At 45.8% G+C, this 288,358-nt stretch overlaps 4 protein-coding genes and 1 pseudogene across 4 annotated transcripts; 2 read left to right on the forward strand and 3 right to left on the reverse strand.

The window, feature by feature from the left end:
* Positions 1-12,608: 12,608 nt before the first annotated feature.
* Positions 12,609-149,394, forward strand: LOC141042804 (uncharacterized; annotated as a pseudogene).
* Positions 149,395-198,838: 49,444 nt separating this feature from the next.
* LOC109776821 (late embryogenesis abundant protein Lea5) lies at positions 198,839-199,591 on the reverse strand. The gene has a single exon (XM_020335491.4). The coding sequence runs from the start codon at positions 199,486-199,488 to the stop codon at positions 199,204-199,206; it is 285 nt and encodes a 94-aa protein (XP_020191080.1). The 5' UTR covers positions 199,489-199,591; the 3' UTR covers positions 198,839-199,203.
* Positions 199,592-201,552: 1,961 nt separating this feature from the next.
* Positions 201,553-206,706, reverse strand: LOC109776822 (uncharacterized). The gene is made up of 2 exons (XM_020335492.4): positions 206,533-206,706; positions 201,553-202,249 (listed from the first exon to the last, which is right to left on the reverse strand). The coding sequence occupies exon 2, from the start codon at positions 202,233-202,235 to the stop codon at positions 201,891-201,893; it is 345 nt and encodes a 114-aa protein (XP_020191081.1). The 5' UTR covers positions 202,236-202,249; positions 206,533-206,706; the 3' UTR covers positions 201,553-201,890.
* A 64-nt stretch (positions 206,707-206,770) lies between these two features.
* Positions 206,771-212,168, forward strand: LOC109776823 (protein pleiotropic regulatory locus 1). The gene is made up of 17 exons (XM_020335493.3): positions 206,771-207,009; positions 207,106-207,130; positions 207,231-207,330; positions 207,543-207,624; positions 207,714-207,773; positions 207,935-208,016; positions 208,332-208,424; positions 208,929-208,992; positions 209,116-209,201; positions 209,285-209,386; positions 209,469-209,552; positions 209,830-209,890; positions 209,971-210,037; positions 210,141-210,218; positions 211,090-211,154; positions 211,406-211,483; positions 211,687-212,168. The coding sequence occupies exons 1-17, from the start codon at positions 206,870-206,872 to the stop codon at positions 211,857-211,859; spliced, it is 1,440 nt and encodes a 479-aa protein (XP_020191082.1). The 5' UTR covers positions 206,771-206,869; the 3' UTR covers positions 211,860-212,168.
* A 1,341-nt stretch (positions 212,169-213,509) lies between these two features.
* On the reverse strand, positions 213,510-222,335 carry LOC109776824 (zinc finger CCCH domain-containing protein 4). The gene is made up of 14 exons (XM_020335494.4): positions 222,046-222,335; positions 220,886-221,072; positions 220,387-220,560; positions 220,136-220,283; positions 219,213-219,524; positions 218,528-218,674; positions 218,265-218,445; positions 217,647-217,930; positions 217,447-217,563; positions 216,727-216,871; positions 215,372-215,637; positions 215,074-215,265; positions 214,118-214,645; positions 213,510-213,976 (listed from the first exon to the last, which is right to left on the reverse strand). The coding sequence occupies exons 1-14, from the start codon at positions 222,176-222,178 to the stop codon at positions 213,764-213,766; spliced, it is 3,027 nt and encodes a 1,008-aa protein (XP_020191083.1). The 5' UTR covers positions 222,179-222,335; the 3' UTR covers positions 213,510-213,763.
* Between the last annotated feature and the right edge of the window lie 66,023 nt (positions 222,336-288,358).

Raw genomic sequence — 288,358 nt, forward strand, 5'->3', positions numbered from 1 at the left:
AATTTCATTGCATAATTATTGCCGTTCGTGCTTGCATATGGAATCACAAACCTTAACACCAATATTCTTACTAAAGCATAATTACTCATCAACATAACTCACATATCACATCATCATATCTCAAAACTATTACTAAGAATCAAGTTTATTTTGTCCAATGATCTTCATGAAAGTTTTTATTATATCCTTCTTGGATATCTATCACTTTGGATCTAATTTTAATATGTTGCTTTTGATAAGCTCAAACAAATATAAGTGAGGATCATGAGCATAATTTTTCTTTCTTTCTCTCAAATTAATTTAAGTGAAGCAAGAGAGTATTTCTTGAAAATTTTACTAACTCTCAAATAAATCTAAGTGAAGCAAGAGATCATTTCTTCAAAAATACTAAAGCACACCGTGCTCAAAAAGATATAAGTGAAGCACTAGAGCAAGTCCATAGCTCATAAAAATTTAAGTGAAGCAAAGAGAGCAATTCTAACAAGTCATGACATAATTTTGGCTGTCTCAAATAGGTGTGTCCAGCAAGGAATTAAGACTTAAAACACAAAATAAAACAAGCAAAGACTCATATCATACAAGACGCTCCAACCAAAACACATAGTATGTGACGAATAAAAATATAGCTTCGAGTAAAATACCGATGGTCGTTAGAAGAAAGAGGGGATGCCACTCGGGGGCATCCCCAAGCTTAGTTGCTTGCTCATTTTTGGATAATAGCTGGGGATGTCGGGGCATCCCCAAGCTTAGGCTCTTCTTACTCCTTATTCCTTCATCCATCGTAAGATGACCCAAAACTTGAAAACTTCAATCACACAAAACTCAACAAAACCTTCGTGAGATCCGTTAGTGTAAGAAAGCAAATCACTACTATAAGTACTATACCAAACCAATTCATATTTTGTTTTTGCATTATATCTAATGTATTCCAACTTTTCTATGGCAAAAAATCATCAAAGAAAACCATAGAGCCATCAAAACAAGCACACAACGCAAAGAAAACAGAATCTGTCAAAACAGAACAGTCTGTAGCAATCTGACTATTTGGAAAACTTCTGGAATTCCAAAAATTCTGAAAAATAAGGCGACCTAAGAAAATTGTATATTAATATACTTAAAAAAGAATTGGCATTTTAGCATGCTCTGGTAAAAAATGGGAATTGTTTTCGTGAGCACAAAAGTTTCTGTTTTTCAGCAGGATAAACAACTATTACCCAAGAAGATCCTAATGGCTTTACTTGGCACAAACACTAATTAGAACACAAAAAACACAATCATAATAGTAGAATAATTTTGTAAACACTCAAGAACATAAAGCAAAAATAAATTTTATTCATTGGGTTTCCTCCCAACAAGCGCTATAGTTTTACGCCCTTAGCTAGGCATAAAGCAAGGATCTAAGTTTTGTCATCTTTGGTTCGAGATCCATAAGATTCTCCCATGATTGATTCTTAAGGTGGACTAATTCTTGTTCTAGGAAAGTGTTCCATACCCTACCTCAAGGGAAATTGGAATTTAATATTGCCTTCTTTCATATCAATCACGACACCGATAGTGCGTAAAAACGGTCTACCAAGAATAATTGGACAAGACGGATTGCAATCAATATCAAGAGCAATAAAATCTATGGGCACATAATTCCTATTTGCAAGAATAATAACATCATTAATTCTTCCCATAGGATTTTTAATAGTAGAATCCGACAAGTGCAAATTCAAAGAACATTCTTCAAGATTGGTAAGACCAAGCACATTACATAAAGATTTCGGAATTGTAGAAACACTAGCACCCAAGTCACACAAAGCAAAACACTCATAATTTTTAATCTTGATTTTGATAGTAGGTTCCCATTCATCATGCAATTTTCTAGGAATTGAAACTTCTAATTCCAATTTTTTTTTCAAAAGCTTTCATCATAGCATCAACAATATGTTTAGTAAAAGCTTTATTTTGTTCATAAGCATGGGGTGAATTTATCATGGATTGCAAAAAAGAAATACAATCAATCAAAGAGCAACTATCATAATTAAAGTCTCTGTAATCCAAAAGAGTGGGCACATCACTAGCTAAAGTTTTGACCTCTTCAAACCCACTTTCATCAATTTTCTCAACAAGATTTTCACCCTCCGAAATATTGGGACGCCTTCTAGCTAAAGTTGACTCTTCTCGAGTCCCTTTTTCATCAATCTTAATTTTACTAAACAAGGAATCAATAGAAGAAACACTAATCATTTTAAGATCTACATCACTTTTATCCTCTAGTGAGATTGGTTTAGCGTCCATTTGATTTACTAGAGTAGCTTGTGCATCGGATATTTTTCCTAACAAACTTTCAGCAAAAGCATACTTGGATTGGAGATTGCAAACTTCTCTACTAATATCATCAAGTTGTTTTGTTATAGCATCAAGCACAACAGAGTGTTCCTTAAGTTCTTCGGTAAAATAATTATTATGCTCAAGTTGTGTAGTCATATATTCCTTAGTACTTTTCTCAATTTCAAGCAAAATATTGGGGTAAGGAACATCATAATATTTTCTTTGAGGCATCATGACTATGCAAATAAGAACACACACAAAAATAGATCCGGCAAGAAAACGACGAACGAAAAAGAGGGGCGAATAAAATGGCAAATTTCTGTGAAGTGGGGGAGAGGAAAACGAGAGGCAAATGGCAAATAATGTAAATTGCGAGGAGATGAGATTTGTGATTAGGAACCTGGTATATGTTGAAGATCCTCCCCGGCAACTGCGCCAGAAATTCCTTTTGATGCGGCTTGAAGCTACGTCGGTATTTCCCCAAAGAGGAAGGGATGATGCAGCACAGCGGCAGTAGGTATTTCCCTCTGATGTGAAACCAAGGTTATCGAACCAGTAGGAGAACCAAGCACCATAACGTAAACAACACCTGCACACAAATAACAAATACTCGCAACCCGACGTGTAAAAGGGTTTGTCAATCCCTTTCGGGTAGCGGCGCCCCAGACGGGCAAACGGACGTGAGATAAAATTGTAGTAAATTGATAGATCGAACGCCAAATAAAATAAATAAGAATAAATTGCAGCAAGGTATTTTTGTATTTTTGGTTTAATAGATCTGAAAATAAAAGCAAAGGAAAAGTAGATCGCAAAGGCAAATAATATGAGAAAGAGACCCGGGGGCCGTAGGTTTCACCAGTGGCTTCTCTCGAGAAAAATAACAAACGGTGGGTGAACAAATTACTGTTGGGCAATTGAAAAAACTTCAAATAATCATGACGATATCCAGGCAATGATAATTACATAGGCATCACATCCAAGATTAGTAGACCGACTCCTGCCTGCATATACTACTATTACTCCACACATCGACCGCTATCCAGCATGCATCTAGTGTATTAAGTTCATGGAGAAACGGAGTAATGCAATAAGAACAATGACATGATGTAGACAAGATCTATCTATGTAGAGATAGACCCCATCGTTTTATCCTTAGTAGCAACGATACATATGTGTCGGTTGATACATCTCCTTCGTATCTATTAATTTTTGATTGTTTCATGCCAATATTATACCACTTTCACATACTTTTGGCAACTTTTTATATGATTTATTGGACTAACCTATTGATCAAGTGCCCAGTGCCAGTTCCTGTTTTCTGCATGTTTTTTGTATCGCAGAGTATCCATATCAAACAAAGTCCAAACGTGATGACAATTTACGGAGAATTATTTTGGAATATATGTGGTTTTTGGGAGTTGGAATCACCGCAAACGGAGGCCCACACAGGGCACGATACACCAGCGCAAGGGCCAGGAGCCTGGCGCGCGGTGGTGGGTTGTACCCACCTCGTACGTCAGATGGAGCTGTACTTCAGGCGCAAGGAAGCTTATATCTGGAAAAAAATCATGTTAAAATCTCAGCGCAATCGGAGTTACGGATCTCCGGGAATGTAAGAAACGGTTTTCGGTCAGATCTGAGGAACGCGAAACAGAAGAGAACAGAGAGGGAGATCCAATCTCGGAGGGGCTCCTGCCCGTCCGCCGCCAAGGAGCCATGGACTAGAGGTGGATCCCTCCTCCCATCTAGGGGGGAGGCCAAGGAAGAAGAAGAAGGAGGGGGGCTCTCTACCCCTCTCTCCCGGTGGCGCCGGAGTGCCGCCGGGGCAACGATCGGGACGGCGATCTACATCAACAATCTTGCTACCGTGAACACCAACTTTCTCCCCCTCTATGCAGCGGTGTAACACCTCTTCCCCCGCTGTAATCTCTACTTAAACATGGTGCTCAACTCCATTTATTATTTCCCAATGATCTATGGTTATCCTATGATGTTTGAGTAGATCCGTTTTGTCCTATGGGTTAATCATGATCTTGGTTGGTATGATTGTATATTATATTTATGGTGTTGTCCTACGGTGCCCTCCATCTCGCGCAAACATGAGGGCCCCCCGCTGTAGGGTGTTGCAATATGTTCATGATTTGCTTATTGTCAGTGTTGCGAGAGTGACATAAACTTAAATGTGGATTGGTGGGTTATGGCGTACGGGAGTAAAGATTACTTGATACTTAATGCTATGGTTGGGTTTCACGACCTTAATGATCTTTAGTAGTTGCGGATGCTTGCTAGAGTTCCAATCATAAGTGCATATGATCCAAGTAGAGAAAGTATGTTAGCTCATGCCTCTCCCTCATATAAAATTACAAGAATGATTACCAGTACTTGTTATCGATTACCTAGGGACAAACGACTTTCTTATTGGCAAAAGCTATCCTCTTTTATTATCTTTCAATTTATCGTAGTTTTATTCTCGCAAAGTACTCGTAGTTTTATTATTGCCAAATAGTTTCATACTTGTTTCCGGTAAAGCAAACGTCAAGCGTGCGTAGAGTTGTATCGGTGGTCGGTAGAACTTGAGGGAATATTTGTTCTACCTTTATCTCCTCGTTGGGTTTGACACTCCTATTTATCGAAAAAGGCTACAAACGACCCCCTATACTTGTGGGTTATCAAGACCTTTTTCTGGCGCCGTTGCCGGGGAGCAATAGCGTGGGGTGAATATTCTCGTGTGTGCTTGTTTGCTTTATCACTAAGTAGTTTTTATTTCTCGTTCTAAGTTGTTCTCTATCTTTAGTTATGGATATGGAACACGAAACACCAAAAAAATTAGTGGTACTTGCTACTCATGGAGATGGGGAACCTCCTAAAACCCTCGATGCTCGTTTTGTGAAAAATATTATGCACTACTTTGATAATCCTGAGAAAACCCCATTCAACTTGATAATGGGAGTAACGTTGGATCAACGTGAATACTTTAGGGATTATCGCTTGACTCAAAAGGGAAAACTTTTATGGGATCAAATTGAAATGTTGCAATGGTATGCTTGGGATTTATGCCAGAGATATGATTATACTTGTTGCTCTAGGATGAATGCTCCACATCTTCCTTTTTCATGTGAATTTAATGATAATGAAACCTTGGCTTCTTATTCTAATGGTATGTATGATTTCTATGATGTGGAACGAATAGAAGAATTTGTTGCTTTTAAGGGTGCTTATGAAATAGAATCTTTGTTTGAAAAGTTTGAAGATTTTGATGATACAGTTTATGGACCTGAAAATTTTGCTATCCTTAAATATTGCTATGTTAATTATAAATACAATTCCGATATTGATGCATTTATTGAGAAAGTCTCCGCTGTGCAAGAAGAGACTAATATTTTGTAGGAGTCTATGGAAGAAGGAATTGATGAAACTGTGAGCTCATTGGATGAAAAGGATGATGAGGAGAGCGAAGAACAAGCGAAGGAAGATTGGATTGATCACCCGTGCCCGCCTTCTAATGATAGTAACCCTCCAACTCATACATTGTTTAATGTTCCTTCGTTCTTACCGGAGGATGAATCCTATGATAATTGCTATGATCCCGTTGGTTCTTTTGAAATATCCCTTTTTGATGAACTTGATGCTTACTATGCTTGTGGCCCAGATGCCAATATAAATTATGCTTATGGAGATGAACTTGCTATAGTTCCTTATGTTAAGAATGAAATTTTTGCTATTGCACCCACACATGATAGTCCTATTACCCTTTTGAATTCTCCAAACTACACTATATCGGAGAAGTTTGCACTTGTTAAGGATTACATTGATGGGTTGCGTTCTACCGTTGCACATGATGATTTTGATGAATATAATATGCATGTGCTTGCTTCTCCTACTTGCAATTATTATGAGAGAGGAACTATATCTCCACCTCTCTATGTTTCCAACACGATAAAATTGCAAGAAACTTCTTATACTATGTATTGGCCTTTACTTGATGTGCATGAATTGTTCTTGTATGACATGCCGATGTATAGGAAGAGAGTTAGACTTCGTCATTGCTTGACATATGTTGCTTTGTGCTCACTACTAAATGCCAAATCATTGTTAATTCAAACTGGCTTTGATATACCTTGGGATCCGGGTGGATTCATTACTTGAGCACTTTATGCCTAGCTTAATGGCTTTAAAGAAAGCGCTGCCAGGGAGACAACCTGGAAGTTTTAGAGAGTCATTTATTTCTGTTGAGTGCTTTTATATAGTTAAAAAAATATAGAGGGGAACTTAAAACTTCACAAAAATAAAAGTGAAAGTGAGATAGACGAGCATTGTGAAAGTGGGGGACGTCCTTGAACTTTGTTCATGCCCATGGAAAATTTGTGAATCTTAATTACAGAAACTTTTCAACAAAAATAATTATCCCCTTGTACAATTCCATTGTATTATAAAAATAATGTGCCAAGATTTGCCTTTAGGATGTTTACACCGCTTGTTGGTTTGTGCGGTGCAAAACAGAAACTTTGGTTGTAGTGCGCGATTTTACATTTTTTTGCTGGAACGTCAAAAGGTTCTGAAACTTTTTGCACTGGCTTTATATACAAATTGTTTATTTTTCTGTGACGCCCCCGATTCAATCGTACACTAATCATGCACGCAAAAATGTATGATTAAGACCAGGGACTCACGGGAAGATATCACAACACAACTCTAAAAACATAAATAAGTCATACAAGCATCATAATACAAGCCAAGGGCCTCGAGGGCTCGAATACAAGTGCTCGATCATAGACGATTCAGCGGAAGCAATAATATCTGAGTACCGACATAAGTTAAACAAGTTGCCATAAGATGGCTAGCACAAACTGGGATACAGATCGAAAGAGGCGCATGCCTCCTGCCTGGGATCCTCCTAAACTACTCCTGGTCGTCGTCAGCAGCCTGCACGTAGTAGTAGGCACCTCCAGTGTAGTAGCAGTCGTCGTCGACGGTGGCGTCTGGCTCCTGGGCTCCGGCATCTGGTTGCGACAACCAGGTAGAAGGGAAAGGGGGAAAAGAGGGAGAAAAGCAACCGTGAGTACTCATCCAAAGTACTCGCAAGCAAGGAGCTACACTACATATGCATGGGTATATGTGTAAAGGGCCATATCGGTGGACTGAACTGTAGAATGCCAGAATAAGAGGGGGATAGCTAATCCTGTCGAAGACTATGCTTCTGGCCACCTCCATCTTGCAGCATGTAGAAGAGAGTAGATGGTAAGTTCACCAAGTAGCATCGCATAGCATAATCCTACCCGGCGATCCTCTCCTCATTGCCCTGTTAGAGAACGATCACCGGGTTGTATCTGGCACTTGGAAGGGTGTGTTTTTATTAAGTATCAGGTTCTACTTGTCATAAGGTCAAGGTACAACTCCGGGTCGTCCTTTTACCGAGGGACACGGCTATTCGAATAGATAAACTTCCCTGCAGGAGTGCACCACATTACCCAACACGCTCGATCCCCTTTGGCCGGACACACTTTCCTGGGTCATGAACGGCCTCGAAAGATCAACATGTCGCAGCCCTACCTAGGCACAACAGAGAGGTCAGCATGCCGGTCTAAATCCTATGGCGCAGGGGTCTGGGCCCATCGCCCATTGCACACCTGCACGTTGCGAGGGCGGCCGGAAGCAGACCTAGCCCCCTTAATACAAGCGCAGGCTTACGGTCCAATCCGCCGCGCGCCGCTCAGTCGCTGACGTCAAGAAGGCTTCGGCTGATACCACGACGTCGAGTGCCCATAACTGTTCCCGCGTAGTTGGTTAGTGCGTATAGGCCAGTGGCCAGACTCAGATCAAATACCAAGATCTCGTTAAGCGTGTTATTATGAAGTAACCGCGAACGCCGACCAGGGCCAGGCCCACCTCACTCCTAGGTGGTCTCAACCTGCCCTGTCGCTCCGCCACAAAGTAACAGTCGGGGGCCGTCGGGAACCCAGGCCCACCTCTACCGGGATGGAGCCACCTGCCCCTTCAGCCCCCATCTCCGAACAGTATCATAAGTAATGTAATAGTATAAAGTATATAGCATATGCCTGTGATCACCTCCTGAAGTGATCGCGGCCCAGTAGTATAGCATGGCAGACGAACAAGAGTGTAGGGCCACTGATGGAATACTAGCATCCTATACTAAGCATTTAGGATTGTAGGTAAGGGTAACAACTGTAGCAACAATGACAGGCTATGCAACAGAATAGGATTAACCGAAAGCAGTAACATGCTACACTATTCTAATGCAAGCAGTATAGAGAAGAATAGGCGATATCTGGTGATCAAGGGGGGGGGGCTTGCCTGGTTGCTCTGGTAAGAAGGGTTCGTCGTCGATGTAGGCGATCACAGGGGTACCGGCAGCGGTCTCGGGATCTACCGGAAAGAAGTAACGGAGGGGAACACAATAAATAATAGAGCAATCAAAGCATCACAAAGCGTAACATGGCAATGCGCGGTGCTAGAGGTGATCTAACGCAGGGATAGGTAATATCGGCGAAGGGGGGAAACATCCGGGAAAGTATCCCCGGAGTTTCGTGTTTTCGGACAGATGAACCGGAGGGGGAAGGTTGCAGGTTTGCTATGCTAGGGACGCGTGGCGGACGAACGGGCTGCGTATCCGGATTCGTCTCGTCGTTCTGGGAAACTTTCATATATAAATTATTTCCATCCGAGTTACGGATTATTTTATATGATTTTTTAAAGATTAAAAGATTTTATGGAAAACTTTTATTTCGAAAATAAATGACTAAAAGCTAGGTGTACCCAGGGTGTGTACACTACCAGTGCGGCTGTTTGACTGCCAGGTGGGGCCAGAGTCAAAATCAACAGCCCCGTCAGAGTTGACCAGTCAAAGTCAACAGTGCCGACGGGACCCAATTGTCATAGACAGTAGGTAATTTGATTTTTGTTTAATCTCTAGGGTACCCGCATGTCAGTTCACATGTGCTAATAAAAGTAACTAGACTAAATTAATCTAGAAAGGGCCACATGTCATCTACACATCTCACTAACTAAACAAATAAACTAACCTAATCTATTCCTAAACTAATCTAACTGGGGCGGCCTTGCTGGGTAGTAGAACATACAGTCACGTATGCACGGGAGTGCATAGCGACCATGGCCTGCGTTGGCAGCAGCACGCAGTAGCAAAGAGCAGCGGCAAGGATTAGGAGCAGCAGCGGCAATGAGCCGGAGCAGAGAGCACCAACGGTGGCATGAGCAGCAGCAAAGTAGCAGGCGCGAGCAGCAAGCAAAGGCATCGGCAACGGAGCAGTAGCAGAAGATAGCAGCAGCGACAACAGCAGGAGGCGGGCGTGGGCGCGTGGGCTGGGCGCGGGACGCAGCGGCCGGGCGCGCGCAGGGGCGGCAGGCAGCAGCGGTTCCAGAGCAGCAGCAGCGCGGGCACGCACGGGAGCTCGAGCTCCGGCCATGGCGGCCGAAGTGCGGGGCGGCTAAACGGCGACGGATCGAGGGGGTGAGCAGGGGGATTGGGCAGAGGAGCTCACAGTGGACTCGGGGACGTGGTCGGGGCGGCCGGGGATGGACTGGAGTAGCGGCAAACGACGGCGGACGGCAATGATGTACGCGGAGATGAGCTCGATGGCGACTGTACAGTACGTCCCTGCTCGAGAGTGTTGTTGTGGAGGTAGAGGGCGTCGAGGCGCAGCTCCTGGGTGCCTTCGAGCGGGACGGGGTGGTGCCGGAGCGTGCCAACAACGAGGCGGCGTCGACGGCTGCGTACGGGTGCCTCTCCAGATCAGGGAGGAGAGCAAGGGGGAAGAAGTGGATAAGGTAGGGTTCGACAGCGGCGTCGGGGACGGTCTCCTTATCCACCAAAGGGCCGCGGGATGCTTGACAGCGAGGCAATCGGCGGGTGGACGGCGTACGCGCCATGGCCTCTCTGCCTCTGGTGAGAGGTTGGGGAAAAGGCCAACGCGGGCTGGGCCTTATGCACTGTAGCAATAGGCTTTATGAGCACAGTCTGTGCCGGGCCTCGTAAGAGCATAGTGCCCTTTTCCTCTCTTTCATTTTCTTTATATCTTTTTTTATTAGCTACTGTTTTGTGTTAAGTTGAGCCACCAAATGAATTTTATTTAAAGTCCCACTTGTCAGAACAAATACTAGGAATTATCTAGTACTTCAACAAAAAGTTTGGAGGCAATAAGATTTCATTTAAATTTTATATAAATGAAAACAGATTAATGGGGATGTTTTGGGCACTATTTTATTTGCCCGGGGCATTCTAAATATCTCCAAAAATGTTGGTCTATTCATGAAAATTAATTAGTGAATATTTGCAACCTAACAAACATTTTTATTTTAATGTTTGAAGAATTAATAACTTGACATTATTAATTTGAATTTGAATCCAGTTTGGAACAAAGTGAGGTTTAGAAAATAATTGTGATGACATGGCACCATTAGGGTGTGATTACTGTAGCCTAATTATCCGGGCGTTACAAATGTATCAATGGTTGAGCATGATGGGCTAGGGATAACTTATTTTAGCGTTGATATTTTGAAAAACATGGTTGCTTGTTGATATGCTTGAGTATTTAAATTATCATGTCAAAACTAGACTATTGCTTTGAACAATATAAAAGTTCAAATGTCCATGCTATAAAGAAAAGAAGATATGATATGACATGATAGGCAGCATTCCACATCAAAAATTCTGTTTCTATCACTTCCCTACTCAAGGACGAGTAGGAGTTAAGCTTGGGGATGCTGATACGTCTCCAACGTATCTATAATTTTTGCTTGTTCCATGTTGTTATATTATCAATGTTGGATGCTTTATAATCATTTTATGTCATTTTTTGGTACTAACCTATTGACATAGTGCCAAGTGCAGTTGCTGTTTTTCCATGTTTTTTACATCACAGAAAATCAATATCAGACGGAGTCCAAATGCCACGAAACTTTACGAAGAATTTTTATGGGCCAGAAGGAACACAACGGGCCGTGGCTGCGCCTGGGGGTGCCCCGACGGAGGCACAACCCACCAGGGCGCGCCAGGAGGCCCAGGCACGCCCTCGTGGGCTGTGCCCCCCGGACCGCCTCTTTGCTCTATAAATACCCCAATATTTCAAGAATCCTAAAGGAGTCAACGAAATATTCATCCAGCCACCGCAGAGTCCAGAACCACCAGATCCAATCTAGACACCATCTCGGATGGGGTTCACCACCTCCATTGGTGCCTCTCCGATGATGCGTGAGTAGTTCTTTGTAGACCTTCCGGTCCGTAGTTAGTAGCTAGATGGCTATCTCTCTCTCTCTGAATTCTCAATACAATGGTCTCTTGGAGATCCATATGATCTAACTCTTTTGTGGTGTGTTTGTTGGGATCGATGAACTTTGAGCTTATGATCAGGTCTATCTTTTTATATCCATGAAAGTATTTGAGTTTCTTTGATCTCTTTTATGCATGATCTCTTATAGCCTCGTATTTTTCTCCGATATTTGGGTTTTGTTTGGCCAACTTGATCTATTTATCTTGCAATGGGAAGAGGTGCTTTGTAGAGGGTTCGATCTTACGGTGCTTGATCCCAGTGACAGAAAGGGAACCGACACGTATGTGTCATTGCTACTAAGGATAAAGGGACAATTACATCCATGCCACTAGTTGTGTCATAGCCGTTTGTTTTGCCCCTAAATTCAAAAAACCCTCAGTCTTGCCCAACCCCGTTTGCTGCACTTATGTTTTTGCCCTTCCGTCACGGCTCCGCCTGGTCAGCGCCGTTTGACCATAACCAGCGGCCGTTTATGGACACAGCTTGCCCTTAGCTTGCTCTTACAGGTGGGTCCTGCCTCACTCTCATTCCCCATCTCACTCTATCTCGCTCGACGAACCCTAATTCTGAGCGGCGGCGACCTTGGCGAGAGGCGGCGCCATCGATTCTCCTCCCACCTGATGGACATCGGGGAATGCACCGATGGTGGCGGCGACCTTGGCGAGCGGCCGGGCCATCGATTCTCCTCCCACCCAATGGACAGCGGGGAATGCACCGGTGGCGGCGGCGACAAGGGATCCACGCGGGCATGCCATATTCCATCGGGGTACTCCCTGCCTCTCTCCCTAGCTGTCTCTCTCCCCCTGGATTTGGTCGAGTAGGCTCTCTCCCTCCTTCCCTTTCTCTCTCATTTGGATCTGGTGGAGTAAGCTCTTTTACACTAGATCTACATGATGTAGGTAGTTTTTTCTTGTTCTTGTGTGTTGATTTATGCCCTGTTTGCATAATAGGATGGATCCCACAAGAGCATTTTCTCTGTCTATAAGAATGGAGACAACTGTATTAGGTTCTGTCGGCACAAAGCAACAAGGATGTGGCTTTAGTATCCCATTAGTGGTGGACAACAATAGCAGTTTTAATGAGTTTAGAAATGCAATCTCTTCCAAGTATCCCTGGGGTGTGCTTGATGCAGTAGAGTTCAGGTACTGGGATAGTGAGAAAGTTAATTGGGTCCCTGTGCAGTCTGATGATGAGTTAGCAGTGATGTTTGGAAGAAATGCACGAACCATGTCATGTAACTTTGAAGTTACAGTTATTCAGAGAACTAGAGCAGAAAGCATGCCTTCTAGGCCATCTGGTTCAAGGGGTTCAGGTGTCAAGTTCTCTGGTACACAAGCACAACGCAGGTCAAGCACAAGAGCAGGCAGTACTGCTTGTCAGCCACCTAGAACTCCAATTGCTAGAGTCAATTCTGATCCTTCTTGCAGTCAGAGCGAAGCACAACCAGAGAAAGTGGTTGATCATGTTGTGGAGGAAGCTATGCCTGATGAGGCAATATTGTCTGATGAAGAGGATGTGAAAATGTATCCTAGCTATGTCCAACACAATAACCAGGAAGATGCAGCAGATGAGGATTATATACCAGCAGAATTTTCTGACACAGAGGATGATGAGAAGCAGGAGGAACAGGACATGGGACATTTTGAAGATGATGATGAGGATAGGCCTATAGTTATGTATGACAGAGAGAATCCCTCAGTTGAGGAAGGTGTAGTCTTTCCCTCTGTAGTTGACTGTAGAAATGCAGTTGCAACATTCTCAATAAGTACAGAAACAGAATTTCAAATTGACAAAAGTGATCCAACAAGGTTTACTGTGCACTATGCATATGATAGGTGTAAATGGAGATTGCATGCATCTTTGATGAGGAGAAGCACACTGTTTCAGGTACTACACATGTTTTCATAGTTGCAACCTCTAATAAACTAGTTGTGATTAATAGTTATTTATTACTTATTGTGTTTTCTTATTCATTTCAGATCAAAGTAAATCCTTACCAACACAACTGTCCAAGTGTTAACAGAAGCCAAAGGCTGAGAGCTACAAAGAGAAGGTGGATAGCAGATGCTGCAATGTCATGGATCAGACATAATCCAGGCATTGGTCAAAAAGAAATTCAACAAAAGTTACTTGAGAAATATGGAGTAGAACCTCCATATATGAGATGTTACTATGGGAAAGAGATGGCCCTGGACAGGATATATGGCAAGTATAATGACAGTTTTCAGCTACTTTACACATTCAAGGCTGAAGTTGAGAGGGCTTCACCTCGCAGTGTTGTTGAGATTGACAAACACACTGTACACACTACAAAAAAATACACTTCCGTGATGATACGTGTTTGTCACAGTAGGTCGCGTTTTTTGTCATGCATGTACATCCATGACAAATTTATGACAGAATCAAGATAGTCATACCTGTGCTGTCGTAGAAGTGTTCCATGACATTACCAAAATTATCATCACGGAAGTGTCCACTTCCATGACGATAAATCGCGCGTCACAAAAGTGCTTTCGTCAAGGGTGACCGACACATGGCATCCACCGTAACGGAACGCCGTTAAGCTATCGGGTCGGGTTTTGGATCCGATAACCCGTTAACAGCCCCGACCAATGGGGATTTTCCACGTGTAAATCATCATTGGCTGGAGGAAACACGTGTCGGCTCATCGTTGGGACAGGCCGGCCCATTTGACTTGGTCAAAAGGTGGCGGGCCGGCCCATGTAAAGCCTGTTAACGGCCTGTTCGCATATAGCCCATTTACAACCCGCTAACCCAAGGCCCGTTACGCCCTATCCGAATTAGGCCCAGTAGCGTCATCTGGGCCACCCAATATGATTCCAGCCCGTTTTCACTTCTGGCCCATGTATGGCCCATGACGTCTTTCGGCCCATATGAGGCCCTATGTAACTCTTGGCCTATTAACGGCCCGTGGTGAAACTGGCCCGTAATGAACAGTGTATCACTTTACACCCATTAACGACCCGTAGTGAAACTGGTCCGTAATGAACAGTGTATCACTTTATACCCATTAACGGCCCATTATTCCGTTGGGCCGTTTCCAGCCCATGTTATCTTTCGGCCTTCTCAGAGCCCATTTATTCTTGGGCTCATTTCCAGCATTCGTTTACTTACGGCCCGTTACTGTCATTTTCTGCTTGTGGGCCAAATTCAGCCTGTGGTTACAGTCGGCCCGTTTGTGGTCCGTTAATACGTTGGGCCATTTTCATAGCGTCATCAAATACGGCCTATTAACGATGGCCCGTTATGGTCGGCCCATGAACGGACGATTCCAACTCTAGCCCGTTTACGGCAAAATGCGGCCTGTTATTGGCCCATGTTTTGCCAATCGATCATACTGCCCGTATAAGGCCCATTGATGATTCGGCCCGTAGAAGGCCCATTGTTTCTACGGCCCGTAGAAGGCCCATTGTTTCTACGGCCCGTAGAAGGCCCACTGTTTCTATGGCCCGTAGAAGGTCCACTGTTTCTACGGCCCGTAGGAGGCCCAATGTCACTACAGTAAATATTAGCCCATGGTTATTGTGGCCTAGTTTTAAAAAATAGGTTATTGCAGCCACTAGCAAACCGCGGAAAAAGAACTGCAATGACTACAAGCAAACAAATAAACAAGACAACAAGGAAATAAATAAGCAAGAAACTTACGCTAGGCTATCACGGCTATCACACATATTACATCCACTGGGCATCAAAGTTCGCCACCAGTGCAAATAAACGCGCTGACAAAAGAATATACAAAACTGAGAGCACTTCAGAAGGCACTAGGCCTGGCCACGTCGGTCCCCCCAAACAGCTGAAGAAGCTGAGTAGACCTCAGTTGTGTCAACGATAGATGCATCAACACTATATTTAAGGCATGATGGTGCGCACGGCAGTCCTCTGACATCTTCATTGCATCTTTGACTTCAAGTCGGAGCTGAGCTAAAGCAAGCCTTTCCGCTTTAAGTTGAGACTGAAGAAGTCGAACTGATTGAGGCAGCGACTGCACAGAGGTTGTCTCACACCTGCTGGTGAGTAGCTTCAACTCACTGTCTTCATCAAGACAGGACCTTGGGGTCATCTCGCTATCCTCAAGATGGTTTGGCTCACTATCTTCCCTAAAGTTCTGCCTGGCGTAAGAGATACGAGTCTGAAAGAGAAACAAGGAGACACGTAACAGGTTTCACAATTATATAAGCAAATAAATGGATCTGTTCTGCATAAGGAACATGTTTTTACAACTACAATTTGAAACTGGTAGTTGTTGCAAACATCCAATCAGATGTAAACAGCAAAGCAAACAGCAGTGGAGGAAATGATGCCTATCCAAATCTATACTAGAACAAAGTTTGAAGGCTTGAGAAGGATGAACTTACATTACATGTTAACACGGGCTGGACAAAGCCATTCTCCATGTTGATGGAAGGATAATTCAATAAATTCCCCAAAGAAAATTTTTATAAGCGTTGCCATTATTATACATTTTGCAAAGAGTAAATATAGATCAAATAATATTAGAAGAAACAGAGGATAATGAAGCTCAGGTGGAGACTGATGATACATAATCAAATAGCAATTAATTAAGTACAGCGTTACAAGGCAAAAGGGAGAGAGGTACTGACAAGAGCAATGCAGAGCCCATTATTGTTTTGAGATCGTATGATCCTTTGAGCAAGGAGATTCATCTGAAATTAGTTTTCATACAAGAGAGAAGGTAAGGCACAAGCAGAAATTTAGGAGTTCAAATTTTCAATTGATATCATAGACAGTACCTGACGCTGGGCTCCCAGCAGTTCTAATAGGGGTTTGGCCACTAGAGTAGGGGTAAAGTGTGGTACAGTTGGGCCTGTGTTTTCTGTGGCTGCTGATCTATCTGATTTAATAGGTATCACTACCTTTTCCAAATACCTAGTTTGTACTCCTTGAGGATGTGCACTCACCCTCTTCCTTTTGGACATCTATTATGAAAGAACAACATTTGACTGAAAAAACATAGTGTGACGACACATGGAATAGGTACAGAAAATGGATAGGTATGGCATATACTCATATATGATGCTTAAACTAAGCAGATGGTGTAAGAAAGTAGAAGTAATGCAAGAGGTCAGATGCAAAATATGTGCGACCAATACAACTTTGCAAAGTTAGAGCAAGCACCTTGATGGGTGAATAAGATAGGCCATCCTCCACCATGCCAAGTTTGTTAGCCAGTGGATCTTTCCGCAATATTCCTCTCGTGCACCCATTCTCATATTCATTTTGATAATGTTCAATATCTGACATGCATGAAAACATAAAAACAAGTGAGATTTTCTTTGTAATGCAGAAGTGATTCTAATCCAATACTGCCTCCCTGTAAACCCCTTTGTGCTATCTCTGCAATTCTTTTAAAAGATGCCATGCATGCTGTAATTTGTTGTGTGCATTAATATAATGTGGCCTACTACTCAAAATATGAGAGCTCCAGAAGTGATGACACTTCGCAGATGATAGCTTCAACATATAGTAAAGAAGAACAAGTCGACCTGACCTGACAGATTCAAAATATACTAAGGGAGAACAACTCGACCTGACCAGTCGACCGCAAGAGAAGAGTATCATCTTAAAGAAGAGCAGAAGAGCAAGCAGATTGAAGATATTACAAGTCTTTCAATACAATGTCGGTTGGCCACCCATGATGAACCAGAGCGCACAGAGAAATACTATTCTTTCTGGTCTCTCCATATGTGGCTCACATGCATTTCGAAACTAAAGTAGGAACATTTAGCTAACCAATTAAACATCTCTCAGTTTTACTAATATCAGCAATAATATCAGATATGAATTTGTACAACTAAGCTTGTTTAGCTCGATGGGTGGAGCAGTGCTATTACGACACGAACCACGTAGGATGATTGTGGTCATCATAAAATGGGGAAAACATAAGCATGATGAGTACAATGTTGACTGTGGCAGTGGGATGGCAGATCTGAAGCTGCAAACCGCGCAAAGGGTAGTTAGCAACCGATGTTTGCTTTGAAATAACAACTAAGATTTGGTATGGACAAGAAAGTACGGTCAACAAGTGACAAAGAAATGCAATTATGCCGTCAAGTGGGACCTTTAGCTAACCAATTAAATGTGTCGGTTAACTAATATCAGTATCATATCACAATCATATTTGAACAACTAAGCTTTCGAATTCTGAGTGTTGCGTTGTTTAGCTTGAAGGGTGGAGTAATGCTAGTACGACAGAAAGCACCTACGCAGATCATAGTAGAGTAGATAAAAGGGGAAAACCCTAAGCATCAAGAGAAAAATCAGGAAAGTGGAACTAGCCGGACCAGTGGGTGGCGCACATGCTTTTCGAAACGAATATAGGAACATTAGGTGACCAATTAAACGTTCTCTGTTTTAGTCATATGAGCATCATATCAGATTCGTATTTCAACACGTAAGCTTTGGGTTGAGGTCTTGAGGAGCAGTGCTAGCACGACATGAAGCACCTACGATGATGGTAGTGAATATAAAGGGGGGAAACCATAAGCTTTACGAGTATAGTGCCCGTGCCATGGCGGATCTGAAGGTGCAAACCGGACAAAGCTACTTCGCAACCAATGTTTGCTTTCAACTAGCCACTACGATTTGGTACGGAGAAGAAAAGTACAGTAAACAAATTACGATCTATTTTCCGTGTGAGATCAATAACTTAAGCACATATGGAAGAGTACCACCTCTCTTGCGACACCGTGTAGGCCTATGCTGATACGTTGAGGGTGCTGCGGGTGCGATGGCTGTCGGTGGCGGGGAAGAAGACTTTCGACGGCAGACGGCCGGGTCGGGGGATATATCCTGTTGCCGTGGACGAGGCGGTTATAGGAGCGGCAACGGCAAGGTGGACGACGGCGCCGATGAAGCGAGAGGAGGCGATGAAAGGATCCTAGTCCAGCGCCGTGGATGAGAGACGTCCATCTCTTGCAGTGGACGACGGGGTAGGGGTAGCGGCTCCGGCAAGGTGGAGGATGGGGTGGCGGACGAAGGAGGCTGGCCACAGTGCGGAGGTTGTCGTGCCGCCGACGGTGTATGAATGGGGAAATGGAGGGGAGGGGGGATGTCAAACTTTGGGACGCGCTTCTCTTAAATGGGGGAAAGTTACGAACTTATCCCCCGTTTAAAATTTCGGACATCGCGTCGGTTGGGGATAGGACTGTAATCTCGCATCTCCCAAATATTTGCCGGTAACTATTTCGGGCGAGGAGAGGGTGTTTTGCCGCCCACGGTTGGCGCCCACGGTGTATGAACGGGCCTGACAGGTAGGGCGGTTGTGTCACGTCTGATGGAAGTTACACATCTGCCCCTATTTAAAATATTAGCCTACAGCGATTTCGGACGAGGAGAGTTTGTTTTGCCGCCCACCGTGTATGAATGGGGAAATGGAGGAAGAGACACATGTCTTTCGGACGAGCTTGAATCAAATGTGTTTTGCCGCCCACGTTTGGCGCCCACCGTGTCTGAATGGGCTCAGAGGCCGTCGTGTCACGTCTGATTGAAGTTACTAGTCTACCCCTATCAACAGCAGTGTAAATCCGGTCGATAAGGATGTCAAGTGTCAGGGGTAAACAGTAATTTCCATCTCGCAAACACTTGCTTCGGGAAGCCCACAAATTATAGTGGGTGTTTAGCCGCTTCATTCAAAACTTGGGAGAATTAGCACTCACGTTTGCCCTAGGACCTGGCAAACTAAATTCAAATCCAATTTGTATTCGATTACGAATATCCACAGATAATTATACGTTTTGTTATTTATTTCTTCAAAACCACAACAAAGATTTATTCCACCTTTATATATGATTATGATTTAGAAATGCCATGATCTTCGAATTCAGTAGGTTGGATACACTCTGAGTCAAACAGTTATTTCATCCAATACAATATGCTCACACGAAAAACAGTTCACCTTATGTCAATCATACAAGTACTGAGGATTACCTCGCCTAAAAAATTCGGATCATTACAACACATGGACAACATAGGGGGTCTTGCAACATAATCCATTCAAAGACATGACACAACATGCAAGTACAATAATCTAATGACAATTTCAACTGGTATCTAAAGAAGAACCGGGATTACCTTGGGCTTCAGATAGCAGAAACAGCAGGACCTCCTCCGTCTTCAAATGCAACATTCTTACTTCCTCCAATTCTTGGGTTGCTTGCATAATGCGTGCCGCTAATTCCGTAATTTCCAGCCTCAAGATAAAGATTACCTCATTCATGGCAGCCACACCATCTCTTTCTGCCTCTAGTAGAGCCTCAAGCACTATAATATCTGTGCTCAGACTGCTCTCCGGCGGTGTTGCCTCTGAACTGCTACCATCTGGTAACATGGATGGCGCACTGCTTCCACAAATAGATTATGTGGTTGGACATTGTGTCCTAGTGTGAACGGCATCCTGAAAGGTTTCTGCTGGACATCAGTAAGAGATAGTTATCGTATGATCCAGGCAGTAAGCTTACATGGTAAACGACGGACGAATTATTGCCGAGCATGGCAAACTATATTTAAATGGTTCGAAGCAGCATCAGCCGAAAAGAAATTAAAATGGTAAGATGAAACTAGGGATGTAAGTGGAAAATAAACGACATCCGCCAGTCCCATCTAGTTAGTTTTTGCTACCTCCCTAGTTCATTTTCCTCAAAAAACAAAAACTCTTTTGAACTATCATACCACTAGTGGACTTTAATCCGGATTAAACGGGACCCAGTTGACATCCCTAGTTGAAAGGGAGTGTACAACCACTATATTTAAGTTGCCAAGGCATCTAAGCAGTTGAAATAATCTGAGAAAGCACTTAACAGTGTGGCCACATATAAACTACGAAGACAGTCTTGTGATGAAGTTGAGAGGAAAAGTTAAGGACTCCAATGAAATAGGCATGCATTTCTTTACGATAGTACAGCAGGCACTGCTGACATATTGGCCAACTCAGGTATAGCGTAACAACAAATAAGCATTCGAATCAAGCAATACAGCAAAGCAGACAACTGAACTATTTGTAATTCGGTAGGATTACACGTTGAGGGCACAAGCCAAGAAAGCAGCCCACTCGCATTACATTTCACATGTACTAAAACACACTGGCTTACCATATGTTGCTGTGAAGCCTAGCTGCTGTTGCAATGTTCTTTGAAGATATCGTCAGCATCCCGTGGTTGCAAATCTAGTTGTTGTAGTTTATTCTGCACCATCTATTTAGGTACAATTAATTTTAATCGCATGCACTGGTCTGAATTGATCATCAATGGTTCATCTAAACTAATGAAAGAAGGGTGTGTGCATACACGACAATATATCTGCTTCCCTCTATTTTTATGCTTGTTTGAGGTGCCAGCCCCAAAAGAACAAATATTTTGCTTGATGGGGTTGGCAGCTCCATAATTAATAGAAGCCTCAAATTAGTCATGCAACTTGGGAAGATCAAGAACACACAAACAAGTAATGAACAGAGGCTCGGAGCAGTGATGTAATAGCTAGCATCAGAAAATGTAGGGTAAAACGAACAAAAAGCAGCGGAACCACATGCTAGTTTGCTGATGTGTAATTAAGCATACAGAACATTAAGCATTCTGATGGAACCAACAGGTGGCATCAGAACAAAACTAAAGCATATTAACTATATGTGCGCTGGTATGTAATTTAGCACATGTAACATGTTCACTGCCAGAAGTATGGCCCTACAGGTGCAAGCAGAATAACGCGTCTCATGAAAAACTGAATGATGCCCTGAAGAAATTCAAAGGTGCGGTGCTTATGCTAGGAAATTGAACGTAGGCGCCGGCCGTTGGATGATAGTACCTGATTCTCGGTGGCGTATGGGTATCGTTGTCATACTTGATAGCTAAGGATCGTCGATGGTGCTCGTGTTGCGGTTGAGTTTGGGCCGGCTGTCGCCGTTGCTGAAGTAAGTGCTAGAAAGCTCATCTGTGGTAAGTGAACAGTTGCGGCGCCTGTCGACATACAAGAAAGCTCATCTGTGGTAAGTGAACAGTTGCACGATAAAGAGAAAAACCGAAGGAGTACAAATCGAAATAACCTGATGAGGCTGCGGCGTCGGTAAAGCAGGGCCCGTGGAGTTGAATATGGCGTCTGTGGAGCGGGTCTGGTGCAGTGGACGAAGGCTTCGCCGGGCGCGTTGTACAGTGCTTTCGGTGAGGCGGATCTGTTGCGGCGGACGAGGGCTTGTATGAAGGGCCAGCGAAGGGGCAGACGAGGGAGTCAGTGAAGGGCCTACGCTGTGGTGGACGAGGGCGCCGGTTAAGCAGATCCGGTGCGATGGACCATGATGGCGGTCAAGGAGATCTGGAGCGGTGGACAAGCCAGTCGCTGAAGCGGCTTTGGTGAAGTGGTGAGTTGGCAGTTGGGGGTTCCAAGGTGCGGAAGGTAGATCCGGCGGGGTGTGAGGTCCACCGCTGCGGCGGAGGACTAGATTCGGCGGCTTGCCGTGGTTGGGGGGTCGGGGAGGGGAAGGGGAGGGGCTCTGGGGAAGAATGTTGGGGGCAAAGAGGGGAAAACAATGGAGTTACCAAAGCAGCCTTTTCCGTTCATGTGGCAGGGGTAAAACAGGAATATCGCAGGGCTAAACTTTCGGGCGCGTGATATTTCGATGTGAGCGGGAAGTTTGAAAGCTTTTGGCGCCCAAAATTATAAGTATTCTGCTCTCGTACGGCCGACTATGATATCATGGCCGACAATTTGTTTGTTTTGCATGCAAAAAAATGTGCAAGTTTTGAAAATCAATGTCTCCAACTCGAAACTTAGATTGTCCATTCAATTCAAATATGGATCATTGAGCTACTACAAGCAAATACCATCATACGGTCCAATTCAAATGAAATTCCAAATGTGTTTATCCTAAATATGATGACAAAAGCAAAAATGTGTATGTGTATGAATAAAGTGGATGATTATAAAGTTTGAACATGCCCGTATGTGTATATCTCTAGGTTTGATATATGAATTTGAAATCACGAAATCCCGGCTTAAAAAATGTACCTCCGTTTAAATGAATTACAAAAGCTAATGATGGAGTCGAATTCCAAAATTCCAATCTTAGGTTTGTAATTCTGGTACATCAAGGTATATCACGCATGTTCAAAAGTATCGTTATCTCATAGTACAAACTGTGAAACAAATTGATCAACCATGAGTGCACAATATTTCAATTACGCTAAAGTCCCTCAAATATAGACACCTCACTCTTTATCTAAAGTCAACCCCCCCCCCCACCACCACACACACACACATAAAGAAGTCGTTCTCTCCCCCAAACACCAACACACGAGCACATTAACACCCCTCTCTCTCTTGTAATGTCCGGACCCCAACATAGGTCTCTATCACTTTGTCTCTCGGGCATGCACACATCTCTTCCCTCACTCTCTAGGTCTCCCGCTATCTCTCTTACCCAAGCACACACACTATGTAGAGTGTATATTTCCCATACACACAAAACGTCGCCCCCAAACGTCTATCTCCCTAGTCATGTGGTTCTCGCGCACTCACCTCACACACCACCCCCACTGCAAACAAGCACACTTTGTCTCCTTGTGCACCACTCTCCTCTTTCTATCTCTCCCACATGCGGACCCGCCCCAGCTCCTTCCCTGTATACATATATGTCGTGACTCTTTGCATAGCTCCCTAATGTATAATCGTTCTTGATTTCGCACATTGTTCTCTACACCATCTATTCTAGATCTCTCATGAAGTCCCTATCACACACACGATGACTCGCTTCCCTTGCGTCTCCGTTCATAGGCCAATTTCGGACAACATCAACATTGTCTCCCTATCTATACGCCATTTATGGACACAAACGACCCCTCTCGCCCCCTCTGTTCCTCTTTCTCTCTCTCTCTCTCTCTCTCTCTCTCTCTCTCTCTCTCTCTCTCTCTCCGTCGCTAGCTCTCTCTTTCTCTCGCTCTCACACCCCTCTCCCACACACACACTCGATGTCTCTTCCAAATAGTCTGCTCCCCCCGCCCGCACCCGTGCTATCTCGCTACTACACATGTCACACCATTCCCCCTTCCCTTATACTAGGTTTACATCATCAGTGGTCTCTCTACTCCACATACACTCTCTCCCTCTCACACACAAACACGTGCACAAACACACAGAGACACGCACAAACACCCATTTATTTGGATCCTCATCTCTCCTCATGTCCGCATGTGTATCTCACACACTCACTCTCTAATTATGTATATGTGTCTCCATGTTACACAACACAAAGCCCCATGTACATGTCTCTCTCTATCCTCCACACACATAGACACAAAGAATCTGTTATCATTGCCTCAGTCTCTAACATATCACACACGCACACTGTCTCTCTCTCTCTCTCTCTCTCTCTCTCGCAAACACGCTCAACAAGGGTTTCCCCGTGAATAACTTACCGTCTATTCATCAACAGTCGTGGCAGTACGACGAACACGAGACGTGAAAAAGAATAAATCTACACGTGCTTAGACCACCTAGTATGACTACTAGGACTAGAGCAAGCCAAAAAGCGTGCCGCCGTCACCCCCTCGTCGGCGACGGGAAAATCTTTGTTTTACACAGTCGAGAAGTCATTGTGCTAAGGCCCCACATGCCGAGGCATTGAATAGAATGTAGATGCTAGTTTACGGAAGCAAGTATCGATAATACGTTTGTATCTCCATACTTATATTTCTTCTCTTATAAAAAACCGAGTTGGTGATGATGGTATGTGTGCCATCTTGCAATATAGACCGTCCGATCTATATCTGACGGATGGAAATTAAACTAAAAGATACCCGCACGCCTCTCCACATTTGCAGACAAGGCCCTCCCTCGTTCATCCTTATCTCCAACAAACCTCATTGTTGAGCAATTAAGAAAGGAAGCCTCTGGAACAAACTGGCCTGGTGGCCGCTGCTGGCGTCGTCAATCCCCATGCCTCCGCTCAGTCCGACCACCAACCACCACCACACCCCACTCCTCTTCACCTTATCTCATATTTCTCGAGATATCATTAGTTTTTACACATGGGATTACTCCCGCAAGGGTCAATCACAACAAGTGTTTTATAAAAAAATGCATCTTGATGTTCCATGCAATGCACGGATCTTGCTAGTACTCCTACACAAGACTAAGTTGGTGATGCTGGTGTGTCTGCCATCTGTCGTTTCTGACCATTAGATCTACATCTAACGATTGTGAGGTAAGTTGTTGCCTTTTCTCACCAACAACCCACTTGTCTACCAATTTGCAGAAAAACCCATAATTAGTATCTTAAAACCAACCACATCCCTCCCTGACCTCACCAAAACAGCCCAAGGAATATATTCTAATTGAAACATAATATATCTCTAGTGACATATGTATATCAAAATTAGAGTGTTTTGTACCAAGTTTGTGAATAAGTATTATTCTAATTATGATTCGTTGCAACGGACATGAACATTGCTAGTATTTCCAACCATGCATTTTTTCCTAGTATTCCATAGTTTCGAGTTTTCCATCAAGATATTAGTCACTCATGGTTAATATTTACTTTCAATCATGTACACATATGCACTATGTAACTAGCCTTGCTTATTGGCTTCCAAAGCTTAACTTTCACTCCTACTTAAAATATGTAGAGTATTTAACATAAAACTACCACTTTCAACCATCCCTAGGAAGAATCTATTGTACAAAAAATAGCAAAAACATACCCAAATTTTTTTAATCCATGCCAAAAACTACCTAGTACTCCTACCGATTAGGTTTGTTTAAACCCATTTATGACAGGGTTGGCCCACACGTCCGTGCTGAGAGGCAGCTTAAACCAACACATTTTGTTTGACCATTGACACGAGGGACCCACATCTGACCTTCTATCCTGTTATTCCCCCTCAAATCATTATTTTTCCTGAACATTACTTCAAACAGTACTGATGCGTGTTCGTCGGTGGCGCCGGTGATGAGCGAGTTGGCCGCCGCTCCGCCGGACGGGCCGGACGCCGCGCTGGCCTCCGCACGGGTTGGCAGGCTGGCCCGAGCGTGACTCACGAGCGAGCAAACCGCCGCGCTGGCCTTCGCTCGAGCCAGATGGCTGGCCTTAGCGCGACGCGCGCGAGCAAGCCGCCGCGCTGCCGTGCCAATCCAGCTAGCAAACCTTGTAGACAAGCAGCTGGACGGAGCTATCTTGGCTAGCTAGCGGCCGCGAGCGCCGGACGGAGCTGGCATCCGGGCTGCCGCAACATGGTCTCCGCACCGCCGGCGGTTTTGACCTCGCCTTCTGCCGGTAGCGGTAGCTGTGTCCCATGGCCGAGGATGAGTAGGTGGACGGGCCGGAGGTAGGAGGTCACTCGAGGATTTTTGTTGGTAAGAGCATGTACAATGGTTGATAAGGTAGTCTTATCTTAAGTCTGCCACGTATGCAAGTGGTAGTAGTTTCTTGGCATTTTAGTGGTTTCTTGCATTATTAGAGCAAGTACAATAGAGCTGAGTCAGCGGGCTATAAGAAATAAACTAGTATATTTTTGCTTAGTTGGAGGAAAGAGAAGAGGGGAGAGAAGGTAAGCGGGCTCTTCGTGAAGAGCCAGCTCTAGCACGTGCTCCTAGGCACTTTGTGAGAATGAGAAGTGGGCCACATAATAAAAAAGTAGTACACTCTTTTGATCTATTATTGTACATGTTGGCTATAAGATGGGCTGTAGATGACATGGCACTGGCTTATAGCCAGCAGCTGGCTATACTATTAACCATTAGGGGTTTCTTGTAAGGAACAATGTACGTACTACTAGCGACAAAAGGCGATTCTAGGTTACGTTGTACTCCAACGAGTACTACTAGTGGTCGTGGGAGTGTATACCTCGTTTTGTGGGTTCGATCCCGGCCGAACACACAGCGACCTTTTTTTTAAAATAGTACTACTACACTTCGCTGCGAGCCAATATTTTACATGGGTAGTTTGAGTTTTGAAGTCAAACGGACGTGCGGCCCCACAATCTGGGTGCACAGGACAGCCTAGCCACATGAACGGGTTTTCCTTCCCAGCATCCCGTGGCTCGCGTGCTCGCCCTAGCCGCACCTCGCTTGCAGCTTCCAGCTAGTAGCATATTTAAACTAGTGTCTCCCAATTAAGTCCGAGGAGCCGGAAATGCCTGGCGGGGCATTGGGAACTGTTCAATATGGCTCTGTACTTAAAGTTCTCTACTACTACTCTGTAGCTTGTGGCGTTGCACGCATGGACTTCACTCCATTATCGGCTCTACTATAAAAGAAATTTCCTCTTGACGTGTTTTTTTTGAAACGGAGGCAAAAGCTTTGCTTCATCTCATTCATAAAGAAGGAACTACTAACAAAGTTCGACGAGATCCATTACACCTCCACAAATGGAAGCGAAAAGCCTAGTCTCGTTGTATCAAATAACTCAAATGTTCTGCCCCCGCAGTAACCGTCACTGATAAACAGGTTGCTAGTGTGTGCGTGAGAGGACTGGCTGAGTAGGCCAGCTACGTGAGAGGAGCGGCTGAATAGAGCACCGAGAGTACCCACTAGGCCACTACACAGGTGTACTTCCCCTACATTGATAGTACAGCGATGGTTCTAGAGAACAGTAGTACCCTCCACTTCCAACTGTAGCTCCTTGGCCCTGAGATTCAAGAGTTCAAAACTGGTGCACTATACTAGACTAGACTAGAAGTACAGTACATCGCACTACTAGTTGAGAAAACTAGTACTAGTACTGCTATAGTACGAGTACGTACTCCTCCGTCACATAATGTAAGACCTTTTTTGACTCTAGTTGGCGTGTACAAAAAATGGCAAAACATACCCAAAATTTCATAATCCATGCCAAAAACTACTACCTAGTGCCAAAAATTTCTTACTAGTGCTATTATTTACAGTATAATGCAATCCCATAACGTTCCATAATGCTAGTACTAGTAGTAAATAATAGCCTCACGCCTTCGCTGAGGAACGATCTACAGTTGGAAGGGACGAGGCCCTGCGGTTACTACGCTCTTATCTCCTCCTCGCCAGTTCCCCTCCCCCCGAAGAGAAGGCAGTTCATCGCTGCACCCATGGATTCGCCAGGCGGTTCTCCTCCTCGTTGGGGCTGGGAGACCTTGGACGACGATCCTCTGGGAGAAATTGCACGCCGCTCCGACGTCCTCGCCGCCGCAAGACTCGGTGCTTCCTGCACCAACTTTTTCAAGACGCTGCTTAAACAGGCTTGGGAAAAGGCCATGCTTGTTGGTCTTCCATGCGTCCTTGAGGAGAAGGTTCTTCTATGGGACAATCCTTCGAATAGTCCACCGCTCCCTGGCCATGGTTGCACGTTGACTCCGCTAGAGTTGCCGACGTTGAGAGGTAGTCGGATTTTGTCCGATCAGCAGGTCAGTAATGGAGTTTGAATATGTAGTACGTAGTTATTCCATTTGCACCCCGTAATTTCTCCGTTGCCCATCGTCTTATATATAGGTCTGGGTCGGTGCCAACGAAGATTGGCTTGCATACCTCCGGCCGGATACCACCATCATTTTGCACAACATCCACAGCAGTGCGGCCGTTCCGGTAGACCCCTTCTCCACCATTGGGATCGGCCTTCTGGACTGGCTGGGCTTGAATACGTATGATGATGCCTACATGAGATTGAAGAAGATAGCAATTGCGGACCCGCCGACAAAGCAACGCGGCTACGACGATTACTATCTCATCGCGGTGTTCGACATAAGGATTGCCATCAATGCAAGAGGCAGTAACGGCAGAGGCTGGCGCATGTTGGCGGCGGCAGATTTGTACCCCTACACGTTCGAAGACGCCGTGCACCATCTAGGCCGCATCTTCGCGGTGACAAGCCAGGGGACTTGTTTCATCTGGTTGCCATCCTACGGTATGGGAGATTACAAACGGAATGCACAAACCATCATTTGCATCCCTAACGGTACTCCATTATTTTGCAGGGACCAGTCATCCCCCGATCAAAATAAGATCGCCGATCCTGGATGTGCATTTGCATCCGCGATTCGGTCTAACCTGGAACCTTGTAGCTGACTTTGGCATATTGGGATCAACTATCTTAGCAGTCGTTACCCATGGTACCACTGATGTGCAACATGGTCACACAATCTACCACGATCGAACCGTCACCATCTACCCAGGTATTCCATTTTTTAACCCTCTCGCTTCTCTTTCATTGTTGTACTAGTAGTATACTTTGTAGTACTAGTAGGAGTACTTTTTACCTTGGAGGACGCGTATAGCTAGCTAGGCCCTTGAAGACTTGAACCCACTAGCTGCCACCATTTTTGTTTTTCCATGTCTTACTATCTCATCCATGTAGCCAAGAGTGGCTATATATAATAAGCCGGTTATTTTACTTCCTCTATACCGGAGTAGTACTATTTGCTGCACAGTATTACTGACCGCCATATTTGAGCACAACATTATTATGCATGGACCTTGACTATGTACGTCACCATGTGTCCAGATCTGGGATGCCGCGTGTACCAGATGAACGGCACCGAGTTCGACCCCCGTGATGCTACGTGGGTGCCGAGGAACACTCTTGGAGAGTACTCGCTTTTCATCGGGGACAGCTACCCCATTGTGAAGCGGATGCCACCTTCCGTGCACGACATGGAAGAACTGCCGTTCATGAAGCATGGTTGTGTCTTCAGTGCGCACCGCCGGATGAACGTCATGCTGGGACACGCTATCCCTGATTTATGCCGCTTCAGCTTGGATGAGTCTCCATCGTGTGGAACCGGACTAGAAAGCTGCGAAAATGATTCATGTTGCCCACCGCTATGGATCGTGCCATCCATGAAGAACACCTGGGACTGGAACCTGGAGGAGGAAATGTAGCCCAGCTATAACGTGTAAGTGGAGTACGGTAATTGTGAACGGTAGCGCTGTGAATATATGTAGACTAGTCGTGCACAAATTTATCACATGAATTGGAGATGAACTTGTGTGGCATACTGGCATTTGTCCTTTAGAATTTATTACTAGTAAATGTGTTATGTGTACGTGCAACTTGTGTGGTTGTTGCACGGGCTCCAACACGCTCTTTGAGAAAAAAAGGTGGCACTGCTTTGGATATACGTGACGTGGCGGCATCATACAGTAGCATCGTTCGCTATAGTTGTAGTACACTCCTACTAGGACGACAACTCCTATAAAACCTTGCGCTTGGCTCTTTGCCTCTTCGGGAGGTTCAATAGTTCGTACTCGTGTGAACCTTGCACTTGGCTCTTCGCCTCTTCGGAAGGTCCAACAATGATGATACTACAGTACAATATGCTTCTGGCAATCTGACACCGATTGAACTGCTGCACGTCCACCGCGAGGGCGAGGGCGAGGGAGAGGGAGAGGGAGAGGGAGAGGGCGTTGTAGTCAAAACCCTCTCCTCGTCCTGCGAACCACCACGCGCGTGGGTGAGGGAGAGGCGTAGTAAGCAAGCTTCTCCTCGTTCGGCGAGTTGACGGGACACATCAAAGAAGTACTAGTACTAGTAGTAGTAGTCCATACTGCGTCCTTTCCGATTAATATGGCTTAATTTGAAACGAGAAGAATACACTGGCGGTCAACGTATGTAACAATACGCTCTTTACGGTCACTACATATAGTTTTGCGGCGATTATACGATCACTAGCTCATCGTAGAGCACCGTATTGCACCCTACTGACCGGCCACATAGTCGACGTGGCACTTTGTTGACTGGTTAAATTGTCACCTGGTTTCTGGGTCCCACCTGTCAGTTGGCAGAGCAAAGAAACCAGTTAAACAAAACTTTACGCAGGCGCGACACGAGTCCAACCCTTGCGCGCGAACCGCCCTGGCTGTGTATGTGAGTGCATGCACGTGTCCTCCCTCGGTCTTCCAACAAAGAGTGTACATCGGCTATAAAACAAAGAGTACATTTAGCCTTTAATCTAAATCGATATTGATTCACTAATGCACCAACTTGTGCTGTAGGTATAGGCTACATGTCTATCCTTAATTACAGCATGCAACGGCCTTCATTTAATCTTCTTATCTCAATGGTCGCATGCACACATAAGTCTGTTACTTTTGGGCGTTAATTATGCCCTGGTCAATGTGTAAATCTCTAAATGTACAGTCTTTCACGGACGTAGGGAGTAGGTTGAGCACTTGAGCGTGAGCGTGTGTGTTGCGTCGTGTGCTGTGTGCCGCATGGGTGCGTGAGTGTTGCGTGCGTCCATGTGTACGTGTGAGTGTTGCATGTTGCATGCATGCATGCATGCATGGGGCTTACTCCCTCCCATTGACATGTTCATATTTCAAGCTTCCTCTGTTCCCTCCATATGGTGATACTCCCTCTGTTCCCAAATAGTACGGAGTAAAAGCCTCCCTCTGTTCCCAAATACGGAGTATTTGTCTTTCTACAGATTTCAACAAGTGACTAGGTACGGAGCAAAATGAGTGAAGTGAGCGTAGAGGCATAGGGATACTATAGAAAGGAAGTCCTCGCGATCCATTATTCCCCATCTCGGTCAGAGAGAACTATTCAACTAGTCTTCGCAGTGAAGTGACAATACACGCTGCAGCAGATGGGACACGTAATTAATAAGCTGAACCAGCGTGTTGGTGTTACTAAATCAGCCTTACCCAGTACTGCCATCATGTTTGCCAGTAGAGCACGCTTCCGCAAATACACCTACGCACCTCTGTCCTCCATTAACTAACATACGGGCCCTGTTGTGGTAGACCCACATGTCATCGGTGTAACTATTTACACTCCGAAGGACGGTATATCCTGGTAGTAGTACTAGTAGAATTGAGATTGAATGCACTTTCTTCCCCGTCTTCCACTCTTCTTCCTCCTCTCTTCCCCATCGTCGGCCGGCGCACCATTTACCCCCGCTCACTGCTCGCCCGCCCGCGCCATCTTCCTTGGTAGCTCGCGCGTACCATATCCCCCCGCTCACTGCTCGGCCACACAAGGAGAAGCTTCTTCACTCGCCCGCCCGAATCCACTTCCCCGCTGGCTCGCAGGCACCGAAAACCCCAATGGCCGAATCGACTGACACGCAGAGCCAATTCCCTCCCCGATGTTCTCTTGGAGCAGATCTATAGTCGTATGGACCTACTCAGCACCGTCCGTCTGGCCGCATGCTCAGTGTCTTTGTACCGTCTACTCGTCTGCAACCGGCCGGCTCTTTTCAAGACACCCTGCTTGCTAATGCCCGATCCTCGCAGGTGGCCCAGACACCGACTTGACGATCCTACGGAGGTTGCCGTGGTTCCCCTCGACATGCTACCACTACCCGTCCACCTGTCCTTCATGCACGACCACTATTGGGCGGGCATGAAGGCCAATTGGATCGTCCTCATCCACCACACCGGTAGTCCGTGGTGTCTCGTGGATATCTACACCCAGCGAGAGATCACCCTTCCATCGTTGGATACCGCGGCCATCGAGCCTCACGGCCCGCCGGACACTCCTGCCTACTACGCACGATGCGTCAAGCTTTTGGCTTGACCTCTGTTTGCAGAAAGTTGTAATCTGCGAAGTGCCCACACCATCAGATGACTACATGGATTACAAGCTCATTGCCTTGTTCAACATGGGATTAGTCTATCTGGAATCCGGTCGCCATACATGGTTATGGCTCATCATCAATCCTGTTGAGGCAACATTTCTGTCTGATGCTATAGTGCACGATGGCATCGTTTACACGGTCGACGCACAGATTGGCTGCCTATACTGGTGGAATCTATCGTCGTGTAATTATTCTATCTCATCTCATCTTTACTTTATGAATACGACTCCCTGTTCATTTGTTACAAATTTAGAATGCATAGCATGTCTATAACCACATCATTGCTATATGTTCCTCTCATTTCCTAGATTTTATGACCACACATGTTATTTTTAGAGTTGATATGAGAACAATTGGCATCTAATGATTGTTAGAATACATATTATGAGCATAACATCATGATTGCTATATGTTACTCTCGTTTACAAGATTTTTATAACAACACATGTTATTGCTTAGAGTTGATATGAGAACAGTAGCAGTAAGTGCTATTAGAATATGAGTAGGCGCTGTCATAGCTGTTTTCCTCTCATTGTTACATGATGTTTGAACCATGACATATTGCTAGAATATGAAAGCCATTGGCTTATTTTTTTAACTTGGGGTATGATTATGACCACGACATTGCAATTCTCTGTCTATGATATGTGTCACTGTTATAATAATCTTAATTCCACACATACTCTGAACATGATTATTTATTTTTGTCCTTTTGGTCTCCAATTTGAATTGTTGCAGCAGATGCAAATGCGCTGGCCTTCATGATTCTAGGACTTGGAATCATACCAGCCGATGGGTGGTGGTTTATCGCTCATTCAGCTGACGGCGGTCATTTGATGCTCATTCGCACGTACCAAATTGACCAAACCATTACATCAAACCACATGCAGTACAATGCGTGGGGCGTTCGTGACATTGATGGCTATGGCTGCTTCGTGTTTGAGAAAGATCCCAGCTCCGTTGGGCCAGGCGTATTCAACTGGAGGCGGGTTTACAGCCTCGGCAACCACTCCTTGTTCCTCGAGCTCAATTATCCGATCATCCAACCAATCATCGATCATATCACCGGCGATGATTACTGTGCTATGCAACTTCCATTCGCGAGGGGGGGCTGTGTTTACACATCATACCATGGGTTTCATGAATCACCATATCCAGAGATTCGTCGACACAGCTTGTTGCTAGATAATCTTCAGTGTGTGAAAGGCATCAAGCTTCCATGCGATGGATGACTTTTGCAAACCCGACATGCGGTGATGTGGTTCATGCCAACAACAAATATGCACAACTTGATTCGTGCTGATATCTAGACTGAGCCATGTATTCTGCTGCTGTAGCACGACCCTCTTTTGTTGGATATTATGTATTGTTGTTAGTTTGAAGCACTCCTCTGGTTTGAAGGATAGATACCTTCCTGGGATCAAGTGCATCCTAACTCACCTGCGTAGGATGTACTAATAATGATGATGGAGATGCTGTGCAGAAGCCATATATATATATATATATATATATATCAGTTAGGCTTCAAGTGCGTACTTGTTAGTTAAACCTATGTATAAATTGTGACACTAAATACGACTAGTAAGTAGTACAGTAGCAATACTAGTATACGTCGGTCAAATTATTCATCATGTCCACACATTAAATTGACGTGACAACACGCTGCGCGTGAGGTGACACAAGAATCCCGGTGGCGTGTTCGGGTATTCTGGACTTCAGATTTGGAGTACCACTTATCTGTCGAAATCTTTCATCATTCACTTAAAACAGTCGATTGATCATACATTGAGTACCATATAACTGGAATTACCGATGCAAGTCGAAGAAGGATTGGCCGGTGCTGCCGGCTGGCGTCAAGTTCGATCCCACGGATCAGGAGCTGATCGAGCACCTTGAGGCCAAAGTGAGTGCTGACAGCGCGAGATTTCAGTCTCTCATCGATTTGTTCATACCAACCATCGACAGCGAGCACGGCATATGCTACACCCAACCTGAGAAACTTCCAGGTAAGACACCGATCGACCGTCTACTTGCACAAACATATTCCTTTGTTTATAGCTCTATTTTTCTTTTTAGATGCAGACCTGGTGAAGCAATTACAATTTGACAGTTAATAAAAAGTGAAACAAGTGACTGCAACATGCCAAAGATGTTATGAAAATGCCAACTAGGTACACTAAAACCTGTATTCCACAATACTGCAGGTATCACACTGAGTGGCCTAAGGAAGCATTTCTTCCAGCGCAATTCCAGGGCATTCAAAAGGGGCACGTGGACGCGTCGCAAGATACAGTCGGAGTGCGGCATGCACGCGGTGTGGCACAAGACCGGCAATACCTTGCCGGTGATGGTCAACGGCCGGCAAGACGGGCAGCAAAAAAGGTTCTGGTGCTGCACACCAACAAGAACTTTGACCAACAGAGGACCAACTGGGTGATGCACCAGTACCACCTCGGGGACCTGGAGCAAGAGAAGGAGAGGGAGCTGGTCCTCTGCAAGATTTTCTACCAGACGAACACTAGGGCCAGGAGTAAAAAGATTATAAGTTAGTTTGGTATTGGTAGTTGTACTACCTTGTCGTCCGCAAGTTGGTATTGTTGTTAACGATCTTTTGGTATGAACTTGCATTTGCTTCCAACCATCATGCCGAGGGTCGACGTGGATATAAAGCTGAATCATTTGTTTCGAAACGAATTTTCAGGCACCTGATTTTTATTTGATGGGTAGCATAAGCACCCGTCGTTCGAATTCCCATTTCTCCAATTTTTTCGAAACAAGTGCATGCACTTATTATCACGATAAAAAAACAATATCCGTGCTGCATCCCAGTTATCAGTCTGTACTTGCAGAATTCTCTCGTTTATTGAGCACGTATATTGTTTTTTTAGGTTGAGCAGGTTTCAACTGGGCTGTAGAGTGCCCAGGGTTGGTTTTGTTTTTAACAGGCCCAGCCCATGACGACAACGGGGCACAAAGATCCAGCAGGTATATACTGGCCTCTGGCCCACCAGCGTTAGTTATATTTTGTGTTACAACATCCGCAAGCAGTTTTTTTACTAAATCAAACACACAGCCCAGTTCTATTTTCCTCTTGAAACGCATGTCCTACATCCGTTTTCTAATCTCTACCTATAGTTTTACTAGTTCATATACACGTATCATTATATTGAAAACACATAAAATTCCCTTTTCATATTTACATCCTTATTTTTGTTGTTTTTTCCCACCCAGCGCTGATTTTCTTACCACTGGTTTTCCCTTAAACCAACTCAATTGTCCCACGTCTTATTTTCTTACAAAAACAAAACGATTTTTTTGGCAAATCAATAAGTTCTTAAAAAATGTTTATCATTTCGGGATTACAACAGTTCGGACTCCACCGAGATATGCAAAATAAAGTTGAACTTTTTGACCGTGGTCCTGGGCAGAAAATGGGCTGTAATAAATTACTTAAGAATTAGCAAATGGGCTGCAAATTATAAAAAATAGCAAATGGGCTTTATGTTGTCTGCCACAGATTTGGAGGCTGACTTGTGGGCCTACTAAGTGCATGCGTACACAAGGTTTATGAAAAAAGAAACTTAGTCAACAATCGACTCTACCAGCGTCAGACCGTTAGATGTCAATCTAACGGCAATCGTGCTTCTTCAGTCTCTGATCTTCCTGCCCCAGCCGCCGAAACCAGCGCCGTCGGAACCGCCTGCTCCCGCCTCCCGTGGCCGGCAGTGCTGCCGGGCAGGCCTCACGGCCCCATCATACTCGCATCCCTGGCCTGTCTATCCCTCTACTTACCCACACCTCCTGTTATTTTCCGCTGACGGCAGGCGAACCAGTCAACCCTCGTACTCTCCACCGCGTGGGCAGCCACTGCCGTGTCTTCCCCGGCTCCGTGTCGTTCCCTTCGTAGGCCTCGCCATCGTCCACCGCCCTGGTGCTCTCGGCGCGGCGTAGTCAACGATGTCCATCCAACGGCCGTAGTGCTTCTTAAACCTCTGGTCTTCTTGCCCCAGCCGCCCAAAGCAGCGCCGGTCGTGCCGCATGCTCCTGCCTCCCGTAGCCGGCTGTGCTGCCGCGGAGGCCTCACCGTCCCCATACTACTCCCACCGCTGGCCAGGCCATCCCTCCACTCACCCACTCCCCCTGTTATACTACGGCGACGGCAGCCTCACACCGCAGCCGAACCAGTGAACCCTCGTACTCCTCTCCGCGTGGGCATCCACTGCCGCGTCTTCCCCGGCTCCGCGTCGTCCCCTTCCTAGGCCTCGCCGTCGTCCACCGCCGTGGTGCTCTCGGCGCGGCGTGGTCAATGTGGTCAATGACCGACTTCCATCGGAAGAGTACTGTACGTGGAGAGGCTAACAGCTAGGTCCACGGCAGCCGCAAGGAAGTGCCTCCTCATTACGCGCAACATAATTATTCCTCCACCTGACAGCAGGGACCCACCGAACGGGCCACCAGTATTTCGCGGAAAAAACGTTTCCCCCCTGACTGCCGGGACCCACCGGACGGGCCACCGTATTTCGCGAAAAAACGTTTGCCCCTGACTGCTGGGACCCACCGGACGGACCACCGTATTTCGCGAAAAAAACGTTCCCCCCGCTGTCAGCTCGGACCCACCGGAAGTGCCTCCTTATTACGCACAGAAAAATGAATACTCCCCCTGCTAGCTGGGACCCACCATGGTGGGAGGCTGACTTGTGGGCCTACTAAGTTGATGGGGACGGAGGGCTTTGTCAACTTAGTCAATATGAATGATTCTAGCTTCAGTGACTGTACGATGTCCATCCAACGGCCGTAGTGCTTCTTCAACCTCTGGTCTTCTTGCTCCAGCCGCCCAAAGCAGCGCCGGTCGTGCCGCATGCTCCTGCCTCCCGTGGCCGGCTGTGCTGTCGCGGAGGCCTCACCGCCCCCTACTATTCCCACCGCTGGCCAGGCCGTTCGGCGACAGCAGCCTCACACCGCAGCCGAACCAGTGAACCCTCGTACTCCTCTCCACGCGGGCTTCCACTGCCGCGTCTTCCCCGGCTCCGCGTCGTCCCCTTCCTAGGCCTCGCCGTCGTCCACCGCCGTGGTGCTCTCCGCGCGGCGTGGTCAACATGGTCAAGGAACGACTTCCATCGAAAGAGTATTGTATGTGGAGAGGCTGACAGCTGGGTCCACGGCCACAGCCCAGTTTTTTTGTGATTTGCCAAGTAAGTCTCTTTGTCAGGCCTTTTGGGCTGCAAATCTTTCAAGACGAGGAGAGCTTTCATTCGGCTGGCCGAGAAAATGGCCCATCAGTAATGAGAAATGGGCTGTACATTTTTAAAACACATCAAACCGGCAATTAGTTTCAAATATCTTTTTTTCCATTTAGAGATTTTAAATTACATTAATTTTTATGCGTGGAGAATTTGTTGGATTTTATATTGATATACATTTATTTTTAAAATCAGTTTGAATGTGAGTCGAAATTTCGGGATTAAAAACAGTTCAGACCGCACCGAAATATGCAAAATTTCGTATAATTTTTTAACCGTGGCCACAATATGGGCTGTAATGCTAACAAAAAGAATATGGGCTCCAAAAAAAACTTAATAATTAGCAAATGGGCTGTAAATTATTAGAAATAATGGCAGATGGGCTGTATGCTGTTTTCCACAGATTTGAGGCTTTCCGAAAAAAAAGGTTGACGCACAAGCAGTGACTATTGGATGGCCATCCAACGCCCGTCGTGCTTCTTCAATCTCGACTCTTCCTGCTCCAGCCGCTCAAACAAGCACCGGCGGGACTGCCTGCTCCCTCCTCCCCGCAGCCGGCTCTGCTGCCGCGCAGGCCTCACCGCCCCATCGTACTCCCATCGCTGGCCTAGCCATCCCTCTACTCACTCACACCTGCTGTTATTAATCCGGCGACGGCAGACGAACTAGTAAATCCTCGTACAGTCGTACTCCCCTCCGCGTGGGAAACAACTGCCGAGTCTTCCCTGCCTCCATGTCGATCCCTTCCTAGGCCTCACCGTCGTCCACCGCCCTGGTGCTCTCGGCGCGGCCTGGTCAACATGGTCAACGACCGACATGCATCTGAAGTGGACTGTACGTGGAGAGGCCGACAGCTGGGTCCACGGCCGCACGCAAGGAAATGCCTCCTTATTATGCGCAAAATAATGATTCCTCCACCTGACATCAGGGACCCACCGAAACGGCCTCTGTATTTCGCGAAAAAGCGTTACCGCCGCTGACAGCTCGGACCCACCAGCTATATCTTCGCACGCAAGGAAGTGCCTCCTTATTACGCACAAAAAAATGAATACTCCCCCTGCTAGCTGGGACCCACCATGGTGGGAGGCTGACTTGTGGGCCTACTAAGTTGACTGGGACGGGGGCCTTTGTCAACTTTAGTCAATATGAATGATTCTAGCTCCAGTGACCGTACGATGTCCATCCAACGGCCGTAGTGCTTCTTCAACCTCTGGTCTTCTTGCTCCAGCCGCCCAAAGCAGCGCCGGTCGTGCCGCATGCTCCTGCCTCCCGTGGCCGGCTGTGCTGCCGCGGAGGCCTCACCGCCCCCTACTATTCCCACCGCTGGCCAGGCCCTGCGGCGACGGCAGCCTCACACCGCAGCCCAACCAGTGAAACCTCGTACTCCTCTCCGCGCGGGCTTCCACTGCCGCGTCTTCCCCGGCTCCCCCTCGTCCCCTTCCTAGGCCTCGCCGTCGTCCACCGCCCTGGTGCTCTCGGCGCGGCGTGGTCAACGTGGTCAAGGAACGACTTCCATCGGACGTGGACTGTACGTGGAGAGGCTGACAGCTGGGTCCACGGCCGCAGCAAGGAAGTGCCTCCTTATTACGCGGAAAATAATGATTCCTCCACCTGACAGCTGGGACCCACCGGACGGGCCATTGTATTTCGCGAAAAAAACGTTTCCCCCTGACTGCTGGGACCCACCAGCTACATCTTCGCACGCAAGGAAGTGCGTCCGGGCAAAAAAAAAAACGATTCGCCCTTCTGACTGCTGGGACCCACCAGCTACATCTTCGTAGGCAAGGAAGTGCGTGACGGTCGGGACCCACCTGGTCGAAGCGTACGTAGCGTTGTCATTCTGGTCGCGAACGTGTACGTACATATATACTGGTGGATGTAGAGGCGCGCATGTGTCGTAGTAGAGGCGCGTACGTGTCGTAGTAGATGCGCGCACGTAGCATGTACACGTACGTACAGCGGCCAGGGTGCAAGAAAGAAAATACGGCCATGTATGTGTACATACTGGCGGGGTCTCGAACGCCTACTCGCGCATATGTATGGCCAGGGCTCGTGTACATGGCTGGGAGAGAAACAACGTCGCCGTCGTGTTCATGGGGAGGCAACGGAATGCGTCGTGTTCATGGGGAGGCAACGGAATGCGTCGTGTTCATCGGGAGGCAACGGAACGCGTGGGAGCCAACCGGCTGGGTCGGAACGGAATGCGTGGTCGTGTTCATCGGGAGGGCTTGGACGGAACAGGCGATGGAAACGAGGCCTGGCGTACCGCAGAACGGAGGAAACGGACCTCCTACGGTCGAAACGGGGGTCCTGTTGATCGGGAGGGGTGTGGCGTATCGCAAAACGAAGGAAACGTACCTCCTACGATCGAAACGGGGGTCCTGTTGATCGGGAGGGGTGTGGCGTACCGCAAAACGGACGAAACGGACCTCCTACGGTCGAAACGGGGGTCCTGTTCATCGGGAGGGGTGTGGCGTACCGCAAAATGGGTCTCCACGGGATACTGTTCATCTCCACCGTCGACCTCCTCCAGCCACCACGGGCTCCTGTTCATCCAGCCTCCACCGCGCGCTACTCCACCGGCTACTGTTCAACCACCCCTCCACCGTCTACTGTTCATCCAGCCCTCCACACCACGGGGTCCTGTTCAACCACCCCTCCACGAGCACCCCTCCACCGTCTACTGTTCATCCAGCCCTCCACACCACGGGGTCCTGTTCAACCATCCCTCCACGGGCACCCCTCCACCGTCTACTGTTCATCCAGCCCTCCACCACACCACGGGGTCCTGTTCATCCAGAGGCAACGCCACCGCTCACTGTTCATCCAAACCCCCTCGCAACACTCACTGTTCATCCCAGAGGCAGCATCGATCTGCTTCAGTTAGCAGCAGTAGCGAAGGAATCGCTCGATCGGGTTCAGTTAACAGCCATCGATCGATCGCTCGGGTTCAGTAACGCGTAGCCTGCAGTGCAATCGCTCGGGTTCAGTTAGAGCCCAATGCCTCGCTCGGGTTCAGTTAGAGCCAACGTCTCACACACGCGCGCGTACGTGTACGAGAGAAACGCGCATCGCTCGGCCCCGACCTCCCACCGTAACCGGGAACTCCCCGAAATTTTCCTCGCCCTCGCTTCTACCACGGTTTTTTCCGTCATCGACGGCCCAAAGAATGTCATGCAGCAGCGTCTCCGGCCCGCCCAGGATGAAAAGCCCATTTTCTGTCATGATTTTTTGTCATAGAAGTAGGAGCTCACCACATCTATGATGATATCGGGTTTTGTCACAATTATCGTCATAGAAGTGTCATATGTATGACAGAAAAAAATTTCGTTCGGCCCAAAATGTCACGGATGTGTCTTTTTTTTGTAGTGACAGTACAAGCTCAGAGGTAAATCTTTCTAGAAAGAGTGCTTTAGAGGAGTATTTTTCTGTTTCAAGGCTTGTCAGAAGGGTTTCTTGGAGGGGTGTAGGCCATACCTTGCTGTGGATGCTACAACATTGAATGGAAGGTTTAGAGGCCAACTAGTTGCTGCATGTTCCGTAGATGCTCATAACTGGCTATTTCATGTAGCATATGGTGTCATAGAAGCAAAGTCTGAAGAGAGTTGGGGTTGCTTTTTCAAAAACCTAAAAAATGTCATACATACTACTGAATTCACATAAATAACTCATAAACAAGTTCCAAACTGCATCTTCCATTACCATTTAGTTCATCATCCATCATAAACAACACTACATCATCCATTAACTTGCTCAAATCCGTGAAGACACAGAGATGGCCACAACAACAACACACAATAGGCTAATACCAAACAACAGTGTCCACACACGCAACATTTCATCTCGCTCTTTTAGTTTCTTCTTCAAAGTGCGCTTCTTCTTCGCCAGCTCCAGGTTTCTCTTCTGCAACTGATGACATTTGATCCACATCCGTTCAATCTCAGCATGCATGTCTTCAGATGCAAGTGCAACACGAGTTGGGGGAGGCAGATCAACCCAAACCAACCAGTGGCACTCTTCTGGCAACTGCAATTTAGGCAAAGATCAGATCACAGCAAGGACATGTCCATATCCAAGATTAATGATCTAAATGTTACTCTTACATCAAGTGGGCACCCTAAAAACCGCCGGCCGGTGCTTCCCTCTCCCCAGGCGACTCGACGGGCCGGAACTAGGCCATGTCCAGCGAAACGGTGCTTCGAGCGGTACTCCAAGCCGGTGTAGGTGTCGTCCGACAGATAAAACTCGGATGCATGCTCCACAATGCCCACCCCGTCGACCTTCTCGAAAAATGTGAGATTTTCCCCCAAAATACACAAACCCTAACCCTAGAACAGAGGAGCCGCGGGAAATCCAAGGGGAATCACCAAGCGTTGCTTACCTCTCCAGCCATGGCGGATGCCGACGAAATCTTAGATGAGATGCCCGGGCTCGACATCTCCAGATCCACCTCCTCCCGCTTCTCCTCCTCTGGTTTTGCCGCGCCGTCGCTCTTTTTTTCACTTCAGCTGAACGAGGAGGAAGTAATAAGGGCAACCAGCCCAGGGGCAAAAATGTCCATAAACGGCCGCTGGTTATGGTCAAACGACGCTGACCAGGCGGAGCCGTGACGGAAGGGCAAAAACATAAGTGCAGCAAACGCGGTTGGGCAAGACTGAGGGTTTTTTGAATTTAGGGGCAAAACAAACGGGTGTGACACAACTAAGGGCTGAAATGTAATTGTCCCAAGGATAAAACGATGGGGTCTATCTCTACATAGATAGATCTTGTCTACATCATGTCATTGTTCTTATTGCATTACTCTGTTTTTCCATGAACTTAATACACTAGATGCATGCTGGATAACGGTCGATGTGTGGAGTAATAGTAATAGATGCAGGCAGGAGTCGGTCTACTAATCTTAGAGGTGATGCCTATATATGATCATTGCCTGGATATCGTTATGAGTATTTAAAGTTCTATCAACTACCCAACAGTAATTTGTTCACCCACCCTTTGCTATTTTTCTCGAGAGAAGCCACTAGTGAAACCTACGGCCCCCGGGTCTCTTTCTCATATATTTGCCTTTGCGGTCTACTTTTTCCTTGCATTTATTTTCAGATCTATTAAACTAAAATACAAAAATACCTTGCTGCAATTTTCCCTATTTATTTTATTTGGCGTTCGATCTATCAATTTACTACAAATTTATCTCACGTCCGTTTGCCTATCTTGAGGCGTTGTACCCCGGAAGGGATTGACAACCCCTTTAACACGTCGTGTTGCGAGGATTTGTTATCTGTGTGCAGGGGATGTTTATGTTGTGTTGCTTAGTTCTCCTACTGGTTCAATAACTTGGTTTCATATCTGAGGGAAATACCTACCGCCGTTGTGCTGCATCATCCCTTCCTCTTTTTGGAAATACCAATGTAGCTTCAAGCGACATCAGGAACACATCAATAACATGTATATCAAATATACCTTCCACTTTGCCATCCTTCTTAACCGCCAAATACTTGGGGCAGTTCCGCTTCCAGTGACCAGTCCCTTTGCAGTAGAAGCACTCAGTCTCAGGCTTAGGTCCAGACTTGGGTTTCTTCATTTGAGCAGCAACTTGCTTGCCGTTCTTCTTGAAGTTCCCCTTCTTCCCTTTGCCTTTTTTCTTGAAACTAGTGGTCTTGTTAACCATCGACACTTGATGCTCCTTCTTGATTTCTACCGCCGCAGCCTTTAGCATTGCGAAGAGCTCGGGAATTGTCTTTTCCATCCCTTGCATATTATAGTTCATCACAAAGCCTTTATAGCTTGGTGGCAGTGATTGAAGAACTCTGTCAATGACACTATCATCAGGAAGATTAGCTCCCAGCTGAGTCAAGTGGTTGTGGTACCCAGACATTCTGAGTATGTGTTCACCGACAGAACTATTCTTCTCCATTTTGCAGCTATAGAACTTGTCGGAGACTTCATATCTCTCAACTCGGGCATTTGCTTGAAATATTAACTTCAACTCCTGGAACATCTCATATGCTCCATGACGTTCAAAACGTCTTTGAAGTACCGATTCTAAGCCGTAAAGCATGGCACACTGAACTATCGAGTAGTCATCAGCTTTGGTCTACCAGACGTTCATAACATCCGGAGTTGCTTCTGCAGCGGGTCTTGCACCTAGCAGTACTTCCAGGACGTAATTCTTCTGTGCAGCAATAAGGATAATCCTCAAGTTACGGACCCAATCCGTGTAGTTGCTACCATCATCTTGTTGGGGAACGCAGTATTTCAAAAAGAATTACCTACGATCACGCAAGATCTATCTAGGAGATGCATAGCAACGAGACGGGAGAGTGTGTCCACGTACCCTCGTAGACCAAAAGCGGAAGCATTTAGTAACGCGGTTGATGTAGTCGAACGTCTTCACGATCCAACCGATCCAAGTACCGAACGTATGGCACCTCCGTGTTCAGCACACGTTCAGCACGATGACATCCCTCGAGCTCTTGATCTAGTTGAGGACGAGAGAGATTTCCATCAGCACGACGGCGTGGTGACGGTGATGATGAAGTTACCGGCGCAGGGCCTCGCCTAAGCACTACGACGATATGACCGAGGTGTGTAACTGTGGAGGGGGGCACCGCACACGGCTAAGACCAATATTGAAGTGCCTTTGGGGTGCCCTCTGCACACATATATAATGGAGGGAGGGAGAGAGGCCGGCCCTTCTAGGGGCGCGCCAAGTGTAGGCAGTCCTACTAGGACTCCCAAGTCCTAGTAGGATTCCCTTTTCTTTTCGGAGTGGGAAAGAAGGAAAGGAGGGAGAGGGAGAAGGAAAGGGGGCCGCGCCCCAACCCCTTGTCCAATTCGGTTTGGGCAGGGGGGAGGCGCGCGCCACCTCGTGGCCCTTCTTCCCTCTCTCCACTAAAGCCCAATAAGGCCCATTAACTTCCCCAGCAAATTCCCGTAACCCTCCGGTACTCTGAAAAATACCCGAATCACTCGGAACCATTCCGATGTCCGAATATAGCCTTCCAATATATGAATCTGTACCTCTCGACCATTTCGAGACTCCTCGTCATATCCGTGATCTCATCCGGGACTCCGAACAAACTTCGGTCATCAAATCACATAACTCATAATACAAATCGTCATCGAACGTTAAGCGTGCGGACCCTACGGGTTCGAGAACTATGTAGACATGACCGAGACACATCTCCGGTCAATAACCAATAGCGGAACCTGGATGCTCATATTGGCTCTTACATATTCGACGAAGATCTTTATCGGTCAAACCGCATAACAACATACGTCATTCCCTTTGTCATCGGTATGTTACTTGCCCGAGATTCGATCGTGGTATCATCATACCTAGTTCAATCTCGTTACCGGAAAGTCTCTTTACTCGTTCCGTAATGCGTCATCCCGAAACTAACTCATTAGTCACATTGCTTGCATGGCTTATAGTGATGAGCATTACCGAGAGGGCCTAGACATACCTCTCCGATACTCGGAGTGACAAATCCTAATCTCGATCTATGCCAAACCAGGAAACACATTTGGAGACACCTGTAGAGCATCTTTATAATCACCCAGTTACGTTGTGACATTTGATAGCACACAAGGTGTTCCTCCGGTATTCGGGAGTTGCATAATCTCATAGTCAAAGGAATATGTATAAGTCATGAAGAAAGCAATAGCAATAAAATTGAACGATCAACATGCTAAGCTAACGGATGGTTCTTGTCCATTACATCATTCTCCTAATGATGTGATCCCGTTCATCAAATGACAACACATGTCTATGGTCAGGAAACTTAACCATCTTTTATTAACGAGCTAGTCAAGTAGAGGCATACTAGGGACACTTTGTTTTGTCTATGTATTCACACATGTATCAAGTTTCCGGTTAATACAATTCTAGCATGAATAATAAAAATTTATCATGATATAAGGAAATATAAATAACATCTTTATTATTGCCTCTAGGGCATATTTCCTTCACATCTTTCAACTTAGATTTCTCTAGGAACACATTAAAATTCAAGGGAACGATAGCACGGGCCATTGATCTACAATAGCATAGACATGCAAAAACTATCAGGTACTAAGTCCATGATCAATTAAAGTTCAATTAATCATATTACTTAAGAACTCCCACTTAGATAGACATCCCTCTAGTCATCTAAATAATCACGTGATCCATATCAACTAAACCATGTCCGATCATCACGTGAGATGGAGTAGTTTCCAATGGTGAACATCTCTATGTTGATCGTATCTACTATATGATTCACGTTCGACCTTTCGGTCTCAGTGTTTCGAGGCCATATCTGCATATGCCAGGCTCGTCAAGTTTAACCCGAGTATTCTGCATGTGCAAAACTGGCTTGCACCCGTTGTATGTGAACGTACAGCTTATCACACCCGATCATCACGTGGTGTCTCGGCACGAAGAACTGTAGCAACACTGCATACTCAGGGAGAACACTTATACCTTGAAATTTAGTGACAAATCATCTTATAATGCTACCGCCGTACTAAGCAAAATAAGATGCATAAAGGATAAACATCACATGCAATCAAAATATGTGACATGATATGGCCATCATCATCTTGTGCCTTTGATTTCCATCTCCAAAGCACCGTCATGATTTCCATCGTCACCGGCTTGACACCTTAGTCTCCATCGTAGCATCATTGTCATCTCGCCAACTATTGCTTCTACGACTATCGCTACCGCTTAGTGATAAAGTAAAGCAATTATATGGCGATTGCATTTCATACAATAAAGCGACAACCATAAGGCTGCTGCCAGTTGCCGATAACTTGGACAAAACATGATCATCTCATACAACAATTTATATCTCATGACTTCTTGACCATATCACATCACAACATGCCCTGCAAAAACAAGTTAGACGTCCTCTACTTTGTTGTTGCATGTTTTACGTGGCTGCTACGGGCTTCTAGCAAGAACCGTTCTTACCTACGCATCAAAACCACAATGATTGTTCGTCAAGTGTGCTGTTTTAACCTTCAACAAGGATCGGCCGTAGTCAAACTCGATTCAACTAAAGTTGGAGAAACAGACACCCACTAGCCACCTGTGTGCAAAGCACGTCGGTAGAACCAGTCTCATGAACGCGGTCATGTAATGTCGGTCCGGGCCGCTTCATCCAACAATACCGCCGAATCAAAGTAAGACGGTGGTGGTAAGCATTATGACTATTATCGCCCACAACTCATTGTGTTCTACTCGTGCATATAAAATCTAAGCATAGACCTGGCTCGGAAGCCATTGTTGGGGAACCTAGTAATTCAAAAAAAAAGTCCTACAATCATGCAAGATCTATCTAGGAGAAGCATAGAAACGAGACGGGAGAGTGTGTCCACATACCCTCGTAGACCAAAAGTGGAAGCGTTTAGTAACGCGGTTGATGTAGTCGAACGTCTTCACGATCCAACCGATCCAAGTACCAAACGTACGGCACCTCCGTGTTTAGCACAAGTTCAGCACGATGACATCCCCCGAGCTCTTGATCCAGTAGAGGGATGAGGAAGAGTTCCGTCAGCACGACGGCGAGGCGGCGGTGATGATGAAGTTACCGGCGCAGGGCTTCGCCTAAGCACTACGACGATATGACCGAGGTGTTTAACTTTGGAGGGGGCACCGCACACGGCTAAGAGATTGTCTCTTGTGCTTTGGGGTGCCCCCTGCCCACGTATATAAAGGAGGGGGGACGAGGAGGCCGGCCAAGTGTAGCGATCCGACCTCAGACGGTCAAATCTCTGTGCATAAGTGTCTTCCCTGGATCGGTAATGCTGACACACACATCACTTGAAGGGTTTATAACAGAGTGCAATCACACACTTATTACAACGAATGTCTCGAAAGAGAACTTATTACAATAGTATGGCTTAAGGCCATCTAAATAAGACAACTGCGGAAGCATTGAAGGTAAATGAGTCCATCAACTCCAACGGCATAGCTGAGTGCACGACAACGACCTAGCGCACCTTACTCTTCATCTGAAAAGTCTACAACATAATACGTTGCAGCCCGAAACGGGTCAGCACATGGAATGTGCTGGCAAAATAACACTGTAGAGCAATGAACAATGTAACAGCTAACACTACATGCATATATGGCTGGTGGAGGCTCTATGGTTATCACTTTTGCGTAAAGCCAATTTTTTCCTACTGCAAAGGAATATATTTTATTAAACTAACAAGTTGGTTGATAAACATTGAGAATGGAAATCCCATCTCAATCCCAATTAAACAGTAGTTAACAACCCAACAAATTAAATTAAGAGGGATGAGATCAAATCTATAATTCAAGAACCAGATACTCAAGATGTCCATAACCGGGGACACGGCTAACCATGATTAGTTTGTACACTCTGCAGAGGTTTGCGCACTTTTCCCCTCAAGACTCGATCTCCTCCGTTGTAGATCTCGCACTGCATGGTGTTTGAGAAACGGATGACCGAGACACAGTCTTTCCGAAGAGGTCCCCTTAACCGATAGATAGGCCGGTACACCTACAATCCCCTACATCTGCTAGCCCATCATGGAAAGGATTCCCACAACTTACTCAACTATGCCAGGGCCCGTAGTGGCTTGTGGCTGCACACAGAAGTTTCTAGCATGTATAATCTTATGATCCCTTTGAGCCTGGGTGGCGAACCATAGGATGATCACACGGATTCCCCGGGATCTCCTTGGACAACACTGGATTCCCCAGGTGCCCACAAACAATCCACCCAGATGTGTATTAAAGTAGCCACCTTAAGTTAACCATTAATTAACAACTCTCACATCTGTCATGGATACACTCAACCAATCCACGTCTACGAGCATAGCATAGCAAAGTAAGCATAACGTAGTAACTCCCAAGGTTTGAATAAAGCACAATAGGTTCTACCTCATCAACTACTTCCCAATACCCACATGTTAACAAATCCTAACCATGCAATGTTTGAGGGTTGGATCTAATGCATAAAAACTGGGTAATAGAAAGGTATGATCAAAGTGTTACTTGCCTTGCTGACGATCAGAAAACCCTAGTGACTCGTAGTAGCACGCTTCGCACTCCGAAAACTCTATCACAAACAAACAATAGCATAGATAAGTACTCAAGCATAGATGCAAGGGTAAAACTCAATAGAAAAGATTCAAACTGAAAGCTCAACTGAAGAACTTCGATTTGCAAAAAGAATCAATCGAATCGGAGCTACGAAACTCAAACTATGATCAAAACAAATTCGAATTCAAATCTGCTTGAAACCAAATTTTAATTTTTCAAAACAATGTTCAAGTTGATTAACTGGAAAGAGGGGTTCGAGATGAAGATTATGGCGTCGGTTCCACTGGATTTGGATGAACGAGCAAAAAGTTGCGAGGGTTTGAAGATCAGGGGCTAATCTGCGATAAAAATAATTGTGGATAGGTCCCTGGACGAAAAATAAAATAAAAAGCAAAACACTAACGAACAAACGTTCGTTACCAGAGGCTAACGAACGAAAACGTTCGTCGAAATGATCTAACCGGCGAGCGTTCGCAAAAATAACAAACCTAAAAAAACCAATCTGAACCGATCTAACCGAAAACCGAAAAAACGTAAACCTAAAAAAACGAACGGTTTTATACCGTTTAACCGGGGTTGACCGACGACGAGACTCCGGCGTGGTGGGGTGGCGGTGTCGACGAGCGGCGGCGGGCGCCGTCGGCAGCGGAGCAACGGCGGCAGCAGGCGGCGGCGGCGCGGGCTGGCGGCACGAGCGGCGGTGGGCGGCGGCGGTGGGCGGCGGCTACGGGCGGCGGCTTGGGGTGGAGAGAGGGGACGGGGGCGCCGTATATAAAGGGGGGGGGGGCGGTGGCTTCCTTAGGCGAGGGAGTCCGGTGGCGGCGCGGCTCCCGCGCGGGGAAGGCGGCGGCGGCCCGGCTCGGCTGGGCCTTCGGCCCAGTCGGGCGGATTTTTTTAAAATAAATAAATTCCGCCTAAGAAAAATCCTAATAAAATATAAAAAATTCTAAAAATGCCAAAAACAAATTTCACCGTCTAACTAAAATATTTAGAACAAAGTGAACATTTTTGTGGCCTAATATTGCAATTTTCAAGAATGCATATTCTTCTAATTCAAATAAAATCTCAAATAAAGTCCAAATAAAACATATATATTTGATTTTAAATTTTTTTCCTCCAATATTCCTCTCTTTTTGAAGATGTCATATTATCTTCTCTGTTTTATTTTAATATTAGAAATATTTGGAGAGAAAAATATTAAAACTAAATTGATCCTCTTTTTAAATTTGAGAAAATTCAAATATGAAAATAAATGAAATCCCAAACTCTCTCCTTGGGTCCTTGAGTTGCTTAAGATTTCTAGGATCACAACCAAAATGTAAATAAAATATGATATGCATATGATGACCTATGTATAACATCCTAATTGAAAATTGGGATGTTACAAACCTACCCCCTTAAGATGAATCTCGCCCTCGAGATTGGGGTTGGCTAGAAAATAGGTGTATGTGGTCTTTCCGTAGGTCTTCTTCTCGTTCCCAGGTGGCTTCATCCTCGGTATGGTGGCTCCACTGAACTTTGCAAAATTTGAGAACCTTGCTGCGCGTAACTCGGCTGGCAAACTCGAGAATCTTTTTGGGTTTCTCCTCGTAGGTTAGGTCATTATCCAACTGAATTGCTTCCCGGGGCACGATATCTCTCAGAGGAATATAGGTCATCTCTGCATGGCACTTCTTCAACTGGGAAACGTGAAACACATCATGAACTCCTGATAGTCCTTCGAGTAACTCCAACTTGTAGGCCACTTCCCCCATACGTTCAAAAACTCGGTATGGTCCTACAAATCTCGGGGCTAACTTTCCCTTAACTCCAAAACGTTTAAATCCTCGGAGCGGTGACACACGAAGGTATGCTCTGTCTCCTTGCCTTTGGTGTCTGCATAACTCTTCTGCCTGGACCGAGCTATCTTTAGTGTATCTCGAATCAACTTGACCTTCTCTTCAGACTCCTGAATTAGATCCGGTCCAAACAACTGATGGTCTCCAACTTCATCCCACATTAATGGTGTCCTGCACCTTCTTCCATACACAACTTCGAAAGGTGCCATCTTCAAACTAGCCTGATAACTGTTGTTGTATGAGAACTCCGCGTAAGGCAAATTATCATCCCAACTAGATCCATAATGTAGCGCACAAGCTCTCAACATGTCCTCCAGAATCTGATTGACTCTCTCGGTCTGTCCATCTATCTGCGGATGAAAGGCTGTACTAAGCTCTAGCCTGGTACCCAAAGTCTGGTGCAACTGATTCCAAAACTTTGAAGTGAACTGTGTTCCTCTATCTGATATGATGGTCCTTGGAACTCCGTGCAGACATACGATCCTGGTCATATATATCTTGGCCAACTTCGCACTCGTGTAAGTGGTTTTCACTGGGATTAAGTGAGCCACTTTGGTCAAGCGATCAACTACTACCCAGATGGAATCATATCCCGACCGTGTCCTGGGTAATCCGGTGATGAAATCCATGCCAAGCTTGTCCCACTTCCATTCGGGTATCAGCATAGGCTGCAGTAATCCCGCTGGCTTCTGATGTTCTCCCTTCACTCTCTGACGTACATCACATACGGCTACATACTCGGCAATATCCTTCTTCGTACCTGTCCACCAGAAACGCTCCTTCAAATCCAAATACATCTTAGTGTTTTCGGGGTGAATCGAGTATGGTGAGTCATGAGCCTGCTGAAGTATTAACTTCCTGATCTCTGTAATATTGGGTACATATACACGATCCTCAAACCATAAGGTTTCGTGCTCATCCTCACAAAAACCCTTGGATTTTCCTTTGCTCATCTTCTCCTTTATCTCAGCAATTTCCTTGTCATCCTTTTGAGCTTCTCGAATCTTTCCCAATAATGTAGACTGAACCTCCATTGCTGCAACAAAACCTCTTGGAACTATCTCCAAACTAAGTTCATTGAGACCGTCAACTAACTCCTGCGGTAGTCCTCCGCTTACGAGGGTATTGACATAACTCTTCCGGCTCAAAGCGTCTGCTACGACATTGGCCTTTCCTGGATGATAATGCAGCTTCATATCATAGTCCTTTATAAGCTCCAACCATCTCCTCTGCCTGAGATTCATCTCCTTCTGAGTGAAAATGTACTTCAAACTCTTGTGATCCGTGTACACATCACAACGATTTCCAATAAGATAATGTCTCCAGGTCTTGAGCGCATGCACTATGGCTGCTAGCTCCAAATCATGTGTGGCATAATTCAACTCGTGAGGTCGAAGCTGTCGTGAGGCATAAGAAACAACTCTTCCGTCTTGCATAAGTACACCTCCAAGTCCTTGGCGAGAAGCGTCGCAATACACTTGGAAATCCTTGCGAATATCCGGATGAATTAGCACTGGGGCTGTAACCAAACGTTTCTTCAACTCCTGAAAACTAGCCTCACATTCTTCCGTCCATTTGAACTTGGTGTCCTTCTTCAACAACTCCGTCATTGGCTTCGCAATCTTGGAAAAATTCTCAATGAATCTCTGGTAATATCCCGCGAGCCCAAGAAAACTGCGGATCTCCCCAACTGAGGTGGGTGCCAACTACTCAGTGACTGACTGAACCTTGGTAGGGTCTACTGCTATACCTTCTCCGAATATAACATGCCCAAGGAACCCAACTTCCTTCAACCAAAACTCACATTTGCTGAACTTGGCATATAGCTAGTGTTCCCTGAGCTTCTCGAGAACTAAACGCAAATGCTCCTTGTGCTCCTCTTCATTCTTCGAGTATACCAAAATATCATCAATGAACACCACAACAAACTTATCCAAGAACTCCATACACCTTGTTCATCATACTCATGAAATAGGCAGGGGCATTAGTCAATCCAAATGACATAACCGTGTACTCATATAGCTCGTACCTTGTGGTGAAAGGTGTCTTTGGTATATCCTGTTCTCGGATCTTCAGCTGGTGGTATCCTGATCTCAGATCGATCTTGGAAAATACTTTAGCTCCTTGCAACTGGTCAAACAAATCATTGATCATCGGTAGTGGGTACTTGTTCTTGATCGTCACCTCATTCAATGCACGATAATCAACAACAATCCTCAAGGATCCATCCTTCTTCTCAACCAAGAGCACTGGGGCTCCCCACAGTGATGAACTTGGTCGGATATAACCTTTCTCCAATAACTCCTTAATCTGCTTCTTAATTTCCTCCAGATCATTTGCGGGCATCCGATACGGTCTCTTGGATGTTGGTCCGGTGCCTGGCAACAACTCTATCAAAAACTCTATGTCTCAATCCGGTGGCATGCCTGGTAATTCCTCTAGAAACACATCCGGGTAATCCTTCACAACAGGCACTTCCTCCTGAACAACTCCTGAGAGAGAATTTACTTGGGTCCTCCTCGGCGCATGCCTAGACACATACTTGATCCGTTTACCCTCTGGGGTGGTGAGCAGAATTGACTTACTGGCGCAATCGATGTTTCCTCCATACATCGATATCCAATCCATGCCTAGTATCACATCCAATCCTTGTGACTCCAGAATTATTAGGTTTGAGGGGAAAACATGCCTACCTATGGTCATGGCATCTGAAAACATCCTCTGCTTGCCATATACTCAGCTCCTAGCGAGCTTACTAACGTAGGTGTCTTAAGAACTTTGGTGGGAAACTTATACTTATCCAGAAATCCCCTCGAAATGTATGAATGCGATGCACCAGTATTGAAAAGAATTATTGCAGTAAATGACTTAATCAAAAACTTACCTATAAATGCATCTGGCTGCTCTTCAACCTCCTCCACGTTAACGTGGTTCACCTGTCCCCTGTTGAAAGGGTTGGGCTTCTTACCAGAGCTTCCATTTCCATTGCCATTCTTCAACTCAGAACAATCATTGGCGTAGTGCCCGGTCTTCCCGCACTTGTAACAGGTGACATGACTCAGATCCTTCTTAGCGGGTGTTGTTGGGTTGGAACGGTTCTGGTTGCTGCTTGCTCCATTCCCATTTCCATTCTTGGAGCCACCGTGGTTATGTGAACTTCCTCCATTGTGAGTGTGGCCTCCATGGTTATGGGCATATCCTCCCGAGTTCGGGGTAAAACGAGGCTTCTGCTGAGCTCCAGAATTATACTTCCCTTGTCCATACTTCCTTTTGCGGCTCTCTATCTGCTGCTGCTTCCCTTCAATCATAAGAGACCTGTCTACCAACTCCTGGTAGTTTGCAAATGTTGCTACCATCAACTGCAGGCTCAGCTCATAATTCAACCCTTCCATAAACTTCTCCTGCTTCGCGGCATATGTGGCCACATCATCCTGGGCATAGCGTGCTAACTTGCTAAACTCAACCACGTACTGCCCCACAGTACGATTTGCCTGGCGTAAGTTGTGAAACTCACGCTTCTTCATGCTCATAGCTCCAGTTGAGACATGTGCAGTGCGGAATGCTTGCTGAAACTGATCCCAAGTGACATTGGCTATCGGGAAAGTGGCTGTGTAATTCTCCCACCATGAGGCTGCGGGTCCATCCAGTTGGTGTGCGGCAAAGCGCACCTTCTCAGCATCTGTACAACCTGCGGTGGTCAACTCCCTTCCAATCATGCGTAGCCAGTCATCAGCAACAATCGGCTCGGTGCTACTGGAAAACACAGGCAGATTCAACCTCAGAAAACGGGCTAAGTTGTCAACTGGAGGTGGTGGCGGTGGGTTGTTGTTGTTGTTGTTGTTGCCTTGGTTCTGGACTAGCAACTGCATCAAGGCATTCTGTTGTTGGATCAACTGAGTGAGCTTCGGTGGAAAGACAAATCCGGGGTCATGTCTTGGAGGCATCTGATGGGTTTAGAGGGAAGCGATTAGAATAGAATGAGGTCTAAAGAGAAATCACTACCCATATGCACTTGAGACAAACACATTCATATCACACCACTCAATTCAAACAAGGGCATACAATCAATCTAACTACCGTTACAAAATACTCGGACTACTACTATATACATGGGGGGAAACTACAGATAATATGGTGGTCGACTAAAATTTTTGATCGGTGGAAGACTCCATGATATCCGCTCCAGCTTCGTCTTCGTAATCATCATCACTACTGTCGGGATCGGAGTCGGTGTCGTCGATGATGATGTAGTCTTCAGGTTGGTTGTCCTCTCTAGGTGCGGGATCTCCCATGAATATTCCTAGCTTCTTCTCCAGGTCTTCATTCTTCTCCAGTAACACTACAATTTCCTCCTCATATCCATCGCGTGTCGACTTAAGTTCTTCTTCAAGCTCCATGTTCCTGGTCATCACCTTCTTCAGGTCTATCATGCTGGTGCACATCTGGTTCTCCTGTTGGCGAATGTGCTGGTTTAACTCCTGGATGTAGGCTGAAATAGACTTGTCCCTCCTGGTGCTGATCATCTCCCATTGCTCATCTCGGCGCCCACATATTTGGTATATGGTGTCCTTAAGATCCTTGTTGTAAACTTGTCTGATGCGTCCCATGGTGACGTGGGCTGCCATGCTCTTTCCTAGACTCCAGGTTGGTGCATCAAAGGAAAACTCTATGGGCTCAGTAACTGGCGTGAATGTCCTTCCTGGAACATGAACACGAATCATCCAATGCTCCTCTTCTGGTAAAGTGGCGGTGTAGGTCCCGGTGAAGCTTGGTATTCCAATGTTCAGGTACCTAGTGACTTCCTTCAAGTGTCGTCCAAAAGGTGTGTCTTCATTCGGTTGAGCAAACTGTTCCTTGGGTCCGCCATCTATAGGGTGAAAATGGAGAGGAGTCAGAAATGAGTAGAAAAGAGTGACCTATGGCTTATCTTAGTGGTCGCGTCCTACATTCAACATGTGCTCTGATACCATCTTGTAGCGATCCGACCTTAGACGGTCAAATCTCTGTGCATAAGTGTCATCCCTGGATCGGTAATGCTGACACACACAGTACTTGAAGGGTTTATAACAGAGTGCAATCACACATTTATTACATCGAATGTCTCAAAAGAGAACTTATTACAATAGTATGGCTTAAGGCCATCTAAATAAGATAACTGCGGAAGCATCGAAGGTAAATGAGTCCATCAACTCCAACGGCATAGCTGAGTGCACGACAACGATCTAGTGCACCTTACTCTTCGTCTGAAAAGTCTGCAACATAATACGTTGCAGCCCGAAACGGGTCAGCACATGGAATATGCTGGCAAAATAACACTGTAGAGCAATGAACAATGTAACAGCTAACACTACATGCATATACGGCTGGTGGAGGCTCTATGTGTAACACCCCGGATGTAAGTTTCCATATTTGTAACTCCAACTCTTGCCATTTTCGGCTATGTGTTATGATACTCCCTTCGTGGTCGGGTTTTGTCTTTCGTTTTGCATTTTGTTCTTGTCATGCATCTCATACCATGTCATCATGTGCATTGCATTTGCATACGTGTTCGTCTCATGCATCCGAGCATTTTCCCCGTTGTCCGTTTTGCAATCCGGCGCTCCCACCTCCTCGGGCGCACCCCTCTTGTTTTCTTTCGTGAGCGGGTGTCAAACATTCTCAGAATGGACCGAGGCTTGTCAAGTGGCCTTGGTATACCACCGGTAGACCACCGGTCAAGTTTCGTTCCATTTGGAGGTCGTTTGGTACTCCAACGGTTAACCGGGCATCCGCAAAGTCCATTTGTGTGTGCAGCAAACCCCCCCTCAAAACCAGCCCAAAACCCACCAAACTCTGTTCCATGCTCTAGGTCGTTCGATCACAATCGTGTGGGCAAAAACCGCACCTCATTTGGACTCTCCTAGCTCCCTCTTTCTATATAAATGTGAGACCCCCCGAAATTCCCGCAGTCCAAAACCCTAACCCGATCATCCGCGCCGCCGGACGTGTCCGTCTGGGGCCGGACACATCCCCGCCGCCGCCGCGTCCAACGGGAGGCCGCCACGTGGCCCCCGCGCCGCCGGCCCGGAGTGCCCGCGTCGGGCCCTCCCGGCCCGTCTTCCCCGCGCCCTGCCGCCCGTCGTCCTCCACGCCGGTCGCCGCCGCCGTCCGTCGTGCCCGCCGGCGCCCGCGTCGCCTCCGCCGCCGCCGTTCCCGCGCGCCGCCGCAGATCTCCGTCGCCGCGCCTTTCTTCCTCCTCCCCACCGGCGCCTCCCCGCGCCTCCTCCGGCCCCGAGCGCCTCGAGCTCCGACGAGCCATCGGGCCGATCCGATCTGGAAGACCGAAGGTTGACCCGAAATCCCTTCGAAATTTCTTCCAAGTCCTATGCATTTTGACATTACACGTACCTGTTCATCATGGCATAACTCTCTATATATAGCTCCATTTCGCGCGTGTAATATATTGATTTGTTCGTCTCATGATGCTCTTCATTTTGTTCAATTGCAGCATGTTCATTTGAGTCCATCTTGATGCCCAAATCTCCGGTGCAAGAGTGCTAGTTGCTGTTGTCTGCTGTTACTTAGCAGAACTTGAGGATTTGTTATTTTTGTATCATTTAATCTGTGCATCTTGTGGGCATGAGCTCTACATGTGTTTTGTTTTATGCCATGCCATCTTTCCAGTGGTGTATGCCATGTATTTTTGTGATCTCTGTGGTGACTAGAACAAGCATGCAAACTAGGCTCCGTAATGTTTCTGATTTCAGGGACGGTGATTTCTGAGTCTTTGTCTGCTGTTATTTTGTTGCCATGTAAACTTGATGATACGGAGAGATCCATGCATATTTTGGAGATGTTCAGTAAGGATGTTTTGTAGATATTGTTGTAATTGTTCCATTCCTGCACTTGTTTGCAATTATGGAGTGCCATAGCAGGACTCAATCTTGCTCTACTTTTGCTATTAAATATTTCTGGCAGATTGTTTACGTGTTATTCAATTTTGCCAAGCTTGTTGTAGTTGTTCCATACATGCTATGTATTTGCTCTTGCCATGGATAGATTCATAAGCATGTCATCTTGCTGTAGGTATGCTTGTTTTGTCATGTATTGCCTTGTGGTGAGTGCATCAAGCTCACCAAGATGCCTTCATATTATTGTTTCTGCCAAGCTCACCAAGTCTGAAACCTGTTAACGAAACTTGCTATGTTTACATGGTTGCCATCATATCGTCTGGTCCTTTTTGGCTTATGGTCAGTAAGGGACTTTTGTCATATGCATTTAGTAGAATACTGCCATGCCTTGTTTTGCCATGTTAAGTTCCTGTAGCATGTTGATTTCGTGCTCTGTGAACATTGCTACCTGATGCTGTTTCAGGCATGTACGGTAATTTCACAAAGTCTGTGAACCTGTTATCTTTTGCACTTTTGCCATGCTTGTTTGAGCTTGTTATATTGTGATCTAGCCATAGCTCAGTGTTCATCTTTTGTCAAGCATCTCCCGTAGATCACTGCCATATGCTTTGTTGCTACGTTGGAGTGCTGTAGCATTGTTACTTGTTGCATTTTAAGTGCTATCATGCTGTTAATCGCAGATTCGTGTCATTCTTGTTTTGCTTGCCATTTGCAAACCGTGCATCCGTTTCCGGTGATCTTTATATCGATTTCAACCGAAATCATCTCATCTTTCCAGTGGCATGCTTGGTTTGCCAAGTTACTTCCTTTTTCATCTTTTCCTTCCGGAGCACGCATATGCATCGCATATCATATCTTGCATATCATTCATGTATTGCATCATGTTGCTTGTGCATTCCCCGTGATTGATTGTGGTTCCGTTGCTTGTGTTCTTGTTGTGGGTAGAGCCGGGAGACGAGTTCATGAATGAGGAACCTGTTGAGTACGCTCACGAGGATCAAGCTTTCGACAACTCTGAGAACCTTGCAGGCAAGATGACCACCCCTCGAAATCACTTCTATCTTTGCTTTGCTAGTTGTTCGCTCTATTTTCCATGCTGCGCTACCTACCATTTGCTATATCATGCCTCCCATATTGCCATGTCAGCCTCTAACCATCCTTTCCTAGCAAACCGTTGTTTGGCTAAGTTACCGCTTTTGCTCAGCCCTTCTTATAGCGTTGCTAGCTGCAGGTGAAGTTGAAGTTTGTTCCATGTTGGAACATGGATATGTTGGGATATCACAATACCTCTTATTATATTAATGCATCTATATATTTGGTAAAGGGTGGAAGGCTCGACCTTATGCCTGGTGTTTTGTTCCACTCTTGCCGCCCTAGTTTCTGTCATACCGGTATTATGTTCCTTGAGTTTGCGTTCCTTACGCGGTTGGGTGATTTATGGGACCCCCTTGACAGTTTGCCTTGAATAAAACTCCTCCAGCAAGGCCCAACCTTGGTTTTACCATTTGCCACCTAAGCCTTTCCCCCGGGTTTTCGCGAGCCCGAGGGTCATCTTATTTTAACCCCCCCGGGCCAGTGCTCCTTCGAGTGTTGGTCCGAACTGAGTAGACTGCGGGGCCCCCTCCTGGAAACTCGAGGTCTGGTTTTACTCGTTGGATGTCTCATCCGGTGTGCCCTGAGAACGAGATATGTGCAGCTCCTATTGGGATTTGTCGGCGCATCGGGCGGCTTTGCTGGTCTTGTTTTACCATTGTCGAAATGTCTTGTAAACCGGGATTCCGAGACTGATCGGGTCTTTCCGGGAGAAGGTTTATCCTTTGTTGACCGTGAGAGCTTATGATGGGCTAAGTTGGGACACCCCTGCAGGGTATTATCTTTCGAAAGCCGTGCCCGCGGTTATGAGGCAGATGGGAATTTGTTAATGTCCGGTTGTAGAGAACTTGTCACTTGACTTAACCAAAATACATCAACCGTGTGTGTAGCCGTGATGGTCTCTTCTCGGCGGAGTCCGAGAAGTGAACACGGTTTGAGTTATGCATGACGTAAGTAGGAGTTCAGGATCACTTCTTGGTCATTGCTAGATGACGACCGTTCCGTTGCTTCTCTTCTCGCTCTCATTTGCGTATGTTAGCCACCATATCTGCTTAGTGCCTGATGTAGTTTCACCTCATTACACTATCCTTTCCTATAAGCTTAAATAGTCTTGATCTCGCGGGTGTGAGATTGCTGAGTCCTCGTGACTCACAGATTCTACCAACACAGTTGCAGGTGCCGACGATGCCAGTGCAGATGATGGGATCGATCTCAAGTGGGAGTTCGATGAGGAACGTGGTCGTTACTATGTGTCTTTTCCTGATGATCAGTAGTGGAGCCCAATTGGGACGATCGGGGATCTAGCATTTGGGGTTATCTTATTTTCATTTGGATTTTGACCGTAGCCGGTCTATGTGTGTATTTTGGATGATGTATGAATTATATTTATGTATTGTGTGAAGTGGCGATTGTAAGCCAACTCTTTATCCCATTCTTGTTCATTACATGGGATTGTGTGAAGATGACCCTTCTTGCGACAAAACCACAATGCGGTTATGCCTCTAAGTCGTGCCTCGACACGTGGGAGATATAGCCGCATCGTGGGCGTTACACTATGGTTATCACTTTTGCGTAAAGCCAATTTTTCCCTACTGCAAAGGAATATATTTTATTTAACTAACAAGTTGGTTGATAAACATTGAGAATGGAAACCCCATCTCAATCCCAATTAAACAGTAGTTAACAACCCAACAAATTACATTAACAGTGATGAGGTCAAATCAATAATTCAAGAACCAGATACTCAAGATGTCCATAAACGGGGACACGGCTAACCATGATTAGTTTGTTCACTCTGCAGAGGTTTGCGCACTTTTCTCCACGAGACTCGATCTCGTCCGTTGTATTTCTCGCACTGCATGGTGTTTGAGAAACGGATGATCGAGACACAGTCTTTCCGAAGAGGTCCCCTTAACCGATAGATAGGCCGGTACACCTACAATCCCCTACATCTGCTAGCCCATCATGGAAAGGATTCCCACAACTTAATCAACTATGCCAGAGCCCATAATGGCTTGTGGCTGCACACGGAAGTTTCTAGCATGAATAATCTTATGATCCCTTCGAGCCTGGGTGGCGAACCATAGAATGATCACACGGATTCCCCGGGATCTCCTTGGACAACACTGGATTCCCCAGGTGCCCACAAACAATCCACCCAGATGTGTATTAAAGTAGCCACCTTAAGTTAACCATTAATTAACAACTCTCACATATGTCATGGATACACTCAACCAATCCACGTCTACGAGCATAGCATAGCAAAGTAAGCATAACATAGTAACTCCCAAGGTTTGAATAAAGGACAATAGGTTCTACCTCATCAACTACTTCCCAATACCCACATGTTAACAAATCCTAATCATACAATGTTTGAGGGTTGGATCTAATGCATAAAACTGGGTAATAAAAAGGTATGATCATAGTGTTACTTGCCTTGCTGACGATCGGAAAACCCCAGTGACTCGTAGTAGCACGCTTCGCACCCTGGAAACTCTATCGCAAACAAACAATATCATACATCAGCACTCAAGCATAGATGCAAGGGTAAAACTCAAGAGAAGATTAAAACTGAAAGTTCAACTGAAGAACTTCGATTTGCAAAAAGAATCAATCGAATCAGAGCTACGAAACTCAAACTACGATAAAATGAAATTCGAATTCAAATCTGCTTGAAACCAAATTTTAATTTGTCAAAACCATGTTCAAGTTGATTAACTGGAAAGAGGGGTTCGAGACGAAGACTTTGGCATTGGTTTCACTTGATTTGGACGAATCTATGATAAAAATAATCGCAGATAGGTCCCTGGACGAAAAATAAAATAAAAAGAAAAACACTAACGAACGAACGTTCGTTACCAGAGGCTAACGAACGAAAACGTTCTTCGAAACGATCCATCCGGCGAGCATTCGCAAAAATAACAAACCTAAAAAAACCAATCTAAACCGATCTAACCGAAAACCGAAAAAAACGTAAACCTAAAAAAACGAACGGTTTTATACCGTTTAACCGGGGTTGACCGACAACGAGATCCGGCGGCGGCGGCGAGACTCCGGCGAGGCGGGGCGGCGTGCGGCGTCGGCGGCGGAGCAGCGGCGGCAGTAGGCGGGGCAGCGCGGGCTGGCGGCGCAGGCGGCAGTGGGCGGCGGCTGCGGAGAGAGGGGCCTGGGGCGCCGTATATAAAGGAGGGGGGCGGTGGCTTCCTTGGGCGAGGGGGCGGCGGTGGTGGAGTCTGGCTCGGACTCGGGGAGTCCGGCGGCGGCGCGACACCCGCTCGGGGAAGGCGGCGGCGGTCCGTCTCGGCTGGGCCTTTGGCCCACTCGGGCGAAAACTTTTTTTAAAATAAATTCCGCCGAAGAAAAATCCTAATAAAATAAAAAAATCTAAAAATGCCAAAAATAATTTTCACCATCTAAATAAAAATTTAGAACAAAGTCAACATTTTTCTTGCCTAATAATGCAATTTTAAAAAATGCATATTTTTCTAATTCAAATAAAATCTCAAATAAAGTCCAAATAAAATGTATATTTGATTTTTAAAAAAATTCCTCCAATATTCCTCTCTTTTTGAAGAAGTCATATTATCTTCTCTCTTTTATTTTAATATTAGAAATATTTGGATAGAAAAATATTGAAACCAAATTGATCCTCTTTTCAAATTTGAGAAAATTCAAATATGAAAATAAATGAAATCCCCAACTCTCTCCTTGGGTCCTTGAGTTGCTTAAGATTTCTAGGATCACAACCAAAATGCAAATAAAATATGATATGCATATGATGACCTATGTATAACATCCAAATTGAAAATTGGGATGTTACACCAAGGGGGAGGCACGCCAAGGGGGTGAGTCCTACTAGGACTCCAAACCTAGTAGGATTCGGCCCCCCTTTCCTTCCAACGGAGAGGGGGAAATGGGAAAGGAGGGAGAGGGAGAAGGAAAGAGGGGGTCCGCGCCCCCTCCCCTTGTCCAATTCGGATTGGGGCAAGGGGGGCACGCCCCACCTCCTGTGGCCTGCCCCATCTCCTCCACTATGGCCCATTAGGGCCAATAACTTTCCCGGGGGGTTCCGATAGCCTCCCGGTACTCCGATAAGTCCCCGAACCTTATTGGAACCATTCTGATGTCCATATATAATCTTCCAATATATCAATCTTTACCTCTCGACCATTTCGAGACTCCTCATCGTGTCCGTGATCTCATTCAGGACTCCGAACAAACTTCGGTCATCAAATCACATAACTCATAATACAAATCATCATCGAACGTTATGCGTGCGGATCCTACGGGTTCGAGAACTATGTAGATATGACCGAGATACATCTCCGGTCAATAACCAATAGCGGAACCTGGATGCTCATATTGGCTCCTACATATTCTATGAAGATCTTTATCGGTCAAACCGCATAACAACGTACGTCATTCCCTTTGACATCGGTATGTTACTTGCCCGAGATTCGATCGTCCGTATCTTCATACCTAGTTCAATATCGTTACCGGCAAGTCTCTTTACTCGTTCCGTAATGCATCATTACGCAACTAACTCATTAGTCACATTGGTTGCAAGGCTTATAGTAATGAGCATTACCGAGAGGGCCCAGAGATACCACTCCAATACACGGAGTGACAAATCCTAATGTTGATCTATGCCAACTCAACAAACACCTTCGGCGACACCTGTAGAGCATCTTTATAATCACCCAGTTACGTTGTGACGTATGATAGCACACAAAGTGTTCCTCCGATATTCGGGAGTTGCATAATCTCATAGTCAGAGGAATCTGTATAAGTCATGAAGAAAGCAATAGCAATAAAACTAAACAATCATAATGCTAAGCTAACTAAGAGTCCAAGTGGGACTCCTTCCACTTGGTGCGTCCCCTAGGCCGGCCCCCTCCCTCTCCCTCCATTATATACGGGGGCAGGGGGCACCCCAAAGGAGATCAACTGTTTCTTAGCCGTGTGCGGTGCCCCCCTCCCCAGTTTACTCCTCCGGTCATATTGTTGTAGTGCTTAGGCGAAGCCCTGCGCGGAGCACATCACCATCACCACGCCGTCGTGCTGACGAAACTCTCCCTCGACACTTTGCTGGATCAAGAGTTCGAGGGACGTCATCGAGCTGAACGTGTGCAGAACTCGGAGGTGTCGTACGTTGGGTGCTGGATCGGTTGGATCGCGAAGACGTTCGACTACGTCAACACTGTTAAGCTAACGCTTCCGCTTTCGGTCTACGAGGGTACATGGACACACTCTCCCCCTCTTGTTGCTATGCATATCCTAGATATATCTTGCGTGATCATAGGAATTTTTTGAAATTGCATGCTACATTCCCCAACAGTGGCATCCGAGCTAGGTCTATGCGTAGATGATATGCACAAGTAGAACACAGAGAGTTGTGGGCGATCATAGTCATACTGCTTACCACCAACGTCTTATTTTGATTCGGCGGTATTGTTGGATGAAGCGGCCCAGTACAACCTTACATGACCACGTTCATGAGACCGGTTCCACCGATAGACATGCAACTTGTTTTGCATAAAGGTGACTGGCGAGTGTCTGTTTCTCCAACTTTAGTTGAATCAAATTTGACTACGGCCGGTCCTTGTTGAAGATTAAAACAGCAAACTTGATAAAAGATCGTTGTGATTTTGATGCGCAGGTAAGAACAGTTCTTACTAGAAGCCCGTAGCAGCCACGTAAAACTTGCAACAACAAAGTAGAGGATATATAACTTGTTTTTGCAGGGCATGTTGTGATGTGATATGGTCAAGACATGATGTAATATACGTTATTGTATGAGATGATCATGTTATGTAAAAGTTATCGGCAACTGGCAGGAGCCATATGGTTGTCGCTTTATTGTATGAAATGCAATCGCCATGTAATTGCTTTACTTAATCACTATGCGTTAGCGATAGTTGTAGTAGCAATAGTTGGCGAGACGACAACGACGCTATGATGGAGATCATGAAGTAAATATGCCCTAGAGGCAATAATAAAGTTGTTATTTATATTTCCTTATATCATGATAAATGCTTATTATTCATGCTAGAATTGTATTAACCGGAAACTTAGTACATGTGTGAATACATAGGCAAAACAGAGTGTCCCTAGTATGCCTCTACTTGACTAGCTCGTTAATCAAAGATGGTTAAGTTTCCTGGCCATAGACATGTGTTGTCATTTGATGACCGGGATCACATCATTAGAGAATGATGTGATGGACAAGACCCAGCCGTTAGCTTAGCATAATGATCGTTAAGTTTTATTGCTATTGCTTTCTTCATGACTTATACATATTCCTCTAACTATGAGATTATGCAACTCCCGAATACCGGAGGAACACCTTGCGGGCTATCAAACGTCACAACGTAACTGGGTGATTATAAAGATGCTCTACAGGTGTCTCCGATGGTGTTTGTTGGGTTGGCATAGATCGAGATTAGGATTTGTCACTCCGAGTATCGGAGAGGTATTTCTGGGCCCTCTCGGTAATGCACATCACTATAAGCCTTGCAAGCAATGCGACTAATGAGTTAGTTATGGGATGATGCATCACGGAACGAGTAAAGTGACTTGCCGGTAACGAGATTGAAGTAGGTATGATGATACCGACGATCGAATCTCGGGCAAGTAACATACTGATGACAAAGGTAATAACGCATGTTGGTATTACGGTTTGACCGATAAAGATCTTCGTAGAATATGTAGGAACCAATATGAGCATCCAGGTTCCGCTGTTGGTTATTGATCGAAGATGTATCTCGGTCATGTCTACATAGTTCTCGAACCCGTAGGTTCGGCACGCTTAACGTTCAATGACAATTTTTATTATGAGTTATGTGTTTTGGTGCCCGAAGTTTGTTCGGAGTCCCGGATGAGATCACGGACATGACGAGGAGTCTAGAAATAGTCGAGAGGTAAATATTCATATATTGGAAGGTAGTATTCGAACATCGGAATGGTTTCGAGTGGTTCGGGTATTTTACCGGAGTATCGAGGGGTTACCGGAACCCTCCGGCGGAATTAATGGGCCTACATGGGCCTTAGTGGAGAGAGAGGAGGGCCGCAAGGGGTGGCCGTACCCCCCATGGCAGTCCGAATTGGACTAGGGGAGGGGGCGGCGCCCCCCTTTCCCTCTCCCTGTCCCTCTCCTTCCTTTTCCCTCCGGTGAAGAAAGGAAAAGAGGGGGCCGAATCCTACTAGGACTAGGAGTCCTAGTAGGACTCCCCCCTTGGCGCGCTCCCTCCTGGCCGGACGCTTCCTCCTCCCCTCCCTTATATATAGGGGCAGGGGCACCCCAAAGGCACATCCATTGTTCTCTTAGCCGTGTGCGGTGCCCCCCTCCACAGTTTACTCCTCCGGTCATAGCGTCGTTGTGCTTAGGCGAAGCCCTGCGTGGATCACATCACCATCACCGTAACCACGCCATCATGCTGACGGAACTCTCCCTCGACTCTCTGCTGGATCAAGAGTTCGATGGACGTCATCGAGCTGAACGTGGGTTGAACTCGGAGGTGCCGTACGTTCGGCACTAAGATCGGTTGGATCATGAAGACGTTCGACTACATCCACCGCGTTAAACTAATGCTTCCGCTTTCGGTCTATGAGGGTACATGGACACACTCTCCCCCTCTCATTGCTATGCATCTCCTAGATATATCTTGCGTGATCGTAGGAATTTTTTTGAAATTGCATGGTACGTTCCCCAACAGTGGCATCCGAGCCAGGTCTATGCATAGATGATATGCACGAGTAGAACACAAAGAGTTGTGGGCAATAATAGTCATACTGCTTACCACCAACGTCTTATTTTGATTCAGTGGTATTGTTGGATGAAGCGGCCCAGACCAACATTACATGACCACGTTCATGAGACCGGTTGTACCGACGTGCTTATGCACACAGGTGGCTGGCAGGTGTCTGTTTCTCCAACTTTAGTTGAATCGAATTTGACTACGGCCGGTCCTTGTTGAAGGATAAAACAACACACTTGATGAAAAATCGTTGTGGTTTTGATGCGTAGGTAAGAACGGTTCTTGCTAGAAGCCCGTAGCAGCCACGTAAAACTTGCAACAACTAAGTAGAGGACGTCTAACTTGTTTTTCTGGGCATGTTGTGATGTGATATGGTCAAGACGTGATAAGATATCAATTATTGTATGAGATGATCATGTTTTGTAAAAGTTATCGTCAACTGGCAGGAGCCTTATGGTTGTCGCTTTATTGTATGAAATGCAATCGCCATGTAATTGCTTTGCTTTATCACTAAGCGTTAGCGATAGTCGTGGAAGCAATAGTTGGCGAGACGACAACGACGCTACGATGGAGATCAAGGTGTCAAGCCGGTGACGATGGATATCATGACGGTGCTTTGGAGATGGAGATCAAAGGCAAAACATGATGATGGCCATATCATGTCACATATTTTGATTGCATGCGATGTTTATCCTTTATGCATCTTATTTTGCTTAGTACGGCAGTAGCATTATAAGATGGCCCCTCACTAAATTTCAAGGTACAAGTGTTCTCCCTGAGTATGCACCGTTGCTACAGTTCATCGTGCCGACACACCACATGATGATCGGTTGTGATAAGCTCTACGTTCACATACAACGGGTGCAAGCCAGTTTTGCACGTGCAGAATACTCGGGTTAAACTTGACGAGCCTAGCATATGCAGATATGGCCTCGAAACATTGAGACCGAAAGGTCGAATGTGAATCATATAGTAGATATGATCAACATAGTGATGTTCACCATTGAAAACTATTCCATCTCACATGATGATCGGACATGGTTTAGTTGATATGGATCACGTGATCATTTAGATGACTAGAGGGATGTCTATCTAAGTAGGAGTTCTTAAGTACTATGATTAATTGAACTTTAATTTATCATGAACTTAGTCCTGATAGTTTTTGCATATCTATGGTGTTGTAGATCAATGGCCCGTGCTACCGTTCCCTTGAATTTTAATGCGTTCCTAGAGAAAGCTAAGTTGAAAGATGATGGTAGCTACTGCACGGACTGGGTCCATAACTTGAGGATTATCCTCATTGCTGCATAGAAGAATTACGTCATGGAAGCACTGCTAGGTGCAAGGCCCGCTGCAGGAGCAACTCTGGACGTTATGAATGCGTGGCAAACTAAAGCTGATGACTACTCGATAGTTCGGTGTGCCATGCTTTACGGCTTAGAATCGGGACTTCAAAGACGTTTTGAACATCATGGAGCATATGAGATGTTCCAGGAGTTGAAGTTAATATTTCAAGCAAATGCCCGAGTTGAGAGATATGAAGTCTCCAACAAGTTCTATAGCTGCAAGATGGAGGAGATTAGTTCTGTCAGTGAACACATACTCAGAATGTCTGGGTACCATACCACTTGACTCAGCTGGGAGTTAATCTTCCTGATGATAGTTGTTGGGGAATGCAGTATTTCAAAAAATTTACCTATGATCACACAAGATATATCTAGGAGATGCATAGCAACGAGCGGGGAGATTGTGTCCACGTACCCTCGTAGACCGAAAGCTGAAGCGTTTAGTAACGCGGTTGATGTAGTCGAACGTCTTTGCGATCCAACCGATCCAAGCACCGAATGTACGGCACCTTCGCGTTCAGCACACCTTCATCTCGATGCCGTCCCTCGAGCTCTTGATCCAGTTGAGGCTGGGGGAGAGTTCCGTCAGCACGACGGCATGGCGATGGTGATGATGATGTTACCGGTGCAGGGCATCGCCTAAGCACTACGACGATATGACCGAGGTGTGTAACTATGGAGGGGGGGCACCACACACGGCTAAGAGAAGACTTGGTGTGCCTTTGGGGTGCCCCCTGTCGGTGTCAAAACTGGCAGATCTCGGGAGGGGGTCCCGAACTGTGCGTCTAAGGTCGATGGTAACAGGAGACAGGGGACACGATGTTTACCCAGGTTCGGGCCCTCTCTATGGAGGTAATACCCTACTTCCTGCTTGATTGATCTTGATGAATACGAGTATTACAAGAGTTGATCTACCTTGAGATCGTAATGGCTAAACCCTAGAGGTCTAGCTTGTATGACTATGGTAATGAGTATATCCCCCTCCGGACTAAGTCCTCCGGTTTATATAGACACCGGGAGGATCTAGGGTTACACAAGGTCGGTTACAAAGGAAAATAATCTACATATTCGGTCGCCAAGCTTACCTTCCACGCCAAGGAGAGTCCCATCCGGACACGGGTGCAGTCTTCGGTCTTCGTATCTTCACAGCCCATCAGTCCGGCCCATGGCTAACAGGCCGGACGCCCAAGGACCCCTTAGTCCAGGACTCCCTCAGTAGCCCCTGAACCTGGCTTCAATGACGAGGAGTCCGGCGCGCAGATTTGTCTTCGGCATTGCAAGGCGGGTTCCCCTTTCCGAACTCCAAGATAGTCTCCAGATGTGATGATTGTATCCGCACCTGTAACTCACACCACACACAACTGCAGAGAGAACATAATACTCCACGAGTCCAATCCGCTGACAACTTTTTGTAACATGACATCACATCCGTCCGGTCATAATTTCGAACCGTTTTTCGTCCATCGCTCCATGTTTCGAGACGCGGTTGCCATTGGCACGTCTTGTCAAAGTAGAGATCGTGTCCCCTTATTGCGGGATTCTCATCAATACGGGCATGGGTAACCCAACCGTGCCATTTACATAGTCCTTGGGAATAGGCGAGTTTCGAGGCGAATGGGGAGGCGTTCAATATTCTGCCTTTATAAGGGGATAAGGATTCCCCCTTCTTCTCCCACGCCTTCTCTCTTCCTCCGCCCTTCCAATCATGAGCTCCAGCGCCCAAGTCCTCATCTTCTACCCACTCAAGCTAGCACTCGACCATGTCCGGATCCGAAGGTCAAGGCAAGTGGATGGTTTCCTCTGTCGGGGAGAAGGACATTACCGAGCTTCGGGCGGCCGGGTACTTGGCGAAGGAAATCGCCCACCGTCTTCCAGCCCAGGGGCAAATCGTCCCCACGCCGAAGCCCAATGAGAGGGTGGTATTCATCCCTCATTTCCTTCGCGGGCTAGGGTTTCCACTCCACCCTTTCGTCCGCGGGCTGATGTATTATTACGGGATAGATTTCCATGATCTATCCCCGAACTCTTTCCTCAACATCTCGGCGTTCATCGTCGTGTGTGAGGCCTTCCTCCGCATCCAACCCCACTTCGGGCTATGGCTCAAGGTCTTCAACGTGAAGCCGAAGGTGGTGGATAGCCAGCACGCAGAGTGCAGAGGAGCCATGGTGAGTAAGCTGTCCAATGTCTCCTGGCCGAAAGGCACTTTCGTGGAGACTGTCAAGGAATGGCAGAAACAATGGTTCTACATTACAGAACCCCGCGGCACCAACTGGGCCGCAGCTGCCGAATTCAACCCTGGTGCCCCAATGCGGCTCACCTCCTGGGTCGAGAAAAGCCCGAACTAGTGTTCGCCAGACGAGCTGATAGCGCTGCAGACGCGCATTCAAAGCATGGTGGACAGGAATGTCAAACTTGTCGATATAATCCAGGTGATGCTAGTTCGCCGGATTCTCCCGTGCCAAAGCCGAAGCCTCCCGCTATGGAAGTTTAATCCGAAGAAGCACCATACCCTGGAGAGGCTCTTCGAGACCACTCACGAAGATACCTGGAAGTTGCTCTTCAAGGGCAACGAAACACCGCCAGCCATGGATTCGGATAGTGGGCACGACATTAACCACCCTGCCAGCGAGGTGAGTTTCCAACACGTCATCTACTTGTCTGCTTTCAAGGCGGATATCTGAAATTTTACTGTCATTGTTTCTTCGGGAATGGATGAAGAGGGCGAAGCAGATCCAGTGTCCGGCTCCGCTACCCGAAGAACCAGTCATTCCTCGCTTAGCGAAGATGCTGGTGCCGGCGCCCTATACAGGGCCAGCGAAGAAGGCCAAGGGGGTCCGGAGTGGCCCCCGTCGCAAGAGCGCTTCGGACGCGACGTCCGAAGACAAGACCCGCTCCTCCGCCACCGAAGATGACGATGATGAGGAGGAGGAGGAGAACAACCCTCCCCCTGATGAGGGAAGGAAGAAGAGGGCGGCCTCCACGAACCTGGAGGCGGGGACGTCCAAGAAGGGGAAGGGCTCCTTCGCGGATAACTCCGCGTGGGACATCAACAGCAGTCCAGAGCGGCACCCTCGCACCAAGCCTCAAGCTGCATCGTAAGTGCTATGACTCCCGCACACCCATATGTCCAGCCTCTCCTCTTGAATGTATTGACATGGTTAATTATGTTATTACAGTCCGGCCCACGACAGCTCCCAGCGATCCTCATCTAGAGGTTCGTTGGACTCAAAGGAGATGGCCAGCGAGACACCACCGGCCGCTTACTCTCCCAAGGCCAAAGGAGACGACGAGGTGTTGTCCTGAAGGACCGCTCCAGGCCAAGGAGAGGCTCCGGACGCTGTCAAGGGAGGGCCAAAGGGCAAAACCTCTACCGCCGGACACACGGGGGAGCAAATCCCCACAGAGACTGGCGAGGAGGACCGTATTCAGTTCGGCCCTCAGTCGAATATGATTACTGAGACCAATACGGCTCCGGAATCCGGTGAGCGACCTCCTTTGAAATAGGGGGGTGTGCCCATTCCACCGGTGGCCCCTGTCCAACCAGGGGCACCGGATAATCTGATGGAGGCACTTCGAGGTGCCTCCGTTGTGGACGAGCACCGTATCCTTATGGGTACGGTGATTGAGAGGGTCCAGTCCGCCAAGAGCGGACTGACCGAAGCCTGCAGCAGCTTGCTGACAGGTTTTGAGGTAAGCGACGTAAAAATCCCAATATAGTCAGTAGCCCCTGAGACACTGTCCGGTGTTCGGAAAGAAAAGTCGGACAGAGGATCAATCCTTTATTGTAGGAAACTAACTAAACTTGTCAGGAATGAATATGCAGGCGTCGCTGCTGTCCGCGGCCTCACATGCTGCTGAAGTCTCCGAACTTAAGCGGAGACTGGAGAAGGCCGAGGAGGACCTCGGCCAGGTGAAGAGGCAGCTCCAGGAGTATCAAGGTATGTAATAACCCAAGAAGTATTCGGAAAGAGTAGGATGATATATATTGACCGAAGTGTCCTGATATGTATAGGAGCAACGACCGAGGTCAAGGCCCTAGGCGAAGCTGAGGGGAAGGCCGTCAAGGAGCAGGCTGCCCATAAGAAGCTCAAGGCCCGGGTCAACGAGGTCCAACAAGAGCTCCATGACACGGTGAAGAAGTGCGAGACCTTGGAGCGTGTCGCGTCGGCTAAAGAGGCCGAACTTTCCAAGGCTCGTCAGAGCACGGAGACAGCCCGGAATGAAGCCCAGGGCACCCTCCAAGAGATCCAAGAGGCGAGGAAGATTGCGGCGGGTAAGGCATTCAGTATGCAAAGCAAATATGCAAAGAGGAAGTATCTTTTACTAACCCAGATTCGGAGTTCTCCAGGGGCTTTTGTTGATCTGCCGCAAAGTGTGTCCGACGCCGCAGAGTTCTTCCGAGCTGAAGAAGGGAGCTCCACGGAGAAGCTGTTCTGGTCACAATATCTTGCGCCAGAGCATCCCGTGCCCTTCACCGATTAGCTGAAACAGCTGGTGGAGCTGCATAGGGTGGCCGAACTAGCCATGAAGGATTTGATAATCCGGCTATGGCCAGCCGAAGCTATGCCCGACAGCTACTTCGGACTCGTGAGGCGGCTTGCGAACGCCTGTCCTTGGTTGGACGTCGTCAAGCGATCGGCCTGTATTGAAGGTGCGCGTATGGCCTTCGCCCGTTGCAAGATGTGGTGGGCGAAGATGAACGCCGTCGAGCTGGCCAGGGGGCCGCCAGAGGGCAAGGAGCACCACACACCCGAGCGCTATTTTGCGGATGTCCTAGAGGGGTCTCGCATTGTGGCAACGCAGTGTGGGCAGGACATTATTTTCGAATGAATACATTCGTGTTGTCTTTGCCTTCTATGATGAAACAAAGTGGGTTTGTAATATAATGATTGTTATGTTTTTAATTTCACCTCCTGTGCGGCCGTGTTGTATGAGATCTGAGGGTTGGCCAGTCGTCGGCTTCTTCCCCCACGTAGGTAGTACGGAGGTGTTCGGGATGGAATCTAAACAATCTTGATCCAATTATATGGTCCTTGAAGGAGTTGTTTAGCGCAACGAACCAGGCAACCAGACTATTCAGCTTTAACACCCTCACTTAGCCATAGGAGTTCGACAATAAAAACATGGACGCAGCCCATAGTTTCTGAACTAGAGTGCTATAAGCGTCTAATCGGGAAGTACCAATCCTTCGCGTAACGCGGAAGAAATCTCCAACGATTTGCAACCGCCGAACAGCTGACCGGCGCTCGCCACATCATGACAGTCAGTTTTCGGCTTTCTCTACTAAGGTGCTCCTTTGGATAAACCAGGGCACAATCATAGTAGTTCTCCCTTTACTACCTTAGCCGATATAGCGGAACGTAAGGTAGCAAGCACAGGAGTTGTGCAACCCAACTATTGACCAAAGACATGATTCGGAGCCAATGCACATAATGCTAAATTCGGGGTGCCGAACTATACTATAAAAAAGTGTTTGGACTTTGTTGCCATCTTGTGGGGCACTGGGGAGCCCCTGGCAAATATGAAACGTACCAAAGTGTACGGGTGCTAGAAGATAAGTTATCAAATGGGAAAAGGAAAACAGAAAGAGAGCAGAGGTAACATCTGGGGCCCTTAAACTTATGCCACAAACTGCTTCCATTATAATTGGGTTAATGCGTCAAAGCGCATTAATACAAATAGTGCGATAAGCAAGCGGCTATTTAACATGCCATGACCAAAGGCGAGCTGCGTGTGGGTCCTGACAACAGGTAGAGTGGTCGTTGAGTTGACCTCTAGAGGTTCCCCTATACGTCTGTGCTTCTTGCCATCCTGGTATTTTTATCCTTTGACAGGACCGGTAGTCGGGCCGTCAAAGAAGGCCTATGTGAAAGAAACCTGGAAAAAAAGGAAATAGTGAAAGTATATGTGTGTCCCGGATCGGTCGAGCCGAACTGTGGATCACAAGCTAGTTGTGCCTCCGTCGATGCCCGTGGGATTTCTAGTGCGTAATTGTGCACGCGTGGTACGAATGCCACTACCTGATCGGGGCTGGGATGGAGGCCGAATTGCTAATCGAGCTCTTGATGAGCCGAGCTGTCCTGTTGCAGCGTAGTCTGGACCCTCTTTACGATGTCCAGGGGCTCGGCAACCGGATTACGGTTCTGCTTGAGACGACCGCTCTGTACTTCTGCTGTTAGGGAGTCGGTGTGCTCCTCTGTACGGAGGGAGCGTTCCGTGTTTCCGTTGACCGTTATGACGCCGCATGGACCGGGCATCTTGAGCTTAAGATAAGCGTAATGCGGCACCGCGTTGAACCGAGCAAATGCAGTCCGTCCGAGCAGTGCGTGATAACCACTGCGGAATGGGACGATGTCGAAGATTAACTCTTTGCTTCGGAAGTTGTCAGGGGATCCGAAGACAACCTCTAGTGTGATTGAGCCCGTAGAGTGGGCCTCTACACCTGGTATGACTCCTTTGAAGGTAGTCTTTGTTGGCTTGATCCTTGATGGATTAATGCCCATTTTGCGCACTGTGTCTTGATAGAGCAGATTGAGGTTGCTACCACCGTCCATGAGGACTCGCGTTAGGTGGAATCCACCAATGATTGGGTCCAGGACTAGTGCGGTTGATCCTCCATGCCGGATACTGGTCGGATGATCCCGATGATCAAAAGTGATCGGGCATGATGACCATGGGTTGAATTTTGGGGCGACTGGCTCTATCGCATAAACGTCCCTTAGTGCGCGCTTGCGCTCCCTTTTGGGGATGTGTGTAGCATATATCATGTTCACCGTTTTGACTTGAGGGGGGAACTTCTTCTGCCCCCTTAGTTCGGTTGCCGGGGCTCTTCGTCATCGTCCTCACTTTGTGATCCCCTTTCCTTATTCTCGGCGTTTAACTTGCCGGCTTGTTTGAAGACCCAACAATCCCTATTGGTATGATTGGCTGGTTTGTCTGGGGTGCCATGTATCTGGCACGGACGATCGACTATACGGTCCAAGCTGGATGGTCCCTGACTGTTCCTTTTATACAACTTTTTCCGCTGACCGGGCTTGGAGCCGCTGAATCCGTCATTAACTGTAGTGTCACCGGTATTATCACCATTGCTTCGGCGCTTGTGTCTGTTACGTCAGAGCTTGCCATTGCTGTTTGTGACCTCGGAGGGGCCCACCTCACTGGCTATGTTTTTGCTACGAGCCAGTCAACTATCCTCACCCACGCAAAAACGGGGCATGAGTGCCGTGAGGGCTGCCATAGATTTGGGCTTTTCTTGGCCGAGATGGCGGGCGAGCCATTCGTCATGGATGCTATGTTTAAAGGCCGCTAGGGCTTCGGCATCCGGACAATAAATGATCTGGTTCTTTTTAGTTAGGAATCTAGTCCAGAATTTCCTAGCTGACTCTCCAGGCTGTTGGACTATGTGACTTAAGTCATCGGCGTCTGGTGGCCAGATGTATGTACCTTGGAAGTTGTCAAGAAAAGCTTTTTCCAAGTCCTCCCAGCTACCGATGGAATTTTCAGGCAGGCTGTTAAACCAGTGCCGGGCTGGCCCTTTGAGCTTTAGTGGGAGGTATTTGAAATCATGGAGGTCATCTCGGCGGGCCATGTGAATGTGGAGAATAAAATCCTCGATCCATACCGCGGGGTCGGTTGTTTCGTCGTATGATTCAATATTGATGGATTTGAACCCTTCGGGGAATTCATGGTCCATTACTTCATCAGTGAAGCAAAGAGGGTGTGCAGCGCCTCTATATCTGGCCGCATTGCGCCGTAGCTCCGATGGAGTTCGTCTGCGGTTATCGGCTCGGGTGTGACTAGGTTTGTCACGCCCGAATAGGTATCCATCATCATGTGTCGAGGGACGTCCCTGTGATCCATAAATCGATCGGGTATGTCCTGCTCTACTATCCAGGGTCTGCCGGAGGTCGTATCTATGACCCCGAGCTGTTTCGTCTCTATTTTTATGAGGCGGTGGGACAGGCTGCTGTTCGGCCTGAGTTGCCGCTCTATCCCGACCATGTGGTGGTCGGTCCGCCACACTGTCCCGATCGCGTAGTGGTCGATCGGCCGTATTACGCGAGGGAGGTATGGGCTCCGGCGCCTCTTCATCAAACTGGGGTAGCAGCCTTCGCTTTGGGTAACTCTTGGCTGGGCGTCTGTGGCCCTATTCTTCGGTTGCCAGGACATCAGTCCATCTGTCGATGAGCAGATCTTGGTCAGCTTGAAGCTGTTGTTGTTTATTTTTTAGGCTTCGTGCCGTTGCTATTAGCTGGCGCTTGAAGCGCTCCTGCTCGAGAGGTTCCTCAGGCATGATGAAATCTTCGTTGCCGAGGCTTTCCTCATCCTCAGAGAGCGGACGATAACTACCGTCCTCTGATTCGTTGGGCCTGGCCTGTTCGTCGGGGCTAGCTTGCCCGTTTGCTTGCTCCTCCTATTCGGATATTACTTCGGCAAGGTCTGCATTGTTTTCGGCATCGTCCGGAGTATTATTTTCACTGGTGCCAGCATTGCTGTCTTTTGAATGACGTGACTTTGAGCGGCGCCGAGGACGCCGGCGTTTCTGCTGTGTCCTAGGAGGTTTATTCTCGACTGGATTTTCTTTGTCATCGTCGTTGGTTGTTTTGGGTGTGTCCACCATATACACATCGTACGAAGAGGTGGCCGTCCAGCGTCCAGTGAATGGCGGACTTTGATTTTGCTCCTCATCGGCATCGTCGTCCATACCGTCGGTGTCTTCGGAGTCGTAATCAAGCGTGTCGGTTAAATCCTCGATTGTGGCTATGAAGTGGGTGGCGGGTGGGAAGCGAGATTCTCCGTCATCAGCCCCTAGTTCGAACCGAACATAGTTCGGCTGTGAGTCCCCCACCAAGGACATGCTCTTTAAAGAGTTTAGCACATCGCCCAAGGGCGAGTGCTGGAAGATGTCTGCGGTGCTGAACTCGAAGATCGATAAATGATCAAGTTTGACATCCGCGGGCTCACATGGTTCGGAACTTATGCCCGGAGACGAGTCTGGAGTTCCGGAAACACAAAGATTGTGTGAGGTTAAGTCCATGTGCGGCTCCAACATCGGGGAATCTGTGGCCTCCGTGGTGGGATTGAGCCTCCAATCCTTGGACGGCGCTGTATGCTCCGAATCTAAGGCCAGAGCTGTTACAGGAGCTATCTCCTGGATACGGATTGATGACAGATTTAAGTCATGTTCATCAAGGTGACCGGGAGTGGTTGCCGCGGTCTCGAATCCGGCGAAGATCAAATCTCCACGGATGTCCGCGACGTAGTTCAAGCTCCCAAATCTGACCTGATGGCCAGGGGCGTAGCTATCGACCTGCTCCAGATGGCCAAACGAGTTGGCCCGCAATACGAAACCGCCGAATACGAAGATCTGTTCGGGGAGAAAGGTTTCTCCTTCGACAGCGTTGTTGCCGATGATTGAAGGGGCCATAGAAACCTTTTGGGGACGGCACAGTGGATCTCTCAATGAAAGCACCAATGTCGGTGTCAAAACCGGCGGATCTCGGGTAGGGGGTCCCGAACTGTGCGTCTAAGGTCGATGGTAACAGGAGACAGGGGACACGATGTTTACCCAGGTTCGGGCTCTATGGAGGTAATACCCTACTTCCTGCTTGATTGATCTTGATGAATATGAGTATTACAAGAGTTGTCTACCACGAGATCGTAATGGCTAAACCCTAGAGGTCTAGCTTGTATGACTATGGTAATGAGTATATCCCCCTCCGGACTAAGTCCTCCGGTTTATATAGACATCGGGAGGATCTAGGGTTACACAAGGTCGGTTACAAAGGAAAAGAATCTGCATATTCGGTCGCCAAGCTTGCCTTCCACGCCAAGGAGAGTCCCATCCGGACACGGGTGCAGTCTTCGGTCTTCATATCTTCACAGACCATCAGTCCGACCAATGGCTAACAGGCCGGACGCCCGAGGATCCCTTAGTCCAGGACTCCCTCACCCCCCTCCCATGTATATAAAGGGGGGGAGTGGAAATGGCCAGCCCAAGGGGGGGCGCCAGGTGTGGGGAGTCCTACTAGGACTCCCTAGTCCAAGTAGGATTCCCCTCTCCTTTTTCCTTTTTCGGAATATCAAAGAGGGATAGAGAGGAGGAGTAGGAGAGGGAAAGGGGGGCGCCGCCCCCACCCCTTATCCAATTCGGATTGGCAAGGGGGGGGGCGTGCCACCTCCCTGGCCAGCCCTCTCTCCTCCACTAAGGCACATGTGTGGCCCATTAACTTCCCGGGGGGGTTCCGGTAAAACCCGGTACTCCGAAACTTATCCGATACGACCCGAACCATTCCAGTGTGCGAACGTAACCTTCTAATATATGAATCTTTACCTCTCGACCATTCGAGACTCCTCGTCATGTCCGTGATCTCATCCGGGACTCCGAACAAACTTCGGTCATCTAATCACTTAACTCATAATACAAATTGTCATCGAACGTTAAGCGTGCGGACCCTACGGGTTCGAGAACTATGTAGACATGACCGAGACACATCTCTGGTCAATAACCAATAGCGGAACCTGGATGCTCATATTGGCTCCTACATATTCTACGAAGATCTTATCGGTCAAACCGCATAACAACATACGTTGTTCCCTTTGTCATCGGTATGTTACTTGCCCGAGATTTGATTGTCGGTATCATCATACCTAGTTCAATCTCGTCACCGGCAAGTCTCTTTACTCGTTCCGTAATGCATCATCCTGTAACTAACTCATTAGTCACATTCCTTGCAAACCTCATAGTGATGTGCATTACCGAGAGGGCCTAGAGATACCTCTCCGATACACGGAGTGACAAATCCTAATCTCGATCTATGCCAACTCAACAAACACCATCGGAGACACATGTAGAGCATCTTTATAATCACCCAGTTACGTTGTGACGTTTGATAGCACACAAGGTGTTCCTCCGGTATTCGGGAGTTGCATAATCTCATAGTCTGAAGAACATGTATAAGTCATGAAGAAAGCAATAGTAGAAAAAGCTAAACGATCATTATGCTAAGCTAACGGATGGGTCTTGTCCATCACATCATTCTCTAATGATGTGACCCCGTTCATCAAATGACAACACATATCTATGGCTAGGAAACTTAACCATCTTTGATTAACGAGCTAGTCAAGTAGAGTAATACTAGGGACACTCTGCTTATCTATGTATCCACGCATGTACTAAGTTTCCGGTTAATACAATTCTAGCCTGAGTAATAAACATTTATCATGATGTAAGGAAATATAAATAACAACTTTATTATTGCATCTAGGGCATATTTCCTCCAGTCTCTCACTTGTACTAGAGTCAATAATCTAGATTACATAGTAATGATTGTAACACCCATGGAGTCTTGGTGCTGATCATGTTTTGCTCGTGAGAGAGGCTTAGTCAACAGGTGTGCAACATTCAGATCCGTATGTATCTTGCAAATCTCTATGTCTCCCTCCTTGAGTTGATCGCGGATGGAATTGAAGCGTCTCTTGATGTGCTTGGTTCTCTTGTGAAATCTGGATTCCTTTGCCAAGGCAATTGCACCAGTATTGTCACAAAAGATTTTCATTGGACCCGATGCACTAGGTATTACACCTAGATTGGATATGAACTCCTTCATCCAGACTCCTTCATTTGCTGCTTCCAAAGCAGCTATGTACTCCGCTTCACACGTAGATCCTGCCACGACACTCTGTTTAGAACTGCACCGACTGACAGCTCCACCATTCAATATAAATACGTATCCGGTTTGTGACTTAGAGTCATCCGGATCAGTGTCAAAACTTGCATCGACGTAACCATTTACGACGAGCTCTTCGTCACCTCCATAAACGAGAAACATATCCTTAGTCCTTTTCAGGTATTTCAGGATGTTCTTGACCGTTTTCCAGTGATCCACTCCTGGATTACTTTGGTACCTCCCTGCTAAACTAATAGCAAGGCACACATCAGGTCTGGTACATAACATTGCATACATGATAGAACCTATGGCTGAGGCATAGGGAATGCCTTTCATTTTCTCTTTATCTTCTGTAGTAGTCGGGCATTGAGTGTGACTCAACTTCACACCTTGTAACACATGCAAGAACACTTTCTTTGACTGATCCATTTTGAACTTCTTCAAAACTTTATCAAGGTATGTGCTTTATGAAAGTCCAATTAAGTGTCTTGATCTATCTCTATAGATCTTGATGCCCAATATATAAGCAGCTTCACCGAGGTCTTTCATTGAAAAATTCTTATTCAAGTATCCTTTTATGCTATTCAGAAATTCAGTATCATTACCGATCAACAATATGTCATCCACATATAATATCAGAAATGCTACAGAGCTCCCACTCACTTTCTTGTAAATACAGGCTTCTCCAAAAGTCCGTATGAAACCATATGCTTTGATCACACTATCAAAGCGTATATTCCAACTCCGAGAGGCTTGCACCAGTCCATAAATGGATCGCTTGAACTTGCACACTTTCTGAGCACCTTTTGGATCGACAAAACCTTTTGGTTGCATCATATACAACTCTTCTTTAAGATATCCATTAAGGAATGCAGTTTTGACATCAATTTGCCAAATTTCATAATCATAAAATGCGGCAATTGCTAACATGATTCGGACAGACTTAAGCATAGCTACGGGTGAGAAAGTCTTATCGTAGTCAACTCCTTGAACTTGTCGAAAACCTTTTGCAACAAGTCAAGCTTTGTAGACAGTTACATTACCGTCAGCGTCAGTCTTCTTCTTGAAGATCCATTTATTCTCTATGGCTTGCCGATCATCGGGCAAGTCAAGCAAAGTTCATACTTTGTTCTCATACATGGATCCCATCTCAGATTTCACGGCCTCAAGCCATTTCACGGAATCTGGGCTCATCATCGCTTCCTCATAGTTCGTAGGTTCGTCATGGTCAAGTAACATGACCTCCAGAACAGGATTACCATACCACTCTCGTGTGAATCTTACTCTGGTTGACCTACGAGGTTCGGTAGTAACTTGATCCGAAGTTTCATGATCATCATCATTAGCTTCCTCACTGATTGGTGTAGGAATCACTGGAACTGATTTCTGTGACGTACTACTTTCCAATTTGGGAGCAGGTACAATTACCTCATCAAGTTCTACTTTCCTCCCACTCACTTCTTTTGAGAGAAACTCCTTCTCTAGAAAGGATCCATTCTTATCAACGAATATCTTGCCTTCGGATCTGTGATAGAAGGTGTACCCAACAGTCTCCTTTGGGTATCCTATGATGACACATTTCTCTGATTTGGATTCGAGCTTATCAGGTTGAAGCTTTTTCACATAAGCATCGCAGCCCCAAACTTTAAGAAATGACAACTTGGGTTTCTTGCCAAACCACAGTTCATATGGTGTCGTTTCAACGGATTTAGATGGTGCCCCATATAATGTGAATGCAGCCATCTCTAAAGCATAACCCCAAAATGATAGCGGTAAATCAGTAAGAGGCATCATGGATTGCACCATATCTAATAAAGTACGATTACGATGTTCGGACACACCATTATGCTATGGTGTTCCAGGGGGTGTGAGTTGCGAAACTATTCCATATTGTTTCAAATGAAGACCAAACTCATAACTCAAATATTCACCTCCACGATCAGATCGTAGAAACTTTATTTACTTGTTACGATGATTTTCCACTTCACTCTGAAATTCCTTGAACTTTTAAAATGTTCCAGACTTATGTTTCATCAAGTAGATATACCCATATCTGCTCAAATCATCGGTGAAGGTCAGACAAAAATGATACCCGCCGCGAGCCTCAACACTCATCGGACCACATACATCAGTTTGTATTATTTCCAATAAGCCTGTTGCTCGCTCCATTGTTCCGGAGAACGGAGTATTAGTCATCTTGCCTATGAGGCATGGTTCGCAAGCATCAAGTGATTCATAATCAAGTGATTCCAAAAGTCCATCGGCATGGAGTTTCTTCATGTGATTTACACCAATATGACCTAAACGGCAGTGCCACAAATAAGTTGCACTATCATTATTAAACGTGTATCTTTCGGCTTCAATACTATGAATATGTGTATCACTACTATTCAGATTCAACAAAAATAGACCACTCATCAAGGGTGCATGACCATAAAAGATATTACTCATATAAATAGAACAACCATTATTCTCTGATTTAAATGAATAACTGTCTCGCATCAAACAAGATCCAGATATAATGTTCATGCTTAACGCTGGCACCAAATAACAATTATTCGGGTCTAAAACTAATCCTGGAGGTAGATGTAGAGGTAGCGTGCCGACTGCGATCACATCGAATTTGGAACCATTTCCCACGCGCATCGTCACCTCGTCTTTAGCCAATCTTCGTATAATCCGTAGCCCCTGTTTCAAGTTGCAAATATTAGCAACAGAACCAGTATCAAATACCCAGGCGCTACTACGAGCATTAGTAAGGTACACATCAGTAACATGTATATCAAATATACCTTTCACTTTGCTATCCTTCTTATCCGCCAAATACTTGGGGCAGTTCCGCTTCCAGGACTAGTCCCTTTGCAGTAGAAGCACTCAGTCTCAAGCTTAGGTCCAGACTTGGGCTTCTTCACTTGAGAAGCAACTTTATTGCCGTTCTTCTTGAAGTTCCCCTTCTTCCCTTTGCCCTTCTTCTTGAAACTAGTGGTCTTGTTAACCATCAACACTTGATGCTCCTTCTTGATTTCTATCTCCGCAGCCTTTAGTATCGCGAAGAGCTCGGGAATTGTCTTATCCATCCCTTGCATATTATAGTTCAGCACGAAGCTTTTGTAGCTTGGTGGCAATAATTTAAGAACTCTGTCAATGACACTATCATCAGGAAGATTAACTCCCAGTTGAGTTAAGTGGTTGTGGTACCCAAACATTCTGAGTATGTGTTCACAGACAGAACTATTCTCCTCCATCTTGCAGCTATAGAACTTATTGGAGACTTCATATCTCTCAATCCGGGCATTTGCTTGAAATATTAACTTCAACTCCTGGAACATCTCATATGCTCCATGACGTTTAAAACGTCGTTGAAGTCCCGATTCTAAGCCGTAAAGCATGGCACAGTGAACTATCGAGTAGTAATCAGCTTTGCTCTGCCAGACATTCATAACGTCCGGAGTTGCTCCTGCGGCGGGTCTTGCACCTAGCGGTGCTTCTAGGATGTAATTCTTCTGTGCAGCAATGAGGATAATCCTCAAGTTACAGACCCAGTCCGTGTAGTTGCTACCATCATCTTTCAACTTAGCTTTCTCTAGGAACGCATTAAAATTCAACGGAACGGTAGAATGGGACATTGATCTACAACAACATAGACATGCAAAATACTATCAGGTACTAAGTTCATGATAAATTAAAGTTCAATTAATCATATTACTTAAGAACTCCCACTTAGATAGACATCCCTCTAGTCATCTAAATGATCACGTGATCCATATCAACTAAACCATGTCCGATCATCACATGAGATGGAGTAGCTTTCAATGGTGAACATCACTATGTTGATCATATCTACTATATGATTCACGTTCGACCTTTCGGTCTCAGTGTTCCGAGGCCATATCTGCATATGGTAGGCTCGTCAAGTTTAACCCGAGTATTCTGCGTGTGCAAAACTAGCTTGCACCTGTTGTATGTGAACGTAGAGCTTATCACACCCGATCATCACATGGTGTCTCGGCACGACGAACTGTAGCAACACTGCATACTCAGGGAGAGCACTTGTACCTTGAAATTTAGTGAGGTATCATCTTATAATGCTACCGCCGTACTAAGCAAAATAAGATGCATAAAGGATAAACATCACATGCAATCAAAATTAGTGATATGATATGTCCATCATCATCTTGTGCCTTTGATCTCCACCTCCAAAGCACCATCATGATCACCATCGTCACCGGCTTGACACCTTGATCTCCATCGTAGCATCGTTGTCGTCTCGCCAACTATTGCTTCCACGACCATCGCTCCCGCTTAGTGATAAAGTAAAGCAATTACATGGCGATTGCATTTCATACAATAAAGCGACAACCATATGGCTCCTGCAAGTTGCCGATAACTGTGTTACAAAACATGATCATCTCATGCAACAACTTATATAATCACGTCTTGACCATATCACATTACAACATGCCCTGCAAAAACAAGTTAGACGTCGTCTACTTTGTTGTTGCAAGTTTTACGTGGCTGCTACGGGCTTAGCAAGAACCGTTCTTACCTACGCATCAAAACCACAATGATTTTTCATCAAGTTTGCTGTTTTAACCTTCAACAAGGACCAGGTGTAGTCACACTCGATTCAACTAAAGTTGGAGAAACAGACACCCACTAGCCACCGGTACGCGAAGCACGACGGTAGAACCAGTGTAAGGGCATATTTATCCCTAAGATATTTTGGTGATTGATGATAATGCTTTTGCGGACTTATCGTGTGCATTGAGTTTTTTCAGAGATTTATCCTTTGGCACGAGACGATTCCCTCCCCTCGGAGTTTGAAGCGAAGACGGTGTAGTACTTTCGAATTAGTTTGGTGGACTAGTTTCGTAGGGATCACCGTACTATCAAGAGGAGGTCCGCTTTGGAAAGGCTAGGGTGGAATCATCACGTACACTTCCTTTGCACACCCTCCGAGCCTTTCCGCTTCGTTGATGAGCTCGTTCCCCTCTCTCAGTGTGCCCTCTCTGGTCCCAGCGGTAGTACCGCGGGCCAGAGCGGTAGTACCGCTTGGGTGCTACAAGCGGCAGTACCGCTCCACAGCGGTAGTACCGCTGTAGCCCCCAGCCGTAGTACCGCTGCCGCTTCATGCTAGTACCGCCTCGATTCGTGGGGCTTTTTCCATGTCGGGTTTTACGGTACTTGTCGCGGCAGTGGGGGGTAGTACCGCTCGTGTGCAGTAGTACCACCCTGACCACCGCGGTAGTACCGCTCTGGGCCCAGCGGTAGTACCGCGGGAGGGAACGGTAGTACCACTGGCTTAGCGGTAGTACCGCTGGCCAAGCAGTAGTACCGCTCTCTGCAGGGCTGAAGTGGGGGGTAACGGTTGGATTGCTTCCCCCACTATAAAAGGGGGTCTTCTTCCCCAAAGTTGACTCACCTCTTCCCCCAAAAGCTCCATTGTTGCTCCAAGCTCCATTTTCGCCCGATCTCTCTCCCTAGCCAATCAAACTTGTTGATTTGCTCGGGATTGGTCGAGAAGGCCCCGATCTACACTTCCACCAAGAAAATTTGATTCCCCCCACTTATCCCTAGCGGATCTTGTTACTCTTGGGTGTTTGAGCACCCTAGACGGTTGAGGTCACCGCGGAGCCATAGTCCATTGTGGTGAAGCTTTGTGGTGTCGTTGGGAGCCTCCAATTAAGTTGTGGAGATTGCCCCAACCTTGTTTGTAAAGGTCCGGTCGCCGCCTTCAAGGGCACCAATAGTGGAATCACGGCATCTCGCATTGTGTGAGGGCGTGAGGAGAATACGGTGGCCCTAGTGGCTTCTTGGGGAGCATTGTTCCTCCACACCGCTCCAACGGAGACGTACTTCCCCTCAAAAGGAAGGAACTTCGGTAACACATCCTCGTCTTCACCGGCTCCACTCTTGGTTATCTCGTCCCTTTACTTTCGCAAGTTTACTCGTGTTATATCTCTTATTTGTTTGCGTGCTTGTTGTCATTGCATCATATAGGTTGCTCACTTAGTTGCATATCTAGACAACCTATTTTGATGCAAAGTTTAATTTGGTAAAGAAAAGCTAAAAATTGTTAGTTGCCTATTCACCCCCCCTCTAGTCAACTATATCGATCCTTTCAATTGGTATCAGAGCCAGGTTTCTTTTTTAAGGACTTTACCGTCCGAAGAGTATGGTTGACGTCGTAGACGGTGTGGAGGAGCACTCCGGTGTGAATCCGGTCTCGTCTACGGGAGATGGGGGAACCGCGGTCTCTCGTGAGGAATTAAATGTGGCGTTGGACACATTGAAAACCTCCATGACTACCGAGGTCGAAAGCATGTTTAATAAATACTTAGAAGGGCTTAAGCTTTCCACCGCACCGTTGAAAGTGGGTGATTCCGCCAACAAGGTGACAGATGCTACCTCCGACAAAGGGGAAGCTACTAGCGAGAAAGCTCCTTCTTCTAGTGGTAAAAAGGGCACCGGCATCTTTGCCCATGTGGAACCTCCACCTGTCTATGGTGGTCCGCTCCCTTCCACTCATTTAAATCATGCCGGCCCGGCTCCTAAGATTGAGAAGAATGTAGATTTTGATTCTTGGGTCTATCGTTTTAAGCGTCGTTTAAATCATGTGAACACTAACCTTTGGAGAATCATTGAAGAAGGTTTCTATCCGCATGACCGAAGTAACTTCACTCCTAGAGAAGTTGTGGATCATCAATTCAATGAGAATGCTCTCTTCATCATCCAAGAAGCAATCCCACCCGAAGATCTTCCTCATCTCCGGCCTTACACCGTGGCCAAAGATGCTTGGCTCCAAGTTGTTTCCCTCTATCGGGGAAGCGCAAGCATTCAACGCTCCAACTATGAAGTAGTGCAAGATGAAGCCGACGAGTTTGCAATGAAAGAAGATGAAGAACCTCGTGAGCTTTTTCGGAGAGTAACCAAACTCGCGGTCTCTCTCCGAGATCATGGAAGTAAGGACACAGATGACAATTGGATCAAGCGCAAATTCCTCAAGGCAATGATGCCCTACCACAAAGCCATGTCCTTCGTAATTCGTCAAAGGCCGGACTTTCACACCTTGTCCTCAAGTGAAGTGTTGGATGAGTTTGTTGCTATGAGCATCTTGGACAAGACCGCCGACAATGCGGTTCTTCGCTCTCAAAGAGTAAAGAAGCCCAACCTTGCTCTAAAGGCCAAGGTTAGTATGGAGGAAGAGGATGAAGAGGAAGAAGAGGAGGGCAACCTCGAAGATACGAAGTATGCCTATCATGAACACATGGCTCTTGCTTCAAGGCAATTTTGGAGCAAGAAGAACACAAGGCCAAACTTCAACAAGAGCAATTCAAGTGGCGCAAAGGGCAAGCAACTAGTGAGGACTTGCTTCAATTGTGGCAATGTGAGCCACTTTGTTGCGGAGTGCCCTTACGAGAAGAGGGAAGACAATGGTGGCAAGCTCATTAGAAAGGACAAGGCCAAGTCGTTCCCCAACAAGAGCAACTTCACCAAGAAGTCTCCTCCCAAGGCATTGGTGGTACAAGAAGAGTACAATGAGGATGATGACGATGATGAAGATGGTGATTCGGTTGCCATGGCCTCCATTGCCATTGCGAAGACTCCATGGATGTCTCTCTTCGACTCACCCAATGAGAACATCACCGCCAAGTGTCTCATGGCTAAAGCGACCAACAAGGTAACCCCCAACATCAAAACTACCATCATTAATCATCCTTCTTCGATGGATAGCATTGATGAACATGAGGGGACAAGTGTGGAGGAAAATGAGTTTGAGACCTTTATGGGTAAGCTCAAGGGTAAATCCAAGAAGCACTTCGTTGCTCTCTTGGAACAACTTGGTGAAGCCAATGACATGATCGAGGCTCACGAAGATACCATCTCTAAGATGGAGGGGCATAGTCGTGACTATGCCGATGAGATTTCGGATCTTTCCAATGCTCTTGATGAAGAGCGTGGTCTTCGTTTGGCTCTTGAGGAGTCATACAACGATGATCATGCTAAGTTAAAGAAAGATCTTGATCATGCTGTTGTTGTGTCTCGTGTGCTAAACTCCGAGAAGGCAAAACTTGGGGTTGATCTTGCTAGACTTAAAGAGGAGTTTGACATTCTCGACAAGGCTCACAAAGTCTTGAAGGGTGTTCATGCTAGCCTCAAGGAGTCTCATGATCAACTCCAAGTAAAGCTAACTAAGGAGAAAGCCACCTTTCCTCATATGGTGTTAATTGATAATGCAAATGCTACTAACCCTTGTTGTGAGCATGTGCACCTTGCTGAGGAGAATGCTAAGTTGAAGGAGCAGCTTGATAAAGGCCTTGTGTCATGCATACAAGGTGAGAAGAACCTCAACGACCTTTTGAGAAACCAAAAGGAAGTTGTGGCCGAGGAGGGAATTGGGTTCGCACCCAAGCCCAAGAACAAGAAGAAGAATGACAAGACCAAACGACCTCCTCCTCTCAAGCAAACTTTTGTGAAGGAGGGAGAGGGTGCTTCCAAGGAGAAGAAGAACAATGCGAAGGGTGACGGTGTCAAGAAGGGCAATACCACCCCATCCAGCAAAGCCGGCGACTTTAATCCTTCTTATGTGTTATGCCGTGCTAGTGATGGGCATGTTTATGCCAAATTTGTTGGTTCTCCTCATGAGTATATTGAATGGTCCATTTGGGTTCCTAAGACCCTTGTTACTAACATCAAAGGACCCACTACAAAATGGGTACCAAAAACCAAGCATTGATCTCTTGTAGGTGTTTGCTTCCGGTGGGGGATCATGGTTGCTCGATAGTGGAGCTACAAATCATATGATCGGAAGCAAGGACTTGGTGGTGGACGTGCACAAGATTCCATCTATGCCCACCAATGTCGAGTGGGGTGATGCCTCGTCTTCTAAGGTATTGGGACTCGGCAAAGTTGTCATTTCTCATGATCTCACGATCGAGAAGGTCATGCTAGTTGAGTCCCTTGAATACAATTTACTTTTCGTTCGTCAACTTGCTATCATGGGCTTTGCCACTTTCTTTGATATTGATACCGTGCCCTCTTGTGGAGCAAGACTCTTAAAGTAGCCTTTGTTGGGCATGTCGAGAACGGTCTCTATGTGATTAACTTTTCGGAGCGACCCACTAAGACCGCGACATGCCTAATGGCTAAAATTGACGTGGGATGGCTTTGCCATCGCTGTTTAGCCCATGTCAATATGAGATCTTTGCAAAGTCTTCTCAAGGGGGACCATGTCCGTGGACTAACGAACGTTAGTTTTGCTAAAGATCGTGCTTGCAGTGCTTGTATCGAAGGAAAGCTTCATGAGAAGACTCACCCTCCCACGACTCTCATTTACTCGAAGAGGCCTTTGGAGCTCCTTCATTTGGATCTCTTTGGGCCTCCATCCTTTGATAGTCTTGGGGGTAGAAAGTATTGCTTGGTAATTGTGGATGACTATTCAAGATACACTTGGGTGTATTTCTTCAAGAGGAAGAGTGAGACCCAACAAACCGTCATTGACTTTGCAAATGAAGCCCACGTCAATACAATGCAAAGATCTTGACAATAAGAAGTGACAACGGCACCGAGTTCAAGAACTACACCTTGGATGAGTTTCTTAGTGATGAGGGGATCAAGCATCAATATTCCGCACCTTACAGCCCTCAACAAAACGGTGTTGCGGAGAGGAAGAACCAGACGTTGATGGATGCCGCAAGGACCATGATGGCGGAGTTCAAGTCTCCATACAACTTTTGGGCCGAAGCCATCAACACCGCGTGTCATGCATCCAATCAGCTCTACCTCCGCAAGGGCTTGAACAAGACTCCATATGAGATACTCACCGGTAACAAGCCCAACCTCAAGTAATTTCGGGTGTTTGGGTGTAAGTGTTTCATTCTCAAGAAAGGTGTTCGATTGTCTAAATTTGAGGCTAGAGCATATGAGGGCATATTTGTTGGTTATGCTACAAACTCCATGCTTACCGTGTCCTCAATAAATTCACGGGACTTATTGAGGAGACGTGTAACATGGAGTTTGATGAGAATAACGGCTCCCAAGTGGAGCAAAGTGGCACTTGTGATGTAGGTGATGAAATTCCTCCTCAAGCCATAAGAAGAATGGGTGTTGGTTTTATCCTACCCATTGAGGAACCCCTTGTGGCCGAAGGAGAAGGACAATGCTCCACTCAAGTGGAGCCATCACCAACCCAAGGCCCACACGCTTCCGAAGAACAAAGTGAAGGCCCTCAACCTCATGAACAAGACCAAGGGCAAAATCATGATCAAGACGGTGGAGACACACCAAGTGATGACCAAGGTCAAGTTCTCTCCTCCGAGCAAGTTCAAGATCAAGAACAAGCTCAAGACGGCGCTCAAGATGACCAAGTGACCGCTCCTCAACTCACCTCCGAGGAGGAATTGGAGCGTCGTGCCGCCAAGATTGCTTCCAAGCTCTCCACCAAGGGTCATCTCATGAATAATGTACTTGGAAGCATTCAAAAGGGGGTAAGCACTCGTAGACAATTGGCAAACTATTGTGAACATCACGCGTTTGTCTCTTGTGTGGAACCCCAAAAGGTATATGAAGCTCTCGAAGATCCGGATTGGCTCAATGCCATGCATGAAGAACTCAACAACTTCGAGTACAACAAGGTGTGGAGATTAGTGCCAAGGCCAACGGGGAACCACAATGTCATTGGAACAAAGTGGATATTCAAGAACAAGCAAGATGCTCATGGGACCATCATCCGCAACAAGGCACGATTGGTGGCACAAGGCTACTCCCAAGTCGAGGGTATCGACTACGGTGAAACCTTTGCTCCCGTTGCTCGCCTTGAATCTATTCGTTTGTTGATTGCTTATGCTTCTCATCACAACTTTAAGTTGCAACAAATGGATGTGAAGAGTGCTTTTCTTAATGGACCTATTAATGAGTTGGTGTATGTCAAGCAACCCCCCGGGTTCGAGGATCCCTACTTTCCCGATCATGTGTATCAACTCGATAAGGCACTCTATGGCCTTAAACAAGCCCCACGTGCGTGGTATGACCACCTTACCGAGTTGTTACAAGATCGTGGGTTTGAAGTTGGGCTAATCGACCCCACTCTTTTTACTAAGAAGGTCAAAGGGGAGTTGTTTGTGTGCCAACTATATGTTGATGACATTATCTTTGGTTCCCCTAACAAAGCTTTCAATGAGGAATTTGCCGCACTCATGACCTCAAAGTTCAAGATGTCTTCCATGGGAGAGTTGAAGTTCTTTCTCGGTTTCGAAGTAAATCAAAGAAGAGAAGGAACCTTCATCAACCAAGCCAAATACACTCAAGACATGGTCAAGAGATTCAAGCTAAATGATGTCAAGCCGGCGTCCACTCCAATGCCCACCAAGTGCCAACTTGACATCGATCCCAATGGTAAAGCGGTGGATCAAAAGGTATATCGCTCCATGACTGGTTCATTACTTTACCTTTGTGCATCTAGACCGGATATCATGTCGAGTGTGGGAATTTGTGCACGTTTTCAAGCCGCACCTAAGGAAAGCCACTTTGTGGCGGTCAAGCGGCTCATACCCCAAACTTTGGCTTATGGTACCCAAGAGGAGCAAACTTCAAGCTTGTAGGGTATTCGGACTCCGATTGGGTGGGAGACAAAGTGGATAGGAAGTCCACTTCCGGAGGTTGCCAATTCCTTGGTTGCTCTTTGGTAAGTTGGTCTTCTAAAAAGCAAAGTTGTGTTTCTCTCTCGTCCACCGAAGTGGAGTATGTGGCGGCCGGGAGTTGTTGTGCACAACTCTTATGGATGAGGCAAACTTTAAAGGATTACGATGTCATTTGTGACAAAGTGCCTCTTTGGTGTGACAATGAAAGTGCCATCAAGATTTCTCTCAACCCGGTGCAACACTTCAAGACGAAGCATATTGAGATTCGGTATCACTTCACCCGGGATCATATTAGGCGAGGGGTGATCGAGCTCAACTATGTCAACACTCATGATAACCTTGCAGATATTTTCACGAAGCCATTGGATGAAGCAAGATTTCGCGAGTTAAGGCATGAGCTAAATATCATTGATTCGAGCAATGTTGCTTGAGCACTTGCACTCCCCACCATACTCGACTTGTTATCTTGTTTAGGTGTAGGCATGGACATAGGGGGAGTGTTGTTCTCTTAATGAACTCTCCCTCCCCTTATTATGCATAAATTGATCAACTCTTTCACATTAGCCATTTTTGATGATACTTGTGCTTCAAAGACGAGTTTTGGTCATGGGTCCAAGGATAATTCTTCGCGGTGCCATACCAATTGACTCAAACATAGGTGGCCTCGGCCACCGCCCTCTCTTGTAGAGGTGTGTGGTTCTTGTCCTTGTGCTGTTGCTTTTGTTGGTGTGTGTTTTGCTCTCTTTTCTTGCCGTTTGTTTCTCTCTTCTTTTGAGCTAAGCCTCTGTGTCTAGACTTTGGAGTATTGGCTGGGCGGTACTACCGCTGGTGGTGCGCGGTACTACCGCTTATGTTGACAAGCGGTACTACCGCCCACCCGAGCGGTACTACCGCTTATGTTGACAAGCGGTACTACCGCCCACCCGAGCGGTACTACCGCTGGGGGGCGGGATCAGGGGGTTATGTTGGGGCAGGGGGAGGTTTCTCCTCCCCCATACCCATTCGCACCACCCCTTCGTCCCTCTCCCTCTCTCCAGCGACTCCTCGCCGCGGGAGGGCTCCGGCGGGCCGCCGTCTCCGGGCCATCTCTCTCCATTCCCTTTGGTGGAGTCGATCCCCACCTCGTCCTCTTGCCATGGATGCCGGTATTGACCTCGTTCTTTCTCTCTTTTTGTCTAGTTCTTAGATCTAGTGTTTTTGGGGCAATAGTGGTTGCATCTCTAGATTTTTGGCTAAATCTCGGCTTGAGTTGTTTGGAGAAGGCGTCTAGACTATGTGGATTAAGTTTTGGTAGGATTGTTTTTGACTTTGGCAATCCGGTAGTGCCGGATCTGACCACCATAGTAGGAACCGCCGGTTCCCCGTCTTGCGCGGTACTACCGCTTGGGCGGTACTACCGCTCCCACTGGGGCGGTACTACCGCTTGGGCGGTACTGCCGCCTATGGCCAGCGGTACTACCGCTGTCTGGCGGATTCCATCATTCCCAACCTTTGTTTGATCCATGTTGTTTTGTTTGGAGGCTTACGCTTTCTTCTTCCGTGTTGGTTTTCTGTTCGTGTGTTTGGTTCCAGGTGATGAACATCCTGAGCAGCAAGTCCGCCGTGTCAACCCCGGACGTTCAACGTCAAAGCGGTATCGCACATCTGAGTCTGCTGGTGGTTCCTCCAATGCTCCACCGCCGCCAGTGGGTGCTTCCTCAAGTGCTAATCCTCAACATCAGAAGAAACTTGCCAACAGGCCGAAGCCAAGGGCCAAGACTGTGACTGAGATGTCTGCAAAGGAGTTCTGGGCAAAGCGTCGCTGCAACCCCTATGCGGAAGACCAAGAACCCAGTTTGGTCAACTGGCCGTTCTGGAACCGCTTTCATTTTGCCATCTACTTTGATGTGATCAAGGCCAAGAAGAATCTCTTTGTTAATGTTCGCTCCATCGACACAGATGCCATGGAGAAGGATCCCGAATACTTTGGTGAAGCTCTTCAGATGTGTACTCAGCTCAACATTCTCAGAATCATGCAGTTCAACAAGGACTTTGATGCAGAGTTGGTGGCTCAGTTCTTTGCTACTGTCCATCTTGGAACTGGTGAAGAAAGGTCTCTGACCTGGATGACAAATGGCAAGTTACTGTCTGTCAAGTGGAAGGCCTTCATGGAGTTACTTCATGTGGAAGATGGCGGGCTTGAGATGCCTGTTGGCTTTCGCCCTCACCACTACGTCAACTCCACTCACAAGCAAGCCCTCTGGCCCTACTGCACAGTGAAGGTTCACCCTGTGACTAAGAAGGAGACCTATGAGTTGTCCGCCTACCTGGACATCCTTCATCGTATCTTTCGAGAGACCCTCTTTCCTCGCATCGGGAATCTGGATATGGTTCACTCCTATCTCGTGGATATGCTTCTCTTCTGCCAGCGTGAGAAGGAAGCAAACACTGGCGAGTCCCTGGACATCTCTCATGTTATGTGGTCTGAACTTCTCACTGCCATTTCTGAGCGCAAGTGCCCGATCTATGGTCCATTCATCATGTTGCTCATTGAGAAGGCCTGGCGACGTTCCTTTCCCGCGGAGCAGCTGGAAACTGGAGAGTTGGTTTCTCATGAGATCAAGCGTCTGAGGAAGAAGGATAACTGGGGCACCTCCGTTCCTACATCTGGGGTTCCGTCTTCTGCTGCTACCATGGAGACCGAGGGCGAGGATGAGGCCGATGATGATGATCAGGATTATGTGCCTTCTGGGACAGAGCCTTCTGCGGCAGAGCCCTCTTGGGCAAAGAAGCTCAAACACAAGATGAAGAAGCTATTCTACATGGAGTCTCACGGTCAGTACATGACTCATGTGGCTGAGAAGAAGGCAAGGGGACGTCACAAGGAGCTTATGCGTCAGTTGGGTGCGACAGTCACCAGCGGCTCTGAGGGTCAGATCACTGAGGAGGAGGAGTGGATCCAGCAGCACTGTCCGTGGACCGATTCAGATGCCGAGCAGTTTCCAGCCGAGGATGGTGGTGCAGATGATCACGCAGAGTCCTGATGTTCGAGATCCTCAGCATGCTCTCACCTGGAGCCGTAGGTTAGCTCTTTGCCCCTTTTGGTGTCTCGATGCCAAAGGGGGAGAGAGTTTAGGGATTTGCGTCATTGTGTTGCGAGTGTGTCTTTGTCTTTGTGCGTTCGTTGTGTTTGCTACCTTGTGCTTTGTTTGGTTTTGTGTTCCGTGAGACCTAAGTTCCAGTCATATGGTGTGAGACATATGCTATCTTATCCTTATCATATCTTTATCTATGTCTCTAGTCTTTTGGTATCTCATGAGTTGCATGCTTATTATGTTATATATCCTGCTCTCTTGAATCACACTTAGGTTGTTGGTCTCTAAAATATAGGGGGAGTGTTGATCCTAGTATGTGTGTCGTGCAGTCCAAAGCACTTATCTTGATGGCACACATCTAGGGGGAGCCCGTCTATATTTTAGAGACTTGGGGGTTTGCTTATGTCCTTTGTCTTTTCCCGTTTGTGCAAATCCCGTATTGTCATCAATCCACCAAAAAGGGGGAGATTGTAAGGGCATATTTATCCCTAAGATATTTTGGTGATTGATGACAATGCTTTTGCAGACTAATCGTGTGCATTGAGTTTTTTCAGAGATTCATCCTTTGGCACGAGATGATTCCCTCCCCTCGGAGTTTGAAGCGAAGACGGTGTAGTACTTTCGAATTAGTTTGGTGGACTAGTTTTGTAGGGATCACCGTACTATCAAGAGGAGGTCCACTTTGGAAAGGCTAGGGTGGAATCATCACGTACACTTCCTTTGCACACCCTCCGAGCCTTTCCGCTTCGTTGATGAGCTCGTTCCCCTCTCTCAGTGTGCCCTCTCTGGTCCCAGCAGTAGTACTGCGGGCCGGAGCGGTAGTACCGCTTGGGTGCTACAAGCGGCAGTACCGCTCCACAGCGGTAGTACCGCTGTAGCCCCCAGTCGTAGTACCGCTGCGGCTTCGTGCTAGTACCGCCTCGATTCAAGGGGTCTTTTTCCGTGTCGGGTTTTACGGTACTTGCCGCGGCAGTGGGGGGGTAGTACCGCTCGTGTGCGGTAGTACCACCCTGACCACCGCGGTAGTACCGCTCTGGGCCTAGCGGCAGTACCGCGGGAGGGAACGGTAGTACCGCTGGCTTAGCGGTAGTACCGCTGGCCAAGTGGTAGTACCGCTGGCCAAGCGGTAGTACCGCTCTCTGCGGGGCTGAAGTGGGGGGTAACGGTTGGATTGCTTCCCCCACTATAAAAGGGGGTCTTCTTCCCCAAAGTTGACTCACCTCTTCCCCCAAAAGCTCCATTGTTGCTCCAAGCTCCATTTTCGCCCGATCTCTCTCCCTAGCCAATCAAACTTGTTGATTTGCTCGGGATTGGTTGAGAAGGCCCCGATCTACACTTCCACCAAGAGAAATTTGATTCCCCCCACTTATCCCTAGCAGATATTGTTACTCTTGGGTTTTTAGCACCCTAGACGGTTGAGGTCACCGCGGAGCCATAGTCCATTGTGGTGAAGCTTTGCGGTGTCGTTGGGAGCCTCCAATTAAGTTGTGGAGATTGCCCCAACCTTGTTTGTAAAGGTCCGGTCGCCGCCTTCAAGGGCACCAATAGTGGAATCACGGCATCTCGCATTGTGTGAGGGCGTGAGGAGAATACGGTGGCCCTAGTGGCTTCTTGGGGAGCATTGTGCCTCCACACCGCTCCAACGGAGACGTACTTCCCCTCAAAAGGAAGGAACTTCGGTAACACATCCTCGTCTTCACTGGCTCCACTCTTGGTTATCTCGTCCCTTTACTTTTGCAAGTTTACTCGTGTTATATCCCTTTTTTGCGTGCTTGTTGTCATTGCATCATATAGTTTGCTCACTTAGTTGCATATCTAGACAACCTATTTTGATGCAAAGTTTAATTTGGTAAAGAAAAGCTAAAAATTGTTAGTTGCCTATTCACCCCCCCTCTAGTCAACTATATCGATCCTTTCAACCAGTCTCATGAACGCGGTCATGTAATGTCGGTCTGGGCCGCTTCATCCAACAATACCGCCAAATCAAAGTATGACATGCTGGTAAGCAGTATGACTATTATCGCCCACAACTCTTTGTGTTCTACTCGTGCATATAACATCTACGCATAGACCTGGCTCGGATGCCACTGTTGGGGAACATAGTATTTCAAAATTTTCCTACGATCACGCAAGATCCATCTAGGAGATGCATAGCAATGAGCGGGGAGAGTGTGTCCACGTACCCTCGTAGACCGAAAGCGGAAGCGTTAAGTAACGCGGTTGATGTAGTCGAACGTCTTCGTGATCCAACTGATCAAGTACCAAATGCACGGCACGTCTGCGATCTGCACACGTTCATCTCGGTGACGTCCCTTGAACTTCTAGATCCAGCTGAGGTCGAGGGAGAGTTTCGTCAGCACGACGGCGTGTTGACAGTGATGATGAAGTTACCGACGCAGGGCTTCGCCTAAGCACTACGCCAATATGACCGAGGTGGTAATATGTGGAGGGGGGCACCGCACACGGCTAAGAATCAACTTGTGTCTCTATGGGGTGCCCCCCTCCCCCGTATATAAAGGAGGGGAGGAGGGGCCGGCCGGCCTCATGCACTACAAAAAAAGACACTTCCGTGATGATACGTGTTTGTCACAGTTGGTCACGTTTTCAGTCATGCATGTACATCCATGAAAATTTTATGACAGAATCAAGATAGTCATACCTGTGTTGTCGTAGAAGTGTTCCATGACATTACCAAAATTATCATCACGGAAGTGTCCACTTCCATGACGATAAATCGCGCGTCATAGAAGTGCTTTCGTCAAGGGTGACCAACACGTGGCATCCACCGTAACGGGATGCCGTTAAGCTATCGGGTTCGGTTTTGGATCCGATAACCCGCTAACAGCCACGACCAATGATGATTTTCCACATGTAAAATTCTCATTGGCTGACGGAACCACGTGTCAGCTCCGCGTTGGCACATCCAATGGGCGAGATGCGCCTATGATACGTTGACACGTGGACCGGCCCAAAAGTGGCCCATAAAGATTAAATGGGCAGGCCCAACTAAAGTCCCACAAGATTTAGCGGGCCATAATGGGCCAGCCCAGCTAACGGCCCACAAGATTTTGCAGACCATAATGGGTCGGCCCAGCTAAAGGCCCAACATTCTCTGTTAAGGCCCGTGCGGCTAGTGTCAAATCGGCCCGTCAACGACCCGTCCTAAACTTGTCATCATCGCGGCCCATGGTCACTTCTGGCCCATTAACAGTCCGCTAAGAATTTGGGCCGAATTACGGCCCAGTGTGTTTCCGGCCTGTTAAAGGTCCTGCTTCATTTGGGCCCATTTATAGGCCATTGAAACTTTCGGCCCATAAACAACCGTGAAGGATATGGGTCATATTCGGCCATGTCTGACATTCGTCCTGTTAGAGGCCCACTACAGATTTGGGCCACTTTCAGCCTGTTGTGACTTTCGGCCTGTTAACGTCATACGAAATCCATGGGCCATATGTGGCCCAACGCCACATCGGGCCTACTAACGACCCATATAAAAATGACACTAATCAAGCCCGACGGAACTTCCAGCCTGTTAAAGGCCCGTGTAGTAGGTCGGCGCATTTACGGCTCATCTGGATCTCGGCCTGTGGACGATCCGCATTGTAAATGGGCCACCATTTTGGCCTGCTAAGACCAGTGGGTTATTTGGCACAATCAGGGCCCAATCTTACTTTCGGCCTATTAAAGGCCCATGTTTTTTGTAGGCTCGAGATATTTACACGTGTAAACAGCCTATCATTACTGAGGGCCCAAATTATGTTTAGGCCTGTTAAAGGCCCACTATGGGCACATGCCTACCAGAAAAATATGAAAGCTTATGCTGATTTAGGCCCAGATATATTTAGTGGGCTACATGCAAATTTCGGCCCAGAATCGTTTTTAGACCAATTGGAATAAGCCCGACGAATGTTGGCATGCTGGGCTCCTACGAAGCTTTTTTGACCGAATACATTACTAAGATAAACCTACACTATACAAAAATAGCGTTGTAATTACTGCAGCCTTTGGCAGCATCATAAATGTTGTATCACAACAAAATAAATTCCAACCATACAACAAAAGGCCTGTTGGCATAAAGTTTACAGTCCTTGCAGATAAAAGCACCATCAGATGTATAGAAGCACAAATCATTTGACCTGGGTGCTTATGTTTCAGGTTGTAGAATCTGATGGAGCAGCACGATCTTCCCCTTTTTCCTGCCATTGCTCTTGAACAACGAAGCAAATGTCTGATAGTCATGTTTCAAAACCATTCATATCTTCACGACATTTGTCAACCACTATTTTTGTTTCCGACACAACGTCCATTAGGGATTGGACTTGTGTCTGGAGCACAGATATATCACTCTGTCTAGCTAGAAGATTTTGTTCAGTAGGCGATTTGGACGAGGTTACCTTAACAACCAACCCAGAATTACGCAGGAAGGTGATTTTTGCACTGTTAGTGGAGAGATACTGACGCATTGCAGCAAGAGGTGACACTGTGCCTGTGGTAGCCTCGTCACCTTCAGGTGGTTGTGGTTGTTCAATAATTTGTTCCATAGCTTGCTGAAAGTTTGAACTTGTAGATTAGTGTACCAGATAAGTTACTAATGAGACAAAAACAAACAAAGTAGGTTTCACGTTTATACATAACTTATTTTGGTGAACTACTATAATACATTAGCATGTATTGTAGTGCCAACTACATAATAAAATCACTTTTGGAACATATGTCCATGTAGCATGCCTACTGTATTGTCTATTTCCTCACATTCGTTGACATCTAAGGATAAAGAGACATGGTTTAAAGTAGGATGAACATAGTATGACATCATTCATATCATGGGCAAACAAATATAAAACAAACAGGCTATTGTATCATTGTGTGCGCACGTGAACATCACAACTAGATTACAGATCAAGACCAAAAGAATATCCTTCATCTCATTTAAACAATGTAAGGTGAAATGATACGTTAAGACAATTGTGTATAAAAGTGAACAGAGTAACTGACATTGGCTGCAAACCAAGCAGTTAAATGAACACATCACAGTACCAATCAGTTCAAAGGCAGGAGTAAGGACTTACAATAGCGGCCTGAACTGGTGTGCTCATGCCCTTCATCTTGCTGGTGTGGCAATCCTTGAAGATTTGCACTGCATTCGGTTCAGGTTCTTTTTGGTCCGCACGGGTTTTCCTCTGTATTTGGAACAAGTCAATATAGATACGACAATATGGCACAGAAAAAAGAAGGAAGTAGCAGCTATTTACAAGAGCCTCGCAGTGTGCAATATAGCTAGGAGATCATGTTGTCTGTTGGAATTTCACTTTAGAACGGTTGGTCGTGTTCTTCAAATAGTTAGCCTAGAAGAAGATACACTTGTAAGGCACATACATAAATACAAGTTCAATATGTGGTCTGATCAAATACATATACCCTACCTGATACTTTGGATCAGACCAATGTTTAATAAGGGTTGTCCAGTCTTCATCTGTAATATATTCCACTAGAGATGTTTGGGCGATTTCATTGTTAGCCTTGCCTTCAAAGTGAGATTTTCTAAGGTGGTACCGATACTGTCGCAGAGCAGACTGAAAAACATGAGTGCATGCTTGTTTAGTTGCATCATCTTTAGGATCCAACTTGAACCTCATCTGTGAAAAAAGAATGTGAGTCTAAATAGGAGGAAGCTAGAAAGTATGGCACAGAGCAAGACAATATTACAAATTGCGATGAATAACATTACTTACGGATAAATGCTCAAGGAAGGTGTTAAACTGGGTATTGTCTTTCTCATTCCTGTACTGGATCCATGTAGGGAAGGATTAAGATAGATATTGCGCAAACTTGGGAAGGTCTTCATCGAACCACCGGTAGGATTGAAACAACGAATAAATTAATATGCGGACATAGGAAAAGGAATCTTGAACGAACCACCGTAAGAATTTAAAATGAATGAAGAAAAGAGAACGAATCACCGTAAGAATTAAAGAGCGCGCGAAAATATTCAAGGGAATTTGATACACAAGAACGAAGAGATCACGAGCTGATTAGATGATACTTGAATGATGCACCGGTAAGATTTGGAGAACAAGAGCTGAATGTTGAAAACGAATAAATCTTCTGAAATGATGGCCTTCGGAGAATCAAACTGAAAAGACTCATGAATTGCTCCGGATGGGTATGAAAAGAATTCTCACAATTGAAAACAACTATGAGAGGATGGCATAAGCTAGAACTATGAATATTCAAGAGAACGGATAAGATTTGGAGGAAAAACTCTTCTTCGGTCTTCAAATGTTGAGAATGATGACGAGAAACACCACCATGAATTTATGAGGCACTCCGGAACCATGAAGAATAGAAAGGTTGAATCAACAATGAAAGAATTTGAAAGATCTTGGAGAAAGACATATGACTGATGATAACACATTCTTACGTCAAACTTTGCAAAGAATTTGAGAATAACTCCGGAAAAATTAGAAGAGTCAGGTAAGATCCTGGGGAAAAACCTGTGGGTTAGGGCCCACTCAAAAGAAACACCGTTGAAATGATTACTTGAAAAGGAGATAGCACCGGTTGAATGATTACCTCGCTCTGATACCAACTTGTAACACCCACGATGCGGCTATATCTCCCACGTGTCGAGGCACGACTTAGAGGCATAACCGCATTGTGGTTTTGTCGCAAGAAGGGTCATCTTCACACAATCCCATGTAATGAACAAGAATGGGATAAAGAGTTGGCTTACAATCGCCACTTCACACAATACATAAATAAATCATACATCAATCAGAGTACACACATAGGTCCGACTACGGAACCAAAATAAAAGAAGACAACCCAACTGCTAGATCCCCGATCGTCCCAACTGGGCTCCACTACTGATCAACATGAAAAGAAACAACACAACGGACAAGATCTTCATCGAGCTCCCACTTGAGCTCAGTTGCGTCACCTGCACTGGTATCATCGGCACCTGCAACTGTTTTGGAAGTATCTGTGAGTCACGAGGACTCAGCAATCTCACACCCGCGGGATCAAGACTATTTAAGCTTATAGGAAAAGATGGGGTAATGAGGTGGAGCTGCAGCAAGCACTAGCATATATGGTGGCTAACATACGCAAATGAGAGCGAGAAGAGGAGCAACGGAACGGTCGTCAACTAGTAATGATCAAGAAGTGATCCTGAACTCCTACTTGCGTCAAACATAACCCAAGAACCGTGTTCACTTCCCAGACTCCGCCGAAAAGAGACCATCACGGCTACACACGCGGTTGATGCGTTTTAATTAAGTCAAGTGTCAAGTTCTCTACAACCGGACATTAACAAATTCCCATCTGCCTCATAACCGCGGGCACGGCTTTCAAAAGATAATACCCTGCAGGGGTGTCCCAACTTAGCCCATTATAAGCTCTCACGGTCAACGAAGGATAAACCTTCTCCCGGGAAGACCCGATCAGTCTCGGAATCCCGGTTTACAAGACATTTCGACAATGGTAAAACAAGACCAGCAAGACCACCCGCTGTGCCGACAAATCCCGATAGGAGCTGCACATATCTCGTTCTCAGGGCACACCGGATAAGCGAAGCGTACAGGTACCAACGTAACCCAAGTTGCCAAGGGACGGTCCCGCACAGTGCTCTAGTTTGGACCAGCACTCAGAGGAACACTGGCCCGGGGGTTTAAATAAAGATGACCCTTGAGTCTGCAGAACCCAAGGGAAAAAGGCTTAGGTAGGCAAATGGTAAAACCAAGGTTGGGCCTTGCTGGAGGAGTTTTATTCAAGGCGAACTGTCAAGGGGGTCCCATAAATCACCCAACCGCATAAGGAACGCAAAATCAAGGACCATAACACCGGTATGACGGAAACTAGGGCGGCAAGAGTGGAACAAAACACCAGGCCTAAGGCCGAGCCTTCCACCCTTTACCAAGTATATAGATGCATTAATTAAGATAAGAGATATTGTGATATCCCAACATAAACATAATCCAACATGGAGCAATCTTCATCTTCACCTGCAACTAGCAACGCTATAAGAGGGGCTGAGCAAAAGCGGTAACATAGCCAAACAACGGTTTGCTAGGAAAAAGGTGGGTTAGAGGCTTGACATGGCAATATGGGAGGCATGATATAGCAAGTGGTAGGTAGCGCGGCAAAGCAATAGAGCAAACAACTAGCAAGCAAAGATAGAAGTGATTTCGAGGGTATGGTCATCTTGCCTGAGATCCCGCAAGGAAGAAGAACGAGTCCATGAAGAAAACAAATGGACGTAGACGAACGAATCCTCACAACTCCGGAACGAAACCGAAGCTAACGAGAGAAGCAAACCGGAAAGAAACAAACAACATAGTAAACAACCACCACATAAACATTGCATGATGCACAATCAAGTATGATGCATGTCCGGTTTAATGAGGCATGGCATGGCAAAGATTAATGACATGATGACATGATGCAATGCAAAAATAAAAGAGCAAGCACCAAAAGAAACACGCGGTGATCACGAAAATAAGGAAGTCTTCTGAAGCGTCGGTCTTGGGGCGTTACAGATACGTGCATGACACCTAACAACAATGGCTGTCTCTGATACTAACTTGGCTGACTCTGTAGCATCACGTGGCCATTTTAAACCTGCCTCAAAATGGATCTCCATTCTTCCTCCTTTAGATTTTTTTAATCTATCAAGCATTATCCCTGATGTCTGTTTCCACTTGTGATGTGGTGCTAGTTCAACAACGAATATGGAAAGTGTTAGTGCACATCAAACTGTGAGAGTACATATAAAGGAGCATGCAACTGCAACTTTACTCGGTCAGGTACCGTCTTGGTGTTGATGCTCATGAGGTTCATTTGATCTTGCCAAGTCCTGTTGTGTCAGTAGTGCTTCGGAAGTAGTGTTAGGTGTGAATACAACTTGGGAACTGGCCAGTTCCGGAGCAAACGAACGAGTAACTCGTTGAGATGTTGGTACAGTTGAAGCGGATGCTGCAGCTAGTGGAGCAGGTGATACTGTGTTTGTAGATTTAGCCGGTGGACCTTGACCTTCTACTGCACTATAAGTACCAGCAGAATCTCGAGGGCAGATCCTTTTTTGTTTCACTGACGAGTAACAACATTCCCTACTATATTCTTTTCCTTGCTCATTTTTGACTTTGCCATGTCAAGGCATACCCACAACACAAAGGAATAAAATTTCTCTTCAGAACTCATTGATGCATGATACGGACAAGCAATACTTTGATGTAAGACAACCGCATGAGGATGGAATATGTAAGAAAAATAGGACGGCATGACATATTCACAGCTACGATGTGTAAACTAAGCAGAAGGATTTTCAAGAAAATAGAAGTAATGCAAGCTAGACACCATATGAAAGATGCAACCAATATCACTCTGCCTAGTTAAAAGTGTCTTGTCATAAGTGGCATTTCGAAAAATTAGAAGCAGTACAATGTAGAAATCAATCCAAGATGCAACCACTATCAAACTGCCATGTTAAAAGCGTCCAATCATGAGTGACTGATGCGGGATACACAACAGCAGTACTTTGATGTAAGAACATGGTATGATTGATAGATGCAGTGTATTCTAGACACAAAAAGGCATGTCATATGCACATGTATAACGTATAAACTCAGCAGCTGCAATTTAATCAAAATAGAAGAAATACAGGCTAGACAACATATGCAACGTGAAACCAATTATCACACTGTCAACTTAGAGAAAGCACCTGCGATGTGGAGTACGGGAGATGAACTCATCATGTAGACTTGGTACTTCAACTTCATTAGCAGTAGCAGTGGCAAATCTAGAGAGTATCTGTTTGCGTCGGCCCGGAGGACCACCAACATCCCCTAACTTACTCTTTTCCTTCCTATTTTCTGATATTGCCTTATGAAGTCAAAACCAAAAGAAGATGAATAAAATTAGCTCTGCATAACTGGTTGATGCATGATACAGACGAACACTACTTTGATGTAAGGCAAGCGCAGGATAGGAGGATGGAATATATACAAAAAAAGACATCATTGCATATTCAGACGTACGATAGGAGGATGGAATATGTATGAAAAACAGTAAGAAAAAGGCATTGCAACAAAATTAGAAGAAAGGAAAGCTAGGCACAATATGAACATGCAACCAATATCACTCTATCAGGTAAAAAGTGTCTTGTTGTAAGTGCCATTTCAAGAAATTAGAAGCAGTACAAGCTAGAAGACAATGCAAGATGCAACCTACATCACACTCCCAAGTTAAATGTGTCTTATGGGTAAGTGATCATTGCAGGTATAAGTTGTAAGCTACGCAGATGCAATTCAACAAAATCAGAAGCAATACAAACTAGACATCATATGAAACACGCAACCACATATAAGAGTTCCAAGTTAGAGCAAGCACCTGTGATGGTGGAGTAGGGGAGATGTGCTCATCATCTACACTTATGTTCTAGAAACAGGAACATGTGTCATATTCACAGGCATTATGTGTAAAGTAAGCAGATGCAATTCAACAAATTTAGAAGCAATACAAGCTAGACATCATACGCAATATGCAACCACATATAATAGTGCCAAGTTAGAGCAAGCACCTGTGATGGTGGAGTAGGGGAGATGTGCTCATCATCTACACAACTACGTTGACAGTCCAGCCTTGTGTTGTCTTGGGAATCTTGTTCGTAGGATGGCGGAGTAGAATCTATAGATACCCTCTGTTTGAGTTGCTCCGAAGGACCACCATCATCCACTGCTGGACTAATTTCCTTTAGTTGTATTTATTTTTCATTGTGAAGTCAAACCGATAAGAAAAAGGAATAAAATTCGCTCTTCAGAACTCATTCATGCATGATACTGACGAACACTACTCGGATGAAAGGCAAACACATTATACGAGGAGGGAATATGTACGAAAAACAGGACGGCGTGACATATTCACACCTATGATGTGGTAACTAAGCAGAAGGCATTTCAACAAATTAGAAGCACTGCAAGCTAGACACCATATGAAAGGTGCAACCAATATCACTCTGCCAAGTTCAAACTGTCTGGTGTTTCAACAAATTAGAAGCAGTACATGCTAGAAATCATATGCAAGACACAACCAATATCAAAGTGGTGACTTAAAGGTGCCTTATCATAAGTGACTGATGCGGGATATGCAAGAACAGTAGTCTGATGTAAGAACATGGTGTGATCAGATATAGTATGTTCTAGAAACAGGAACACGTGTCATATTCACAGGCATTATGTGTAAAGTAAGCAGATACAATTCAACAAAGTTAGAAGCAATACAAGCTAGACAGCATACGCAACATGCAGCCACATATAATAGTGCCAAGTTAGAGCAACCACCTGTGATGGTGGAGTAGGGGAGATGTGCTCATCATCTATGCAGCTACGTTGACTGTCTAGCCTTGCGTTGTCTTGCGAATCTTGTTGGGAGGATGGCGGAGTAGAATCTATAGAGACCCTCCATTTCAGTTGCTCGGAAGGACCACCATCATCCAATGCCTTACCAATTTCCTTCCGCTTTATTGATTTTGCATTGTGAGGTCAAACCGACAAGAAAAAGGAATAAAATTCGCTCTTCAGAACTCATTCATGCATGATACTGACGAACACTACTAAAGGCAAAGTCATGATACGAGGATGGAATATGTACGAAAAACTGGACGGCTTGACATATTCACACCTATGATGTGGTAACTAAGCAGAAGGCACTTCAACAAATTAGAAGCACTGCAAGCTAGACACCATATGGAAGGTGCAATCAATATCACTCATCAAACTAGAAGCACTACATGCTAGAAATCATATTCAAGACGCAAACTAATATCACACTGCCAACTTAAAGGTGTCCCGTTATATGTGACTGACGCAGGATACACAAGAAGAGTAGTTTCATGTAAGAACATGGTGTGATAGACAGATATAGTATGTACCAAAAACAGGGAAGCGTGTCATATTCACACGTATCATGTGTAAGCTAAGCAGATGCAGTTTACACTAATTAGGAGCATTACAAGCTAGACACCATATGCAACATGCATCCAGATATCACACTTCCAAGTTAGAGCAAGCACCTTGGATGGTGGAGTAGGGGAGCGGAGACTTGGAACTTGTAATACACTAGCTGTACATGGTGAATCCGTACAAATGCTCTGTTTACGTTGCTGCAGAGGACCACCATCATCGCCTTCCTTACTCTTTTTTTATTTTGCCTTGTCAAGTCAAACCCACAAGAAAAAGGAATAAAATTTGCTCTTCAGAACTCATTGATGCATGATACTGACGAGCACTACTTTCATGTAAGATAGCCGCATGATAGGAGGATGGAATATGTATGAAAAACAGGACGGCATGACATATTGACATGTATGATGTATAAATTGTAAACTAAGCACAAGGTGTTTGAACTAGTTAGAAGCAATGCAAACTAGAAACCATACGAAAGATGAAACCAATATCACTCTGCCAAATTAAAAGGGTGGCCTAACAAATGTGTTTGACCAAATTAGAAGCAATACATCACAACAGGCTAGAAATAATATGCAATATGCAACGAATAAAGGTGTCTCATCGTAAGTGATTGATGCAGGATACAGAAGAGAGGTAGTTTCATGTAAGAACATGGTTAACACATAGACGTAGTGTGTACCAAAAATAGGAAGGCATGTCATATTCATAGGTATAATGTGTAAACTAAGCAGATGCAATTTACCCTAATTAGAAGCATTACAAGCTAGACACCGTATGCAACATGCAACCACATATCACACTGCGAAGTTAGAGCAAGCACCTGCGATGGTGGTGCAGGGGAAGTGCGGTCTTCAAGTACAGAGCTACGTTCAATATCTTCATTTAGGCTTGTTATTTCTTGAGAATCATGTGGAGAGGATGAAACTGCACTCCTTATGAGAGTAGCGCGTCTCATACTAACCCACGGGCGTGACTGTCTCATCATAAGCGATAGATGCAGGATACACAAGAACAGTAGTTTGATGTAAGAACATGGTGTGATAGGCAGATGTAGTATGTACCAAAAATAGGAAGGTGTGTCATATTCACATGTATAATGTGTCAGCTAAGGAGATGCAATTTAACAAATTAGGAGCAATACAAGCTAGGCACCATATGCAACATGCAACCAGATATCACACTGCCATGTTAGAGCAAGCACCTGGGGTTGTGGAGTAGGGGAGATGAGATTTGGAACTTGCGCTGCAGTAGGAGTAGCAGGAGAATCTGCAGAGATCATCTGTCTCGGTTGCTCCAGAGGACCACCATCATTCCGTGCCTTCGTCCTTTTAGATTTCGCCTTGTCAAGTAAACACACAAGAAAAAGGAATGAAATTCGCACTTCCAAATTCGTTGATGCATGATACTGACGAACACAACTTTTATGTACGGCAACCACATTGTAGGAGGATGGAATATGTACGAAAAACGCTAAGCAGAAGGCATTTCAACAAATTGGAAGCAATGCAATCTAGACACCATATGAACGATCCAACCAAAATTACTCTACCAAGTTAGATGTGTCTCATTACAAGTGGCACTTCAACAAATTAGAGGCAATACATGTTTGAAATGATATGCAAGATGCAGCCAATATTACATTGTCAACTTGAAGGTGTCTCGTCAGAAGTGATTGATGAGGGATACACAAGAAAAGTAGTTTGATTAAGAACATGGTTAATAGAAAGACGTAATATGTACCAAAAACAGGAACGCATGTCATATTCACAGGTATAATGTGTTAACTAAGCAGATGCAATTTACCCTAATTAGAAGCATTACAAGGTAGACACCATATGCAACATGCAACCACATATCACACTGCCAAGTAGGAGCAAGCACCTTCGATGATGGTGTGGGGGAATTGTGGTCATCAACTAGAGAGCTACGTTGACTATCTTCATTTAGCCTTGCTGTTTCTTGAGAATCATGTGGGGAGGATGACACTACACTCTTTAAACGAGTAGCGCGTCTCACAGTAACCCACGGGGGTTACTGTCTCATCATAAGTGATTGATGAGGGATACAAAAGAGCATTGGTTTGATGTACGAACATGGTTAATAGACATATGTAGTATGTACCAAAAACAAGAAGGCATGTCATTATCAAACATATAATGTGTAAAGTAAGATGATGCAATTTAACCAAATTGGAAGCAATACAAGCTAGACACCATATGCAACATGCAACCACATTTGACAGCGCGAAGTTAAAGCAAGCACCTGGGATGGTTGTGTGTGGAAATTGAGATCATCAACTACAGAGCTACGTTTATTGTCTCCATCTGGTGGCACTGCACCCTTTAGAGCGCTAAGACGCTTAGTGCTTATCTTTGAATTACACTGGAGCAACTTCTGTCTTTTCTTTTTTGTATTCATCAACACTGCGTCAGAGTCTGAAATACCCATGCGTAAAAATACAATAGTGTGAGTATGGGTGAAGTGTGTGCACAAGTAGTACAATGTAAAGGTAGCAGATAGTAGGTCGGTGAGAAATAAATGACAGGAGACATATGATAGCTCTACAACATGCATGACAGACGAAATTACTAGATTCTAGGATTTTGAAATATGATCACAGGGATGGCTGGTAAATGGAGATGCTCCTCCAGCACACCACAAGGAGTGGTCCTATGAAAATAACAGTCGACTGAAAAAAATAGGTCAGTCCATTTTTTCTGCACCGTCCGATGTACAAAGAATGGGCAGATCGCCTTCCTCTACCTCCAGCTAGTCAGTATTACGATCTTCCTCGAAACGCGAGCGACCACCGGCCCAATCCCCTGCCTCCGCCCTTCCCTCGACCTCACTGCACCGCCGTGCTTGGCACCCCCCCCGGCCATCCCTTCAAGCCCCGCCGACCTCCAGATCGGGCGCAAGCAGCTCCTGTGCCCCACACCCATATGATAGACACCGATGTGCCGCTTCCCCGGCGAACAGGCAGACTAGGTGCTCCGCGCGCCTAAGCGGGTGCTGCTTCTTTTAATTGCAATTCGACTGACCCTGAATTGAAATCCAGGCGGGCTACTGACCTCTAGCAAAGGTGAAATAGTAAATGGGAGGAAACCTTGTGCATTTAGTATCACGAAGAAGATGCAGTACGAAGCGCTCAACTAGTTTCTTTCGTGGGATGAATATGGCGTGAGCAGAGACATAAGATTTGCACGAATAAGGGAAGAGGAGTACCTCTTTCTGCTGGCAGTGTTGTGCCCTTCTTCTGTTTTTCCAACGATCTTCTTGTGGTTCGCTGGAAATGAGAAGTTGTAGAGGACGGTGGAGCCTTGGACGAACCCATGGCCAAGTTGTTGAGTGTGGTGCGGTGGCCATCGGTCGGCGGCGGGGAACCAGATCCGAGGCGGCGAACGACGGCGTAGCGGGAACAGCTCCGGTGCGGTGGACGGTTGCGACAGTGGAGTGGCAGCGGTGAGGCGCAGGACGGCGTGGTCGAAGTGGTTCTGGTACGGCACACGTTGGCGTCAGCGTCGTGCAGGCAGCTCTGCCTTGGCTTCAGCTGCTAAGTCCTTGAGGGCGTAGCGGTTGCGTTTGTGTTGGATGAAGACGTCGGGGTACCGGCTCCGGCGTGATGGAGGTGGGCGGCGGTGGATTGGGCGCGATGGGGTGGAGGATGGAGGAGGCTGCGGTTTCGCGGCTGGTGGAGAGGGCGTTTTGGCGCCCACGGAGTATGAATGGGGAAACGGAGGGAGGGAGAACTAAGGGTGAACAGTGTTTTGGTTTGGGACGCGCTTGTTCGAAATTTGGGGAAAGTTACAAACTTTGCCCCCATCTAAAATTTTAGACATATTGCGGGTTCGGGGTAGGACAGTAATCTCAGGTGTCCCAAATGGTGGGCGGGATAGATCTCGGCCGAGCGCATGTGTGTTTAGGCGCCCACGGCGTATGAATGGTTCTCAGAGGCGGTTGAGATTGGCGTCTTGGTGAAGTTACAAACCTACCCCGGTTTAGACCTTTGGACATCGGGCCGATAGGCTACACGTGCCAGAGTCAGGACAGTAATTTCCTACCACGAAACATTAGTCTCGCGCAGTTTCGGGTGACCAGAGGCTTATTTGGCGCTTCGTTCAATATTTGGGAGCAGAAGCATTAACGTTTTCGGTTCTCTTGAATTGAACTTTCAGGATTTGTCAAACTTCACAAATCTTTACTCTTGAAAATCCTAAAACTACGATTATTGTGGAATGGAGGGGGTACATTTGAATATGCATTGTACACGAGTATATATTAAAAAATATGCAACTTACCTCAGTTCATGCATGGTTCCAGATATAATCTCCTTGGTTGCAAAAAATAGTTAGACATGCATATGAATATATAGCATGTTCAAACGCACAACAAAGATTGATGCCCCCTTTTAAATCTGATTTACAAATTCCATTATCTCGGGTTCAAATAGATCAATGCACTTCCTATGAATTTGAATCTTCAAAACCCCCTTTATGTTGAATTCAACATGTATTCTATTTCGTAGCTAGCAATTTGGAATGTATCCATGTAAGTGACAAATGTATAAAGTGCTTCACACTAACAACATGGAGTGCACTAATTAATGTTTATATATGAATTGCAAAAGCAATGCATTGCCTGTATTTCAAACCGCTCTCACTCTATGGATCGATAATATGAAATAAACACATGCACATGTTAGAATTCAATAGAGTATGGGTGTCTGATAGACCAATTTTCATTCATACACAAATTGCAAAATTCATGATCTCATCCCAAAATAATAATGCCATTTATATTTTAATTTAATGCGTAGAACTGCCTTTTACACGTAGATGCACTATGCCTCGGCCCATTCTCACAAACGTGCTATATATCTCTCTATCTAACGCATAAATGTGCACACTTTATACACATCGGCATTTCTCTGTCACACATGCTCACAATCTCTCCCGGGGTGTCGGGGTGTCTCATGCACAAACTCCCTTTGTATCTCTCTCTCTCTCTCTCTCTCTCTCTCTCTCTCTCTCTCTCTCTCTCTTTCTGACTACTATGTACCACTCTTTTCACTAATCTCAGTTGGAAAACACTATTTCTCTCACATGCATATATACACACGCACGGTCTCTACTATCCCTCTATTCGCACATATATGTGCCTACGTGCCTCCCGCACGCACATTATCTTTAGGCCTCTCTCGCACACATTGCCTCCCCCCACAGACACACCTCTCTCTTTGTAGTTGGCAGATATGATTCCATCAGATCATTCGGTAGGATATCCCTGACTGTTAGGCTGGATGGTAATATGAGGCAAAGTTTTACCCAAGTTCGGACCCTTGCAGTTGAGGAAAAAGCCTACTCCTGGTACTATATATTAGTGATAGGGGTGTGTACAAAGTACACATGAATACCAGGCATTGTGCGTGTGTGTATACTTTCGACGAACTAGCCCCCAGGCTTCTATAACATACTCGGGGCCTAGGGTTACAAATCATATAGTCGGCTTATCACTAGTCGGGATAGAGTCCTCCACGACTCTGGTAGCTTCGTGTTCTACGCCGAGTCCTCCACATGGGTCTTCGTATAATGCGTCTCGGTCCAACCTATGTGGCGCAGGATGGAACCGACCCATGAGTCCTCATGTTGACCCACCACAACTAGAAATGATGTGCCCACCCCAACTAGAAATGATGTGCCCACCACACCACACACGCAATCGGCCACTAAGAAATAAGCATATACAATAGTACAATGTTATACATGAAAGTTAATTGCATGGTGCATCCAAAAAAATGTGTTCTGCATTGTGAATGTTTATATTTTCTCCTAAAATATTAGTCACGGGAAAGAGAAACGAAGGGCATATCTCACCTTGTCTCCACCGGACACCCCCTCTTTCTACACCACTTTCACGTACGCACACAAACTATCTCTCGGCCCTCTAAAAGTATGCATGCCCATGACACATTCATGCGTGATGGTCATTGTATTTCAAGCGAAAGCACTATACGGTCGATGGACTTCAGAATATGCTCATTACGGTCACCGTATATATTCTCGTGGTGATCATACGGTATCTAGCTCATGATACGTCTCCGTATTTTGTTGATGACACTGACGGACATTGTATTTGATGCGTGCTCCGTATTTTGTCGACGACACTTACGGTCATTGTATTTGAAGCGAAAGCACGATATGGTCACTGGACTTCATAATAAGCTCATCACGGTCAGCACATACATTTTGTGGTGCTAACCAACCTGTGGTTGGATGGTTAGGAGGACAGTGGTTTCTCGAGCCCACCAGGGTTAAAGTCCTGGTGCTCTCATTTATCCTGGGTTAATTTCTGTATTTTTCCGGCGATGTACGTTCAGTGGGAGGAGATGTTCCACTCAACTACGAGGCACCTATGGTGACTCCGTAAAATCTCAAGATCATATGCTGGCTCACTCTCTCGAAGGTGCTCATAGGGGTAGGTTCTGCATGTGTGCGCTTATAGCGGTGAGTGCTTGTGCGTATATATGAGCGCTTGCGTCTGTACCGTGTTAGAAAAATACATGTCGTGATTATACGGTCACTGGCTCACCCGTACAACTCCGTATTTTGTTGATGACACAATCAATTGACCAGTCAAATGTTCCACGTGGTGCAACTAGTGTTGCACCATCCGGGCGCGTAACCGTGGGGCCCACCTGTCAGCGCGTATATGAAAGAAAGAAATGGTAGTTTGAGTCTGTACTATGTTAATAAAATACATTTAGGGTGATCATACGGTCACTAGCTCACCATACAGCTCCGTAATTTGTTGATGACACGACCAATTGACCAGTCAAACAGTCCACATTCAGCAGCGCACATTACCATAGGGCCCACCCGTCAGCGCGTATATGAAGGACAGAAATGGTAATAAATTAGTGGTCGATGGGGATTAGAAGTCTTGAGACCTCTGGTTGGCAGTCGCTAGCGGTGGGGGGCGCAGTGATTGGGCGGCGGCGTGGGGATCGCCGGAGAAAAAGCTCGGCGCGGGGGGGCCTAGAGGGATGGCCGGGGCGGCGGCGGACCGGTGGTGGGGAGTGGTTTCGGGGCAGGCGGGGCGGCATGGCCGCGCGGGCCGGCCACGGGCGGCGGCGGCCGGCAGTGGTTGGTGGCTGAGGGGGTGGAGGTTGAAGATAAACTACAGGCCCTTGATTTCGTATCCAACGGCTGGAAAATCTACTGACCAGAGATGAAAAAGTCAGTCGACTGACGTGTAGCCTCACCTCGCACGTACACATGCACGCACGCAACACTCGCACGCATGCAGGCATGCAACACTGACACGTACAAATAACAAACACACGCACGCATGCAGGCGTGCAACACTGCCATGTACACATGCACTCACGAACACACGCACGTACACACACATGCATGCAACACTGAAACGTACACATGCACGCACGCAACACTCGCACGCCTGCATGCACACCGCACACGACGCAAGACACACGCTCAACCTATACGTGCACGCACCCTTTGTTAAGGACATGGATTGTTACGGGTATTAATCAATCTTATCTTTTTTGCAAGGTTTAATCAATCTTATCTGTGATAAGCAGAACATTGATGTTTGCAGCGGTTTTTATGAATCGCAACGTATCGAACGGGCTATCAACGTATATATGAAAATTTTAAAATTCTCTTACATTATATAGTAGGCTTATCTAGATGAAATAGATGATGTCACACTCAATGAACAATCATCGGTGTATGAAATGCCCGTTTCTGACCGCCCTGGCCCACCAAAAGTTCCTCTGCCATGCGCTGCCTGCGTTGGGTCACTGACATGCAGGCCATCTACCCAAAGAGCCCACACGTCAGTGGAAGAACGGCGCGGTGTCGTACGTCAGAGTCGAGGGCGCCACTCGATGCACACCTGGCTGAACACGCCTCCTTGCCGCATTCAAACGCCTCCATGAAACCCGTGTGGAAGCCGAGAAACCCACTCTGGACACACGTCCGTTCATGACCGGGCCGACATTAAACACAAGGCCGGCCGAGCTCCTCCCGTCCGCCATCTAATTAATCTCCTATTTAAACGAGGCCAAACGCCGGCCAGAATCGCACCCCTCCGCCGCTCCCCTATCTCCTCCTTCACCATTTTGTCCACTCTTACAATGGCTTACGAAGAGCAGTTATCCCGCATCCAAGCCGGCTTGGTGGCCTGCCGAGACCGCCGGATACGAGCTATGCAGCTCGCTGATCCACCTCCCTCCCCTCACCCGACGGAGCCAGTTGTCGCCCCAAGCCGCCGCGCAGTTCAGCAACTCGCCGCTCCAGGCCAGCTCGACGAGGAGCGGCGCACGGGCATCATCGCTGCCGTCCACGCTGCCGCCTCGTACCGCGTCTCCCGTGTCTATGACCGCGTCTCCTGTTTCTGTGGCCGAGACTCCCATGCCGGCGACCGTGCCATGCAAGCAGAGACATAAGCCGGGTGCGCGGGGAGCGACGAGTCGGTGGCCAGCGCCTCCGCGTCCGCCGCCATCATCGAGGAGAAGTAGAACACGGGAGGTCGCCTCCGCTTGGGTCCCATGAAGGCCACCGTGGAGGCAACGTAGGTGTCTTGCCAGATCCTTTCGTTGCGAGGACCTTCGTCGACCCCGCATGGGCTCCATGGAAGCGGAGAAGCCCCCTTCCACCATCATCTTGGGCATCAGCCAACCATATCAGTTGGGCAGCGGGGAAGCGAGCCGTCTTTTGCGCTGAAGCATATACCTCCAGGACTCCCGGCAGTCCGGTGATCGTGCTGCCGGACATGAGGAACACAAATGGATCGGCGGGCGACCATTTAGGCCAGGTATTATATACCTGTGCTGTCCAGAACTAGCACCGCTTAATTGATTTGAATGTAATGAAATCCATCATGTTCGTATGAAAATCCGGTATTTTATATGAATTCCGTCATTGTTTATGAGAAATATCGCCGTGTTTGCATGAATTTCGTCCGGTTGGTTGAGTTGCTGTCAGAATGTGTGTGGCTACGGTTGGATAGCGTAATATGCGGGTCGCCGGTTGGTATGCGGCCGGCTCGGGCGGCGTGGTGGGACAAAAAAAGCACAACTCGTTTGAGCTCGTCTCCAACGTGTGCGCTAGAGGATGCATGAGCACCCGAGCCATTCCTCGTTCATCGATGGCAAAGGCACCGGTGGACAAAAGGGTCGTCAATATTTTGGCTACCCCGGGCAAAATCCAAACAACCCCTCCCAGCGGATTCAAATCCCTCGTTCGCCGTGAAATTTTTCCATGTGTTGTTTTCATGGACTAGCAAGATGCCCGTGCATTGCACGGAACATCAAGATGCATTTTTTTACAAAACACCTGTTGTGATTGACCCATGCAGGAGTAATCCCATGTGTAAAAACTAAGGGAACTAATGATATCTCGAGAATTTTATCGGAAAAATGGTATCTCGAGAATTTCATCAAAAAAATGATATCTCGAGAAAGATAAGAGATAAGGTGAGGAGGAGTGGGGCGTGGTGGTGACTGGCGGTCGGTCTGGGTGGAGGCTTGGGGATGGACGGCGCATTATGTCTAGGTTTGTATCTCTCTCACACACACCCACGTAGGTGGGGGACGTGCACGAAGAGAAGAGGTGCACGCACGGCGCACGTACTCCCGTCTCTTTCCCAACCACACCCGCGCGGGTACACGGTGGAGCTCATTTCTGTACAAAAAGGCAGCCCACGTGGTAATTTGACACATGTACTGGTTGTCCACTTGATAGAGGACCGTCTACCACGGGTGAACAAACAAATTGCGACTTGACGCGTCATGTGGGGCCTACCTTAGAGGCAAGGTTCTATACACTCGAGATGCTCTGTACGTATTACTTTTGATGTGTCCCGTCAACTCGCAGAACAAGGAGAAGCTTGCTTACTACGCCGTCTCCCCCGCCCATAGGCGCGGTGGCTCGCAGGACGAGGTGAAGCTTGCTTACTACTCCTAGAAACTACCTCCGTCCTGGTTTATTGGTCTCCATTATATATTGTGTCAAATTTTTACTATAGATTGAACTAACAAAATGTTCGTGCATGTTACCAAAAATTATATCATTGAAAACTATGTTGAAATACGAATCCAAGAATATAATTTTTGTTGACATGCATTAATATTTTGTTAGCTAAATATTTGGTCGAAATTTGGCACGAACTACAAAGGTGGCCTATAAACCAAGACATAGGTAGTAGTACTACGCCTTACGCCCGCTCCCTCGCCCACGCGCGCGATGGCTCGCAGGACGAGGAGAAATTTTTACTACTCCCTCCGTTTACTCCTTGTCCCTACGTTGGTTAGAGAGATTATCATATTGTTTGGAATATATGTCTTTTAGTAGTACTCCCTTCTTTCCAGTTTATGGCTCAATTTCCTTGGAGTAGTATATAGGAGTAGTACTACTACAGCAATTTCCTTGGAGTCCGTGGTGCAGCAAGCTACCCTAGGCTATGTTACTACTCCCTCCTTTCCAGTTTATGGCTCAATTTCAAAATCTCTCCAACCAAGGTAGACAGTGAGTGGCGGAATTAATTTCGTTGTTTGCACAAGTAATGTACGCTCTTTTTTCTCAAGAAGTTATGTTTACCGAGGCATTAATTAGAACGAATGCATGCATGATCACTAAATTTCCATGAACTTCTACATGCATTGGTGAGTTTTCTCTTGACAATGCTTGCATCGGGTGATTTAACGCACCTCGAAATCCAACATGTGATGGTACTAGTACTAGTAGAATTGAGACTTATAAAACAAAAAAACAATTTTTTTAGACGAGCCCTATAAACCGGAAAGGAGGGAGTAGTAAGTAGTATACTACCTCCATAATGGGTACGTACTCCGTAAAATCAGATTTTCCCAAAACTAAGTCAATCAACCTTTATTTGCTTGTTTTCCTTCCTGCCTCGTAGCCTCGAATAGACTATGCCAAACTTCCCTGCCTGTCGCGCGGGAAAAGATCAGCCCTCGCCTTTTTTTAGTCTGGGTTTGTATTGATGGATCACACGAAGCAGCAAAAACCAAGCCGTGTCTTGTACTCCTCTGTCAACGCTCGCTTTCATGAATTCCGTACTTCCTCTTGTCGACATGTGGGCATATAGCAACCGGGTCGATGTGTCATGCACCAAATAACAGTGCAGAACGGCAGGGGGACGCACCCCAGTCGTACCGCCCAGTAGTAGTAATGAGCAATGAGATGTCAAATCATAATGTCGCACCTTCCCAGAAGGACGAAGCAACCATTATTTCACACTTCGCTTTGCCATCATCTCCTTCAAGAAAACCACGTAGTATTGCTTCTGCCATTGTTCTGCCTCAAGAGGGACACGCGCATCGCCTTGGTACATCATGACACATGGGACCGCATGACAGGCCATGCTCCCCCGCCCATCGCTCGGTAAAATCACCTCATTTTTACTACTTCCTACGTATTGGTTTACAGGGCATGCATGTCGTTCTAGGTTGAGAATTTAAATGGCTATATATGTGATGAACAGTATATGTTTAGAAACAACATCCGCTTAAGAATCGCATGATATACTTTTTGTGACATAGTAACTCATATTTAGTTAGTCAAATGGATGACCGAGAACTACGTGCGCGCCCTATAAACCAAGACGGAGAGGGTCGTATAGTACGTATCTTTTTAGATCAGTATAGTTGGGATTCACCAAGGAGCAAAACCAAGTGGTAGGCTGCTCCTGTTGTGTTGGCGTAGCAACTCAAGCAGGGTCAGTCCGCACACGAAATGCTGACACACTTAACAGGACCCCTTTAGCCGACATGTGCTCATCCACCGTCTTGTTCCACGTGCGATGCACCAAATTACAGTTCGGAGCATCGGTTGGACTTGGAGGCACCCCGGTCGTAGCGCCGCAGTAGTAGTAAATGAGCGATGAGGGGTCAAATCACAAAGCCCCACCTTTCCCGCATTAAGCTGGACGGACGAAGCAACCATCATTTCACTCTAGGGCGCAAGAGCATAAAGAAAACAGATAATCAATGATGCGTGCGGCAGCTACCTAGGGCACCCTAGGGTAGGGGCCTCCACTACAAATCCATTTTTAAGCGCCTCCACTACAAGTCCGCTTCTCCCTCGTCCTCTTGAAGAAAACCTATGATGCGTGCGGCGGTAGGGTTTGCAGGAGTACCGCGGCGTGCGAGGCCATGTCGTAGTAAACGGGAGAGGGATTGAGTTCGAGTCGACGCCTTAATATGTGTGGGCCGCTTGGTTTTACGAGAACGAGGCATCATTTTGGGTTCGGGGACCAGTGGAGATATACGTACATACAAAAAATTGTGGACGTAGGTTCGACCGAAAGGCAATGATGCATGGCCCCTGCATTTTGATATACCCGCGACCGCGTGAAATTTGCTACTCTGCTAAAAACTAGTAAGGTACACATGCATTGAATGCATGAGATTTGGAAACCAAATTATGAATAAATACACACTATAGCATGTAAAGCTTTGAGTCATATATGCATGATGTAGATGTTCGTTTAGTTCTTATAGTTAATCTCATTCAAAATCAATTAGTTTTATAAAAAGGGTGCATTTTAAAGCATAAAGTAATAAACAAATAATGGAAATTCATTTAGAAAAAAAAGTTTGGGCAATTATGATACGGAAGATTCTAGAACAAAGGAGAAGTGCTTGTGTTTTGGGAAAGCATGCACGGCCCACATCTCTTATTGGTTGATATGTCACGAAACAAGAAATGAGGAGGGAGTTAATGTACCATGCCAAACTGTATTGGGATTATTTGGTTTTCGGAAGATGATTTACACACCTTGACGGTGGGAGTACAAAGAGAAAAAATGAATTACAGTTAAAAGAATGGCATTTCTAACAGAAAAGTGAATGTGAACTACATATGTGTGCACGTGACCAGCACATACATTGTCAATGCAAAATTTAATGCAAGAAATAACTTATGAGTAACATGCACGAATTGATGATGTGGTGCTTGCATGCATAGAGTAGAAAAACAATGTGATTTATGACTTGCATGCATGACGTGTTCTTGTGCCATAGTTGCATGTCTAGGAAAAAAGCTACTAGTGCATTGTACTAGGTATTTAGGAATAGAAGATGTATACATGGAAGTTGTAGGGAAAGAGATGACATGTATCTCAATTCCCATGAGTAGGGATTGGAAAAGAGATGTCATTTGGTTCACATCATAGGAACTTTTCTATTGAATCTAGAGATGACATGTATCTCAATTCCTATGAGGAGGGATTAGAAAAGAGATGTCATTTGGTTCACATCATAGGAACTTTTCTATTGAATATACGCTAATGTTTATTTTTCTTTGAAATTATGGGAGTATATGAATCCATTCATATGAACGAAGTGGCTCTAAAGCTATAAAAATGATATCATGTTTATTTCCTTTGAAATGCAGAGTATATGAATCTATTCCTATGAAGCAATTGGCTCTAAAGGAAAAAGTCCTATAAAAATCATATCATATAGAGTTCCTATGATATTCCTCCACACCAAAGGATGGTTGAAATTGCTGCAGGTGATACGACGGTCTTTCTTTCTAGACTCCTCCCCCATCTTTATAGTTACCTCTCGAAGAAGAATGAAATGATATATACTGGGTATTCTATATGTGCATTTTGGTACACGAAAACTCGGTAAAAGTTTGCGAGGTTCGAATTTTCAGTAAAGCTATATGCACTGCATTTTGGAACGGAGGGAGGAGCATACGGCAGTTGCTAACACTCACGTGGAAGATTTGTGTGTAGGAGGAGTGGCTGCTCTATTAAATGACATGGCAAAACTGACACTGTCGGATGCTGATCTAACGGTTCTTATGGCGTTCGTCAGGAAACGGCTTGTGGCGAACGTTTGTCGGATAATGATTTACGGACACATGCATTGCATTGATACGTGCCCCCTCTCTCTCACACACACATGCACCCTCACGAGTCATGACTCTCCTGAGTCCTCTCGCACCCACCGTCTATCTGCAGGTAGACGTCACACACATATGTGCTCTTCACACCCTACCCTCAGAACTTCTAAAAAACAAAAGACATCGCGCACCTTTTATTTTAGCTCACACGTCACACACTTATAATATTACTCTTGTGGCGAACGTTCTTTGGGCATAGTATATTGTACTCTCACGAAAAGAAGCAGTGCACGCACGCACTAGTTCTCTCACACCCACTCGCGGGTACACGTAGGAGCGCATTTTTTGAAGCTGGTACAACAAAATCACTCCACTATATATATAAGCAGGAGCCTTAGCGCTTGCTTTACTAGGGTTCCTCTCTTTCAATCTCTCATGCTCTCTAGATCTAAGCAAGACATAGGTGGCCACACTCTCTCTCTGCTCACGGCTGGTCACAAATCCGGCCGGACCACCTCGACCGGGGCAGGGGCGTAGGTGCATTGTTCACGCTGTCGTCGGCGGCGAGGGAGGAGACCAACGGCTGCCCACGCGTCCCGATCGGCGGCCGTGCCATTCTCTTCGAGAGAGCGCCGGCTCAGGAGGGCCTCCGACCCCTTCTTCCTCCCTGCGGTATTGTGGCCAAGATGCGGCCTCCCGACGCTATCTTTGCCACATGCCGACGACCCTCAGGTATATATTCCTTCGAAACCTGCCTTGCTCTACTGCCCCAGATCCCCACGTGGCTGCGTGTGGATCTTTTTCTACTTCCGTCGGCTGTTCCAAAGCCACCTAGACTTTTACTATTATTAGAGGTAAAGGTAGTTCGTACAGTCGAATCTAAGAGTTGGTTCAAACAGGGAAGAAAGTGGGAAAACTGTAGCATGAATCTAGGAGTTGGTTCTAAGAGGAAACGGGGAAAAGTAGTAGATACTGGCTACCCAACCGGTTTATTGGTTGAAAACGCGAAGAAAGCATGGTGGATGGCGAAGGGTGGGGGGAAGTGGACCTGTCTCTTGGTTGAAAAAGGAAAGAAAGTGAGGGGTGTTGGGGGACAACGCAAATGAGAATGAGCAGGTCTAGATTTCCTGTGCTCACATAGGAAAATGTCACCGAGGAGATAAAAATGGGACAAATGCAGACATGTTGCCTGAATGTTTGCCGCTCTCGGCAACCACATCTGCCTCACCACTTTATGCCCCTGTTGTCCCTACGCCCATATCGCTATCATTAATGTAAAATCACATGAAGCATTAAGCAATGCCACCTAATGTCACTATAAGTAATGGTCTAGTGTCGTCGATAAATTGAAGCAATGCCACCACCATTTTATGAAGTGCTTCCGTCTTGCTTTATTTCCCATGAATTGTGTTGTTGCAGTTACACTTAAATCTCACACCGCTAACATTACTTCATCCCAGTTGAACTGCACAAATTTGATTGCACATTTACTGACCATGTGCTACTCTCATGACAATAATACTAATGCTATTGTTCTGCATGTTAATTTAGTGGCAGTGTTGATGTGATGTGATGCTACTTACTTAAGGGCACTTTCATACTGCCAGTCTAGTGCCAATTATAATACAATAGATGTTGTTGTTAATCATACGCCACTGCAAATATTTGTCACTGTTTAAATAACCGTATTTCGTATTTGCACAAACAGGGATGTCTGTCTCCATATCGTTTCTATCTTCCCAATCAAAAGTACACACCTCAGTTTAGTACAACTGCACAAAGTGAGATGGCTATTCCTAGATATCGTCCTCTAACCACCAGTATTCCAGGTATTACTACATTGGTAGTAACTAGGTAGAATGACCAACGTAATCTAAAAGAAGCTGATTCATTCGTTTTACTTCCTGATTGCAGTGCAGGGACGAGCGAAAACAACTGCATCCTAGTCCGGAATTCACTTTCTACGAGGTGATCCATGGACCGAGGACTAGCTGGCACGGCTGCACAGAGGTTTTTGGGACAGGTGCGTCGACAAGAGGCATTGTGGTCTGCTTATTTATGCAAATAGCGGTTCTTACATTTAGTGGAATGCACAAGAATTTCAGCTGGTCAGTACACTACATGGTTCAGTTCAGCATTCCATAGTGAACTCCAGGAAAAGCAGGGGGAAATTTAAGCCTGCCTAGGGAGGCCCTTTGCTCAGAGAAGCCTTGCTTGATTTTTCCTGATTTGTAAACCTTCTCACAACTTTGTCTTTAGCTGTGAACTAGTATATGTTTGTTATGTTCTATGAATCATTGAGATGTATAAAATTGCTTAACTTATGCTTTTCAAGTTTTTTATGAAGCCGAGTTTAATGTGAGTGTTCCACATGAACGCTGGACTAGCGTGTGAACGTTTGGAATTTACATTGTGGCCTCAGTTAACTGCATGAACCACTGTAACAAGATACGTAGTTGCTTATATGTCAGACAGCAGATTATTGATTGTTAGCTGGTCGATAGCCTAGTGTTGAAGCGAGCTGAGCCAATGTGCCGTGTTTTGCACAACTGCTTACAAGTGGAGTAGCACCAACAGTGTTTACAAGTACTTATGTATACGTCGGCGCACATTTCTCGAACGAGTACTCTATTTCATCAAACACACACTGCTCGTATGATAAACAGTGACAACTTATGTCTTACATTGCCATATTCATGAGAAAACTAGTAAGGACACATCTGTTTCGGCAACAATTATGATGGTTCTCACATGATTCACGGGCACACAAAAGTAGCAGTGGTTCCCATAGATGGATTCAAACAGAGTACTAGCCCCTAAGGGCTCGATAATAGGCAAGGTTCGGATAAGTAGACACAATCCAAACTAGTATTAAACACTAGCTGGGGCAACTATTTCATGCCTCGATCTAATTTGGGCTGGACACAAGATGGACCTTGCCATGAACATCATCGAGGACATCCGGCAGCAGCTCAATCCTGTGAACCTTCATGAAGATAACCTTGTGGCCTTGCCACTCATAAACTTGTTTGTGGAGGCATGCCACGTCATCTTCCTGTGTAAGCTTGGCAAGAATAGTATGCCCCACAAACGAAGGAATAGCTTTGAACTTCTTGTGCTTCAGTACACCCTGGACAACACGCCTAACAACAATGAGGCTGGAATACAACTCGACATCGGTATAAGCGCAAATGGCTTCCAGGATCCAACAGCCTAAGAACTCTGTTTTCCCAGTTGTCGGTGTCAAAACCGGCGGATCTCGGGTAGGGGGTCCTGAACTGCGCGTCTAAGGTCGATGGTAACATGAGACGGGGGACAGGATGTTTACCCATGTTCGGGCCCTCTCTATGGAGGTAATACCCTACTTCCTGCTTGATTGATCTTGATGAATATGAGTATTACAAGAGTTGATCTACCACGAGATCGTAATGGCTAAAACCCTAGAAGTCTAGCCTATATGACTGTATGTCTTTCCGGACTAAGCCCTCCGGTTTAGACACCGGAGGGGACTAGGGTTGTACAGAGTCGGTTACGGAGAAAGGAAAATTCCTATGTAGTCGCCAAGCTTGCCTTCCACGCCAAGGAGAGTCCTAGCCAGACACGGGAGAGAGTCTTCGGTCTTGTATCTTCACAGCCCATTAGTCCGGCCTATGTCCAACAGGCCGGACGCCCGAGGACCCCTTAGTCTAGGACTCCCTCAGTAGCCCCTGAACCAGGCTTTAATGACGAGGTGTCCGGTGCGCAGATTGTCTTCGGCATTGCAAGGCGGGTTCTCCTTTCCAAATACTCCAAGGTAGTCTTCGGATGAATGTGTCCGGATCTGCAACGCGAGCACCACAAGAGAATATAATATTTTACGAGTCCAATCTGCCGATGACTTTTCGTAACATGACATCACGCTCGCCCGGACATTATTTTGAACCGTTTCCTGTCCTGCCGTTCCACGTTTCGAGGCGGGGTTTTTATTGGCACGTCTTGTCGAAGCAGATATCGTGTCCCCTTATCACGGGATTCTTATTAATACGAGTGTGGGTAACCCTACCGTTCCATTGGAAAGATTCCTTAGGAATAGGCAAGCTTCCAGGCTTTAGGAGGAGGCATTCGATACCCATTGCCTCTATAAAGGAGTCAAGGGTCATTTCTATTTACGCCAAACCTCTCCTCAACCTTTCCACCCTCAAGTTCTAGCACCCACGGTTCGACTCTATTGCTTCAAGCTTCCCGGTCATGTCCGGACCCAGTTCACAGGGCCGATGGGCGGCTTCCTCTGTTGCAGAGGAGGATATTGCGAAGCTGCGGGCGGCCAGATACCTGACAGCGGAGATCCCCCACAGGCTTCCTGCTCAAGGAAAGGTTATTCCGACTCCCAGATCCGGCGAGAGGGTCGTATTCATCTCTCACTTCCTCCGAGGGCTAGGGTTCGCTCTTCACCCCTTCGTCCGGGGGCTCATGTTTTATTACGGACTAGATTTTCACGATCTAGCCCCAGATTCTTTCCTCCATGTTTCGGCGTTTATCATCACGTGTGAGGCCTTCCTCCGAATTCCCCCACACTTCGGCTTATGGCTCAAGACCTTTAGCGTGAGGCCAAAGGTGGTCGACGGGAAACAAGCGGAGTACAGCGGCGCTGCAGTGAGCAAGCTTACCAATACTCTCTGGCCAAAAGGCTCTTTTGCCGAAGCATCTGACCAATGGCAGCGGGAGTGGTTCTACGTCACCGAACCCCGTGGTACCAAGTGGGCGGCCATACCTGCGTTCCGTTCTGGCCCTCCATTGCAGCTTGCATCATGGATCAATAAGGGACTGGGGATCAGTTGACGAAGTGCAGACTTTATAGAGCCGCATCCGAACTCTCCTTGAGAAGGACATCGACCTTGTCAACGTGATTCAAGTAATGCTAGTCCACCGAGTCCTGCCATGCCAGCGTAGGCCTCTTCGCCTGTGGGAGTTTAATCCGTAAGGACCACGGACCCTCCAACACTTCTTCGGCACTACGCACAAAGGGATGTGGAAGTTGTTTTTCGGGAAACGGAAACAGTGGCCGGACACCACCGAGGACATCGGCCTCGACTGCAACCATCCAGATACCTCGGTAAGCGCTCCATCCCCGAACACTTTATAGTTAAGCATGTCATAATATGTTTACCGAGCAAACTATCTTCTTCCAGGGCTGGGTAAATAAAGCGGGGCGAATTCGGTGTTTGGCCCCCCTCCCCGAGGACTCCGCAGATCCCGTACTAACAAGGATGCTGGCCCCGGCACCGTACCAGATGCCTGTGGAGGAGGACAAGGCGGAAAGTGGGAGGACCAAAGGCGGTCTTCATCCCGAAGGTATCCCGAACGTTGTGCCCGGGGGAATAAAAATTCCCTCGTCCGAAGACAAAAGTGAAGGAGGAGTTGACGTCTCTTTGCCCCATGGAAAGAAAAGGGTTGCCTCCGAAGATTGGGAGAAAGAGGCTCCTAAGCGAGGCAAGATGCCCCAGTCGGGCGGCTCGGGCTTGGAGGATGGCGTCTTTGCACGGTCCCATGATAAGGGCAAGCCTCCAGCCGAATCGTGAGTGGCCTAGGATGTTTTAAACATATCCCGTTCCTTTCCTGGTACCAGGTAACTTCTAAAATATATGTTTTCGCAGCTCAGAAAATAGTCTTCTTCACCAATCCTCTTCTTCGGGAGATCTTCTCCCAGAGATGATGGAAAGAGAGACACCTCCACTAGTCTCCTAGCCTAATAAGGCGGACGATTTTGAGGTGTCGTCCCGGAGTACCTCTGCTGATCAACAAGTGGTGCGAGGGGTGATGAAGACACCGCCCAAAGGTGATACTTTGGTAGCCCAGGATCCAGGGGCCAACAATAAACCCCCCGGACTGTCCGGTTTACAGCCGGAGACGACTTTGGGAACAGATGAGTGGATCCCTTCGAAGGGAGGCCGTACTCCTGCAGCAGCTTCCGGAGGTCCAGAAGCGCCGAATATATTGACGAGCATGCTGCGACAGGCGTCCGTCTCGGAAGAACATCGTACCTTGATGGGTATGGTGGTTGAAAGCACTACAAAAAAATACACTTCCGTGATGATACGTGTTTGTCACAGTAGGTCACGTTTTCTGTCATGCATGTACATCCATGACAAATTTATGACAGAATCAAGATAGTCATACCTGTGCTGTCGTAGAAGTGTTCCATGACATTACCAAAATTATCATCACGGAAGTGTCCACTTCCATGACGTTAAATCGCGCGTCACAGAAGTGCTTTCGTGGCATCCACCGTAACGGAACGCCGTTAAGCTATCGGGTCCGGTTTTGGATCCGATAACCTGATAACAGCCCGGACCAATGGGGATTTTCCACGTGTAAAATCATCATTGGCCGGAGGAAACACGTGTTGCCTCACCGTTGGGACAGATGTCATCCACTCATTGGACAAGAGGCGCCTATGACAGTTCGACACGTGGCACGGCCCAACAGTGGCCCATTCCGGCGAAAAAGGCCGGCCCAGTAAAAAATAGCAGGGTGGCCCATATAAGGCCTACTTGTGTCAGGTCCATTTAAGCCCACGGCCCATACGAGATGTGCCAATTCGGCCCGTCAACGGCCCGTTAATGATTTGACACCATTGCAGCACATCGTCAGTTCGAGCCCATTAACAGCCCGCTATATATTTGGGCTCAATATCGGCCCGATGAGATTTCGGCATGTTAACGACCCATTCAGTGGATGGGCCAATTTTCACGATGTACATCTTTTGGCCTTTTAGCGACCCATTTAAATATTGGGCTAATTTCCGGCCCGGTGTGTCTTTCAGCCTGTTGACGACCCATAAATCAGTTGGGCCATTTGTAGTCAGACCTGAGTTTCGGCCTTTTAGCGACCCATTTAAGTGTTGGGCCAATTTCCGGCCCGGTGTGTCTTTCAGCCTGGTGATGGCCCATATATTTGTTGGGCCATTTGTAGTCGGACCTGAGTTTTGGCCTTTTAGCGACCCATTTAAGTGTTGGGCCAATTCCCGACCCTGTGTGCCTTTCAGCCTGTTAACGAACCATAAATGAGTTGGGCCATTTGTAGTCGGACCAGAGTTTTGGCCTTTTAACGGCCATGCCCTTCATGGTCCAATACCAGCGCGGTTTCTCTTTCGGCCTGCTAAAGGCCCACAACACAGTTGGGCCATTTACAATACGACCTGACTTTCGGCCTCTTAGCGGCTCATGCTCTTCATGGTCCAGTACAAGCCCGCTGTCTCTTTCGGCCTGCTAAAGGCCCACAGTATAGTGGCCCTTATGTACCCCGAACTTAGTAACGGCCTGTTAACGGCCCGTGAAATCAATTGGGCCCACCTATTGCCCGCTTCGATGTCATGCTGTTAACGACCCGGGAGTTAAGAGGGCCGACCATTAACTTTCGGCCTGGTAACGGCCCATTAACTTAATGGGCCCACTAAAGTTCGTACATGTCTTTAGGCCAAATTAGATAATTTGAGCCCATTACGACGAGCAATTATGCACAGGACCAAAACCGATCAAGCAAACGTACGGCATACAGGGAAAAACGTTGCACATCCAGCATATATTACAGGAAATTACATCCACTGGGCAATCAAAGATTGATGCCAGTGCAAATAAATGAACACAACCTAACGATCTACAACGTCACAATCTGCAACCTCAGCACGGATGACGCCCATAAGCATGTGGGAAAGTTCTTGCTGCTTTGCTACACTGTCTCTGAAAACATTAATCAGTTGTTGTGTCGCACGACTCTGCACCTCTGATTCATCCACCATTTCCATCATTCCTTCAGCCATTAATTGGTTCACAAACATACATTTTTTCCGTTGCATTCGAGATAGAGGATACTGAACAGATTCAGATGGCGATTTTGGCAGGCTTGTATTATTGATAGTGGAGAGTGTCTTGACCACTGCATCATAACATAAATTAGGAGGGGAACCAAACATATTAATCATGAGTTATTGGCATATTACCTGGCCTAGATTTATTGGAAAGGAACAATGGGGTTGCCTTGCTGTTTTCAGAGTTTGTCTTCTTATCTTCAGCAGCCTCCACCAAATTAAGACACTAGCATTGCTATCATTGGCCAAGTTAGATAATAGGAAAGCAACATTGGCACAACGAACGTTTGGGCAACTAGCCAACACCAAATTAACACAATATGGCACAGCTATCATCAGCCAGGTAAGGTAATACGAAAGCAACATTGACACAATGAATGAATGGGTAAGCAGAGCAGCACTACAATTCAGTAATGTGCATGATATGAGATAGTACACTCATGCAGCTCAGTATGCAAAACTACCAGGCAGTTTTCTTTACAAAAATCAACATTGGCGCCTTTAACATTTTGCTACAACTAATTTTAGATCAGACAAAGGTTGGATTCACGCCGATTAAAAAAATACACGTTGATGTAAAAATATAGTGATATACAACAGGTACTTACATCAGTATTGGAGCACAGAGAATTCCCGCAAGATATTTTCCTCGAATGCAATCCCAATGAAGAAAATCCTCTATCATTTAACCTTATTTTATAAAAGAGAGATGGGTAAGAAACATGTAGAAAATATGATCAGAATGCTATAAAATTTCATGATGCGAGGATACGCACACGCTTCTTAGAATGGAGTTGACATTCTTTTGCTGGACTGGAGCGGACTAGTTCTTTGGCCACTGGAATCTGCTTATTATCAGTGGGAGTTGGGTTTCTCTGTGCTGGAGCAGTATCTATGAAAAATGGAGTTGGTTTATTATCTCATGGCGTTTGGATCTTTTGCAAAGACCTGGTTTGTAACCCTTCAGATTCTAACATAACCGTCTTCCCCTTGCATGCCTTATATAGAAGAATGGTGCTTCAATTATAAAACATGCTACAGCAAAGATGGAATAGGTACTGAAGAATAGAAAGGCATGACATATTGACATGTATTCCCTCCATCCGGAAATAAATGGATGGGTCTAGGCGCATTTCAGTTCTAGATACATCCAGTTTTATCCATTTCTACGACATGTAATCCGGACGGAGGGAGTATGATGTAAGAGCTAGGGATACGACAGGACAACACAGTAAAAAAACACTGAAAACCCATTGCAGAACCAAAGTAATCAAACCTACTGATATGAGATAGTACACTCATGCAGCTCAGGATGCAAAACTACCAGGCAGTTTTCCTTACAAAAATCAACATTGTGGCCTTTAATCATACATTTTGCTACAACTAAATTTAGATCAGATAAAGGTTGGATTCACGCCGATTAACAAAATACATGCTGATGTAAAAATATAGTGATATACAGCAGGTACTTACATCTAAATTGGAGTACAGAGAATTCCTGCAAGAATCTTTCCTCACAGACGATACCAGTGCAGAAATTCTTCTATCTGTTAAGCTTATTTTCTAAAAGAGAGATGGGTAAGAAACATGTAGAAAATATGATCAGCATGCTATAAAATTTCATGATGCAAGGATACGCACATGCTTCTTAGAATGGAGTTGACATATTTTTGCTGGACTGGAGCGGACTAGTTCTTTGGCCACTGGAATCTGCTTATTATCAGTAGGAGTTGGGTTTCTCTGTGGTGGAGCAGTATCTATAAAAACTGGAGTTGGTTTATTATCTCCTGGCGTTTGGATCTTTTCCAAAGACCTGGTTTGTAACCCTTCAGATTCTAACATAGTCATCTTCCCCTTGCATGCCTTGTATAGAAGAATGGTGCTTCAATTATAAAACATGCTACGGCAGAGAGATGGAATAGGTACTGAAGAATAGAAAGGCATGACATATTGACATGTATTCCCTCCATCCGGAAAAAATAGATGGGTCTAGGCGTATTTCAGTTCTAGATACATCCTTTTTTATCCATTTCGGCAACATGTAATCTGGACGGAGGGAGTATGGTGTAAGAGCTAGGGATACGACAGGACAACACAGTAAAAAACACTAATGTAAAATTGTACGCTAGCGGAATACGTACAGAAAAAACTAAGGCAGCATACACGTGTATGATTGGGAAACTAAGATGGCATTACAACAGAGCACTAGAACAACACTTCAATGTAAAAAACATGGTATGGTAGACAGATGAAGTACGTACTGATGAATAACAATGCATAAGATATTCAGAAGCATGATGTCCAAATTAAGCAGATGGCATTGTGATAGAGTAGAATGACAGTACTTGAATTTGAAAACATGTTATCATGAATGGAATAGGTACTGAAAAACAGGAAGGCATGACATATTTACATGCATGATCAGCATGCTAAGCACATGGCATTGCAACAGAGTACATACACTCCAGGACATTATATGCATGTTGTACCCATATCACGGGCCAAGTTAGAGCAAGGACCTTGTGGGGTGAAGAAGATTCAACATCTTTCTGCAAGTCTTCTGAAGAACTGCCTTTACATGTTCCATCATATTGGGTATCATTGACATCAAGTTTATTGGCCTTTCCATTGCTCCGTGAGGTTCTTGTGGATATATCAGTGTGTGCAATTATATCTGACATGCATGGAAGACAACTAGTAGTTAGATTTATGTAATGAGTGCCTGTAGGAGACGACATAAATAGTAGGACTGGGGTTAACTAGCAGCAACAGGTCTCAAAAACTAAAGGGAGAACACAGATGAAAGCTACAGAATATGTATCGTTTGTACTCGAGATTAACTAGATGGCACACAAAAGTATTAAAGAACAACATAGGTAATACTAGAAGTGGTACAATACTATAATCACCAGCCTGTGGGATAGCATTGGCTGATGGATGATAACTATGGAACAACGTTACCTAAAGAACAAGTATCTTAGCTGAACTATGGAACAACGTTAACTCCTGAACAAGACCCGTAAGAGATCAGCATGAATATACAGTGAAATGTGATAATCTATTTTCCATGCTTAGATGAATAACAAAGCCATAAATGTTGCACACAAGTAAGATGAGGGTACAACCTAACTGGCCGCCATCCATAGGAGTGAGCATCATGTGCTGACTTGTCGATGGCCCTGCAGTTGTTGTGGTTGTCCATGTCGGGCACGCGCATTCGATGCAGGGAACTGTTGAGTGGGGACTATAGCTCCCTTCTGGTGTATACTTACCTTGTTGGAGCAGCTGCGGTGAGTCGGAAGACGGTGTGGCTGAAGATGCAGATAACGCATAATGTTAAGAACGACACATCTCTTTGATCTGAAGAAATACACTAAGAGATCAACAACAAGGTACGAGAGTGGTCACACGTCTGTTGACTGAGACTAAATTGGGGTCACACGATTTTATTTTATTTTGGTACTGTCCGATCTACGCCGGATGGCTTGATGGCCATCTTGTGCCTCCCGGCTGACACTGTTAGGAATCTTCCCCGAAGAGCTAGCAACCAACAGTAGAGCAGCTTGCCTCTGCCGTCCGTGGCCCCGGCCAAAACCCCGCTCCCCGCCCCACTGCACTGCCGTGGTTGCGCCGCCCCCAGGCCAATCCACAAAGACTCCCCGTCATCCAGATCCGGCGACGGCAGTACCTTGAACCCATGCAACTCTAAGATAGCCATATAAGCACTGCTACCGCGGCAAACTTGCGGCCCCGCACCCTTACGTTAGACACCAGCCAACCGGCAGCCTAGGAGCTCCGCCGCCTCGAGGGGTGCTGCTTCCCATTGGGAATCGATTGGCCCAAAATAAAAATTCAGATAACTAACGCCTAAATAAAGTGATTTGAGATGAGGGTGTGACCTATCTGGCGGCATGGTGAAGTAGGCAGGTCCAGCTGCCGAGTCGGTGAGGCCGGCTCGGTTGTGGTGGCCACCGGCGGCAGGGAAACAGCGATGTCGCGACGGTCTATGGCTACGGGGAAGCAGCGCCGGGACTCTGGACGGATCCGAAGTTGGAGCCGCTCTGGCGCCATGAACAACGGCAGGGGTGAATCGGCTCCGGTACGGTTCACGCGGCTGTCATCGAGGCAGCTCCAGCAGCACGGAGTAAGAGGCACACGGCCCAGTGCACGACGGCAAATGGACAGCGTCTCCGGCATTAGGGAGGAGGGCAGCTGTGAAATTGGTGCGATGGGGGCGCCATGGAGGAGGGGCTGAGGTTTCGCGGCTCGGGAGAAGGGAGCTTCCGGGGAGAAGGTGATTTGGCACCCATGACGTATGAATGGGGGGAATTGGGATATGGACGCATTTGTCTGAAATGTGAGGGGGAGTTATAGTCCTACCCCTACCTTTAGGCTTCTCGGCTTGGGTCTGTGTACTGAGGGTCGGGGATAGTAGAGTAACTTTGCTTCTCCCCAAATAGTGGGCGGGAGCGATTTCGGGCGAGGAGGGCGTGTTTTGAAATATAGAGGGCGCGAGCGATTTCGGGCGAGGACAGCGTGTTTTGAAATAGTGGGTGCGAGCTATTTCAGGTGAGGAGAGCGTGTTTTGCCGACCATGGTTTATGAATTATTCGGCACATGTCATTTCGGCCGAGGAGAAGGCGCGCTTGGATGAAGTTACGAACCTACCCTCGATGCACAATGGGCCAATTAATGCGTTTCCCGCATAGGACGGTAATTTCGCGTCTCCCATTTATTTGCTCGGGCGAATTCCACCGAGCAGAGGATGTTTAACGGTTCGTTCAAAATTTGGGAGAACGAGCATCCACGTCTACCTTACCAAGTCGATTCAAATCAAATTTAGAAATATTAGCTTGCCACTTCTTTTTTAGATGGAGAGATGATGCTCGGGAGTAATGTGTTTTTACATGCTCGTTGCGATTTACTATATGACAAATAGTTGACCCACTCAAAAACAGGAATCAAACCCAAAATGAAATATCTCGATTCAATGAAATAGCTCGTTCACCAGGTCAAAATAGTGAACTAAATCCAAAATTGAAAACCTCAATCGAATAGCATATTGTACAGTATTATAGTACTCCATGAACATGTTGAAAGCCAAATTAATGAACTTGTTTGATATACGCATATATCCGTTCATGTGTGGATTGCAGACAACATGTTCTCCAATTTAAATATTTGAATGCAAGTTTATATCGAAACATGGTTTATATCAGTCTTTGATGCATAAAACATGACCTCCCCCTCTCCCGGACTCCTGCTCTCTCTCTCTCTCTCTCTCTCGCCGACAATCTTCAATTCTGTCGCACGCATCCAACACACAAACCTTGTTGGTCCTCTCTCTTTATCTCCATATCTCTCTCTCTCTCTCTCTCTCTCTCTCTCTTTGTGTGTGTGCGTGGGGGGGTCTTTCTAGTTCGCATGCATATATACTCCATCTATAGGTCTCTCTCGCACACTATGTATGATTCTCTAGTCCAAGCTAGATATCTTGGGTGCACTCATCGTACGCACACAAATTCCTTGGCTCGTTGCCCGTAACTCTCTCACGCACCACTCTATCGTCTCGGAGCTCTTCCCCCCTCTCTCAAACTCTCCATCTACCTGGGTCACACATACACATGCATATCTCACTCGCACTCGATAGGCCCATCTAAAACTCTATCCCTCTCCCTCGTTCTCTCTCCATCTCACACGCACACACACACACACAATCTCATGCCTAGCTAGCCAAGTATGATGGTCTCTCACTCAATTGTAGGCATACGCAGCCCCCCCTATATGTATATGACTAGCTAATCTTAGTCTCCATCACAAACATGTGGATGGTCTATCTCGATTTCTCTCGGGGCATCTTTCTATCGCGCACGCACCTCCCTCGATCTCCCACCCATATAGTCCCCTCACGATCTCGAGGGGGTCTCTCTATCACAAACACACCCTCTCGCCCTCCCCATGCATCCATGTTATCCATGTGTCCCTCTCGACCTTTGTTCCTTGTTGGCCAGACCTCTATTGGACATGTACTTATTAGCTATCTTCGTGTATCTCCTCGCCTCGCTTTTCTATCTCAGAGATGCATGCGTGATGTGTTCGCCTAAGAAACGAAAAAACACACACTCTCTCTAATTTATCGTTTGTTGTCACTTTCTCTTTCACACACGTACTCTTTTTGCACACTTACTCATTCTCCTTCACACGCACTTGATCCCTCTCGACTTAGGCACTCTCCTCGGTCCATAGCATATTGATTTATTGAAAAGTCAAACATCACAAAGTTTGACCATGTACGTGGAGAAAAACAATTACATCTGGAACGGCAAACATATACCATTAGATTCACCATGAGATGTAGTTTCGTATGATGTATATTTGGTATTGAAGATATAAATAACATTTGTGTAAACCTGATCAAAGTTTCCAAAGTTTGACATCTAAAAAAATTACATGCACTGCATTATCGAGCAGATGGAATATCCCTTTCCCCCTCTCAGCTATCTGACGCACCACTCAGCCTTATCGGGGCTCCTCAATCTCTCTCAAACTTTATATCTCCCTGGTTCACACATACACATGTCTCGCTCGCGCTATACATATAGACCCATCCAACACTCTCCGCCCTTGTTCTCTCTCTATGTTACACGCACCCCCTAATAAGTACCATAATCCCTCACTCCATCATAGGCGCAAGCACCCCCCTACGTATGATTATCTCTCACTAGCCATCAGGAACACACGTATTGTCTCCTTCCGTCCATACGTCTATCTCGATATCTCTCGGGGTATCTTCTATCGCGCACACACCTTGTCACTCGATCTCCCACCCATGTAGTCCCATCACGATCTCCAGGGGATCTCTCTATGACAAACATACACTCTCTCCTCCCCATGTCTGCATTTTCTCCGTACGTCTCTCTCGACCTCTCTCCCTTGTTTGTCAGACCCCTCTTTGCCACGTGCTAGGGGTCTTGCTCTCTTGGTTGCAAACAACCACACACTATCTCCTCACCTTGCTTCCGTTGTCAAAGATGCATTTGTGATATGTTTGCATAAGACACACACGTTTTTTCTCGACTTTTATCGAGTGTTGTCCATGTCTCTTTCACACACGCACACACACTTTTTTCACTCACTCTTTCTATTTCACTCTCTCTCTCTCTCTAGTTAGGGACTCTCTCACGTCCATAAGCATATGGATGTTTTGAAAAGTCAAACCTCAGAAAAGTTTGACCAGGTATATGTGGAGAAAAACATTTACATCTGGAAAGATCATTAGATTCATCACAACATGTACTTACTTCATACTATCATTTATCTTTGGTATTGTAGATATAAGTAATTTCTTTATAAACTTGGTCAAAGTTTCAAAAGTTTGACTGTAAGAAAAATGTTGGAACTACATTATCGAACGGAGGGAGTAGCTCTTTCTCTCTCTCTCTCTCTCTCTCTGCTATCTCTCACGGGCCTCCCCTCTCACACGAACACTCTATAACGATGGATTATACGCTCACTGTGTTAGCGTATAGCTCCGTATATTGTTTAGTTGACCGGTCAACCAGTCCACATGCTGCCTTGTCAGCTCGTGTTCTGTATCTTCGTGTGTTGGCCCATGTGGCAGTGGGTGAAAATAAGTAAACTAGAGGCCCATCTGACACGCAGTGAAGTAAACAAAGTTGAAACCACTCGGGGTAGCACCCCGCACGCTAGTAAATTGAAGGTGCATTGAGGACACACTTCTTCCGCGTGGAGGACGCACTCGCGCACAATTCACCACTGCGCGGCGGCATGCACAGAAGGACGCACTCGCGCACACCCAGCACACAACACACACCAGCACACGTGTACACCGGCGTCGCCGACGGTTGAGATGGACGGCGAGGCAGCCAACAAGCGGAGGCGGCTCGAGCCAAAACCGCATCCGGTGAGCCTGGACTTCATCAGCAGCCTCCGCGACGACATGCTGCTCGTCATCATCGGCCTCCTCCCCACCAAATCTGCCGTGCGGACCGCCCTGCTCTCCCGGCGGTGGCGCCCCCTCTGGCGCCGCGTCCCCCTCAACCTCACCGTCGACAGCTGCCTCTGCGACGGGGATTGCAAACGCATGGCCGCAGTCTCCAAGATCCTTTCATCGCACCCTGGGCCAGCCAGACGCCTTGACATCCGCATGTTCAGTACCAACTACAAGGTCCAACCCAAGTTTGACGAGTGGTTCTTATCCCCGCCCTAGATCAGCTCGAGGAGCTCAGCTTTGAAGCTGGACGATGTTGCTCTCTGCCGCCGTCCGCGCTCTGCCTCACGCCAACGCTGCGCCGCGCCAGCTTCGGCTCCTGCTATCTTCCCCAGATTAATGTCACGCCCGCCCTTCTTCTCCCTCAACTCAATCAGCTCGACCTCTTCGACGTTGTCATCTCGAAGAAGGCTATGGAGCACCTACTCCGCAGCTGTACTGCGCTCGAGTACCTTCGTCTTGATCAGATCCACGGGTTCATTAGCCTCCACATCGCCTCGACGAATCTTCGATGGATTTATGTGTCTTGCTGGCCCCGCAACAAGACATCAATTGGGAAGAGATCACTCCAGTTGTTCCACGTTATGGTCATTGAGAATGCGCCTTTCCTTGAGAGATTGCTTGTACCGGATCAAGAAGGTCCAACAAAAATCAGGGTCATTGACGCGCCGAAATTGACAGCGTTGGTGCACTCGTCTGCCAAATTCTCCGAACTCATTATTGGATCCGTAATCATTCAGGTACAGCACTCATCTTCTTCTCTGTCTTCTTGAAATTCACATTTTTAAATTTCTTCTTGATGTATTTACGACCGTCTTCCAGAAAATCATTCCCACAAGCTTGACCCAGTCTATGCGCACAGTGAAGATCTTGGCAATAAAATCTATCGGCCCCAATCTGGATCAAGTTGTTGGATTCCTTACATGCTTTCCGTGCACGGAGAAGCTACTCATCGAGGTGAAACTTCTTTCCTATTAGTAAACGGTAATCACAACGTAGCTCAAATTTTTCGTAATTTCCCAAATTACGATGACAAGTGTAGTGTTCAAAACGGCATCTACGCATTGCACCAAAAGAAATGTTTTTAGTATTTTTTCTCACGTGAGCACCTGCATCGTTTTGTTGTTGTACTACTATAGTAGCCTAGGCTAGTCATAGTGGAAAGTAACTTAGACTACTCCAGTAACTCTATGGTTACCCTAAGAGCAAGTACTACCTCCATCCTGGTTTACTCTTCCTATTTTGTAGTATCAAAATTTGACCATAGATTTAACTGACAAAATGTTAATGCATGTCACTAAGAACTATATCGTTGGATTCGTATTTGAACATAATTTCAAATGGTGTAATTTTTAGTGACTTGCATTGGCATTTTCTTACATAAATATATGGTCAAAATTTTATATTAAATAAGAGGTAGTACAAAAGTGGGCTATAACGGCCCTCCACTATGTAGGCCAAAACACGTGCCAAATTCACTTGTGATGCATTTGGCATCGATGCCCCTCCATTGCTCACCTGGTGCCCCAATCTGGATCACCTACTTTGCTCCGGTGCCAAATTAACCCACGCAATGAAAAAACACTTGCGTGGGAGAGAGAGAGGACTGAGGCAATAAAAAACACTTGTTTGGGAGAGTGAGAGGCTGGTGTAGTTGCTTTGATTGATTTGTTTATACATGTGGGTCTGTGTGCACAGCGGTGCCAACTCTCTCACATTGCGAGAGCGGTGCCAAAATCTTTTGGTTTGACATCGATGCGTATTATGTGGCATACTTTTACGAAATATGGCATCGGCCACATAGTGGAAGGCAACAAATGCCCAAGCTCTTCACGTACTCCTAGGTAAATGAGAGGAAAGAGAAAGAGAGAGAGAGAGTGAACAAATATCACTAGCCAGCCAACCCTATCGTATGAGCGAATGATATTGGTACCTCTTGATGACACGGCAATCTTATACAACCAACTGCTCTAATATGTTCTCTTCTTTTGCAGATAAAAAAAGACCCGAAAGTGAAAAATGTGATGCACTATAACAATCTCATCGAATGCCTTGATCCCCATCTTACATAAATTGATTTGATTGACTACCGAGGCAGCACATCCGAGATTAAATTGGCCAGGTTCTTTGTTCGGGAGGCAAGTGTGCTCAAGGTAATGAGGTTTGGCGTTCTCTGGCGCAACAATGAATGGCGTGCTGATCACCGCAAGCATCTAAGCCTAAATGACAAAGTCTCCGCAGAAGCTGAATTTGATTTTGAAACATCAAGTGGCCAGAGACTCGAAAACTTATTTTTCCGTTAGTGACTTGTCAGGGCGGTGGATTTTAGTTTGTACGATAATGCTGCATCCACCTAAAGTAACGAAAGTTCTTACGTAAACTTCCTAGTAATTCCCTCTTCGTATGTGCAGCATTACTCCTAACATTTGTAATATCAGTTTGAAACTTGTAATATTGTCGTGTCCTATCCCTGTGTTTTCAAAATACTGCGAATCAAACCGGTCCTGAGTTGGTGATGATGTTGTGCCTGCCATCTTTCACCAATAGCCGTCAGATCTAGATCTGACGCATACAAACCAAACTTCTCCAGTTTTGCAAAAAGATGCCCGCACTTGTTCCCTATTTACAAACAACTCCTTGTCTCTCACAATCAGCCTTATCTCCTCCCCACCACATCTAGAAGGCCATGAAAAAATCTGGCGCGATGGCCGCTGCCGGCGCCGTCCACCCCCCAATCTTGGTGTTTCGTGCAATGCACGGGCATCTACGCACGGGAAATTATGTCGAACACGGCTAGTTGTAAGCAGGCTAGGTCTACAGCCATGATGATAGTGACTCCAGACGGTGAGGCTGACTATGGTATGCCGAACACGGCGCCTATACTCAGGTGTCATCTCCGGCGTAGGGTCTTGTCACTTCACTGTGAGTAGCAACACGTAATAATTTGACCAACGGGTAGTACAGTGCTACTACATTGGTAGCACTACTAGTACTAGCACCACCGTCTGGATTTAGTAGTACTACCACGTCCATCTGGATTTACTATTTGACTAGCAATATCTAGTAATGCATGTCACAAAAAATGTACTACTCCCTCTGTAAATAAATACATGGTGTATTGCTTTATTCCGATCGGCGAGGTAACTTAATGTCTTTTTGCTACTTAATAGGATTGCATGCAATGAACTAACCACTGCATGTGAAGTTTGGTAGTCTCAAGTCATTGAAAGCATGCACGGGCACGGAGGGGGACGCAGCTTCATTGACTTACTGCACCTGCCTTTGGGTGTATGACACATGGACCCAACGGGTGGCTGGCCAACCTGTCATATAGCCAAAGGCAGGTGCAGTAGAGGGGCGAGGAGTAGATGGCCAACACGCACGTGAATTCAACGCAATCTGCACTTCTCATATAAAGGCTCCCGCCAGTCCAATCTATGAAATCCTACGCACCTACGCACCCAAGGGCAAGAGTGACAATTCCAATCGCAAGATCAGTTGACTAGAAGCTAGACCCATGGAGGCGATGAGCGCGAGCATCAGCCGGCTGTGCCAGATGGTCCACGACGCTGGCCTGCGGCCCGGCACCGAGGAACGTCTCCAGGTAGAGCTTGAGGTGGCCAGGGCGAGGGGCCGCTTGGACGACAGCTTCGTCTCCTTGTTCGATGAGGTCCTCGTGGGCTTCCTCGACAAGTTCACCGTCGTCAAGAAGCTCATGGACGACCTTGACGTATGCCTCCAGCCCACGTGCCTAGGCTCTGCGATGCCTGCCACCCTCAACGGCCTCTATGGTGACAACCTCTTCGACGCACTGGTGGCCCTGCGATTGCCCGCCGTCGCGCCGGAGAATGTCCACCTCGAGGTCGCGCTCGTCGCGCTGTGCCTGGTGCAACAAGACACCATCGACATAATCACCCACGTCTACGCGCAAATCATCCACAAGGACTACTACATGCAAGAGGAGGACGATAGGACGCTGGCCTTCTTGGACCGTAGGGCAACCTTGGACGGCATTGTTCAGAAGCATGTTGAGCTTGCCGCCAACGCCGCTGCTCCTCACACGTCGGTTGGTGACCCGGTGCACTAGGGCGTGAGGATGTCGTTGATGGATCCGTATGTATCTTTATCTTTCCGTCAAATCCATGTAGTAGTATATGGTACTACTAGTAATTATCTTACCTTTCGCATCAACTTCATAATTTTCCTACGTACCCCATGCATGAACCGCGCCAGAACCAAACTTCTCATTACTCTAGGGAAAATCGTTATTTCTATCTATCGGTCGCGCCATGGAGCAGAACCAAATTTTACAAGTTACAAGTTCAAAAGGAAAAGCCTGTCGTGTTCGCGTCGCACCCTCACACGGTTGGTCCGGCACGCCGCTCAAGGGGGAATGCGTGTTGTGTTGCATTTTCACTTACAAGTGGGACCGCAGTTGAGCAAACCGACTATCGGCAAACCCCCACCCCGCCCACCGTGCGATGGCTGAGAAAACAGGAGGGAGAAGAGATGGCTCTAGCACGGACTCCAAGAAAATTGGTATCGGATGGGACTCGTGTGGGTGGCGTGTGCCGTACTACTAGACATGAATGCTAGTTATGGCCCATGCCACCCCACTATATCGAGGTGCTGGTTACATAGAACAAATTTCCTGTAGTCCGCGCTCAGCCCTCCTCTATCTCTCTTCTCACCAGCTAGCAGACGCGCGGAGCCCATCGTCTGTTTGCTCATATGTGGTCCCACATGTCAGTGAAAACGCAAGAGGACCCACTGAACCTGCACATCTTTCACCTCGACGTGCTGGTGATGAAAAACAAATCCAATAAAGATCTTCGGTGGCCGCTTTTGGAGTTACTCAAGAGTAGTAAGATTCTATTTACAGTTTAACCCAAGATGCACATCACGTGGCTTCAACTACCACTCTATTTTCTTGCATGACACGACCTGGATGCTGGATGTCCCACGTGTCGGCAAAAGGAGGGAGAACTTGACCAAATCTTCGGTTGTGCTCTCGGATTAGACTAGTTGTGCTAACTTAAAATTTTATTGTGTAGAATGGATGCAAGTTTTGGTATTGGGAAGAAGAGTACAACGATATATTGATAGAGCACAATTTAGTAGATGTTCTAGCACTTTTAGCTAGCATAGAGGCTAGAGATGAGACTAGTGCACTTGTTGATAGAATAGAGGCTAGACACGTCTACTTCTTTACGCTCGAAGAAGAAAGAAGCACGCAGGATCGAGCCTCCGCAGATCAACAATGAATGCATCGAGAAGGCACTAATCCAACTTACAGGAGCAGTTATGGAAGTTGGATATCTTCTAAAATGTATTCTTGTGGTTCTTGTTTTTCTAGTCAAAATTTTGGTGATGTATTTCCATGTACCAAAAAATCAATGATTAAAAAAAGATATGTGTTCGCAAAGAAAAATGTACGCGGCCGGGATGCGTCCGCGCGTTCGGTGCACGGCCACCGCATCCGAGAAATGGCCCGGACACGACCCCATTGCCCTACCCAAACGGACAGAATCCAGGCAAAACGGAGGTCCATTTGGGGTCGTGCGTTGGAGTTGGCCTTACAAGTGGGACCGTAGTTGAGGAAACCGACTATCGGCAAACCCCCACCTCGCCCGCCGCGCGATGGCTGAGTTAGAGAAACGACGAGGTTGAAGAGATTGCTGTAGCACGGACTCCAAGAAATATGGTGTCAGATGCAAGTCGTGCTGGTGGCGTGTGCCGTACTCCTGGACGTGAATGCTTGTTCTGGCCCATGCCACCCTACTACTCCTACTACTACTCCTACTACTCCTATCGAGGCTTCGAGGTGCTGGTTACGTACAGCACATTAACATATGGCCCACCTCACACTGTGGCCAAATTTCCTGGAGTCTGTGCTAGGTTAAAAAGTGTTCTTTGTGAGGATGGGTGGCTGGTCTCAAGTTTAAAACTTGTTGTATTACGTACGTAGACATAGAGATAGTGCAGCATGTGAAGCTAGTACAAATAGTGTACTATTGTTGATTGGCCTCATCCGATAACCTGTTGCAATGCACGTACAATTATGTATTCGGAAAATATATTTTTGCCTCGTCGCAGCACCCACTCAGAGAAGCGACTCGAAAGCCATTCATAAATTTAGTAAGTTTATAACAGGCATATCATTTTATTACATACAACAGGTCATCAACCCACAACGACAACGAGGATACATTATAAATACTGAAGTTTTCATCACACAACAAATAACAAGCAATGAAATGAACTTCAACTCAACCAATCCTCGGCGTTGGAAATGCTTGCTTTGAACCACAAGCGATTCTCTGGGAAGAGCCAGCTACTGTCAATCTCGAGACCAACGCAGGACTGATCATCCAGGCTGATGCGGCCTACTATATCACGACCAGGGTAGGGAACCACCGCAGTGTGCAACGTATAGATGCAATTGCTTCTCATAAATGGTAGTAACGTTGTGTCAACAGCAGTTGGAGCGCCTTTCACCATCATTGGATAGTTTTGTCCAAGGAAGAGTGAGTTTGCTCCAAGACTATCAATACTGTACCAGGGAGAAGGTGTTGGCGCTAGCACACTAGTATCCATCCCGAATACCATGCAACAGGTGTTGGAATAGGTCCGGAGAGTGCGACCATGGGAGACAACACCTGCTCCCTCAGTAGTAACATCACCAGTGGGCTGTATACACACAAGAAGTGGTGATCCATTGGAATTAGTTGCCAGCCGCCAGTGAGCATATGGGCCCTGCTCGTCCTCATGCTCGTGATCATCACCATCGTCATCTCCCCCTTGGTTATAAAATTTTTCAAGTATAGGTGGTGGAATGTTCACAGGACCTTGGAAACACAAGAAGAAGGGTAATTAGTAGAGAAGGGAAACTCGCTAACTCGCATGCATGTGGATGAAACAATTATAATTACGGTGGAAGAAAAACGTACTGAAACTACGAGGATCCCATGCAAAAACAGTGCCACGAGTGGTGGCAGCAAAGACAAGACCGTCGTATTCAATTGCATCACAGTACACATCCGTGTATAGAAACTGATTTTGAGCAATATCCATCCAGTCGAACCACGAAGGACAGCAACAAACTTGTCGAAGATAGCAACAACTTGATAGTTCTTGTAATTCCAAGAGCGGTTGGGAACTCGAGAAATTGCTATCTTCCATAGACGACAGTCACCATGATCATATTTGAACGTACGTAGATCATTTGTGTGATCAACCTCAGGGCACTCGGAGATTTTTGGAAGTGGAATCCATTGACGAGTGTACACATTCACAAGTTCCCACTCGCAATTGTACCGAATATAAACAACCCAATCTCCATTTGCACCTGCCCAAGCCTTACCCTCAAGCGATGGCATCTTAACATCATACGTATCATTATCAAGTGGCATCAACTTGCACAAGGCGAGGCTTCCCTCGTCCCCGCGCCAGTCAGCAGGGTGATACGTCCATTTTGCATCATTCTTTTATATCGATATTTATTGCATTATGGGCTATTATCACACATTATGTCACAATACTTATGCCTATTCTCTCTTATTTTACAAGGTTTACATAAGGAGGGAGAATGCCGGCAGCCGGAATTCTGGGCTGGAAAGGGAGCAAATATTAGAGACCTATTCTGCACAACTCCAAAAGTCCTGAAACTCCATGAAAGTTGTTTTTGGAAATAATAAAAAATACTGAGCGGAAGAAATACCAGAGGGGGCCCACACCTTGGCCACGAGGGTGGGGCGCGCCCTACCCCCCTGGGCGCGCCCCCTGCCTCGTGGGCCCCCTGTTGGCCCTCCGGTGCCCATCTTCTGCTATATGAAGTCTTTCGTCCGAAGAAAAATCATAAGCAAGCTTTCGGGACGAGACTCCGCCGCCACGAGGCATAACCTTGGCGGAACCAATCTAGGGCTCCGGCAGAGCTGTTCTGTCGGGGACACTTCCCTCCGGGAGGGGGAAATCATCGCCATCGTCATCACCAATGCCCCTCTCATCGGGAGAGGGCCAATCTTCATCAACATCTTCACCAGCACCATCTCCTCTCAAACCCTAGTTCATCTCTTGTATCCAATTCTTGTCTCCAAGTCTGGGATTGGTACCTGTAGGTTGCTAGTAGTGTTGATTACTCCTTGTAGTTGATGCTAGTTGGTTTATTTGGTGGAAGATCATATGTTCCGATCCTTTATACATATTAATACTCCTCTGATTATGAACATGAATATGCTTTGTGAGTAGTTACGTTTGTTCCTGAGAACATGGGAGAAGTCTTGCTATTAGTAGTCATGTGAATATGGTATTCGTTCGATATTTTGATGAGATGTATGTTGTCTTTCCTCTAGTGGTGTTATGTGAACGTCGACTACATGACACTTCACCATTATTTGGGACTATAGGAAGGCATTGGGAAGTAATAAGTAGATGATGGGTTGCTAGAGTGACAGAAGCTTAAACCCTAGTTTATGTGTTGCTTCGTAAGGGGCTGATTTGGATCCATATGTTTCATGCTATGGTTAGGTTTACCTTAATACTTCTTTTGTAGTTGCGGATGCTTGCAATAGGAGTTAATCATAAGTGGGATGCTTGTCCAAGTAAGAACAGCACCCAAGCACCGGTCCACCCACATATCAAATTATCAAAGTACCGAACGCGAATCATATGAACGTGATGAAAACTAGCTTGACGATAATTCCCATGTGTCCTCGGGAGCGCTTTTCTCTATATAAGAGTTTGTCCAGGCTTGTCCTTTGCTAAAAAAAGGATTGGGCCACCTTGCTGCACTTTATTTACTTTTGTTACTTGTTGCTCGTTACAAATTATCTTATCACAAAACTATCTGTTACCTATAATTCAAGTGCTTGCAGAGAATACCTTGCTGAAAACCGCTTATCATTTCCTTCTGCTCCTCGTTGGGTTTGACACTCTTACTTATCGAAAGGACTACGATAGATCCCCTATACTTGTGGGTCATCAAGACTCTTTTCTGGCGTCGTTGCCGGGGAGTGAAGCGCCTTTGGTAGGTGGAATTTGGTAAGGAAAAATTTATATAGTGTGCTGAAATTTATTGTCACTTGTTACTATGGAAAGTAATCCTCTGAGGGGCTTGTTCGGGGTATCTTCACCCCGACCAGTAGAGCAAAGAGTTGCTCCTCAGCCTACTGAACCTACTAAAAATGAAAATGTCTACTTTGAAATTCCTTCGGGTATGGTAGAAAAACTGCTAGCTAATCCTTTTGCAGGAGATGGAACATTACATCCTGATGAGCACCTAATATATGTGGATGAAGTTTGTGGATTATTTAAGCTTGCAGGTATGCCCGATGATGTTATCAAGAAGAAGGTCTTCCCTTTATCTTTGAAGGGAGATGCATTGACATGGTATAGGCTATGTGATGATATGGGGTCATGGAACTACAAACGATTGAAATTGGAATTTCATCAGAAGTTTTATCCTATGCATCTTGTTCATCGTGATCGCAATTATATATATAATTTTTGGCCTCGCGAAGGAGAAAGCATCGCTCAAGCTTGGGGGAGGCTTAAATCAATGTTATATTCATGCCCCAATCATGAGCTCTCAAGAGAAATGATTATTCAAAAAATTTATGCTCGGCTTTCTGATAACAATCGCACCATGCTCAATACTTCTTGTGCTGGCTCTTTTATGATGAAGACTATTGAATTCAAATGGGATTTATTGGAAAGAATTAAATGCAACTCTGAAGATTGGGACCTCGACGAAGGTAAGGAGTTAGGTATGCCACCTAAGTTTGATTGTGTTAAATCTTTTATGGATACCGATGTTTTCCATAAATTTAGCACTAAATATGGACTTGACTCTGAGATAGTAGCTTCTTTCTGTGAATCTTTTGCTACTCATGTTGATCTCCCTAAGGAGAAGTGGTTTAAATATCATCCTCCCATAGAAGTAAAAGTAGTTGCACCTATTAAAGTTGAAGAAAAGACTATCACTTATAATGGTCCTATTGTTCCTACTACTTATGTTAAGAAACCACCTTTTCATGTTAGGATAAAGGATCATGCTAAAGCTTCAACTGTGGTTCGTAAAAGCAATATTAGAACTTATACACCTCCTGAGCAAGTTAAAGTTGAACTAATATTGCTATGGTTAAAGATCTCTTGGCTGATAATATTGATGGGCATGTTATTTATTTCTGTAATGAGACTGCTAGAATTGCTAAACCTTGTGCTAAAGATAAACATAGACCTGTGGTAGGCATGCCTGTTATTTCTGTTAAAATAGGAGATCATTGTTATCATGGCTTATGTGATATGGGTGCTAGTGCTAGTGCAATACCTATTGACTTATACAAAGAAATTATGCATGATATTGCACCTGCTGAGTTAGAAGATATTGATGTCACAATTAAACTTGCCAATAGAGATACTATTTCACCAATTGGGATTGTTAAAGATGTTGAAGTCTTGTGTGGGAAGACTAAATATCCTCCTGATTTTCTTGTTCTTGGTTCCCCACAAGATAGCTTTTGTCCCATTATATTTGGTAGACCCTTCTTAAACATTGTTAATGCTAAGATAGACTGCGAAAAGGATGTTGTTACTATTGGTCTAGGTGATATGTCTCATGAGTTTAATTTCTCTAAATTTTGTAGACAACACCGTGAAGAGGAATTGCCTAGTAAAGATGAAATTATTGGTCTTGCTTGTATTGTCGTACCTCCTAATGATCCTTTAGAACAATATTTGTTGGACCATGAAAATGATATGTTTATGAATGAAAGAAGGGAAATAGATGAAGTGTTCTTTAAACAGGGTCCTATTCTGAAACACGACTTGCCTGTTGAAATCTTAGGGGATCCTCCTCCACCCAAGGGTGATCCCGTGTTTGAGCTTAAACAATTGCCTGATACTCTTAAATATGCTTACCTTGATGAGAAGAAGATATATCCTATTATTATTAGTGCTAACCTTTCAAAGAAGGAGGAAGAAAAATTATTGAAAACTCTGAAGAAGCACCGTGCTGCTATTGGATATACTCTTGATGATCTTAAGGGCATTAGTCCCACTCTATGTCAACACAAAATAAATTTGGAGAAAGACGCCAAACCCGTTATTGATCACCAACGACGGCTGAATCCTAAAATAAAAGAGGTGGTAAGAAAGGAAATACTAAAGCTCCTTGAGGCAGGTATAATTTATCCCGTTGCTGATAGTCAGTGGGTAAGTCCTGTCCATTGTGTCCCTAAGAAGGGAGGTATTACTGTTGTTCCTAATGATAAAGATGAATTGACTCCGCAAAGAATTATTACAGGTTATAGGGTGGTAATTGATTTCCGCAAATTAAATAAAGCTACTAAAAAAGACCATTACCCCTTACCTTTTTATTGATCAAATGCTAGAAAGATTATCCAAACATACACATTTTTGCTTTCTAGATGGTTATTCTGGTTTCTCTCAAATACCTGTGTCAGCTGATGATCAAGCAAAGACCACATGTACTTGCCCTTTTGGTACATTTGCTTATAGACGTATGCATTTTGGTTTATGTAATGCACCTGCTACCTTTCAAAGATGCATGATGGCTATATTCTCTGACTTTTGTGGAAAGATATGTGAGGTTTTCATGGACGATTTCTCCGTCTATGGATCCTCTTTTGATGATTGCTTGAGCAACCTTGATCGAGTTTTGCAGAGATGTGAAGAAACTAATCTTGTCTTGAATTGGGAGAAGTGCCACTTTATGGTTAATGAAGGCATTGTTTTGGGGCATAAAATTTCTGAAAGAGGTATTGAAGTTGATAAAGCCAAGGTTGATGCTATTGAAAAGATGCCATGTCCCAAGGACATCAAGGTATAAGAAGTTTCCTTGGTCATGCCGGTTTTTATAGGAGGTTCATTAAGGACTTCTCAAAAATTTCTCGGCCTCTGACTAATTTATTACAAAAAGATATACCATTTGTCTTTGATGATGATTGTGTAGAAGCATTTGAAATACTTAAGAAAGCATTGATTTCTGCACCTATTGTTCAGCCACCTGATTGGAATTTACCTTTTGAAATCATGTGTGATGCTAGTGATTATGTTGTAGGTGCTGTTCTAGGGCAAAGAGTTGATAAGAAATTAAATGTTATTCAATATGCTAGTAAAACTCTAGACAATGCCCAGAGAAATTATGCTACTACTGAAAAGAATTTTTAGCTGTTGTATTTGCTTATGATAAGTTCAGACCTTATATTGTTGATTCTAAAGTAACTATTCACACTGATCATGCTGCTATTAAATATCTTATGGAAAAGAAAGATGCTAAACCTAGACTTATTAGGTGGGTTCTCTTGCTACAAGAATTTGATTTGCATATTATTGATAGAAAAGGAGCTGAGAACCCCGTTGTAGACAACTTGTCTAGGTTAGAAAATGTTCTTGATGACCCACTACCTATTGATGATAGCTTTCCTGATGAACAATTAAATGTCATAAATGCTGCTCATACTGCTCCATGCTATGCGGATTATGCTAATTACATTGTTGCTAAATTTATACCACCTAGTTTCACATACCAGCAAAAGAAAAAGTTTTTCTATGATTTGAGACATTACTTTTGGGATGACCCACATCTTTATAAAGAAGGAGTAGATGGTGTTATTAGACGTTGTGTACCTGAGCATGAACAGGAATAGATCCTACGCAAGTGTCACTCCGAGGCTTATGGAGGACACCACACTGGAGATAGAACTGCACATAAGGTATTGCAATCCGGTTTTTATTGGCCTACTCTCTTCAAGGATGCTCGTAAGTTTGTCTTATCTTGTGATGAATGTCAAAGAATTGGTAATATTAGTAAACGTCAGGAAATGCCTATGAATTATTCACTTGTTATTGAACCATTTGATGTTTGGGGCTTTGATTATATGGGACCTTTTCCTGCCTCTAATGGGTATACTCATATTTTAGTTGCTGTTGATTACGTTACTAAGTGGGTACAAGCTATTCCAACTAGTAGTGTTGATCACAACACCTCTATTAAGATGCTTAAAGAAGTTATTTTTCCGAGGTTTGGAGTCCCTAGATATTTAATGACTAATGGTGGTTCACATTTTATTCATGGTGCTTTTCGTAAAATGCTTGCTAAATATGACGTTAATCATAGAATTGCATCTCCATATCACCCACAGTATAGTGGTCAAGTAGAATTGAGTAATAGAGAACTCAAATTAATTTTACGAAAGACTGTTAATAGATCTAGAAAGAATTGGTCCAGGAAACTTGATGATGCATTATGGGCCTATAGAACTGCATATAAAAAATCCTATTGGTATGTCTCCGTATAAAATGGTTTATGGAAAAGCATGTCACTTACCTCTTGAACTAGAACATAAGGCTTATTGGGCTATTAAAGAGCTCAATTATGATTTCAAACTTGCCGGTGAGAAGAGGTTATTTGACATTAGCTCACTTGATGAATGGAGAACCCAAGCCTATGAAAACGCCAAATTGTTTAAAGAAAAAAGTTAAAAGATGGCATTACAAAAGGATACAAAAGCGTGAGTTTAATGTGGGTGATTATGTATTATTATACAACTCTTGTTTAAGATTTTTTGCAGGAAAACTTCTCTCTAAATGGGAAGGTCCTTACGTTATCGAGGAGGTCTATCGTTCCGGTGCCATAAAAATCAACAACTTCGAGGGCACAAATCCGAAGGTGGTGAACAGTCAAAGAATCAACATTATATCTCAGGTAATCCCATAAATGTTGAAACCAGTGTTATTGAAACTGTAACCCTGGAGAAATACATAAGGGACACTTTCCGGAACGTTTCAGACTCCGAAAAGGAATAGGTATGTGGTACGGTAAGTAAACCGACTCCAAAACAGTTCTAATGGCAATTTTTCTCCGTTTTGGAATATTTAGAAAAATAGAAAAATAAGAAGCAGTCAGGGAAGGTCACAAGGGCTCCACGAGGGTGGAGGGCGCGCCCTACCTCGTGGGCACCTCGTGCGCTCTCCGGACTCCGTTTTCTTGCACGATACGTATTTTGGTCGGTAAAAATTCATTATATAATCTCCCGAAGGTTTTGACTCCTGTATCACGCAATTATCCTCTGTTTTTGTTTTGAGCTGTTTTTCTGTCAGATCTAGATCACCATGAGATCTCCAAGCACCCCCAAGGACAAGTTCTTCAAGAGGGTCATTAACCCCTATCTCGCGGAGGTGCTGCAACACCCTCAAACCATTGAGATGCGTGATGGGTTGCTGCACATCCGCGATGCTGAGGGACCAAGGAGGACCAGAAGCGTGGAGACAAGGCTCGAAGCAATGGAGCAACAAGTGTTCAAGTGCCAGGGGATGGTGGAACGTGGACTCAACACCAACCACATGATGATCGCGGAGTTCACCAACAACTACAAGCTGGATGCCAAGAACATTGGGGAGCCATCTTCAAGCTTCACGAGAAGATCGAGCACCTCCAAGCCCAAATCTATGACCTGCAAAACCAAAACTGTGAGTATGAATATAGATTCAAGAGGATGAGTTTGGCTGCAGATTTGAGGATCCCGGAGACTCGATCATCCTTCTATGATGGTGAGCCTATGCCTTGGAAGATGGACGACAAGCCCACATCATCAACAACTCCACCATCTTCTTCGAATTTAGGGTTAGGTCTCCGCCGAATTCATCTCGGACCGACCGAGTTGTAGAAATCGGTCTCACCGATTTTGGCTTAGGCCAGAGCACACACATTTTCGGTCCTATCGAAAATTGCAAATCGGTGTGACCGAGTTCGATTCTCTGTGAAACCCTAGCAGTCTCGGTACCACCGAACTGTGACTCGGTCTGACCTAGTTCACTAGTTCAGGTTCCAAAAGCTGCTTCGGTATCACTGAGTTTACAAATCGGTAGATCCGAAATGCTTTCTGTGAAGAACTAAAACTACGTTTTTAAGTCATCTGTTTTGCAAAAACTCCTGTACTTTGTGATGCTCATCTACTCTACCTCATCTTAAACCAATTCACAAGGGCTGCTGATAGTTTGCTTGCAAGATATCTGACCAAAGTGACAGCCAGAACAAGTCAGAGCAACAGGTTCAGTTGAGTGAGGGCACTAGTCCCTCTAGCAGCTATGATGAAGGCAGCAGGAGCACTCCAAGCAATCTGCCAAAGGCTGCTACCAGAACAAGGAAGAAGAGAACTTCTGACTCTGAAGATGAAGACTATGTGGTTGTTGAAGATGAAGCCACTTCCAAGAAGAAAGTGCTGAAGAAAGAATATGGCACAGCTGCTGCAACAAAGCCTGGTTTGAAAACTAAAATGCCAGCAAGAAGACAGCCCATGCCTAAGCCAAGGAAGGTTGCCACAGGTGAAACTATGAAGTTCACTATTGAGTCTGAAGAAGAGGCGGCTGGAAAAGATAAGAAGAAGAAGAAGAGGGCCAGAACCACTACTGCCAGAGTTCTTGGCAAGCCCTCAATGATGAGAGATTCCGAAGAAGATGAAGAGGAAGAGGATGCAGCACCAGCACCCAAAGCTCAAAAGCTCATGGGAGATGCAATCAAATCAGGGGTTGCTCCATCTAAGCCCAAAACTGCTCCTAAGACTGCTGCTCCAGCTCCAAAGCCAAAACCCAAGAGGAGCACCAGGAACATCCCTGCTGAGGAGAAAAACAAGGCCTCGGTGCCTTAGGCTACTGAAGAAGAAGAAGAATATGATTCTGTTATTTTGAGGAAGCTGAAGCCCAAGATCCCTGATCACAATGATGCACACCCAGTTGCAGAGAACATAAAAATTAGGAAGGGTTCAGGATTAAGGCTATGGAGAGAGTCTGATCCATATGCCACTAGGAGAAGGACTGCTGTGGACTACAGATTCCACACTAAGGAACAGCAGGACTTCTATGAGACTGTTTTACTTGACAAGAAGCCCATAGTGTGTGACATGAGATGGGTTGATTGGAAATTCATCAAGGAGAATGAGGATCACTTCCCTGGTGTATATGACAGCTTCAAGGCATGTGGAGTTGATGAGCTTGTGGCTCAGAAGTTCACCAAGTGGAATGATGAGTTCATTGTGCAATTCTACTCCACTGCACACTTCTATCCAGATGGAAGGATTCTGTGGATGTCTGAGGGTACTAGGTACCAGTCTACTGTTGAAGAATGGGCAAAACTCATAAATGCTCCTGAGGAACATGAGGATGACTTGGATGTCTATGCCAAGAAGAAGAAAGACCACAACTCTATGGCAAATATGTACAAAGAGATCCCTAATGATGCTTTGGACACACATAAGTTTGGATCTGTACACTATTTGTTGTCTGGTCTGCCTACAATCAATTGGATTCTGAGGCACACACTTCTTCCCAAGTCAGGTGATCACAAGATGATCAGAGGACATGCTATCAACTTGCTACACATATTTGATGTCCCACAGAAGTTCAAGGTTATGAGCCTGATTGTGGAAACAATCAAGAGGACTGCAGCTGATCAGAAGAGAAGTTGTGGATATGCCCCACACATCCAGGAGCTCATTAACTCAAAGATGGGCAAGGGCAAGTACATCTTGACAAAGAGCATCTTCCCATCTATCCTGAATTTGAGGACAACACAGTAGTCATGACTGAGAATGAACCATCATCTGTGCAAGCACAAGAGAAGAAAGCCAAAGCTAAAGCTGAGAAGGCTGCAAAGATGCCAACTATGGAAGAGGCATCTCAGGTCTTCTTGAAGAGCAAGCAAGACCAGCTTGGATATCTGATCCAATCCACTCTGAGGATTGAGCAGGGCCTGGCCACCCTAACCAAAAACCAGGAGAGCTTGGAAAGGATTGTTGAGACAAAATTCTATGACCTTGATGTCAAGATCACAGAGATCCAAAATGCAGTTGAGCAACTTCAGGAGGAAGCAGAGGAGAAGAAGGGAAAGTCTACCACAGATGCATTTGCTAGAGTGCCCAGAGGACAGAGATCTGCTGCAGTGCCAGTGACAGACACTAGAGCTACAGCATCAGCACCAGCAGCTACAGCTCCAGTCCCAACTCCAACAGCTACTCCACCAGCTCCAGCCACTTCATCAGAAGCTTTTGTCCTTGGCGTTCTCTCAACACCACCTCCCGAAGATCAAGCCCGAGAGTCGTTTAGCACTATGCATTTTTGAAATTTTTGGTAACTTGTGCCAAAGGGGGAGAAAAATGTATAGATCATAGGCTTCGAGAGAGAGAGAGTGTTGGTTTTTATCTCTCTTTGCAGTCTTTTTGGTTGGTTTGAAACTTTATTGCATGCTTGTGTGATACTACTTAATGTCCTTGTGAGATACTTATTTGGTCAAGTGTTTGATCATATGCTACCCTTAATGCTTGTTGGTTAATGCTATCTTTCATATCCTATTATGATCATTCACTTTGCTTGGTGATGAGTGCATACTTTTAATTTCTATCATTTTGAGCGCTCCACCAACATGTATGTGACATGGAAGAGTAACCCATGATACTAATCGATTATGCATTTGCATTCAAAAGCAAATCTTAAATAATGCACAAATTTAGGGGGAGGTCTTGCTTATCACATACTTCTCAAAGCGACGATGTCTTTCAATCTTATTTATCATTTGTCGAAGCTTTGATCTATATGTTGTCATCAATTACCAAAAGGGGGAAATTGAAAGTGCAACTATCCCTGGGTGGTTTTGGTAATTCCTAACAACATATAGCTCATTGAGCTAATGCTATTCCAAGATAAATATTTCAGGAAAGCTCAATGTTTGGCATGGCATGGATTAGAAAGTGGACCCTTCAAAATGCTAAGGACAAAGGATTGGCTCAAGCTCAAAGCACAAGACTCTACATTTTCTATTTTAGTGATCCAAGATCACATTGAGTCTATAGGAAAAGCCAATACTATTAAGAAGGGATGAGGTGTTGCTTGAGGATCTTGCTCAAAATGCTTAGTGATATGCTCCAAAACCCTCCACTACTTTCTCATATCCACATATGTCCAAAACCAAAAGTCCAACTCGGCCCCATCGATTATGTCCATCCGGAGCCACCAAGTTCAGTTGACATAGCTACTGCCAGAAACCCTAATCAATTCGGTCTCACCGATAGGGATCTCGGTCTCACCGAGATGGGATTGCAAACTCTCTGTTTCCCTTCGTAACGTTCGGTCAAACCGAGATGAGCGATCGGTCCCACCGAGATTGCAATGCAAACTCTCTGTTTCCTCTTCGTAACGTTTCGGTCCAACCGAGATGAGCGAATCGGTCCCACCGAGTTTGCCTGACCAACTCTCTGTTTGGCTATTACCAAAATCAGTCTCACCGAGTTTGTGTAATCGGTCTCACCGAGATTATGTTATGCCCTAACCCTAATGACATCGATGAGGGAGTCCTGGATTAGGGGGTCCTCGGACAGCCGGACTATATCCCTTAGCCGGACTGTTGGACTATGAAGATACAAGATTGAAGACTTCGTCCCATGTCCGGATGGGACTCTCCTTGGCGTGGAAGGCAAGCTTGGCAATACGGATATGTAGATCTCCTCCCTTGTAACCGACTCTGTGTAACCCTAGCCCCCTCCGGTGTCTATATAAACCAGAGGGTTTAGTCCGTAGGACAACAACAATCATACCATAGGCTAGCTTCTAGGGTTTAGCCTCTATGATCTCGTGGTAGATCAACTCTTGTAATACTCATATCATCAAGATCAATCAAGCAGGAAGTAGGGTATTACCTCCATCGAGAGGGCCCAAACCTAGGTAAACATCATGTCCCCCGCCTCCTGTTACCATCCGCCTTAGACGCACAGTTCGGGACCCCCTACCCGAGATCCGCCGATTTTGACACCGACATTGGTGCTTTCATTGAGAGTTCCACTGTGCCGTCACCGTAAGGCTAGATGGCTCCTTCGATCATCGGCAACAATGCGATCCAGGGTGAGGTTTTTCTCCCCGGACAGATCTTCGTATTCGGCGGCTTCGTACTGCGGGCCAACTCGCTTGGCCATCTGGAGCAGATCGAGAGCTACGCCCCTGGCCATCAGGTCAGGTTTGGAAACTTGAACTATACTGCCGACATCCGCGGAGACTTGATCTTCGACGGATTCGAGCCCATGTCAGGTGCGCCGCACAATCACGACGAGCATGACTTAGCTCTGCCACCGGACAATGTTCGGGAGATCACACCTGCAACTACTCCGGCCCTCGATCCGGAACAAATTGCGCCATCTAAGGACGAGTGGATGGACCCCGCCACGGAGGCCGCACACTCAGTGACGATAGAGCCGAATACTGACTTCACCTCCTACGAGACCCGTGTTGCCGAACCGTTGGATTCGTCCCCGGCCACGGGCCCCCGCCACGGAGGCCGCACACTCAGTGGCGATAGAGCCGAATACTGACTTATCTTCAGCACTCGCCCTTCGGCGACGTGCTAAACTCATTGAAGTCTCTCTCCCTGTCAGGAGACCCTTGTCCGAACTATGTCCGGCTAGAATGGGATGCGGACGACGAAGAAATTCGCTCCCCACCCACCACCCACTTAGTAGCCACTGTCGACGATTTAACCGACATGCTTGACTTCGGCTCCGAAGACATCGATGGTATGGACGACGATGCAGGAGACAAACAAGAACCACCGCCCACAGGGCGCTGGACTGCCACCTCATCATATGACATATACATGGTGGACACCCCCAAAGAAGGCGATGGCGATAAGACAGCGGAGGATAATCCCTCCAAGAAGCAATCCAAGCACCGGCGTCAACGGCGCCGCTCTAAGTCCCACCATAGCAAAATCAGTGATACCAGCACAAGAGACAATAATGCTCCGGATAGTGCCGAGGACGACGACAATCCCCTCCAGCCAAACCTCGAGCGGGAGGATGAACAAGCTAGCCCTCCGGAATAGGCAGCAGATGGAGAATCAGAGGATGACAATTACATGCCTCTCTCCGAAGACGAGGTGAGCCTCGGCGACGAAGAATTTATCGTGCCTGAGGATCCCGTCGAGCAGGAGCGCTTCAAGCGCCGGCTTATAGCCACAGCAAACAGCCTGAAGAAAAAGCAACAACAGCTTCGAGTTGATCAAGATCTTCTAGCGGACAGATGGACTGAAGTCCTGGCAGCCGAGGAATACGAACTCAAGCGCCCAACCAAGAGTTACCCAAAGCGCAGGTTGCTACCCCAACTCGAGGAGGAAGCATTAAAACCCACATCACCAGCGTATGATATGGCTGATCGGCCACCTCGTGGCCGAGACAGAGGGGCATATCAGCCCGAAGTCCAGCCCGCACCCCGTCGCTAGACAAACAAAAACACAAAGGCCCGGGGCAATACGCGGGACCTGCAAGACATATTGGAAAACAAAGCAGGACATACAAGATCGATCTACGGATCACGGGGGCGCGCCCCAACGTGGGACGATGATCGTCACGCCGGATATACTAAAAGCAAATCCGGCCGGGCCAAATACAGCAGACAAGACTCGTATGAACTGCGTCGTGATATAGCCCGGCACAGAGGCGCCGCACACCCCCTATGCTTCACTGATGAAGTAATGGATCACGAATTCCCAGAGGGTTTTAAACCCGTAAACATTGAATCATATGATGGTACAACAGACCCCGCGGTATGGATCGAGGATTTCCTCCTCCACATCCACATGGCTCGCGGTGATGATCTACATGCCATCAAGTACCTCCCACTAAAACTCAAAGGACCAGCTCGGCATTGGCTGAATAGCTTGCCAGCAGACTCCATTGGCAGTTGGGAAGAGTTGGAAGATGCATTCCTTGACAACTTCCAGGGCACTTATGTGCGACCACCAGATGCTGATGACTTGAGCCATATAACTCAGCAGCCAGGCGAATCGGCCAGGAAATTCTGGACCCGGTTTCTAACTAAGAAAAACCAAATTGTCGACTGTCCGGATGCAGAGGCCTTAGCGGCATTTAAACATAACATCCTGGACAAGTGGCTCGCCCGACACATCGGCCAAGAGAAGCCGAAGTCCATGGCAGCCCTCACGACACTCATGACCCGCTTTTGCGCTGGCGAGGATAGCTGGCTGGCTCGAAGCAACAACACATCAAGGAATCCTGGCACTTCAGATGCCAAAGATACTAACGGCAGACCACGTCGTAACAGACACAAGCGCCGCAACAACGGCGATAACGCCGAAGACACGGCAGTGAATGCCGGATTGAGTGGCTCTAAATCCGGTCAGCGGAAAAAGCCGTTCAAAAGAAGCAATCCAGGCCCGTCCAGTTTAGACCGCATACTCGATCGCTCGTGTCAAATTCACGTCACCCCCGATAAGCCAGCCAATCACACCAACAGAGAATGCTGGGTGTTCAAGCAGGCCGGCAAGTTGAATGCCGAAAACAAGGACAAGGGGATGCATAGCGACGACGAGGAGGAGCGGCCACTGAACACAGGAGGACAGAAGAGGTTCCCTCCACAAGTGAAAACGGTGAACATGATATACGCAACCCACATTCCCAAGTGGGAACGGAAGCGCGCACTAAGGGACGTCTATGCGATGGAGCCAGTCGCCCCAAAGTTCAACCCATGGTCCTCTTGTCCGATCACCTTCGATCGTAGGGACCACCCCACTAGTATCCGTCATGGCGGATCTGTCGCATTGGTCCTTGACCCCATCATTGACAGATTTCACCTCACTCGAGTCCTTATGGACGGTGGCAGCAACCTGAACCTGCTCTATCAGGATACAGTGCGTAAAATGGGCATAGACCCCTCAAGGATCAAACCCACCAAAACCACCTTTAAAGGTGTAATCCCAGGTGTAGAGGCCTGTTGCACGGGCTCAATCACACTGGAAGTGGTTTTCGGGTCTCCGGACAACTTTCGAAGCGAGGAGTTAATCTTCGATATCGTCCCCTTTCGCAGCGGCTATCACGCACTGCTCGGACGAACCGCATTTGCCAGATTCAATGCGGTACCACATTACGCATACCTCAAACTCAAAATGCCAGGACCGCGCGGGGTTATAACAGTTAATGGAAACACAGAACGCTCGCTCCGCATGGAGGAGCACACTGCGGCCCTCGCAGCAGAAGCACAAAGCAGCCTTTTAAGGCAAACCGCCAATTCGGCGATAAAGCCCCCGGACACCTTCAAGCGAGTCCGGAGTAATCTGCAACAGGATCGCCTGGCACGTTTAGAGCTCGCCTAGAAATTCGGCATCCGTCCTAGTCCCAGTCAAGCGACGAAATCTGTGCCGCACGTACATAATTACGCACTAAAAATACCATGGGCATAGGCGGGGGCACGGCCAGGACACGTCCCACAATGCGGCTCAACCGCCCCAGGGGCTGTATATCTTTATCATTCTCTCTCTTTCAAGACCTTACTCTCTGGAAGCCCTTTTCGGCAGTCTGATTGCTGGATACATTACGGGAAGGAAAAACCAAGGAGGCAAGAAGGTAAGACATACAAGGGAATCCCCAGGTGGTCTATGATAACGATCGAAGTACCCGTTTTAAATACCCATACGCAACTTGCCCTTGGATAGGACATGTCAAACAGTCCTATTTTTTGCTTATTGCACTACTTGTACCCGTATGCTTCGACGTATTATTTAATAACAATGCATAGAGTTAGTCTATTATTGCATTACCTTTTTTTCTTGTCTGCTTATTTAGGACAAATTGCACCCGTACATTCTGGTACGACCAGTGCGCCAGGGGCTTCAGTATACCCCATAATACGGCGTGAGAAGTCCGAACACTTTCGACAGTGCGACACCCCGAACTTATAGCATTATATGCATCAGCTCCGAATCATGTCTTGGGTCAATAGTTGGGTTTGCCCGGCTCCCATGTTTTGGTACCTTACGTTCCGCAATATCGGCTAAGGTAGCGCTGGGAGAACTACTGCGATTGTGTCCCGGTTCTTGCGGACGAGCACCTCAGTAGAGAAAGCCGAAAACTGACTGTCATGATAAGGCGAGAGTTGGTCGCTGTTCGAGAGGTCTCAAGTCCTTAAAGACTTTTTCCGCTTCGGGCGAGGAGTCGGCCTTGCCCGACTTAGGCGTATATAGCGCCCCAAATTCGGCCTTCCAAATACTAGGGGCTTCGCCAAAATTTAAAATTGTAGACTTCTATGGCTAAGTGAGAGTGATAAAGCTTTCTAATCCGTTTGCCTGGTTCGCTGTGCTGAACACCTCCTTCGAAGGACCCAAAATTAGGATAAAGAGTGCTCAGGTTTATCCCAAACACCCCAGTACTAGTTACATGGGGGCAGAAGCCGACGACTAGCCAACTCTCAGATTTCATAAACGGTCGCACAGAAGGTAATATTTTAAATTAGCAAGCATTGCATAGCGCACATGGACTCGTTTCATATTACAGGATCACATGAGTACATTCATTCGAATATTACATCCTTAACACATTCCTCCGCCACAAGGCGAGAACCCTTCAGGACACTGTTATAATACATTTCGGGGTGGCGATGCTCCTTGCCTTCCGGCGGCCCATCCTTCACCAGCTTTTCGGCGTCTAGCTTCGCCCAGTGCACCTTCGCCCGGGCAAAAGCCCTGCGCGCACCCTCGATGCAGACGGACCGCTTTATGACTTCAAGCCGTGGGCAAGCATTCACAAGCCGCCTCACCAGGCCGAAGTAGCTATCAGGCAGGGGCTCACCAGGGCACATCCGGACTATAAGACCCTTCATGGCCTGTTCGGCCGCCTTGTGGAGCTCGACCAGTTGCTTCAGCTGGTCGGTCAAGGGCATTGGGTGTTTGGTCCCAGTATATTGAGACTAGAACAACTTCTCCGTCGAGCTCCCCTCCTCAGCCCGGTAGAACTCCGCGGCATCCGACACACTGCGGGGTAGATCTGCGAACGCTCCTGGAGAGCTCCGAACTCGGGTAAGTAAAAAGAAAGTTTCCTTCACATGCTTGCTTTGCATAATGAATGCCTTACCCGCTGCTATCTTCTTAACCGCCTCAATTTCCCAGAGGGCCTTTTGGGCTTCGGCCTTGGCATGTTGTGCGCTTTCGAGGGCCTTCGCAAGCTCGGACCCTTGTGTCTTAGAGTCAAGCTCCAAGGACTCGTGTTTTTTGGCGAGAGCCTGGAGCTCTTGCTGCACCTCGCCTACTCGGGCTTCTTGCTTTTCTCGCTCGATGCGCTCCTTGGCCGCTTTGTCTTCGGCCTCGGATAGCGCCTTCTGCAGGGACGCCACTTCGGTCGTGGCCCCTAGCAAAATTCATGACGATCCTATTATTCTAAAAACCAAATTTTTTATAATATACAGACGGGGTATCACTTACCTTCGTTCTCTTCGAGCTACCTCTTGGTAAGGCAGAGCTCTTCCTTTGACCGCTCAAGGTCCCGCTTCAGTGCGGCGACCTCCGCAGTACGTGCGGCAGCGGCTAGCAGTGAAGCCTGCATATGCACATAGACATATTCCGATTAGACTCCTGCGGTTATTATTTGATCCTCTATTCGGCCTTCCTTTGCGAATGCCAAACAGAGCATCAGGGACTACTGTCTATGCGGTGACATTCTCTTATAATCTGGTTACTTACCTCAAAGCCTGTTAGGAGGCTGGCACAGGCTTCAATCAGTCCTCTCTTGGCGGACTGAACCTTCTTGACCACCGCACTCATAATGGTGCGGTGCTCTTCATCGATGGAAGCGCCGCGAAGTCCTTCCAGCAAGTTGACCGATGCCTCTGGATGAACAGAGGCCATCAGCACACACGGCTTGCCCCCCTTAGCGAGGGGTTGCCGGACAGAATCCGGAACCACTGAAGGTTCCGGCGCCGTATTCAGCTTGGGGCTAGACTTTCCGCCCCCGGCGTTAGGGCCCAGAGGAGTCTTGCCCCTCGTGCGCCCAGCGCCAAGAATGTCGCCTTGAAGCGTCTCCGGAACTGTCTCCCCTTGGTTCAGTCCCCTTTGAGACAACACCTCGGCGTCGTCCGTAGGGCAGGGGGAGGAGGCGGTCTGGAGTGAATTGTTGTTCATATCCGACGGGCCCAGAGAATCATCTGACGAAGATACGTCGATGTGGGCTCGGGATGGGCTGCATAATCATGCGCGGCATGATAAGAAACAGTACAATAAGACGTACCAAGAATTGTTAGGATATCCAGATACTCACGACTTTGCCAGGGGCTTGTCCCTGGGCAACCACTCCTCGTTGCTGAAAGCGGCCGTCGTGGAGCAGTCCGGGAGGAGGGTCCTTCCCTTCTTGGACCCTTCGGCCTCCCCTGATGGGGCGACCTTCCTTTTCTTGTCCTCCCCGGCTGGGGGGGAGAACTTTCCTCTTCTTCCTCCTCGTTTTCGTGGGAGGAATGCGCCTCGGTGTTTTCGGACGATGAGTCCGATATAACCTTGCGCCGGAGACCCTTCCTGGTCCCCGTGGCCTTCTTCGCCAGCACCTCATAAGGCGTCGGAACCAGCATCTCCGTTAGGAGAGCATCTGCTGGATCTTTGGGCAGGGGGGCTAGACAATCGATCTGCTCCGCTGTCGCTACCCAGTCCTGTTAAATAGCATGGAGGCTTAGATCCCACGCATGGTTAAACCAGGGAAAATGAACATCTTATAAGATATAAAAGACTTACCGGATTAGCAGGGCGCTTTGCGCTGAGTCCGCGGTCCTCGGTAAGGGGAGGACGTACCTCAGCACCCTTGAACAGCACCTTCCAGACGTCCTTGTGTGTCGTGTCGAAGAGCTCTCGCAGCGTCTGGTGCTCGGCCGGGTCGAACTCCCACAAATTGAATGCCCGTCTTTGACACGAGAGGATCTGGCGGAAGAGCATGACTTGGACCATGTTGACGAGCTTGATTTTCTTGCTCATCATGTTTTTGACGCAGGTCTGGAGTCCGGTCAGCTCTACCGAGGAACCCCGGGATAGGCCCTTCTCTTTCCAGGAGGTGAGCCGCATGGGGATTCCGGATCAAAATTTGGGGGCCGCCACCCAGTTGGTGTCGCGCGGCTCGGTGATGTAGAACCACCCCGATTGCCACCCCTTTATGGTCTCCACATAGGAGCCTTCGAGCCAGGTGACGTTGGGCATTTTGCCCACCATGGCGCCTCTACACTCTGCTTGCTGGCCGACCACCACCTTCGGTTTAATGTTGAAGGTCTTCAGCCATAAGCCGAAGTGGGGCTTGATGCGGAGGAAGGCCTCGCACACGATGATAAACGCCGAGATGTTGAGGATGAAATTGGGGGCCAGATCGTGAAAGTCCAGCCCGTAGTAGAACATGAGCCCGCGGACAAACGGGTGGAGGGGAAATCCCAATCCGTGGACAAAGTGGGAAAGAAAAACCACCCTCTCATGGGGTTCTGGGGTAGGGACGATCTGCCCCGCATCTGGCAGCTGGTATGCGATATCCGCGGCCAGATATCCTGCTCCCCGAAGCTTTGTGATGTTCTCCTCCGTAACGGAGGAGACCATCCACTTGCCTCCTGCTCCGGACATGCTTGGAGTAGTTTGAGGAGGAAATGCGAACTTGGGTGCTAGAGCTCGAGTGCGCAAGAATGGGTGAGCAAGGAGGAAGAGGGCGTGGGTGAAAAGAGGAATCCCTGTCCCTTTATAAGGGCGGAAGAAACTATACGCCTCCCCACCTGACTGGTAAATTCGCTTATTCCCCAAGCGCCGTAATTGATGGCGCGGTTGGGTTACCCACGCCCGTATTGATGAGAATCCCGTGATAAGGGGACACGATCTCTGCTTCGACAAGACGTGCCAAGAAAACCGCCTCGCAATGTGTGCAGTAGCTGGTTGAGAAAAACGGTTCGAATAATGACCGAGTCGTGGTGTGATGTCATGCTGCCGAATGTGTCAGCGGATTAGATTTGTGGAAATATTATTCTCTCTATGGTGGTATGTGGAATTTGTTTTACAGAGCCGGACACTATCCTTGTGTTCAAAATCTTCTATGGAATATTCGGAGGAGGAACCCGCCTTGCAATGCCGAAGACAATCTGCGCGCCGGACTCATCGTCATTGAAGCCTGGTTCAGGGGCTACTGAGGGAGTCCTGGATTAGGGGGTCCTCGGACAGCCGGACTATATCCCTTAGCCGGACTGTTGGACTATGAAGATACAAGATTGAAGACTTCGTCCCGTGTCCGGATGGGACTCTCCTTGGCGTGGAAGGCAAGCTTGGCAATACGGATATGTAGATCTCCTCCCTTGTAACCGACTCTGTGTAACCCTAGCCCCCTCCGGTGTCTATATAAACCGGAGGGTTTAGTCCATAGGACAACAACAATCATACCATAGGCTAGCTTCTAGGGTTTAGCCTCTACGATCTTGTGGTAGATCAACTCTTGTAATACTCATATCATCAAGATCAATCAAGCAGGAAGTAGGGTATTACCTCCATCGAGAGAGCCCGGACCTGGGTAAACATTGTGTCCCCCGCCTCCTGTTACCATCCGCCTTAGACGCACAGTTCGGGACCCCCTACCCGAGATCCGCCGGTTTTGACACCGACAATCGGTCCCACCGAATTGACATGTCGGTCCCACCAAGAATCCTAACGTTCACATTTTGAACTAAATCGGTCCGACCGAGTTCTCCAAATCGGTCCCACCGAGTTTGGTGATTTGTGTGTAACGGTTAGATTTTGTGTGGAGGCTATATATACCCCTCCACCCACTCTTCATTCGTGGAGAGAGCCATCAGAACATGCCTACACTTCCAATACATATTTTCTGAGAGAGAACCACCTACACTTGTGTTGAGGTTAAGATATTCCATTCCAACCACATAAATCTTGATCTCTAGCCTTCCCCAAGTTGCTTTCCACTCAAATCTTCTTTCTACCAAATCCAATCCTATGAGAGAGAGTTGAGTGTTGGGGAGACTATCATTTGAAGCACAAGAGCAAGGAGTTCATCATCAACACACCATTTGTTACTTCTTGGAGAGTGGTGTCTCCTAGATTGGCTAGGTGTCACTTGGGAGCCTCCGACAAGATTGTGGAGTTGAACCAAGGAGTTTGTAAGGGCAAGGAGATCGCCTACATCATGAAGATCTACCCTAGTGAGGCAAGTCCTTCGTGGGCGACAGCCATGGTGGGATAGACAAGGTTGCTTCTTCGTGGACCCTTCATGGGTGGAGCCCTCCGTGGACTCGCGCAACCGTTACCCTTCGTGGGTTGAAGTCTCCATCAAAGTGGATGTACGATAGCACCACCTATCGGAACCACGGATAAAAAATCTCCGTGTCAACATTGCGTTTGCTCCCTGAATCTCATCCCTTTACCTTCATGTGCAATTGTTTTACATTCCGCTGCTATACTCTTAGAATTGCATGTGTGGGTTGATTGCTTGACTTGTGATAAGTTGCTAAAATCTGCCAAGAACTAAAATTGGGAAAAGGCTAGATTTTTATTTGGTCAAGTAGTCTAATCACCCCCCTCTAGACATACTTTCGATCCTACACCCTTAAGCGATGGCATCTTGACATCACACGTATCATTATGAAGCGGCATCAACTTGCACAAGGCGAGGCCTCCGTCGTCCGCGCCCATGCGAACAAGCTTATAGCGAAGAAGATAAGGGAGATCAAACCGCTCCTGGACCCTTGGGTTCCTTGTAATGATGTTATTAGTTGAGTCGAGAATGTTCTTGAACGAACCTGCCATGCTAGCCGAGGTGATGACGTCGCATCGATCAATGAGTTCCCCCACCACGTCATCTTTCAGATCGGGGCAAGAATAATGGGGTCGTTTCTGGCTTGTTCCCTCCATGGAGAAGACGATCGAACAATGGCAGAAGGAAGGGTGAAGGCAAATGGAGGAGGGAGGAAGAGCGTGCGATAGCAGTTCCAAATCGAGAGGGAAAGGCGAAGAGTCAGTGGACGGTTGCCAGTTTGCCACAGTACACGAAGAGGCGCCCCGGCCTACACGTCCTTTCGGAAATTGTACAAAAGGACTCGCCATCGTCTCACTGACATGTTGGAACGGGACCACATGTCAACGAAACATGGTGTGTAATTTCTCGTGCAAAATGCGATCTGGCCGCGTTGGCCCGAGGTGCCGCATTAGTTATTGACCTTTATTTTTTTAATGGCGTGCCGTTCACTTTTGAAGCACGACTAACTAGTATTGTTTGCAGAGAAAATATAAACTACTCTACCACTACTCCACCTCTAGTACTAGTAGTATTAAAAAGATATATAGGCTGGAGCTTCAGAGCTTTCTTGCTAAGGGCTGCCCACTTGCTTCTCACACTATCACCCTCTCTCCGGATCTAAAAAGACGACCTCTCTCTCCCTCCTCACCGGTGGTCACAGATCCGCCGGGGAAGAAAAGGACGTGCAGTGTTGACGCACTCGTCATCGGCGAGCGAGATCACGCACTGACGACAAGGCCGCCCTCTCAGACCTAGCGCCCGCGCGGGATGGCCTCCGTCCCCAAGCTCGCTGTCGTAGTGCGTGCGGAGGACGACGACCACGAGCGAAGCCACTTCCCGCCGACCCTCAGGTATGCTACCTCTTTTCGAACCATACCCTTGTTCTATTGCCCCATCTGCCACATCGCTGCACAGTGGCGGAGACATCACACGGCGAACTGGGGCTGTTGCCCGGGCTCCCATGGTGCAACTCCATGAAGCTCTAGTACAAAAAATTGGGTGAAGTAGAATTTTGTTTGGGCAAAAACAAATTAATTTGGCAGCACTTAGATCTTGCCCAGGCTCTAAACTTGAGCTGGCTCCGCCACTATCGCTACATGTGGATCTTTTTCCACTCCACCATCTTCCCAATTTCTTGTCCTCTGCTCTGCTGGTCATGCAGACGAAAACCTTAATTTGCACTATTAAAGGAAACCCTACTTCATGCAGACTAATCCATGTCTGGGTTGAATAAGGAAAGGAAGGGAGACTGTACTGTCCAAGAGAGTAGGCATCGAACCCGCATCTAGGTTGAAAAGGGGAAAATCAGTAGCTAAGGAACGAGTCTCGTGTCTCTTGGTTGAAGAAGGGTAGAAAGGCATGACAACGCAATAGAGAATGACCAGGTCGATCGGTTTGTTGTCCTCACATAGGAAAAAGGTGGCTAAAGAGAACAAAAATGGAACGTAATCCACATATGCTGCCTGGATATTTGTTGCTCTGGGCAACCATACCTCCCTCACCACTCTATGCGTCCGTGGAGGTACATCGTACTGGTGCACCCACTGTCTGAATGGGTCTCCCATGCTCTTATTGCCACTTTTTTGCTGTTAGTATAACGCCAGCGGTAAAGTCAACCAATGCTACTGCTAAAGTGATGCCACATTTAACTAATGCCGCAGTCAGTCTAATGCCACCGATAAATTTAAGCAATGCCATTTAATGTCTCTGGATTATTTCAGGATTAGCTGTTGATTGTGGACGTATTAAAGATTTTTCAGCTAAGGCATTCTAATGTTCTTGCACAACCAGTATACCAACGATGAAACTTGTTACTACCTTTAGATTTTTGCACTGTTAATGCTTATAGATTACATACCTCACTTTCATGAGATAAGTCAATTATTTTGTACAGTGTCACCAAAATGCCAAGGCGCTGATGTCATTTTATTTTGGTTAAACTGCACAAAAAATTATGAAGACAAGAGGAAAGGTCAAGAGTGGGCACCTCCTCCTTTGGCTATTGTATTGATTCGTTCGATCAAGTTTTATATTTGATCGATTATCAAGATTGGGATAGCAATTTTTCATGTCCACTCGAGTTCGAAATGATATTTACCTTGAAGGTACATGGTTTGCAATTTTTTAATACTGTCATTAGTTAATAATGCTAGTTACCTTCAGACTTTTGTATTTGGTTTAATGCTCTTGCACAGCTAGTATACCAATGCTGAAACTTGTTACCTTTACATTTTGTATTGTTAATTCTTATAGAAATCTTCCAGTGCTAGAGCTTATGGAAATTTGTTCAGTAAAACCATTGTATTGTACCCTGTAATAAAATAACTACTCTACTGTTGCACTAGCCACTGGATTAGTGTATATTTGTACTATTCGAATGGTGTTGCATTAGCGTATGGACATATATAAAGTGTGGCAAGCTTTCCCAGATATGTGCTCAAGAAAACTACTACCTGTTTTTCTAAATACTGAACGTTTCGGTACTTTAAATTGAATTGTGAAAACGTCTTATATTAAGGAACAGAGGGTGTAGAGTTCACTCAAATTATCCCGGTAAAGCTAGTCACACCTTTGTTAAAATTAATGTTCATTATGTTATCGGAGGAGGTCTGTATGTTTGTCTCTAATGCCTGTCGACAACATACCTGACATCATGATGTAATGTTAAGTCATTTCCTTTTGTACAGTGTCACTGAATTGTCAAGGCGGTGATGGCATTCTATTTTAGTTGAACTGCACAAAATATGCTTAAAAGAAGAGGAAAGGTCAGGAATCGATCACTCTTTCAGAAAGAACTACATATGCCTTTCTGACATCAGCAGTTGTTGCCTTATTTATTCCTTCAAACAGGTGGTTAGAAACAGTCTTGCTACCTTTTCCCATTAAGAAATTGGAATGCTTATATTTGTGAGTCTATGCTTCAACTAGTGCCACTTTTATAGTAATCACACTTTCAATATCTATGCAAACAGGGATGCTCGATTTTAGTGGAACTGCACAAAAAGTCCAGCTGGTTCAACATTAGGAGCATGTTTTCTTCCAAACCTTTATATCCAATTGGTGGCACTATGAGCTGTTCATTACGAAGGTACATGGTTTGCTACTATCTTTCTACTCTTTTTGTACTGTCATTAGATAGTAATACTAGTGGTTTGCATGTGAATTTATTGGCAGGGTGGACCTACATTGGAGGTGCAGGACAGGATTCAATGATTGGATGCTCAATTTCGGTTGTATCGATTTCACCTCTTCCATCACTGCGAACATGGATATCCTTGGTCTGATGAAGAATAGGCGCTATATTTCTGCTCTGAACCAGCAAATCAATTCAGTATGAAATTGTCCAGGGCAAAACATGACTGTATCAAATTGTCCAGTGCAAAACATGATAGATGCTAAGCGGAAGAGACATGTTTAAACTGAAAATACAAGGTGGGGTATATGTTTACTAGCTGCTTGATATTTGTGCAGACAAAGATGTCTGCCCGTTGCTATTTGGCAAACACACAAAGTGGCCGCAATTTTGGTTGAACTGCACAAGAGAATAGTATAGTCACTGCATGCAGTGCCATTTGAAAATAGACATAGAAAGATTGAATAGTCACTTCATGGACAGCAGAAAAGTAGTACTGTACTATTTATTGGCCAACACTAGGTGCTTCATTGCTTTGGTGTTATTATACAATGGGCATCATTTTGCCTAAGTTAAAGTTTGTATTCCGAAAATAGTCTCGCCGTGTGATCGAGAGAAGATCAAATCATATTGCAGGGGATGTTCCTCCATCATGTGTGGTTCATTCTCATGGTTCCAGCTGTTGGTGAAACCATTTACGTTTGCAAGAGGAATTGTAGACTTCACAAACAAATTTGTCTTTCAGTCTGTACTAAATGTTGGCCAAGAGAAGCATCCATGTTAGTAGGAAGAACAGATGTTTTTTCTAGATCTTTGCTTTTGGAGCTACATATTTATATATGATCTGTGAATCATTGAGATGCAGTAACATGTTGATCTTATGTATGGGAATCGTACTAGTTGGTTTTTGAATTTGGGCTACTAATGTGAACATATTACAATGCCAGGCATGTGAGTCTCGTGTGAACATTTTGAACGGATCGGCTCTTACTGCTGTGCATAGCATGATCCTTATTTCTGTGTTCTCAGTGTTTACAAGTTACTAACAGTTCCTTATTTCTGTTCGCTCAGTGTTTACAAGTTACTGATCGATCACTAGCTAGCCTACTAATGCGCTCCTGGCAGTTTTAGTTCCGACGCAAGATCTTAAGTGGTAGTTTTTTGAATAAAAATGCCTACCTATCAAGAAACTGACAAGCTGCTCTAAAGAAAATGCCATGCGAATCTGAAGAAACTGCCAGCAAAAACATTCACAAATGCCTTATCTCTCAGCGAACGTTCATCAGCTAATGCGATCGTACACGTACACCATCCGACCTACTCGATCCTACATGTACACTATCCGACCTACTCGATCCTACACGGATAAATAGCGGATCACGCACGTACTACCTCCTTTCCGGTTTGCAGGGCTCAATTCAAAAAACGACCTACTCGATCCTACACAAATAAATAGCAGATCACGCACGTACTACCTCATTTCCGGTTTGCAGGGCTTAATTCAAAAATCTAACCAACCAAGGTAGATGATGAGTGGTGGAATCATTTTTGACAAGAAGGGAGTAGCTCATCTGGATGATTCGAGTGCCCTCGTTTGACCGTCATGCCGGCGTGCGACCCAGCACGGATGGGATGCACCACTGAAGGGACGGGATGGCACAGTCATAATTTCAGTTTTTCTAGTTTTCCACGGCAAGCTGGCACGCTAAGCCATGCCTGCTTATGCATTGAATTCCGATGACCGTGATGACCGTCGCGTTTCCCGCGACACGCTAGTTCGCCTACCTTCCGCCTATAATTACTGTTTCCCGGGCTTCTCCGGTGGCACCATCACCCAACTCGCCCTATCCTCATAAGCTCCCACCGGCCCGACGTCGCTCGCCACTTATCCTCGCTCTCGCCACGTCCGACATGCCCCCGCCTGTCCGCGATAGGCGACACCGAAGGCGGTCACCGCCGGAACTAGTGTTCGTTTTTTCACCGAAAGGCAGACGGAGGGAGGAGGCATTCTATCGGTCTTTAGATGGCAATGCGGAGATCGAGGAGTTGTTGGAGCGCGACCGCCTGGCGGAGGAGCAGGAGTTGTTGGAGTGCGACCGCTTGGCGGAGGAGCAGCGTATCGCCGATTTGCGCCGCCAACGGGACATGGAGCAGCAGCGCACCAACGCTCTGAGTCGCGAGCAGAGCGCCCGCAACTGGGCCGACTATGTGGAGGCCGGCGCCCGGCAAATAGCCCTGGAGGCTGTCGGGCACGCACGCGTTCGCAACGCTGATTTTTACTACCAACTCGTCAAGTGGGTTTCCCGCTTAGAAGCTGAAGCTTCGGTGGACCACGCCGGCATGGAAAGGGCCAACGCGCCCTATCGCACCTCTGGCAAGTCCGAGGCGAGGCGGAGGACGCCGGTGCCGGTGTTTAGCGTGTACCGCAGATGGCGACCGGCATCGTCTTGTTAGCTAAGAGTAAGTTAGTACTTGTACGCTACTAGAGTATTAGTGGGAGTAGATAGTTAACTTGGCTATGATGGATGTCAACGTGGAAGTTCAGTATTCTATATGTGGATCAGACCTGTTACTTTGCTCTGAATGTTGAACTTTCCGTTTGAACGTATGGAATGGGCTGTTATTTTTTTAAATGGGTTGTATTTGTCCTCCACGGGTTTAGAGGCTGACTTGTGGGCCTACCAAGTTGACGCGTACACAATCAGGAGATGATTGTACATGGAGAGGATGACAGCAGGGACCCGCCAAGGTCATGGCAGTACGCAAGCAAGTGCCTCCTTATTTCAAGCCAATAAAAAAATGGCTCCTCCTAATGGATTTCTGACATCTGGGTCCCATGCCATTGTCAACGTAGTCAATAAACGAGAGAATTGCACAACGAGCGGCTGACACCAGGGACCCAGCAGCTCGCCCAGTTATTTTTGTTTTGGGTTAATTTGATAAATGCCACTCCAAATCTGGTGTTTCCGAGAAATGCTGCTGCAATTTCCAAACTTTGAAAAATGCCATTTCATGCCATTTCCAGTGACATTTTTCGAAGTCTGGAGTGGCATTTTTCAAAGTTTGCAAATTGCACTGGCGTTTTCCAAAGTTTGCAAAAATTGCAGTGGCATTTTTCAAAGTTTGGAAATTGCAGTGGCATTTTTATGAATCACCATAACTGGAGTGGCATTTATCTAATTTGTTTTTGAGACGAAAGCAGGGTGTCAACTGGGCTGTGCGGGGCACTCTGGCCTGTCTAGACAGCCTTCTCTTTTATGTTTACCACTGACCAGCCGAGTAGTTTTTTTTTCTTTCTGAAAATGGCTAGCCCAGTTTTTTTTGTGATTTGCCAAGTAAGTCGCTTTGTCAGGCCTGTTGGGCTGCAAATCTTTCAAGATGAGGAGAGCTTCATTCGGCTAGACGAGAAAATGGCCTATCAGTAATGAGAAATGGGCTGTACATTTTTTAAACACATCAAACTGACAATTAGTTTCAAATTTCTTTTTTTCATTTCGAGATTTTAAATTGCATTAATTTTTATGCGTGGACAGTTTGTTGGATTTTATATTGATATACATTTATTTTTTAAATCAGTTTGAATGTGACTCAAAATTTTGGGATTAAAAATAGTTCATCCAACCTTAAGAATATGGGCTGTAATGCTAACAAAAAGAATATGGGCTCCAAAAAAACCTTAAGAATTAGCAAATGGGCTGTAAATTATTAGAAATAATGGCAGATGGGTTGTATGCTGTTTTCCACAGATTTGAGGCTTTCCTAGAAAAAAGGTTGACGCACAAGCAGTGACTGTTGGATGTCCATCCAACGGGCGTCGTGCTTCTTCAATCTCTGCTCTTCCTGCTCCAGCCGCTCAAACAAGTGTCGGCGGGACTGCCTGCTCCCTCCTCCCCGTGGCCGGCTGTGCTGCCGCGCAGGCCTCATCGCCCCACCGTACTCCCATTGCTGGCCTAGCCATCCCTCTAGTCACCCACACCTGCTGTTATTCTCCGGCGACGATAGACGAACCAGTAAACCCTCGTACAGTCGTACTCCCCTCAGCGTGGGAAACAACTGCCGAGTCTTCCCTACCTCCGTGTCGTTCCCTTCCTAGGCCTCGCCGTCGTCCACCGCCCTGGTGCTCTCGGCGCGGCCAGGTCAACATGGTCAACGACCAACATGCATCTGAAGTGGACTGTACGTGGAGAGGCTGACTGCTGGGTCCACGGCCGCACACAAGGAAATGCCTCCTTATTACGCGCAAAATAATGATTCCTCCACCTGACATCTGGGACCCACTGAAAGGGCCTCTGTATTTCGCGAAAAAGCGTTACCGCCGCTGACAGCTCGGACCCACCAGCTATATCTTCGCACGCAAGGAAGTGCGTCCTTATTACGCACAAAAAAATGAATACTCCCCCTGCTAGCTGGGACCCAGTATAGTGGCAGGCTGACTTGTGGGCCTACTAAGTTGACGGCGACGGAGGGCTTTGTCAACTTAGTCAATATGCACGATTCTAGCTCCAGTGACCGTACGATGTCCATCCAACGGCCGTAGTACTTCTTCAACCTCTGGTCTTCTTGCTCCAGCCGCCCAAACCAGCGCCGGTCGTGCCTCGTGCTCCTGCCTCCCGTGGCCGGCTGCGATGCGGCGGAGGCCTCACCGCTCCCTACTACTCCCACCGCTGGCCAGGCCATCCCTCTACTCACCCACATCCCCTGTTATTCTGCCGCAACGGTAGCCTCACACTGTAGCGAACTAGTGAACCCTTGTACTCCTCTACGCGTGGGCATCCACTACCGCGTCTTCCTCGGCTCCGCGTCGTCCCCTTCCTAGGCCTCGCTATCGTCCACCGCCCTGGTGCTCTCGGCGCGGCGTGGTCAACATGGTCAAGTAATGGCTTCCATCGGACGTGGACTGTACATGGAGAGGCTGGCAGCTGGGTCCACGGCCGCAGCAAGGAAGTGCCTCCTTATTACGTGTAAAATAATTATTCCTCCACCTGACAGCAGGGACCCACCGGACGGGCCACCGTATTTTGCGAAAAAACGTTTCCCCCTTACTGCTGGGACCCACCAGCTACATCTTCGCCCGCAAGGAAGTGCGTCCGGGCAAAAAAAATGAGTCGCCCCCCTGACTGCTGGGACCCACCAGCTACATCTTCGCATGCAAGGAAGTGCCTGACAGTCGGGACCCACCTGGTCGAAGCGTACGTAGCATTGTCATTCTGGTCGCGAACGTGTACGTACATACTGGTTGATGTAGAGGCGCGCACGTAGCATGTACACGTATGTACAGCGGCCAGTGTGCAAGAAAGAAAATACGGCCACGTACGTACATACGGGCAGGGTCTCGAACGCCTACTCGCGCATACGTACGGCCAGGGCTCATGTACATGGCTGGGTCGGAACGGAGAAACGGCGTCATCATCGTGTTCATGGGGAGGCAACGAAATGCGTCGTGTTCATCGGGAGGCAACGGAACGCATGGGAGCCAACCGGCTTGGACGGAACAGCCGATGGAAACGAAGCCTGGCGTACCGCAGAACGGAGGAAACGGCCTTGTGTTCGACCGGCCACGTTCGAAACGGGATCCTGTTCATCGGGAGGGGTCTGGCGTACCGCAGAACAGAGGAAACAGACCTCCTACGGTCGAAACGGGGGTCCTGTTGATCGGGAGGGGTGTGGCATACCGCAAAACGGAGGAAACAGACTTGTGTTGGAGCGCTACGGTCGAAACGGGGGTCCTGTTCATCGGGAGGGGTGTGGCGTTCCGCAAAACGGGACTCCACGGGATACTGTTCATCTCCACCGTCAACCCCCTCCAGCCTCAACGGGCTACTGTTCATCCACCGTCGACCTCCTCCAGCCTCCACCTGCGACTGTTCATCCACGGGCTCCTGTTCATCCAGCCTCCACCGCGCGCTACTCCACCGGCTACTGTTCAACCAGCCCTCTCCACGGTCTACTCTTCAACCACCCCTCCATGGGCTACTGTTCATCCAGCCCTCCACCGTCTACTATTTATCATGCCCTCCACGGGGTGGTCCTGTTCATCCTACCCTCCACGGGGTCCTATTCATCCAGCCACAACCGACTCGAACGATCGGGGTCCTGTTCATCCAGAGGCAACGCCACGGGGTCCTGTTCATCCACCCCCACCGGAAACTGTTCATCCAAACCCCCCAGCAACGCTCACTGTTCATCCAGAGGCAGCATCGATCGGCTTCACTTAGCAGCAGTAGCGAAGGAATCGCTCGATCGGGTTCAGTTAACAGCCATCGATCGATCGCTCGGGTTCAGTAACGCATAGCCTGCAGTGCAATCGCTCGGGTTCAGTTAGAGCCCAACGCCTCGCTCGGGTTCAGTTAGAGCCCAACGCCTCGCACCCACGCACGTGCATGTACGAGAGACACGCGCATCGCTCGGCCCCGACCACCCACCCTAACCGGGAACACCCCGATATTTTCCTCGCCCTCGCTTCTACCATAGTTTTTTCCGTCATGGACGGCCCAAAGAATGTCATGCAGCTGCGTCTCCGGCCCGCCCAGGACGAAAAGCCCATTTTCTGTCATGATTTTTTATCATAGAAGTAGGACTCCACCACATCTATGATGATACCGTGTTTTGTCACAATTATTGTCATAGAAGTGTCATAAGTATGACAGAAAAAAATTCGTTCGGCCCAAAATGTCACGGATGTGTCTTTTTTTGTAGTGAAGGGTTCTGTCCGCGAAAAGTGGATTAGGCGAAGCCTGCGCGAGTCTGTTAAGAGGCTTCGAGGTTTGTACTGAAAAGACCATTGAGTGTGTTTTATTCATGAACTGCATCTGTGTATAGGTAGTAGCCCCTGAGACTCTGATTGGCCTCCCAAGGGGAGCGGTCAGAGGATCAAAAAGATATGCCCAGGAAATAACCAGATGAACTGGAACACAGGCTATTACCACTCTGGCGACTGCCCGGACTACGGAGGTGGCAGAGCTGCGGCGGAAGCTTGATGTGGCAGATGATGATATTACGCTTATCAACAGGCGGCTTGACGAGGTGCAAGGTATGTCTTCGGGGGTTGTCATTACATGCCTGTGCCTGTACTTGATCATGACGCTAAGAATTATGATATGCATAACTGCAGATGGTGCTGCCGCGGTTGAGATCCTTCGGGCTGAGCTGGCCCGTGCTAAAGAGCGGGCCCGGATGAATAATGCGACTGCCGAGAAGGCCTTTGCCGAGTTAAAGGTCGAACAGGCTGCTTGGCGCCAATGGGAGGAGAGAATGCCCACGATGATGCGTGAGCTAAAGGATGCCGCTAGCCGCTGTGAAATCCTCGAGAAGGATAATAAAGCCAAAATGGCTAGTCTTGATAAGGCCTTACGAGAGGAGAAAGAGGCGTGTTCCGAATCTAGAGTGGCGCGGGAGGAGATCCCACAAGCTGGGGAGATCGCGGCTGGTAAGCCCTTTTTATTGCAAACTAAGTTCGGCGATCCGAATTATGCTCCACTTAATCAGGTGTGGAGTTCTCCAGACGCGTTATTGGACCTGCCGAAGAGTGCTTCCGATGCGGCGCAGCTTTACCAAGCGCAAGAGGGGTATGCAACGGAGAAGCTTTTTTGGTCGCAGTTCGGTGCATCAAAACGCCCACTGTTGTTGAACGAATAGATGACCCAATGGGCCGAAGTCCATAGACTATCCGGTTCTGCCATGAAGGATGCTGTGGCCGGGCTGTGGCCGAACGAGCCAATTCCGAATAGTTATTTTGGTTTGGTGCGGCGACTTGCTGATGCGGTGCCGCCTATCGACGTCGTTAAGTGGTCGGCATGCATTGAAGGTGGACGGATGGCCTTTGCCCGTGTCAAGACATATTGGGCGAAGATGAAGGCCACAGATGTTGCCATGAAGGGTCCACCCAAAGGCAAGGACCATCACGCACCAGAGCATTATTTTGAGGATGTCTTGGAGGGTGCCCGCTTGATAGAGGGTCAATGCTCGAAAAACATGATATTCGAGTGAAATGTATGGGTAGTTGTAAAAGGCAATGTTTATGATAAGGCTATTTTGTAGTTATGCCTAAAACTCTTATTCCTCCTGTGCGGCCGTTTTTGTATTATACTGAAAGTTTTCCAGTCGTCGGCTTCAGCCCCCTCGTATAAAGTACGGGGGTGTTCGGAAAAGCATTTGATCACTCTTAACCCAACGTCTTGGTCCTTTAAGGAGGTGTCAATGCGGTGAACTAGGCAATCGGACTATAGGGCGTTAACACTTTCACTTAGCCATAGGAGTTTTATGGGGGGGACTACGATATAGCCCCTGGTATGTATACGGCTTATTCCGATATGGTGTGTTACATGTATGACCTGAAGAGAAAAGGTCCTTCGTATAATACGGAGGGAATCGCGAAAGATTCCGATAAGTCATCGAGTGGTTGACCAGCTCTCGCCGCATCATGACAGCCAGTTTTCGGCTTTCTCTACTAAGGTGCTTGACCAGATGAACTAGAAGCACAATCGCAGTAGTTCTCCCTTTACTACCCTAGCCGATAGAGCGGAACGTAAGGTAGTAAGCACAGGAGCCGGGCAACCCAACTATTGACCCAAGACATGATTCGGAGCTGATGCATATAAGGCCAAACTCGCGATGCCGAAGTTCGCTATAAAGTTGTTCGGACTTGTCGGCAACTCATTTGTTCCCATACCGAGCTCGTGGCAATTTATGCCGAGGTGTATGTGTGAAACCACCACAGGAGCCAAATTCATTTTTTGAAAAGAGCGAGTGCTGGATGCGGGCTATGTTTACTGGGACCTGAGTGATATGTCATAAATAACAAAGCCGCAACCCCGGCTATTTGACATGCTCGGGGTCAAAGGCGGGGGAAAGGCACATTACAGGCTCGAAATAAAGAGTGCGGTCTACAAAAAGTTATTTTGGACCTCCTGTCGCACGTCTGTGTCGCCTGTCCTCAGTGATTGGATTCCTTGACGGAAATAGCCTTTAGGTGAGTGTATGGATCCGAACTCCGATGGAGTCCATTGATATGATTAGCCTTTGCATCACCTGTGGTAAAGGATAATGAAAAAGAAAGAGTAATTAGAAAAATGGTTACGGGAGTGCTTGCAGGCTCATCCGTATTGTGCTTCTGCCGATGCCCAGGGTATTTTAAGTGCATAGTTATGCATGCGCGATACAAATTTCGCAGGTATATGAGGTGGGCGGCGGAAGCCGAACTGCTAGGTCCGCTCCGGAATTGGTCGATCATGTTGTATGGAGACCGGTGGCTTAATGGCCGGCAAGGTGTGCGGTTTAGTGAGACAGCTTTGTACTTCGGCTGAGATTGCCGCTATATAATCGTTAGTCTGGAGGCAGTGTTTCTCCTGCTCCGATGTGGAGTTGTGTGTCACGTATACCATATTCACTGTTTTTACTTCGGGGGGAAATTGCTTCTGACCCCCGGTATTTGGTTGGTAAGTCTTTTCGTCATCGCTATCACCGGGCGGCCTCCTCCCCTTGTGTTCGGCGTTGAGCTTGCCGGCCTGCTTGAAGGCCCAGCAGCTTCTGTTGGTATGATTAGCTGGTTTGTCAGGGTGGCCGTGAATCTGGCAGGGCCGATCCAATATCCTGTCTAAATTGGATGGTCCGTCTCTATTTGCGTTGAAGGGCTTTTTCCGTTGACCGGGTTTGGGACCGCTGAATCCGGCGTTAACCGTAGTGTTGCATGTTCTTTCGTTATCATTGCGACATTTGTGCTTGTTGCACTGTGGCTTGCCGTTGCCGTCTCGGACTTCAGAAGTGCCCGGATCGCTGGCGCTGTTGCTTCTACGAGCGAGCCAGCTGTCTTCTCCCGTGCAAAAGCGGGTCATCAGAGCGGTAATGGATGACATAGATTTTGGTTTTTCTTGACCAAGGTGGCGGGCAAGCCACTCGTTCCGAACGCTGTGTTTGAAGGCCGCTAGGGCTTCCGCGTCTGGACAGTCGATGATTTGGTTCTTTTTAATTAAGAACCTAGTCCAGAGCTTCCTGGCTGACTCTCCGGGCTGCTGGACAACGTGACTTAAGTCATCGGCATCTGGTGGCCGAACATATGTGCCTTGGAAGTTGTCGCGGAAGGCGTCTTCCAAGTCCTCCCAGCTGCCAATAGAGTTTTCCGGCAGACTGTTTAACCAGTACCGAGCTGGTCCTTTGATTTTTAATGGCAGGTATTTGATGGCGTGAAGGTCATCTCCTCTGGCCATGTGGATATGGAGGAGGAAGTCCTCGATCCATACCGTGGGGTCAGTTGTTCCGTCGTATGATTCAATATTCATGGGTTTAAACCCATCTGGGAATTCGTGCTCCATTACTTCGTCTGTGGAGCAAAGAGGATGTGCGGCGCCTCTATATTGGGCCACACTGCAACGTAGCTCCGATGGAGTCCGTCTTCGGTTTTCGGCCCGGGCGTGACTAGGTTTGTTGCGTCCGAGTAGATAATCGTCGCCACGCGTCGGGGCACCTCCTCGTGATCCGTAGATCAATCTAGTATGTCTTGCTCTGTTGTCCGGGCCCTGCCGGGGGTCGTATGTATAACCATGAGCTGTTTTGTCCCTGCCCTTACGGCAAGGTGGGGCGGGCTAGTGTTCGGCTTGAGTTGTCGTTCTGTAGTGACCGCGTTGTGGTCGATTAGCCGCATTGTGTGATGACGGTATGAGCACCGGCACCTCATCACCGGACAGAGGTAGCAGTTTGCACTTCGGATAATTTTTAGCTGGTCCGCTGATACGTCTCCAACGTATCTATAATTTATGAAGTATTCATGCTATTATATTATCCATCTTGGATGTTTAATGGGCTTTACTATGCACTTTTATATTATTTTTGGGACTAACCTATTAACCCAGAGCCCAGTGCCAGTTCCTATTTTTTCCCTCGTTTCAGTGTTTCGCAGAAAAGGAATATCAAACGGAGTCCAAACGGAATGAAACCTTCGGGAGAGTTATTTTTGGAACGGAAGCAATCCATGGGACTTGGAGTGCACATAAGGGAAGCAACGAGGAAGGCACGAGGCAGGGGGCGCCCACCCCCTGGGCGCGTCCTCGACCCTCGTGGCTCCCCTGACCGACTTCTTTCGCCTATATATATCAATATACCCTAAAACCATCGGAAAACAGAATAGATCGGGAGTTCTGCCGCCGCAAGCCTCTGTAGCCACCAAAAACCAATCGGGACCCTGTTCCGGCACCCTGCCGGAGGGGGGATCCCTCACCGGTGGCCATATTCATCATCCCGGCGCTCTCCATGACGAGGAGGGAGTAGTTCACCCTCAGGGCTGAGGGTATGTACCAGTAGCTATGTGTTTGATCTCTCTCTCTCATCTTCTTGAGGTGGTACGATCTTGATGTATCGCGAGCTTTGCTATTATAGTTGGACCTTATGATGTTTCCCCCTACTCTCTTGTAATGGATTGAGTTTTCCCTTTGAAGTTATCTTATCGGATTGAGTCTTTAAGGATTTGAGAACACTTGATGTATGTCTTGCCGTGCTTATCTGTGGTGACAATGGGATATCACGTGATCCACTTGATGTTTTTTTTGGTGATCTACTTGCGGGTTCCGCCCATGAACCTATGCATAGGGGTTGGCACACGTTTTCGTCTTGACTCTTCGGTAGAAACTTTGGGGCACTCTTTGAAGTACTTCGTGTTGGTTTGAATAGATGAATCTGAGATTGTGTGATGCATATCGTATAATCATACCCACGGATACTTGAGGTGACATTGGAGTATCTAGGTGACATTAGGGTTTTGGTTGATTTGTGTCTTAAGGTGTTATTCTAGTACGAACTCTATGATGGATCGATCAGAAAGAATAACTTTGAGGTGGTTTCGTACCCTACCATAATCTCTTCGTTTGTTCTCCGCTATTAGTGACTTTGGAGTGACTCTTTGTTGCATGTTGAGGGATAGTTATATGATCCAATTATGTTATTATTGTTGAGAGAACTTGCACTAGTGAAAGTATGAACCCTAGGCCTTGTTTCCTAGCATTGCAATACCGTTTACGCTCACTTTTACCACTTGTTACCTTGCTGTTTTTATATTTTTAGATTACAAAAACCTATATCTACCATCCATATTGCACTTGTATCACCATCTCTTCGCCGAACTAGTGCACCTATACAATTTACCATTGTATTGGGTGTGTTGTGGACACAAGAGACTCTTTGTTATTTGGTTGCAGGGTTGCTTGAGAGAGACCATCTTCATCCTACACCTCCCACGGATTGATAAACCTTAGGTCATCCACTTGAGGGAAATTTGCTATTGTCCTACAAACCTTTGCACTTGGAGGCCCAACAACGTCTACAAGAAGAAGGTTCCGTAGTAGACATCAAGCTCTTTCCTGGCGCCGTTGCCGGGGAGGTGAGTGCTTGAAGGTATATCTTTAGATCTTGCAATCGAATCTTTTATTTTCTTGTCTTATCACTAGTTTAGTTTATAAAAGAAAACTACAAAAAAATGGAATTGAGTTTACCTTGTACGCTTCATCTTTTTAATATCTTTCGTGAGTATGATGGGAAGGAAAATTGTGCCAAAGTGTTAGAAGAAGAATGCATTAAAATGTTTGGCACTAAATCTTTGAATGATGAGCATGATTGCAATGTTGTTAGTATGAACTCCTTGAATATCCATAGTACTAATGATGATTGCACTAGTTATGATGAAAATGTCTCCTATAAACATGTCAATTTTTGTGGAGTGCATTGGGTTTGCAAGTACACACCAAATAGGGAAGATAGATATTGCAAGAGACATAAGAATTTAGAAACTAAATGGTTACAAGAAAGGCTAAATGTTAGTGCTAAAAATTTAAAATTTCTTAGCCATACTTGTGAACTTTGCAATGAACATGGTCATTTAAATATCAAATGCAAATTGTTTCATGATCGAATCGTGTCCAAAAATTGTGATTACTTGATTTCCCTTGCACATTATAATGAACTTAGTTTTCTTATGGGTTATGAAGAAATGAAACGTATAACTAACTATCTTCCATTATTTGCCCGTGATAAACTTCTTGATTTTGATCTAGAGGAAATTTATATGTATTGTGCAGTGAATTGCATTGAAAATCCTTATATTGCCAATTACATAAATAAAAGAAAACAAATAGAAGATGAAGAGAACACTAATTAAAGGGAAGATACTTCCCAATATCCTCCTATTATTTCTTATGATGAATCAGGTAACGAGGAGGAGCTTTCTATTCAACCAATCTCATCAATAAGGAGCTCAAAAAAGAGGGATAAACCCGCACATGATGTGAAGAAGAAAAAGAAAAAACGGAGAAGCAAAGGTAAAAAGGTATCCCTCCCAAATGATGTTGCTCCTACTACTCATTGTGATGATGATAATTGCTATACTATTGGTGCTATCCATACTATTAATGATGAGAATGATTATGCTTATGATATGAAAAGGCCCAAGCTTGGGGAAGCTATGTTTGATGAGGATGACATATTTGAGAATATATTTACTGAAATTAATGTTTGTCCCAAGCTTGGGGATGCTATGTTTAATGAAGATGATGTTATTAGCCTCCCAAGTTTTGATATGCAAATTTATAATGATGATAGCATCCCTCCTACTTATGATGAATATATTGATGAAAGTGGGTTTGGAAGAGTGTCAACTTTAGGAAGTAATGATCCCACTATTTTGGAGGATGTTGAATCTTATAATATTTATGAAAGTGGATTTGGAGAGGTCATGACTTTATTTAGTGATGAGTCCACTATCTTGGAAGACGTTTCAATCAATTATGATGAGAACAAAGTTGCTACTTATGATGATTATTGTGATGAAACTTATGCTATAAAAAGTAGTGATGATTATATTTATAAAACTTGTCATGATTATGATTACCCTTTTTCAGAACATTACTCTTTTAATGTGGAAATAATTTATAGTATTCAAGTCTCTTATGATACTCCCACTATTCCGAATGAGAAGAATTTTGCTTATGTGGAGAGTAGTAAAATTTCTATGCAAGTAGATCATGAAAAGAATGCTTTAGGTGCTGGTTATATTGTTGAATTCATTCATGATGCTACTGAAAGTTATTATGAGGGAGGAATGTATGCTTGTAGGAATTGCAATAATATCAAGTTTCCTCTCTATGTGCTTAAAATCTTGAAGTTATGCTTGTTTTACCTTCCTATGCAAGTTGATTCTTGTTCCCATAAGTTGTTTGCTCACAAAATACCTATGCATAGGAAGTTGGTTAGACTTAAATGTGCTAGTCATATTCTTCATGATGCTCTCTTTATGTTTCAATTCTTATGTTTTATGTGAGCATCATTGAAATCATCATGCTTAGCTAGGGGCGTTAAACGTTAGCGCTTGTTGGGAGGCAACCCAATTTTATTTTAGTTTCTTTCTTTTTGGTTCTGTTTAGGAATAAATAATCCATCTAGCTTCTGTTTAGATGTGGTTTTCTGTTTTAATTAGTGTTTGTGCCAAGTAGAACCTTTGGGAAGACTTGGGTGAAGTCTTTATGATCATGCTGTAAAAAACAGAAACTTTAGCGCTCACAATATTAGCTAAAACTTTTTACTGGAGAGTGATATTTAGTTGATTCTTTTTGAAGATGATTACTAGAAAAATTCCTCAGGTCCACCAATTTATTTTAGAATTTTTGGAGTTCCAGAAATATACGTTTGATACAGATTACTACAGACTGTTCTGTTTTTGACAGATTCTGTTTTCTATGTGTTGTTTGCTTATTTTGATGAATTTATGAGTAATATCGGAGGGTATGAACCATAGAGAAGCTGGAATACAGTAGAAATTACACCAACATAAATAAAGAATGAGTTCATTACAGTACCTTGAAGTGGTGTTTTGTTTTCTTTCGCTAACGGAGCTCACGAGTTTTTCTGTTAAGTTTTGTGTTGTGAAGTTTTCAAGTTTTGGGTAAAGATTCGATGGACTATGGAATAAGGATTGGCAAGAGCCTAAGCTTGGGGATGCCCAAGGCACCCCAAGGTAATATTCAAGGACAACCAAGAGCCTAAGCTTGGGGATGCCCCGGATGGCATCCCCTCTTTCGTCTTTGTTCATCGGTAACTTTACTTGGAGCTATATTTTTGTTCACCACATGATATGTGTTTTGCTTGGAGCGTCATTTTATTTTCTTTAGATTTGCTTGCTGTTTGAATAAAATACCAAGATCTGAAATTATTAAATGGTAGAGAGTCTTCACATAGCTACATAATTATTTAACTACTCATTAATCTTCACTTATATCTTTTTGGAGTAGTTTGTCATTTACTCGTGTGCTTCACTTATATCCTATGAGTAAATGGTTGAATGAATTGAATATCATAAATCTGAAATTATATATGTTTCATATGCTTATCCCATGGGGAGTAATGACTTTACATATAAGAATTAGAGGTGGTAAATTCATTGAAGGTTAGCAAACATTGTATTGGTCACTTGAACAATTCATGATAGAATATTGAAGGAAGAGAGATTTCACATATAAATATACTATCTTGGACATCTTTTGTAATTGTGAGCACTCATTAAAATATGACATGCTAAAAGGTTGATGTTGGACAAGGAAGACAACGTAGGTTATGTTTTCTTATATCCGAAATAAAGTATATTGTCATGGATCGCCCAACACGTTGAGCTTGCCTTTCCCCCTCAAGCTAGCCAAATTCCTTGCACCAAGTAGAGATACTACTTGTGCTTCCAAACATCCCTTAAACCAGTATTGCCATGAGAGTCCACAATACCTACCTACAGATTGAGTAATATCCTTCAAGTAAGTTGTCATCGGTGCATGCAATAAAAATTGCTCTCTAAATATGTATGATCTTTTAGTGTGGAGAAAATAAGCTTTATACGATCTTGTGATATGGAAGCAATAAAAGCGACAGACTGCATAATAAAGGTCCCTATCACAAGTGGCACTATAAAGTGACGTTCCCTCGAATTAAGATTTTGTGCATCCAACTATAAAAGCGCATGGCAACCTCTGCTTCCCTCTGCGAAGGGCCTATCTTTTACTTTTATGCAAGAGTCATGGTGATCTTCACCTTTCCTTTTTTTCATTTTATCTTTTGGCAAGCACCTCGTGTTGGAAAGATTCTGATATATATATATATATATATATCCAATTGGATGTAAGGCGTCATGACCTATTATTGTTGACATTACCCTTGAGGTAAAAGGTTGGGAGGCGAATCTATAAGCCCCTATCTTTCTCTGTGTCTGATTAAAACTTTGAACCCATAAATATCGCGTGAGTGTTAGCAATTGTGAAAGACTAAATGATAGTTGAGTATGTCGAGTTTGCTAAATCAAAGCTTTGACATAGACTCTTCCTGAAAATAAGATGAATTGTAATTGTTTGATGACTAATAACACGGTTTGTTAGTTTTCAAGAAAGTTTATGATCTATACTTTAGCATGTGAATAGTTTGTTACTTGATCATGCAAAGTTCTATGAGTTGAGCTACTGTTATGACATATAATGATGCTAGAAAAGGTGATTGAAATTATCATTGATCAAACTTGTGCACCTGCTAGCATTCACACTTCATAAATTATTTCTTTTATCATTTACCTACTCGAGGACGAGCAGGAATTAAGCTTGGGGATGCTAATACTTCTCCAACGTATCTATAATTTATGAAGTATTCATGCTATTATATTATCCATCTTGGATGTTTAATGGGCTTTACTATGCACTTTTATATTATTTTTGGGACTAACCTATTAACCCAGAGCCCAGTGCCAGTTCCTGTTTTTTCCCTTGTTTCAGTGTTTCGCAGAAAAGGAATATCAAACAGAGTCCAAACGGAATGAAACCTTCAGGAGAGTTATTTTTGGAACAGAAGCAATCTAGGGGACTTGGAGTGCACGTAAGGGAAGCAACGAGGAAGGCACGAGGCAGGGGGCGCGCCCACCCCCTGGGCGCGCCCTCCACCCTCGTGGGCCCCTCGTGGCTCCCCTGATCGACTTCTTTCGCCTATATATATATATATATATATATCAATATACCCTAAAACCATCAGAAAACAGAATAGATCGGGAGTTCCGCCGCCGCAAGCCTCTGTAGCCACCAAAAACCAATCGGGACCCTGTTCCGGCACCCTGCCGGAGGGGGATCCCTCACCAGTCGCCATCTTCATCATCCCAGCGCTCTCCATGACGAGGAGGGAGTAGTTCACCCTCGAGGCCGAGGGTATGTACCAGTAGCTATGTGTTTGATCTCTCTCTCTCTCTCGTGTTCTTGAGGTGGTACGATCTTGATGTATCGCGAGCTTTGCTATTATAGTTGGATCTTATGATGTTTCTCCCCCTCTACTCTCTTGTAATGAACTGAGTGTTCCCTTTGAAGTTATCTTATCGGATTGAGTCTTTAAGGATTTGAGAACACTTGATGTATGTCTTGCCGTGCTTATCTGTGGTGACAATGGGATATCACGTGATCCACTTGATGTATGTTTTGGTGATCAACTTGCGGGTTCCGCCCATGAACCTATGCATAGGGGTTGGCACACGTTTTCGTCTTGACTCTTCGGTAGAAACTTTGAGGCACTCTTTGAAGTACTTTGTGTTGGTTTGAATAGATGAATCTGAGATTGCGTGATGCATATCGTATAATCATACCCACGGATACTTGAGGTGACATTGGAGTATCTAGGTGACATTAGGGTTTTGGTTGATGTCTTAAGGTGTTATTCTAGTACGAACTCTATGATGGATCGATCAGAAAGAATAACTTTGAGGTGGTTTCGTACCCTACCATAATCTCTTCGTTTGTTCTCCGCTATTAGTGACTTTGGAGTGACTCTTTGTTGCATGTTGAGGGATAGTTATATGATCCAATTATGTTATTATTGTTGAGAGAACTTGCACTAGTGAAAGTATGAACCCTAGGCCTTGTTTCCTAGCATTGCAATACCGTTTACGCTCACTTTTACCACTTGTTACCTTGTTGTTTTTATATTTTCAGATTACAAAAACCTATATGTACCATCCATATTGCACTTGTATCACCATCTCTTCGCCGAACTAGTGCACCTATACAATTTACCATTGTATTGGGTGTGTTCGGGACACAAGAGACTCTTTGTTATTTGGTTACAGGGTTGCTTGAGAGAGACCATCTTCATCTTACACCTCCCACGGATTGATAAACCTTAGGTCATCCACTTGAGGGAAATTTGCTACTATCCTACAAACCTTTGCACTTGGAGGCCCAACAACGTCTACAAGAAGAAGGTTGCGTAGTAGACATCATCCGCTGAGGCCGTATTCTTCGGCGGCTAGGATTTCGGTCCATCTATCATTGAGCAGATCTTGGTCAGCTTGAAGCTGCTGCTGCTTCTTTTTCAGGCTCCTTGCAGTGGCTATTAGCCGGCGTTTAAAGCGCTCCTGTTCGAGGGGTTCCTCAGGCATGATGAAATCCTCATTGCCGAGGCTCTCCTCCTCCTCAGAGATCGGAAGATAGGTACTGTCCTTCGAGTCTTCATGTATGTCCTGTTCGTCAGGGCTAAAGTGCCCGTCTTCCCGTTCATCCTGTTTGGTCGTTTGCTCGCCGGGATCTTCATTGTATTCGGCACCATCCGGAGTGTGATCGTCTCTTGTGCCGGTGTTGTTGTCCTTGCTGCGGCGGGATTTAGAGCGGCGCCGCTGACGTCGGCGCTTTAGTTGTGTCTTGGGAGGCTCGTCCTCGGCTGGATTTTCCTTGTCTTCGCCGTTATTCTCTTTGGGTGTATCCACCATGTATACGTCGTACGAAGAAGTGGCCATCTGGCGTCCGGTAAACGGCGGGTTTTGGCCATGCTCCTCATCTGCATCGTCGTCCATACCGTCGATGTCCTCGGAGCCGTAATCGAGCATGTCGGTTAAGTCCTCGACAGTATCTATGTAGTGGGTGGCGGGTGGGAAGCGAAATTCCCCGTTATCAGCCTCCAGTCCAAACCGGGCATAGTTCAGCTGTGAGACCTCCCCTAAGGATAGATTTCTTAATGAGTTTAACACATCGCCTAAAGGCGAATGCTGGAAGATATCTGCGGCGCTAAATTCGAAGATCGATAACTGATCAAGCTCAGCGTCCGCGGACGCACATGGTTCGGAACTTATAGCCGGAGACGAGTCCGGAGTTCTGGTGACACAGATGCCACATCAGGTTAAGTCTGTGTGCGGCTCCAACACCGCGGAATCTGTGGCCTCCGTGGCGGGGTTGAGCTTCCCGTCCTCGGATGGCACGGTCTGCTCTGGATCTAAGGCCGGAGCGGTTACAGGTGCAATTTCCTGAGTATGGACCGATGATAGATTTAAATCATGTTCATCGTAGGGATAGGGAGCGGCTGTCGTGGTCTCGAATCCGTCGAAGATCAAGTCTCCGCGGATGTTCATGACGTAGTTCAAGCTCCTAAATCTAACCTGATGGCCAGGGGCGTAGCTGTTGATCTGCTCCAGATGGCCAAGTGAGTTGGCCCGCAGTACGAAGCCGCCGAACACGAATATCTGTCCGGGGAGGAAGGTTTCCCCTTGGACAACATCGCCGTTGATGTTTGCAGAAGCCATCGAGCCTTTTGGGGACGGCACAGTGGAACTCTCAATGAAAGCACCAATGTCGGTGTCAAAACCGGCGGATCTCGGGTAGGGGGCCCCGAACTGCGCGTCTAAGGTCGATGGTAACAGGAGACGGGGGACACGATGTTTACCCAGGTTCTGGGCCCTCTCTATGGAGGTAATACCCTACTTCCTGCTTGATTGATCTTGATGAATATGAGTATTAGAAGAGTTGATCTACCACGAGATCGTAATGGCTAAAACCCTAGAAGTCTAGCCTATATGACTGTATGTCTTTCCGGACTAAGCCCTCCAGTTTATATAGACACCGGAGGGGACTAGGGTTGTACAGAGTCGGTTACGGAGAAAGGAATCTTCCTATTAGCCAAGCTTGCCTTCCACGCCAAGGAGAGTCCTATCCGGACACGGGAGAGAGTCTTCGGTCTTGTATCTTCACAGCCCATTAGTCCGGCCTATGTCCAACAGGCCGGACGCCCAAGGACCCCTTTGTCCAGGACTCCCTCACCAGTGCGTATATTCAGGTCATCTGCCTCATAGCGAGTGACATGTACAACCACACAATCCTTGTCTGCATCAGGGCTCTAACGGAAACAGAAACAAATTCTGAATTACTTTCCAGTATAAGAAACACAAGTTATTTAAACCACTATGTATAGCATGGCATCGAAGCTAATAAAATTTTGCATTATTCATCACCACATACTTAGATGAAAAACCACAATCGAGATCGACAAAGAAGAAAATCACCTTGGGCAGCTCAGCGGGGGGGAGACATCCTTGAAGGGGGAAAACTGCTCCTGCAGTGTCGCGGGGGCTGTAACCTCAAACGGGGCGTTGACCATCTCAGTAGTGGCCGTGAGCGTATCTGGGGTCAGCTCGGTGGCTGCCTCCATCTTCTTGGAGCTCTTTGTCTCGTGGAGATCAGCCTCCCGCGTCTGCTCCAATATCGGCAGATCTTTGCCTGGTTCTCCTTGGTCCATCATGAAACTGACGGATACTAGGAGACCACTGAAAGGAAAACACAATCGCAATGAAAATGAAACAAAAAGAGAGTGAGGATCGGTTACTGCTTTGCAAAAGTTCTTTTTTTTCTCTGAACGAAAATATACCAATATCACGGATCCGCTTACCTTCCCTTCGTTGGGAGAGAAGAGCAGTGGCAGAAGCGAGTGTTGGCTTTCTTGAAGACGGTGAGGGAAAAGGGGATTCAGCGAAGAGTGAAATGATGGTTGCTTCGTCCGTCAAACTTAGACTGCAGGGAGGTGGGGTTTTGTGATACGACAGCTCGTTACTGCTGCGCTACGACCGGGGTGACTCTCCGCCTGCATACTGCCTTCTAATTTGGTAGATGGCATTTGGGCCCACGCGCAGCATGGCCCACATGTCGGTGAACAAAAGTAAAACGGCATTCAGTAGAGGGAGACATTTCGATGACCTAGGAGGAGCCAGAAGCGGTAGTGTATCCACTGTACTAGTAGTAATTGTTTTTCTGGTAGCTGTAGAGTGTCTCCACTGTACTAGTAGTAATTGTTTCTTTGGGCCCAAGACAAAATAGCCCATCCACCCTAGTAAATAATAAAATCAATTGAAAAGCCCATATATTTACTTAATAAGAGGCGCTACCCACACCTAGCACACTGCCCCCCCAAAAAACCTCGGTGCTCTTCTTCCTCCTCACTCCCACCCACCTCACGTCAGATCACTCCACTTGTACCCCCAAATTCCTCAACTCACTCCTACAGAAAACCCCAGCTCCCCTTCTTCCTCACTACTATAGAAAAACCCTAGCTCCCCTTCTTTTTCACTCACACTACAACTAGGCTCGTCATTCGTTACTCTGCTCAAATCCGTGAGCGCGGCGCGACGCCCTCGAGGAAAATGGAGTCGGCTGACCCCAGTGCCAAGAAGATGAGGCTCCCGCCAGCGGCGACGCCTATTGTAGATCCCGCACCTGGCAACGCGAGGAGAAGCGGCGACCCCGCCCCCACCGGATCCCAGGAACCTATAGAATCTCGGGTGGACCGCATCAGCAATCTCCCGGATTCCGTCCTTGGGGAGATCATCTCGCTTCTCCCCACCAAGGATTGCTGCCGCACCCAAGTCCTCTCAATTCGGTGGCGCCCTCTATGGCGCGCCGTGCCCCTTAATCTCGACTGTCGTCAGCTATCTCTCTTCAAAGGTTTTGAAATCCCCAGAGCCATCATCTCCTCCCACCAGGGCTCCGTTCAAAGCCTCTGCATCCCGTCATGCTACCTGAGCAAGCATACCATGCCCTGCACGGTGGACGCCTGGCTGAAATCCCCTGAATTCACAGAACTACAGTTGCTTGAGTTCTACTATTCCCCTGGAAATCACCTACCAGATACCGAACGCCATCTACCTGTGCCCTCAGCACCGATGTCCATCTCGCGTTTTTCCTCCTCTCTCCACACCGCCACCTTTGCGTTGTGCGACCTACCAGACAATCTGGTACTAAACCTTTGACTCCCATTTCTCAAGAACTTTCACTTGTGCGGGTTCGTATATCGGAGGCCTCATTGCACAACATCATCCACTCCAGTTGCCCTGCCCTGGAGTGCTTGGTGCTTGTTTTCACGGTTAGAATCGGTTGTCTCCAAATAAAGTTGCCTAACCTTGTAAGGATTGGAATTTCTTTTGATGGAAGGCAGCTCATCATCCAAGATGCCCCTTAACTTCAAAGGTTGATCCTTGATTCTAGTTATTCACCGTCGCAAATAACTGTCCTCTTTGCGCCTAAACTGGAGACCTTGGGTGTAATACATGATCTCTGTGCTCATTTCAATATGGTGTTTGGCTCCATAGTTCTTCAGGTACTTTATATTACCATCTACACTTGTAACCATAAGCTGCATTTTAAATTTCTGCACAGAAGTTATATATCATCTCGGAGTACACATTTTGTACTAATATTATGTTCTATCCTCAATGAAGAGTTTTCCATGGATAGCCTATCAATGGTGCTGGATTCTGTCAAGATCTTATATATCCAAATGAATAGTTTTGATCTGAACAAGATTATTAGCTTGTTGTCTGGAGAAGTTGTATATAAAGGTGATAATTTCATGCACATTGGAAGCCCGCATATAGTGTACTAGAATTAACCGTTCAGCTGTTGCTCTTTCCACACTCTTTTTTTAGACCTTAACTGTTTTCAATCTTCATGTCTATTTAGGCAACAGGACGGGATAAGAAAGTTATAACCAATCGGTGGATTCGTAAGCACTGGGATTTTCTCACTTCTCATGACATTCGATTGAATACAATAACGCTAGAACGATATGTAGCCAACCATGCAAACACTAGATTTGTCACATTCTTCCTGCTGAATGCGAGGTTACTATTGTCCATCAGGCTTAAGTTTATCAGCAGCATGGTTTTGACGGATGGGTATGTCGAAGAGCAAAAAAAAGGAGTTTCAGGTGGGCAAAAGAGCTTCTGAACATGTCGGGCTTCTATTTACAACATATTGTGGTCATAATCCAGTAAATTTTACGACTCAAGATGTTCATTCTATGGACCTGACTGATCCATTTGACTATGACTGCTGAAAATAGTGCTAGAGTTAGATGTTGTTGCCCTTTTCAACCTGGGTTTTGTCTAAACCTGATGAACAATTAACCCTCGTTATTTTGTACAGTTTGTAAGCTGGAGTTAGATGTTCTTGCCCTTTTCAACTCAGCTGTGACTGTCATATTTTCTTTGAAACAAGGCAAATGGCTTGCCATTCGTTTAATTTAGAGTGAAATATTGTAACAAATCCCAACCAAGGGAAATAACATCACTCTCGCCGGCTGCTTGAGCTCACTGTGCATTACAGAAGCCAAGTGATTAGCCCCCACCAGCACCCACAAACTTATTTCGAACTAGCACACCAAATGGGCTGTAAATTTTCATAGGAAAGGCTGCATGACCATGAAAGATTTGGATTCTGGCATTTGGGACCCATGAGGAAATAGCCTATCCAAGGTGGTGTTGACTTACTAGCTAGTCAACAAACGATTCTGCCTACCAACCGTTGGATTGACATCCAACATCTGTCGTGTATCTTATATCTCTGGTCTTCTTCCTCCAGCCGCCCAAACCAAACCACCCTGTCGGCTCCGCCTGCTCCCGCCTCCCATGGCTGGCTGCGCCTCCGCCGCCCTACCGTACCCTCCAACGTTGGCCAGTCCCTCCCTCTATTCCCCCACATGTCCTGTTATTCTCCGGCGATGTCAGCCCCAACATGCACCCGCACCTGAACCAGTCAACCCTCGTACTCCCCTCCGCCTGTGACTGGACCGGCGCATCTTCCACGGCTCCTGTTTGTTCCGTCTAAGGCCTCGCCGTCACCCTCGGCCTTGGTTCGCTCGCCGTGCGCGGTGCGCCGCCCTATTGCATTGTCAACGCCGTCAACAACCGAGAGGAACAAGGATATGATTGTACGTGGAGAGGATGACAGTAGGGACCCACCAGCGTCATGGCAGTACGCAAGCAAGTGCCTCGTTATTATAAGCCCCAAAAAATGGTTCCTCCTAATGGTTGGACATCTGGGGCTCACACTATTGTCAACGTAGTCAATTACACAACGAGCGGCTGACACCAGGGCCCCAGCAGGTCGCGCAGTTGTTATTTACTTTTTCTTAGGAACAAGCAGTTGTTATTTATACTAGTTTTAGCGACGGATCAGGGTAACAACAAGGCTGTGTGGGGGCTGTGGCCCGTCTAGACAGGGTTTTATTTATGTTTACCACATCATGAGTCCAGTTGTGTTTTTTTCTTGCTGAAAATGGCTAGCCCAGTTCTATTTTTTAAAAGAAATACCCAAACGAGGCCTACTTGCTTTATCAGGCCTGCTGGGCTACAAATCTTTCAAGACGAGGAGAGTTTCATTCGGTTTGCCCAGAAATGGGCTATACATTTTTAAAACACATCAAACCGGGAATTAGTTTCAATTTTTTTAATTACAAGATTTTAAATTCCATTGATTTTTATGCATGGACAATTATTTGGATTTTATATTTATATAAATTATTTTTCAAAATAGTTTGAATGTGACTCGATATTTCGGGATTAAAAACAGTTGACCGCACCGAAATATGCAAAATTTCGTATAATTTTTAACCGTGGCCACAATATGGGGTGTAATGCTAACAAAAAGAAGATGGGCTCCAAAAAAATCTTAAGAATTGGCAAATGGACTGTAAATTATTAGAAATAATGGCAGATGGGTTGTATGATGTTTTCCACAGATTTGAGGCTGACTTGTGCGCCTACTACAGGTTGACGCGTATGCTTTCCTAAAAAATAAGGTTGACGCACAAGCAACGTCGTGTCAACTTAGTCAACACACGAGAGCAGTGACTGTTGGATGTCCATCCAACGGCCGTCGTGCTTCTTCAATCTCTGCGCTTCCTGCTCCAGCCGCTCAAACAAGCACCGGCGGGACTTCCTGCTCCCTCCTCCCGCGGCCGGCTATGCTGCCGCGCAGGCCTCACCACCCCATCGTTCTCCTGTCCCTGGCCTAGCCATCCCTCTACTCACCCGCACCTGATGTTATTCTCCGGTGACGGCAGACGAACTAGTAAACCCTCACACTCCCCTCCGTGTGGGAAACAACTGCCGAGTTTTCCCTGGCTCCGTGTCGTTCCCTTCCTAGGCCTCGCCGTCGTCCACCGCCCTGGTGCTCTCGGCGCGGCGTGGTCAACGTGGTCAACGAACGACATGCATGGGAAGTGGACTGTACATGGAGAGGCTGACAGCTAGGTCCACGGCCGCACGCAAGAAAATGCCTCCTTATTACGCGCAAAATAATGATTCCTCCACCTGACAGCTGGGACCCACCGGAAGGGCCTGTGTATTTCACGAAAAAAATGTTCCCCCGCTGACAAGTCGGACCCACCAGCTATATCTTCGCACGCAAGGAAGTGCCTCGTTATTACGCACAAAAAATGAATACTCCCCCTTCTAGTTGGGACCCACCATAGTGGGAGGTTGACTTGTGGGCCTACTAAGATGACGGGGACGAAGGGCTTTGTCAACTTAGTCAATATGAATGATTCTAGCTCCAGTGACCGTACGATGTCCATCCAACGGCCATAGTGCTTCTTCAACCTCTGGTCTTCTTGCTCCAGCCGCCCAAACCAGCGTCGGTCGTGCCGCAGCCGAACCAGTGAACCCTCATACTCCTCTCCGCGTGGGCAACCACTGCCGCGTCTTTCCCGGCTCCGCATCGTCCCCTTCCTAGGCCTCGCCGTCGTCCACCGCCCTGGTGCTCTCGGCACGGCGTGGTCAACGTGGTCAACGAACGACTTCCATCGGAAGAGTACTGTACGTGGAGATGCTGACAGCTGGGTCCACGGCCGCAGCAAGGAAGTGCCTCCTTATTACGCGGAAAATAATGATTCCTCCACGTGACAGCAGGGACCCACCGGACGGGCTACCGTATTTCACAAAAAAACGTTTCCCCCTGACTGTTGGGACCCACCAGCTACATCTTCGCATGGAAGGAAGTGCCTGATAGTCGGGACCCACCTGGTCGAAGCGTACGTAGCGTTATCATTCTAGTCGCGAACGTGTACGTACATACTGGTCGATGTAGAGGCACGCACGTGTCGTAGTAGAGGCGCGCACGTAGCATGTATACGTACGTACAGCGGCCAGGGTGCAAGAAAGTAAATACGGCCACGAACGTACATACGGGCGTGGTCTCGAACGCCTACTCGCGCATACGTATGGCCAGGGCTCGTGTACATGGCTGGGTCGGAATAGAGAAGCTGCGCCATCGTCGTGTTCATGGGGAGGCAACGGAATGCGTCGTGTTCATCGGGAGGCAATGGAACGCGTGTTGTTCATCGGGAGCCAACCGGCTTGGACGGAACAGCCGATGGAAACGAGGCCTGGCGTACCACAGAATGGAGGAAATGGCCTTGTGTTCGACCGGCCACGGTCGAAACAGGATCCTGTTCATCGGGAGGTGTTTGATGTACCGCAAAACGAAGGAAACGGACCTCCTACGGTCGAAACGGGGTCCTGTTGATTGGGAGGGGTGTGGCGTACCGCAAAATGGAGGAAACGGACTTGTGTTGGAGCGCTACGGTCGAAACGGGGGTCCTGTTCATCGGGAGGGGTGTGGCGTACCGCAAAACGGGACTCCACGGGATACTGTTCATCTCCACCGTCGACCTCCTCCAGCCTCCACGGGCTACTGTTCATCCACCGTCGACTACCTCCACGGGCTCCTGTTCATCCACCGTTGACCTCCTCCAGCCTCCATCTGCGACTGTTCATACATGGGCTCCTGTTCATCCAGCCTCCACCGGCTACTGCTCAACCAGCCCCCTCCACGGGGTCCTGTTCAACCACCCCTCCATGGGCTACTGTTCATCCAGCCCTCCACCGGTTACTGTTCAACCAGCCCTCCACCGGGTACTGTTCATCCAGCCCTCCACGAGGTCATGTTCATCCAGCCCTCCATGGGGTCCTGTTCATCCAGCCCTCCACGGGGTCCTGTTCATCCACCGGCTCGATCGATCGGGGTATTGTTCATCCAGCGGCAACGGCCTCTACTACCACGGGGTCCTGTTCATCCAACCCCCCACCGGGAACTGTTCATCCAAACCCCCCCCCCAACAACGCTCACTGTTCATCCAGAGGCAGCATCGATCGGCTTCAGTTAGCAGCAGTAGCGAAGGAATCACTTAGGTTCAGTTAACAGCAAGGGATCGATACATCGCTCGGGTTCAGTAACGCATAGCCTGCAGTGCAATCGCTCGGGTTCAGTTAGAGCCCAACGCCTCGCACACACGCGCGTACGTACGAGAGAAACGCGCATCGCTCGGCCCCCGACCACCCACCGTAACCGGGAACTCCCCAATATTTTCCGCGCCCTCGCTTCTACCACGGTTTTTTCCGTCATGGACGGCCCAAAGAATGTCATGCAGCTATGTCTCCGGCACACCCAGGACGAAAAGCCCATTTTTTGTCATGATTTTTTGTCATAGAAGTAGGAGCCCACCACATCTATGATGATACCGGGTTTTGTCACAATTATCGTCATAGAAGTGTCATAAGTATGACAGAAAAAAATTTCGTTCGGCCCAAAATGTCACGGATGTGTCTCTTTTTTGTAGTGATGGTGCGCCCCCAAGGGGGGATTCCTACTCCTACTAGGAGTAGGTTTCCCCCCTTTCCTAGTCCAACTAGGAGGGGGAAGGAAGGGGAAGAAGGAAAGGGGGGCCGGCCCCCTCCCCAATTCGGATTGGGCATGGGGGGTGCCCCACCTCTTGGCTGCCTCCTTTCTCTTCCACTAAAGCCCATGTAGGCCCATTAAGCCCCCGGGGGGTTCCGGTAACCCCCCGGTACTCCGGTAAATGCTTGAACTCATCTGAAACCATTCTGGTGTCCAAACATAACCTTCCAATATATCAATCTTCATGTCTCGACCATTTCGAGACTCCTTGTCATGTCCGTGATCACATCCGGGACTCGGAACTACCTTCAGTACATCAAAACACATAAACTCATATTACCGATCGTCATCGAACGTTAAGTGTGCGGACCCTACGGGTTCGAGAACTATGTAGACATGACCGAGACTCATCTCTGGTCAATAACCAATAGCGGAACCTGGATGCTCATATTGGTTCCCACATATTCTACGAAGATCTTTATCGGTCAAACCGCATAAGAGCATACGTTGTTCCCTTTGTCATCGGTATGTTACTAGCCCGAGATTCGATCGTTGGTATCATCATACCTAGTTCAATCTCGTTACCAGCAAGTCTCTTTACTCGTTCCGTAATGCATTGTCCCGTAACTAACACATTAGTCACATTGCTTGCAAGCCTTATAGTGATGTGCATTACCGAGTGGGCCTAGAGATACCTCTCCGACTATCGGAGTGACAAATCCTAATCTCGATCTATGCCAACTCAACAAACACCATCGGAGACACCTGTAGAGCATCTTTATAGTCACCCAGTTACGTTGTGACGTTTGATAGCACACTAGGTGTTCCTCCGGTATTCGGGAGTTGCACAATCTCATAGTCATAGGAACATGTATAAGTTATGAAGAAAGCAATAGCAATAAACTAAACGATCATAGTGCTAAGCTAACGGGTGGGTCAAGTCAATCACATCATTCTCTAATGATGTGATCCCGTTCATCAAATGACAACTCATGTCTATGGTTAGGAAACTTAACCATCTTTGATTAACGAGCTAGTCAAGTAGAGGCATACTAGTGACACTTTGTTTTGTCTATGTATTCACACATGTACTAAGTTTCCGGTTAATACAATTCTAGCATGAATAATAAACATTTATCATGATATATGGAAATATAAATAACAACTTTATTATTGCCTCTAGGGCATATTTCCTTCAAATATGACAAGGACGAGCTATTTTTCTGTCCGGTCTGCGTATTATACATAATGGGATCATCAGTTTGGAGCTCGAGTGCGAAGAGAGGATGGACAGGGATCGTCCACGATGAACCCAGTATGGGATATTGTTTGGAAGCTGAAGATCCCAAGTAAAATCAAAATATTCATATGGAAAGCACTGCATGGTACTGTCGCGTGCTATGGGGTTCTCGCCTCGCGACACATTCTGGTTTCTGGCCAGTGCCCTATTTGTTCTTTAGGCATGGAAGACATACGACATCTACTCTTCACATGCACTCGGTCTTGGCAGGTATGGCGGGCATTAGGCTGGATGATATCATCAAACATGCAGTGCCCTCTGACCGCTCTGGATATGTTATTTTGGAAGGGTTGCTATGCAGTCAGGTGAAGAAATCACCGGTTCTCGGTGGGCTCGGACTTCAGGAATCAATTGTCGTGGCTTGTTGGTATATCTGGTACCAACATCGAGAAATGGTCAAAGGAGAACAGGTGTTTGCCCCAACGTGCAAATCATTTGCAATCCAGGAGCTTATGTCAAATTTCAATGCGGCATCGATAACAAGTGTTCCACATGAAATCATGTGGACTAAACCTAGCCCAGGATCGTATAAACTAAACATAGATGCGGCTTTTCATGATGATGGCACGGGAGTTGTGGGGGTTGTCTTACGCAACAATTCCGGTGAAGCGATTGCGGGTGCTGCTAAACCTATATATCATGTGTTGGATGCTGGATCGACGGAGTCTTTCGCCATGCTCAAAGGATTTGAGCTACTAGAAAGACTAGGATGCTCGGGAGTGACGGTGGAATCAGACTGTTTGGACTTGATTAATGCATGCACTGGAGTCATTGAATTATTTGGTCCCTCCTCAGCTATACTGGTGGAAATCTTCGCAAAGGCACAACACATTGCTGGAATCTCCTTTCAGAGTTGCAAGCAGGATGCAAATTTAGTTGCGCACAACTTAGCAAAACATTCGTACGAGTCAAAGTCTTTTATTTTTTGGGATGATGTCCCTCCTAGTTTCTTACTTCCATTTTTTATTCATGATGTAACTTTGTTGGCTTCGAAATAAAGTGCGCCCGAATAGGCATCCCCCCTCAAAAAAGAAAAAATGAATGCACAATTATAGTTGTTATCGTCGTTTTAGATTTAGCAAGCATTTAGATGTCTCTATTTAACGGAGTCTTTGTCTCATCACCTAGATGATATATTGTCAAGTAAACAAAATAACAAAAGAAATCATGTGCACATATTTTTTTAGTTTTTCATCAAGTTTTTTCTAGATTACTCCAAAGAATATTTCTTTCAAACAAAATGCTTTCTCATCAACATATACTATGTTTTCATAAAAAACATTAGCTCATTTTTTTAGCGATTCCCACAGCAACGCGCGAGATATCACCTAGTAGCAGTAATGCATAGTTCGTTCGGTCATTTTTAGTCTGCAATATAGGTTGTCTTTTTTAGTCTGCATGTATGATTTGTCCGAAATCAAAGTATCTCTACTTTAACCAAAAAGAATATCAACATCCACAATTTCAAATCAATACTGTTAGATTCGTTATGAAAAGTAGTTTTCCAAGAGTAGGATTATGAAATGTAGTTTCATGTATATATATTTGGTATTGTAGATATTGATATTTTTAATATAAATTTAGAACGCCGATATCCATCACACGTGTGGTATATTAGATATCCGCTCACACGCCGTGTGTGGCGTGAGCAGGAGGCAGCCCACACAGGTTGTGTGTGGGCGAATATTAGAATTGCCCACCCGTGTGGGCGCAGCCACTTCGTGCCACACGCCCAACAAGTACTACTCATCTCCACCCCGCACGTGTGGCACGAAGCAAAAATGCCACACGTCCTGACGCAGCTACGTTAGGTACCCGCGGGATGACGATTTAGTTGCTATTCGGGATGGCAGATGTAGTTATTCGGGATGACAAGTTAGTTGTAAAAGAATGCCAACTCTATCTGTTTTGGTTAACTATAGTTGCCATGTCTAATTTATGGTAATTGCCACGTGTAATCAAACCGTAGTTGCCGTGTGTGATTAACTAATTGCCACATATGGTCAAACAGTAGTTGCCATGTGTGTTTACCTAGTTGCCACGTGTGGTGCAACCAAAGTTGCCATGTATGGTTAATCACACTTGTCATGTGTGCTTATTTGGTTGCCATGTACCCGCAACTATACAGTTACCGTCCAGCAACGAATCATAGTTGCCATGTGTGTTTAACTAGTTGCCACGTACGCGTAACGCGTAACTGCAGTTGCCATCCAACAACATAGGAGTGTTGTGTGGGCGAAAAGCAGTTCGCCCACACGCGCATGGACTAGGTGGTGACTGTGTGGGCAGAAACTAGTTTGCCCATACAGCGCAGCTGACAAACAGCATGGTGCGGAGAGAGTTGAACTCTCCAACGACCACATACACCAGCCCCGTCCTACGTGGCACGCAAATTTGACCTCAGTGTGTCAAGATTATGCAAACTGCACTGAACGATGATCCACGCGTGTGGACGAGTTGCAAAACTGTCACACGGGCGTTAGCATTTTTGTAAATTTAGTCAAGAAGGAGCTTCGTTTGCAGATTCAATACTTAACATGTGTTTAGGAAAAGAAAACGCTAGATTCTTTCGTTATTAATACTTAGCTGTAAAAGTAAAAGGTACAAGCCCTGCTCGACGAGAAATACATCTGATCTGAGCACATGAACACTATAGCAGGGCATCCAAGCCCGGACGCACGCACGCACGCGCACACACACACAATGGGAAACAGCCAAACATCCAGGCCGCATCTCCTCCGTAGTATAGGATCGACGATGATGATTGATGCGTCGTTAAGCCGCGCCAGCGACACCAGCCGCCCGCGGCGCTGCGCTCGGCGAACGAGCCCCGCCTGGCTTCCCCTTTTACGTAGCATAGCAGTTTTCCTTCCATGGCGGGGCCAGGAGGGTCGTCGAGCGTGGCCTTCAAGCCCGTGCGTAGGTCTGCCCGAGGTGCGCGGCGCGGAGGTCGGCGGGGTCGGCGCCGACGGCGCGGTTGGCGGGGCGGTAGTGGCCGGTGACGGGGTCGGGCACCCACGAGGCGTCGGCCGCGGCCTTCTCGGCCTCCCTGGCCGCCTTCCCGTCCGCGGCCGCCGCGGCGCCGCGCCTCATCGCCCCGGAGGAGGCCGCCGCCGCGTAGCCCCTGGTGGCCGGGGCCAGCCGCTGGGCGAGCGCGCGGGCAGCAGCGGAGCCGGAGAGAGCGAGAGCCATCGGATCTGTTTATCGGACGGCTGGTGGGCTCCGGCTCGGTGCTGGTGCTGCTGCTGCTCCAACGTGGGCGTTTGAGGCTTGGTGGGCTTTATTGGTGGTGTGGGCGAACGAGGGCGGGCCGTATATAAAGAGGGACGGGGAGGGGCAGGCGAGGTAAAAAGGGCGGAACGGCGCGGGGTTTTGTCAAAGATTTGGTGGCTTTTGGGCGCCGTCACTCAGCACGGCGAACCGGCACGTGCCGACGCGACGGACGCAGGAAATGGCGCCGCGGGTTCGTCGCTTCCTTCCTACGTGGTCGACCTGATATTTTTGTTTACTCTTCTCGAGCTGATGTTAGCGTGCATTGCCGGGTCGACATGGGCTTGGTGAGCGCGACGCGCGCTTAATAAAAAGTTGGTGACAATTTGGACTTTTGAGAGGGGTAATCCGTAGTCGTGGTTGCTTCGTTGTGAACGGCGAAGTTGCCTTGCTCTTCTCGGTTTGGCGCGCAGTAAAAATAATTTTCAGGGTACGTCGTTGGCGTACTACGTTACACGTTGCACTAGTAAGGTTTATCCACGTATTCTTTTTTTAGGGTAGTTTATCCACGTATTCTGGGTAGTAGAACACGATGCGAAAACAAAAACATTATTTTATCTTGCCTCGCTTTGAGTATTTGGGTGGGGGCACATGGAAGGGGTCTACGTGTCGCCTCCTGGGACGTGGAGGAGATCTTTTGGCGAGCGAGCAAGCGTGGACCGGGGACCCAGGCTCGTCGTGAGCCGAGGAGGCGGCGTCTGGTGGAGGCGTGGGGCGCGGTCGGCAGCGCGAGGGAGCAAGTGAGCCGCATCTGGACAGGTCGTACCCGGCCCGGCGCGCGGCCGTCGCTCGCTAGGCATAGCAGCTACCGGGCCGACCGGGTCGCGCGCCGACGGGCATAGGGCCCCGTGATGATGCGGAGACTTGACGCGGTCGGCATCTCGGTTGGTCGTCGGCGCATCGCGCGCGCGGGTCGGCTGGAGCGGATGCATCCGGTGGTTTGGCCATTTTATTTAGCAGCCCGGAGGAGATTCTCTCGTGACGCTTTAATCGGCACCAGACCTCGTGGTTTGGCCATTTAGCGGCGAAAAGAAAGGGCAGGAACGAGATGCGGATGTTGATGAGTTTATTTGCTAACAGCATCGAGCAATCATCTCAATCACGGTGAGCGTGTCGGCGTCACCACCTTCGATCATGGCGAGCACGAAACGCAGAAAAGAAAACTGGTCGGATGGAATCATCTTGCTTTATTCGGCACCGGGAGCGTGGTCCAACGGACACACATACCGAATTGATTTAATTTAGCTATGTATATACTCCCTCCGTTCCTAAATATAATCTTTCTAGAGATTACACTATGGACCACATACGGATGTATATAGATGCATTTTAAAGTGTAGATTCACTTATTTTGCTCCGTATGTGGTCCATAATGAAATCTCTTAAAGACTTATACTTCCTCCGTTCCTAAATATAAGTCTTTTTAGACATTTCAAATGGAATACAACATATGAATGTATGTAGACATATTTTAGAGTGTAGATTCATTCATTTTGCTCCGTATGTAGTTACTTGGTGCAATCCTAAAAAGACTTATATTTAGGAACGAAGGGAGTATTTAGAAACGGAGGGAGTAGTATACTTCTATATAGATGTAGAGGAAAAAAATGTCATGCACACAAAGTCACACACCGTTTGTCTTCTTAATACTGTTTCTTGCCAGGGACATGACAATGAAGAATGAACACCGCAAATGCAATTACTACCTTAAAGATTAGCATCTCCTGAAAGAAACGATCATCAATACTAAGAATCCCTCAAAAAAATACTACTCCCAAGACAATACGATCTTGAGGTTTAGCATGTACTAACAGCAAACAGTTTGCCAGAAAAATATCAACGTGCTCTCCAAGATAATAGAAAAAATCAAGAAGAATCTTCTGAGGCACATGGTGCTTCGCTATGGATAGCTGAGCATCTGAAGAAAGCTTAACGGCAAGATACACTCGCAGTCGCGATCATGCATTAATCCACACGCAAAAGAGGTCACAGTCTTGAATACCAAATTTAGCATCACAGGCAACCAAGTCCGGAATATCTCCAGCCCAATAATCTCCGTTACATTTCGGAGAGGAAACCATAACAGGCTGTTTATCCTCGAGTCATCAAGTGCTACTGCAGATTTGTTTCAAAAAATAAAAAGTGCTACTGCAGATTATCAGGTCGAGCTCCTACAACACAGTCCCTTTATTGACCTGGAGTCCCGGACAAACGTTCGTTTAGTGCCAAATTCATGAACACAAAAGTTGCTGTGAATCAGTCCAAACATCAGAAATACAGCTCAAGACTGCGCAAATGCTAAGCCGAGCTCTATGTTTTCACCATCACAACAGCTTGACACCAGATTCTCTGACAGAATCTATAACAGCCTTGACTTTCCCGTGGTACTTCTGCTCTCTCTTCATGTGGATGGACACGGCAGGTATCCCCTTGAGTAGCAGGCGCTCGCCCAGCAGCTTCCCAATCTTTGCCGCGGCAGAGACGTCGCGGGTCGACTCCAAGTTCGGTCTCAACAGCTTCTCCTGCGAGCTTGCAGAACACGCGACGGTTGCTGTTGGGGTATGGATGACCTGGGCGGTTACATACTTGTTCGAGAAATGCATCCTCAAAAGGTAGGGCTTGAGAAAACCGACGATCCTAGCGGCCCTGTCTGGTGGAGGGACGACCATTGTCACTGGTTTCTCTGTAGCAAGGTAACAAGCAGCACGGATTAGTCAATTGACAATGTGAATACATTTCAATTACCCAATCTACAAACCAGTTTTAAATTATCAGCGGTCGATGTTAAAAATCAGGATACAGAACACACTGAGGAATGCAGTATTAATGCAATTGCTAAACAATTCATAAAACAAATTCTTGCCCCTGGTATAGACAGGGAGCGACAGTGCATGATAAATTGACAATCTTAAAAGAAAGAGAATGAAATCAATAGCGGTTGCAAAACGCAAGTAAAGTTGCCTGCTAAGTAGATAACCTGATACTGAATCTAGTACTTAGCTCCAGTGTTTGAACCATTGTGACAAGGAGCTATACCAGGAAACTTGCATAACCTTTTTGCTCATACACAATAGCTAATAGGTAAGAATCTTGATTTGCACAGCTGCACCTTAGGTGTGTTTGGTTTGAGTCCAAGCCACTGTTCCAAATATCGGTGACGGTGAGTTAACTGTCGATATGGTCAGTTAACTGTTATTCGGACCCCTCCCGATACAAGAACGTGCTATTCGAGCCATTAACTGGTAGGTCCAGTTAATTTGTCTGGCAAGCCGATTTATCAGCTGTCAGGCCGAATTATTGGCTGGGCCAATTAACTGCTAGGCATTTTTTAGCCCAAAACTGGGCCATTCCCGAGCGCAGCGATTCGGTGCTCGAGCCCAGCTGCTCCCGAAATCGCTGGCGTCGGTTCAGCTCTCGTGATTCAGGAAACATGCACTGGCATGTCTGCGCAAAAGCAGCGGAAATAGCGGATACGGCGTGAGACAGTGCGCAAGAGTGGGGCCGAAACGTATGGCTGGGCGTCCGTCCACGCGCCGATTTTCATGGGCCACGGACCAGAACGTTTACTTTTTTTGCCGAGCCGTGGAACAGTTCGCCAGTACGTGACGGCCGTCCGCGGCTCCTACCGGACGTCATGTGCGTACGGTTCGGCTCGAGAGAGGTCAGCCACCAAACCCTCCTGACTAGGTCGTTCCCGAAGCCTGCCGCCGCCGCGGAAGGCTTGCCCATATCCAGCGGGGTACGGCGAGCTTCGGGAGCCCCGGCCGGTGAGCGATGGAAGATGCTAGGCTCGAGTTCCTGCTTGATGCAGTGGACAGGTAATTGAATCCTGCCCGATTGGAGATCTAGCGAATTCAAGGATTTGTGTGCCCCCAGGACACAGCCGACGACTGATTGCTGAGTCCGGCGCCCCTTGCTGGCCTAACTTGCAGGATTCCGCTCCGTGAAGGGTTCGTGGACAGTGTAGATCATCCTGATCCGGTCCCTCTGGCAGTGCTCCCGCGAGCTGATGTCGCCCCTACTGCTCAGGTGGACTCAAATGGCGGCTCAGGTTGCGGGCGAAACTGTTGGGTGCGCAGTCGCGGGGGGAGCCGCAGGCAATCAATGGCGACAAGGTCTGCTCAATCAACGGACAGGGTGAACCCGAGGCTCCGGCTTAGGCAAAAAGGTACGCCCTGCATCCTTGCTTTGTTAAGCTGTTCTTGTTTTTTGCAACTGCTGTGATGGTTTCCTCCAGTTCTACATGCTATGTGATGTGCTAGTTACTTGTCTTAATGATTGTAGAACGAAAACAAAATGGAATTGCTAGTTTGTTTTAGTTATTGTTGTGATTTACCTATATGTAAGCTTAGTTCAGCCCGCGCATCAAAATTACTGTTGTCCCCCTAATTCGAGCATGCATAATTAGATGGGTGTTTGTTTGTGAATTCAGGTTACGGCTTGTTAGTGTGCAGCGTGCGCTGAACTAGAAGTGTGGTCATGTGAAATCTGTGTGGTTCAATGCCTTTGTCGTTGCTTCTTCTTGCATGAGCAAGTGATGATAGCTGTTAGATTTGGCTTCATCGCGAAAGATCTGCTCTGATTGCAGGGACACTTGCATTGAGCAAAACTGCACTATTAGGTGCCTGCCTATGTCAGGAGACATTCAAAAGTTCAGTAGACAATCATTGAGCAAAATTGTATTGAAGGGTCAAGAAACTATTTTTGTACATCAGTTGTGGCATGTAACTTATTTTTCTTCTGTATCTCACACAGCTCTAACCTTGTGTTTCTGTTTATTTCCTTCTTATTGTGTATTTGGCACTGGTAAATCTGTGACAGGAACATTCTTAATATTGCTAATGGTTCATCCTCATTGTAGTTCAGAAGTTACTAAACTACACGACTATTCAGCGGTGGCACAAGAGGTGGTGAGGAATAGCGACTACGACGAGCAAAGACGCGGTGCAGCCGGCGACGACGACTATCGCCTGCTCTCTGGTAAGGCCTCCATCTTTTCTCTCTTTTTGTGTCAATTTGAAGTTTTGAACTATACACAAGTGCAAACTAGTTCGGCTCAAGAAAAGTATAAACAAGACACAACCCTCTTAACAATGCCTTGCTGATGTAAGTAGCTGAAGCCTTCCTGGCACTTGATTCAGCAGATTCTCGATTTCTCGTCAGTCGTTTTCTTCTTTCTTGTATCACCGCCCTCCCGGATACAACGGAAGACGACGAACAGTTTGATGGCTTTTTTTTTTGCCTTTCTCAGCTGTTGTTATATCTTAATTAGGAATTCACTTTTCATTTAGTGTTAATATGGATATGAGAGTGGATCAAACTAGGAGTAATCTGCTGCTTCTTAATGTTGGATAATTGGATCGATATTCGCCCTCTCTAATCATTATTAGCTTGCCATATTCTTGAACCTCAACAAGTCATGAAGAATCCCATACTTCTTTCCAGTTTAATATTGGCAATTCACCCTTGTTGTTTACATATCGCTAATCCGTTCCGGAATTATCAAATTGTCTAAATTTTCTCTTCAAGTACAGTGTTTCCTTTTTGTTTCCAACTTTATGAATTCATAGTAACTTTACTGATTTGGATGAGCTGAGGATGAAAGAAGAGATCAGTGCTGCCACATGGTGCTTCCCATTCGAGCAATTGCGGTGTGTAGAAATGCTTTATGACTTGCATTCCAGCCGATGAACTATGGTTGTATTGTCGCATTAGGCCACATTTTTGTCCTGTCAGATATCAGTGTATTTTTATTTTTATTTGCAATTATTTCTCTCTTTTTTCTCAATTTATATTTGGTCTATATGGACCACGGACAATCAGTTTCGATGCTTATACGCCAATCAGTTTGGATGGTAAAACAGCACAAAACGAGAGTGTGCTTAAAGTTTTCGTTGTCAGCATAGTCTTCGTTTGCTTATAGTTTTCCAGCCACCATGTTTCTATGTCAAATGTCATTTGACCACACAAGTGTCATTAGTCTAAAGCAAACGAGGATAGACTCGCTGAAAATGTTCCTTTTCCCTATCCAAACAAAATTTGGGGTGGCAGGGATTAAGGTGGTTGGAAGGGACTGATTCAATCCCTGGGTGGATTTTTTTCCACTGGAGTATTTGTTCCCCTATAACCAAACAAGCCCTAAGGGAAAACAAAGTCAACCTTGGTAAGTTGGTAAGGTGTACAACATAATTGGGAGTTTCTTTGGCTCGGTTGAAAAGGTGCCATTCACCAAGAGGATGCTAAAAGCCCATTATTCTATAAAAATAATTAGTCATATGAATCAAACAACGGAACGTAGGAAAAATTCCTGAAGATTCTAATCCTTCAAAATTCTTATGAAAATCATTTAAAAAGAGGAGCCCTCAAAATGTTTATGGTTCATTTAAGAGCTACGGAGTATCATTGAAGAGGGAAAGTAGCAAACCATGCCAATCATGCTTACGAACGGATGGAGCAAAAATATTTTAAGAGAACTGGAGAGGATGCAATACCACTGATCTCAGTCTAACTAGGTGGTTGTTTGGATAACTATGGTAAGCGGTACATTTTGAGAAAGAGTTTTAGAGGATTTTTTTTAGCAAAGTTAGTTTTACTTACTTTTCTCTTAAGAAGAAAAGACTTGCACAAAATTATGTTTGGGTCTTCTTTGGGCTTTGGATAGATATTAAGCTGAAGATTTTTCAAATAAAATCATGGCGATTGAGTATGCAGAAACTGGATCAAGCGTGCTGCGTGCAGACCTAAACATAAGAATTAGCGACACTTAATTCTCGGGCCATATCAAATTAACAGCCACAGAACCAATTATCGAACCCATCTGGTGAAGATATCTTACAAAATGAGTTGAGCACTACCACGGAATGGCAAAATACTACTGCTGAATCAACGCATAGGTAAACCGATACGGATCTACTGTAACGAGCAGTGCAACCTTACTATATTTGTATAACCGGGGAGGTGGCCTACCTCGGAGAGCACGCGGGACCGGAGGCGTACCGCGCGGCGAGCCGGAGATGCAGCGGACAGCGCAGGGCGGCGGCGGCGGCGCGCGGCGCGACGTGGGTGGCGAAGCCGATCAGAGCATTGGACGGGGGGCGGCTGCAGGGTTAGAGAAATGGACGCGATGCGATGCGACTAGACTAGTAACGGCCCGGTTAGGCCCAGCAATATGGTCGTTGTTGTCTGGGGATGAGCCCAGCTCGTTTCTTATCCAGGCCCACATTGTAAACCGCCTCCAATACCGGGGACAAGAAAGGAGAAGGGAGTAGTAGCGAGCTGTCTCGGAGATCGGCGGGCGGCGGCTATGGCGATGGCGGCGGCAGCAGCGGGCGGCGAGCCGGTAGAGCCGCAGTCGTTGAAGAAGCTGAGTCTCAAGTCACTGAAACGCTCCCTCGACCTCTTCGCGCCCACCCACTCCCTCCCCTTCGCTCCCGACGCCGAGAGGTAAGCCAGCTCGCTCGCCCCCCTTCCTTAACCCCCCCAAACCCTAGCCCACTTGTGCTAACCTCTTCTCTTCGTTTGCTCTCTATCTCGCCGCAGCAAACGGATTCGCGTCAGCTGCAAGGTTCGTGGCTTCGTCTCGGCTCTCTACTGGTTAGGTTCCTACCTTTGTCTGCATATAAGCGGCGGCCCTGAAAATTTGGTGGTCGGGTGGTTTCTCGCAGGTGAATGCGGAGTACGGTGCCGTCAAGAACCTGCCGACCGACCAGGGCCGAGCGCAGGGGAAGGGCGCCGCGGCTCCTTCCAATGCGTTGGCGCTTCTAGGTATTTTTTTGCTGCCCTTCTTGAATGAGAAGCCCCTGCGCTTTTCAAATTGAACAACAGAAATTCACTGGCTATATCAGACTTTTCATGCTCGTTAGTAATGACCGCTAGGAAAAGAAACAATGGGGATCTAAAGAACAGGAGCAACGGCTGGAATTCTCGCGAATTTTATTGTAGATTGTTTACATGATGCTAAAATATATCTTTGTCAGGCACACAAGACACAAAAGATGCTCCTAGGGAAGGCACTAGCAATGCCATTATCCCTGCACCGCTTATGCTTCCCAAAGCACCGTAAGTGCATCCATGTTCTCTTGTCTGCTGTTAATATGTTGATGTTCCTTTTTATTGCTACTGAAGTTTCCTCTTTGATTTATAATCAGCGAATCTGCGGTGCCTGGCAAAAATACAACCGTATTATCGATTCCTGGGTCATCTGATAGGTTTGTTCACTTGCATTTCCTTCTATGGTTGTCTGGGCATCGTACAACATGGTTTCCATATTATTTCTGATATTCTATTAAGTGTATCAACTGTAGAATAATTGTAATGCGCAGTTCCTGGCTGTTACTTTAAATTGCTCATGTCTTGATATGTCTTTCAGATTCTCGACATCTGCACTGATGGAAAGGTTGCCAAGTAGATGGCCTAAACCTGTATGGCATGCTCCCTGGAAGAACTATCGGGTAATTATTTTTCATTCAAGTGTCACTTTCATATTGTGTGTTATAGCTTGTTTGGCACCCCAGGGACTGATTCTTGGCATATCGATGCCATATTTGGACTGGAAAAAGATTTATTTGTGCTTTTGAGCATCCCATGCAATTCTAATATCCATCTGTGAACTTTTAAACTGGCTAAAACGTTAAACCCTCCATGTTCTTCTGCATATTTTGTTGGAATTAAACTGATCTATGGGAGCATCTTGGTTCTCACCAAGTGATAAATTACATCATTTATTTTCCAGAATTTTTGTTGATGGTATTTCTAAACGTATGCAGGTCATCAGTGGTCACTTGGGATGGGTGCGATCTATAGCATTTGATCCAGGCAATGAATGGTTCTGTACTGGTTCCGCTGATAGAACAATAAAGGTGAGCCCTACAGCCTGCATTCCTGTCTTGGGAATTTGGAAACTAAGTTGAATTCATGTATGCGTGCCACTAGTTATATCACAACATGTATTGGCACTGTTAGTGGCTCAGATGCTTGTTTACAGGTGTCCGCACTTTTCTAATGTTTTATACTTCTATTTGCATGGTGCAGTTATTCTCAGTTTTTGGAATCTTGTTTGAACTAATAGAATAATTATATTGCTATTCTGTTGACGAATTCTCATGAGAAACAGAAAATAGTGCATGTATAATTTATGATCTGTTTATGCTTCTGGTGCCAATATGGTCTTATTTTGACATCAATCTTCCATTTGCATCTTTTTTGCTTTGTGCTAGGGCAACCGCTACTATAAGAGCCACTAAACTATCTCCCTCTTCCCTTATTTTGCAATTGTACATTAAGCTAGCAATCCAACTGCCAACATGTCATACTACTTTCCTGTGTAGTTCATTGATTGATCTTCTGACAACTGGGTTGTGTAGATATGGGACCTGGCATCAGGAACATTGAAGCTGACACTAACTGGTCATATTGAACAAGTCCGCGGTAAGTTGTTCTTGGTTTTGGATTGCAGGGCCTTGTTAGGCACTCATCACCCTTACAAATTTCTTTTGTTTTTGCCCCAATCTGGAAGTTTGTAACTGATGGGTGTAATGTGCATTTATGTAGGACTTGCTGTCAGTCAGCGGCACACATATCTATTTTCTGCTGGTGATGACAAACAAGTAAAATGTTGGGATCTTGAACAAAATAAGGTCTGTTTTATTATTTATTACTCGTGTTTAGCATGTGGCATATTGGCATTCTCATGATATTTTGTCTGTATTCTCTGTAAAAGGTTATTCGGTCTTATCATGGGCATCTGAGTGGGGTTTACTGCCTAGCTCTCCATCCAACAATTGATGTCTTGCTGACAGGTGGTCGAGATTCAGTTTGCAGGGTAAGAAATTACTCCTTACCGTGCACGTTATGCAAAATTTGGCAGCACACTATGCACTAAGCTGTTCTTGCTCCATGCACAGGTGTGGGATATTCGAACAAAGGCTCATGTTTCTGCTTTAACTGGACATGATAACACAGTTTGTTCAGTGTTTGCTCGGCCAACGGTAAGAAGGCATCTTTACTTGCCGCAACTCACTGAAATACTGAGTTTTGCTGCTTCAATACTCTTTATCTAATGGTGTCCCAAGTTTCTAATTGGAGTCTTCTGATTCTTTGTCTTCTTAAAGTTAAATAAAAAGCAGTTAAAGAATACATGCATAAAACCTCTGATTTGTTCACCATGTTATTATTTGGACCGGGCTTGGAGCTTGCTTGTGATAGTATTTTCTTGTCTATTGTGGTACCTACTGTTAATTACCTTTTTCTTTCTTTCTTTCTCAGGATCCACAAGTTGTCACTGGCTCACATGATACAACTATCAAGTTCTGGGATCTTGTAGCTGGTAATTCAACTATTGAACTTGACATTGTCCACCAAATGGTTCCATTTATCTGTATCCATTACAGTTGTTTGTTTCTCCAGGGAAAACTATGTGTACTCTTACACACCATAAGAAGTCTGTTCGGGCCATGGCACTGCATCCAAAAGAGTTAGTACCCATGGGTTCATTTTTAAAATTATGTAGTACCCATGGGTTCATATTTTCTATTATGTACATTGCTGGAACCTTTACAATAACTTCTCTTATGTAGGAAATCATTTGCATCAGCATCTGCCGACAACATAAAGAAGTGGAGCCTGCCCAAAGGCGAATTTCTGCACAACATGCTGTGAGTTCACTTATTTGTATGATTGTATCCATACATTCACCTTGTCTATAAGTGCCACAGCTTGTTGTTTGGCTAACTGTAAGTCGAAACAATTAAGTACTGCACTATGTGTCAATGCAACTCAGATTCCACCATTTGTAATAAAAATACATTTAGGTCTGCTTTATAACCTTTTTTGGTAAATGAGTGTGTGCCATATATGCTGATCAGGATGTCTTTTTTGTCTTCATTTGTGTGCGTTCAAAAGGTTGACTAATGGATATGAATTTGCTGGTGTTTTTGTTATTGTAAGTTTGAATTCTGATGCCCTAGATCTACCTACAGACATTACCAAAGTCAACTTCCTCTTTCTCAGAATTATGGGAAACTTTTAAGAGGCATTTTTGCTATTTGTTTTAGCGATTTTAAAAGTATATTATTATTATTCTATAATAATACCAAAACATGCTATTTGCCCTAGATAATGACAATCCGATGTCTCGGTCTCATCTTGCTCAACATTATTCCTGACAATGCCTCTAGAATTGCTACTGCAAAAGGAGAACTTATGCAGTTTGGCATAAGTTGCATTCATTTTTCAGAATCCAATACTCCTCCCGTTCCTAAATATAAGTGTTTTTAGAGATTCCACTATGGACTACATACGGATTAAAATGAATGAATCTACACTCTAAAATATATCTATATACATCCATATGTAGTTTGTAGTGCAATCTCTAAAAAGACTTATATTTAGGAACGGAGGGAGTATATTGCATTGTCCCTCTAGTCACGGGTTCAACATCTGGACGTGATTTTTTTTCTTTTTTGCTCAGTCCAACATATCGATAGTGGATCGTGCACTAAACTTCTCATCTGTTATCACCTTCAGGTCCCAGCAAAAAACGATTCTAAATGCAATGGCTGTTAATGAGGATGGTGTCCTGGCAACTGCAGGTAAATGCATTGACAGAGTGCCATATTCTTCCAACCTTTTGGGCTCCCCATCATGCTTTATTAAATATGGATGTTTTATTTGGTGATTAACAGTCACAGCTGTGTTCTTTATGCCTTACCTATTGCATGAATCCTCTTCATTTCTAAGATGTTATGTGACAATGTATAGAAGAACCATATTTTATAATCTCTAGCATGTTCTTGGAGCTCAGACCATTTATGTAGAACGAAATCTTTCGTTTCTTTTGCAGGGGACAATGGAAGCATGTGGTTTTGGGATTGGAAGAGTGGCCATAATTTTCAGCAAGAACAGACTATTGTCCAGCCTGGTACGTACTACTCCGCATTCTGCATTGGTTGACAGGCTAACAAGTATGAGTTCTCCGTTTTTTGACGAAGTTTTTCCTCTTATGAGGGGTTCTGAATAGTAATTTATCAGAAATGCTAGTGACACTGGCAAAGCTGGTCTAGCCTTGATGTTTGTTTACAGCTGGAATCTGATTATCTGCATCCCTATTGTCTTGAATTTCAGGATCATTGGAGAGTGAAGCATGTATATATGCCCTTTCTTACGATAATAGTGGATCAAGGCTTGTGACATGCGAGGCAGATAAAACAATAAAGATGTGGAAAGAAGATCTAACAGCAACACCAGAAACCCACCCCGTCAACTTCAAGCCACCAAAAGACATCCGGAGATATTGATTGCCGCATAAGTTACAAGATTGATTTCGACCACCCAAATTCTACTCTTTGGTTGAGTGTTCACCTCGTTGAGCCTTTATGGTGGTGTTCAAGCCCTGACGTCCCTGTTGTATAATACAGATGGTGTTGTAGTATTTATTACTGAATCTGAAGCATGTTTTCTAGTTCAAATATATTTTGTTCTATGCATTGGGAATTTTTGTGATGTATCAAAATTGAATTTCTGCAGCTGTAGTGGTGTTTGTAAGTCACTACAGGTTCTCTGTAAGATCGCGATCTTGCTAATGCTTCAGGCTGGGTTGAACAGTACGAATTTTGTTAAGCTTAACATCATTAGTGAGGCTTGCAAAACGCTTAACGTGGATGATGCGTTCCATGCTGAAAGCACTTCGGCTGCTGCTTGTGCGGTTATTCCTCCACGAAGTGTGGGATTTTGTTTTAAAAGTTTCTATTTGCTGCTGCTGAGTGGTTGTTTAATTCAGACAAGGTCGGTTGCAATATGCCCGAAGACTCGATGTGTGCCTCATCTGCCACATATGCAAGCTCATACCCTGCAAGAGTCGGTAAACATGCCTCATGGAGGCTCTGGGATCTTGAATGACGCGCCATTATTGTGCCAAACTCATCCTCAAGTATTCGGTCGCTTATCATCTTTTAGGTGGGAAGCATTAACAGTTGGCTAGCTTATCATCTTTTTGGTGGGAAGCATTAACAGTTGGCTAGCGGCTTTGCGTGAGTGTTTCTCGAAGTATTCATAATTTCACTTTCACCTCTGTTCATGGAGAACCGACGGCGATGACTGCGCCAAAGCTAGTGTTGATGGTTTTTTTTTTGTGTGTGTGTGTGTGAGAATAATGTTGATGGGTTTATAGGGGAAAGTATAATCATTGTGGCTGGGGTGTCATAAATCAGTGGCCATAGAGGAGAGGTGATCACAGCAAAGACCAGAAGCAAATCCATTCAGTGCTGAATGGAATTTATGTTGCCACGAACCTGAGAATCGTGAACCTGGTCATGAAAATGGATGCCCATCTTCTCGCTCAGGCTGTCGGTCCAAACGCATCACCATATTTTGACCTGCTTCAGGAGATCAAGATCGCGATGGCTACTTTGCTTTGACAATTGTATCATTCAACATTGTGCAAGACAGTGGCGGTGTGTCAGGATTGCACTGTATGGTCCTGGGTGTTCATTTCTCAACAAAACGGTGTCACTGGGGGGAAGACTTGTGCGACACGGTTTGCCTCTATCAGATTGCCATACATGGTCCAATCTGACGGTGCGAGAGCTGACCGGCCAGCACTAGCGCTGCCCAAAACAGATTGCTATTTGCAAAAAGGCGATGGTAATTGGGAATATGAGTTGCTCTAAAAGTGTAATGGAACGTTGTGCTGATACTTGCAAAGTTCAGACAATGAGGTGTCAACTTTGAACTGCCCATGGCTGAGCAGATGTGTATTTCCGCACCCAATTGTGGTAGTTAACACAACCAGTTTTCGTCTAAAAACTCACTTCTTTTCCACGTAGTGCAAACTTTCTACATGAGTATGAGGGGAATCCTTTCTCAGCATGCTCCCTCTGACCCTCAAAAACGCTCTTATATTACGGGACAGAGGGAGATTACTTCAGATTTCAAAAAGCGAAAAACAATTCCAAACCAACATCTGACCTTGATATCAAGGTTTACTCCAAAAAAGGATATCAAGGTTTACCCACCACTTCAATTCTTAACCTAACGAGAATAAAGTTAAAGCAGTTAGCTGAAACCAACATAAGAAATCCTAGCGAGAGTGGGTTAACTTGAGATGGCACTCGTAGTCTGATCTGACCTTACAAAAAGATTACAGCACGCATAATGATTCGACCTAGCTATTCACATCTGAGAAACCTACACTGCAGCCTAACTAGGCTCTGCGTAAGGCTTTGCGCAGCTCTGTTTGATAGTCACCAAACTGAATGCCAGCAGGAGGATGCATGTTGAAAACGTAAGCGACTGGTGCAGATACTTGCATCCCATTCGGATAACTTGGGGCGTCCGAAAACCATCCCAGAGTCCCTTCATCAAACATAAATGATTCACGCAGAAAATAGAAGCATTCCCTCGCCAATCTTTCAGCCTGTAAAAATGGCAGCATAGGTCATATTCAGATAACCTGGAATAAGTTATTCAGGCAAAAGGTACAAGCAAATAAGAAAATATCTATCATTAGTCAGAAGTAGTTTTTAGCTGTATATTTTGCTTTTAAGAAATGGCATACCTGCAAGTGAACAAATTTTGTGTTATTCATGATCAAGACAACCTGCAAATTAGGCAATGTCTCTGACAAGGTCTTGATGGCAATATGCTCAAAGAATTTCTGCAGGAGAACTCTCTCATTCATTGATTCATCAGAATCAAAATCAGCAAACCAGAAAACCCGCTGTAACTTTGCCCAAGCAACTGGTAGTTTACGTTCACCACCAAGAATCAGACGACAAGGATCAGCCACATTCTGGAGTATCATGATGCCGTTTGTCACTGAACTAGACTCCACTGAATGCAGACCAGGTGTACATGTAACTATCTTAGTGGGGTCATAATAGTGGCAAATTTTATAGGAGAACTGAAGATTTTTGTCATTCATGATAAGAACATGCCCATCTCCACCTGCAGGCAGCAACTTCGCACAACATACTGCGGTAGGTACGTCTTCTTGAGAGCATATTCCAGATGTAATAGATGAAGTTTTCGAGTTCAAGGAGCCACAATCATGTGAAAATGAACAAGAGCTACCATTTCTACAACCCTGATCATAAGGAACAGCACATCAGATAAAATTATTACAGCTCAATAAATAATAATATGTCAAAACATTAAACTAAGGAAGCTCAATAAATAAATTTTTAAGATACACATGTGCAGTTCAATAAACACGGGCATATTTTAATGAGCTTCAAGCTGGCATACTATCAAACTGCTGTTAATGGCATTTACTGTGTTCTAAAAAACTCATTTGACCGGTTAAATCAACACTATTTTGTTCATAGTCTCACCAATGAGTTGGCTTGAATTACTTCATACAGTAATAGTATGTCAAAACATTAAATTCGCTAGAAACACACACACAACGCGCATACTGCAATACTAATAACATAACCCTGCGAATTATAAGCCGGAATGCAAGTGACATGACCAAAAGAAAATGAGAAAAACAAACTGCTGCAAATATGGTACCTGTAATGTAAGGAAGAACTTGCATACTGGTTTGGGAGCACGAGCGGAATGAGAAAAAGGGCATGTGTTGCCTCGAGTACAGGATCCACGTACAAAGAACACACACATCTCACTTTCAACAGTTTGTTGGGCATAACCACTAACTCGTTCCCTACAAGAAACTACCTTGTCCTCTGCAAGTTGTGTCTTCATCTGGAAACCAACCAAGAATCATTATGTTTGCAACATAGTGAATGTATATTTATGCTAATTTATCTGTTGTAAGGAAATTTTGACGAAGCATGAAGTTACAACACACCTCCTTAATAAGAGCCTTCAGTACGACAACAGTGAGAGTGACCCCAAAATCAGTTGCAGAAACATAAGGGGTTGCAGCACACTTCCTCTGTGAACCTAAGTGGGAACTCTCAGATTCCAGCGAGAGTGAATTCATATCCTCTGGCTCTAGTACTTTATGGTGAAGACAAACATGGTGGAATTCAGAAGGCTGAAGGTACTTCGGAGGATCGATTTCCACAAGAAAACTAGGCCTAAAACGGTGCAGTGTGCACATAACATCATCATCTGTTGAAAAGAAAGAGTTAACCAAAATCATTATTGCATACATTATTTATTGGAAAGTATTTGCAGTACACAATTTTAGCAAAAGTTCATCACACAGTTTTTTTTTCAAGGAACTTCTGAATAACCCACTAGGCTACCATTTCTATTATTTTACTTAAATACGCATTTCATTTCTTCAATGATTTAAAAGTAATAATTCAAGTTTGATTCAAATTCATCATTTGGCTGACAATCTTTACATGTATTCAAAGTAATAAAGCGGTATAAGCTACAGTGAATAGTGTGAATAGTGTCGTAGCAATAAATGCAATAGTATTGGCTTCCATAATCGAATTATTCGTTTTATGTTATCAGAATGTAATTGCGACGATATAAAATTTTGACTTCTGTAAATTCAACAAGATGACTTTTCCATCCTGGTGATACTGAATAGGATCGATATTGTGAATAACAATATCTGACCTATCAATTCAATTCATCAACAAGAATAGAATAGGAATTTTATGCAAACATCTCATTTACAATGGTACATAATAAATGTGAAAAAATTACCCAAGGCACACACACACTACAAACATGAACAATGTGCAATCAAAATATGTATACAGTGAGAGTAACTCCTAGATGAGCACAACATCATAATGGTACATAATAAGTGTGAAAAATGTACTCATGGCACACGCTACAAACATGAACAATGTGCCATCAAACTACGGTGAATAGTGCAGTAACAATAAATGCAATAGTATTGGCTTCCATAATTGAATTATTCGTTTTATTTTATCAGGATGTAATCTCGATGATATTAAATTTTGACTTCTGTAAATTCAACAAGATGACTTTTCCATCCCCGTGATAATGAATGGATCGATATTGTGAAAAAGAATATCTGATCTATCGATTAGATTCATGAACAAGAATAGAATAGGAATCTTATCTAAACATCTCATGTACATAATAAGTGTGAAAAATGTGCCCAAGGCACACTACAAACATGAACAATGTGCGATCAAAATATGCTTTCGGTGAGAGTAACTCCGATCGCAACATTCATATCATCATTTTTTTATACAAGTTGGAAGGACTTACAAATTTCAGAGATGTTGTTAAGTGCTGCTGGCAAGAGGTTATGAAATGCACACCACACTTCTTCCTGTTTAGAGATAAAGGCATGATATGCTGTTGGCTCTTGGGTGTCAGCCACCATTTTCAGATACTCTTGACGATACTTGTCCTGAAACATATGAAAAGGTAGCAATAAAGTAACTAATGTTTCAAACAGAAGACAATGATAAGTGCATTTTGATCCATCAATAATCATTCTCATGAAGGCCAAGACCATAGCTTTCTAGCAACAGTCATTCACTGGGAATGGATATGAGAGTAAACTGTGTCGCTGTTGATGGAATCTTAATCTTAGATAGAGAAATGAGCAATGCATTAGTAAATGCTACTCCTCCGTCCCAAAATAAGTGACTCAACTTTGTACAGCATTAGTAAATGCTGCTCCCTTCGTCCCAAAATAAGTGACTCAAAGTTAGTATGAAGCTGAGTCACTTATTTTGGGACGGAAGGAGCACTTCCTTTTTAAGAATGTGTAAACAGCATTTGCACATCTTTTCATTAAGCGGAGAAGCAAGCTATGCAAGAGTTTGAGTTCATGGGCAAGAAAATTGTACAGTCCTCAAAACAAAATAGTAAATGTTTACCGTAAATGTGGGTTTTGAAAGTTACTACTAATAACCAACTATCAGATGCAACAGGTCCTGAAAATATTCAGAGTGATTATTAGAAAAAGTTAAGGCGTACCTTAAACATTCGCTGCCAAAATTGGAACGCACAAAGGTTTCCAATTAATGTAGCTTCCTTCTTGCCAATTTTCAGGTTGCTATCCTCGTCAAAGTAATTGTCTCTAAAAATCTTACACTGGAAAACAGGCAGTTGGATACATATATAACTAAACAGAGCACATGGATCTAAGCATTTTTTGAGAGGCAACTAAAACATACCAATGCTTGATAGCCAAAAGGTTGCAGGATAGGAAGTGGTTGGATGTCCAACATAATGCCTATTAGAATTCCTTCATGGAGAAAGCCAATCTCCGCAAATTTCAGGGCAAGAACAGAAGCATCAAACGATAATGGCAAGCTATTGAGCAAACAGCCATAAAAGGTGGGCTCGTAACGCCCTCTAGGAGAAGTTGGCTTAACCAATGCATGAATTTGAACAAGTGAGTCTAGTGCATCTTGAATAACATCCAAATTTGGAGGGTCGAGAACTTTTTGCAGCACAACTGGCAAAAATGAATTGTTAGTGAGAATATTACCTTAATGCTTAATCTAAATCGAATAACAAGAAATGCAGTATATAACCCCCCACCCCACCCACCCACACACACCACATATACCCAGATAAGGTTTGTTTTCAAATGCATGTAGTCAGAACTTTTATACCTTGGATTGCTACACGTAAGAGACATTTGGTGATTTTTCTATAAGTTGACAGCATACCGTTATGGAATTAAATGGTTAAACTTCTATAAAAGGCTGTGCAAAGTGTAAAACAAAAACTTGTCATGTGAGAAGAAACATCAACCAAAATTAGCTGAATTTCAGTAAAACAAATACCATTAGGATCATTCATAGCTCTTGACTCTGCACAGCAAACCATGAGCACTTGCTCTCTCAACGATAACCTTAAAATGGCAGGATGTTCATGATCATCTAAACTGTTGTAAAATGGTCCAGTTACCAGGCGATAAATTTGACCATCACAGGTACGGCCTGTCCTGCCTTTCCGCTGCTCAGTCTAGAAGAGGTTAAAATAGTTGTAAGCATCAGGGTTAAACATAAGTTTTAAAATGGATAACATCAGTATTTTTTTAGATAACCTGAGACTTGGAAGCCCATACAAGCCCAGCTGAGTCTGTTTTCCTGATTGGATCCCAATAGACTTGCAATGATCTACAGGAATCAATAACATAAGCCACTCCAGGAATAGTGACAGATGATTCGGCAATGTTTGTTGCCAGTATAACCTGCAATGTGAAGTACAAACGACTCAGAGAAATCAGTTGACAAGATGAAGTTGTTTCAATCATGTAAGCATGCATACATCCATGCTAAGTTTGACCTACACATCATTGTTTAATTACAACATTTGTGGTTACTACGGGCACCTTGTAGTTAGCACTAGCAGTACAGGGAAGCCAACAGCATCCCCGGTGCCAAGGATCACTAAAATGTACAAGGGGACTGGTGGAAAGAAAAATAAATTGAATTCATTTGTTTTCAGATGTAGGAAACACAGAACTTTTTCTGGCAATGGAGAGGAGGGGGCACTTTGGTGGGCCACATATACTGTGAACTAACACAGCCAATAAGAGTCATCACGTGACGAGATGAATAAAATTAAGAATAAGCAAATAATGATAGTGACATATATAGGAAACAACTCCACAAGTACACCATCTGCAGAATATTTCAATTTTGTCACCATGTCCCACTACTGGCACCACATAACTTAAGAGATTATCTTAACAGGTAAAAAAGGTTTAACTGAACTAAGTTACATACCTTTCGGCAAGACTTTGAAACCTTCATAGTTTGAAGTGCTTCATCAGTGTCAATGCTACGATGAAGAATGTGCACCTTGAAAACTGATCTAACAGACGACAGACGGATCCACTGCTGCTCCAATGCATAGTATGTAGGAAGGAAAACCAAAATACTATTTTCAAGGTCTGGATCACTGCGGTGTATGTGCAACAGTAACTCATGGATAAGTTGATACACATCAGAGTTTAGACCAGCATCAGCGTCAGCATCCTCTCCAGAGCAATACTTTGTTGAGAGTGATTCAGAATTCATCTTGAGAATATCAGCAATCTGAGCAGCATTCCATTGCATCAGGTGACAACAGTAAGGTACAGACTAGAAGAGATCCATGTAAAGTACTGATTGTAAGATCAAACCCTTAAGCCACTAGGGCCTAGATTAACATGTTAGACACAAGGTGGCCTGCATGTCAGACAGGGGGTCTTCAATGGAGGGGAGGGGGGTGTAAGGATTTAACCCAAATTCTAATACTAGTTAAATGAACCCAGTCTAATTAAAGAACTCACAATTATAACATAATTATTAATGAGAATGATGCAATGCTACATTCGTAAAATAATATTCTGTAAAATCCAATGTACTCCCTCTGATCCTAAATATAAGACCTTTTAGAGATTTCACTATGGACTACATATGGATGTATATAGACATATTTTAGAGTGTAGATTCACTCATTTTGCTCCGTATGTAGTCTATATGAGACAAGAGCATATAGGAAACAAACTGCAGCATCTTCAGTAACAAGGCACTGTAGATACTAGAAGGTACATCATGCAATTTCCAGAAGAAATTTAGGTAAACTAATATGGACGTTCCATGGTATAATAGTAAACCAAACATTGACAGCCCAGTTAAATGCTGAAGTCAGCTACAACATGTACCTGCTCAAGGTATAGGACTTCTCTCTGGAAAATGCGCGTTCGAGGACTGCTTGGAATGGCAATCACTTCAACCCTTTCACCCCTTCCAAGATCTCTAAAGTATTCCTTGTATCTTGTGATATCAGCGGTAGCAGACATTAAAACCAACCTATGTCAAGAGTGACATGACATATCTTAGCAATAAGAAGTAAGATAATTTTGTAAGGTGGGCAGAAATGAAATGTGCCAATGCATGTTATCAGAGTTCTTACCTTAAGTCATTTTTTTTCATCATGAACTGCTTCACACAAGCAAGTACAAGATCAGATTCGACGGACCTTTCGTGTATTTCATCAAGAATAATAACCTTATATTTCAATGCAGCGAGGCCCTTATCACGCATTTGCTCCAGTACAACACCAGCTGTTTTGAAAACAATTTTTGACCTGATTCACACATTAGACAACTTTTAGTTAACTGATACTACGCACAAATGATATATCACAAAATCAACGAACTGGTGAGAAAATCATGGGCTTCAGGTGAGTAAGATACACAAAATAAAATGTAATGCTATATATATTGGAAATTTGGAGTTAAGGAGGCAAGTACTGAAAATACAGTAAATGTGGCAGCATATACTGCATATATCCTGCACAATAATGCCCATGGAGAATGCAGAATGAAGAAGAAAATGAATATGATGATTCATTCATCTGCCTAATATCGGGGATAAGGTGCCATCGGATCACATATTCAGTGAGGAATTACCTTTTCGAATTGAGATTTGACACATTGGAGTGGCCAATATGATATCCAACCTCTTCTCCAACCTGACAGTTGCGAGATTCAGCCACCATTTGAGCAATAGCTACTACTGCAAACCTCCTAGGCTGTGTGCACATAATTGGTTCCAAATTTCCTTCTAGGAGGAACTGGGGAACCATAGAGCTCTTCCCTGCAGCAAGTTAATGGGTTAAATCCATTAGGGTGACTGAACACAAAGTTTACATCCTGGAGCAGGATAAAATATGTAACATCGACAAGACAGAAGTATGATTTTAACATTGAAATTTCAAACGTCAGGTGAACCCCAGTTATTCTACTCCCTCCGTCCGAAAATACTTGTCATCAAAATGGACAAAAAATGATGTATCTAAAACTAAAATACATCTAGATACATCTCCTTTTATTTATTTTGATGACAAGTATTTCGAGACGGAGGAAGTACATCATTCCTCCATTCTAAGCATGAATTCAGAAAAGCCTAAAACCAAAAAAAGCTGTTACATAAAAATGCAAGGAAACTTCAGTAAAGAAGAGTCTCCGAAAAGGTAGCGATGAATATAACAGATCTAAATTGCGAGCCTTTTTTAGTAAAACCCCAATTCCAGAAGATTGGCTATTAGAAGGTAGATCCACACTCGCGTCAGAAGAAATCAAAATGAGTAAAAGGAAGCAGAGTCCGGGAGAAAAATTCAAGAACCACTGCTCTCCCAAAACCCCTTCCCCCATCGTCCATCACTTGCCCTTTCTCAAAAACTTCAACCCTACAAAAGCCCTAAAAAAGGAGAAAGCAAGGCAGAGAACCCCAATGCCGCCACCCAATCAAAGTTGAAACACGCAGTTCCCAATCTGGCAGAAACCCCTGCTCCAACAAACCCCCAATGCCGCCACCCACGATGGACCAAAACCCCAACAAACAGTAGATGCAAAAAAAAGGCCGAAAAAAGCAGATGAACAAACAGAGCGGCAGGAAGCAAACAAGGGAATTTGCGGAAATCCAGGCCAAAAATCCTTGCTTTTCGGTAACAAAAAAAGGATAAACCTCCCCCAAACCCCAAATGCCACCAAGAAAATCGAATCACCCAAATGCGAGCGATCGAGGCAGGAAGGAACGTATGTTGGAGGAACGGCGACTCGATTGTTACCGCATCCGGTGTCCCCCACGATCAGGGTGACGCGGTTCTCCTTGACCTTCTCGACGATCCTGTCGCGGAGAGCCTCCGTGGCGACCGGCGGCCGCCGCCGCCGCGGCGCGTCCTCCTGCTCTACGCCCTGCATGCCGGAGGCGGCGGCGAGGCCTCCCCCTCCTCGGGAGAGAGAGAGACGGCGGCGGGCGGCGCGGCGCGGCCTTCCCTTCTTGCAGTGCAAGCCTGCTCGCGCCCGCCCTCCGTGCCAGTAGTGGGGGGTTGAGTTTTCCTTTTTGAAGACACGACAAGTCCGGAGGCAGCGGCACGGTGCATGGACCGGCCCCGAGGAGAGCACGGGGGCGGCGCGTGACTCCGCGGTGCACCAACACCAGGTCCACGCCTGGTTCGTGCCTCCTGCCCACGACCTCTGTTGACCCATCGCGATATTTTCACAGCTGGCGAGCACGAGGACACTGTCAAGCGGGACAGGGGGGTCAGCTTCTGTTGACTGCGTGAACGGTGAATGACCTGTATCGGAAAACAACAGTTGCAGGTGTTCCGCAGCTCCCGCTCACGAGTCCGGTCCAGCCGGTCATCCAATCATATTCTCTAAATATTAACCTATGATTTTTTTAGCCCATATGTTTAGGATGTACCCAGCTCATATGTAAAAAATAAATATGTGAGGCGGATAGAGGGACTCTCGGACGCGTTCACCACGTCGGACCAACAGGCGAGACCCACACGAAAAAGCTTCGATCCGTCGGAGGAGGTCACTGGTTTGGTGACCGCACTCTGGCGCGCCATGTGATGAGCCAAGAACCCGACTATTTAGCCAAATGGCGAGGGCAAACCCTAGTTACCCACATTTTCCTCCTTTTCCTCGTGTCAACGCTGCCACCGAATCCCCCATCTCTTTCCCATTCTGCTCCGACCTCCCTCGCTGCCATGGTCCGAGAGAAGATAACCTACTGCAAAATGGTAACGACCTAAGGGCCGACGAAGATCGTGTGGGAGATGTGTGTCGTCGAGGAACGTCGTGCCACAGAGGCACACCACACGACGAAGGAAAACCGCGCTGCTCAGCGTGCAGAGAAGGACGAGGCGTGGTGAGAGGTCGAGGTGCCGGAGGACGAGGAGGAGGAGGAGGAGGCGGCCATGGAGGTTGAGGCCGACGATTTTGGGCGGAGGTGCGGTGGGGAGGCCGAGCAAGCGGGCAATGCCTCCTACGCGACGCTCGTCGCCGATTGCAAACTCATAGCTTAGAAACTGGACTCGATCCAGTCCGAGCGGAAGGTGGTGAGAATTGTCGCCTTATCCACCCCACCGACATGGAGCGGGAGCTTCTCTTCACGGACGAGGACGATGAGGAGGAGGAGGAGGCCCCGGAGCATTGCCCCGCCGCCAATGACCACAAGGCCGGCGGCTTCAGCAATGGGGTCATTGATATCTTCGACGATGAGTAGGATTAGAGTAGTTTGCTTCATGTATTATGATTACCTAGATATAATGGACGTTGCATGAAGTAGTATGAAAAATGAGGGTTGGAAATGGAGAGTGCGGTTGCAATGGCGGACAAATGGGAGGGGTGATTGTGTGTCCGTGGACTTATTGGGGGTCATATTTTGCCAAGGATAGTTGTACCACCAACTCCAAAATTATGCACTCAGGTTACGGAAATTCAGTTCGCTCTATGGAGCATTTGCTCCCGAGCGCCAAAAAAGTTTTTTTTTCCTTTTTGCAAATGCGGGGAAAGTACAAAAACTTCAAGCTATGTTCATATCAGATTTTATTAGTAAACTTTTAGGGAGGAAACACAAACATTTCGACATGTGCAGAGAAAAAACAAGTTGAACATTTATTTTTGGCATTTTTACCACCTGATATTTTTTTAATGTACAAAACATTACATTGCTATTCTATTTCGTTTGAAAATTCTCAAACACACTTCAGACGCTAACATGGACATCTAGAAAAATAGAGTTTTTAAATTTATTATTTATACAGGAGCAAATGCTCCCGAGAGCCAAAGCACCGTACCTAATTGCGAATATCGGCGCTGTCAAAGTCCGTGACGAAACTAGTCCAATAATGAGGTCACGATCGATCTCGAAGAAACCACCTCAGCATGATGGGAAGGAAAATGTATATATCTTGACAATATGCCGGATACATGAAAAAGGTGGAATGCGCAACAAGATGTGGTATTGTAGTTGGCTGATCATGTGTATAGGCTGTGACGACAACGCGTCACTCGAAGTAATCCAAGTGTTGAACATGGTCGCCGTACGCTTATACCTGAATGTGTCCAAAAAACAAAAAATATGCTTGATATTCGTTACCGTGTTTGAATAGAGAACATACACGATGCGTAGAGGCTAGACCGCTAGAGCAACACTGGTCAGAACTCACAAGTCTTTGGCAAGTTGCCACCGGAAAAGAAAACGTGGCAACCAGACATGCCTTGACCGCTGAACCCAAAAGACAGTTGGACGAGTCCGGTGTCCTCCATGCTGCACGCAATGTCAGTTGCCAGTCTACAAAGGCCTGCGGCTGTAGCAGGGGCAGGGGCAGAGGGCAGCAGTAGTGTAGTACAGTAGTTTAAATATCTGTGTGATTGGATGGGAGAAGCCAAGTGATGTCCACCTCTCGCCTGGTTGTAGTATGTTTGGTTCAGTTCCGGCGCAATTGTTCTTAACTATATGCATGATCGCCATTATAATTTCTCTTGTAGTAGTTGATGTAAACAAGTTTGGTTGGGACGACCGAGTCGAGAGAGCTAGCTCCCTATCATGTGTTGATCTTTGTTATATAAATCGAATAGACGCCTCACTTGAAGGAGCTTATCTCGGTTTTGTTTTTTTATCGCAAGGAAGCATTAGGCTGGTCAAGTGTATGATACTCATATTGACCTTATTTATTGCCATGCATAACACATATTGTCTCCATTTCTAAATATAAGTCATTTTAGACGTTTCCAATGGACTACAATGTAGGGCTGTATGTAGACATATTTTAGAGTATACATTCACTCATTTTGCTTCGTATGTCACTTGTTGGAATCTCTAAAAAATACTTATATTTAAGAACAGAGGCAGTATTACACTAGTATATCATTTAATATGATACGGTATTATATACTCAACCTTCTCATTTTTCATTTAATTGCATGTCATCTCAACTAAAATGCCTAATTAGCACGTGTAATACTACCTGCTACTTCTATTAGGCTGACCATAGTAAATGCCTAAGTAGTATCATGTACTTGAGACTCGCAAACATGCTTATGTGGCACACAAATAAAGAAGAGAGAGATGGTTATAGTAACATAGGTAGATACCGTAACATAATAAATGTGGTGCTACTATGTGTCATGCATGGCAATAAATGAGACCGCCTATGGTACTAATCTATGATACTATGCATTATAGAGATAGTAACATAGACTAGTAACATATGCATGTTACTAGTTCAAGTTACTCCCCACTATGACCAGCCTCATCGTTGGCAAAAGGATAAATGAGAAAAGTAAAAGCACCAAATCTCACGCACGGGCTCAGCGCCAGCGTCAGTGGCGTTTCCAAGCAGGGGATGTTTGATGGCCGCTTCACATGCTTTTTTTTGCCATGGACATTTGAGAACGGGGGCCTGTATTTCTTTGTTGTTTCCGGAAAAAAGAGATAAAACCGCCCACTCTATCGTAAACCTAAACACGATGAGAATATGATTTTAAGTCCCCTTTGATTCGGTCGTTTCTCTAAAATATAATATCAATCCACCAAGCTATATCTACACCTCTATATTTGTACCTATTAATTTAGTAATTTATACCTACTAATAAAAAATTAGTCCTTCTACCTCCGGTCACGTCATTTTACACAAAACTCCAGTTCTTTCTTGAAATAAACCCCAGTGCAGGTTTAATAGCATCTCCACACCCCCCAACAGGCCCCCAAGGCATCTTTTTTATCGTCGGTGCAAAAAAGCGCCCAGCGCGCCCCCAGGAACCCAAATTTCGCCGGCTTGGGCCGAAATTGGCGCCGGCGGGCCCAGGTGATGAAGCTCTGTACCTAGGGTAGGGTCATAGGCCTGACCTAGACACCCTCCCCAAGGACATCACCCTAAAGCCAGAAGCATTCGAAGGGTACCATCATCCACTCGACCAGAAACATTCCACTCGGAAGGATCACTGTCACTCGACCGTAACAGAAACCACTCGACATACAGAAGATCTAAAGTCACTCTGCACAGCAACGGTCGGGCGTTTACTCATAGACTTAATGATCATTTATATCACTTTATTACGGACGTTACCTGTAACGCTCCTTCTTTATGTACATTGAACTCCTTGTAACGTGGGCTGGCTGGGGTCCTGGCGCACTCTATATAAGCCACCCCCCTCCACTAGCACAAGGGTTGGCACCCCCTGTAACACACACACGCATAATCCAGTCGACCGCCTCCGGGCACCGAGACGTAGGGCTATTACTTCCTCCGCGAAGGGCCTGAACTCGTAAAACTCGTGTGTACAACTTCACCATAGCTAGGATCTTGCCTCCTCATACTTACCCCCCATTCTACTGCCAGTCTTAGATCCACGACAGTTGGCGCCCACCGTGGGGCGGGTGTCTTAGCGACTTTTTGGTGAAGTTACGATTTTTCCGATTCCCATCATCATGGTTTCCGGCGGCGGATTAGCTGAGGGCCGCGAGATCCGTCTCGGCGCGCTCGTCTTAGTCGCCGACGACTCCGCCTGGCTTCAAGAGGCTCCACTCGACGTCGAGGCGCTCCCCGTCCGCGGGGCGACGCACTTTCGCGTGTGCGTCCGCGGCGTCCTTCTCCGGCAGCCGTCGACCCAGTATCGGTCGGCTCCTGTGGTGTCTTCGCTCCCCGCTGTTCGCCGGCGCAAGCGTTCCGGTCGGTCGCGGCTCCAGCGGTGGGTGAGACACGCGGCGGCCCGTCAGTCGGCCACCCCACAAGTCGCGGCAATCAAGCCCGACGAAACTCTCTACGGCCTGTTCGACCTGTCGACTGGCTCCGTCAAGACCGCATCCGAGTGCGACAGCAGTGACCCCGCGGCGGAAGTCTTGATGGTCAATGGACCACGCAGTCCTCCTGGCTTCCCCCGCGACGACGGTGGTGATGGCGGTGGCGATCCGTCGCGTGCTCACGAGGAGTACCGCCCAGAGCCTCTTTCTTCGCAGCAGAGGGAAAGCTCCGCCGCCGCAATATGGATGCACTTCACACTCCTATCGTTGGAGAAACCCCCGAGGCCCGGGCTTTGGAGGAGGTGCGCCTGGCCAACTTGGCTGAGCGCACTCGACTGGAGAACCTCCAGCATGCACTCGACGAGCGTGCTCGGCAGCGGATTCCTGAATCCAGTCGACGACAGCTTTTTCCGCCTCCAACTCAGGTATACCGAACTCTGATTCAGAATCTCACAGCTGCAGCCCGAATAGCAGAGTCGATTCAGCCTTCCCAATCAGAAGCTGGCAGAGGTTTGATGCAGATCTGGGCTTTACTCCGGGCAGCGGGAGAGCAGAACACAGCAGTATCTCAGTCGCGGAATAGGATTCATAGCAGATTCGTGATGGCAGACACAGTTCAGTCGGCTCACAGCCCAAGATCGCCCCCGCGGCGTGAGGGGCGTGGAGACCGGTGAGATCAGTACAGAAATCGTGAGCAGTATGATCACCGACTCGACCACGATGACCGTCGTCGAGTGCCCACGCCTCCCCCTAGGAGTGGGTCATATGTGCCTCGGCAGCACGATGACAGACGCCCTCACAGTGGCGGGCGAAGAATTCCAGTCGACCCCAGGGAGCCGGGCTTTGATGCGAGATCCATTCTCGTTCAAGGTCTGGTTGACAGGAACAGAGCACACAGAGAAGGCCATGACAGAGATTATCCGACTAGCAGCAGAGTGCACGTTTCAGGTCCAGAGTGTTTCAGCAGAGCCATCAGGGCTGAAGTGATTCCTTCCAACTTCAGGTTGGCGACTGGAGTCAGCAAGTTCACTGGTGAGTCCAAGCCTGACACTTGGCTTGAGGACTACCGAGTGGCTGTATAGATCGGTGGCGGCAATGATGAAGTGGCCATGAAACACCTTCCTCTGATGTTGGAAGGCTCAGCCAGAGCGTGGTTGAATCAGTTAGCACCTGGCAGTATATATAGTTGGGAGGAACTCGCCCGAGTGTTTGTTAGAACTTTTGAAGGTACCTGCAAACGGCCGACAGGGTTAACAGAATTGCAGTCCTGTGTGCAGAAACCGAATGAAACCTTGAGAGATTACATCCAGAGATGGATCACATTGCACCATACAGTGGAGAATGTGTCAGATCATCAAGGAGTTTGTGCCTTTAAGGAGGGTGTTAAGTATCGAGAGTTGAATCTAAAATTCGGTCGGGCAAGAGATATGTCCCTGACTCGGATGATGGAGATTGCCACCAAGTACGCCAATGGTGAAGAGGAAGACCAACTCCGGAGTGGCAAACACAAAACAGTCGCCCAAGAAACCGGAGGAGGCACTACAAGAGAAACCCCCTTCAGCAACGCATCGATGCGTTGTCATATGTCCATATTTCCGTTGCTAAGGTCTACACCAACGGATTAATATGCGTTGTCGTTGGTGGCGTTGGAAGGATCTACAACAACATATATGCATGCGTTGGCAAACGGATTGTAGAAGCGTTGTTAGGTAGCAACATATATACCTAGAACCCAACAACAGTTCGTATGCGTTGGTGACGACCCTACACAAAAGGATATTCAAACGGACACTGCTAATTATTTTATATATTACGATCCACAATTTTTAGGTAAATGCTGATGGAGCATAGGAGACACAATATAATAAACATAAAGATCTCATATATTAAATCAAGCATTTTTCATTACAAATAACATGGTCCAAAGATTACAAGAGGTGAAACTATCTAGTAGTAGCCCATTTCTTGACCTTGCAATCAACTATAATGTTTGAAACATTGATCCTAAGAATAACATTCTAATTATCTGGTAGAAGCTCCATTCTTAACCTTGCAATCACCATCTGAGCCATGAATCATTAATTTATCTTTGATCTACAACAATATTAGATGAGTTAGTTACAATAGAGGAAATCAGTTTAGTAAAATTTAAAAATTCAAAGGAGCACCATACAAATGTGATTTACCAATGCTTAGATTTATATACAGATGTGTGGCTAATTAATAATCTGAATATAAAATCTTCTTCCAAATGAACTTATTAAAAAACATTGTAGATTATGCAGCCTATATCTGAGTACAATTTTCATTTTTGCATCTTACATCAGCTCAAAAACATATGAACTATCATTATATATTTTTAGTGTTCCAATCTATTAAAAAGGACCAAACTGCAGAAATGGAAACTGCAGATATTTGCAATGTCAGTACCATCACCCTGCAAAGAAAGAACAATAATACACAAGCGAAAAGGTCATCACCATGTTATGAAGTACAAACACAGACTTCGAGTCTTCACTGTTACTTTGTAAATTGGATATTCTTTTTTTCCCACTTGCCCTGCACATGTTCTGAATATCTAAGGATCATTCAGAAAAGAAAGTGCATACCAAAACATAGGTTCACCCTTACTTTGTAAACTAAGGACATTCTACTACTCATGCTTGGGATGATTCATTACTCATTCTTGCTATGGTGTTTTAGGGAAGTCTTAGTGCCAACGACTTGAAAATCTTCAAATAATCTAGATCACGCAAGACTTCGTAGTTACCTAAGAACTACAAAGGCACACATTTTAATATCCCGATCCATGTAAAAAATTCTCAGAACCTGCAGAATCAACAACACGAAAAAGAGCATAATCAGACAGTTGTAGTTATCAACACATTCATAAAAAGAAGACGTACATATAAGGAACTAAGAAACAGAAAGGGGAAAGAGAACTCTGAGCTATCTAATTCACTTATGCTCGTCATCACGCCTACCCTTTGACCTTGACTCGACCTTGAAGGAATGCATGATCTAATTGATATAGACAAGAGCATGTTCTGATCAGTATACAAGAGAGAACATCAGAGAATAATTCATTAGCAGCTAGGAAATATGAACCTACCAGACTGAGCCTACCATAGGAAGTCTGGTTTCCATCTGATCTTGCAGCTCCACGCCAAGCAGAGATCAGGACTCGGACCACAAGCAGAGATCCAGTGGAAATCGGTTAGATCCACAAACATGGCAGCAAGAAAATTAAAACCTAATGCCTAACAAGAAATAAGTATTGAGAACAAGGGACACAACATTCTTCCTGACTTAACACATACAGACAAGTGATGAATAAAACATTCTTCCTGAACAAGGGGATGCAAACATTGTTTCGGAATTAACTAGATTGAGATTATGCTGTATTTCTGGAAGAATTGCAGCAAAATGATAGAGAGAGATGGCTTATAGAAAAAAGTGTTTTTCCTTCTTTTACATAATAGCAAATATGCCCTGTACATTGCAATGGCAGAAAAAAATCCCTCCACCCATCCGTTTTAGTCCGTAATGTAACACCCAGAGTTCTTCCTTGTTCCAACCGTATTCGGTTATTCAGGTGCTCTGTATTATGATTTGGATCAGCCTCTACAGGAGGAGCTTAGCTTGTACTAAAAAACAGATCAGAATTAAATAGGATACTAGGCGCATGAGATTAGACTTGAGCACCAAGTCCTGTTTGAACTTGTGTGGACAGACTTACTTTAGAAGCTAGCCTGCTACTAGGCGCACATGATTATACTTGGGCACTAAGTCTTGTTTAAACTTGTGTGGCCGGACTGGTCTCAACCAATCATGAAAAATAAACATCATTCCTATTTTAGTACTTGTGATGAAGGATTGATTATGATTATTTTTATAGTACTTAGCTGCACTGGTTGTAGAATACGACTATTTTTTGTTGTTGGTCTGAACTGAACTAGAGTTTTTTGCTGAAATAATCAATACTTTGGAGTTTGGATAGGAGCATAGGGTGTAGTACATGCTTTTTTGTTAAATCTATATATCTACTAATAGCAAGGAAGAAGCTTGGTCAGCGTTGGAATATGACTATTTTTAAATGAATTCATATGTGCCCAGCCACTAACTATTACCGACATTAGTAACTCTGTTTGTTGGGAGCAAAACATATATGTTACTTGCATGTTCCGGACATAAGAAAATGTTGCGGGGCCATAGAGATATGTACATGCATCACTTGGAACATCAATCTTCATGCTTAGGTTTTAGTATAGTTACATACCTTATGTACAGGCATTAGCCCTTCCAAGTTAAAGCCCGCCAAAAAAAGGTTGCTGAACTTTTATTTCTACAATGGTTTTGTCTTAAACATAACTGGTGGTTTCGTGGCCTATAGAGTACCATTATTATTAGCCCTCGCAAAAAAAGAGTACCATTATTAGCATAATGTCAAACAACTTTCATATTCTAAGTTCAGCTAGGGACATCATGACACACGTTCTTAACGAAAATGGAACCCCAAACAGATTAGGGGTGAATGTAAGTGCAGAACCATCAGGTAGTAATAAGTCAGAATTGGTTACCCTGATCTAGCTAGGAGACTGAAGGGTCGAGGATCAATTCCCTTTTGGTTGACCACAACGAAATTATTGTCACTTCCTGAGAAAAACCTGAATGCTATAGAAACATGTGAGCACAATATTTGCAGCGAGAGAGAGAGCATGGGGGCAAGCTAAGAAAATTACCTTATTTATATTTATCAATTCAGTGATGTTCCTTACATGTTCATCAACTTGTCATCTCTGTAGAAACCATCTTTTCTATTTGTTCAATGTTTGAGCAGAAGAATCCTGCATTTATTTCACTAAGAAACTTAAGTACCTGTTAAATGGTTCCCTTCAGTTATGCGACTAAATAGAAAATCTTTGTAGGTTTGAAGTCAGCATGTGCTACTGCGTGGGCAGGGACATGTCTCAATGAGGATGTGATCCATCGGTGTTGTAGCTTCAAAGGCACCGCCGGCAAAGGAAAAACAAGGATGTGCAGGGTCGGGGGGAATATTACCTTTTACTACTGATACAAATACCAAATTGCAGATACACGGAAGACAGAATAGGACCTTCTGAATGGATGTAGTTGAGGAGGACGGGTGCGTCGTACTTGCGTGCGTAGGAACAACAGCGCCATCTGCATCTCCGATCGAGCGGAGGAACGGCCGCGGCGATGCCTTCCCCAAGGCGAGGAGGATGGGCGGCGATGCCGTTCCAACGCATGGAGAAAGTGGCGAGGGAGGCGGTCATGGCGAAGGTTCCTCAAAGAAGCGAGGGTGAGGAGACGACGGCGGTGGTCGGAACCCTAGTTGCGGGATGTGTCTCACATTTTTTTGGCGAAGGGCTGTGTCTCAGTTTTTTTGAGAGGAGGGTGCGTCTCGCTGGGATAAAGTAAGAAGAGGTAACGCTTCGTGCGCGAGAGGTTAGCGCTAAAAGAGATGGAGGTGAGTACGGAGTGGTTAGCGCTAAGTGGGGAAGGTGGGATGTTCAGCCAAACAACACATCCTGTTATCTTCGTTGCTAGACATGTGTTGTTAAAAGGGGGGTTTTGTTGTAGTGAGGGAATTCCAGTCGGAAGCAGAAACGCAAGGCCGAACCAGCAGCCCCTGGTGAAGCTTTGGTTGTGGCTCAAGAAAAGTTCAAGGGGAAGCCCAAAGGGCAGTGGAACCCCAAGAAAGTGAAAGATCAAGATGGAAATGATGTGTTGAATTTACCATGCCACATTCACAGCAAGAAAGATGAAGAGGGTAATCTGATTTACCCTAAACACACCACTCGACAGTATCGGCTCCTGATCCAGCAGTTCCGAGAGAAACAACCCAAGGAGAAGGAAAAGGAGTCGGACAAGGGTGAGGATAAGGAAGAAGATGATGATGGTTTTCCCAATGTCAATTCCACTCTGATGATTCTTGCTGATGTTGAAAGCAAAAGTCGACTGCAAGTTATCAACAGAGAAGTGGACATGGTCGCTCCGGCGACATCAAGTTATTTGAAGTGGTCCCAGATTGCCATCACATTCGACCAATCTGACCATCCAGCACGTATAGCCACCCCTGGGAGGCAAGCGTTGGTGGTCGACCCAGTTGTTGAAGGCACTCGACTGACTAAAGTGCTGATGGATGGTGGTAGCGGCCTGAATATCCTTTATGCTGAAACCTTGAAAGGAATGGGCATTCCGATGTCCAAGCTCAGTGAAAGCAATATGAGTTTCCATGGTGTTATACCTGGCAAGAAGGCTGAATCACTCGGCCAGATCGCCCTTGATGTGGTTTTCGGTGGTTCCAAGAATTACCGCAAAGAAAAGTTGACATTTGAAGTAGTGGATTTCCAGAGTGCTTATCATGCTATTCTGGGCAGGCCTGCTTATGCACGTTTCATGGCTCGACCATGTTACGTGTACCTCAAATTGAAAATGCCTGATCCCAGGGAGTGATCACTATCATTGGCAATCGGCAGAAGGCAGAAGAGTGCTTCCAGAAGGGCTCAAAAATCGCCGATGCACAAATGGCAGCAGTCGAAATGCAAGAATACCAGAAGAACGCAGATCCGAGTGATTTGCCGCGCTCCAAGAAGCCTGCCACTGATTCTGCATTTCAGTCGTCCGGTGAAACCAAGCCGATTCATATTCACCCGACTGATCCTAATGCTGCTCCTACTCATATCTCAACATCACTCGACAACAAATAGGAAGAAGCGCTCATGCTGTTCCTCCGTGAGAACTGGGACATCTTTGCATGGAAACCTTCTGACATGCCGGGTGTACCCAGGGGACTGGCTGAGCATCATTTGCGAGTCGACCCGAAAGTAAAACCAGTCAAGGAACATCTTCGACGTCCGCCGTACAGAAGAGAAAAGCAATTGGTGAGGAAGTGGCTCGGCTCCTGGCAGCTGAGTTCATCCGAGAGATTTACCACTCCGAGTGGCTCGCCAATGTTGTCATGGTCCCCAAGAAGGACGATTCACTTCGCATGTGCATTGACTTCAAGCATATCAATCGGGCCTGCCCGAAAGATCATTTTCCTCTCCCTCGCATCGACCAAATCGTTGACTCGACTGCGGGGTGTGAGCGATTGTCTTTTCTGGACGCCTATTCCGGGTATCATCAGATCCGACTGTATGGACCCGATGAGATAAAAACGGCTTTCATCACTCCATTCGGATGCTTCTATTATGTCACCATGCCATTCGGCTTGAAGAACGTCGGAGCCACATTCATGAGGATGATTCAGAAGTGTTTGCTCACTCAAATCAGTCGGAATGTGGAAGCATACATGGATGACATTGTGGTCAAGTCACGTAAGGGTTCCGACCTGCTGGCTGACCTTGCTGAAACTTTTGCCAACCTCAAAAGGTATGATATCAAGCTTAATCCATCAAAGTGCACATTCGGAGTTCCTGGCGGAAAGTTACTCGGTTTCCTTGTTTTCGAATGAGGGATCGACGCTAACCCAGAGAAAGTTGGTGCTATACTCTGGATGAAACACCCTGTGCATGTGCATGATGTCCAGAAGCTTACTGGTTGTTTGGCCGCCTTGAGTCGATTCATTTCTTGCCTCGGTGAAAAGGCATTGCCTCTTTACCGACTGATGAAGAAATCTGATAAGTTCGAGTGGACTCCTGAAGCTGATGCAGCGTTTGCAGAGCTCAAAGCCTTGCTTTCCACCCAGCCGGTGCTCGCTGCCCCAATCAGCAAAGAGCCTTTACTGCTTTATATTGCAGCCACTGGACAAGTTCTCAGTACAGTACTCACGGTCGAGCGGGAAGAACAAAGAAAAGCCAATAAAGTTCAGCGCCCAGTATACTATGTTTCTGAAGTTCTGACTCCATCAAAGAAAAGATGTCCACATTATCAGAAGCTTGTTTATGGGATTTACATGACCACGAAGAAGGTTGCACACTATTTCTCTAATCACTCCATTACAGTCGCCAGCGACGCACCATTATCAGAGATTCTGGACAACAGAGATGCAACTGGCCGAGTGGCAAAGTGGGCGATTGAACTCTTTCCCTTGGATATCAAGTTTGAGGCAAAGAAAGCTATCAAGTCCCAAGCAATAGCAGATTTCCTCGCCGAGTGGGTTGAAAAGCAACTGCCGACTCAGATTCACTCGGAGCATTGGACCATGTTCTTCGACGGATCCAATATGCTAAATGGTTCCGGTGCTGGGGTGGTATTAGTATCCCCCCGAGGTGACAAACTCAGTTATGTTCTCCAGATTCATTTTGACTCCTCCAATAACGAAGCTGAATATGAAGCACTTCTGTACGGGTTGCGTATGGCCATTTCACTCGGCGTTCGTCGCCTCATGGTCTATGGCAACTTGGATTTAGTGGTCAATCAAGTGATGAAGGAGTGGGGCGTCAGAAGCCCAGCTATGACTGGCTATTGTAATGCATTGAGAAAGTTAGAAAGAAGTTTGAGGGGTTAGAGCTCCATCACATACCCCGACTGAAAAATCAAGCAACCGATGATCTGGCAAAGATAGGTTCCAAGAGGGAAGCCATTCCCAGCAATGTGTTCTTGGAACATATTCATACACCTTAGTTCAAGAAGATCCTTTCACTGAAGAACCCCCACAACCAAAGAGTGCCACTGATCCGACTGAAGTCGAAGTCCCAGCCATGGTCGACTTGATCATGGAGGTTTTGGTCATTACTCCCGACTGGACAGTGCCGTACATTTCATACATTCTTAGGAAAGAACTCCCAGAGGATGAAGAAGAGGCTCGACAGATCGTCCGTCAATCCAAAGCCTTTACTGTGATAAGAGGATAGTTGTTCAGAGAAAGTGTGACTGGAGTCTGCCATAAATGCATAACACCAGAAGAAGGTCGAGTGATCCTCAATGACATCCACTCGGGGACCTGTGGTCACCATGCGTCCTCTCGAACCATTGTGTCCAAAGCATACCGAGCCGGATTTTATTGGCCACGAGCAAATGAGATGGCAAAAGAAATAGTCGACAAATGTGAAGGTTGCCAGTTTTACTCCAACATGTCTCACAAGCCTGCATCAGCCCTGAAGACCATTCCACTTGTCTGACCCTTTGCTAATTGGGGATTGGATATGGCTGGACCTCTGAGGACTGGTAGGAGTGGCTTCACTCATGTGCTCGTGGCAGTCGACAAGTTCACCAAATGGATTGAAGCCAAGCCTATCAAAAATCTTGAAGCCAGTACTGCTGTCAGCTTCATCAGAGAGTTAACATTCAGATATGGCATTCCGCACAACATCATCACTGACAATGGGTCGAACTTGGATTCTGATGAGTTCAGAGCCTTCTGTGCTTCCCAAGGTACTCGAGTCGACTATGCTTCAGTCACCCACCCCCAATCGAATGGACAAGCTGAAAGAGCAAACGGATTGATTCTCAAAGGACTGAAACCCCGACTAATGAGTGATCTCAAGCACGCAACAAGCGCCTGGGTTGATGAAGTTCCATCAGTGCTTTGGTGATTGAGGACAACTCCCAATCGGTCGACTGACCGAACTCCATTCTTCTTGGTCTATGGAGCTGAGGCTGTACTTCCAAGTGACTTGCTTCACAATGCACCCCGAGTCGAGCTTTTCTCAGAAGATGAAGCAGAACAGCCACGGCAAGATGCATTTGATCTCCTGGAAGAGGAAAGAGAGATGGCCTTGATCCGGTCGACCATCTATCAGCAAGACCTGCGTCGATTCCATGCCAGAAACGTGAGGGGTCGAGCATTTCAAGAGGGAGACTTGGTTCTTCGAGTGGATCAGCAGAAACCACACAAGCTTGCTCCTGCTTGGGAAGGCCCCTTCATCACCACCAGAGTGCTCCACAACGGAGCATACCACCTTTACAACATCGAGCACAAGAAAGACGAGCCACGCGCTTGGAATGCGGAGCTGCTCCGCCCCTTTTACACTTAAGCATTCAGACTGTTGAGATGTAATAAGAAATGCCTTCTAGTTTGATTATCAAAGACCCAGTTTTTCAGTCTCCTAAATGATTGCTGTTTCTTTTTTATATGTTTCAAATCCCCCTAGTGGGTGCCTTATATGCGAATCCGTTTTGAGTTTGAAAAATCATGTTGAGTGAAGAGCAAGCCTCTCACTCGGGGGCTTAGCTGCGAATCCGTTTCGCCTAAGTTTGAAAAATCCTGTCGAGTGAAGAGCAAGCTGAAGGAAATATGCCCTAGAGGCAATAATAAAGTTATTATTTATTTCCTTATATCATGATAAATGTTTATTATTCATGCTAGAATTGTATTAACACGAAACATAATACTTGTGTGAATACATAGACAAACAGAGTGTCACTAGTATGCCTCTACTTGACTAGCTCGTTGATCAAAGATGGTTATGTTTCCTAGCCATTGACATGAGTTGTCATTTGATTAACGGGATCACATCATTAGGAGAATGATGTGATTGACTTGACCCATTCCGTTAGCTTAGCACACGATCGTTTAGTATTCTGCTATTGCTTTCTTCATGACTTATACATGTTCCTATGACTATGAGATTATGCAACTCCCGTTTATCGGAGGAACACTTTGTGTGCTACCAAACGTCACAACGTAACTGGGTGATTATAAAGGTGCTCTACAGGTGTCTCCGAACGTACTTGTTGGGTTGGCGTATTTCGAGATTAGGATTTGTCACTCCGATTATCGGAGAGGTATCTCTAGGCCCACTCGGTAATGCATATCATTATAAGCCTTGCAAGCATTGCAACTAATGAGTTAGTTGCGGGATGATGTATTACGGAACGAGTAAAGAGACTTGCCGGTAACGAGATTGAACTAGGTATTGAGATACCGACGATCGAATCTCGGGCAAGTAACATACCGATGACAAAGGGAACAACGTATGTTGTTATGCGGTTTGACCGATAAAGATCTTCATAGAATATGTGGGAGCCAATATGAGCATCCAGGTTCCGCTATTGGTTATTGACCGGAGACGTGTCTCGGTCATGTCTACATAGTTCTTGAACCCGTAGGGTCCGCACGCTTAAAGTTCGATGACGGTTATATTATGAGTTTATGTGTTTTGATGTACCGAAGGTAGTTTGGAGTCCCGAATGTGATCACGGACATGATGAGGAGTCTCGAAATGGTCGAGACATAAAGAATGATATATTGGAAGCCTATATTTGGATATCGGAAGTGTTCCGGGTGAAATCGGGATTTTACCGGAGTACCGGGGATTACTGGAACCCACCCCTGGGGGTTTAATGGGCCAAGATGGGCCTTAGTGGAGAAGAGGACGGGTGGCCAGGGCAGGCCGCGTGCCCCCTCCCCCTCTAGTCCGAATTGGACAAGGAGGGGGGGGGGGGGCGGCGCCCCCCTTTCCTTCCTCTCTCCCTTCTCCTACTCCAACTAGGAAAGGAGGGAGTCCTACTCCCGGTGGGAGTAGGACTCCTCCCTGGCGCGCCTCCTCCTGGCCGGCCGCCTCTCCCCCTTGCTCCTTTATATACGGGGGCAGGGGGCACCCCAGAGAAACAACAATTGATCTATTGATCTCTTAGCCGTGTGCGGTGCCCCCCTCCACCATAATCCACCTCGATAATATCGTAGCGGTGCTTAGGCGAAGCCCTGCGTCGGTAGAACATCATCATCGTCACCACGCCGTCGTGCTGACAGAACTCTCCCTCAAATCTTGGCTGGATCGGAGTTCGAGGGACGTCATCGAGCTGAACGTGTGCTGAACTCGGAGGTGACGTACGTTCGGTACTTGATCGGTCGGATCGTGAAGACGTATGACTACATCAACGGTGTTGTGCTAACGCTTCCGCTTTCGGTCTACGAGGGTACGTGGACAACACTCTCCCCTCTCGTTGTTATGCATCACCATGATCTTGCGTGTGCGTAGGATTTTTTTTGAAATTACTACGTTCCCCAACAGTGGCATCAGAGCCTGGTTTTATGCGTAGATGTTATATGCACGAGTAGAACACAAGTGAGTTGTGGGCGATACAATTCATACTGCTTACCAACATGTCATACTTTGGTTCAGCGGTATTGTTGGATGAAGCAGCCTGGACCAAAATTACGCGTACGCTTACGCGAGACTGGTTCTACCGACGTGCTTTGCACACAGGTGGCTGGCGGGTGTCAGTTTCTCCAACTTTAGTTGAACCGAGTGTGGCTACGCCGGTCCTTGAGAAGGTTAAAACAGCACTAACTTGACGAACTATCGTTGTGGTTTTGATGCGTAGGTGAGAACGGTTCTTGCTCAGCCCGTAGCAGCCACGTAAAACTTGCAACAACAAAGTAGAGGACGTCTAACTTGTTTTTGTAGGGCATGTTGTGATGTGACATGGTCAAGGCATGATGCTATATTTTACTGTATGAGATGATCATGTTTTGTAACCGAGTTATCGGCAACTGGCAGGAGCCATATGGTTGTCGCTTTATTGTATGCAATGCAATCGCCCTGTAATGCTTTACTTTATCACTAAGCGGTAGCGATAGTCGTAGAAGCATAAGTTGGCGAGACGACAACGATGCTACGGTGGAGATCAAGGTGTCGCGCCGGTGACGATGGTGATCATGACGGTGCTTCGGAGATGGAGATCACAAGCACAAGATGATGATGGCCATATCATATCACTTATATTGATTGCATGTGATGTTTATCTTTTATGCATCTTATCTTGCTTTGATTGACGGTAGCATTATAAGATGATCTCTCACTAAATTATCAAGGTATAAGTGTTCTCCCTAAGTATGCACCATTGCGTAAGTTCTTCGTGCTGAGACACCACGTGATGATCGGGTGTGATAGGCTCTACGTTCAAATACAACAGGTGCAAAACAGTTGCACACGCGGAATACTCAGGTTAAACTTGACGAGCCTAGCATATGCAGATATGGCCTCGGAACACTGAGACCGAAAGGTCGAGCGTGAATCATATAGTAGATATGATCAACATAGTGATGTTCACCATTGAAACTACTCCATCTCACGTGATGATCGGACATGGTTTAGTTGATTTGGATCACGTGATCACTTAGAGGATTAGAGGGATGTCTATCTAAGTGGGAGTTCTTAAGTAATATGATTAATTGAACTTAAATTTATCATGAACTTAGTACCTGATAGTATTTTGCTGGTCTATGTTGATTGTAGATAGATGGCCCGTGTTGTTGTTCCATTGAATTTTAATGCGTTCCTTGAGAAAGCAAAGTTGAAAGATGATGGTAGCAATTACACGGACTGGGTCCGCAACTTGAGGATTATCCTCATTGCTGCACAGAAGAATTACGTCCTGGAAGCACCGCTAGGTGCCAGACCTGCTGCAGGAGCAATACCAGATGTTATGAACGTTTGGCAGAGCAAAGCTGATGACTACTCGATAGTTCAGTGTGCCATGCTTTACGGCTTAGAACCGGGACTTCAACGACGTTTTGAACGTCATGGAGCATATGAGATGTTCCAGGAGTTGAAGTTAATATTTCAAGCAAATGCCCGGATTGAGAGATATGAAGTCTCCAATAAGTTCTATAGCTGTAAGATGGAGGAGAATAGTTCTGTCAGTGAGCATATACTCAAAATGTCTGGGTATAACAATCACTTGATTCAACTGGGAGTTAATCTTCTGGATGATAGCGTCATTGACAGAATTCTTCAATCACTGCCACCAAGCTACAAGATCTTCGTGATGAACTATAACATGCAAGGGATGGATAAGACGATTCCCGAGCTCTTCGCAATGCTAAAGGCTGCGGAGGTAGAAATCAAGAAGGAGCATCAAGTGTTGATGGTCAACAAGACCACCAGTTTCAAGAAAGGGCAAAGGGAAGAAGAAGGGTAACTTCAAGAAGAACAGCAAACAAGTTGCTGCTCAAGAGAAGAAACCCAAGTCTGGACCTAAGCCTGAGACTGAGTGCTTCTACTGCAAACAGACTGGTCACTGGAAGCGGAACTGCCCCAAGTATTTGGCGGATAAGAAGGATGGCAAGGTGAACAAAGGTATATGTGATATACATGTTATTGATGTGTACCTTACTAATGCTCGCAGAAGCACCTGGGTATTTGATACTGGTTCTGTTGCTAATATTCGCAACTCGACACAGGGACTACGGCTTAAGCGAAGATTGTCTAAGGACGAGGTAACGATGCGCGTGGGAAATGGTTCCAAAGTCGATGTGATCGTGGTCGGCACGCTACCTCTACATCTACCTTCGGGATTAGCCAGAGTTGAGCATGAACATTATATCTGGATCTTGTTTGATGCGAGACAGTTATTCATTTAAATCGGAGAATAATGGTTGTTCTATTTATATGAGTAATATCTTTTATGGTCATGCACCCTTGAAGAGTGGTCTATTTTTGTTGAATCTCGATAGTAGTGATACACATATTCATAATATTGAAGCCAAAAGATGCAAAATTGATAATGATAGTGCAACTTATTTGTGGCACTGCTGTTTAGTTCATATTGGTGTAAAGCGCATGAAGAAACTCCATACTGATAGACTTTTGGAACCACTTGATTATGAATCACTTGGTACTTGCGAACCGCGCCTCATGGGCAAGATGACTAAAACGCTGTTCTCCGAAACTATGCAGCGAGCAACAGATTTGTTGGAAATCATACATACAGATGTATGTGGTCCGATGAATGTTGAGGCTCGCGGCAGGTATTGTTATTTTCTCACCTTCACAGATGATTTAAGCAGATATGGGTGTATCTATGTAACATCCCAAATTTTCAATTTGGAATGTTATACATAGATCATCATTGCATATCATGTTTTGTTGCATTTTGACAAATCCTCGATAAATCCTAAGCAACTCAAGGACCCTCGGAGAGAGTTGGGGATTTTCTCGAATTTTCAAATTTGATTTTCAAACGAGGATTGTGGTTTTAATTATCTTTCTCTCCGGAATAATATTTCATTTTAAATAAACGAGAGGAGAAAATATGACTTCTCCAAAACAATTGAAATACTGGAGGAAAAATGTTAAAATCATTATTTGGAATTTATTTGCAATTTTTATTGCATTAAAAATATTGCATGTTTTCAAAATATTTATTTTGGATTATAAAAAAGTTCACCCTATTCTAGATTTTCTAACTAGAAGGGGAAAATTTATTTCATATTTTTCTGTTTTTTATTTATTTTTCTACGAATTATTTTCCGCGGAACTTATTTTAAAAAAAAACGCCCGCGCGCCGACTGGGCCAAAGGCCCAGCCGACGGCCCGCCTCGCGCCTCTCCGCTTCCCGCACGGGATCGCCGCCGTCGCCGTGTCCGCCATGGCCACGAGCCGCCCCGCTCGGCTTGCCCCCTCCCCCAAGCCGCCGGACCCCCCCTCCTTAAATACCGCCCCCCCTCTCTTTCCTCACATCGCCGCCGCCGCCCGCACTCACCGCCGCCGCCGCCGGAGTCGCGCCCGCCGCCGCCGGAGTCGCCGGAGCCGCCGCCCCTCGCCCCCTCGCGCCCCCCCGAGCCCCGCACCCCGCGCCCCTCGTGCCCGAGCCGGAGCCCCGCCGGAGCCCTCGCCGGAGCCCCGCCGGAGCCCTCGCCGGAGTAGCCCCGACGAGGTATGCCCGCCGCTCGTTGACTTGCCGGTTTTTCGATTTTTTTTTAAAAACCCTTCGTTTAAAAAAAACCCTAGATCGGTTTTTTTTCGGTTTTATTATTTTACGAGCGTTCACTGAACCGTTCGTTTTAACGAACGCGTTCGTCGGTTTTTTTTCTGTTAACGAACGTCCGTTATTTAACCGTTCGTCCGTTTTTCTTTTTCGTCGGATTTTTCTGCGATTATCTCAGATTCGATTTCTGGTCGAATCTTCGATTCTGTTTAACTTCTCGCTCGTTTATCGGAATCAGGCGATTCAAGCGCCTAGAGTTTCGTCTCGAAATTCTCTTTCCGTTTAACCTACTCAAACAAGTTTTTGCTACAGTAAAATTTGACCTAGATCCAGATTAGCAAACGAAGTTTCTTTCTTTCGCCGTTTGACTTTCGTTGTTTTTTTTTGAGTTGATTCTTTTTGTAAACCGGAGTTCTTAAGTTGAACTTTCTGGTTGGATCTTTCATTCGAGTTTTACCTGTGCATTAGATGAGTACTGATTGTATGCTTGTTTGTTTGCGATAGAGTACCCGGAGTGTGCCGCTTGTTACTTCGAATCGCTAGGTTTTGCGGATCATCAGCAAGGCAAGTAACACTTTGATCATATCTCGTTCATACCCAGTTTTTATTGCATTAGATCTGTTTTCCTCAAACATTGCATGATTAGGATCTAATTAAATTGTGGGTATTGGGAAGTAGTTGAGGTAGAACCTATTACCTGTTTTCTATTCAAACCCTTGGGAGTTACTTCTACGTTGCTTTTATTATTGCCATGCTATGCTCGTAGACGTGGATTGGGTTTGAGTGAAATTCATGACAGATGTGAGATTGTAAATTAATGGTTTACTTAAGGTGGCAACTTAAACTCACATCTGGGTGGATTGAGGTACCTGGGTATTCCAGGATTGCCTGTTTTTCTTTTGGACCGCCACCCAGGTTCAAAGGGATCATGAGATTTTTCATGCTAGAAACTTCCGTGTGCAGCCGCAAGCTATTATGGGCTCTAGCATAGTTGACTAAGTTGTGTGAACTCTTACAGTGGTAGACTAGCAGATGTAGGGGAAAGTAGGTGTAACTGTCTACCCATACGTAAGGTGCAAACACTTCTGAAAGACTGTGTCTTGGTCATCCGTTACTCAAACACCATGTAGTGCGAGTAATCCAACAGAGGAGATCAAGTCTTGTGGGGAAAAGTGCGCAAACCTCTGCAGAGTGTACAAACTAATCATGATTAGCCGTGTCCCCGGTTATGGACAACTTGAGTATCTAGTACTTGGATTATCATGTGAATCTCAACACTATGTTACTTCTAATTAATTTTGTTGGGTTATTAACGACTTTTTAATTGGGATTGAGATGCTGTCAACCATCTCAATGTTTCACAACCACCATGATAGTTAAATAAAATTTATTCCTTTGAAGTAGGATAAAATTGGCTTTTCGCAAAAACTGTAACCATAGAGCTTTCCACCAGCCATATATGCATGTAGTATAGCATTGTTATTATTCATTATTCTCTATGTGTTACATTGCCAGCATATTCTATGTGCTGACCCGTTTTCGGGCTGCAACGTTTCATGTTGCAGACTTTTCAGACGACGAGTAAGATGCCTTAGGTCGTGGTCTTATACTCAGTGATGCCGCTGGAGTGATGGACTCACTTATCTTCCAAGTCTTCCGCTGTTATCGTTATTAGATGGCCTTAAGCCATTGCTTATCATGCTTAATCTCTTTGGAGATATTCGATGTAATAAGTGTGTGATTGCTACTCTGTTATAAATCCTCCATTTGTACTGTGCGTGTCAGCATTACTGATCCAGGGATGACACTGGTGCACAGCAGCACAGGCCATTTGAGGTCTGGTCGCTACAAAGTTGGTATCAGAGCACACGCTGACTGTAGGACACGACCACTAAGCTTAAGCCCTAGAAAGCTTCTCTCTTCTCATTTCTGACCCCTCTCCACTTTCTACTCTTTTAGGAATGGCGAATGCAAGGAGCAAGTTCATGCAACCAGATGAAGACACGCCGTTTGGTCGACACTTGAAGGAAGTCACCAAGTACTTGAACATAGGAATACCAAGCATCACCAGAACCTACAACGCCACATTACCTGAAGAGGAGAGCTGGAAGATTCAAGTTATTATTCCAGGAAGGATGTTTAGTGCCATGAGATTGGTTTTCGAAGCACCAACTTGGAGTTTAGGGAAGAGCATGGCCGCACACATCGCCATGGGACGCATCGGAGAAGTCTACCACCAGGAGCTTAAGGATACAATTTATCAGATTTGTGGACGCCGAGACGCGCAATGGGAGATGATCAAGACCAAGAAGGATGGATCAATTGCAGCTTTCATCCAGGAGCAGAACCAACATATTCGACGCCAGGAGAATCAGATGTGCACGGACAAGGAAGAACTGAAGAAGGCATTCACGAAGATCAAGGAACTCCAAGAAGAACTTAAGACTACACGCGAAGATTACTTGGAGGAAATCAACGCGCTAGTAGGGAAGATTGACGACCTGGAAAAGAAGATTGGAGCATTCGTGGGAAATCCAGTGCCAAAAGCAGAAGTCGACGAATGCACTTGCCCGGATAACTACATCATCATCGACGACACCGACTCGGAACCAAGTGAAGACGAATGGATTGATGAAGCTGGAGCAGACATCATGGAGTCTTCAACGGATCAGAATTTTTAGTAGACCACCATATCAGTAGTAGTTTTCCCCCATTCAATAGTATAGTTCAAGCACTTTGTAACGCTAGTTAGATCGATTGTTTTGCCTTGTTTGAATTGATTGAGTGTTATTGATTGAATTTGTCTCATGAGCATATGGGTAGTGTTTTCTCTCTAGACCTCATTCTGTTCTTAATTCTCATCTTTTCTAAACCTATCAGATGCCTCCGAGACGCGACACCGGATTTGTTTTCCCGCCAGAGATCACCCAGTTGATTCAGCAACAGAATGCCCTGATGCAAGTGTTAGTTCAGAACCAAGGCAACAACAACAACAACAACCCACCGCCCCCACCACCTGTTGATCACTTAGCCCGTTTCTTAAGGCTAAACCCGCCGGTGTTTTCCAGTAGCACCGAGCCGATTGTAGCAGATGATTGGCTCCGCAAAGTTGGAAGGGAGTTGACCACTGCAGGATGCACAGATGCGGAAAGAGTGCATTTTGCCGCACATCAGCTTGATGGACCCGCAGCATCATGGTGGGAGAATTATACAGCCACGCACCCTATTGACACTGTCACATGGGACCAGTTTCAGCAAGCTTTCCGTACAGCTCATGTTTCAGCAGGAGCTATGGCTACGAAGAAGCGTGAGTTTCGCAACCTACGCCAAGGAGGACGCACCGTAGGCCAGTATGTGGAGGAATTCAGTAAGTTAGCACGTTATGCACCAGATGACGTTGCTACAGATGCTGCCAAGCAGGAGATGTTTTTGGAAGGACTGAATGATGAACTGAGCATGCAGTTGATGGTAGCAACTTTCAACAACTACCAGGAGCTGGTAGATAGAGCTCTCATGATTGAAGGGAAGCAACAGCAGATTGAAAACCGTAAGAGGAAGTATGGACAAGGGAAGTGCAACTCAGGAGCTCAGCAGAAGCCACGATTTACCCCAAAGCCGGGAGGACAGTTTCAGCATACCCATGGAGGAGGTAGTTCGCACAACCATAATGGCTCCAAGAATGGTAATGGGAATGGAGGAAGCAACGGACAGAACCGCACCAACCCATCTACCCCAGCCAAGAGGGACCTGAGCCAAGTTACTTGTTTTAAGTGCCAGAAGAATGGACATTATGCCAATGAATGTCCTGAAGCCCAAAATGGAAATGGCAATGGAAGCTCTGGGAAGAAGCCGAACCCGTTCAACAAAGGACATGTGAACCACTTGAGCGTGGAGGAGGTTGAAGCTCAGCCTGATGCAGTAATAGGTAAGTTTTTGGTTAAGTCATTTACTGCAACTGTTCTTTTCGATACTGGTGCATCGCATTCATACATATCAAGGGGATTCGTGAATAAGTTTAAGATGTCCACCAAAGTTCTCAGAAACCCTATGTTAGTAACCTCGCCAGGAGCAGAGTATATGGCCACCCAAGGATGTTTTCAGATACCATTGGCCATTGGTAGGCATGTTTTCCCCTTAGACCTCATTGTTTTGGAATCGCAAGGTTTGGATGTGATTTTGGGAATGGATTGGCTATCGTTGTATGGAGGAAACATCGATTGTGCCAGCAAGACGATTTTGCTTACCACCCCGGAAGGAAAAAAGGATCAAGTATGTATCCCGGCATATGCCGAAGAGGACCCAAATAAATTCCTTATCAGGAGTTGTACAGGAGGAAGTACCAGTGGTGAAAGATTATCTGGATGTATTTCCAGAAGAGTTGCCAGGCATGCCACCGGATAGAGATATTGAGTTCTTGATTGAACTTTTGCCAGGCACAGGGCCAATATCTAAGAGACCGTACAGGATGCCCGCAAAGGATTTGGAGGAAATTAAGAAGCAGATCAAGGAGTTACTGGATAAAGGCTATATTCGCCCAAGTTTGTCACCTTGGGGATCCCCAGTACTTCTAGTGGAGAAGAAAGATAGGTCACTAAGGATGGTTGTTGATTACCGAGGATTGAATGAAGTGACCATCAAAAACAAGTACCCACTGCCGATGATCAACGATTTGTTTGACCGCCTGCAAGGAGCTAAGGTATTTTCCAAGATCGATCTACGATCAGGATACCATCAGTTAAAGATTCGAGAGCAGGATATACCTAAGACGGCATTTACCACCAGATATGGATTGTATGAGTATACCGTTATGTCATTTGGACTGACTAACGCACCGGCCTATTTCATGAACCTGATGAACAAAGTGTTTATGGAGTTTTTGGATAAGTTCGTCGTGGTGTTCATTGATGATATTTTAATCTTTTCCAAGGATGAAGAAGAGCATGAGGAGCATTTACGATTGGTACTTGAAAAGCTCAGAGAACATCAGTTATACGCCAAGTTCAGCAAATGTGAGTTTTGGCTGAAGGAAGTTGGATTCCTTGGACATGTTATTTCTGGAGAAGGAATAGCAGTAGACCCTGCCAAGGTTGACACTGTGACAAGTTGGGAATCACCCACGACAGTTGGAGAAATCCGGAGTTTTCTTGGACTTGCAGGATACTACCGGAGATTCATCGAGAATTTCTCAAGGATTGCTAAGCCCATGACTGAGCTATTGAAGAAGGACACCAAATTCAATTGGACTGAGGAATGTGAAGCTAGTTTCCAAGAGTTGAAGAAACGATTGGTTACCTCACCAGTGTTGATTCTGCCAGATCAACACAAGGATTATGAAGTTTATTGCGACGCTTCACGTCGAGGACTTGGAGCAGTGCTTATGCAGGAAGGAAGAGTTGTGTCATATGCTTCACGACAACTTAAACCCCATGAGAAGAATTATGCTACGCATGATTTGGAATTAGCAGCCGTGGTGCATGCATTGAAGACATGGAGACATTTTCTCATCAGAAACCATTGTGAGGTGTACACGAATCACAAGAGTTTGAAGTACATTTTCACGCAGAAGGAGTTAAATCTCAGACAGAGGAGATGGTTGGAGCTCATCAAGGATTATGATATGAGATTGCATTATCACCCTGGAAAGGCTAACGTAGTAGCAGACGCGTTGAGCCGCAAGAGTCATGTTAACACCCTCATGACCGGAGAGTTACCTCAGGAGTTAGCCGAGGACCTACGCGAGCTATGTTTGGAGATAGTCCCAAGAGGCTATTTAGCGACATTGGAGATTCAGTCTACCTTGATGGAAAGGATCAGAGAAGCTCAGAAGACAGACAAGGAGATTGAGGAGATAAAGGAGAAGATGAGCAAAGGAAAAGCCAAGGGATTTGGTGAGGATGAGCACGATACCTTATGGTTCGAGGACCGCGTATATGTGCCAATTGATCCGGAGATCAGGAAGTTGATTTTGCAAGGAGCTCATGATTCACCGTACTCGATTCACCCAGGGAATACCAAGATGTATTTGGATTTGAAGAATACTTTCTGGTGGACCGGAATGAAGAAGGATATTGCGGAGTATGTAGCAGTTTGTGATGTATGTCAGAGAGTGAAGGCAGAGCATCAGAAGCCAGCAGGATTGCTACAGCCATTGCCGATACCCGAATGGAAGTGGGATAAAATAGGCATGGATTTTATCACAGGATTACCCAGGACTCGTTCAGGCTATGACTCAATATGGGTTGTAGTCGACCGTTTGACGAAAGTGGCTCATTTCATTCCAGTGAAGACCACTTACACCAGTGCTAAGTTGGCAAAGATATACATGACCAGGATCGTATGTTTGCATGGAGTTCCGAGGACCATTGTATCAAACAGAGGAACCCAATTTACCTCGAAGTTTTGGAAGCAGTTACATGAAACGTTGGGAACCAGGCTGGAATTTAGTACAACATTTCACCCACAGACAGATGGATAGACCGAGAGAGTCAACCAGATTTTGGAGGACATGTTGAGAGCATGTGCACTAGATTATGGATCTAGTTGGGACGACAATTTGCCATATGCGGAGTTTTCGTATAACAACAGTTATCAGACCAGTTTGAAGATGGCCCCTTTCGAAGCTTTGTACGGAAGGAGGTGTAGAACACCGTTGTTATGGGACGAAGTTGGAGATCGTCAGTTGTTTGGACCAGATTTGATTAAGGAGTCTGAACAGAAAGTGAGGTTGATTCACGATAGGCTCAAGGTAGCCCAGTCCAGGCAGAAGAGTTATGCTGATTCTAAACGAAAGGAGACAGTTCACGAAGTCGGAGACAGAGTGTATCTTCGAGTATCACCACTTCTAGGAGTGAAGCGCTTTGGAGTTAAAGGAAAGTTAGCGCCCCGTTTTATCGGACCATATAGAGTGTTGGAACGTATGGGAGAAGTTGCTTACAAGCTGGAATTGCCCGAAGGATGTCTGGAGTTCATGATGTATTTCACGTTTCGCAGTTGAAGAAGTGCCACGCAGAGATGGCTGAGATACCACTGAGAGATACAGTGCCACTGGAAGCGATTCAGTTGGAAAGTGATTTGACTTATGAGGAGAAGCCAGTGAAGATTCTCGAGTATGCCAGCCGAGTTACCCGCAGCAAGGTTATCAAGTTTTGCAAAGTTCAGTGGAGTCACCACACAGAAGATGAAGCCACGTGGGAGCGAGAGGAAGATCTACGGAAAAACCACTCCCACCTGTTTTCTAGCCAACCCGAATCTCGAGGGCGAGATTCATCTTAAGGGGGGTAGGTTTGTAACATCCCAAAATTTCAATTTGGAATGTTATACATAGATCATCATTGCATATCATGTTTTGTTGCATTTTGACAAATCCTCGATAAATCCTAAGCAACTCAAGGACCCTCGGAGAGAGTTGGGGATTTTCTCGAATTTTCAAATTTGATTTTCAAACGAGCATTGTGGTTTTAATTATCTTTCTCTCCGGAATAATATTTCATTTTAAATAAACGAGAGGAGAAAATATGACTTCTCCAAAACAATTGAAATACTGGAGGAAAAATGTTAAAATCATTATTTGGAATTTATTTGCAATTTTTATTGCATTAAAAATATTGCACGTTTTCAAAATATTTATTTTGGATTATAAAAATGTTCACCCTATCCTAGATTTTCTAACGAGACGGGGAAAATTTATTTCATATTTTTTTGTTTTTTATTTATTTTTCTACGAATTATTTTCCGCGGAACTTATTTAAAAAAAAAACGCCCGCGCGCCGACTGGGCCAAAGGCCCAGCCGACGGCCCACCTCGCGCCTCTCCTCTTCCCGCACGGGATCGCCGCCGTCGCCGTGTCCGCCATGGCCACGAGCCGCCCCGCTCGGCTTGCCCCCTCCCCCAAGCCGCCGGACCCCCCCTCCTTAAATACCGCCCCCCTCTCTTTCCTCACATCGCCGCCGCCGCCCGCACTCACCGCCGCCGCCGCCGGAGTCGCGCCCGCCGCCGCTGTTCGTCGCCGGAGCCGCCGCCCCTCGCCCCCTCGCGCCCCCCCGAGCCCCGCACCCCGCGCCCCTCGCGCCCGAGCCGGAGCCCCGCCGGAGCCCTCGCCGGAGTAGCCCCGACGAGGTATGCCCGCCGCCCGTTGACTTGCCGGTTTTTCGAATTTTTTTTTTAAAAACCCTTCGTTTAAAAAGAAACCTAGATCGGTTTTTTTTCGGTTTTATTATTTTACGAGCGTTCACTGAACCGTTCATTTTAACGAACGCGTTCATCGGTTTTTTTTTCTGTTAACGAACGTCCGTTATTTAACCGTTCGTCCATTTTTCTTTTTCGTCGGATTTTTCTGCGATTATCTCAGATTCGATTTTTGGTCGAATCTTCGATTCTGTTTAACTTCTCGCTCGTTTATCGGAATCAGGCGATTCAAGCGCCTAGAGTTTCGTCTCGAAATTCTCTTTCAGTTTAACCTACTCAAACAAGTTTTTGCTACAGTAAAATTTGACCTAGATCCAGATTAGCAAACGAAGTTTCTTTCTTTCGCCGTTTGACTTTCGTTGTTTTTTTTCGAGTTGATTCTTTTTGTAAACCGGAGTTCTTAAGTTGAACTTTCTGGTTGGATCTTTCATTTGAGTTTTACCTGTGCATTAGATGAGTACTGATTGTATGCTTGTTTGTTTGCGATAGAGTACCCGGAGTGTGCCGCTTGTTACTTCGAATCGCTAGGTTTTGCGGATCATCAGCAAGGCAAGTAACACTTTGATCATATCCCGTTCATACCCAGTTTTTATTGCATTAGATCTGTTTTCCTCAAACATTGCATGATTAGGATCTAATTAAATTGTGGGTATTGGGAAGTAGTTGAGGTAGAACCTATTACCTGTTTTCTATTCAAACCCTTGGGAGTTACTTCTACGTTGCTTTTATTATTGCCATGCTATGCTCGTAGACGTGGATTGGGTTTGAGTGAAATTCATGACAGATGTGAGATTGTAAATTAATGGTTTACTTAAGGTGGCAACTTAAACTCACATCTGGGTGGATTGAGGTACCTGGGTATTCCAGGATTGCCTGTTTTTCTTTTGGACCGCCACCCAGGTTCAAAGGGATCATGAGATTTTTCATGCTAGAAACTTCCGTGTGCAGCCGCAAGCTATTATGGGCTCTAGCATAGTTGACTAAGTTGTGTGAACTCTTACAGTGGTAGACTAGCAGATGTAGGGGAAAGTAGGTGTAACTGTCTACCCATACGTAAGGTGCAAACACTTCTGAAAGACTGTGTCTTGGTCATCCGTTACTCAAACACCATGTAGTGCGAGTAATCCAACGGAGGAGATCAAGTCTTGTGGGGAAAAGTGCGCAAACCTCTGCAGAGTGTACAAACTAATCATGATTAGCCGTGTCCCCGGTTATGGACAACTTGAGTATCTAGTACTTGGATTATCATGTGAATCTCAACACTATGTTACTTCTAATTAATTTTGTTGGGTTATTAACGACTTTTTAATTGGGATTGAGATGCTGTCAACCATCTCAATGTTTCACAACCACCATGATAGTTAAATAAAATTTATTCCTTTGAAGTAGGATAAAATTGGCTTTTCGCAAAAACTGTAACCATAGAGCTTTCCACCAGCCATATATGCATGTAGTATAGCATTGTTATTATTCATTATTCTCTATGTGTTACATTGCCAGCATATTCTATGTGCTGACCCGTTTTCGGGCTGCAACGTTTCATGTTGCAGACTTTTCAGATGACGAGTAAGATGCCTTAGGTCGTGTTCTTATACTCAGTGATGCCGCTGGAGTGATGGACTCACTTATCTTCCAAGTCTTCCGCTGTTATCGTTATTAGATGGCCTTAAGCCATGCTTATCATGCTTAATCTCTTTGGAGATATTCGATGTAATAAGTGTGTGATTGCTACTCTATTATAAATCCTCCATTTGTACTGTGCGTGTCAGCATTACTGATCCAGGGATGACACTGGTGCACAGCAGCACAGGCCATTTGAGGTCTGGTCGCTACAATCTACTTAATGAAACATAAGTCTGAAACATTTGAAAAGTTCAAACAATTTCAGAGTGAAGTTGAAAATCATCGTAACAAGAAAATAAAGTTTCTACGATCTGATCATGGAGGAGAATATTTGAGTTACGAGTTTGGTCTTCATTTGAAACAATGCGGAATTGTTTCGCAACTCACCCACCCGGAACACCACAGCGTAATGGTGTGTCCGAACGTCGTAATCGTACTTTACTAGATATGGTGCGATCTATGATGTTTCTTACTGATTTACCGCTATCATTTTGGGGTTATGCTTTAGAGACGGCTGCATTCACATTAAATAGGGCACCATCGAAATCCGTTGAGACGACGCCTTATGAACTGTGGTTTGTCAAGAAACCAAAGTTGTCGTTTCTTAAAGTTTGGGGCTGCGATGCTTATGTGAAAAAGCTTCAACCTGATAAGCTCGAACCCAAATCGGAGAGATGTGTCTTCATAGGATACCCAAAGGAAACTGTTGGGTACACCTTCTATCACAGATCTGAAGGCAAGACTTTTGTTGCTAAATTTGGATCCTTTCTAGAGAAAGAGTTTCTCTCGGAAGAAGTGAGTGGGAGGAAAGTATAACTTGATGAGGTAACTGTACCTGCTCCCTTATTGGAAAGTAGTTCATCACAGAAATCGGTTCCTGTGACATCTACACCAATTAGTGAGGAAGTTAATGATGATGATCATGAAACTTCAGATCAAGTTGTTACTGAACCTCGTAGGTCAACCAGAGTAAGATCCGCACCAGAGTGGTACGGTAATCCTGTTCTAGAGGTTATGTTACTAGACCATGACGAACCTACGAACTATGAAGAAGCGATGGTGAGCCCAGATTCCGCAAAATGGCTTGAGGCCATGAAATCTGAGATGGGATCCATGTATGAGAACAAAGTGTGGACTTTGGTTGACTTGCCCGATTATCGACAAGCCATTGAGAATAAATGGATCTTCAAGAAGAAGACTGACGCTGACGGTAATGTTACTGTCCATGAAGCTCGACTTGTTGCAAAAGGTTTTCGACAAGTTCAAGGGATTGACTACGATGAGACTTTCTCACCCGTAGCGATGCTTAAGTCTGTCTGAATCATGTTAGCAATTGCCGCATTTTATGATTATGAAATTTGGCAAATGGATGTCAAAACTGCATTCCTGAATGGATTTCTGGAAGAAGAGTTGTATATGATGCAACCGGAAGGTTTTGTCGATCCAAAGGGAGCTAACAAAGTGTGCAAGCTCCAGCGATCCATTTATGGACTGGTGCAAGCCTCTCGGAGTTGGAATAAACGCTTTGATATTGTGATCAAAGCATATGGTTTTATACAGACTTTTGGAGAAGCCTGTATTTACAAGAAAGTGAGTGGGAGCTCTGTAGCATTTCTGATATTATATGTGGATGACATATTGCTGATTGGAAATGATATAGAATTTCTGGATAGCATAAAGGGATACTTGAATAATAGTTTTTCAATGAAGGACCTCGGTGAAGCTGCTTATATATTGGGCATCAAAATCTAGAGATAGATCAAGATGCTTAATTGGACTTTCACAAAGCACATACCTTGACAAAGTTTTAAAGAAGTTCAAAATGGATCAAGCAAAGAAAGGGTTCTTGCCTGTGTTATGCTACCTCTTGAGCACTGCGTTGGTTTTCCCTTGAAGAGCAAAGGGTGATGCAGCAAAGTAGCGTAAGTATTTCCCTCAGTTTTTGAGAACCAAGGTATCAATCCAGTAGGAGGCCACACACGAGTCCCTCGCACCTACACAAACAAATAAATCCTCACAACCAACGCGCTAAGGGGTTGTCAATCCCTACACGGTCACTTACGAGAGTGAGATCTGATAGATATGATAAGATAATATTTTTGGTATTTTTATAATAAAGATGCAAAGTAAAGAAAACAAAATAAAAACAGCGCCAGAAATAGCTTGTTGTCGGGAGATTAATATGATGGAAAATAGACCCGGGGGCCATAGGTTTCACTAGTGGCTTCTCGCGAGAGCATGAGTATTACGGTGGGTGAACAAATTACTGTTGAGCAATTGATAGAATTGAGCATAGTTATGAGAATATCTAGGTATGATCATGTATATAGGCATCACGTCCGAGACAAGTAGACCGACTCCTGCCTGCATCTACTACTACTACTGCACACATCGACCGCTATCCAGCATGCATCTAGAGTATTAAGTTCATAAGAACAGAGTAACGCTTTAAGCAAGATGACATGATGTAGAGGGATAAACTCATGCAATATGATATAAACCCCATCTTGTTATCCTCGATGGCAACAATACAATACGTGCCTTGCTGCCCCTACTGTCACTGGGAAAGGGCACCGCAAGATTGAACCCAAAGCTAAGCACTTCTCCCATTGCAAGAAAGATCAATCTAGTAGGCCAAACCAAACTGATAATTCGAAGAGACTTGCAAAGATAACCAATCATACATAAAAGAATTCAGAAGATTCAAATATTGTTCATAGATAAACTTGATCATAAACCCACAATTCATCGGTCTCAACAAACACACCACAAAAGAAGATTACATCGAATAGATCTCCACAAGAGAGGGGGAGAACGTTGTATTGAGATCCAAAAAGAGAGAAGAAGCCATCTAGCTAATAACTATGGACCCGAAGGTCTGAGGTAAACTACTCACACATCATCGGAGAGGCTATGGTGTTGATGTAGAAGCCCTCCGTGATCGATGCCCCCTCCGGCGGAGCTCCGGAACAGACCCCAAGGTGGGATCTCATGGGTACAGAAGGTTGCGGCGGTGGAATTAGGTTTTTGGCTCCGTATCTGGTAGTTTGGGGGTACGTAGGTATATATAGGAGGAAGGAGTACGTCAGTGGAGCAACATGGGGCCCATGAGGGTGGAGGGCGCGCCCAGGGGGTAGGCGCGCCCCCCTACCTCGTGCCCTCCTGGTTGATGTCTTGACGTAGGGTCCAAGTCCTCTGGATCACGTTCATTCCGAAAATCACGTTCCCGAAGGTTTCATTCCGTTTGGACTCCGTTTGATATTCTTTTTCTGTGAAACTCTGAAATAGGCAAAAACAACAATTCTGGGCTGGGCCTCCGGTTAATAGGTTAGTCCCAAAAATAATATAAAAGTGTATAATAAAGCCCAATAATGTCCAAAATAGAATATAATATAGCATGGAACAATAAAAAATTATAGATACGTTGGAGATGTATCAAGCACCCCCAAGCTTAATTCCTGCTCGTCCTCGAGTAGGTAAATGATAAAAACAAAATTTTTGATGTGGAATGCTACTTGGCATAATTTCAATATAATTCTTCTTAATTGTGGTATGAATATTCAGATTCGAAAGATTCAAGACAAAAGTTTAATACTGACATAGAAATAATAATACTTCAAGCATACTAACTAAGCAATTATGTCTTCTCAAAATAACATGGCCAAAGAAAGTTATCCCTACAAAATCATATAGTCTGGCTATGCTCTATCTTCACCACACAAAATATTTAAATCATGCACAACCCCGATGACAAGCCAAGCAATTGTTTCATAATTTTAGTGTTCTCAAAAATTTTCAATCTTCACGCAATACATGAGCGTGAGCCATGGACATAGCACTATATGTGGAATAGAATGGTGGTTGTGGAGAAGACAAAAAAGGGAGAAGATAGTCTCACATCAACTAGGCGTATCAACGGGCTATGGAGATGCCCATTAATAGATATCAATGTGAGTGAGTAGGGATTGCCATGCAACGGATGCACTAGAGCTATAAGTATATGAAAGCTCAACAAAAGGAACTAAGTGGGTGTGCATCCAACTCGCTTGCTCACGAAGACCTAGGGCATTTGGGGAAGCCCATCATTGGAATATACAAGCCAAGTTCTATAATGAAAATTTCCCACTAGTATATGAAAGTGATATCATAGGAGACTCTCTATCATGAAGATCATGGTGCTACTTTGAAGCACAAGTGTGGTAAAAGGATAGTAACATTGTCCCTTCTCTCTTTTTCTCTCATTTTTTTATTTGGGGCTTTTTATGGCCTTTTTTCCCCTTTTTTATTTTCGTCCGGAGTCTCATCCCGACTTGTGGGGGAATCGTAGTCTCCATCATCCTTTCCTCACTTGGGACAATGCTCTAAAAAATGATGATCATCACACTTTTATTTACTTACAACTCAACAATTACAACTCAATACTTAGAACAAAATATGACTCTATGTGAATGCCTCCGGCGGTGTATCGGGATATGCAATGAATCAAGAGTGACATGTATGAAAGAATTATGAACGGTGGCTTTGCCACAAATATAATGCCAACTACATGATCATGCGAAGCAACATGACAATGATGGAGCGTGTCATAGTAAACGAAACGGTGGTAAGTTGCATGGCAATATATCTCGGAATGGCTATGGAAATGCCATAATAGGTAGGTATGGTGGCTGTTTTGAGGAAGATATCTGGTGGGTGTATGATACCGGTGAAAAGTGTGCGGTATTAGAGAGGCTAGCAATGGCGGAAGGAAGAAAAGTGCGTATAATCCATGGACTCAACATTAGTCATAAAGAACTCATATACTTATTGCAAAAATCTACAAGTTATCAAAGCAAAGTATTACGCGCATGCTCCTAGGGGGATAGATTGGTAGGAAAAGACCATCGCTCGTTCCCGACCGGCACTCATAAGGAAGACAATCAATAAATAAAGCATGCTCCGACTTCATCACATAACGGTTCACCATACGTGCATGCTACGAGAATCACAAACTTTAACACAAGTATTTCTCAAATTCAAAACTACTCAACTAGCATGACTCTAATATCACCATCTTCATATCTCAAAACAATTATCAAGCATCAAACTTCTCATAGTATTCAACACACTCATAAGAATTTTTCTTTTTTTTCTTTACTAATCTTGAATGCCTATTATTGTTAAAGCAAACTACCATGCTGTTTTGTAGGACTCTCAAAATAATCTAAGTGAATCATGAGAGAACAATAGTTTCTATAAAACGAAATCCACCACCGTGCTCTAAAAGATATAAGTGAAGCACTAGAGCAAAAACTATATAACTCAAAAGATATAAGTGAAGCACATAGAGTATTCTAATAATTTCCGAATCATGTGTGTCTCACTCAAAAGGAGTGTACAGCAAGGATGATTGTGGTAAACTAAAAAGCAAAGACTCAAATCATACAAGACGCTCCAAGCAAAACACATATCATGTGGTGAATAAAAATATAGCTCCAAGTAAAGTTACCGATGGAAGTAGACGGAAGAGGGGATGCCTTCCGGGGCATCCCCAAGCTTTGGCTTTTAGGTGTCCTTAGATTATCTTGGGGTGCCGTGGGCATCCCCAAGCTTAGGCACTTGCCACTCCTTGTTCCATAATCCATCAAATCTTTCACCCAAAACTTGAAAACTTCACAACACAAAACTCAGCAGAAAATCTCGTAAGCTCCGTTAGCGAAAGAAAACAAAAGACCACTTCAAGGTACTGTAATGAACTCATTATTTATTTATATTGGTGTTAAACCTACTGTATTCCAACTTCTCTATGGCTTATAAACTATTTTACTAGCCATAGATTCATCAAAATAAGCAAACAACACACGAAAAAGAGAATCTGTCAAAAACAGAACAGTCTGTAGTACTCTATAACTAACGCAAACTTCTGGAACTCCAAAAATTCAGCCAAAATAGGAAGACCTAGAAAATTTGTTTATTGATCAGCAGCAATTGGAATCAATATTTTATCACGTTCTGGTAATTTTTAACAATTGTTTTCGTGAACAGAAAGTTTCTGGAATTTACAGCAAGATCAAATAACTATCATCCAAGAAGATCCTATAGGTTTAACTTGGCACAAACACTAATTAAAACATAAAAATACATCTAACCAGAGGCTAGAACAAAGATTTATTCCTAAACAGAAACAAAAAGCAAAAAACTAAAAATAAAATTGGGTTGCCTCCCAACAAGCGTTATCGTTTAACGCCCCTAGCTAGGCATAATAGCAAGGATAGATCTAGGTATTGCCATAATAATAAGATAGATCATTAAACTCATTTCATACTCTCTACGTTCGGCAGCAAGTTTTCTTTGTGGCAAGCAAAAGTAATCAAAAGGGCTAAATTTAATGGGACAAAAATCCCCAAGATCAACTTTAGGAGGTATAGGTTCCTCCTTCGGCCCTTCATATTGCACAACCAACTCATCATTATAAGCATTCTTTTGACATAACTTGGTGAGCCTATATTCGAGAGAATATCCTAGCTCATTATTTCGAATAGCAAAATCATCATTAAGTTCAGAAATTTTGTCAATTAGAATATTGGTAGGAACCTTTTTTCTAAGGTTTTCATTAAAAGCAACATAATCTAGAGATTGAAAACGCATTATTTCTTCTTGATCAAATAAGATAGTTTTTATGGGAGGACGTCCAGCGTCCACCCTATAATGCGCAAAGATTTCTTTGGCCTCTTTTATAATAAATCTGAACTCATGAGCTAATTAAAACATAAAAAAACATCTAACCAGAGGCTAGATCAAAGATTTATTCCTAAACAGAAGCAAAAAGTAAAAAAAAACTAAAAGCAAGGATAGATCTAGGTATTGCCATCTTTGGTAGGCAATCCATAAGTGGCTCTCATAATAGATTCATAAGGTAATTTTATTTTCTTTCTAGGGAAGTGTTCCATGCCTTTCCTTAACGGAAATTGGAATCTAATATTCCCTTCCTTCATATCAATAATTGCACCAATCGTTCTAAGGAAAGGTCTACCAACAATAATAGGACATGAAGGATTGCAATCTATATCAAGAACAATAAAATCTACGGGCACATAGTTCCTATTTGCAACAATAAGAACATCATTAATTCTTCCCATAGGTTTCTTAATAGTGGAATCCGCAAGGTGCAAGTTGCTACCTCTTGAGCACTGCGTTGGTTTGCCCTTGAAGAGGAAAGGGTGATGCAACAAAGTAGCGTAAGTATTTCCCTCAGTTTTTGAGAACCAAGGTATCAATCCAGTAGGAGGCCACACACGAGTCCCTCGCACCTACACAAACAAATAAATCCTCGCAACCAACGCGATAAGGGGTTGTCAATCCCTACACGGTCACTTACGAGAGTGAGATCTGATAGATATGATAAGATAATATTTTTGGTATTTTTATGATAAAGATGAAAAGTAAAGAAAGCAAAATAAAAGCGGCAAAAGAAATAGCTTGTTGTCGGGAGATTAATATGATGGAAAATAGACCCGGGGGCCATAGGTTTCACTAGTGGCTTCTCTCAAGAGCATAAGTATTTACGGTGGGTGAACAAATTACTGTTGAGCAATTAACATAATTGAGCATAGTTATGAGAATATCTAGGTATGATCATGTATATAGGCATCACGCCCGAGACAAGTAGACCGACTCCTGCCTGCATCTACTACTATTACTGCACACATCGACTGCTATCCAGCATGCATCTAGAGTATTAAGTTCATAGGAACAGAGTAATGCTTTAAGCAAGATGACATGATGTAGAGGGATAAACTCATGCAATATGATATAAACCCCATCTTGTTATCCTCGATGGCAACAATACAATACGTGCCTCGCTGCCCCTACTGTCACTGGGAAAGGACACCGCAAGATTGAACCCAAAGCTAAGCACTTCTCCCATTGCAAGAAATATCAATCTAGTAGGCCAAACCAAACTGATAATTCGAAGAGACTTGCAAAGATAACCAATCATACATAAAAGAATTCAGAAGATTCAAATATTGTTCATAGATAAACTTGATCATGAACCCACAATTCATCGGTCTCAACAATCACACCGCAAAAGAAGATTACATCGAATAGATCTCCATGAGAGAGGGGGAGAACATTGTATTGAGATCCAAAAAGAGAGAAGAAGCCATCTAGCTAATAACTATGGACCCGAAGGTCTGAGGTAAACTACTCACACATCATCGGAGAGGCTATGGTGTTGATGTAGAAGCCCTCCGTGATCGATGCCCCCTCCGGCGGAGCTCCGGAACAGGCCCCAAGATGGGATCTCAAGGGTACAGAAGGTTGCGGCGGTGGAATTAGGTTTTTGGCTCCGTATCTGGTAGTTTGGGGGTACGTAGGTATATATAGGAGGAAGAAGTACGTCGGTGGAGCAACAGGGGGCCCACGAGGGTGGAGGGCGTGCCCAGGGGGGTAGGCGCGCCCCCTACCTCGTGGCTTCCTGGTTGAAGTCTTGACGTAGGGTCCAAGTCCTCTAGATCACGTTCGTTCCGAAAATCACGTTCCCGAAGGTTTCATTCCGTTTGGACTCCGTTTGATATTCTTTTTCTGCGAAACTCTGAAATAGGCAAAAAACAACAATTCTGGGCTGGGCCTCCGGTTAATAGGTTAGTCCCAAAAATAATATAAAAGTGTATAATAAAGCCCAATAATGTCCAAAACAGAATATAATATAGCATGGAGCAATAAAAATTATAGATACGTTGGAGACGTATCAAGCATCCCCAAGCTTAATTCCTGCTCGTCCTCGAGTAGGTAAATGATAAAAACAGAATTTTTGATGCGGAATGCTACTTGGCATAATTTCAATGTAATTCTTCTTAATTGTGGTATGAATATTCAGATCCGAAAGATTCAAGATAAAAGTTCAATATTGACATAAAAATAATAGTACTTCAAGCATACTAACTAAGTAATTATGTCCTCTCAAAATAGCATGGCCAAAGAAAGTTCATCCCTACAAAATCATATACTTTAGTCATGCTCCATTTTCGTCACACAAGAATGCTCTCATCATGCACAACCCCGATGACAAGCCAAGCAATTGTTTCATACTTTAGTAATCTCAAACTTTTTCAACTTTCACGCAATACATGAGCGTGAGCCATGGATATAGCACTATGGGTGGAATGGAATATAATGATGGGGGTTATGTGGAGAAGACAAAAAAGGAGAAAGTCTCACATCAACGAGGCTAATCAATGAGCTATGGAGATGCCCATCAATTGATGTTAATGCAAGGAGTAGGGATTGCCATGCAACGGATGCACTAGAGCTATAAATATATGAAAGCTCAACAAAAGAAAGTAAGTGGGTGTGCATCCAACTTGCTTGCTCACGAAGACCTAGGGCATTTGAGGAAGCCCATTGTTGGAATATACAAGCCAAGTTCTATAATGGAAAATTCCCACTAGTATATGAAAGTGATAAAACAAGAGACTCTCTATCATGAAGATCATGGTGCTACTTTGAAGCACAAGTGTGGTAAAAGGATAGTAACATTGTCCCTTCTCTCTTTTTCTCTCATTTTTTTGGGCCTTCCTTTTTTATGGCCTTTCTCTTTTTTTATTCCTCACTTGGGACAATGCTCTAGAAAATGATGATCATCACACTTATATTTATTTACAACTCAATGATTACAACTCAATACTAGAACAAAGTATGACTCTATATGAATGCCTCCGGCGGTGTACCGGGATATGCAATGAACCAAGAGTGACATGTATGAAAAATTATGAACGGTGGCTTTGCCACAAATACTATGTTAACTACATGATTATGCAAAGCAACATGACAATGATGAACGTGTCATGATAAACGGAACGGTGGAAAGTTGCATGGCAATATATCTCGGAATGGCTATGGAAATGCCATAATAGGTAGGTATGGTGGCTGTTTTGAGGAAGATATAAGGAGGTTTATGTGTGAAAGAGCGTATCATAACACGGGGTTTGTATGCACCGGCGAAGTTTGCACCAACTCTCAATGTGAGAAAGGGCAATGCACGGTACCGAAGAGGCTAGCAATGGTGGAAAGGTGAGAGTGCGTGTAATCCATGGACTCAACATTAGTCATAGAGAAATCACATACTTATTGCAAAAATCTACAAGTCATCAAAAACCAAGCACTATGCGCATGCTCCTAGGGGGATAGATTGGTAGGAAAAGACCATCGCTCGTCCCCGACCGCCACTCATAAGGAGGACAATCAAAGAACACCTCATGTTTCAAATTTGTTACATAACGTTTACCATACGTGCATGCTACGGGACTTGCAAACTTCAACACAAGTATTTCTCAAATTCACAACTACTCAACTAGCACAACTTTTATATCACTACCTCCATGTCTCAAAACAATCATCAAGCATCAAACTTCTCTTAGTATTCAACACACTCATAAGAAAGTTTTTACTACTCTTGAATACCTAGAATATTAGGATTATTTAAGCAAATTACCATGCTGTTTAAGACTCTCAAAATAATCTAAGTGAAGCATGAGAGAATAATAGTCTCTATAAAACAAATCCACCACCGTGCTCTAAAAGATATAAGTGAAGTACTAGAGCAAAACTATATAACTCAAAAGATATAAGTGAAGCACATAGAGTATTCTAATAATTTCCGAATCATGTGTGTCTATCTCAAAAGGTGTGTACAGCAAGGATGATTGTGGTAAACTAAAATATAAAGACTCAAATCATACAAGACGCTCCAAGCAAAACACATATCATGTGGTGAATAAAATATAGCTCCAAGTAAAGTTACCGATGGAAGTAGACGAAAGAGGGGATGCCTTCCGGGGCATCCCCAAGCTTTGGCTTTTAGGTGTCCTTATATTATCTTGGGGGTGCCATGGGCATCCCCAAGCTTAGGCTCTTGCCACTCCTTGTTCCATAATGCATCAAATCTTTCACCCAAAACTTGAAAACTTCACAACACAAAACTCAGCAGAAAATCTCGTGAGCTCCGTTAGCGAAAGAAAAGAAAACACCACTTCAAGGTACTGTAATGAACTCATTATTTATTTATATTGGTGTTAAACCTACTGTATTCCAACTTCTCTATGGTTTATAAACTATTTTACTAGCCATAGATTCATCAAAATAAGCAAACAACACACGAAAAACAGAATCTGTCAAAAACAGAACAGTCTGTAGTAATCTGTAACTAACGCAAACTTCTGGAACTCAAAAATTCAGCCAAAATAGGATGACCTAGAAAATTTTTTTATTGATCATAAGCAATTGGAATCAATATTTTATCACGTTCTGGTGATTTTTAACAATTGTTTTCATGAACAGAAAGTTTCTGGAATTTACAGCAAGATCAAATAACTATCATCCAAGAAGATCCTATAGGTTTAACTTGGCACAAACACTAATTAAAACATAAAAAGACATCTAACCAGAGGCCAGAACAAATATTTATTCCTAAACAGAAGCAAAAAGCAAAAAAACTAAAAATAAAATTGGGTTGCCTCCCAACAAGCGCTATCGTTTAACGCCCTTAGCTAGGCATAATAGCAAGGATAGATCTAGGTATTGCCATCTTTGGCTTTCAATTTTTTAGCGGAATCAAGCTCGAATCCGGGAGGTTCTTTACGTTTCCCTTCATATTCAGAAATTTTTAGATCTAAAGAATCCAACCGCATATTGCAAAGAGTAATCAACATATTCATGCGGTGAATATTTCCGCTAACGTTCTTAAGAGGTTCAAGAGACTTTTGTAAAATCTTAGTTACTTCGCAATTTTTTTCAAAAACATGTGTCTCTTCCTGGGTATGTTGTGGCCCCTTTTGTTCGGGTAGTGTTCCCACTACCCCCTCTATGATTTCATGCGCAACATTGGGATCAATTTCAATAAAATTTCCTTTGGCAACACAATCCAAGAGTTGTCTATGGGACATATTTAGTCCAACGTAAAAACTGTGAAGCAAAATTCTAAAACTCACCTCTAGGGTGCAATTACGATAAGATTCCATCATCCTATACCAAGCATCTTTTAAATTTTCTCCTTGTCTTTGTTTAAAGTGAAGAACTTCAAACTCAGGGGACAAAGGAACAGATAGGGGACTAGCCATAACGACAAGCAAATGAAAAAGAGGCAAACGGAAAAGAGAGGGTGAATAAAACGGCAAGGGTGAAGTGGGGGAGAGGAAAACGAGATGCAAATGGCAAATAATGTAATGCGGGAGATAAGGGTTTGTGATGGGTACTTGGTATGTTGACTTTTGCGTAAACTCCCCGGCAACGGCGCCAGAAATCCTTCTTGCTACCTCTTGAGCACTGCGTTGGTTTTCCCTTGAAGAGGAAAGGGTGATGCAGCAAAGTAGCGTAAGTATTTCCCTCAGTTTTTGAGAACCAAGGTATCAATCCAGTAGGAGGCCACACACGAGTCCCTCGCACCTACACAAACAAATAAATCCTCGCAACCAACGCGATAAGGGGTTGTCAATCCCTACACGGTCACTTACGAGAGTGAGATCTGATAGATATGATAAGATAGTATTTTTGGTATTTTTATGATAAAGATGCAAAGTAAAGAAAGCAAAATAAAAGCGGCAAAAGAAATAGCTTGTTGTCGGGAGATTAATTGTAACATCCCAAATTTTCAATTTGGTATGTTATACATAGATCATCATTGCATATCATATTTTATTGCATTTTGACAAATCCTCGATAATCCTAAGCAACTCAAGGACCCTCGGAGAGAGTTGGGGATTTTCTCAAATTTTCATATTTGATTTTCATCAAATTATAAAACGAGGATTTTGGTTTTAATTATTTTCTCTCCGAAAAATATTTCATTTTTAAAAATAAACGAGAGGAGAAAATATGACTTCTCCAAAACAATTGAAATATTGGAGGAAAAGTGTTAAAATCATTTATTGGAATTTATTTGGATTTTATTTGCAATTTTAATTGCATTAAAAATATTGCATGTTTTCAAAAATTTATTTTTGTGTCAAAAAAATGTTCACCCTATTCTAGATTTTCTAGCAAGACGGGGAAAATTTATTTTATCTTTTTTGGACTTTTATTTATTTTTCTACGATTTTCTTTTCCGCGGAACGTATTTAAAAAAAATGCGCGCCGCCCGACCGGGCCGAGGCCCAGCCGAGCGCCGGCCCACCCCGCGTCGTCCTCCTCGCGCACGAGCGCCGCTGCCGCCCGGAGTCTGTGGCGAGCACGGGACCCCGCCGCCTGCCCCTCCTCCAAGCCACCGCACCCCCCCTTCTATTTATAGCCGCCGCCCCCCCTACTTCTCATCCCGCCGCCGCCCGCACCCTGCCCCGAACCCCGCCGCCGCCGGAGCCGAAGCTCGAGCCGCCGCCGCCGCTCGCCGCACGCCGCCCCTCGCCGCCCCTCGCCCTCCCCCAAGCCCGCCGAGCCCCGCCGCCCTCGCCGCCCCTCGACCGGAGCAGCCGGAGCCCCGCCGGAGCCGCCCCGACGAGGTACCTCGCCGTCGTTCGTTGCCGGTTTTGTGTTAAAAAAACGTTCGTTTAAAAAAACCCTAGATCGGTTTTTTTCGGTTTTGTTATTTTGTGAACGTTCACCGACACGTTCGTTTTAACGAATGCGTTCGTCGGTTTTTCTCTGTTAACGAACGTCCGTTCTTTAACCGTTCGTCCGTTTTTCTTTTTCGTCGGATTTTTCCTGATTATCTCAGATCTCGATTTCTAATCGAATCTTCGTTTCTGTTTAACTTTTCGCTCGTTTATCGGAATCAGGCGATTCAAGCGCCTAGAGTTCCGTCTCGAAATTCTCTTTTCGTTTAACCTCCTCAAACAAGTTTTTGCTACTGTAAAGTTCGACCTAGATCCATATTAGTAAACGAAGCTTGTTTCTTTCGCCGTTCGACTTTCGTTGCTTCGTTCGAGTTGATTCTTTTTGCAAACCGGAGTTCTTAAGTTGAACTTTCTGGTTGGATCTTTCATTCGAGTTTTACCTGTGCATTAGATGAGTACTAATTGTTTGCTTGTTTGTTTGCGATAGAGTACCCGGAGTGTGCCGCTTGTTACTTCGAATCGCTAGGTTTCGCGGATCATCAGCAAGGCAAGTAACACTTTGATCATACCTTTCCATACCCAGTTTTATTGCATTAGATCTATTCCTCAAACAATTGCATGATTAGGGTCTAATTAAATTGTGGGATTTTGGGAAGTAGTTGAGGTAGTACCTATTACCTGTTTTCTTATCAAACCCTTGGGAGTTACTTCTACGTTGCTATTATATTGCCATGCTATGCTCGTAGACGTGGATTGGGTTTGAGTGATATTCATGACAGATGTGAGATTGTTAATAATGGTTTACCTAAGGTGGCAACTAAAACTCACATCTGGGTGGATTGAGGCACCTGGAGAATCCAGTGTTGTCTGTTTGTATAAGGACCGCCACCCAGGCTCAAAGGGATCATAAGATTATTCATGCTAGAAACTTCCGTGTGTAGCCACAAGCTATTATGGGCTCTAGCATAGTTGAGTAGGTTACATGATCTCTTGAAGAGGTGGGCTAGCAGATGTAGGGGAAAGTAGGTGTACCGGTCCACCCGGAGTAAAGAGTGATTGTTCCTGAAAGACTGTGTCTTGGTCATCCGTTTCTCAAACATCATGCAGTGCGAGAATCAAGCGGAGGCGATCGAGTCTTGTGGGGAAAAGTGCACAAACCTCTGCAGAGTGTACAAACTAATCATGGTTAGCCGTGTCCCCGGTTATGGACAATTTGAGTATCTAGTACCTGGATTATCATTTGAATCTCATCACTATGTTACTTTTAATTAATTTTGCTGGGTTTATGATGATGCTTAATTGGGATTGAGATGCTGTCAACCATCTCAATGTTTAACAACCACCATGATAGTTAAATAAATTTATTCCTTTGAAGTAGGGAAAAATTGGCTTTTCGCAAAACAGTAACCATAGAGCTTTCCACCAGTCATATATGCATGTAGTATAGCATTATTGTTGTTCATTATTCTCTATGTATTACTTTGCCAGCATATTCTATGTGCTGACCCGTTTTCGGGCTGCAACGTTTCATGTTGCAGACTTTACAGACGACGAGTAAGGTGCCTTAGGTCGTGGTCTTATACTCAGTGATGCCGCTGGAGTTGATGGACTCACTTATCTTCCAAGTCTTCCACTGTTATCGTTTTAGATGGCCTTAAGCCATATTTATCATACTTAATCTCTTTGGAGATATTCGATGTAATAAGTGTGTGATTGCTACTCTGTTATAAATCCTCCATTTGTACTGTGCGTGTCAGCATTACTGATCCAGGGATAACACTGGTGCACAGCAGCACAGACCATTTGAGGTCTGGTCGCTACAAAGGTGGTATCAGAGCACACGCTGACTGTAGGACACGACCACTAAGCTTAAGCCCTAGAACACTTCTCTCTTCTCATTTCTGACCCCTCTCCTTTTTCTACTCTTTTAGGAATGGCAGATGCAAGGAGCAAGTTCATGCAACCATATGAAGACACGCCTTTTGGTCGACACTTGAAGGAAGTCACCAAGTATTTGAACATAGGAATACCAAGCATCACCGGAACCTACAACGCCACATTACCCGAAGAGGAGAGCTGGAAGATTCAAGTTCACATTCCAGGAAGGACGTTTGTGCCAGTTACTGAACCCATAAGATTGGTTTTCGAAGCACCAACCTGGAGTTTAGGGAAGAGCATGGCCGCACACATCGCCATGGGACGCATTGGAGAAGTCTACCACCAGGAGCTTAAGGATACAATTTATCAGATTTGTGGACGCCGAGACGCGCAATGGGAGATGATCAGAACCAAGAAGGATGGATCAATTGCAGCTTTCATCCAGGAGCAAAACCAACATATTCGTCGCCAGGAGAACCAGATGTGCACGGACAAGGAAGAACTGAAGAAGGCATTGACAAAGATCAAGGAGCTGGAGGAAGAACTCAAGGCTACACGCGAGGATTATATGGAGGAAATCATTGCACTAGTAGGGAAGAATGACAACCTGGAGAAGAAGATTGGAGTATTCATGGGAAATCCAGTGCCAAAAGCAAAGGATGACGAATGCACTTGTCCGGATAACTACATCATCATCGACGACACCGAGTCGGAACCAAGTGAAGATGACTGGGTTGACGAAGCTGGAGCAGACATCATGGAGTCTTCAACGGATCGGAATTTCTAGTAGACTACCATATCAGTAGTAGTTTTCCCCCATTTAATAGTATAGTTCAAGCACTTTGTAACGCTAGTTAGATCGATTGTTATGCCTTGTTTGAATTGATTGAGTGATATTGATTGTATTTGTCTCATGATCATATGGGTAGTGTTTTCCCTCTAGACCTCATTCTATTCTTAAATCTCATCTTTTCTAAACCATCAGATGCCTCCGAGATGCGACACCGGATTTGTTTTCCCACCGGAGATCACCCAGTTGATTCAGCAACAGAATGCCCTGATGCAAGTGTTAGTGCAGAACCAAGGCAACAACAACAACAACAACCCACCGCCACCACCACCTGTTGATCACTTAGCCCGTTTCTTAAGGCTAAACCCGCCGGTGTTTTCTAGTAGCACCGAGCCGATTGTTGCAGATGATTGGCTCCGCAAAGTTGGAAGGGAGTTGACCACTGCAGGATGCACAGATGCAGAAAGAGTGCGTTTTGCCGCACATCAGCTTGATGGACCCGCAGCATCATGGTGGGAGAATTATACAGCCACGCACCCTATTGACACTGTCACATGGGACCAGTTTCAGCAAGCTTTCCGTACAGCTCATGTTTCAGCAGGAGCTATGGCTATGAAGAAGCGCGAGTTTCGCAACCTACGCCAAGGAGGACGCACCGTAGGCCAGTATGTGGAGGATTTCAGTAAGTTAGCACGCACCAGATGACGTTGCTACAGATGCTGTCAAGCAGGAGAAATTTTTGGAAGGACTAAATGATGAACTGAGTATGCAGTTGATGGTAGCAACCTTCAACAACTACCAGGAGCTGGTAGATAGAGCTCTCATGATTGAAGGGAAGCAACAGCAGATTGAAAACCGTAAGAGGAAGTATGGACAAGGGAAGTACAATTCTGGAGCTCAGCAGAAGCCACGATTTGCCCCGAAGCCGGGAGGACAGTTTCAGCATACCCATGGAGGAGGTAGTTCGCACAACCATAATGGCTCCAAGAATGGTAATGGGAATGGAGGAACCAACAGACAGAACCGTACCAACCCATCTACCCCAGCCAAGAGGGATCTAAGCCATGTTACTTGTTTCAAGTGCCAGAAGACTGGACATTATGCAACTGATTGTCCTGAAGCCCAAAATGGAAATGGCAATGGAAGCTCTGGGAAGAAGCCGAACCCGTTCAATAAAGGACATGTGAACCACGTGAGCGTGGAGGAGGTTGAAGCTCAGCCTGATGCAGTAATAGGTAAGTTTTTTGTTAAGTCATTTACTGCAACCGTTCTTTTCGATACTGGTGCATCGCATTCATACATATCAAGGGGATTTGTGAATAAGTTTAAGCTGTCCACCCAAGTGCTCAAAACCCCTATGTTAGTAACCTCGCCAGGAGCAGAGTATATGGCAAGCCAAGGATGTTTTCAGATACCATTGGCCATTGGTAGGCATGTTTTCCCCTCAGACCTCATAGTTTTGGAGTCGCAAGGTCTGGATGTGATTTTGGGAATGGATTGGCTATCGTTGTATGGAGGAAACATCGATTGTGCCAGCAAGACGATTTTGCTTACCACCACGGAAGGAAAAAGGATCAAGTATGTATCCCGGCATATGCCGAAAAGGACCCAAGTAAATTCCTTATCAGGAGTTGTACAGGAGGAAGTACCAGTGGTGAAGGATTATCCGGATGTATTTCCAGAAGAGTTGCCAGGCATGCCACCGGATAGAGACATTGAGTTCTTGATTGAACTTTTGCCAGGCACAGGGCCAATATCTAACAGACCGTACAGGATGCCCGCAAAAGATTTGGAGGAAATTAAGAAGCAGATCAAGGAGTTACTGGATAAAGGCTATATTCGCCCAAGTTCGTCACCTTGGGGATCACCAGTACTTCTAGTGGAGAAGAAAGATGGATCGCTGAGGATGGTTGTTGATTACCGTGGATTGAATGAAGTGACCATCAAAAACAAGTATCCACTGCCGATGATCAATGATTTGTTTGACCGCCTACAAGGAGCTAAAGTATTTTCCAAGATCGATCTACGATCAGGATACCATCAGTTAAAGATTCGAGAGCAGGATATACCTAAGACGGCTTTTACCACCAGATATGGATTGTATGAGTATACGGTTATGTCATTTGGTCTGACTAACGCACCTGCCTATTTCATGAACCTGATGAACAAAGTGTTTATGGAGTTTTTGGATAAGTTCGTTGTGGTGTTCATTGATGATATTTTAGTCTTTTCCAAGAATGAGGAAGAGCATGAGGAGCATTTACGATTGGTACTTGAGAAGCTCAGAGAACATCAATTATATGCCAAGTTCAGCAAATGTGAATTTTGGCTGAAGGAAGTTGGATTCCTTGGACATGTTATTTCTGGAGAAGGAGTAGCAGTAGACCCTGGCAAGGTTGACACAGTGACAAGTTGGGAATCACCCACGACAGTTGGAGAAATCCGGAGTTTTCTTGGACTTGCAGGATACTACCGGAGATTCATCGAGAATTTCTCGAAGATTGCTAAGCCCATGACTGAGCTATTGAAGAAGGACACCAAATTCAATTGGACTGAGGAATGTGAAGCTAGTTTCCAAGAGTTGAAGAAACGATTGGTTACATCACCAGTGTTGATTCTGCCAGATCAACGCAAGGATTATGAAGTTTATTGCGACGCTTCTCGTCGAGGACTTGGAGCAGTGCTTATGCAGGAAGGAAGAGTTGTGTCATATGCTTCACGACAACTTAAACCCCATGAGAAGAATTATGCTACGCATGATTTGGAGTTAGCAGCCGTGGTACATGCATTGAAGACATGGAGACATTTTCTCATCGGAAACCATTGTGAGGTGTATACAGATCACAAGAGTTTGAAGTATATTTTCACGCAGAAGGAGTTAAATCTCAGACAGAGGAGATGGTTGGAGCTCATAAAGGACTATGATATGAGATTGCATTATTACCCAGGAAAGGCTAACGTAGTAGCAGACGCGTTGAGCCGCAAGAGTCATGTCAACACCCTCATGACAGGAGAGTTACCTCAGGAGTTAGCCGAGGACCTTCGCGAACTATGTTTGGAGATAGTCCCAAGAGGCTATTTAGCAACATTGGAGATTCAGTCTATCTTGATGGAAAGGATCAGAGAAGCTCAGAAGACAGACAAGGAAATTGAAGAGATAAAGGAGAAGATGAGCAAAGGAAAAGCCAAGGGATTTCGTGAGGATGAGCACAATACCTTATGGTTTGAGGACCGCGTATATGTGCCAAATGAGCCGGAGATCAGGAAGTTGATTTTGCAAGAAGCCCACGATTCACCGTACTCGATTCACCCAGGGAATACCAAGATGTATTTGGATCTGAAAAATACTTTCTGGTGGACCGGAATGAAGAAGGATATTGCAGAATATGTAGCAGTTTGTGATGTGTGTCAGAGAGTGAAGGCAGAGCACCAGAAGCCAGCAGGATTGCTACAACCATTGCCGATACCCGAATGGAAGTGGGATAAAATAGGCATGGACTTTATCACGGGATTACCCAGGACTCGTGCAGGCTATGACTCAATATGGGTTGTAGTCGACCGTTTGACGAAAGTGGCTCATTTCATTCCAGTGAAGACCACTTACACCAGTGCTAAGTTGGCAAAGATATACATGACCAGGATCGTATGCTTGCATGGAGTTCCGAGGACCATTGTATCAGACAGAGGAACCCAGTTTACCTCGAAGTTTTGGAAGCAGTTACATGAAACATTGGGAACCAGGCTAGAATTTTGTACAGCTTTCCACCCGCAGACAGATGGACAGACAGAGAGAGTCAACCAGATTTTGGAGGACATGTTGAGAGCTTGTGCACTAGATTATGGATCTAGTTGGGACGACAATTTGCCATATGCAGAGTTTTCGTATAACAACAGTTATCAGACCAGTTTGAAGATGGCCCCTTTCGAAGCCTTGTACGGAAGGAGGTGTAGAACACCGTTGTTATGGGACGAAGTTGGAGACCGTCAGTTGTTTGGACCAGATTTGATTAAGGAGTCTGAACAGAAAGTAAGGTTGATTCGCGATAGGCTCAAGGTAGCCCAGTCCAGGCAGAAGAGTTATGCTGATTCTAAACGAAAGGAGACAGTTCACGAAGTCGGAGACAGAGTGTATCTTCGAGTATCACCACTTCGAGGAGTGAAGCGTTTTGGAGTTAAGGGAAAGTTAGCGCCCCGTTTTATCGGACCATACAGAGTTGTGGAACGTATGGGTGAGGTTGCCTACAAGCTGGAATTGCCCGAAGGATTGTCTGGAGTTCATGATGTATTTCACGTCTCCCAGTTGAAGAAGTGCCACGCAGAGATGGCTGAGATACCACTGAGAGATGCTGTGCCACTGGAAGCAATTCAACTGGAAAGTGATTTGACCTATGAGGAGAAACCAGTCAAGATTCTTGAGTATGCCAGCCGAGTTACCCGCAGTAAGATTATCAAGTTTTGTAAAGTCCAGTGGAGTCACCACACGGAAGATGAAGCCACCTGGGAGCGAGAGGAAGATCTACGGAAGGACCACTCCCACCTGTTTTCTAGCCAACCCGAATCTCGAGGGCGAGATTCATCTTAAGGGGGGTAGGTTTGTAACATCCCAAATTTTCAGTTTGGTATGTTATACATAGATCATTATTGCATATCATATTTTATTGCATTTTGACAAATCCTCGATAATCCTAAGCAACTCAAGGACCCTCGGAGAGAGTTGGGGATTTTCTCAAATTTTCATATTTGATTTTCATCAAATTATAAAACGAGGATTTTGGTTTTAATTATTTTCTCTCCGAAAAATATTTCATTTTTAAAAATAAACGAGAGGAGAAAATATGACTTCTCCAAAACAATTGAAATATTGGAGGAAAAGTGTTAAAATCATTTATTGGAATTTATTTGGAATTTATTTGCAATTTTAATTGCATTAAAAATATTGCATGCTTTCAAAAATTTATTTTTGTGTCAAAAAAATGTTCACCCTATTCTAGATTTTCTAACTAGACGGGAAAAATTTATTTTATCTTTTTTGGACTTTTATTTATTTTTCTACGAATTTGTTTCCGCGGAACGTATTTAAAAAAAAACTGCGCGCCGCCCGACCGGGCCGAGGCCCAGCCGAGCGCCGGCCCACCCCGCGTCGTCCTCCTCGCGCACGAGCGCCGCCGCCGCCCGGAGTCCGTGGCGAGCACGGGATCCCGCCGCCTGCCCCTCCTCCAAGCCACCACACCCCCCCTTCTATTTATAGCCGCCGCCCCCCTACTTCTCATCCCGCCGCCTCCCGCACCCTGCCCCGAACCCCGCCGCCGCCGGAGCCGAAGCTCGAGCCGCCGCCGGAGCCGAAGCTCGAGCCGCCGCCGCCCCTCGCCGCCCCCTCGCCCTCCCCCGAGCCCGCCGAGCCCCGCCGCCCTCGCCGCCCCTCGACCGGAGCAGCCGGAGCCCCGCCGGAGCCGCCCCGACGAGGTACCTCGCCGCCGTCCGTTGCCGGTTTTGTGTTTAAAAAAAACGTTCATTAAAAAAAACCCTAGATCGGTTTTTTTTCGGTTTTGTTATTTTGTGAACGTTCACCGACACGTTCGTTTTAACGAACGCGTTCGTCGGATTTTCTCTGTTAACGAATGTCCGTTCTTTAACCGTTCGTCCGTTTTTCTTTTTCGTCGGATTTTTCCTGATTATCTCAGATCTCGATTTCTGATCGAATCTTCGTTTCTGTTTAACTATTCGCTCGTTTATTGGAATCAGGCGATTCAAGCGCCTAGAGTTCCGTCTCGAAATTCTCTTTCCGTTTAACCTACTCAAACAAGTTTTTGCTACTGTAAAATTTGACCTAGATCCAGATTAGTAAACGAAGCTTGTTTCTTTCGCCGTTCGACTTTCGTTGCTTCGTTCGAGTTGATTCTTTTTGCAAACCGGAGTTCTTAAGTTGAACTTTCTGGTTGGATCTTTCATTCGAGTTTTACCTGTGCATTAGATGAGTACTGATTGTTTGCTTGTTTGTTTGCGATAGAGTACCCGGAGTGTGCCGCTTGTTACTTCGAATCGCTAGGTTTTCGCGGATCATCAGCAAGGCAAGTAACACTTTGATCATACCTTTCCATACCCAGTTTTATTGCATTAGATCTATTCCTCAAACAATTGCATGATTAGGGTCTAATTAAATTGTGGGATTTTGGGAAGTAGTTGAGGTAGTACCTATTACCTGTTTTCTTATCAAACCCTTGGGAGTTACTTCTGCGTTGCTATTATATTGCCATGCTATGCTCGTAGACGTGGATTGGGTTTGAGTGATATTCATGACAGATGTGAGATTGTTAATAATGGTTTATGTAAGGTGGCAACTAAAACTCACATCTGGGTGGATTGAGGCACCTGGAGAATCCAGTGTTGTCTGTTTGTATAAGGACCGCCACCCAGGCTCAAAGGGATCATAAGATTATTCATGCTAGAAACTTCCGTGTGCAGCCACAAGCTATTATGGGCTCTAGCATAGTTGAGTAGGTTACATGATCTCTTGAAGAGGTGGGCTAGCAGATGTAGGGGAAAGTAGGTGTACCGGTCCACCCGGAGTAAAGAGTGATTGTTCCTGAAAGACTGTGTCTTGGTCATCCGTTTCTCAAACATCATGCAGTGCGAGAATCAAGCGGAGGCGATCGAGTCTTGTGGGGAAAAGTGCACAAACCTCTGCAGAGTGTACAAACTAATCATGGTTAGCCGTGTCCCCGGTTATGGACAATTTGAGTATCTAGTACCTGGATTATCATTTGAATCTCATCACCATGTTACTTTTAATTAATTTTGCTGGGTTTATGATGATGCTTAATTGGGATTGAGATGCTGTCAACCATCTCAATGTTTAACAACCACCATGATAGTTAAATAAATTTATTCCTTTGAAGTAGGGAAAAATTGGCTTTTCGCAAAACAGTAACCATAGAGCTTTCCACCAGCCATATATGCATGTAGTATAGCATTATTGTTGTTCATTATTCTCTATGTGTTACTTTGCCAGCATATTCTATGTGCTGACCCGTTTTCGGGCTGCAACGTTTCACGTTGCAGACTTTACAGACGACGAGTAAGGTGCCTTAGGTCGTGGTCTTATACTCAGTGATGCCGCTGGAGTTGATGGACTCACTTATCTTCCAAGTCTTCCGCTGTTATCGTTTTAGATGGCCTTAAGCCATATTTATTGTAATAAGTTCTCTTTTGAGACATTCGATGTAATAAGTGTGTGATTGCTACTCTGTTATAAATCCTCCATTTGTACTGTGCGTGTCAGCATTACTGATCCAAGGATGACACTGGTGCACAGCAGCACAGACCATTTGAGGTCTGGTCGCTACATTAATATGATGGAAAATAGACCCAGGGGCCATAGGTTTCACTAGTGGCTTCTCTCAAGAGCATACGTATTTACGGTGGGTGAACAAATTACTGTTGAGCAATTGACAGAATTGAGCATAGTTATGAGAATATCTAGGTATGATCATGTATATAGGCATCACGTCCGAGACAAGTAGACCGACTCCTGCCTGCATCTACTACTATTACTCCACACATCGACCGCTATCCAGCATGCATCTAGAGTATTAAGTTCATAGGAACAGAGTAATGCTTTAAGCAAGATGACATGATGTAGAGGGATAAACTCATGCAATATGATATAAACCCCATCTTGTTATCCTCGATGGCAACAATACAATACGTGCCTTGCTGCCCCTACTGTCACTGGGAAAGGACACCGCAAGATTGAACCCAAAGCTAAGCACTTCTCCCATTGCAGGAAATATCAATCTAGTAGGCCAAACCAAACTGATAATTCGAAGAGACTTGCAAAGATAACCAATCATACATAAAAGAATTCAGAAGATTCAAATATTGTTCATAGATAAACTTGATCATAAACCCACAATTCATCGGTCTCAACAAACACACCGTGTCGTGGTTTTGTCACGGCAGATGTCCTCGTGTTAGGACTTAGTCGTGGAGCCATCGCTGCTAGTAAGCTTAAAGGGGTTAAACAGGACAAGGAACACGAGGGTTATACTGGTTCGGCCCCTTACGGTGAAGGTAAAAGCCTATGTCCAGTTGAAATGGTATTGATTAGGGTTTCGACAACCAGGAGCTAAACCGTCCTGCCTGGTTATCGATTTGGTCTTACTTGTCCCTAAACCGCCGCCGGGTCGTCCCTTTATATAGAGAGGTCGACGCCCAGCGGCTCTCAGAGTCCCGGCCGGCTCATAACAGTGTCCGGCTCGGACTCTTAACTATTCTTGCCTTACACTACAAGTTTCACCATAACGACGGTTATAACTACGGGCCTTAAGCCATCTCCGGGTCTTAAGCCCATCTTTGACCTGCCGTCTTCAAGTTTGGTACTGGGTTTCGCATGATGACCATTATGAGTAACCCGTCCCCTCCTGGGCGGGTGACTCTAATGGTTATATCCTCAACATTAGGCCCCAGATTGATTTGAACCGGTTCATGTCAATCTTCAATCCCTTTGAGAGAAAATCTTCCGGCTTATATTTGTGCGAAGGTCATAACCCGCCGTGACGTCGTCTTCTGGATTCCTGATAACCCGCCGTGACGTCATCTTCCATTAAGTTCATTTTTTTATTCTGTCATATTCCAATGGATCTTATCTTTAATGGCCATCCCGAAAATCGAGGTGCTTCTGTGGCAAGATAATCACGCCTCGGCCTCCTCGTTTCTCGCGCCCACTTATTAGCCACACCTTATAAAGAGGCCCGGCCCGTAAGCCTTCATCCACTTATCCCCTCTGTCGTCTTCCTCTTCTGTCGCTCCAGAACTCGAGCTCCGCCGCCGCCGCCGCGCCCCCTGGTCTTCTCCAACCTTGGCCGCTGCATCGCCCTAAGCTGGTCCAGAGAAACGGCGGCGATCTCCGTGACTCATCAGCACCCATAAGTCCCTGCCACTCCATAGAGTAGATCCGCATTTAGGGTTCTTGCCGTTCTCCCCTGTTCTTCGCAGTTCGTCGCCATTTCTTCACAGTTCCTCCTACACGGCCCCCTTGGATCCAGAAACCATATAGAGCTCGTGCGGCTGTGGTTTCGCACCCATTTTCGATAATAGCATGTCCCCTTTACTTGCAAAGAGATCTCCTTAGAGCTCATGAACTTCTCTGTATCAGCTTCTAGGTCTAGAAATTTTTTCTTTCTAGTTGATCGTTTGATCCGAAATAATTGCTGTGGTCTGTGAAACTTGTTTGTGCCACACTTAGTCAAAAATTGCATCCGTTTAGCTATGGCGGCTCATAGCTCCGGCTTAAAGAGGCCACGAGCTGTAAAATTTCTGGCTCATTTATGATAAAGTTTTAGATAATTTGAATTACTCACGATGCCCACAGCGGCTTAGATAACCCGACGCAATTAGACATATGTCATTAGGCCCCTTCTCAGGCCGCCATCTTGAATATTGAACTGTAAACTTCCTCCGGCTTATAGTTGAACCGGACATTTCCTTTTGTCATAGGCTTTCGTTTTTCACAATGCCGCCCAAGGCTCCCAAGGCACCCATCACGTGCAACTGGATGAGATCCAATGTTACTGATGACACTTTAGCTGATTTCGTGAAGACGGATTACCTGCCAAAAAAGGAGGTCATGTCCTATCGTGCCCCTGACCCGTCGGAAGAAAGACCTCAACCAAGAGACGGAGAGGTTGTGATATTTGCTGATCACATGAGCCGGGGCTTCGCACCTCCCGGCTCAAAATTCTTTAGAGATGTTCTGAACTTCTTCGATGTGCGGCCGCAAGACATAGGAACCAATTCCGTGTCAAATATTTGCAACTTTCAAGTATTCTGCGAAGTATATCTTGGAGAAGAGCCCAGCCTACTACTCTTTAGGGAGCTGTTTTATCTGAACCGCCAGAACGAGTGTGCCAACGGGCCTAGCTTGGAACTTGGCAGAATCTCCATTCAACGACGGAGAGATTGCCTCTTTCCTTGTGCTGAGCCGCCAAGCCACCCAAAGGACTGGAACCAGACATGGTTCTACTGCCAGGATACTTCTCCGGCTGATGAGAACCCTCTGCCCGGCTTTCGTGCCCTGCGTCTGGAACCAAATCACCCCCTACCAGACAAACTAACTCAAGCTGAGCGTCAACCACTGATCCCCACCATCAACAAGATTAAGGCTCTGCTGGGAAATGGCCTCAACGACATTGATCTGGTCCGGTTCTGGATTTCTTGGCGGGTGATTCCCTTGAGCCGCCGCGCCGGCTTAATGTGTGATTACACGGGCCGGAAGGATGACCCTCTGCGGCACAGCCCCAACGATCTTCCTGAGGATGTCGTGGACGACATGACCAAGTCCCTCTTGAACGAGAGCTTAGCAGACTGCGGGAGGACCGGCTTAAGCCCCTTCTGCCGAGCTAACCCGGCTCCAGCGGTAAGCTACCAATCTGAGCACTCTACTTTCCATTTTAACAATTTTCAACTGAACCTTAAGAAATCTTTGTTGTATTTTTCAGGCTAATGACAAGTTCTGGAAGGTCAAGTATGACCATGAGGCTGCCAAAAAAGCCAGGAAGGCTAAGAAAGCCGCCAAGAGAGCCGCTCCCCGCAAGAAGGGGAGTAAGCCCAGCGCCTCAGAGCTGCTTCAGTTGGATGATAGCTCCGAGTCAGAGGTAGCCCTTGTTTCTTTAGGTTCTTCTTTTGTTTTTTCGTCTGTTTATAACCACCTTATTGACACTAATCATTAGCAAGATGAATACCGGAGCGAGTAACCCGGTGATTGAAGAGGTAACTATACTTTCCTCCGACTCGGAGCCCTTGCCAAGGCTAAAAGTCCGAAGAGTAACTCGGAAAGTAAGATTTTCACATCCTTTAGCTTATCAAGATCCTCAATTTCTTTTGAAGCAACAGATTCATGAGAGCCGGAGGCAAACCCGGGCCAGCAAGGATGTAGACCTCTCCTCCGGCTTACCCGAAGCATCAAGAAAGCGCCGGACCGAGGTTACCTCCAACTTATATCCTTTTCATCCTTTGGCGGGCATCATTCGCCAACCACTCAATTCTTCCGATTCAAACTATCAGGAAACTTCACCTTCCTCCGGTGACTCCATGCAATCTAACTTGCCGGCTTTCAAGACCGCACCCGGGTAATGATAATCATCTCATTTTGTGCTTACCTTGTTTATGTTTTTTATGCTCACCTTTTGACTTTCAGTGCCCAAGCCAAGCTCAGCAAGAGGGCAAAGAAAAATAAACCGGTCGAAGAGCTGGACTTGACTGAACCCAATGCCTCTGCCTCTGAGCCGCCATCTGCACCAGCTCTGGAAACCGCCGCTTCAACTGAAGAACAAACCATGGCGGGTTCTGATGACCCGGAGATTCCCAGCTCAGCTCAACCGGCCGATGACCTGGATGTGGTGATTACCCGGACCGAATACGTTGAGCCGGGAAGACCCACTGTGCTGGCCAGATGCTCTGCCAAAGAAGAATTGCTGGAGCGCCGCAGGGCCAGATTGGAGATCGCTGACTATGCTAACTTGAGCATTGGAGACATTGTTTCTGGTTATATTAGTCAAGTGCACAACAGCCGGGACTTGGAGATTGACATGGTGAAGCAGATACAGCAAAAATCTGAGGTACAACTCTCTTGCTTGTTCCATAGTCATTCTTACCATGCTAGCCCCCAAGTCTATTACTTATGATAGAATATGTTGTAGACTTAACTTCCGGCTTACCTTCATGAACCGGCAATTATAAATAGAATCTTTCAGCATACATTAGCCCCCAAGTGCCAAGTGTCTTTGCTTGCAAAGTGCTTGGGACTTTAATGTTGCATAATAATCACTGGCACTGTAACCCGGAATTTGTACAGACTGCCTGCAAGCAATTTGAATCTGAAATCTCTAAGCTAAAGAACCGCCTGACGACTCAGGAAACTGAGACCCGAAAGGCCAACGCCAAATTTGAGTTCAGTGTTGCTGCACAAGAAAAGCTGAAGAAGAAATTTGAAACAGAAAGAAAGACTTGGGCCGAGGAAAAAACTGCTTTGCTTAGCCGGGCCGAACAAGCGGAGGCTGCTCTGACTGAGAGAACCGCCGAACTCTCTGGCTTAAAGCGCCATGTGTCACAGACGGTCTCCGCAATCTTCGGTAAATCATTCTGCAATCTTTTAGCAAGCTTACCTTCTTTATGTTTTATAAGTCTCACCATTGCCATCGGCTCACCTGACTTTGTTATGCAGGCCCCAGAAGCTCCAACCTTAATCAAAATGTTCTGACCAAGCTGAAGGCCGTGTACACCCTGGTGGAGCAACTCTACACCGGGTCACAGCGTGCGCTAGCCGTTGTGGCTCTGTCCAACAAGGTTCCGACTCACCTGGCGGACGTACTCAGGCGGCTTGCCGTTCTTCCTCAGCGCTTCCAAGAGCTAAGATGGGCCTCTGCAAGAGCCGGAGCTATAGCTGCTTTGAGCCGGGCCAAGGCCTTTCTCCCAGAGCTAGACCCGGCCGACATCGCTCTTGGATACCCCAGCCTGAAGGAAGACGGCACCCCCTTTGACCAGAAAGATTTCGCTGCCTGTGTGAAGAGCGTGCGCCCGGTGGCCACCCTGATTGGGAACGACACCGACCTTACCAAGTATCAGCCGGGCTATGACGCGGAGAATCAGAGGATCCCCACTCCACGCTATGAAGCAATCAGCTTGATCCCTCGACTCGTAAGCATACCTTCGCCCCAGAAGTTGACCCGGCCGGGTTAATTGATGACGAGGCTCAATTTGAAGCTTTGAGCGGCATTGACTGGAAATCATCAACCTTCCAGGTCATGGACTCAGCCGGAGGAGCGGAGAGGGATGAGCCGGAAGCTTCGACTCAACAAGCATCTTTACTTTTAGGCAGCTCATGGTTGCCCCTTAAAACAATGCCTCACCTTTTGGACTCGGGGAGTCTTGTAATAGAGTAGGAAAAACACTTAATTCTATCGCGCCATCGTGCACGTGTTGAATGCTTAATTCTATTTAAGCTGCTTCTTCATATTCCTCCGGGTTATAATTGATCATTTATTTTCCTTACGTTTGAAGAACTATCTTTAACCATCCTGCATAGAAAACAAATCACAAGTCTCTGGGCGGCTTACCGCACTGAGAGTCATAGACCTTATATATAACCCGGAATATGAACAAAAGTCACCAAAGACTGGCCCTCAATTATATCCTCGATGTAACCATAATAGCATACTTACAATCCTTCAAGTATTCTTCCGGTTTATGTAACCCGAATAATGAGGTTGATATCTCGACTCCGGTTCACCAGCATTGATAAAGCTTATTGCGTGTTACCAAAGTTAAGCCGGCGGAGCCAGAACCGCCCTTGCACACGGTTGATATGATCAAAATAACTTGTTGTAAACAAAAAGATCCAAACTTAAGGGCTTCTAATTCGAATACGACCAGAGAACCGTCCCAAAGGGGTTAAGCTAAGATTCGAATGCGATCATATAGCCCCCAGTGGGTTTGGCGTTGCCAATCAAGAGGGTACCGACAACTATGTTCTCTTAGGTTCGAATACGACCCATGTTTGAACAGGAAGCCCCCAAATGACTTTAAGAGTTGTTTAACGACGTTGATTCGAATACGATCCACGTCGGTTCCCAAAGGGGGTTTGAGCTATGATTCAAATATGATCAAGAACTCCCCAATGAGCTCGGCAATTTGCCAATCAAATGGGTATCGACAGCTATGTTCTCTTTGGTTCGAATACGACCTATGTTTGAACAGGAAGCCCCCAGGTGATTATATTATTAACGGCTAGATTCGAATACGATCGTAAGCCGGATCCACCTCCAAATGATCGTGTGATGTTGTAATGGAAATAACACTTTTACCTTTGGAGGAGAAAAGGACAGAGGTCCTGCTTTATTATTTATCATAATATATACATGGCTATAGAAATATGTACATTATGAGAGCCGGTGGCTCAAGTGTAATAAGGCCGAAGTTGAGCTATGTTCCACGGCCGACGGGTCTCTTCCTCCGACTTGCGTGAATCTTTGTGCTCCCGAACATCGATAAGGTAATATGACCCGTTGTGCAAGTTCTTGCTGACCACAAAAGGCCCTTCCCAAGGCGGGGATAACTTGTGTGCATCTGTTTGATCTTGTATGAGCTGGAGCACCAGATCACCTTCCTGGAAGACCCGGGACTTAACCCGGCGGCTGTGATAACGGCGCAGGTCTTGTTGGTAAATCGCCGAGCGAGCTGCTCCCACATCACGCTGTTCGTCCAACAAGTCAAGAGCGTCTCGGCGTGCCCGCTCATTATCCGCCTCAACATAAGCCGCCACTCGAGGTGAGTCATGACGGATGTCGCTGGGGAGGACTGCTTCCGCTCCATAAACCATGAAGAAAGGCGTGTAACCCGTAGATATGTTAGGAGTGGTATTGATGCTCCATAACACGGAGGGTAACTCCTCCACCCAACAACCCGGCGTCCGTTGCAAAGGGACCAAAAGCCGAGGCTTGATGCCCTTCAAAATCTCCTGATTAGCTCTCTCAGCTTGACCATTGGATTGAGGGTGAGCCACTGATGAAACATCAAGTCGAATATGCTCTCGTTGACAAAACTCCTCCATGGCGCCCTTAGACAGATTGGTACCATTGTTAGTTATAATGCTGTGTGGAAAACCAAAGCGAAATATCACCCTTTTCATGAACTGAACCGCTGTGGCCGCGTCACACTTGCTAACTAGCTCTGCCTCAACCCACTTCGTGAACTTGTCAACTGCCGCCAAGAGGTGGGTCTTCTTATCTTTGGATCTTTTAAAAGGCCCAACCATATCAAGCCCCCAGACCGCAAATGGCCAAGTAATTGGAATCATTCTCAGCTCCTGAGCCGGCACATGAGCCCGTCGCGAGAACCTCTGACAACCGTCACATTTACGACCAAGTCCTCCGCATCAGCATGAGCTGTCAGCCAATAAAAACCATGACGAAAAGCCTTGGCCACAAGGGATTTTGAGCCGGCATGATGGCCACTACCCCCCTCGTGAATCTCACGTAAAATTTCTTGACCTTCCTCAGGGGAAACACAACGCTGGAAAGTTCCAGTGACGCTGCGACGATGTAGCTCACCATTGATAATTATCATTGACTTAGACCGCCGGGTTATCTGTCTGGACAAGGTTTCATCCTCAGGCAATTCTCCCCGGGTCATGTAAGACAAATATGGTACTGTCCAGTCTGGGGTAATGTGGAGAGCCGCCACCAACTGTGCCTCCGGGTCAGGGACAGCCAAGTCTTCCTCTGTAGGCAACTTAACAGAAGGGTTATGCAAGATGTCCAAGAAAGTATTAGGCGGCACCGGCTTTCGCTGAGAGCCCAGCCGGCTTAATGCATCAGCCGCCTCGTTCTTCCTGCGATCGATGTGCTCTACTTGGTAACCCTGAAAGTGTCCAACGATGGCATCAACTTCGCGGTGATAAGCCGCCATGAGAGGGTCCTTGGAATCCCACTTGCCCGACACTTGTTGAGCCACTAAATCTGAGTCGCCAAAGCACCTTACCCGGCTCAAGCTCATCTCCTTAGCCATCCGAAGACCATGGAGCAAGGCCTCGTACTCAGCCGCATTGTTAGTACAGGGAAACATCAACCGTAGCACATAACGAAACTTGTCACCTCTAGGGGAAGTCAATACAACTCCAGCCCCCGAGCCCTCCAATTGCCTAGACCCGTCGAAGTGAATAGTCCAATATGTATTATCCGGCTTCTCTTCAGGCACCTGCAGCTCTGTCCAATCGTTGATGAAATCCACCAATGCTTGAGATTTGACAACAGTGCGTGGCACATATTTCAGACCATGAGGCCCGAGCTCTATAACCCACTTAGCCACTCTTCCTGTGGCTTCTCTGTTTTGGATGATGTCTCCTAGGGGAGGAGAACTAACCACAGTGATGGGGTGACCCTGGAAATAATGCTTAAGCTTCCGGCTTGCCATGAACACACCATAAACAAGCTTCTGCCAATGTGGATACCGCTGTTTGGACTCAATGAGCACTTCACTGACGTAGTAAACCGGCCGCTGAACCGGATACTCCTTACCCTCTTCCTTGCGCTCCACCGCCATAGCCACACTGATGGCTCATGTGTTAGCAGCTACATACAGTAATAAGGGCTCCTTGTCAACTGGAGTAGCAAGAACTGGGGGCTCAGCCAGCTGTCTCTTCAAATCCTCAAAAGCAGCATTAGCAGCATCATTCCAGACAAAGTCATCTGTTTTCTTCATCAACTGGTACAGTGGCATGGCCTTTTCACCCAAATGGCTTATAAACCGGCTCAAAGCAGCGATGCGGCCTGCCAGACGCTGGACGTCGTTGATGCACGCCGGCTTAGCCAGAGAGGTGATTGCCTTGATCTTTTCCGGGTTAGCTTCAATGCCTCTGTTAGAAACCAGGAAACCCAAGAGCTTGCCTGCGGGAACACCAAAAACACACTTGGCCGGGTTAAGCATCATCTTGTAAACCCGGAGATTATCAAAGGTTTCTCTAAGATCATCTACCAGGGTCTCCTTCTCCCTGGACTTAACCACGATATCATCCACATAAGCATGAACATTGCGCCCAATCTGGTTATGAAGACAATTCTGCACACAACGCTGATAAGTCGCCTGTGCACTCTTGAGCCCAAAAGGCATAGACACATAACAAAAGGGTCCAAAGGGAGTGATGAACGCCGTCTTCTCCTGGTCCTTAACTGCCATTTTAATCTGATGGTATCCAGAATAAGCATCCAAAAAACTTAAGCGCTCACAACCCGCCGTAGCATCAATGTTTTGATCAATACGGGGGAGAGCAAAAGGATCAGCCGGACAAGCCTTGTTTAAGTCCGTGTAGTCCACACACATCCGCCAGGTGCCGTTCTTCTTGAGCACGAGCACCGGGTTAGCTAACCATTCTGGATGAAAGACTTCGACAATAAACCCGGCCGCCAAGAGCCGGGCCACCTCCTCACCAATGGCTTTCCGTCTCTCTTCATTAAACCGCCGAAGGAATTGCCTGACCGGCTTAAATTTCGGATCAATATTGAGAGTGTGCTCAGCGAGTTCCCTAGGTACACCTGGCATGTCAGAAGGTTTCCATGCAAAAATGTCCCTGTTCTCACGGATGAACTCGATGAGCGCGCTTTCCTATTTCGGATCCAGATTGGCACTGATGCTAAACTGCTGAGATGAGTCACCTGGAACGAAGTCAACAAGTTTAGTCTCATCAGCTGACTTAAATTTCATTGCCGGCTCATGCTCCATAGTCGGCTTTTTCAAAGATGTCATATCTGCCGGGTCAACATTGTCCTTGTAAAACTTCAACTCCTCTGTTGCACAAACAGATTCTGCATAAGCCGCATCACCTTCCTCACACTCCAAGGCTATCTTTCGGCTGCCATGAACCGTAATGGTCCCATTGTGACCCGGCATCTTGAGCTGTAAATACACGTAACACGGCCGTGCCATAAACTTGGCGTAAGCCGGCCGCCCAAATATAGCATGATACGGACTTCTTATCTTAACCACCTCAAAGGTCAATTTTTCCGCCCTGTAGTTGTGCTCATCTCCAAAAGCCACTTCCAGCTCGATCTTACCAACTGGATATGCCGACTTACCAGGCACCACACCATGGAAAACAGTATTGGACTGGCTGAGGTTCTTATCAATCAACCCCATACGACGGAAGGTCTCATAATAGAGGATGTTGATGCTGCTGCCTCCGTCCATGAGCACCTTAGTGAATTTGTATCCCCCCACCTGAGGATCCACCACCAGGGTCAGGTGACCCGGATTATCAACCCGGGGAGGGTGATCTTCCCTACTCCACATAATAGGCTGCTCAGACCATCTTAAATAGCGTGGAACCGCCGGCTCAACAGCATTCACAACCCTCTTATGAAGCTTCTGATCTCGCTTGCACAGACCGGTGGTAAACACATGATACTGTCCACCATTGAGCTGCTTCAGATTGGTTTGGTATCCCCCTGCTGCTGTTGATGACCCTGGCCGGACTGCTGACTAAAGCCCGCTTGAATATTCTGAGGATTGGAATTTGAGCCGCCACCCAGGCCATGAAAGCCGCCGGTGCCTGAGCCGCCTCCCGGGCCATTATTGCCATTGAAAGTATTGGAATTTTTGAAGGCCTTCATGATTGCGCAGTCCTTCCACAGATGAGTGGCCGGCTTTTCCCTAGAGCCATGCCTGGGACAAGGCTCATTCAACAACTGCTCAAGCGCCGGGCCTGACCCGCCGGCGCGGGGAGGCGGCCTCCCCTTGTGCCGGTGGCTGTTACCTTGTGAACTGGTATTGGCCACAAACTCCATAGTGCCATCAGCCTTACGCTTGTTACCCCCTAGTTCGCCGGGTTATGCTGGGGGCCCTTGCCATTGCCATTCCGTTTTCCCTTCCCTGTCCTTTCATCATCCGACGCGGGATCCTTGGTACTATCAGAGTCGGCGTACTTAACCAGAGCCGCCATCAGCCCATATCATTGCAATCGCGCTTGAGCCGCCCGAGCTTCATCTTCAGGGGCACAAAGCGACAATTCTGCTCTAACATTAAGACTGCAGAGCCGGCATCCATCTTATCAGATGAATGTATTATCTCTTTGACCCGGCGAACCCAATGGGTTGTGGACTCACCCTCCTGCTGTTTACAGTTAGTCAAATCCACAATTGACATATACTGCCTACAGGTATCTTTGAAGTTTTGGATGAACTGGGCTTTCAGCTCAGCCCAAGACCCGATAGAATTCGGTGGCAGCCCCTTCAACCAAGTGCGGGCAGTCCCATCTAACATCATGGTGAAGTACTTGGCCATTGTCGCTTCGCTGACCTCCAGCAACTCCATGGCCATCTCGTAACTCTCGATCCAGGCTCCGGGTTGTAAATCGGCCGTGTAATTAGGCACCTTCCTAGGCCCTTTGAAATCCTTGGGCAGACGTTCATTGCGGAGAGCCGGCACCAGACAGGGGACTCCTCCGGTCCTTGTAGGTATACCCGCATCGATAGAAGCCGTCGGATAAGCCGGGGGTGGCTGGTAAGCCGTCAACTGAGGCGCCTGCTCTGCCTCTTGCCGTGCTCTGTCTTGGTCTGCCGCGTGAAAGGCTCCGTTATGAGCCGTCAGATAAGCCGGGCCGTGGCCAGGAGGCAAGTCATGGCGTCGGACGTTGCTTGAGCCGGTCGCTGAGACCATGTGTCTGCTATAACTCGGGCTCCGGCCTGGACGAGGGGTTGAATGAATCCTGTCCCGGCTATAAGAACACGCCTCCTGCTGTGCCAGAGCCGTCTGACGGAGTTCCCTGACCCGGCGGGTTTCAACCGCCGTTGGAGAGTCGCCATCGATTGGGAGAGCCGCCAGTCGCGCCGCCGCGGCGACCATGTTTTCCAACGGGTTGGCATAATGACCCGGTGGTATTGGCACGTACTGAGGCGGGGTAATGTTCACCCGGGGAGGCCCCATCACTTGGGGCTGGATTGGCGTTCCAGCTCCGGGCGCCGTGATCTCTGGCGGGTTACTGGGCCCTGCCCCAGGCGTGTTGAAGAGGTTTCGAGGATCGTAAACCGGAGGGAGTCGAGAATGGGCTTTTTGATGCCTCCTTCTCATGACCTCATTGGACGTGTTTTGATCCATCGTGAGCCGGAAAGACTGTGCCTGGATCAGCTGAGTCTGGGCGTCGAGAGCCGCCCTCTCTGCCGCCATCCTGATCC

The sequence above is a fragment of the Aegilops tauschii genome, chromosome 3, assembly GCF_002575655.3.
Source record: "Aegilops tauschii subsp. strangulata cultivar AL8/78 chromosome 3, Aet v6.0, whole genome shotgun sequence".
Classification (NCBI taxonomy): Eukaryota; Viridiplantae; Streptophyta; class Magnoliopsida; order Poales; family Poaceae; genus Aegilops; species Aegilops tauschii.

Excerpts from the sequence above, each read along its gene's own strand:
- LOC109776821 (XM_020335491.4), bottom strand. The coding sequence starts at position 199,488 with ATGGCTCTCGCTCTCTCCGGCTCCGCTGCTGCCCGCGCGCTCGCCCAG.
- LOC109776822 (XM_020335492.4), bottom strand. The coding sequence starts at position 202,235 with ATGGTCGTCCCTCCACCAGACAGGGCCGCTAGGATCGTCGGTTTTCTC.
- LOC109776823 (XM_020335493.3), top strand. The coding sequence starts at position 206,870 with ATGGCGATGGCGGCGGCAGCAGCGGGCGGCGAGCCGGTAGAGCCGCAG. Across the intron at positions 209,891-209,970 it reads GTTCTGGGATCTTGTAGCTG|GGAAAACTATGTGTACTCTT; the intron begins GTAATTCAACTA and ends TTGTTTCTCCAG. Across the intron at positions 210,038-210,140 it reads ATGGCACTGCATCCAAAAGA|GAAATCATTTGCATCAGCAT; the intron begins GTTAGTACCCAT and ends TCTCTTATGTAG.
- LOC109776824 (XM_020335494.4), bottom strand. The coding sequence starts at position 222,178 with ATGCAGGGCGTAGAGCAGGAGGACGCGCCGCGGCGGCGGCGGCCGCCG. Across the intron at positions 215,266-215,371 it reads TGAAGGCTCTTATTAAGGAG|ATGAAGACACAACTTGCAGA; the intron begins GTGTGTTGTAAC and ends GTTGGTTTCCAG. Across the intron at positions 214,646-215,073 it reads AGTTCTTCCTTACATTACAG|GGTTGTAGAAATGGTAGCTC; the intron begins GTACCATATTTG and ends CCTTATGATCAG.